We start from the raw sequence: 278,637 nt of genomic DNA, 5'->3' as shown, positions 1-278,637 counted from the left end.
ATTTCCTATCTTGGCGAATGTTTAGTGAGGAACTTCACCATAAAGCTTTTTGGCTACCATGTTATCTCAGGATTCGGTAAAAAATAGTAAGTTTTAAGTTCTAATCTAGAGCCTTATCAAACACCATTCATGAGACCATAAACCGAAGAAAATTACTCAGACATAATAAGCCACATAATCTTTTACCATAAAGTTAATTGCAAACAGTTTTCGATTGGAAGTTGTATTTATACTATTATTAGCTCATAATAAATTGATTGAATTTGGGATTAATTTACAAATCTCATAATTGACTAAATTGCTTTGCAAGAGGAAAATAAATAAAGGAGCATTATGAGATGGCAAAGTATTTGATTGATTTAGTTACATTTTAAAATTCTCAAAGACTGTTTGGAAAACCACTGGAATAATAAGGCTTCTGGTGATTCTGATTTTTAATTGATTGATTGGTGCGTCGCATACATTTCAAATTAATTAACTTATTTAGCTAAAGCAACATTTGTTATTGAAAGCCAATATTTGTGGAAAGAGTCGGAGGTGACTGGAATAAAATGCACTCAATCAACATCAACGCCAGGCCAAGACTGGCAACATTCATATTGACCAAATCAAATAAATGTTGGGTCAACTGATGACCACTGCCAAGTGGTCGGAAACACTGGCTATATGCATACAGACATGGCCACTGACTAATTTGCAGCACTGTTCGTGCGTGTGAAATTCGGCAATTGAATGAGGCTGGCTCTCGTCGCCATTCCTTTGGCCATCCATGGGATGTCTGTTCTCTGGAAACGAGACGAACAAAAAGCTGCATGTAAAACAAATCATTAGGTAATTGAATTTGGTTAGGAAAAATACAATTTATTCGCATTCGCAGCTGACAGCTGCTACGCACAGAAGGCCTGTCAATGAAATGCAATATATGTGTAGGAAAATGTCATGCGAATTGAATGGAAATGTTGCCATCAAATTATGTGCCAGAGAAAAATTAAACAAGGCAAATAAGAAATGACATAATAGCCACACAATCTTGCTTTAAAGACACTGAAGTATAAAAGCAAAGCATAATGGCATATTCTCAAAACAACCTTAAAATCTGCACACAAAATAATCGATGCACAATGACAACATCGTGCAATTGTCATAATTTCAAATATGCAAATTTGCAATCCCTTTTTTTCTGGCCTGGGCACGCCAACAAGAGACTCGCATTAATCAATTACAATGCTGGGCTAGGTGCTAGTTTGGCGCATGAACGTGACAATTCGGGCATAAATCCTGATTTTCAATAATTTATGGCAACTAATGGAAAACACATGGCGTATGCGCAATGTTAGATGTGCTCACCTTGCAGCCAGCAAAATTGCAATTAAAGAGATGACTGGGTGGGGGTGCTGCAGGAGTGTGATGCAGGCATCTGGCAATGTTAATTATAATTTTCCATTTAGACTCCTTTTCAAATTCCCTCGCCCAGGGTGCTCGGCTCAATTAAAAGTGCATTAGGCCACGCTCAGCCAGACACAAGGTTAAGGCAGCCAGCCAAGCTAACAGATTGCTCTCGAAAGGATTTTTATTCGCCTGATTGCAGTTACTTAATGAAAGTGCATAATTCGACAGGGTCACTGCAGTCAAGGCTGATGATGTTCAACTGAGAAGGGTCCCATGGAGATGAAATGATTGATTTTTGAAAACGAGAAGCATCGTTTAATAAGAAATATTTATAAATATATATCAGCAGTGAGCCAGATTAATTGCGAATTAAGGGAAAGAAACGTTCAAATATATATGATTAGACGTCGGATTTTATGTGAAATAATTATTTTACATCTAAATTTCAGTGATACTTTATAAGCTAGAAGATATTGTCAAAAAATCATAATTATTTTGAGCCCTTAGCAAATTATGACTATATACAACAGCTTTCCAATAATATTCTGACTTCTATATATGAAAATACATAAGAAGATAAATATTTTTTCATTTCGCAGACCAATGTTTCCATATTAAGGGTTTATCACTTATTAATATTATCTAATTATTTTTCTAAAATCATTTTAAACCATTGAATTGTTAGAACACCAATATTAAGCCTTCACTGGTAATCTTCAAAAAACCCTGCTGCAATCTTTAAGCACAAGCTGTTGGTAAACTGGTGAAAATGCTTGTTTTGTGCCGACTCAATGTTCTTTTTCACTTTTTTTGGCTTTCGCAACGGAAAAGTTTCTTGTGTGGAATTTCGCAGAGCACGCATACGCCGTGTGGCCCAAAGCCGATGCGGCATTGAATAAATGAAGACGAGTGCAGGCGACGGCAATGGAGCTGGTCAAAACGAAGCTGCCAGTGGCAATGGCGGATGGTTGGTGGGTGGAGGGGTGATGTAGAGATGGTGGATTCTGGATAGCACCACCCACACCACCACCCCCTCCACGATAACAAGAACAACACAAACAACCAGGCGGCTCTCAAGTGCAGAACGCCAAACAAGCACCACCAACTGCAAAAGACAGCGGCCAGCGAAAAAAGCGCAACCAAGGCATTTTTTAAGCGTTTTTCTCCGCTACTTTTTTTTTATTTTTTTTTTTGCTGGGCCATATTTAAATGGATATGCCGAGGATTTTTTGTTCATTGCGGTTTCGCTCTCCCCAGAACGCAAGGAAAGTTTCGCAGCTTTCCAGCCGTCCTTTAACCGAAACATTTTAATTTAAATGTTGAAACGTGACAATGGCGCCGTGCCTGAGTCTGAGGATATGAGGTTGTCTCATGTGTCGCGCCGTCACTCAAATTTGAACATATACCCTATGAGGAACAAGGAAGTGCAGTCTGCGGACTCCAAGAGTCTGGGCGGTGAGATAGTGGCTCGCCTAAAAGTTATTTTATGCTAAATACGAGAGATTTTTGCAGAAAAGATGGTGTAGCCTTTATATGCAAATTAAGAAAGTTTCTGCTAGGAACTATTTTATGCAAAAAGTGTATTGAAAAAAATGCAATTTAATGGGAATGTTATAAAAAAAGTGGGTTAAAACAATTATGTAAATTTGTTATTGATACATGCTATTTAAAGAACTCTGTTTTTAATGAATTCTTTTAAATTTAGCTACAATGCAATATATTTTATATGGCAACATAAAGTTTAAATTATATTATTCCTAAATTCTTATGTCCAAAGAATTAAATATTATAAACAGAATAGATTCCGTTTTTATTGAGTGCCCACTACCGATTTCCTACGGCCATCCAGTTGCCGGAATAATTTGGAACCCAAAGGGATTAATTCCTCTGCCTGGCTGCAGGGTATGCAAACCAGCAGAGCCCTTTGGAGATTTTTTCGAGCCCCATGGTCAGAACCCCCGATGTTGTCCCTGCTGTTGTTGTTATCCAAGTGGATTACCAGCAATATCCAAAGGGGTCCTCGCCAGCGTTCAGTTGACAAACGCGAAGGGAAAAAAGCAGAAACGCTGTTAAATTATGCCCGCTTAAAAAGAGTTGAATGACGTGGGTATATGGAGGTATGCCTGGTATGGGTGGTGGACTCATATATGGGGGGCGTGGATATAACGCCGAGCCTGTGGTTACCACAGCTCAAGTGCCAATTAATAAGTTTGCCTTTGGAACGAATGAATGGCAACCCTTCCGGGCAGCCCTCGTCAACTCTTCTGATTGCCGCTGAAGAGTTTCGGACTCGAGTTTGGGGCCGGACCAAACGGGGTGGTCAGCCTGGTGGGCGCATGAATTATTCAAAGAAAAGGATATTAAAAGCACACAGATCCGCACTACATGCATGTACATCCTTTTTATGTGCCCATCCACTTGATACTGGAGCCGACGAGGATGCGCCTGAGTAATTGGAAGTTTTTACTGCTGCCTCGTTTGCTTCAATTTCGCGTTCTGACTCTGACTCGGCTTTTTTCGACTGGCATTCCCCGCCGTTGATGGAGCAAATTTTAATGAATAATGTGCGGACACACGCGTTGTGATAAAATATTTACGGCCCTTCATCGGCACTTTCGGACAGGGCAGCTCTCAAGGGAATATTTCGGGTGACTCGGTGGAGAGGAAATCACTTGAGGAATTACCAAATGTATATCTTATTTTTTCTTAATTAAAAATTCTGTAACCAGTAATATTTCGTTGGTAACTGATGTCAAAACATAATTTATCATTTTAAATTCAGAAGCAATATTTTATAAATTTACAAAAAGTACCCAAGTCGATGAAATTCATTTATAATAAACTATATGAATATTAAAAATATTTATTCGATAACTAAAAAAAAAAATATTTTAAATTTTAAAAAAATACTATGGAAATCTTATTAAATGTTCAAGTAAGTACTTGTTTTTTCTTAAGCAAGCCAAATATATTTTATTTATTTTTTTTTTTTTTTCAGTTTTTTAACCCCTGAAAAAATATCGATGCAGCCCACATACCAACTCTATAAATTAACCATTGTGTTTTCCTTGTTAATGCATTTCATTAAGAGTCCTTTCTTGATAATTCAATTTATTGAGAACCCGCGCTCATTTTCATTCAGTTTTCTGCAGCACAGCCTCTTTTGTTTCCCTTCGCTCGATAAGGATTCTTGAGTATTTTCATTCCTCGTTTTCACATTTCAATTAGCATATCGGTCGGGAAGTGCACGTATATATAATGCCCCAAAAATAATAATAAATAATATGCTGGAGACCCGCTGAACGAAATGAGAACAAAGTACGAGTAATATCAGAATTTTCTCGAGCGCATTGTTGCCATTGTTTCGTTGACTGTTGTCTGTTTTTCTTTCACTTCAGCTGAGCTTGTTTCACTTTCCGGCTCCGCCTGTGGTATTCTGGATTCTGGGTTCTGTTTTCTGGGTCTGGGAACTGTTTCTGGACGACCGGGTTCCCGCACTTCTGGCCAGGCAACATTGTCTGTCTGTTGATTTTCAGTTGGCCATGTTCCACTGCACTTGCACTTGTTGTTCGCCGGCAAATTGTTGTTTCTGCTGCAGTTGCTATCTGCTTTTTCAGCTCACCCTCCAGCGTTTAATTCAATGTAAACGTGCTAAAGACCGTTCTGGCCTGGGAAACAACAAATGTTTAAATTGTAGCAAACAAGGAGCGATAGTGTTGCAGCCTTTTGTTCGCTGAGCTGGAGTGGAAACAATGCAACAGTTACAGGCATCATCGGGTGCAATGTCATTATTATCGTGTGTTTTCCCATCCATATTGCACTCAACCCGGCTCGTCAAAGTGTACGACTTTCCGACAACCCAAAAAGTGGATGCTTATTGGAAGCATAACTTTGAAAGCTTTTTGATTTGACCTATGAGTCTTGTAATAAAGTGAAATCGAAATAGTGTCGTCAAATAACATAACCTATTATTTTAAGTATTTTTCTCATTTTTATTAAAGTATATCTTGGCAGTCATTGTTTAAAAATTTATTTAAGATAAGAATAATCATAATTTTTTTTTTCTTTCTCATTCTTAATTCTTATGGGAAGCTATATTCAAGATTTAAACAAGGGAGAACGCTATAGTCGAGTACCTCGACTATCAGATACCCGTTACTCAGCTTAAGCGACCAAAGGGAAATGGAGATATGCAAGCAGCAAAGCGAGATTTAAATGCGCCACCTACCGGCGGAAGACAGATTTAAGCGTTGTGTGCGTTAGGGTAGGCGTGACAAATTCATTGTTCAATAGAATAAGTTAGCCGCGCACTTTGCTCTCTCTGAGCGCCGGCAGTGCTTTTCTCTTTGCCGCTAAGTTCGGCCGGCAACTATTTACATACACACACATACACGCGTAAAAACATTTCGCACTGTCTGGCTCTGACGTCATAGCTTTTTTTCTTGGGAGGTTTGTGGGCGTTAGAATGGGCGTAGAAAAATTTTTTTTGGGTCAATCGATAGGTATGGACAAGACTAATACATTTCAGTTAAAATTTTCTATCTAACATCAAAATTGTAGGAGCCACAGTTTTGGGCGGTTTGTGGGCGTTAGAGTGGGCGTGGCACTCTACTGAAACAAACTTGCGCTGCGTAAGAAGCTCAGGAATCTGCTCGCCAAATCTCAATAGCCTAGCTCTCATAGTTTCCGAGATCTCAGCGTTCATCCGGACAGACGGACAGACGGACAGACGGACAGACGGACAGACGGACAGACGGACAGACGGACAGACGGACAGACGGACATGGCTAGATCGACTCGGCTAGTGATCCTGATCAAGAATATATATACTTTATGGGGTCGGAAACGCTTCCTTCTGCCTGTTACATACTTTCCGACGAATCTAGTATACCCTTTTACTCTACGAGTAACGGGTATAAAAAGTGTAAAAATGTTTACCAGACTTACATATGTTAGATTTTCAGTATTTCCAATGTCTTTCAGAATCAGAACCCAAAACTGCTCTTCTAGATTCCATAACTTGAGTAAATTGAGCACGATTTGAAAGTGGGATGCCTGTATGAGTTTGCGGTTAAAATTTTCCTTTTTACCAGGGTCAAAACTTAAGCCCATTTTCATGTTCTAATTACTTTACTCTTCATTACTTTACATTTAAATTTGTCTGTTTAATGCTAGTAAGGGCATTTTCATTGTCCACGCTTAATTTAAAATCTTTATTTTATGTTATGACAACCCAAAATACTGGTAGGTAAATAAAATGTACGAAATAACACACATTTGTTTCCCATCTCACATATACTCAACTTCTGTATACCCACCCCTATCTTCAATTTTTACCCAGAACCAATTTATTCTGACTTATTTGTCTGTACGTGTTTCTTATTAGTGTTAGCTAATATTAGTTTTCCAACTTATCCGGGCTTTACCTTTTCAAGTGCCTTTCGTTTGGCATCTCCTCACAATTAGGCGATATATTCCCTCGCTTAGCCTTGAACTTGTATGGCTTTGGTTATTCTTACCCATTAATTATTTATGAGTTTTTGTGGCTAACACATATGCCAAGGGCAACGATAAGAATTTTCTCCATAAATTATGTTGCTGCCCAAACACGAAAGGTCATCCAATGATAGGGGCCAAACTTTTGGTTAAATATTATAGTTGGATGGCTGAAAGTTTTGGGGCTAAGCGGCTCTTAACTCATATCAGCCAAAAGGTGTATATGAATTTATAATAAATTAAGCTAAGATGGAAGATTAAAAATCACACCTACTTTTGCCTGAGTGCTGAGCAAAACCAAATTTAATTTTAATTTTCAAATTAATGTGAAATTATTTTTCACAGCCCCCTTATTAAACCAGCTATTCTTCATGCTGGCGGCTCGTTATTTACTTCATGTCTAGTCTTAAGAAAAATATGCCAAACAAGCCAACTCAAAGAGAACATTCTGTTGGGTCGAAAAAGTTGTGCCCAAGAACAACATCATTAAATCAATATTAAATGAGTAAAGTTTTAAATTTAAATTTCATCAACCTTGAAGTTAACTAAATTATCACAACTCATATGCGGCGAGGGAAACGTGGAAGGGGACTTTCTTACGACTTGGCCAAAGTTCATGGGGTACCGGGGCTTCCCAGCTAAATTAAGTTCTTGGCCCAAGTGTGTACTTGACAAAAAAGTTTGGGAACTGCACTACATGCTTGTCCTGCGTAATTTAGGACACTAATTAAGGGTCAAGTCGTATGAAATACAAGTACTAAAGGTCATTAAGTTTTTTGAAAAAGCAGAACTTAAAAACTTTAGAACATTCTCGCTGTGCATAATGATTTCGACATAAATTAATGCATGATAATAATAATAAAATAAAATCAATAATAATAAATATGTAGTACAAAATCTGAAACAAACTTTACAATTATTTAACTCCGCCAAAACAAGGAAAAAATACTACAGTGTGCAAAATAATTGTGAAAATTTGCAGAGAAACCTATAAAATAAACCTATACTTCCCAATAAATATAGCTATTTTTGAACCATTCACCTATAACTGGCACCATGTCCATACCAGATGAACCCAGCTGTTACCCGTACGACATTGTTTTCACAACAGACTATCAATTACTTTAAGAAAATAATTAAAGAACCGTGACATTTTTCCGATTTCCGCCAGCCTCACACGTCTTGGGCGGGTTCAATAACAAGCCGGCGGCTCAATTACGGCCCAAACCAAACCGAAAAAAGGACGACCAGACCGGGCCGGGCCGTTGACTGAGTTGGCTGAGAGCAAGTAAGCCAAGTAAGGCAAGTAAGGCAGCGGCAACTGATCAATTATTCAAACAGCATCGAACTGGGTCATGTCGAACAGCTTGAAGCTGGGGCAGCCACCCCATAAAAGTGCCCAGGGACATGTCGGGGACTCGAGGAATGAGATTCTGCTGATTGAATTGAATTTGGCCAAGGTCGGAATGATTTCGGGATTTCGTATTCCACTGTAATTAAATTTTCTCCCAAATCCTTGCCAGCAAATATTCGCACCGTCCGGGCCAAACAATTAAGAAGCCGAGTCGAGTCGAGTCCTGCCTGCGAGACAGACTGGACTGGACAGGCGAATAAATGGAGCGCACTGCCTCAATGGCAAATTAAACAACGCGCCTAAAGTTTGTACAATTGATGCGATTTCACGCAACACAGACCTCGAGGGGTTGGACGAACCCCTCAAAAATAAAGCGTAAAGAAGGAAAATAGAAAATTCTCTAAAAAGAAGAAAAAATAACTTTGTGCCACGACACGATAACATTGAATGAAAACTGAAAGAGAAACTCGCCGTGCCCGCAAAAAAATATAAAGAAAAGCGAAATTGAACGCGGGAAAAAGAGGAAAAGCCGTGTGTACGAAAATATTTGGTAAACGGTGAAATTAAATGAACCGAAACTGCAAAAGAAAATAATCCGAAATAGACAAACCGGGGAAAATCAGAGCTGAAATGAAAAATACATGAATACTCGTTGATGATCACAAAAAAATTGTTAATATCGATTTCAGCCAAAGGTACTGAGATAAGTCCCTGAAAACTAGCTAAACTTTAATTATATTGAATTTAATAATTACCAAGACATACATACGGTCAGAAAATCTATCGATATATAAATATTTTATTTAATTTTCTTTTACATTTTAATGACTAATGTTTGAATATTGTTATTTGCTTTAAATTGTTTGATAAACAGCAGCATACTTTGGGGCGCAGTCAAGAGATTTAATTTGTTTTTCCATAGAGAAGCCAGAAAGGAAAGCCTTGTGTGGAATATAATAGAAAAGCAAATAAAAAGAGAGTGGAAAAAACGGCCTCGAGAGGTGGGCACGTTGATGCGTTAAATTTAAACAAATAAACGGCAGCAGACCCAAATAAAAATCGTTTGCAGGCATTGCCCAAATTGACAAACACGAAAACCTGAGCTGCTCCGAATGAGTGTGTTCACAGAGGGTATACACACAAGTGAGTGTATATATAGAGCAGAACATAAAACGCGAAATGTGTGCTTCTGGGTCAAAGACACGGGCGGCTAAGCAAACAAACCGACTCACAGACAGATGTAATGGAACAGCCTAGACAAGGACTTGCATAATTTAAATGTAGATGTGCGGTTTGGTTAGCGCCTGGAGATGTGCCACACCCACACTTGTGCACTGAGCAAAATTGTTTAAAAATAAAGTATAACATCAAGGTATTAAATCAAAAGAAATTTAAATATTTTGCAAAATTAAAGTAATGTGAGCTTACATTTTATTTATTAAATTTTAAATTATTTTTATGCTTTTGAAAGACATCTTTGTACATTCAGAAAAATTAACTTCAAAAAAAGACAAGTTCTAATGTTTTCAGATTAAGAACTCATCTTCTTGCCGATTAAGAAGAAAATTTCTTGAGATCAAGGCGAAAATACTCTCAAGCTTGTTGTTCGAGATAAAGCGATCTTGAAATAGAGATGAAAGAATTCTTGATTTTGATTTTCGAGATGAAAAGGGTCTTGAAATTGAGAAAACTTCATCTCATTTCAAGGAGTTTCAGGATGAATTGATCTTAGCTCACCTTTTAGGTCGGGAAATTTTTGTTGTTTTACTCTAACATTTTTTGGAACACTTCCTTTGATATTATTTCAATTTTCCCAGTGTGGACATCAACGCTAGTTGGCGAAAGGAAACAGCCACTCAAACCGTTGTTGCGGGCACCATCTGCTAGATCCTCGTGCTTAGAGCTTAGCAGAATCGCTCCCTCTCGCTTTATCTTTCCCGTCTGCGTGTTGATAATGAGCCATTCCGCCAGTATGTGTGGGTAAGTGGGCGGATACTTATCACATATGTGTTCTGTGTGGGCCGCAAGAATTTATAGCCTACTTTATGGCTTACTAATGAACTTTCAACTCTACGCTTAGAGCAGCAGCTTTCCCGGCATGCCCGGCGGCTATATATAGTATATATCTGGGTAACCCACTAATGGATTCCATATATGTACTACCCGCAGCGGATGACCTTGAATACTTTAAAGTTTAGGGGTGAATCGATTGGGAAAACAATTTGTACGGAGGCAGGAAAGACGTTTATCTATCGCAGAATGCGGAACACATTTCGGTTGTGTTTTTTTTTTACCATCTTTCGTAACTTTTTCAGTTGTCCAGCCTCCATAAATCGCTCAAACATGGCAAGTAAAGTAAAACAAATTGAAAGAGGACCAGGGCCCGGGGACAAAAAAAAAGCAGCAAACAAAACAAAAAAACGAGGGAAATGGAAATGAAAAGCTCACAAAATGGAGTCGTAAAGAAAATGGAGCGGACTCACATACACAGGCTCTCGCTTTCCGTCGGCCCCTGCATGCATATGCACGCATATTTATGATGCACACGCCACGCCCACCGAAGGGGCGGTCACCCCATGGGAATCAGCAGATTTCATCGCACAACTGAGCCGAGCCAACTTGAATTTTATTTTGACCAGCCAAAGTTTGCAATTCAGTTCAGCGATCCAAATCGTCGAGGCAATATAGTTTACAAATCATTTAACTCTGATAAAAATTATATTTTAGCTTGACCCAATTATGGTTTTATACTATTTTATACTTGATTAAAAACAGATATATATTTCACATATTAATTTGAAATAATTTATTTATTTACTTAGTATATTTTTAAGTTTTTAACGACGGAAAAATTAAAATTAAAAAATAAATAAATAAAAAATTTGATTTCCAAAATGAAGTTCAAGAATCTCAATTAAGATTTCCATTCATTTTTTTATGTAGCTTAAAAGGAAAAAATACACATACGACGTGTACGCCATCTTTTAAATACCAAATTAAACGTAGAAGAATTTGACTGTGCCAAATTATTTTATACATAAATCAAAATTGATCAACTTCCCATCAGGAATTATATTCACATCAAAGTTGACAGGCTGAAAGCTTAAGAAAATGCCAGGCTCGTGCACTTCCCAACCGAAAATGATTACATTTAATTAACAAATATTAAAAAAGAATACGGCAATGCAGCAGGGCACAAAATAAATTAATTGAAGCTTGTCAAAGTTGAGGGGCACGGCGCAGATGATATTGTCGACTCATTAAAAGGCAATTTCTCTCCATTAGACTGGGGGCAGGACCCACAGGACTCGCAGGACTCACTGCACAGGAGCAGGGAGGACCAAAGACATCAGGAATCGAGAATCCAGAATCGAGAATCGAAAAAAATCGAAACGAAGGCAAACAAGCACAAGACAAACACTCATGGCTTCTGTTTCACTTTGCCCTGCTGCTTTCTGCTCTTAGACCAAAAATCGATAGCGGGCAAATTTTTATTTATAGTCCTTGAAACCCCGTCTCCATTTTTTTTTGTTTGGCCCACAGGCAAGTTCTGGCCAAGGGGCAAGCATTTGCCATTTCTGTTTGGGCTTGAGTTTGCCTCCGGTCGGGTTTTTCATTTGACTTGGCTTGCAGTTCAAAGGCTCGACGATTGCTCCTGATTCCGAGTCCCATACCAAATATACCATATATGCCTGTACCCCATTCCGATTCGAGGTCACCGCCACCGCCTTGTCCTGTCAAGTGCCACTTAGGGCCATGTGTGTGCGTGAGCGTGTGCGCCTGTCAGAGGTCCTTTCAATGGGGTATTCTCTCCATTTTTTTAGCACTGGCGAGGCAAGAAAAATCGAGCATTAAGTCGATAACCGGGCGATTAGTTAAGTTTTTATGTCGGTAGGCTGAAAGTTTTGATGGCAGCACCGCCTCCTGTCAATATTCATTTATTACTTGTCGAAGTAAAGTAAAGAAACACAAAACAAAACAAAAACTGGCGGAGAAATTCTAAGACAAACTTGGCCAACGAACTGTTGGTCAAAAGGAAAAACCCAAGTGACTGGGGAATTTCGAAGTAAAGAGGGTTTCTGCTCACAAAAACTGAAGACATTGCAGTACTAAAACGATTTAAATAAGCCAACGAAAAAGTATTGGGAAATCAATCACTAAAAGATCACGAGGGTTCTGTTCGGTTAGGTTTCCTCGACCAGCCTAAAATAAATGTAGCAAAAACATAAAACTTGGCACTGAGCCGCCTTTATACGCTTTACAAATCGGGCCAGCATGAGGCAATGAAAAATATATAAATTTACCACCCTGGGCGGTCCGCACTATTCCACTTGGGATGGTCCATATTTGGTTGGCCAACATGTAATACACTCAATTAGGCCAATTCCGTGCACCATATTTATGACCTCAAATATTTTTATGCCAGAGAAAATCGCCAAGAGAGCTGACCGCCATAAACTAAAGGGGCGCATTCTTGCAACATTCGAAGGGCCATAAAAATCGAAGCCATATAAATGAGCCCGCAGGGCGGATGTGGCCAAGGGAAATACATATAACTTTGGATGGACAAATTCTGACTCCCGCTGCACTTGGTCCACTTGGACAAACTGATTAATTGCCACTTGGCGTTGAGATGGCGGGGCATCGGGACAATGGTGAGGATGGGAAATCCCCCAAGTCCCGAGTTTCCTAATCCCGCAATTCCAATTCCCACGGTCCAGTTGTTGGCGACCTTCCCTTCGGCCACAATCCTCCCCTCATTTTCCTATGCAAATTACAATTTTGTCGGTGGTCCGCGCTTTGGTCGCTTTCTGCTGGCAGCGACAAAAGTTGAAATAAATTTAATTATTTGTTGGACCCGCAATGCGGTAGCTTTTGCAGAGCTCCATAGATTGGCATTTATTTTGTTGTCCCTTTCCCTTTTTTGTTTGGTGATTCTCGGTGGCTGTTGAGACTTGGATGAGCCGAGCTTAAGCAGAAAATGATGATAAATTAAAAAGGAGACATTTATTTAAGAACATAATCTTTGTGTCCTTTTTTAGGATTTTTATAGGGAGATAAGTAGGGCGAAATTATTGGAGTCCCCAATAAAAAGTTGCTATTTAAAACAAAATCGTATAAACCAACAACAGCTTTCAAAAATCCTTATCTGTACCATCATTTAAACAACAAATTTTTTAAAATTTATAACTTCAAAATAGTTAAAGTTTTTTTATGTATTTTTAAACACATTTTTCATTTTTCAAAGGTTGTTGCTTAGTTTTTGCACCATACGCTTTTTTTATGTTTCGGAGATGATATAGTTTAATATGATGACGTTTCTGTTTTTATTAGAACTTTAAAAGAGCTGTTGTTGGAATATATTTTTATATTATTAGAACCCCTACATGAAAAACGCATTAACTACTTCCCCATGCAAACGCATTTGCGTAAATTAAATTGCGAAAACCCTTTAAATACCACTGCAAATTGGGTAATGTCAAAATTGATTACCATTCAACTCGTCCCTCGTCCTTCGTCCTTCGCAGGCATTGTCCTTGTGCGACGGCGGGCTTAATGTGATCCGCATAATGAGCAACTTGAACTGCATTTCCGCCGCAAAACTCGTCGCTTTGAATGGCCAACTCATTTATATGGCTTAGGCAAATGCAGATGGCCGTCGTGACAAATGACATGCAATTTTCAAGCCCAACAGAAATGCAATTAAAACGAGCAGTTGGCCGGGGCCAAGGGGATTCCCCCGAAATAAAAAAGGGATCCAAGTGTAGTGGGAGTGGCTTCAAAGGGACTTAAACAGTTTTGGGGCGTGGGCGAAAAGGTAGCCACAAAGCCATGTTAGAAGCCTGGCCAAAAAGGCGGGGAAAAGGGTAAATGGGGATCTGCGACAGCACCAACATGTGGCTGCAGTTTTTTCTTCTATCCCCCATTTTTTTTGTATTCTGCTTGGACAATGGCGTTGCCTGGATTTTCATGTCAGTCCAAAGCTGAGCCGCAAACAAAGCGCTGGGCAGGCGGGGAGACCAAGTGCGATAAATCCTCGAGAAACACAACACTCAAATTCAGAGGGGCGGATTGGGTGGAGTGGGCCAATGCCAACTGGAATCCAGCAAATATATACATATACTTAAAACACTTTTATAAAAACATTCGCCTCTCCCAGTTCGAAACGTTTTTTCGCCTGCGGTTAAATTGTATTAAAAATCAATTTGCAGAGCCTTCATGGGAATTCGATTTTCTCTGACCGAAAATGCCTCAGGATCAATTGGATTTTCAGGCCGTAAAGTATTAAAGTTTTTCCAATTTCGGCACTTATCAAAATTGTGTTTCGAGCGTGCCAAAAATAATTAAACTTTTAAACAAATTGGGCCTATTTTATTGCCATTGCAAAACATGTAATAAATAACTTAAAGCTTAAAGCTTGAACGATTCAATTGTTTTTTGCTGTTTTTTAATTGATTTATAAATCACTTTTTACACCTTCACATCATCCATTCCCCATTATTATTTGATTCTAATTACAAAGTTAGACATGGGCTGTCAAGGCGACAAGCAAACCCAATTAGTCAAGTACAAAAAAATCACCTTTCCGAGTTTGAAACTCACATTTAAATGGCTAATAAATAAAAAACGAAATATCGATTAAAACATTTTAGATATTGCGCAAACCAGAACCACGCCCAACTGTTAGTAAAAATGCCTTTTAAATAACAATGATAATGGCACGTGGGACAAGCTTGTTATGTGTGCAGTGATTTAAATTAATTACATAACATATTATCAAATGCATATAAATGAAATCTGTTGCCGGCACATTGAGAATGTACACAGATATTAAATTCATGTATAGATATACATTCACGTTGATGGAAATTGATAGCCATAGGCCACCGATAAAACCGCAAACAGAACCGCAAAACAGGCCAGAAGACGAAAGCCCAGGATTCATATCCAGGACCTCCTTCTTCTCCCCAAGTCCCCCATATCCCTTCCCCATCCTGACCAGCATTGCGGCCATTTGTCGGCGGATTGGCCAGCGCCCATGAACAATGCAAATTGAATTCCAATGACGAGCTATCAATGATGCGTGGCTGAAATTTGCAATTCGTGTTTTGTCGCTCGGCCGGAAACAATCACAGAGACAAATAGCAATCAAAACAGAAAAAGCAAAAACTTTTGACGGACAACGATTACAACAGACATTTAAAGACAACAAAAAGCATGATATCCCTGGAAAAAATTCAAAAGTTACGGATAAGTTTTTTGATTGCTTTTTCTAATTAGGCTCTAGTAATGAAACTTTGCAAATTACCAAAATAAATTTAACTTTATATATTAGATTTGATTAATAACTTTTAGCTTCCGAAACATCATCTACATTTATTAAATCCTTTTATGAATTTATAAATTAAAATATATGAAATCATTACGATATTTATGAAAAAACAATGGTTAAGAATGCTTGCATTTGTAAATATTATATATCTGCCCGAAAAGGTAACAATTTAGTCTTTTATAATACAACTGTGCAATTAACTAAATAAAAGCTTTATTTTTAATAACAACAACAAAAACGTTACATCTTATTTAAAACAAAGAATGTGGGTCAGGTCAGATACAATGATTTATGTTTATTTTGAACTTCAAAAAGCTGTTTATGAAATGTTAAAAAAAACACTGAAACATCTCTTTATGAAAAAACATGAAATGAAAAACCCACACACAACAACGTTCAAAAATCAATACATGTAGACCGAACCGAGAATTCTCATTTGCATAGGTAAATATTATATATTCTTCCCCGCCCGAAAAGGTCACAAATGCTCGTCCGCCCCAGCATATATAAATAGAAAAGCAGAACTCATTAGCAAATATTTGGCCTACTCGCAGCCTCATTCACCTGAAAAAAGGAGGGAGGGGAAAAATACTTAACACTCGCAGGTGGATGGGAGGCAGGTGCTCAAAGGACGAAAGACAGCAGCTTGAAAGCCGCAAAAACCCGAAAAGGTCGAAATGAAGTTTGGCAAATCGTTTATAAATCGCTTAGTTGGCAATGCCATTGGCAATGTCCAGGTGGCTGGAAAGTAGGCAGGTGGGAAAGTGGCCAAGTGGGCAACCGCAAAGCGAGGAGCTGAAAGGGAATGAATGAAAGCGATTCCCAATCCATGGATAGCGCCGTTTCCGGCTGGAACTGCGGCAAAGGGTGAATAATTTCCCATATCCGCTGCACGCCGATCCCGTTTCCGGTTCTCCGCGGCGCATATCCTTTGGCGTTGCGACAACGAGACAAAGTTGCTGCCCCCATCGGATTTGGATTCGCAGGCAGTAAACTTTCCACTCACGCATGTGTGTTTGCTTTGGATGGCACCGCATGGCGCAAAGCCCTGTAACCCTTGACCTCCTCTTAGCCCCTTGAACCCCTCACCATCCTTTCTAGTGCTCGCCAAAAAATTCAAACGGAACGGTGTGCCTGTAATTGCGCCCCATTGTCTATTCCAAATGACTGACTTTGAGGTAGGTCCAATGCAAACACACCCCTGGACTTTCTCTTTGTCCTAGCCGAAATTTACGAAATTTCTTCGGCGTCTATTATTCAAATTGAACATCGGATTGGGATTGAATGGGAACAGTTCCTTGGTGTCCTTTCAATGCACATTCTTCATACGCGTTGGAGTTGGGCGGGAGGAAGTTGTAACTTGTTTGAGTTGCAGGGGAGGTTATCATGTTATCCTGTTGGCCAACACGTTTGATAAGGGTGGAAAACCAGTATTGTCCTTACAGGTTCCATGGTAATTTTTTCCGTTGAGTTGACTCCTTTATAAAAATTCTGTTAGGACTCTGTTACTATTAAGTGTTTGATTATTTTAAATATTCAAAGTATAATTTAATTTGTTTTGTCGAAATAAACAATTGGCTTAGCATTAAAATCTTTAAATCTTATTAAAGGAAATAAAAACCTATCATGTGATAGAAATATCATCAATTTATAGGGCCATCGAAGCAAAGATAAACGCAAACTTTTAAAGTTAGTTTCTGTGAAACAATTGTAGTATATATGTACTTTATATTAATACTTTAATATTCAGAAAAAAATTCTTTGGTGTAATAAATTAAATTAAATTTAATTGTTATAATGAATAATAATTAGCCCTTATTCTTCTAACAGGTTGTATACACCTTAAGCTAACGATTTTTTTTGGGAGCAAATTGAATTAAATAATTTGTATTTATGTTACCTTAATTCAGTACATTTCTGAGGAAGTAGTCAACAAAGTTAAAACAAATAACAATAGAATGCTCTACCCCTTGACATACACTCTTAAGACCTTAACAAACCCGTGGCTACATGGCATTACCACCATATCGATCTGGCTTCTTTAACAAACAATTCTCCTTGATTAAATTTTAATAATAAATGCGGCCACCTCTTTAAAACAACATTACAGCCAATGACCCACATTGCGATGCTGCAATGGCGAGAATGCTCGACTGGCTTAAATCTAACAGATTCGGCTAACAGCTGAAAGTTTTTAGCCGCTTTAAGAAGGGATGAATGGCGGGAACACAACTTTTGTTGTCCGAGGACAATGTCTGGGGGGTTTTGGCAACAAAATAATGTAAACAGTGGGCCGGCTTTGGGTGGTGGGTGATGGGTGATGGGTGGGGTGGCCAACGCACAAAGTAGGCTTCATTCTAACACTTAACATGCTCGTTAAATGTCAAGCGGAAAGTTGCTGGAAAGTCAATGACCAGCCGAGGATTTCCCACACCCCGGCATGCGCGAAAAAAGCAAAATGTTAAAAATGTAATAACAATAGTAAAAGTTTGTTTTTCGGAGTTGAATGAGCGCACTTAGTTAGCGCACGAAGGGTTTTCCATGGTGTTGAATGCGAATTCCATTGCACTCTTAGCCAGTGAAAAGCCCTTCCCGGGATTTTCCTCGTTTCGTGACATGTCCCAGGCCGCGAAAAAACAAAAAAGAAATGTGATAAATTTTCGCGTCCGTTGGGGAAAATGTGGCACACCAAACACAATCATTTTTGTGCGGCTTGTTATTCGACGGCGTCGGGGAAATGCAATTACAATGCCTGATTTTTGTATTATTTACGATTCCCTTGAGGACACTCATTATTTATTCGCTGTCAATCCGTCCATCTGTCCATCAACACATTAACTAAACACACACTCACCTGCGGGAATTCAGACAAAGGATAACAAAGTCATAGCCCAAAAAACACAATGGCCCACGGAACTGTGGGGGAAAAATGAAATTATATATTTAACCATTGCAATGCAAATTTCCCGACTGAATAATGGAGGGGGTTAGCGGCAATGGCAGGTAGCATGCCGCCCATTTTCCTGGCGCATCGTAAAAGTGCCGAGATCCAAACCGCACTCAAAGAAATTATGCGAAAACAAAACTGCCGGGTTAGGGAAAATTCGCACAAGTGGGGGAAAACAAAACAGAGCGGCACGAAAGGAAAGGGGAAAATGTGGAAACAAAAAGGCAAGCCAACATACAGAATGTGGGGAAAATCATAAAAGAAAGGCGCGATGCCAGCGACGCAAATGAGCAAACAGCCTTAATAAAAATTTCATTTCCTTAATCAAATGCATTATCAAATTACAAAAACAAAGGAAACATCCTCGGAGATACTGGGCGTGGCGGCATAAAAGGAAATTTCGCTGCGCGGCTCCTGCGGTTGGAAAGAAAAACCAAAAAAAAAAAAAGAAAAAGGACGAAACTTCCACCTGCCCGATGACAACCGACATCGCATATCCTCGATTGGCACTGCCATGTGGAAAGCTCAGCACATTTGAGTCGAGCAGATAGCACTGAAGTGTGATTCAGGCCAGAAAACCCACTGAATTAAAGAAATGATAATACTTAAGAAAAGAACCCGTGTGGCCTTACTTTCGTGGCCTATCCTTAAAGGTTTTTGATGCAATTTTATCCAACAATTTGGCTTTAAAGTCTTTAAGTTCCTCTGATTTAAAAATAAACACCTAAATAAGTTATTATTCTTTTTCAAGAAAAGACATCAGAGCGTTTTGACTCATGGGTTATCCTTAAAGTTTTTAATTTGTTACACAAACTCTATATACATTTTTACTTTAAGATATTGAAGTTCCTTTAATTTGATATTTTAACTACCATTTTACAAAACTCGATCTAATTATTATTTATTATATTAGAGATTATATTATACTGGCTAAGCTTACAGTTTTAAGTGTTAAGTGTTGTCTTGTGAAATTTGTAAAATTGTAGTCCCAGTTGAGGAAATGAAACACAGATTAGTTTATATATCGATACACCAACGGAAATACTAGAACCAATTCAATAATGGCTTGCAGTCTTCCACTTAAGCTTTTAAAATACGTTTAAAATTTTAAAAGTTCTATCAATTCCCAGTTAATGATGTAAAACATAGTGATTCTAAAGGAAACAAAATTTCTCCACATCTGGACTGTGCACTTTGGCCAACTTAAGCTTAGTTTTTGTACAACTCTTAGTTGCGGCTGATTCTAAACCAACCCATTGGCTAGCCCAGCCAAGGCTTTGAATATATAAGTGCACTCCCCACAGTTCCGGCAATGTCCTCTTGCTATTTTCCCACTTTTCCAGTGGGTGGCTGGGGAGGCATCGAGTCTGGTGCTCGTTCAGCCAACCAATAAACACGACGCTTATTTCGTTATAAGCTAAAAAGTCAATGATTGCATTTGCATTCTGTTGGATTTCTGCATCGAAATTATGCCAACGTCTGGCCCTGGTTCCTCGGCAATCACCTCCATCTCTCCCATCACCCAACCATTTGTGTGCACTAAAAAAAAAGATGTTAAGTACTTTGGAAGCTAACTTATAAAAAAATTAAAGAATAGACACACTTGGATCAGTAAACATATTTTAAGTTTAAATTTTTTTTAGCTTTAAAATAAATGTCTTTTTTAAATATCTCAAAAAAGACCAGTTGGAAAATTGAATAAAAGCCCATTTTGTTGATGGTGATTTCGATTTTGACTTAGATTTTTACTTTAGACAACCTTTTACAATTTAAAGTTAGTCCCAAGAGTTCTTAAGTAACATAACATTCTTGGTTTAATAAAAACTTTTAATATTGTTTTCTGTTTAGCATTTCCTTTAACTAACCATTTAACATTTAAATTAAGACCCAAACTGTTCTCAAATAATATACTAGTCTCAATTTATTGAAAGCTTTAAAAATAATTTAATGTTTTCGCTTTATCAACATATCTTTAACCTATTGTTGTATTATCTCTTAGCCAGATTTATCCAAGTGTTTCGGCCGTCTGTTTAGCCTGTTGTTGCCGGAAGGAGGACGGTGGGGTATGGGTGGTGTGGAACAGGGTATAGATGGTGAATGGGGACTCCCGGGTGGGTGGTGGCAGCTTGGCAGCCTCGGCAAGTGCAAAGGCCTTTTGCGTGGCAAGGAAATTAGAAATGGAAATTATTATCGTAATTCGTAATGTTGCTGCTGCTGCTGCTGCAGTTGCTGTAGTTGCTTAGTTGCTGTAGTTGTTGTCTGCTGCTGTTGCTGTCATGTAATTACACAGCACCCAAACAACCCGAAGAGTCGGGGCGAGAGCGTTGATTGTTGTTATTAGAAGTAGTTTGCTGCTCTTCTGCTCGGCTCCACTTCTGTTTTTGTTGCCCCAGCGAACCGTGGAGACTCCGTCCTTCTGCCACCGGATCTTAGCCCCTTCCTTTGGCCTCCATTCGATGGGAATTTATGTGGCGGAAGCCCCCCAAATGCTGAATGTGGTGCAAAATTCGACTTTAGTTGGGTGTTGGTGTTCTTCAAGGGGACTAAGTTATCGTTGGTAGTCGGCAAGCAGTCGTCCTCGAGGGAAAGTACTCAAGGGTGAACTAAACTCGCAATCACTACATTTTATTTACAATTTAATTTAAAGATAGTGTAGTCCCCTTCTGTGCTAAAAACATTTTGCAAAAGCACTGGTATTTCTTTCCTAAGAACACTAGTTAAATCGATAAAAATTGCATTTTTACCTTGCAATTCGTTTTTTCTCACAAGTAACATTTAAAACGAGAAGAATATTGATTTGTGAATCATACAACAATTTCACACTTGTAGTTTGACTAAAATAGTTTCATTACACTTAGTTTACAAAGATTACCTATTAACTTTAATTTAAACTTATTTAATATTATTTAGAACAGATTAATACCAACCAACGTTCCAAAAAATATGTTGTAAATCAAGAAACATGTTTTTGAAATGTAATTTCTAGACTAAACAAATTGATTAATTTTTATAATTTAATTTTATGTGTTGCTTCAGCAAATGTAAAAAACCATGAATATTTATAACACTGTTATTGCCAATACTTTTTAAAATCTCCGAAAATCTATATGTTGATAGAGCGATAATTAATTATGGGGATACGTCCACAGCCCAAGATTTAACTCAACATTTCATAGGGGGCCGAGGTGTCACTAAGTTTCGATATGTCCGCCAGTGGCTCCAGAGCCCAAAAACGATTATAATTTGATTTAATGATACAATTAAATGATTCGACTCTATGATTCGATTCAATGATTCGACTCTATGATTCGATTTTATGGATCTACTTTACGATTCGACTCTGTGATTCGATTCAATGATTCGATTCTTAAGGAAATGTTATTCTTGACACAGAAAAACGAATTTAATTTACAAGCATATGTATTTGGCTGCAAACTGCATTAAAAAAAAAAAAGTGTGCGTAATCCTCACACCTGTCTCCATCAATAATAATATAATTCTTTTAATTTCTTTTTCATTTTTTGAATTATTTCGATTTTGTATAATAAGTTTATGGAGACGAAATGGTGTCAAGATCTTTCCTAACACCTTTAAGAACAGTTTTTTAATCGCAGACAAAGTTTTCATTGATAACTTCTGGGGCTTATTTAAATGCCTTTGGTTCATTGGCCTCTCATAGGGAAATTTTCATGTACATATATCAAAGTCCCCCTCCCCAAGGGGTTAATAGTCGCCCAGGGACAATGACATTGCGTCGGAGAAGAACCGGGCCAAAAAGCCGACAGGACGGGGCCTAAATATGTAGGCAAAGTGCGAAGTGCAGCCAATCGATAGAAGTAGCTTCATATGCAATCGGGCGGGACCAAAAACAGGGCCAAGCACTTCCGCTATCTATGCAAAGGATAGGATTCGAAAAGGGGATGTGGGTGGTGCCTTTTGGGGCGGGTGGTGCAGCAGAGTTTCCCCATCACTTCCGCTTTGGCTCCTCCTGCAACGCAAGTGTTGTCTGCGTTTTCCACCATTTCCTTAAGCCCCTGAAAAGTGAAGAGGAGGTGGATATAAAATAAATTTAATTGCCTACTTTGTTGTTGAGCCTGGTTCCTGGGTGTCCTTTCAACTTAACCTGTTTTCCCTTGTACTTTTCCGCTAGCAAAATGGAAAATGCCGCCCATTGATTTTACAGCGGGCCAGTGCCCAAAAGAACGTGGAGAAAGAATAAATAAATTTGCATTTGGCCGAAGCCAATCGCCCCCGTTTCCCAAGGCTTTATCTCTTGGTTTTCATTTCCAGGCGGATTTCGTCTAATTGATTCAATTTGTATTCATTTTGCATGTTTCCCAGGCGCTGCGTTTGTAATTAAAGAAAAACCGAATTTTGATATTAAATCATTTGCATTTAAATAGCAGAATTGCTATAAGCCTTGGCAAAACAAAAAAAAACTAAAAGAAATTTACCGCTGAATATTATGAATGATTGTGAGTCAAATCCTTATCCGTTTGATCAATTGTAATCTGGCTTTTGATAAGATAATAAATTGGGTATACTCTAGCAAAGGGAATAATATTACTTTTAAGAAATATGGAGAGCTGTGAGCCAGGAATTGTATATACTATATAGTTAAAACATCACCAGAAAACGATTTTTTTTAAAACGAATCTGTACATTCTTATTGCTGTCATAGAAACATCTACCTTAATAGGTGTATTTAGAGATTGTTATAACGGCAGAGTATATAAAGTTTGGTGTCCCAAAGTAAGCTTTGTTTTTTGTTTATCTATAAATGAACCCACCTTAATATGGGTACCATTTAGTTTGTTTTTGTCTGCCGACCACAGCTGTTTATAATCAATTTTTCTGACGCTATGAGTAACACATTCAGCGACGATGAAGACTGTACATCAAAGGCAAGCCATCATTTCCCATCAACCAATACCGAATGTATTTTGCAACATTTTATTTTTTAGGCCGACTTGTCCGACAGTCAAAAGTTGGAAAAAACAATTGATACTAAAGTGCTCGAACTTGAGTTTAGGTTACGAAAGTCGGAAGCTGATTTGTTAATTGCTAGCGAAAAAATTGCAATATATGAAGACAAAATTAAGGACAAAAACGAGATAATAGAAATTATAAAAATATCAAACAACCTTTTTAAATCTGATTACAAAGAAAAGGTTGATACTCAGGCAATGAAAATAAGAAAGTTGGAAGAGGAACTGTCCACAACAAAGAAAATAAATTTAAAACTTGATCAAGAAATTGAGAAACTTAAGAAAGAACCAAAAGAATCCAAACCAAATAAAAAGTTAAGGCAAACTATATTTTTTTTTAAAGAAGCCGAAAAGGAAAACAAAAAAATTATATCTTCCCTTAGAACTCAGATATCAGATCAAACAAGCCCAAAAAATGCAATTAAAACAAATGAACTTGAAGCTTCCCTTAGAAATCAAATAAAGCAGAAAAACGAAACACAGGAAAAGCATAAAAATCTTATAGCTTCTCTTAAGGATAAGATAAATCAACAAAATATAGCGGAAAACGAAAGCAAATATCTTATAGCATCCCTAAAAGATCAACTAAGTAAGAAAAATGAAGAAGAAAATGCAGACCTTATTGATTCTCTTATGTCTCAATTGGAGGAGAAAGATGCAAAAGTTTCCGAAAAAGAAGAAGTTATAACATCTCTTATGTCTCAGATAAAATTGAGAGATGAAAATATAACTTTTATAGAGGCGAGGCTGCAATGGGAAATGTTTAAAAATAAGGAGAAGGATGATCACCAAGAATCGCCAAAAAATGTTAACGTCGACAGCGACGCCAATGGAAAATGGTCCTTTTTACCGCTGTTTCGTAAATTTAAATGATACGATTTATAATATCTCGCAGACTGGCACCCATTTTATTATGTTAATATTCGAATTAATTCCATAACAAAAAAAATATATAAAAACAAATACTCAAGCCAAAAAGTAAACTTATTACCATTTTTAAGAACACGTTCGCAAAAGTAACAAAATTAAAGGGAAAGAATATTTCTTATTTTTTTTTATAAAGCTAAATGATCAAGCTTTCTAATGGGTTAGTTTTACAACCAGTTAGTTTTAAATTTTATACAATAAACTTAACTCAAGTATTAAAAATGTAAGCATCAAATTTTATAAGGCTGTTTTTTTGGCTGTGCATTTTTAATAATAAACTTGGTTAGCTGCTTATTGGGGAACTCCCGATTTTGGTATTCCTCATCTTGAAATACAGTACTACAGATAAGATAACAAATCCTTGTTATCGTTGTTGTTAACCTGGGACCCCTCCAGTGGGACACCCAACTTGCTATTAAGTGCTTAGCCCTGAAAAATGATTGTTAAATATACACTTCCTCCAGTAAAAACAATACTACCAAACATATTGATTTGATATTAAACTCTATACAAAATAAACAGAGTTTTTTTTTCCAAAGGTTGGCTTATCTTTTCTTTCCAAGAATGACTCCCTTACTTGGAGCAAAATGTTATGAAGAGCTAACGATCCATATAGAAATATATATATTTTATATACAAACATATTACATATGTATATGTTATATAGAGAGTAGAAAAAAGAGTATACAAAATATTTTGTTATCTAGAGAGAACACATTTTATTAAGTTTTAACGACAGCTTATCAATACAGAAACTCATTTAGCCAAAGTAAACCTTCAACGCTTGCTTTTAGTCAGTCCACACATTCGCTTTGATAGGTTGTAACAAACAAGAAACGATGAAGAAAGTTTTGGGTAAAAGGGAAAACATCAAGATTTTAGACTTAAACTCCTATTGTATCAATGAATTATTTCGGCAAATCAAAATGAGCTGCGCTTCCAGCTTAATACTGGATGATATATTAAAGTACAGCGATCTCATTCACTTTGTTATCAGCTGCGAGTTATTCACCAAAGCGTTTAAGGAATGGTCTCCTGAGCTTTATAAGAAACTTTGCATAGAAAATACGTTCTTAAATAGATCTCCCTATATACAGATCGATTTCTCAAATGTTTATGCCCATATGCTAAGATTGTCAATAAATGAAAAAAAGTTATTCTGGAGAAATTTCTTAAATCCGATTAAGGAAAACGATAAGTTGGAATCAGTGAAGTTAGTTTATGAACCAATAAGTTACTACCCCGAGCATTTGGAAAGATTCGATGACCTGATAAATTGTCTTCAAAACAAGGATCAATTGCGTGAGCTCTTTGTTCGACTAAAAGGTAAGTTCACGATCGATTTTCGGACTTACCTTAATTTATAAGATCAATCTTATTAGGATATAGCTTGGAAAGCGTGCCGCAGATAAGCAGTCTGGAAACCCTTATAGTAGATGCTCGAATGGAAGCCAATATCCTAGTCCAGTTGTGTTCATTAAATCCAAACTTACGGAGACTCATTTTGGTCAATAACGATTTATATGGAAGATTGTCTGATATTGTACCGCACTGCAACCAACTGGAATGCCTAAGCTTCGCTATGAAGCAGGGGGTAGACGCCGCGGAATATAAAGCCCTTGCCAAGCTACCGAGACTCAACGAACTAATCCTCCTTGGCGAGCATGAGAAGGGATCATTGGTAAAGCTCTTTCATGGCCTAAAGGAAAGGAAGGTCCTTTTTACCGTTATTTCGTAAATTTAAATGATACGATTTATAATATCTCGCAGACTGGCACCCATTTTATTATGTTAATATTCGAATTAATTCCTAAAAAAAAAAATATTTAAAAGCAAATACTCAAGTTAACAAGTAAACTTATTACCATTTTTAAGAACACGTTCTCAAAAGTAACAAAATTAAAGGGAAAGAATATTTCTTATTTTTTATTATAAAGCTAAATGATCAAGCTTTCTAATGGGTTAGTTTTACAACCAGTTAGTTTTAAATTTTATATAATTAACTTAACTCAAGTATTAAAAATGTAAACATCAAATTTTATAAGGCTGTTTTTTTGGCTGTGCATTTTTAATAATAAACTTGGTTAGCTGCTTATTGGGGAACTCCCGATTTTGGTATTCCTCATCTTGAAATACAGTTCTACAGATAAGATAACAAATCCTTGTTATCGTTGTTGTTAACCTGGGACCCCTCCAGTGGGTCACCCAACTTGCTATTAAGTGCTTAGCCCTGAAAAGTGATTGTTAAATATACACTTCCTCCAGTAAAAACAATACTTCCTAACAAATGATTTGATATTAAACTCTATACAAAATAAACAGAGTTTTTTTTTCCAAAGGTTGGCTTATCTTTTCTTTCCATATAGAAATATATATATGTTATATACAAACATATTACATATGTATATGTTATATAGAGAATAGAAAAAAGAGCATACAAAATATTTTGTTATCTAGAGAGAACACATTTTATTAAGTTTTAACGACAGCTTATCAATACAGAAACTCATTTAGCCAAAGTAAACCTTCAACGCTTGCTTTTAGTCAGTCCACACATTCGCTTTGATAGGTTGTGACAAACAAGAAACGATGTTGAAAGTTTTGGGTAAAAGGGAAAACATCAAGATTTTAGACTTAAACTCCTATTGTATCAATGAAATATTTGGGCAAATTAAAATGAGTTGCGCTTCCAATTTAGTACTAGATGATATATTAAAGTACAGCGATCTCATTCAATTTGTTATCAGCTGCGAGTTATTCACCAAAGCGTTTAAGGAATGGTCTCCCGAGCTTTATAAGAAACTTTGCATAGAAAATACGTTCTTAAATAGATCTCCCTATATACAGATCGATTTCTCAAATGTTTATGCCCATATGCTAAGATTGTCAATAAATGAAAAAAAGTTATTCTGGAGAAATTTCTTAAATCCGATTAAGGAAAACGGTAAGTTGGAATCAGTGAAGTTAGTCTATGAACCAATAAGTTACTACCCCGAGCATTTGGAAAGATTCGATGACCTGATAAATTGTCTTCAAAACAAGGATCAATTGCGTGAGCTCTTTGTTAGACTAAAAGGTAAGTTCACGTTCGATTTTCGGATTTACCTTAATTTATAAGATCAATCTTATTAGGATATAGCTTGGAAAGCATGCCGCAGATAAGCAGTCTGGAAACCCTTACAGTAGATGCCCGAATGGAAGCCAATATCCTAGTCCAGTTGTGTTCATTAAATGCAAACTTACGGAGACTCATTTTGGTCAATAACGAGTTATATGGAAGATTGTCTGATATTGTACCGCACTGCAACCAACTGGAATACCTAAGCTTCGCTATGAAGCAGGGGGTAGACGCCGCGGAATATAAAGCCCTTGCCAAGCTACCGAGACTCAACGAACTAATCCTCCTTGGCGAGCATGAGGAGGAATCATTGGTAAAGCTCTTTCATGGCCTAAAGGAAAGGAAGGTCCAAAGAATATCGATACCCGAAACCCATGTCAGTGACGAAGAGGCCATCGCATTGGCATCCATTGCCTCGTTAATTTCTCTCAAGTGCTGTCTTCGCAATGACTCGATATATGCTGATTTACCTCTAACTGGATCTCTCACTGATATTTGCATACTGCGTCATCCCAACCAATATGAACCAGAAATGGACAATAAGAAAGAAATCGGTCGCATGAAAGTGACTTATGGGGCAAGAACCCTATCTAACGAAATGCCAGACGCGTATTATCAAGCAATGCAGACCAATGATTCAAAGCTTATGATGAAGGCATTTGATCAAGACTTCGACTATGCTTTTCGTTTTCGCTACGAGGGGGCTTATAATGCCAGGGTTTTGCTTGATAACATGAAATTATCATCAGAATCTTCAATGTGCTTTATCGAGAAGATAGTGCTCTATCAGAACGACCCGATTCCGAATGAAGACATTGCCATTATGGCCTCCATACCGACGTTAACCACCATCCGATGCTCGATCGCTCAAATAGAGCAGATGATCATCGTGAAAACTCTGCAGCTCGCGTCAATTACTGAAACTGAAAAGCGAGTGGACCGCATCCGAACGGAACATTTTGAGATTCGATTAGTTCATGGCCACGAATCCTTAACTCTCATACTGGACTTTTTTGGTAAATGTAAAGAGAATTACGCGAGGTTCTTAGCTCCTCTTGCCAATGTAAGAAACCTAAAACGACTTGAGATAAAGGGAAAATTTACAAGTGGTTCCTTAGTAACGCTTTTTAAAGGTTTCACCTCCTTGGCAACTCACACTCTGCAAGAACTGAAAGCTGTATTTCTTGACCCTGAAGAACTCGAAGAGGTGATCAAGATTGGGAGCCTAAGGATCCTTAAAAGCGGTTTCTTTTGTTCCAAAAATATTGATAAACTAGCTGAGTTGAATCTTCTCGAGGAGCTATATCTATCCGTCTATCCACAGGGGTCTCTAGAAAAATTGTTTAGGCTCCTTGCCTCCAAGAAGTCACAAGTACTGAAGAGTCTCATAATTGGGGGGACGAAACTTACTCCCCAAGAGGTAGTCGAGCTAGCTGGCTTAGAATCCGTGGAGAATCTCCAGCTTGGTCTGCCCGAAAAACAACATTGGGAACAGTCCTCAGAAGGTACTACAGATAGCCTAGACGTCTTCTATTGTCAAAAGTGTCGTTTGCCCCCTGATGCATCCATTTATATAGAGCATCAAACTTACGTTCATACTTTGAATTCTGTATCAGACAAAGAGGCCTTAACTGCTAAGATTAATTTTATAACCGAATTGTATGGTAATTTGACACCGGTAAACATGCATCTCTTGGCCAATCTACCAAATCTAGAGAACTTGAGTGTTTATTTGGACTACAAACCCCAAGCTGTGGAGTACCTATTAAGAACTATTGCCTTGCTATCCCCAAAAAAATTGAGAAAACTTTCGTTTGCAACACAGAACTTTAGATTGATATCTGTTTTCGAAAATTTGCAATCCCTCGAATCCGTTGTCTATCACACAAAAGATATTGAGTTTATAGCACATCTCAGAAATCTCACAGACTTACAAATACATAATCCTCTAGATACTCCCATATGGGAACTCCTTAAGGAACTTAAGGTTTTATTGAATCTTCAATGTTTGCTTTTGGATAATGCAGATCTGGAATTTTTAGATATTGTTGAGGTGACGAAAATAAATTGGCTAAAACGCTTAAGACTCGGCCTTACGGATAAAAAGTTTGTCTTCATGCTGATCCCTTTGAAAGACTTGGAAGTTTTGGAAATTACGTCTACACATTACGCGGCGAAAGATGAAGGCAACTTTATTGTTTCCTTTGTTTTGTCATGCAAAAATATAAGGTCAATATCTCTATATCGATACTATGATTACTTAAAAAAGGATTATGTCAACGGGATCTTGAACACTATAAAGCTTTTTAGAGATTCTTCCAAGCACCCTCCATTCAAATTGCGCGGGGTTTGGTGTGATTTTAAAAGGCTAAGCCAGGTGAGAATCTTTTTAGGAAACTTTATTTTCTTATTCCCTTTAAATTTTACCATTAAGCTGGACAAGTATAATGTCGAATACCTGGAATTGGAGGTGCTCGATAACAGCAATCAAAACGAAGAATCCGATGAAGACACCGATAATGAAGTTTTATAAATTCTAAAGCTAAAGTTAACTATTCGTGTCAGTGCTACCAGCAAGCATCTTCAAGATGGGTTGGAATAATTTATAGAAAAATTTCCTTCAATTTGATGTTGGCTTAGGGGAGAACTATAAAGGGTCACCGTAAATGTTATGGATGAAAAAAGATGCCGAACGATGGCGCCACTTGCTAAAAAGGATATTTGTCGCTGTTGAAAATCCAGGAATGCCTAGAAAGGCCCATGAAAAATGTTATGGCTGAAAATAAAGAAGTCGTTAGATGGCGCCACTTACTGAAAAGGGAATTTGTCACTACCCAGTATTTAAAAAAAGCGGACATTCATATAGTACCGTTAAAGTTGTGTAGGTCAAACAATTATTAATCAAACTGTAAGTTTAGATTTCCGATCTCCTAATAAATACAGTTGACTTAAAATTAACTTAAGCGTATTTTATGTAAGAACTAAAATTGGTAGATGGACTATCTAGGAAAAAGAAGGGAGCACTGAAGTCTTATTTTGAAATTTATACAGCAGGATAGGGTCCTTTGAAGGGTCCTTTGAAGGGTCCTTTTCTCCTAACTAATATTTAATTTTAATATTTTCATAAAATACCATAATGTTTTCATAAACATATTACGATATAAGCTTTCAGAGCTAGAACAAGTCACCAAAAAATCCTCCCCCGAAAATATCCCTTTTTAAACACCCCTGTTACCCCACCAGTATTTCCCCTGCAACTCAAGCCAGGGGTTGCGAAATGGTTGAGATCCAACCCAGTTCGGGCCACATCCTGGCCAGGATGTGTTCCCATTGCGAGGCCCAGGAAAGTGAGCGATGAAGTGGCGGCGGCAGGCTTACTCCTGCGGTGGCCCGTTTGACTGCTGGCTGTTGCTTTATGGCTTCTTTAGTAGTTGAAGCATATTTAAGGCGCTCCGTGCGTCCTTCACACGCACACAGACGGCACACATGCATATGCCTATACTATATGTTACAGCACACATATTTCGTAGTTTTGTCGCTGAGAAACCTCACGTGTCCCTCGCAGCCTACTATGTGGGTGAACTACAGAAACAAAAAAAATGAAAATAGTGTAAAAAAAGTATATGAAAATAGAAACAAACAAAAAAGCCGACAGTAAAAGTAACGGAAAACTGCTGCCTGGCATCTTTTTACGTTTTTCGGTTGTTGATTTTCCTATTTCACTCCTCGCCGCTGTCGTTGAGTTTTCCTTTTGGCCGTGGAATTATGAGAGCCCGTTTTCCTTCCCCATTTTCTGTTACTTTTCGACTTCTCACACTCCGTAGTTATTTTTTGTTCTTCGGTGTCTTGGCATCCTGACGCCTGTTTCCCTGCTATTTGTTGGCCTTTATTTTCGCTCGTTTTGTTTTGGTCTGATTAAAAGTAAAGTTTTCGCGGGTTTTTTCCCGACTGGGCCGGGAATTTTACTTTAACTTGGGGGTACACGACATCAAAAGGAAAAGAACCTGCATTTTTTGCTTTGGGTTTTTATTTCGATCTTAAGGCGGTTGCTTTAAGTGGATAAAGGGATACATTTTAGGCCAAGTATACAACTTCAATAAAGCAGTGAATTTTTGATAAAAATTTAATGGATTTTAAACTGTAAAGCTTACTAATTTATTTTAAATATTTCAAATCAAAGTTATTCCATAAATTTTTCTAAAATAATTGACATTTTAGCCCCTGTCACACAGTTTTGTCCCACTCCCACAGCAATCAAAGCATTTAATTATGCATCTACTTTTTATTAGTTCAATTTGAACTCAAACAGTTTTTTAGTTGGACTGACCCATTTAAATAGACTCTTCCATGTAGCAACTAACAATTAGTGAATTATTGATGAATATTAATAGCTTTTCGTTCAGAAAATAAACTTGCACAGCCACACAAATGCTACAGTTTATTTTTCCATCTCTCCGCAAACAGACACGAACAGAGATAAAAAAGGTTGAATCGAGTAAACAAGAGGTTAAAGTCTATAGGTCAAGTTGGTAGCTTTCCGGATTATTCGTCATTATGTCTGTGTACATATTGGTGTGCAGGGACTTTCACTTTTTGGGCTCAGTTTCCTTTCCGTCCTTCGCCTTAACCTTGCTCTCACCTGGTAATTAACACTTTGTCAAGCTCATAAATCTTTAAACATTGATTTTTAATGGTGGCATTTTAACGCTTCGTCGAACAAGGGATTCGGTCTCTCCCAGTCGCCCAGGATACGTGCAACCTGTATAGAGGGAATGGAAAGAGGCCGAATACCCGTGGGAAAATTAATAAATTATTGGGGTCGGGCTGTGGTGTACACGTGACTGTTTGTTTTTCCTTCACTTCATTTCACAGCGGCTGCATAAATTTGGATACAATATGGTCTTAAAGTATGTATCTTAACATGTTTAAATTGTTTGAGGAGTTACAAGTTTTAGTTGGAAGTTTATAAATGTTAATTCATTTAGCAAACACTTACCACTCTATTAAATTTCAATTATTAGTTTTTTATAAACTGTATATATTCCAATTTTTTCGTTGTTCCCATGGCAGTTATATGATATAGTCTTCCTATATTTATTAAATAAATTTGCTAGTTCTAAAGTTTAAAATAAAAAACTTTACACCGTAAAAAAAAAAATTACAAGCAAAAGAAACGCTATTATAGTTTTTTCTTTTGATCAAGACCATTATTCCCATAGAAATTATCGAAAAAGTAATTAATATTCTAAACGAGAGCTGAAACCTTAATTCTAATCAATTTACTGCACTCTAGGGCAAATAAAAATATGATATTTCTGAATACTAATAAAAATAATTGGGTCAAAAAAGCATTGTTCTCTGTGATATGATAGCTCAAATAAAATATGCCCTTGATCTACATATATGTGTAAAACGATAAATACGTTCAAGCTTATGTTTGCATTTCGGGCTCTTAGCAGTTTCTCTTTGAAGCTTTTTGTATTAAACGCATTTACTGCAGTTTCGACATAACCAAACCGAAAAAAACCAAAACCACCCAGCAAAGACCGCTCAGAATTTATATATAAGGACACAAGCGCACAAATAAATGTTGTTCTTGGCATTGTGTGTGTGTCAACGAATTATGTCCCCCAGATGTCAGTGCAATACAAGCGAGAAACATGACAATTCCGCCTGCGACCGCCCACCAGAAAGTCCAACAACACTAGTTTGCGATGCGCTGGGAACTATCCATAAGTATTCATGCATTTATGCGGGCGGTGCGCCCCCCACTAACCCAAACCCCACCACGAACCCACTTCTTGGTGAAAAGCTCATGTGTGTCTGTTGCTTTTCTTCCATAAATCTCTGCGGTCTCTAGGGATGGGAATTTGTATTATTTGCTACTTATATCACTCATTTGGATAATAGTCTTTTTTGTTTAGTCTGCCATTATAAACAGGTAGTTATCATACCTATGATGTCTGTCATCGAACGATACCTAAAAATATCATTATTGGAAGAACATTTTGTAATATTTTTGGTGTAGGTACATTTTAGTTAGTATCTACCTTAAGTTAGCGAAAAAATAATGTTTTAATAATACTAATAAAACACAGAAAAAATTGTAACGTTCTCATCTGAGTTGAAAATGTTCTTAAAAATAAAACGACATTTTTAAATTGAAAATGTTTTTATTTTGCTCGAATCAAGTATATCTTAACAAATAAACTATTAGTCCAGTCAGTAATGTATACTTATCAAGAAGTTGTTAAATAAACTCGATTTTACTTTTCTCTTTTCACCATTTCGTTCTAATATTGAGAGCATTGATACCAAAATGTACTTACACGGTTTTTAGGAACAAATATTCTCAATTCAAGAACAATGTTATTGGATATTTCTCTCTGTGTACTATTTTGGGGGTAATGGCATTTTATTGCTAAGCAGTCCTTATACAGTAGCTTGGAATACTATTTTGAGTTTCTGTATTTTGCTTTCAATAATGACGTTTTGAAAATATGAGAAAATCTTGACTTTTTAGAACTATTTATATCTATATTTATTATACCCGTTACTCGTAGAGTAAAAGGGTATACTAGATTCGTCGGAAAGTATGTAACAGGCAAAAGGAAGCGTTTCCGACCCCATAAAGTATATATATTCTTGATCAGGATCACTAGCCGAGTCGATCTAGCCATGTCCGTCTGTCCGTCTGTCCGTCTGTCCGTCTGTCCGTCTGTCTGTCCGTCCGGATGAACGCTGAGATCTTGGAAACTATGAGAGCTAGGCTATTGAGATTTGGCGTGCAGATTCCTGAGCTTCTTACGCAGCGCAAGTTTGTTTCAGTAGAGTGCCACGCCCACTCTAACGCCCACAAACCGCCCAAAACTGTGGCACTTACAGTTTTGATGCTAGAATAAAAATTTTAACTGAAATGTATTGTTCTCATCAGTACCTATCGATTGACCCAAAAAAAAGTTTGCCACGCCCACTTTAACGCCCACAAACCGCCCACAAACTTCAAAAAATCGTAAATATGAACGTGGATATCTCGGAAACTATCAAAGATAGAGAATCGGGATCTCAGATTTAGATTCTGTAGCTTTGTACGCAGCGCAATTTTGTCACGCGAATATGCCACGCCCACTATAACGCCCACAAACCGCCCAAACCTGTGGCGTCCACAATTGTTATGCTAGATGAAAAATTTTAACTGAAATGTATTGATCTCGTCAATACCTATCGATTGATCCAAAAACAAATTTGCCACGCCCACTCTAACGCCCAGAACGCTTAAATCTGTCTACCGCCGGTAGGTGGCGTATTTAAATCTCGCTTTGCTGCTTGCATATCTCCATTTCCCTTTGGTCCCTTAAGCTGAGTAACGGGTATCTGATAGTCGAGGTACTCGACTATAGCGTTCTTCCTTGTTTCTTTTGATCAAGACCATTATTCCCATAGAAATTATCGAAAAAGTAATTAATATTCTAAACGAGAGCTGAAACCTTAATTCTAATCAATTTAGTGCACTGTAGGGCAAATAAAAATATGATATTTCTGAATACTAATAAAAATAATTGGGTCAAAAAAGCATTGTTCTCTGTGATATGATAGCTCAAATAAAATATGCCCTTGATCTACATATATGTGTAAAACGATAAATACGTTCAAGCTTATGTTTGCATTTCGGGCTCTTAGCAGTTTCTCTTTGAAGCTTTTTGTATTAAACGCATTTACTGCAGTTTCGACATAACCAAAACGAAAAAAAACCAAAACCACCCAGCAAAGACCGCTCAGAATTTATATAGAAGGACACAAGCGCACAAATAAATGTTGTTCTTGGCATTGTGTGTGTGTCAACGAATTATGTCCCCCAGATGTCAGTGCAATACAAGCGAGAAACATGACAATTCCGCCTGCGACCGCCCACCAGAAAGTCCAACAACACTAGTTTGCGATGCGCTGGGAACTATCCATAAGTATTCATGCATTTATGCGGGCGGTGCGCCCCCCACTAACCCAAACCCCACCACGAACCCACTTCTTGGTGAAAAGCTCATGTGTGTCTGTTGCTTTTCTTCCATAAATCTCTGCGGTCTCTAGGGATGGGAATTTGTATTATTTGCTACTTATATCACTCATTTGGATAATAGTCTTTTTTGTTTAGTCTGCCATTATAAACAGGTAGTTATCATACCTATGATGTCTGTCATCGAACGATACCTAAAAATATCATTATTGGAAGAACATTTTGTAATATTTTTGGTGTAGGTACATTTTAGTTAGTATCTACCTTAAGTTAGCGAAAAAATAATGTTTTAATAATACTAATAAAACACAGAAAAAATTGTAACGTTCTCATCTGAGTTGAAAATGTTCTTAAAAATAAAACGACATTTTTAAATTGAAAATGTTTTTATTTTGCTCGAATCAAGTATATCTTAACAAATAAACTATTAGTCCAGTCAGTAATGTATACTTATCAAGAAGTTGTTAAATAAACTCGATTTTACTTTTCTCTTTTCACCATTTCGTTCTAATATTGAGAGCATTGATACCAAAATGTACTTACACGGTTTTTAGGAACAAATATTCTCAATTCAAGAACAATGTTATTGGATATTTCTCTCTGTGTACTATTTTGGGGGTAATGGCATTTTATTGCTAAGCAGTCCTTATACAGTAGCTTGGAATACTATTTTGAGTTTCTGTATTTTGCTTTCAATAATGACGTTTTGAAAATATGAGAAAATCTTGACTTTTTAGAACTATTTATATCTATATTTATTATACCCGTTACTCGTAGAGTAAAAGGGTATACTAGATTCGTCGGAAAGTATGTAACAGGCAGAAGGAAGCGTTTCCGACCCCATAAAGTATATATATTCTTGATCAGAATCACTAGCCGAGTCGATCTAGCCATGTCCGTCTGTCCGTCTGTCCGTCTGTCCGTCTGTCCGTCTGTCTGTCCGTCCGGATGAACGCTGAGATCTTGGAAACTATAAGAGCTAGGCTATTGAGATTAGGCGTGCAGATTCCTGAGCTTCTTACGCAGCGCAAGTTTGTTTCAGCAGAGTGCCACGCCCACTCTAACGCCCACAAACCGCCCAAGACTGTGGCTCCTGCAGTTTTCATGCTAGAATAAAAATTTTAACTGAAATGTATTATTCTCATCAATACCTATCGATTGACCCAAAAAAAGTTTGCCACGCCCACTTTTACGCCCACAAACTTCAAAAAATCATAAATATGAACGCGGATATCTCGGAAAATATCAAAGATAAGTAAATGGGATTTCAGATTTAGATTCCGTAGGCTTGAGCGTAGCTCAAATTTGTCACGCGAATATGCCACGCCCACTCTAACGCCCACAAACCGCCCAAGCCTGTGGCGCCCACAATTTCCATGCTAGATAAAAAATTTTAACTGAAATGTATTGGTCTTGTCAATACCTATCGATTGATTCAAAAAAAACTTTGCCACGCCCACTCTAACGCCCACAACGCTTAAATCTGTCTACCGCCGGTAGGTGGCGCATTTCAATCTCGCTTTGCTGCTTGCATATCTCCATTTTCCTTTGGTCCCTTTAGCTGAGTAACGGGTATCTCATAGTCGAGGTACTCGACTATAGCGTTCTTCTTTGTTTTTTATTAAAAACTATTCTTATGTATTTAATACGTAAGAGAACTGCCATCACTGGCGCATTCTTTAGAAGAAAAGGGGAACTGTGGGTGTGGCCGATTGTGTTCTATTTGTCAACAGCAGTGTGGAGAGTGGATGGTGCAGTGGGTGGTGGTTGGTCGGTGCACGTGGGGCTGGGAATTGGTGGGTGGGTGCCTGGAGGCCGGGGGTTTCGCTGGACGTGGCAGCCAAAAGGACCGAGGAGAAAAGACGCTTCTGTGCGGATTCTGCCCCTGATTCTGGCACATCAGCAGCTTTATTATTATGCAAATACATACAAAATATGAATTATGTTAATGCCAAGTGTACACTGTACACACCATACACACGCAGGACACACAGCTTTGTCCAGAATGCAGCTTCATCTCTTAACGGCCTGCAAAGCCGTCAAGACTTTGCCTCAGAAAGTCTCCTCTTTGCACAGAATCCCCGCTCAAAAATTGCTGGCTCGTGTGAAAGTTTTGTTTTTTTCTTGTTTAACCATTTTATTGAACGTGCTGGAGGAGAGCTCAAGAAAGCTTACGACTTTGCTAGACGAGGCTCCAGCGGATTTTGCTGAAAACAATCTCAGATAAGTTTACCCCACAACTTTTTTATGCCTCAACTCCTAAATTAGCTCTTGAAAATGTGGATTTCTTAAAGAGTCTCTTTAAAAACTCTAGCCTTTTCTTTCATTTTTTATAAAATCGTATGTTTCTCATGCCATGATATTTTGTATCGTTACTAAATTATTATAGCCAGCTTAATTCTTATCTACTGTGGGGTTAATACAAATTAATTGATTTCTGTTGAAAAACACTTTCAATCAGCTTTGAACCGATATGTCCATATTTTAAATAATTATTTATTTGCTTCGATTACAAAGTTGCAAGCTCTCTTTTTTTGCATAAATAAATGTACATTGAACAAAGAAATGCAATCAATTAAATATGACTTGCTCAGCGTTCTTACTATTGAATGTGATTAAATGCATTTAAATTTCCATTTAGCTTATTTGATGAGAAAATAATATGCTTTTATAATTGCTTATCTGTGCATTAAGATTTGCATTTCCATTACATTAATTACATAATTGGGATAGTACACATAATATTTCCACCCCTTTCACATGCCATTACTTTGACCCAATAATTCCTCGATTGTGCCGAAGCTCTTCAATCAAAGAGATTGAGAAACATTGCGGCTGTTCGAGGCTGAATATTGCGTCTGACAACAGAGCCAAGTGAAATTGCTTCCCATAGGTCGTATCCTTTCGAACACTTGGCAAATGCAATCAATCTTCGACGATAAAGGCATACAGCAAAAGGCGAAATGTAATAATTTAAGAATATCCAAATGCAATCGCATCTCGTTTCTCTCACTGCACGGAGAGAAATGGCTAAAAATTTTAGTCAAATATTCAGTAGGATCATAATAGATTTATGAATTAGTGAATATGCTTCCAACTCTAACTTGTGTAATAATAGAATCAATTTCTGAACCCAACGTTTTTAAAATATTGTGAGGAAATGCAAAACCATTTATAGCTATGACCAAAACTCAAAGGCTTACTTGCTTCAACTGATAGAAATTATATCAGACTTTGAATTATTATTAATACATACTGTTTAATTTATGAAACTTTTGAATTTAGTTTCTTCACATGCAGATCCAGTTTGTTCCGCTGCTTTGTGGGCTACAAAATGGCATCGTATAAGGCGATAAGTGCAGCTGCGGCAGGAACAGAAGCTGCAGCCATAGGAAACAATACTTTTATGCCCTGGCTTAGATCTGGGCTCCTGGTGCCCCGTAATAAATTGTTTTTGCATAAAATTTCCAAGAAAAATGCCTGACAGACGAGGCCAGGGGTAGAGAGAGTGGGCTGGGAAATGCATATAAAAATTGTTCACCTTTGCCTCGATTGCATATTTATCATTTCAAGCTGCCAGGAGGCAAAGAAGGGTTGGTATGGGTCTGGATTTCAGCTGGATGGTTTACAGAACTCGAACACACACACTCAGAATGCACGCATGGATTGTCAACACTTTGAACTGTTGCACCCGGGCTTCCATCTCTCCTCAGAGCCCTCCATTCTGGCCATAGAAATTGCTAATGCATTCAACAGTCACATCGGCAGAGGACCCACATACGTCTTCATATATGTAGGGAGAAATACCTCAACTATACATGTACTATACCTACGTGGACCGTAAATATCTATGGCAAAATCAATGCTTTTCATAATATGCTGCGCTTGCTGTAACAGTTTTACACAATTTCCCATTTGCCACTCGTTATTGTTTAATGCGCTTATGAAAGTGGGCTATTATGATAATGTGGAAAGGCTTGCCAGTTCCGAATAATCCAAAACCACATGTTCGTTATTACCAATCGGTTTTCAATTTGCAAGTGGAAACAAACCATTTTAGATTGGAATCAATGCTACCAGAAGTAATATCGGAAATTAATGATTTTGGTTTGAGGTTTTCTAGCGAAGACAGATTCAATAACAAAGTACACCAAGTATAAAATAATAAATAGCCAGTCAAAGCTCACATTTTCGCAAATAATTAACACTTGTGTTTGCTTTTTTAGACATATTAAAATACGAGATAAAATACAAGGAATACGAGCCTCATGAACTAGAAGTTAGTTAGTTTTAACCTTTTAACCTTTGGGTTAATTTGGTTTCAAAGATTTCAAATTATAAATTTGGGTTTATTCTAAGTCAATGGTAAGTTTATTATTATTTTGAAAGAGCATTTGTCTGTTATTGAACCCATTGCATTTTGCTTTCCCCTTCTGTTGTCATGGAAAAGGACAAAAGCATGCTTGATAAAACAATTGCAATTTGTTTACACATGCATTCATCCCCGCTACCCCTTTGTCATATTTGCCGAGTTAATAGTTTATTATGTGATATTATTATTATTCTGCCGACCATATGCATGAGGGTGAGTGTTATCGATGAGAATGTGCTGCCAAAGGGTTTTGTTGCCACTATTGTTTTTGCTATTTTGTGTCCTTAATTATAATTGCGACTGTGATGATTTAACAAGGACAATAGACAATGCAAATTAGTGGCCCCCAGATCCTTTGAGTGGCTTTGGAACTGATACATTCGAGTATAATAATCATGTCTCTTAACAACAATTTGCTTGAGGTCTAAAATAATTGTCAATATAGCAGAAATCTTAATCGTATGGGTGGTGGCGGCAAGGACTAACAATTAATTTACATAAAGAGCCATGCGCAAAGTTGCATAATTAAAAGCCAGTTCCTTTTGTTTTTTTAAGAAGTTAGTAAAATTCACAATAAATGGCCAAATATTTTTGAACATTTGTATGTATTTTCCTCTTCTTAAGGATGTCTTTTTAATAAAATAATATATATTTTAACCAAATATGTTTAAATTTGACATAAAATTATCATTTTATCATCTTGAAAAAAAACTGTCTTTTTATCTAAGTCATCTTTTTGGTATAAAACATATTTTGAATAGCGAATATCTCATATTCTTTGAGTTTACTTTTACTCAGTGTTTATTTTGAACACCAAAGCCAAGCAAATCAATAAGACGTTTTGTTTATTTATGAAAATTAAAGATTAGATTGGCTTTCCTAGCCATTTTGAAAGCAAAAATGTTGGAGATAAATTTGTTTACTCGTTTTGTGATTGAACTTCATGGGTTAGGAGTGCAAAAAAGGAATCTATAAATTGCTTTCAATTGAAATTACCACCTTAACCATCTTTGCGCCAACTTAGATGAATGCAGCACTCTGATTCGCAACCTGTTGATCTCATTCTGGAGCTGTGTACATCTGCTGCACATTTCGAATCCCCCTATTTTGTGGCACGTACACTTGCACCACGCCGCGCCCACCCACGTCCATTTCAATGGCTTCTAATATGCGCTCAAACGCTGGCACAATTTGCAGCACAACAACGCTCCACCTTTCGGAATTTCCAAATACCCGCAGTCGTACTTTTTCCGCTCGCAATCCTCGTATACGTAATGTTTGTGCTGCTTTTCCGCATGCAATTTTACGGGCATCTAAGCAGCGGCAACAAATTTCCGCAGTCCGTCCGCATCGATCCCCGAAAATCCCTTGCAACATTTTCATTTTGCATTGCGAAATTGATTTGGTCAGCAGTTTTGCAGCAATTCCCATGGAAATGAAAATGCATATACAATATATACGAATATATTTCGTGCCGAAAGGGGATAAAAGGAAATTGGGCAAGTTCTGTTTTGGTTGCGGCTTATCCGGCCAGGAGTTTAATTACAATATGAGCATTGCTGGCCAATTTGGCAAGACAGCTTTCGACTTTCCATTCACTTAGGCAAAAGTTTTCTTTTTAAAAAATATATAAAAAATCCTGATGTAATTGAAAAGTTGTCTTCTTATACGAGAATCATAGAAACTACATTTAAAGATTCAAATAATATGGTTTCCTTGGTTTTATTATTAGCTTAAATGGCTAAGCTGTTCAAAACAGTTTAATGGTCATAGTTATATTATTTTCTAGTTTTCGCATTTGTCTTAAAATCAGTTGCAAATTCCATTTTCTCAAGAAATTCTTGAAATACTCAAGTGTTGTTTGTGGCACTTTTACTTTTGACTACCCTTGCTTTCTTTTGCTTTGAGGAAAATGGTTGCAAATAGTTTCAAACCTTCCCCCAACCTTTCCATATTCCCCATGGCAAAGTGAATGTGTTTTGCTTAGCTTTCACTACAGCTTAAATATTTGAAAGCTGGAAATTGAACAAGGAAATTTGTGGGTCTGTAAACGTGATATTAATTCGTTTTATTTTATTTAAATAGCATGACTTATTTTAAAGCCACATAAACAATTGTTGAGTGCCTAAGAAACGCATTTTTATTTCTCCTGCTAACGCATTTCAATTGTGCGGCATGTGTTTGGCATTTAGTTGAGTTTTTGTTTTTTGCCGGATTTTAAAACAACCCAGTTGTGTGTTGCTGGGCAATCGTGCGCTATAAATGGAGATATGTACGAGTGTGTGCCGGAGAGCATACATATCCATCATATAAACAATTTCCATGCCGCGTTTTAAGTGCCCGTCAGTGCAGTTCTGTTTTTGCGCCGTCGACGACAGTTTGGCTATCCTTATTCTGCGCTAGTTTACCTATCAGCCACCCATCGACAACCGCCCAAAGGACCACCCTCCAAAACGATACCTGCCCACAATCAATAAACAAATAAATCTGCGCCCTCGTTCCCGAACAAATAGCTGCACTGGAATACTGAATAGAATTCAATAGATGCGACAAGTGGAACATTTTTAAGCCTTCTAGTTCCATGGCACATGTTTGATTTCCTAAAAAAAAGGGTTTTTGAGTCAAAACGATTGAAATTTTATGGCGAACAAATAAGAATATAAATGGAAACTGATAATATTTTACTTAAAAAAACACTTTATATGCTAAAATCACAAAATCAACTACTTGTTAATTAAAAATTTGACTTAAACTCTAATGTTTTTCCTTAAAGGTATTTAGAACCATTTCATTAAAAACTACTTTTAAACACAGCTGAATTACTGTTCACTAGATTTAATTTATTTTCGTGTTTCTAAAACGTTTAAAAAGCCCAAACCCCATTTATATTACAAAACAAAATGACCACAAAATGTTCAGAAAATCATTAATGGACTACATACCAATCAGGAAAATTCGTTGTCTGCCGAGAGCTTTAAGGCATTTTTGCGGACCAGGCCTTGTTTGCATTTTTACTCTGCCATTAGATAAACAAAAAAATTGAATAAAATTTGTTTGCCAGGTTAGAGCAAGGGCTTTTTTCCCCAAATATTCTTTCTCCCCCTTTTTGTTTACTTTCTATTGCATTGCATAAAATCCCGAGCGCTTGCATATTTGTTATCCTTTTTTTTTTTGGTTGTCCTTTTTTGCTCTCTGAGAATTTGTAGCTTTCGGCAGTTGGTCACTTTTTGCTCTGCTTTGGTTGTTGTGTGTGGGGATGTCCTCGTATTTGCTTGGGGTTTTAATTTAGCTGGTCATACGAAAAAAGTTTTTTGCCAATTTGTTGCATTTTGTTGACAATCCATGTGACAGCTCCCCTCCGTCCCCTGCAGCCCTACATCTTCGTATGTCTGGAGGGTCGCCCCTGCAGTTGTTGACTTTGAGTAGCTGGTAAAGTTCGGTTTTGAAGTTTGTTAAACAGTGGGGCGTAGGTGGATCTGTGGGCGTGGCCATGTCAGCAGCTCGCTTTTTGTTTTCAAACCTGGGCAACAGTCTAAATTTGGTTCTTTTTCCCCTTTTTGCTGACTAATTTTACGGTGCAGGTTGTCGAGTCAGTGGATTGTGGAAAGGGTACATGACTTTTGGCTTAAGTCAATGTTGGGGAATAGAAATATTCAAGCTGGTTCTGGGACTCCCTTAAAAAAAAAAATATTGTGAGGGTTTCTTTTGAACAGTAAATGGTGCTATATAATCCTATATAGGAATCTTATTATTTTTACCTATATACTTACATTTTATTTGTTTAAATTCAAAAAAATAATTCTTAGTATGCTGCAGATTGTTGGCTATAACCATGTTACCATATTTTTTAGTAGACAGATGTGTTGGATCTACATATTCACGGGGACTACTATTTACTATCGATATCCCCTATTTATCACCAATAAGAATTAGAGTACCTTTAGTTGGGTCCCAATATCAAATTTACCTTAAATTCACCAGGCAAAACCATCACCTATTCACCAAAGATGTTTCCTGAACTTCCTAGTTTCAGTTTCTAGTTCACTCGCTAATTTACTACCGACATCCCTAATTAATCACCAATCTGGCTGCCATAAAGGCTATGCAAATATCACGCACACGCCTGGGGCGCCGGGCAGCGCCATCTGTCGTCCATTTCTGGGCAGGCATTGAGGCGTGAAGCCAGCACTACCCACGTCACATTCGCATTCTCATTCACATCCACATCTACATCCACATCTACATCCACGGACTAATGCCACAGCAGCCGGCGGCGAAGAGATTTTCCGATTTGTGGGAATGACTTATGGACCACTTTTGGGTGCCACGGGGGGGTAGGGATGGAGGTGGGTAGTTTGGAGGTATATCCTTTTTAAGGCACCTTAATCATGGCAAGGAACTTTTGGCCCGGGCTAGGGTCGGTGGAGAGCCTTTTAGCTTTTTGTTTGTAATGAAAATTGACATGTCCTTCGTCGAATTGTTGCACTGGCAGACGTGCCATGGTCCTGGGTGTCCTGTTCTCCACCCCTCCACTTTCTCTTCCATCTTATCCATCTGCCGTAGTTTGCTTTTGTTTGGCCCCGACGCTTTGTCTTCGCGCTGTTCATTTACCGGGGGCCATTCACAAAAGGCCGAGGGCACGATTTCTACCCTATGTAGGCATATCCCTCAATGCACACCTCCAACCCGTAGCCCCCAGAAGGCCCCTCTTAGCTCCCCTAAAAGCTTCCTCGCAGTATCCCCGATATGGAGGCACCTTTGTGACGAAGATGTATCGGCTTGCTGTAATCCAGAGCCGTGGGCATACGAGCTCCTCTCACCCCAACTTGTTGATGAATTAAAAATCAGCAAACACCGGGGAAAATGCGCTTTTGAGGGATGTTCAAGTGGGGTGGATAACAGGGCTTTAATGGATCATGCCAGTAATTGTGGGATTAATCTCAACGCTCCACTACATCGGAGTGCCTTCGAGTCTTTCAGGTGGCTCATGTTTGTTTGGCCTACCAGGAACTTAGCAAAAGTTGTAAAGCATCATGTAATGGAAATAGGAATTTTAACCTTAAGAACTGAAGAGCTGGTGACGGATTATAGTGGATTGTAACTTTTATTTTATATCAGCTTCGTTTTCTTAATAGTAAATATTTAAATTTATTTATTGTAAACTGTAACATTCTTATTTCAACCTCTCCTATTATTTTCTCCAAACTCCTTTTATGTTCGCTAATTCCTTGGACATTGCATTGCAATCTTTTCACCTAATGAATTTAGAGTGGAGAGCTCATTAACCCTGGCTAGAACCGGGGTCCTTTTATGTCCTTTCAGCTCCCAGCACTATTATCTCCGTGTTATACACTTATCTGGCCGTCGCATCATTCTCTTTTTCCTTTCTCTTTCTCTCTTTTAAAATCGCGACTGTGCTGCGGACAGTTCTCTTAATTGCTTGCCCGCGTAATTAATTTAATTTTGAAAAACTTAAAACTGGCCCCAGCTCCTGTCCCCCTGCTGTCCCCCTAATGTCTCCTGTCTGGTGCATAATTAAAACAAAGCATCGGCCTGCCAGCTTCTAATGAACTTTATTAAAGCAAAGCGCCCAAGAAAGAAAAACTTTTGAATAAAGTTCAAGAAAAAAATCTATATGCCAATTTCTGTTACTTTTTTCTACCCCGATCAAATATTTTTTGCTGCTGTTGTTGTGGGTAACACGGAAAAAATTTTATTACACGGTTCAGTTAACAAAGTCTGCTATTGATTTCCTCTCCATCGGATAGGTGAAAAGACTCGCCAGCAACAACAACGGGAAAAAGAAAAGGTTTTTAATAAAAATTAATTGAAAAGGAAATGGGTAAAAAAGTTGACCAGAGGACGGGTTCGAGGGGAAACGTCTGAAAAGTTTGATTTTTGCGCCAATAATGATTGGTTGGAACGGATACCCAAGCCAAAATGTGGAATTGAGCGTGGGCAAAGCTATTAAATTGATTAATTGTTCGATTTGTTTTTATGGTATCCGGTTATTGGTTGATAATGATAATACAAAATGTATCAAAATATTTATAGCCCTTTAAAAAAATAGATCATCCAGAATATCAAAAATTATGTTATCGTTTTATACAAAATTGGTTTACAAATAGATTCATTTAAATTTAAATTATTTCCCCAAATCATTTGCTATTAAAGCAAAGTGTTTTATTCCCGCATGTCTTTTTCGAGCCAATAGGAATATGAAACAAATCAAAATCCAGCCCAAACGTAATTGAATTTTAGGGCTCAAAGGCTTCAGTTTAAAGGCATCTTTTGATGTGATTCCCCGCAGAGAATCCACTGAACGATTGCAGTTGAAACCTCATGTCTTGGACATCCGTTGCCTTTTCCTCAAATTCCCACTTTTCCGTCTGTCAATCCGTCAAATCCTTTGCCACCGTTTGTCGTTTGCACTTACATCGGATTGCAGACATTTCCCGACCTCCCCTGGCAGCTTCTCGCTTTTATCAAAAATTAATATGACGAACTACTCAGACAAGGCGCCTTTTCCCCATTTACCCCCCTGGGTTATCCACTCTGTCTGGAAAAGTTCCACAAAGAGCATGCGGATTTGCTTTCGCCTTTCGCATTCAATTTTGCAAGGAAATCAAAAATATGACGACGGGGTGAGTACTCATGTATGCAAAAGTTGGGGGAAGTGGAACGTGTGCGATTGACAATGCCTTCTGTGCAACGTTCTCATTAAGTCGGAGGACCCAGGCGCCTTGTCAAGTCAGCGTAATGAAGCGATAAGCTGCTGACATATTGCCAAGTGCAACCTCAATCCATACATGGCCCCCTCTGACCCCTGACCGCCCGACCCCCAGCAATTACCAGACAAACAACAATAACAGTTTTCCATGCAAAAATCAACGTCAAAAGTTCAACTGTTTGCAAATAATTTGCAAAAATCGTTTGAGCTTTGACTCGCTGTCTCCTCATCCCGATCCCTCGCCCTTTAACCCCCTACCGCCGAATAGTTCATCTGCAGTTACATTGTTTGACACACATTCACACATCTGTAGTCGTACACTGCAATTTATTTTTGTAAGTCAATAGTTTTAATCATAACCCACGAATTTGAATTTTAAAATGTTGTTGGTGAGTGATTGATATGATAAGAGGGGTATTGATATATTATATGTTACCGATCGGTCGACTAAGGATTAAGTTAGGGGCTATGGTTCTGGTAAATAATGTGCATACGTATTTCCTTCCTCAAGCTTCATTATTTGCTGTTAATAACATCCTTCTTTAAACATGTTATTCCATTAAATTTTAATTAAGGTTAGGTTTCTTTTCGGTGTATGCAAGCATTGGAGGCAGAGTCTTATCGGCAGCTGAAAATACCGTTCGCGTTTTGCCTTCTTGTTCGACCTCGCCACGCAACGCTAAGCATTTTGACTATGCCATATTTCACAATCCTACCAACAAATATCCAGACATACATATGTATGCATTCACAACGGTACAGCTATCTATAGATATATGCAAGACCGGAAAATAAAGCAATATTGGGAAGCATGGTATGAAAGGTATGGACAGGAACTTTGTAGGCCTGGGATTTACGTGACTCTGCAATCCTACATTGTAAGTTCTTTCTGGTTCTATTTAATCGAGTGAGCCACTGATGTTTTAAAACTAATTTATTATTTTCCATTATTCTGAACACCTAAATAAAATAATAGGAAAGTTGTCGATATTTGTAATAGAATTATAGAATTTAAAAAAGTTTTTATTGAAAGCACCAGTGCTTTAGTTTAGTTAATTTATTAAAATGATATATTAAAAAACATATCTTTTCCCAATGATTCAAAATATTACATTACAAATTCCTAAATTTGTTTATACAAGAGTTTCAAATTAATATAGCTTAAAGTACTAAAAAACTAACCAAAGATGGTAAGACCCGCTTACTTACCACTCAAAACAATTATGCCCGAGGTCCAGACCAGAGTATGAAAAGGGGGATTTTTTCCCGGGTTTAACCTCGACACGACTTGGCATTTTTGCATCAAAATTGTGCAATGCGTAGCCGAGAAGAAGGTGGCTGCCTCGGTAGCCCCCATCTTTTCAGCTCCGCTTTCAGTTCCAGTTCGAGTTTGAGTTCCAGCTGCATCTCGGGCTTGTTTATGGCATTGGCATGTATGACAGTTGCATTCAATCAATATGCAGGCAAACAGAAGGCGAGGTGCATCCATATCCATCCACATTCATTCGCCGAAGAGGGGTGAGATAGGGCCTGAGACTGAGGCGCTGAGGATCTGTGGGATGTCGAATGTCGGGCCTAGCGCACTATGGGGAGTTTTACAACTTTTTGTGGGGTTAATTTATAATGCTAAAACTACTTAACATTTTTTTTAAAATTTAATAAATTTTTTTTTTAGGATTTCTTATGCTTATGTTACCCCTTTTTGAGACATAAATTATTATTATTCGTATTATCCTACTAACAAAAAAAAAGAGTTTGTCTCACATTGTAGCGCAACTTGTTAATACTTTTTAAAAATTAATTTGGTCGTTTGCCCCATAGTACAGCGCCTCAGTTCTATGCAATTCGAGTTGCATACTTTTGTGCTGGCGGCTGAGACTCAGCCTGCCGGATTGGCATTCGCATTCACGTTTCGCATTGAAAATTGCATATTCGGCTTGACAGGGATGTCAATTTGTCGATTTGTTGGATAGATATTTAAGAATCGTCAAAGCTTAAAAACAGTAAATATTCTACGAATGAAAGGCAACCCTTTAGAGCAAACTATTGTACTTCTTTTCTTATTTCTATAATTTTTTTGATTCTATATATTTTTGGAAAAATATTTTCGGATATCCTGAAGTTATTTCTTGTATGGAATTGTAGTCATTCGTAAATTGTTTAAATAGTTTGGTTTCAATAAGAAATGGGAAATATTAGCAGATGAAATTACTTAAAGCACTATGGTATTTCGTAAGGATAGGAAGAATAAATTTTTACATTGAAAAAATAACACACAATTGTTATAGGGCCTTGTAAATGGTTAAAACTTATTATTATATTATTGTTCTATAACTGGATTATGTATTCGGCATCACTATAGCTCGAAGCAGCGCAATTCTTCGCATTGTATATGGGCCTTCCTTTGGGTTCTTTGCGCTGGAATTTATCAATATGCATTCCGTCGGCGTTCGCCCAGCGATTTTGCATACTTGTAAGCCACCTTCCGCAGCCCTGCGAATATTATTAATTTCTGGGGTCCTTTTTTCAAGAGTTTTCGATGCCATCCCTTTTCGTGTCGTATGGGGCGTGTCGGTGCTTAATGTTTGTCCAGTGCCACACGCTTGTAATGTCTCCTTTAGTCGCTATCGTTGTCCCTCCATTCTTTTTGCACTTTTTCGAGCTGTTTTTGTCCCCTCAGGTCACTTGACATTGTGTCCCGCATTACCCCGCCCAGCCGACACTTGTCACTTCGGGTGAGAGTAGAGCCATGTTTGAAATACAATAAAAGTTACACTCCAAGTGCCAGGACTCTGAAGGTCAAGGTGAAGTGCAGGGAGTCCTCTTTCAGTTGGACATCAAGCGGGGAATGTGACCGGGGACTCTCGAAAATTGGGTTGTGGAAATATTTGAGGTTGTAAAATAATATTTCAGGCAATTGTGGGATTTAATTGGAACTGGGAATTCCTGCAGGCCAGAGAATGTGAGAGTAAACAGGATAAGACTTATTACCAGAGCGATAGGAATTATCTCAATGTGATTGTTTTCCAAGGAAAGCTTATCGGCAAATAAAATAACAAGCAATAGCAAGTTAAAGGATATTAAGGTAATTTCTTATTAAACTAGAATGTATCGTTTTCGAATTTACAGATTTATTATTTAATTTCCAACTGACTTTGATTTGATAAGATCTCTGAGTAATCACTTATTTTAATTTTCCGAAACTCACTTAATGTAAGTATATTTTTAATTTAATTACCTTAACAGTTTAGAGGTATATTTTTCCTTAACCCGCTCCCACAAACCCCCGTTCCCCACCGTATCATGACCCTATTGTGCCGTTCTGTTTCTCATCTCTGGCTTTCTTTTATTTGGCTGCGTTAAAAGCTTTTTTAAGCCGCTTTTATCAGGTCCTTTATGGAGACCCACCTCATTTCTCGGGTTACGTACGGTACAACTCTTTTGTTTACTTAGGGATCCCTCACAGCTACCCCTATAACCCCAAGCAGGCCCTACTATGCTACCCATTCCATCATACATGTCATTACAACCAACTGCCACATCCTCGGGCTGAGGCCATTTGAGGTCTATAAATAAACCCAACAATGGTCCCGTCTAACAGATTTCCTACGCACCACCTCCATTTACCACCCCCTATTTCCCAGCCCCTATTTCTCTGCAGAAAGCGTTAACGTAAAAGATTAAATTCGTTACATGAGCAAAGCCCATGACACAAACAACACACAAAAAAAAGAAAATGGGTAAACACGATGTGCCACGCCCCCTTGGGCTGAGATTCTACGAAATTTCTTTCTTCTCGGTTTTGGAAAAGTTTCCCACGTCTCTCATATTTTTCTTCATATTGTTTCTTCTTCTTATTGTTTTTCCGCGTCAATTTCCTATTTGTATTTGTGACAATTTCTTTTCGCTTTGCGCCGTTTCCTTGGCTTTATTGCTTTTCTTTTACTTTCTATTACACTTGATTCTTTTCTTAGTTTCTTTTTTTGTGGGTTTTTGTTTTTTCCATTTTCAATGAGCTTTTGTTTGACTTTCCGACTTGCCTTGACTTGTAGTTTTTTGTTGGATGTGTAGGAGTGTTTTTTGGAAACAAAAGGTGAAAGTTTCAGATGCTATTTGCTTGGAATCTTTTTGCCATATTTTCTCTTTCTTTTTTTTCGCTTTCCAGTTTGAGTTAAGACTTTGATTGGCATTAAAAGTGTTATATGAGCTACGCATAAGTTTTAATAGCCTTGTGGGAGCCGTCATCGCCACATGAAGATGGCGGCTCGGTGGTGTTTAATTTGGGCTTTCCCTCTGCCGATTTTCCATTTTCATTTGGCTGTCTCGTTCTCGTAATTGCCCACCATCCTCCGTTTTCCATCCCTCTGTGTGTGACAAAGTTTTGGTTTGATGCTCGGACTTTAGTGTCGGCCGTAAAATACTTAGTCTCTGTGGGAGTGTGGAGAGTGCACTGAGAGAGAATAAAGGAAACTATGGTTTATGACATCGAACACAAATTAGTACAAGTTTAAGTACTCCAAACTGAATTCAGCTATTAACTTAAACAAGATTTTGATGTGAAATTAAAGGGTTCTCTCTTCATCTTTACACACCAAAAAAATTTAAGGTAAAATGGATCAATGTAACATCTAATAGTCCAAACCCATCGAATTGTCAAAGCAACAATAATTGCTTAACTTTATTAAATAAATTTTACCCCTAAAGATTTTAACAGAAATAACAAAATTGGAAGCAATATATATGTAGATGCTGCAACCATTTATAATATGGTTGACTCCAGAACTAGAAATGTAAATTAATCTCCATATTTAAAAGCTTACCTTCTGATGACTTTATGCCATAAAATCTAGTTGCTGCAAATACTTTCTCTCAGTGTAGTAGTTGAGTTTGGAACGGAAACGCTTGTTTTTACACTCTGTCCTTCATGTTTATTGTTATGCCATCGCCATCAACCATCAGTTGTAGCTCCATCACCATCAGCGGAATTGTCATTGTCCTTGGCGGTATTCAATCAAAGCTCAAATAGCTGGGATTAGTGGAGGAACTCTGGTCGTGTACTTTGAGTGAGGTTTCATGTCCTTTTAATTGCTCCAGAATAACTGATTTCATGAGGGTTTTCAGTTACTGCCAGGTGATAAAGTCTGATGGCAATAGGATTATATTAATAGATTAATCCGATGTGTTGGAACCACAACCGAAATTTAATTAGTTCAAAAGGGATGAGGTTTAGAATCGTTTCATACATTTTTGATAGTATCTGCATCAGTATTGGCTGTAGGAAAGTAATTTTAGTTTTTGGAGAAGTCATAGCCAACTAAACCCAAAGTTTGTTTGCCCAGACAAGGCTTATATGCATGAAAATCAATCCCTGTGAAGACTTTTCCAGAAGTACAAATTAAAAGCCCCAGCAACTTTTCATTTGACTTCAGAATTTTACACAATCAACAAATTAAACTTTTATTGCGTTCTGCCAGGTACAATTTGTCAGAAGTTTTATTTTGTTTTCCCAATCCCTCCATTTTGCTCAACTATCTGTTACAAACCTTAACCCAACTAAACAATGAAAAACTTAAACGAGCAACCGCTTCGCATTACGCAAACAATATGCAATTTATCGTTTTGGCTTCTTTGTGGCCCAACAAACATTTGAAAATACTTTAAGTACTCTATTCAAAAGTGTTGAGTCTGATTAAAATATTTGTTACGTAATTGCCCTTCTAGGACAATCTTCAATTTTGTATCTCTTTTAAAGGTCATTAATAATTACTAATTATTAATGCTAACAGTTCTGCAACATTTCAAATTTTTTGATATTTAGTTATTATTAAATTGCTACTTCAGAAAATAAAGCAAAGCAAATGTATGCTATCACTTTTAAAAGTGACTTATAAGTATTCGAAATTAATGATATGATTATGAGAAATTTAAACTTTTAAGAAATTGTATAAGTTCAAAACAAGCGTATTTACCTTTCAGTTATATCCTGTATTACTTAAAAATTTGACCAAAATTTTATGAGTTAAGTTTCCATTTCATTGTTTCCACAAAATTCCATTCACCATTTTAGTTTTATGCCCTTTTACTCAATACGCAACTTCCAACTGTTTTCGCAGCTTGTTTTCAGAAGGAAGAAAAAATATTACTACAAATTTCAAATGCAATTTTCTGCACTTTAAAGGGTTCCTTTTTGCCCCCATCATCTCTCCATTTCCGGGCAAGGATTTTAGAGCAGTTTTTATGGTTTGTTTTGCCAGTGCAGACACGTACGACGAGGAGGAGCACTCCAATGAAGTTGAGACACATGACTGCAAAAGTTTGCCATTTCTGCATTTTCATTTTTTTCTTCAGTTTCTTTTCTAGATATTTTCCTTTTATTATATGATTGCCATAAGTTTTTGTCGCGCTTGCTTTGCTTTGTGATGATGTGATTGCAAACATATAAACACGTTTAATGGCTGGAAATCGTATGATCGTTGGCATAGAGTTTTTAGGTATTTTTCTATTTTTATTTAGTTGTAATAAAAGTATTTTTCAAAAATCTTGAACGCTGAAACTTGGCCTTGGACTTATGTCTATTTAAAATAAATGGTTGCCTAGGACCTAAACTAGATTGAAAAGTAAGCATAATTTATTCATTCACCATCACCTTTTAAAATTGATTTAAGATGACCCTAATGGGATCTACCTTTCATCTTAGAGGCAAATTTCAAAGTTTCTTATACCGGAAATCCATCAAGAAGTCGTATTTCCGTTCGAACTTGCAATCAAAATGCCCACACAGTCATACGTGATGGGGGCTGAAAATGCATTTCCCTGATATGTATGTACATATGTACGGATCCTTCCATTAAGGGGATCCTGCGGGAGGTCGAGTCGCCTTCGTTAGCTTTGACCGCAACAGGCAACAAATCAACTTAATTGTGTGTAGAAACGTCAGAGGCCAAGCCATGTGACACTTGGCCGCTTTGAAAGTTTTTGGCCTGAATTTGCATACGGCCGAAAGAGGAGAGGCGGCCGGAAAAGCTAGATGGCTCTGGCTCTAGCTCGGGATATTTCCCATCATTTAAAAGCAACTCAAATGGCAATATGCTTCTGCTGCCGCTTCTGAGAAAATAAACATCCGCTCCATGGGCACTTAATTAGTGTCACTTCTCCTTCGGGCTTCTTCCGATTGCTTTAGCTAGGGGGTTGGTGAAAGAGGGCGAAATATTGCCTGCAACAAGTACATTTAATTACACACACGAAAGTTTATGTCCTTTTTCACTCGCATCTTCTCGGCGAAACTTCTCTAACTCGAGTCAACTTTTAAAATTTTCTTTGGCCCTGGCAAAAATGTTATTTGCCAATTTGCTGTGCTCTTGATTCAGTGCTTCAGTTCTACGGCTTTCCCGACCCCTGCATTTCTACCCTCATTTTTCATCCCCTTTCTCCCACAGTCACTCTTCACATTCGCAATGCGAAACAACACTCCCGTGACCCAGGGCAAATTTAATTTGAATGAAGCAGCATCGCAGCGAGCACATTACGCATACGCCGCGTTGTACGGCGGAAAGTTGGAGTGCGGCATCGCAGTTGCCTCGCAGCAGCTGCTGGCAGCTGTTACCCCGCACAATCAGCTTGCTGGCATTTTAGCCAAAACACAAGCGAATAATAATAACAATATTATGCTTTGTCGGAGTCGCGCCTCTTGAAATTTTAATGACTAAATGTCACATTAACAGCCGAAATGGATTTCCACGATACGACAGCAGCGGTGAGAAATGTTGGTCCCGCGAGCGGATACATTACCTGACTACACTTCGACAAAAAAGAATTAGTACTTACCCTTGAAGTAGCATGAGTATATATCAAGTTAATGTAGTAAGGTAAAAATTGTAACTATATTATTTAAGCTAAGGGATGGTAAATTCAAATAGGGTTTTAAACAAAAAAAAAAGAATTTAGGGTCGACACATTTTGATCACGATTTTTAATTTGGTGAATTTTATTAAACACTTCAATATTCAAGATACAATGTGTGAATACAATTATTAAATAAATTAAACTTTTTATAATTTTAAGAATATTTATAAAAAGGTTTTAAATATTCAAATGTTGATTAGAAAACTTAATGTATATGCTTACATTATTTTGTGATGTTCAATGTGTTTAAAATCCCGATAAATTCTAAATGCTATATAATATTTTTATCAATGAATTTAAGTTTAAATGTATATAGAATTTGTTCCCTAACTGATTTTTTCGCCCTGTAACTCTCGTCATCAATCTGTTGCTGATATTGCCGGTGCTGCTCCGCTGGCTGCTCCTCCGCTTGTCATGTGGCATCATCTCCACCTGGCGCTGCTCCACTGTTCATTTACCTCAGTCCATCAGACAAAGCTTATTTCGCGCTCGACTGCTTGACTCGGCTTGGCCCAACAGGCTGACTGACTGAATGACTGACTGAGTGAATGACTGACTGACTGACTGAGTGAGTGAGTGACTCTCGGCTACACCTGCTCACACCAGGTCTACCTGTGCCTTTATTATTCTTTCGCCTCCATCGCCTTCACTTCGAACACACACATATGTATGAGCAATCAAATTGGCGTTGCACGTAGCAAGTTAAATCTGGAACATAACTGCGGGTAATGGCGGGGGATTTGCTCCAAGGGATGCGAGGACTGGAACATCGGAGACTACCTACCTGCAGCATTTGATTTAATTTTGATTGATATTGTTTGTTCTCTGATATTTTAAGCTGATTATATGCAGAGCATGCTTTGTGCGATTTCAGAAGTTAACTGGCAGAACAGAACGTCGCTGGGAAGCTGCGAAACATTTAATTGTAATGCTGCCAATGGTACTCTTATATCGGATTATTCGCGAAACGAACATGACAAATATGTCAGGGATAAAAATGGAAAAAAAATCGGGTCATTGAAGCATTATTTTCTTGGGAGGGGTTTTTTTAAATTTACCTTCAGTAGAATTTTTAAAGGCTATACCTCTATTAAAGATTTGAATTTCACTTAAGTTAAATTTAATCTAAAATTTCTTCACCCATAAAACCTGAACTGTAGTTCAAAACTTTTCTTTTCGGCTGATAAACTCCCCTACCATTTCAAGCCACACCTGAAAAGCACATTCCTCACTTGTCCATTGGCATTTCCACTTGGCCATGAGCTCATTTTCCTTAGGTGACTGCCAATTGGAAACTCAACCAACCGCAGTGCACAAAAACCCCTGCGAGCCCCATTAGCAATCGTTATCTTCAGAGATGGCCAAGCGAATTCCCATTAACTGCATTTCAGTGAAATGTCAACTGGATTTTTCTCGTACCCGTTTTCCACTTGGCTCGCTGCTGATGTGACTGGCTGTGTGTTTTGTTTCTGCCGTGTGTATCCTTTTTGGATGAAAGGATTATCCGAGCTGCTGCTGACGTCCTTCTGCCGCCGTCGCATAAGTTGTGCAAATATATACACATGCAATGACTTACAACTGATTTAATATGATAATTGGAAAGTGAGTCAAGAGATAAAGAAGGCTCTCCACGCACTCAACTTGCCCGTCCTAAGTGCCACCTCGGATGTCGCATTAAATGCTTTGACTGGGTCCTGAATGAATCACTCGCTGGCATTTAGCATTCATGCAGCAGAACTTGAAAGGCTTCGCAGCCAACACCCCATCGCTGGCTATTTTTTATTCTTTTTTGGAATTTTCAACTGCCTCAATTAGGGGGCTTCCCACGCACACAAACACACCGCAGCCCAAAGTCAAACTCAAATTTAACCCAACCAACTTAACATAACCAACCGACGAACTCGAGTCTAGCCAAAAAGTGCAAAAGAATGAAAAAGTTTGTATAAAATGCTTGTTATAAAATTTAATGAAACCGCACACGAGCGGGGAGCGCATATTTTGTGAATACCCAAAGTTTGAGGGTATAAATGGGGTGTATTTGCTGTACAAAATCATAAATTATGTATACAAAACAACATAAGTTTACCAATGATAATATTTACTTCGTGACAGACAGGTAATAATATCAATTTTTCCCGATAAGTCCAAAAAAGGATAGACTGGCAGCATTGGGTTAAACTCAGCTATTATGAGGATTTTAGATCAGTCCGAAATAAGAAAGATTGGCAGCACTGGCTTAGACTCAGATTTTATACGGATTTTTAAATAAATAGTTATATCTGGATTAATGTTAATGTGTCTGCAGATAAATAATTTAAACATATTTCTTTAATATTAAGTAACAGTATCATATTTGAAAACTGTATTGATTTTTTGAGGGTAACTTGGGCATTCTATCAGTCCCCATGTGGGATGGAAAAAGCCCTTCCTTTACGCTGACGTTAGCTCACTTCCGCCCTTTCTCATTTTTCGGCAAGCCAGCGCAACCGTCTTAATGGTTTATGAATTTGCTTATCACGTATTTTTCTGGCAGGCCATATACGCGGTCGCTTTTCGCCAAATTAAATGGGTCGTACGTGTTTGCATAAAAGAGCTGAAATTTCGTTGAGTGAGTGGGTTTCTCCTTTCCCTCGAAACCCTGGAGCCCCACAAAATGGCGGTGCTTCATTAGCCGATCGGTCCATTCGGCCAACATGAACCAGATGGAGCCGGAAAAAATAACCCTCACTTGAGTTCGTTTGTTTTAATATTCCTCGAGTGTTTTCTTGGTCGCCATGTAAAATTTATTTGCTGTAAGTTCCCCTCGCCTTGGCGAATAAAAAGTACACAGAAAAGTCGAAGTTCGGAGCTAAAGTTTTCCATTTAACGCTTGCTTGACCAACAAATTTACTTTCATCCCTGAATGTCGCCGCCTTTCGCTTTGATGACTCTGATGCGGGTGTGAACACAACCGAAGAAATCTCAGTCCAGTGCCCCCATTATACTTCGAAGTCCCCCCAGATTAGGCAGAAATAGTTGGTGTATTATTACAGAAAGCTATTTAAATGAGAAAGCCATTTCGAAAAGGAATTTTTAAATATTTAATATCAAAAAATATATTAAATTTATTAAATATTTAGATTTTGATACAAGGAATAGGAGTTTAATCAACTTGGGATTAGGTTCCTAGAATATCCTGTCGACCCAAGTCAATCAATTACAAAATCCGTAAAAAAAAGGACGTCTTCGTATTTGTCTTAACTTTTCCTGTGATTCCTTCTCATCTTTCTCCCCGAAGACTTGCCATCTTTTCTAATCAGTTGGATGCAACCCAAGGAGCAGGAACAGAACCTGGCTCATTAGTAAGTCAACTGGACCGCCAACAAATTGTCTACTTTAGTGGGTCCCACAGCTTCCTGCGGGGTGGTGGGCGGCGTTTTTGCGATAGCACGTGCTCGGGAAAACGAGTGAAAAATTCTCAAATAGTTAGCAGTCCTTGCACTTGTCTTTATTGAGCAGCTCCAACTGTTTGTGGGTGTGTCAAGCTGTCAGCCAGTCCATCTGTTAGCCGGCCAGTTAGCCAATCTGTCAGTGGGTCAGTCGGTCCATCTGTCAGTGGCTTTGCCCGGTGGCCTGGGCTAATAATCGGATTGAGGGGCCGAACTGTTACTCTTTCGCCTCCTAAGTCAACACAAGAACACAGAGTAAACCATTTTGGCATTTTCATTTATGAAAAAGGAGATAGCCCGAGGCCCCGTCCTTAAGTGATTTTCGGGTGGCCCAGGCTGAAAGTATTATGATATATACATAAATATATCTGCTAACTCGTTTTGCAGCTTTTACTTTTCCATTAGTGCAGAAATTTTGTTGAATGCATCCCCAAGGTAACCTTTGACTCACATTTCCTGCTCGCCAGCCCCCCGTTTCCATCCGCCCTGGCTGGGATTTTAAAATCCATTTGAAGATATTTGCTCAATAGCTGCAGTATGGGAGGACGGGAGAAAAGAAAGATATATATGGAGAACCCAGAGCGTCGCATTATGAGACGACAAAAATTGAAAACTAAAGTGCACTTGTGCGTCCTCCTCGGGGATCGAGGGAGAGGGCTTGATGGTTCAGATGGTTCAGATGGTTCAGATGGAGAGTGGTTAGGTTTCGGGAACGCTCGACCAAAATCCAACCGAAAAAGGCATGCTCGTTAGCATTCACTTGACTTGGCCGGGACTTGGCTCCGTTTCTTTTGGTCCTGGCAGTGTTTTGGTTTGCGCATTCCCCGAATTTCAGTTCATTATAAGAGAGAGCATTTTGAGGGGGCCGATTTGCAAGGCGTGGGCAGTTTCGGGATGACATCGTTTTAGGAAGCTTAACTTCCATCCCTTCCAAAACATTTTATTTTAAATTTAAGCTGCGAATTTTCACAACGAAAAAGTTGGCTAGAAATTATTGATAACATTTTGAAATTATTAAGTAAATTGTGGAGCTTCGATGGAAATAATATATTGTACAAATATTTAACATTTTTAATATTGATTATTTTATCAATTTAAAGTACTCACCTCCAGTTTGTTGTTAAGCTGTTAATTGCTTGTTGCTAAACATATTGAAAATTGAAAAGCTCATGATTATCAGTTAATTTAAAATGCTATATTTCCATGGACAGATATTTTAAGTTGAAAGACAGATTTATTGCATGTGCGCAATAAAACCTCTTTATGTGTATGCTTTCAACATATCAATTAATTAAATATATCGGTACCCATATATAAACATTGTGTACTTATTAAATCATTAACATGTCCAATAAATACTTATTTATCTAGGGATAATGCATTGCGGTCCTACCTGTTTTTTATGCAAAACACTCGACTGTTGTGTGGCGAAGTAAACAAATTCCTAGATGTTATATTTTTTTCCATTTTTGGTTTGTGTTTGGTGATTCTGGAGTGGCTCTTGTAGCACGCGCGCCATTTTTCAGGCCAAATAACGAGGCAAATTTGGGTAAACGATAGGTTGGGTGGCAAAAAAGGGGACACTTTAGTGCCTTTGGGCACAGAGAATTGTGGCAAGCGCGGCTCCGCTGGAAAATCCAAAATCCATATCAATGGGCGGCTGATGGAAGGATTTTCCGCGAACGGCAATGGCAACCGAAAATGTTCAGGTTTTGAATTTTTCCATACACGAAACTGATGCAGGCTGATTGATTGACAATAAGCGTAAACTGCCAGCTAAGACAAATGCGACGGGTGGATGTTTGATTTCTCCACATCCACATGTGGGATGCTGCAGTCTGACTAATATGATTAAATCGTGCCGCGGAAATGCCAAAGGCATTGACTTTGATTTGCGTTTTGTTCTTTACAGCCAGCCAAATTGATTAATTGGCAGCGACACAATGACTCTTACTCATTTACACTGTTTCTTGAATCCGAATCGATGATAAATGATGTGAAACGTGCCGAGACTGGCTGTCCGCAAGACCTTATGCAAAAGTTCTTGGCCACTGTCATTGGCCATTTCGATTGGGGAAAATGATGCGTGAGCAATTTTCCAAAAAGTAGAATTAAATGGAAAATGCCATCTCGTCATTGGGCAGTCGGCATTTTCTTGCGGTTTGCTTTTGTCTTTTCAATTAAATCGAACAATGCCAATTGAAGCGTGTTGCATAAATTTTGATTATGTTAACTTTTCGGGGGCAAGGAACATCAATAAGGACTTTTAGGAAAAAAGTTATGTAAGAGAGATTGTTGTGCTGTGAAAAGTTATGCAAGAGGAATTTTCGGTAGGAAATAGAAAACTTAAATTAAGGTTGAGGGCTTTATTGTCAGTACTAAATGTTCAAGGGCGGAATATTTTATGCTCTAACTAATATAAGCTAAATGGAATTTAGTTGTTATACTTAAATATTATAGTTATTTATTTAAATTATTTCAATTCATATGAGATCATTCAGCTGGCTTTCTGATGAAATAGGCTTACTCTTTTTTTTAACTACCACAAAATAATTATATTAGTGCCTAAAATTATATTCAGAATCCTTTGAAATGTCACAGTATTGATTTTTTTAGTATTACCAACTTAAACTAATTGGTATTTTGTAGTTATAATGAGATATTATTGTTATACTTTAGTTTAAGATCATTTAAGTTCCGCTTGCTATATGAAGAAATGTTTTAAACAAACCAACAGCACAACATAATTATATTACCGCCTATTATGATAAAAAGATCCTTTCAGAATCCTATAATTTGTCACCCTGTTGTCACTTACTAAATCTGGCGCATTAGGCTACAGTGATTACAGAACTGGATGGAATTTTTGCAGAAATCCTCATCTGTCTTTAAGCATTTCGCTGAGTGCTTAGCCACCCACGGGGCGTATGCGTAATGCACTGTTGGCAGCGGCTAAACTCCGTCGCTGCTTCCCGCACTAATTGCTTTAAGCACATAATTATACAGTCATCCAGCACATGACAACACACACACACGCACACACCGCACAACAAACACACCAAAACACAAACACTGAGATGCACACACCGCGTATGCGTAATATGCTAATTTATCATACTTTTTATGCCACTCCCCCTCTCCACTCACAACTTTATGGCAGGCAAAACATGAAAAATGCAAAAATGTAAAACAGTCGCCGACCCCGGCACCTATGCGTGGCCATAAATTTGCCTGTTTCACCCGAGTCTCGGCCCTCGAGTCCCTTTTTTCGGGATCCCACTCCTCGTCCTTCTCACTTTGCTACACTGAAACAAAAGACATGCCCCCACACGACCCCCTTGTCACACAGCACATACATAAGTGCAGGGAAAAAAAATAAAAATTGCTGAAACGAAACCTCGTTTTGGACTCTTGAGTTGAAAATTTGAAAATTAAATGAAGTCAGTGACTGTGTCAGTGACGGAAATGAGTTTGTCTCCTCACCAAGGACCTCGCTTGGCCCCCAATCCTTGCTATCCTCACCATTCCCCCGAAAACACACACAAAACAGTTAACGTTGCATGAAGTCGGCACTCGGAGTATTTATGACTTTTGAAGTTGTATGTTGAATGAATTCATTAGCATTTGGCATTTGCATGGACGGACAGATAGAGACGGAGGGCAAGGGACCCGAACCCGCCTCCACCAGCATCTCCTGCGAAACTCCCATCAATCATCTACTAAAATGTTGAACGATAAATTCATCGAGTTCAATAGGCAGTCGGTCAGATGAGAGCCGGTTATATGTGTTCGGCAGTAAACTAACTGCTCAAGTGTTGCACTTGATTGACCAAATTGAATTATGCTTTGTGGCCTGTGCTCCTGCGTTCAGATACCAATAGTTCCTATTTCCAGGCTGACCGGAACAATCAGCTTTGGGATGAAATTTTGGATTGGCTATGAAGAATAGTTTTAAAGAGACAAGTCTACAGAAATTGAGTCGCAAGTGGTTTATAGATATTTAACAATTATACTGGAAAATAGGAGTTGTAAGCTGGTAGAATAATTATAGTTTTTTTTTAATTCTTAGGAAATTAGTTTAGTTTTTGATCGGACAGGAGATGGAATCTTTTTGAGTCATAAGCGGTTTAAAGTTCTTTAATAATTATACTGGAAAAAAAAAGTTGTAAGCTGGTTGAAGTATTACAGTTTTTTTAATTACTAGAAAATTTATAAAATTTTTGATCGATCAGGAGATGGAGTATTTAGTCGTTTATTATTAATTGTACCAACATAATTCTTTTACGTAAAACTTGATGTTAAACTTTTTTAATCACTTCCCCTGCTTTGGGTAAATAATTTCCTTTGTAAGTGAACATTTTAGCTTTTGTCTTAATTGCTTAAGCAAGGATATCAATTGCATTAGCCGTAACGCATTAATTTACAAGTTCTTCCTTTGTTATTTTTCCGATGTAATTAAATTAAAAGTTCGCTGAACAAATCCTTCGTCCTTTATCAGAAGACAGAGCATGCTTAAAAATTCGTTGAACCTTAAGCGACATTTTGGCTACCCAAAGAAGGCCAGGGTGGAAATTATTTCGCCTGAATGCTTGGCTAATAAACAAACAACATTTTCCGCAATTTTTGTCAGTTGAAAATTTGAACAAAATGTACAAATTGTTTGATGCTATTTGCCTTTTGAATCTGATTCTGCCCGGCATTTTCCCTCTCATTCATCGGATGCCATCCGTCTCTTTCGCCCACTCTTTTTGCAGGGGTCTATTTACTGGCGACTTTATGTTCAGTATTTACTTGCGCACAAATAAACGCAATTTGCTTTTATTGAGTGCAAATATTTGTTTAATATTTTGCAATTTAATTTACAGTCATTCACAGGCAGGAGTCAGTTTGACTCACTTCGGTTTAATATTATATCATTTAATTTCGTTTCGTTTTTTTCCGGTTCGTTTGCCCATTGCTTGCTTCGTTGCGAACTCATAATAAATGAATTTTTTCTCAGCGCACAAAATAATTTGATGGATTTCTGTATTTGCTTAATAGCTCGGATGACTTTGATGCATTTTAAATCAGGCATCGAATTTGTTGCGCATTTATGGTCAGACTTTTTTTTAAAAGTGTTGGCAGTTTCAAAAAATGGCTCAATAAAATCTTTAATTTTTGATAGACTTGTAATTTCTTTGTAAAATGAAAATATAATATATATATAAATGCTACTTTTGGAAAACAAAGGAAGAAAAAGAAGAAGTCTCTACTCATGAAGAGGAAATATTGCAGATGGCAGACTTGCTAATTGTGTACACAGTAGACTGTACCGAATATATTTGTTGTTTATAAATTAGTATCCTGCTATCCAGACTTCTTTGTCTAGTATACGCAGTCTAATTTGAATAAAATGCAAAAGTCTGGCTTACATTTAACTTATAAAATTCTATGTCGGATAATATGCAAATATTTCACCTGCATATATTTTTTTACTTGCGTCTAAGGCTCAGACAACTAATTGCATTTCAAAGTGAAATTTGAATAACATGAGCGGGAAAAAGTCTTGCCTACTTTTCGGGGAAATTAGTTAAGTACCTTTCGCGCATAATTAACCACTCGAAATTGAAAGTTTCCCTTGGTATGCCCCGGCTTGAGTTATCAACACTTTTCAGGATGCTTCTCAACACTGCTTAGCCATTCAAGAGCACCTTTCAGCCGCTGCCGCCCATAATTAAACATTTCCGCATCCTCGGCCGCCGAGCGAGTCGCTAAGCCGATTCAACCGCAGCTGCTTCAGCCGCTGTATAGTACTATATAGTACTGCCACTCCTCCAGCCCTTGATCCTGCAGCCTCGGCTCCTTTTGGCTCCTGCTCCTGAAACTAAGCCCAAACTCAGCTCGGGTTGCTCAACAGCCGCGTCACATTTTCCTAATTGCCAAGCGGCAGCAGCGGCACAAACTTCGACAAGGACACGACAACTTTGCGCCCCCTCTTTCTTCTGCTTTCGCCACTTCTTGTCCCCAACGCACTGAGAGAAAATCATAGACACAACTATAAAAAAATCTACTGTTCATGGGTATTAGTTTGGCCAAATGAACTTCGTCTGTTATCGATTTTTAAATAACTTGTCAATTTAAAATTGACTAAAGGTTGAAAAAAATTTGGCGTTCATTGGGATATTAAAAGATTTAAAAGCTTTATTTTTTTAAAAGATGTGAGCTGCACAGAATGTTTTAGGCAGGTATATTAGAAAACAAATCAATATTTTATTATATTTATTATATGTATATTTGATATATATGTTTTAAACATGATTATCGGGTTGAAATATTATATAAATAAACAAAAAGTATAGAAACAAATTTGACTTTAAAATTAATATGTTAGAGTATTGAAACTTGTTGTTTTTGGAATGATATGAACTGCACAGAAAGTATAATAAAATATGAACTGAAACATTTTTTTTTTCAATATTTGATTTTTAAATGTTTTTTTAAGCCTGCTTGCATTGCTTTTTATCTTAAGAGACCACTATCTTCTTTTCAAAATATTTTCTCCCGTGTGCTACCTTTAAATTAATGAAATCATAACGCAGCCTGGCTGCTCTTGGCTGGGGGAAAACTGTTTTCAGGTTGCCCTTACAATTTAATTGCTAATTTTTTCTACTTTCGCCGCTGCCTCCCCTCACCTTGAGCCGTGCTTGATTGCTGTTTTTGTGTAAGGGCAGCGAATAGCTGAAGGGGGTGCATATTTTTAAATTCCATTAGCTTGGGGCGCTGCTCGTGTCGGGTAAATTCAATTTGCATTAGCTGGCAGCGCTCCGGGCAGAGCTTGGTTTTACGAAGGCCCTGCCCGATATCCAGATGAAGTTGGCTAGCCTTGAAGGACCCTGCTCCTTATCCTCCCCCTGGAAACGAACCCCAAGTTGCATATGTGCAGGCTGATGCAGTTGCAGTTGCACTCGATTAGGCTCAACTGGGCACAAATCTAGCTAATTGCCGAGCTTTGCCTGAGCGCCATAATTGCTTATTACACGGAAAACTAACTCACAAATCCAGGCAAGCACTAACCCCTCAGCCTCGTCCTTCCACAAACCTCCCCCCCCCAATGCGACACCCCTCTACGTCATTGTCAATTTGCCGGGTGGCGACTTCATGGCCCGGAAAGGCATTGCCACACTGGGAAAAAATATATATATATCGATTATATTTTAAAAACCATTATGGTAATAATTTTAATTATTTTCTTAATGTATGTACCACAATCAATCCTATATATGTACCATAAATTATATTATTGATTAAAAATGGTACGTATTGAAACAAATTGAAAGCCCAGCTTAAAAGGATTTCTTCCTGTGGCATAGGTAACAGCTGTTTTTGTTGCAGTACCAGTAGCATAGCAATTGCCATTCCGGCACTCGTCCAAAGGCATTTTGATTGCATTAAGCGGGTGCCTGGATAAGGGCAAAAAATACTGCCATGTTAAAGGGAGTGGAAGACCAAGGGACCAGCTTGCATATCTCGGTGGGACGTTTATACTCTATGAAAGCGATTTAAGAGAGCTGAGCAACAGTACTACTGAATGTAGCTAGTTTATCTCCTTTCAGTCTAGGCGCCCTTAATCAGCTTCATTTTACTTACTCAGAAGGAATAAGCAAATATAAGCAGGTAGTTTAGTTACTTGGTGGCTCCAATAACTGCAAGAGTTCAGTAAAAATGTTTACCTATACTTAAAAGAGTTTAATATATGAACTGAATAATAATTTAAGTTAAAATGAGTATCATTTGCCATTCACATTAAAAATAAAATATAATTAGTGACGTGGTCAAAATAAGTTAAAACATAACTCAAAATATTCAAATGTTTAATAATAGTTTTCAAAATAGAATAGGTAAATGAATCTTAACTCTTAAATTACAGTTACCTTGTCCAATTCGAATTAACCAATTAATACAAGTGGATTTACGCCATTTAAGTCCAGTGTTGCAAAATTGTAATGGAATCAACTTTATACCAAATGAAATTGTCAACGATTGCTACAGATCCATCGTCACAGGGCGGAGTTATAAACTGAAAATGGTTATTTTTTAAATATTCCCCACAACCAACTGATTTCAGGCAAAGGGAAAAAATCAGTTAATTAATTAAGTATATTTACACACAACACACAAAAGAGAAGCTGGCTGATATGGAGGGTGGAGTGGGGATCTGAGGGGCAGAGCCATTGGCATTGCCTTTTACACTTTTTTCCCCTTACACTTTGTTGTTGTGCCCTCATCCTTTTTTCGCCTTTTTGTATTTTTTATTCAGAAGCAACAATTGAGGTTAAGTGATTGTTGAGCGTGTAAGTGGCGCTCGTTAGCCGCTGACAAGACGTGTTCATCAGCATGTGGCCCACACCGACGGGCGCCCACACACACAGACACAGCGCAGTCAAACGGACGCGCACACAGACGCATTCGTCAGCCGGAGAGCCAAAGGATATTCCTGAAGTCGACAAACGACTGGCAGTTAGAGTTGAAAAAAGGGAAAAATGCAAAAGAGCCAGTGCGACCGCCATTTAAATCGGTAATTTTTCATTTGACATCCCAAAAAGCTGAAAACTTTTTACCTCATTTCCCCTATCTCGCACTTTTGGACCACAGGTAAAATCTACCTGACCAATCGCCCGAAATGTTGGGCAATTAATTAACAGCTGGGTGGTGCTCTTCCTGCCCTTACCCCTTGAAGGGGAATTAATTTACAAGCCTCTTTTGTACGGCATTACGTTTGGGATTCGGTAGGGAGTTCTATAGAAAATTTGAAATTTTGTGGGGAATATTTAAGAGAACTTTATCTAAAATTCGATTGTGAATTCTATAGGAAAAAACAGTAGTGAGTTGTGTAATGTTCTTGATGGGAAATTGACTTTTTTCAAAGAAATTGAGGTACTCTATAAAACTTTTGTAAGGATTTTGAAAGCTTGTTTGGTTTTGCATTCTGTTTGAAATTCAATTGAGAATTTCAATTTCAATTTGGAAAAAAAGGTTCGTTACGGAGTTTGTTAGGATACTTGAGAGCTTATTCTTTAAGAAAGTGTAAAGCAGAGAGATCTTTATGATCCTTACTCAATGTTATGTATATTTTGACATTGAGTAGCTTTTTTGGAAAAAATTTAATATCTTAATATGATGTTTGATTTCACCTGGCCAACCGAAACACATTAAAAAGAAAATCATTTCATTCAAATTTTGATTTATTTATAATTTGTTCTACATATTCTCTGTTTGATACGTACAGTGTTTTAAATTTATACTTATTTCCATTAACTTATCTGATTATATTTGTTACCTAAATCATACCACACTCAGAAAAAGGCATAACATTTATTTGTGACCATGGACTTCATTTCTAGATCACCTTTACTGAAGGGTTGGCATTCAGCTTATGCACTCAAGAGGATTCGTAACCGCTCTAGGAATCCAAAGTTGTCAATAGAAATTTTTTGAACAGCACTTGGTGCAAGATTATTGCAATATTTTGCGCAGCAGAGAATTGGCGAGTGGCCGGACTATCTCATCAATATTTCTATCGCAATCTCTGACTTTGGTGGCGTGCTGCCATCGCGCCCCTCTCTTTGACCCCTCTACCCGTCTATCTCTGGGTCAGCCAATAGCAGATATGAATTGTAAAGCTAAGTATTAAGTAAACATTTTGTTGCTACTTGAGTTTTGACACAATTTAAGGACTGCAAGTGGTTCGGCAAAGGGCGTCTTTGAAATTCCCTTTATACATCTATGCTTTAGTATTTAAAAACCTTCTATGAACTTTCATTTTTTTAAACTGTTTGTGGTTCTTATGTAAAATACTTCTAGGTATATCTTGTAAAAATTGTATTATTTTTTGCTTATATAAATATTTTAAAAATCCTAATAAAAGTTGCTTGAAGATCAGTTTAAGTGCTTCATAGTGTCTACAATCGTAATGTTTACCTAACCAGGTATGTCGAACTACTTCAGATTGGATTGTCTGGGATCCAATGTTTACCTAGATTGTTCCTATTGTTTCTGCTATGTTATGGTGGTCTGCGAAAGTGGAAGTATGTGAAGGTTTTGTATTTGCCTGCTTAGGGCTATGAAAACAAACGGAATGCAATCGTAACGCCGTAGGTCATACTGTCTGACATGTTGTCTTTAATTTTCCAGAAGCTTTCGTTGAAAAAGAATGATATCGATTTATAGATCTGATTATACACAAATGCCTTCAAATATTTTTCTGCTCGATTTCATACAATATTTGTTGGAAATATAAATCGAGAACAGATTATCTGAGGATCTAGATGATCTTTAAACCACATTTCGATTACAGCTTTGACGCCTAAATCTTCCCATATCAAGTTCCTACCGAATATACATATCTCTGTTCCGAATTCCAAGTCGATAACCTTCACTGATCCCAATTATGGAGCGCCGACATACTCCCCTCGGAAACAGCATCCGTAATGCAGATACCGCTGGTTCTAGACGGTGCACCTTAACATTGTCATGGCCACAGTATAGCGGCATGATTTTAAAATTAGATCGCTCACTTTTATAGTTCAATACGTCAGTTGAGATTAGTTTGCGGCGGAGACACATATAAAATCGGAAGAGCCGTCAAAATCTGGGGTCAAGAGCAAAGTCTAAATAGTTCGCATGGCGAATTAATTAGACGGCAGCCAGACGCTTTCTAAGTTATATTCTATTGCTGTCAAGTTCGATCCGGATTCAGGCATATAGTTTTGATTCCTGACTCACCTGAGCACTAGTACTAGCGGCTTTCTAGATCGTTTAGCACGTTAGATATACCGGAAAATGTGACAAAATAGCACAAACCCTTGGACATGACGAATTATCTATATGCATCGCTTAATTCGCGGTAAATAAAAGCAAAGACATTGCTCCCCACAGTTGTTTTTAAAGATCTGTCTTCCAATGACGAATCACATCCGGGGGAATTGAGCAGGAGTTTTTTTCCAGAAAATCAGCAATCTAATTTATTTCTTACAGATTTTCTAGTAACTTCCCTTTGAAATGCCTCTTCAGGTTTCTTCATTCCACATTTATATAGGCATCTGATTTCGGTAGCTAGCTTATCAAATAGCAAATCAAGAAATCTTTATGGTCAACTACGAATACTACAATTAACCCAAGTTAGTTTTTTGGTTGACCTGCACTACAAATAGTCCGCACCTGATAATTAGTTCCAATTGAAACCGATTAGAACACCCCGATTTGATTAATATTCAACCACGTGCTGAGCGCCGTAATCTCTTAGTAGTTAGTATTCCGTGAATGTTCTACAACAGGTGCACCGATCAACTGTCTCAATTTCACACACCCACTACTCTCTCGAAGTCAAGTTTCGTTTATTTTGAATATATACTATGTTTTCGCACGGCGAGCACTGTACCCAGAAATATGTTTAATCAGAATGCGCATCGTGGGTTTTTTTTCTAAATGTAGAGGTATAGGTAGGTGCATAGATGTAGGTGTACGTCCGCAATATATTATATTTGGTATACAGATTTAAGGTATGACGACCACGTCGCCGCCTAGGTGATACGGATGCTACAAACATTCGAGAATTGAGAATAAGAGAGGAAATCTGATCGGAATGGGATCTAGTCTAGTGCACATACCAGAGGCTGCATTCCCAATAGGGATTTATAAGCTTTAAGTTATACATAGAGAAATAGGTCCCCTCTGAATACTTTTTAGGTGTCATTGTCTTAAATTTAGAACCTATCCAGACAGGACAATAACTAAACATTATGTAGGGATAAATACTATTGTATGTTCTTTAAGGAGTATTATATTAATAGTTATTATAGTAAAACTGTCAGTTAGGACAGTTTCCAATTTGTGTAAGTACCAAAAAATAATCAAACCTGTCGCTAGAAGTGTGGATCAGGGTTTAATCTTTATTTTCAATAATATGGGTTATACTGAGGACTAGTCCACCCCTGTTATAATTGCATCTTTGAAGCACCTGATCTATACTATAGATCGATAGAGATAAGGTATGGCGACAAATGTCGGTGTTGTCGAAGTCGACTGCGACGCGGGCAGCACCTGTTACTGATAAGGGCTTGATATATATAAGTGCGTTGGCGGTACCACAGTTTCTTAGTCGAATAATCCGCCGCAGCAGGTGTCTCTCCACCAGCAACCCAGAGTTCGTAGTTCCAGCCGACCAATACAGTACCAGAAAGGACAGCATGAAACTGGACGACAAGCAGAATGGACTGGGCCAGGAGCCACCCAAGTACCTCAACGAGGAATTCTTCAAGGCGGCATTGGAGGACGGACTGCGGGACATGCGGGTGGACATCAAGAAGATCATCTTCGCCGAGTCGAGTGGTGGAGGCGGTGAGAACTACTGCAGCAAGATCTATAGGGCCAAGGCGCTTTATCGCAGCAGCAAAAGGCAGCTGGACGAGGAGCTGGCCATGATTGTCAAGAGTATTGCGATCACACCGGCCACCCAATTCCTCGAGGAATTGGCCGTCTATCTGCGCGAGAAGATATTCTACTTCGACGTCCTCGGTAAACTGGAGATCTTGATCGGGGACGGGTCCAAGTTCGGGGCCAAGTGCCTGTACACAACCCGCGAGCCCATCCAGACGATCGTCTTCGACGACCTCACCCAGTACGGCTATAAGTTGGCCAGCAGACAGCGAGGCCTGAACGAGGAGCACTGCGTGGTCATCCTCAGGAAGCTGGGCAAGTTCCACGCCAGCTCAATGGTGCTGGCCGAGAAGGTGAGTGATCCCCGAATATATATATATATATATTTTCAGTGAGCTCTAGACAAAGAAACTTTTTAAAAAGTCAAAAGTTTAATTTTTTAGACTCGTTTAATTTTGTGTTTTCTTTTTAATATTCTTAGGATCTGTTACATTATTTTTAAAATCAAAAAAAAGAGATGCTTTAAATAATATATTCAGTAGGAAAACTTAATAATTTGGATAAGAGTACAGATCAGTACGGATAATTATAATTATAGATAGGTAGATTAGTCGAAAATGAATCGGGCAGTAATTTTAAAATTGTAAGTATTAAGTGGTTTATTCTGGAATAGGACAAAGTGAACAATCTCTCACGTGATTCTTTCTTTTCCGAGACATTTAAAATTTTTTATATATAAGGTAAATTCCAAAGTTCAATAAAATTATAGCACAAAATCAAAAATACCTTTAAAAAATGAAAATATTTTTATAAAAATCTTGTCACGTGACTTTTGAACTAAGCAATGCATATAAAATGGTACTACATATTTAAAGTCGCAGTTCAAAATTAAAAGATTACTTTTTGTTTAAACTTATCAATATCGGTAGTTAGAACAACGTAGTAAATTTAATTCAGAAATGTTGAGCATCTATATATTTCAGTTCACTGGTGTTTCCACATGATTTTCATTTCATTATACAATTATTAGTGTTCATTACACCATAAGTATTAGATTGATTGACGTATTGCAATCACAGCATTAATTTTCCCTATCATGAATGGGATTTTTGCTGATGAAGTGCCTACGTCAAATGTAATAATAAAGTTAACCTTTGAAATATATATACAGAATAACATGTGGATGAAAAAACTCGATAAGGAGAATCCATAAACAATTTAACTTAAAATAGTTAAATTAAGAATAAATATTTATTATGTTGATGCTTGAATACGAACGAAACATGGAGCTTACATAGGCTAAGTCTAAAATAACTAAAAATAATATTTATGACCATGCATTCCTTACTCTCTCCATGCCATCTTAAAGCAAATATTAAATCAAAATCAGAAATGGGTTAAGTTGGTATGAATTTGTTTGTTTTTTTGATTTCATATTTATTTTATTGACTTGGAATATGTTGCAGGAGCCAAGTGTACGAGAGCACTTCACCACTGGAATGCTGGACGAGAACTACATCCGGACCAACGAGCGGTTCATCAACTTCATGACCCTGCAGTGCCGAACACTGGCCGACATGGTTGCGAAGTGGACCGGATACGAGTTGCTGGCCGAGAAGCTGCACCATCACTGCGACAACATTAAGGAGAACCTGGTGACGACCGGTCGGAAATTGCCCGGAGAGATCACTGTACTGAACCACGGTGACCTGTGGGTAAACAACTTCATGTACAAATACGACGACGAGCAGCCCACGAAGCCCATCGATGCCATATTCGTAAGTGTTTTGATTACAGTTCTTAAATTGATGCTTTTAAATCACTAAAAAAGTCTGAAACATCTTTTTGCCTTTGGGTGTTACGATTTTAGAGAGCTTTTAATATAAAATTTAAAAAGAAATAGATAGATAAAGAAAAGTTCCAGTTGTACTTGTTCTTGAAATCTCTGTTGTTTATACCACCTCTTTAAAACTTACAAAGCTTAAATCATTTATTTAAATATTAGATATTATATTCGATTATTACAAATTAGATTACAAATAACATTTTAAATTATCCTAATAGTCATTAAATTATTCAAATTAGTTTTGGGGTGACACAAAAATAAATTCCAACCTAACTTCAACCAAAAAGATTTATATGTAACCCCCAATTACTCAATACATGATAGTATTTTTCGCAAGACATTTGGCTGTTAAACAGCAAGTTATAATAATGCGCTTAGTTTATGTGTATGAAAATACATTTTTAGAATAATTGGCTTAGTAATTCTGAATAATAATTATTGCTTATCTACCATTTTAGGTGGACTTCCAGAACAGCTTTTTCGGTAGCCCGGGCTGTGACATAAACTTCTTCCTAAACAGCAGCGTCCAGTTGGACGTGCTGATCCACCGTCGTGAGTTCCTCATCCAGACGTACTACGAATCCCTGCGAGACAGCTTGGAGCGGATGCACTCGTCGTTCGTGCCCAGCTACAAGGACATTCAGAAGGAGATCCGCGCCAGGGAACTGTACGGGTTCTTCTCGTCCTACGCCTTCCTGCCGATGGTTACCATGAAGAAGGAGGATTCATTCGACATCAGCATAGAGGCACTCACGGACGAGACCTTCGCCAAAAAGAAAGTCGAGCTGATGTTCTCCTCCAATCCCCGCACCACGGAAACACTGCGCTACGCCCTGCGGCGATTTGATGACCTGGGCATATTCGATTGATATGAAGGGTTTTCAGATCGGTTATCCCAAGATTCTTCTATCCTAAAGCTTATCGCTTCATTTGCTAGTTTTACCAATGACTTTTTGTTTTTGTTTGTAAACAGTACGTAGAGTTAAGCGGATTCTGTACATTAAGAATAATATCTACTCATAAGTTATATAAAAACTGCCTAGATAGGGTTTTCATTTTCACGGAGATAAAAGTGTGTTCTTCCTGGATTTTAAAGTGGGTTTTTAAAAAAATTAAATTATTAAGTTTGAGAATAAAAAAATAAAATTGATTCGGAATCATGTATCAACAGAAGCCTAAAGTAAAATAAATATTATGTAATGTATATTTTCAATATAAGTTATTTGTGTAAAAACTAATTATAATTAGGTTGAAAGTGTAGAGCTTACAAGTGAGACTATAAAAACTAGAATTCCCAGGTGGAAAGCCACTTGAGATGGTGCATTGTAGAGTTTCGTTCGTTGGCTAGAGGACCACTCATTCCATAAGCCAGTGGCGAGAAGGCGGCAAAACTAAAGACCAGAATTGAGAGAACCACTCCCAGGACAACGTGCTGGATCCACTTGGGCAGAAACCTCATAATGTAGTTGAACATTACGCCTATTGGGAGTAGCAAAATGTTAGAGAATTAAAATATGATTGGAAATGAATAAGAAATGGTCCCAAAAATTATAATTTACAATTTTATATTTAACCAATTTATAAATTCCCTAATGAGTTTTGACAAATGTGCTCACTTACCCGTCAGCAAGGAGTTGAAGATCAAGGCCGGGAAGTAGTGGTGGAAGTAGAGAACCCTTCCCATCGCCCAGAAAGGCAGATAGTGGAGTACCCAGCCCACAAAAAGCCAGGCAGCCGCCCGCAGGGACATTGCTGGAGTGGGTAGCTCACTGGACCCACTTGGCGCCACCTTCAGGGCTTTCTCCTCCGGCGAGAGACAGCAACTGCAAACGTCTGTGGTCGAGGGTTCACTGTCCTCACCCTGAGCCACAGTTTCTGAATCAATTTCGGGTTGACTTTGGGCCAGAGATCGGGCAATGCCAGCTCTTCTTTGCTGCACGACTGCATTGCACAGAAAGACCACCACAAATAGGGCCAGGAAAACCAGATTACTCCACCAAATCAGGGGGTTTCCTAGTAAATAGATGCGGTAACTGCTGCCAGAGAAGAATTGGCCCTGCAATAAAAATAAATAACAATAGATATTAGGGATCGTAACCATTATAAGTGATATTCAATAAAAAGAAATAATCATTATATTTATGTTTTACTATTTTTTGTTTTTCACAAATAATTACTCCAGGTAAATATAAGTTAAAACAAGTTAAATCGTTGATCGTTGATGATAAAAATTAATATTGCGGGCTTAAAATGCCTGTTGAAATACTAACAAATTGGTACTTCATTTGGGTTTTCGACTTGAAAACTAGCATATCAAAAATTTGCTGTTTTATAAATATCGATTAGTTTTGGTCCCACCTACCCTGTAGTTGATGGGCCACTGCCAGGGTCTGCTGGTGATCTCGCCCTCCTTGGGCTTTAGTCCTGCGTTTCCCTGCAGCATTACGGCATGGGATTCGAGGAAGCGGGCAAAGAAACCGGGAGCATACACGCTGAAGCTCACACTGGGTACTGTTTGAATTTAAAGCCAAATAAAATAGGTTTACTACATAAGCTTTACAGAAGTGATTCCGAAGTACTCACGCAACTTGTGCTCGTTGTCCTCGACATTCCACTGGGAGTTCTTGTCACGCACGTTGAGATTGCAGGACACCTCCTGCTGCTCGAATCCCCACTTGGGCAGCTGCTTGCCACTGGAGGTCAGGGCGCAGTTCTGAAGCAGGTGGATAAACTTGAGGCGGGAGGTCACCGTGTGCACCGTTTCGTTGACCTTACCGCCCACAATCAGCACGCGCCAGGCGTCGTTGGCATCGCCCACTCCTAACTACGAGTAATTAGAAAGCCATCGCTAGGTCATTACAATAGCTTTATGACTTAGTAAACCCACCTCTCCGTAACCTGTGACCTGGAGATGCTTCTTGGTCATGGGCGCCGGTTCACTGTGGGAGTGCAGGTTCCTCTTGGTCGCCACATGCTCCAGGCGGATGATGTCCCCGTGGCGGAGGACCTGCAGCTTGTCCTTGGGCAAACGCTGCTTGTTGTGCGGCTTGATCAGCCACTTGTTGTTCTCGTCCTTGTGGGTGTACGTGGTGATCTGCTGCTGCCTGGCGCCCACTTCCTTGGGATACAGGTGTTGATGCGAATGCAGGTAGCCCCCGCCCGTCTTGTGGTTCTTGATGGTCACCACCGATCCGTAGGCCACGTCCCTGGGCTTGCTGGCATTATACAGCGAATTCCCGATCAACCTGGACTGAAAGGCCGAGCTATAGAACCCATCGCCATTGCCACTGCGATTGAGGACACTCAGATGGATGTAGAAGAAAAGGATGTAGAGCAGGATGGGCCACACGATCAGGGTGATGGCCCGGCAGGCCACCTGCTTTACGGTCTCCACAATGGGCTGCCTCAGATCGCCAAGGATGAGCCACAGTTCGGTGGCTGTGTGCAGACCCACCAGCAGCACCACAAACAGACCCACAAACTTAACGCTTATCGTGCAGGACAACATGGTGCCGGTGAGGAAGAGCCAGAACCACCATCGAAGGCCATAGGATCCTCCGGATGCCGTCGCCTTTGAGATCTTCACCATGCCCCAGACGGAGGCCATCATGAAAAACAGCAGAATGGGGTCCAGCAGGATATACTGGTTCAGTGTCAGGAGACCCACATCTAGTCGTACAAAAAAAAAATCAATTGTAACGATGTAGTTATATTAAACATAATAATTATAATAATAATTGAAATTATAAACAAAAATTCCGAAACAATAATAAAAAGCTTGATTTTAAGTTACTCAAGGCGTACCAATAGGCCGGAACAAAGCACTATTTTTTTACGGATACCTTTGCCTTCACTATCATACAAAACATTAAGTGATAATATCAAATAAAAAATGTATTATATTAATTTATTAAATGGAGATATCTCTTTTTCCATAGTGATACTACATTCACCTACCAAATACAAGGTAAGCAGCCGAAAGCAGAGCAGCTTCATGGGATCGCGTCAGATCGTAGACAGTATCAAATCCCATTGGCATAATCAGAGCTCCCAAAGTTGTACAGAACTGAATATAAAATATTTGGCTTATAAAGAATTCTTTGGAACAGCAAATACCCACATATCTCATTCCCTGGTATCGGGTTTCGTTGTACTTGTCACCCGGTTTCTCAAAAGCAAACGTTCCATTGTAGCCCGTCAAGTAGCCAGAGAGTCCAATGAGCATCTAATAATAAAGAAATACGAATTGTTTCTTTTGCTAACTTGAACTTAGATTTTAATGAAAGCTATTCGCTAAATAATCTTTCCCAAAAATGATGTGCACCTAAAAATACCCACCTTTCCCAGCGGGGGATGAACATCGAAAAAGAAGGTTCTGTTGATATACCAACTGCCCATTTTGCCAAAGTGGGTCTCATCCCAACTGAAAGAGAGATGAAAACTTAAGGTTCGGTGATCCACTTGCAAAAGTGGGTCAGTTACCATATGTGATCCGGTTCGGTGACCTTGTAGAATCGGGTTGCAAAGGTCACCAGAAAGACAGTGGCCAGGAGTAGAAACCAGTTCCTGTTTTTTGTAGAAATTTGCGGAATTTCATTACCATTCTTTTGTTTTGCACTTGTTTCACATACCAGTTAGCCTCATTGCTGGATTTAGGTCCCGCACTTGCTGCGTTTTGAGCAAGATCTTTGGCAGACCCTCGTTTCGTGCACTTGGGAGTTTTAACAACACTTGCTGCCATATTTATTATGTTTTTTAGCACTTAAAGATTTAGCATTTCCTCGCGTACTGCACTGCACACGTCAACAAAAACAATCCAAGTGATCTCTGGAGAATGCTTTCTCTTTCGGCATGAGATACTTCTTCTTCCGTGGTTAAAACCGGTCTGAGACTTGGCTTTTACTGGGCTTTGGCCAAACAAATCGGGCTCAGCTCTTGAGAGAACCGCTTTGTGCCGGGCTATCGATAAATCTCGGCCAAGACCGGTCTTTACATGTACGATCTTCCATTCAGCGCAACTGGCGGTCACTATTGGTACTAAGGCATTCATAACCAGCTCAAAATTATGCAATATTACCAACTTTATAGAAAGGGTTAGGAAGGGAATAAAAACAATAAAGAACATTGGCGGTTAATTTTGTTGAATAAAAATCAATAAAAACTAAAATCAAAAAATATAAATATAGCACGATCACACCTCTCTAAAAAGAAAATCAAAAACTCGTATCTATTATTTGAATTATATTTTTTGGTTTTTATTATTTCTATTATTTGGTTTTTAAAAGACAAATATATTGTGAATTTTTTTTTTTTTAATAATAGGATTTTTTCTTCCTATTACCTAACGCCTCAAAAAATTCAAAAATATTTTGACATCTTCAAGTTCATTGCTTGCTATAAAATTAAAGTTTTATATTGTTTTTTTTTCTTTTGACCAAATTTTTCTTCATTTTGAAAGGTAATTCATAGAGAATTTGGAGTCCTTTCGAATGAGCTTAGCCGAGGACTACTTTCTGCCAAAGTCTCAAAATAAGATGTATATTTTGAAAACTACCACATACTCAAGGAAAGTTTAAAGCATCTTACTTGAAATGTTTGTACTTTTTATCGTAGAGTTTCTCCTTACCCCTATTAGGTTTATCTCGTTTCGGTGCTTCAGTTGTATATAATTCATCATATGAATTACTCAACCCATTTCGCAAACTGTCAATCTCGGCAGCACGAACACCTTCACATTCGCCTGCTCCTCCTCCGTCCGCCCTTCTTATGACCACGCCCACCATCCCGACTGCATGCATGGAAGTGCCTCTACCCTGTATTTGAACAGTTGAGTGGGTATCTTACCTTCTGTAAAACACTGAGGTTGCGGGCAAAAGGAATATTTATACTCACTCCAAACAGATCGCTACAACTTAATAAGATTAATGTACAGAATAAGCACTGAAATATTACGTTTTAGAAAACCATTTGACAAATTTCGTGAACGACCAGCTCTGTAATTTGTTAATTCTACTCATTAAGTATGATGGGTTTTTTTAGATTTTCTGATTACTTTATCCTGTATTAAATATACTAAATAAATATTATATTAAATAAGATATTGTGGATAAACATTTTGTTTGTAACATAATTATAAGGTTTTATTATACAGAGGCGGATTCAGAATTTTGTTGTGGGGAATATACAAAAAAGTGTGTTGAGTATAAATAAAAAATGTTTGAATTAAATTCATATTGCAAATCCTTTTCAACCCGAGTGGTGGATCTATCCCCCATTATATATATTATTATCTTATAATACTGTGGATTCAAAATTTACAAGGTAAGGAGTACATATTTAGATGAATTTTGTATATGAATATCAGGTACTTCAGAGTCGATCCTAGAGACCTTGTGCGTTGTCTTTAACCAAGAAGCTGCTCATTTTTATGGCCTGACTTGTTTTGATGCTCTTGTTGCTACTGGCAGCCACGTTCCTCACCCCTTTTAGCCATTTTTCTCTTCGGTTACCTACACAACGCCATGTGTCTTCGCCTTCCCCGTTTTCACTCTCCAACCGCTCTGGTTCTTTTATTATTTTTTGTACATTTTCAACTGTAATCACATCATTTTACATCATATTTCATACTTCATCTTGTTTCGGGCGAATGCAAAAGGAAAGTGAGATGAAAGGGGAGGAAGGACCCGTCAGCTGCTGCCCCCTTTCTTGGTCCTGTATTCCCGTGTCCCTGTGTTCCTGTGGCATATTTCTAACTCGCTTTCGTTTGTTGCTGCCTTCTGGAGGAGTTGGTGGACCCACATCCCACATCCGCAGCTGAGGATGGACGTAATCACAAATACTTGTTCGGGGCGCGCAGGAAATTACTTTAATCAGCGGCCCAGAGAAGCACAACGTGGCATTAGGGTTACGAGGAAACGCCGATAGTCGCCCACAATGACATCATCTTATAGCTGAACAAGGAGAATAAATTTAAGATTTTTTAAAGATTTGAAAGAATATATTTTCATACAAATGTACAACCATAAGTGAAGAAAAAAATACAAAATAATATTTTGAAACATTTGCAGGAATACAGGAATTGAATGTAAATATTTTGGGAAAAAATATTGCATTAAAATGTATAAAAACTGCTTATTATATGAAGTTCCACAACCATTTTAAGATTTGTATTCACCGTATATAAAAGCCAATGTAAAGAAACCCACCGGAAATCCTTCAACAAATTAAATAAAATACTAAAATTTGGAGGGCCATGAAAAGTCATAAAACCAATCACAGGACAATGCGAAAAAACGGTTTGGCCCGCCATTTTATTAACAACAACCATCGGAGAAAGTTTCGGACTTGAAGTTTTGCATAATTTCCAGTTGAACGGTCACAAAAGAGCGGAACAAAGCGCTCGAGGGTTCGGGGATAAGGCAACTGTGGCCAAACATTTAACGACGCATAAAATTTATAAATATTGTATGGAGAATGGGCTGCCTAGATGGGTCAACTGCGCATAATTTTGCATAATTAATGCAAATTGCAATTTTTATGTATTTGTATTGGTCGAATCCTCGGGCTTTTCCCGGATTTCTGCTTGTTTTGTGCCCCCGTTAAATCCGTTTTTTTCTTTGCTGCCTCGCTAAGGACATCAATTGGAAATTACAATGTAAATTAACTGGATGTAAAAGTTTTCCTGCAGCTCAAGCTGTTTGCTGCATACTTGATCAGATGAATTAGGACTCGGTACGCTCGACTTGAGTTCACTTGAGTTTGGCGCAGTTCGTTGGACTAAGGAGTCCGGAGTCCATAGTCCGGACTCCGGATAGAAATTGATTTCTGGCCCCCAACCCGAGTGACGGAAACTGGCAAGAGGCGGAAACATTCGCGTCAACATACGCTCCTACACATTGGCAACAGTTTGGCACGCATATCGGATGCGAATCGGGTAAACCGGGAAAGTAAGTTTCGAAATTGGGCCGACAGCCTGACAGCCGGGAAAGCTGCGTGCCAGTCCCCTAAACACGACAGGCGGACAAAAACAAAGCAGCATTAAAAACTCATCATCCGGCCACGTTGCAGCGCCATCGCCATGAGGAAAAATGCCATGCGATGGGAAATCGTTCTGGGCGAACAACGTTAGGAAAATCTGGGGTGCAGAGAGTGCAGAGAAAAATCGGGGAAATGGCAGCGAAAATCTGCCGCCATTCCCGCTGCCGGCAATCGCAGGTTGACTGACATTTGGAATGCAGCGGAGCTCCGTTTTCCTTGTCCTGCCGCCTCGGGGCCCACTTAAGTGGTAAGGATAACAGCCAACTGTTGTTGGCAGCTGGCGCTGGGACAATGAACTCTCCAGCCGCCTCTTGAACCCAGGTAAACCGATCTGGCCGGCTCATTTTTCGCCGCTGCCGGGATTTTAGTAGCGTCCATTAATTCACTTTTAATGAGAAACAAATTTGCATTGATTATTAGATTTGAGATTAGTTTTAATATAGTAACTTTACTTCTTTTCGCTATTAACTTTGATTCCGAAACTTCAAATTTAATTCACAAAATGTGACTATTTTTAGTTCTTAGCGGACCATAAAATTCCTAAGCTTTCTTATTGAAAATCACCAAGTTTTAACAATGAAATATGTTTGAAATGGTGTTGGTACCCACATTAAGCTTCGGAATTGTGGCATTGATTATATTTAGATAACATGTTTATTACATTTTATTTTTTAATCCATAATCCATTTTTTAAGCCATAAATAAAATATGTTTAATTTCTTTAAATTAACTAATCTATATCTATATATTAAAACCAATGATAGTGTATAAGCTGTATAAGGAAACCTCCTTAAAAATCTACGAAAAATATATTAATAAATAAATCTTGTTCTCGCGGTTCTAATGCATTTCTTCTCAACAAACACATTTCAAATGAGACTAGCCAATAAAATAAACATCCTTTGCCAGGGATTATCATGATGTACTGCTGATGGCTTCGGCAAGCGGACGATGGTCCTACAAATCAAACAGTTCGGGCACGCCATGGCATCATAATGCGCCGGATTATATGCAGCTGGCATGCCAACCAGCGATTTCATGTAACCATACGCCACTCATTTAGTTGAAGTTGCCCCAAACCTTGGGGTTAAATACATATTCCCCTATAATCGTACGTGTGTGCGGCGGCTCTTCAGTTTCCATTCGAGTGCATACGGGAAATTAATTGCTTTGCACTCGAGAGTACAACTTTCGGGGCTCACCCGCCCCGATCCTTCGGTTCGTGTTGACATTAATCAATGACAATTTGGCATGGCCAGGCGCGTCTTCGAGTAGGCAGGAGCAGAAAACCGGACAAGAGCCACTCGAAAGTGTCAATATCAAATGAATTGCAATTAAGCACAATCCATCAGGCCATGTGTGAGTGGAGGTGAGGTGCGAAAAAGAGTTTGTCGCCCTCTGGTGATGCCAATTAATGATCGACCAGCTGCAATCGCATTCTCGGGCCACTTAAACACTCTGGGCGTTGACAATTAAAATGTTCCCTCATTTCGCCACCTCCTGGTCGTCCTACTCTCTTATTATACAAAAGTCCTGCAGAGCTGAAAATGGGGCAAGAAAAAATGCTATAGCCGACTGTCACGACCTTTAAATACCTGGTAATCTTCGTTAAGAGCTTTTGGGAACTAAACTTATCAGCCGCATTAATATGGGTTTCATTTTGTTTATATGTATACCACCACCTAACTAATTAAACAACCATAACCCTTCTTTCTCGTATAAATTATAAGAAATATAATAACATATTGAATAAATGCATATATAAATGATAAATCCATATATCCTTTTGTGCATAATATTAAGAATATATCTAAGTATCTCATAATTTTTTTAGGCATAAGACATATTAAGGACATATCTAATTACCTCTTATTTTCTATCCAAAATATAATTTTTAGTTTTATAACAAAGAAGCCTTCTAATGACCCAGTTTTCATCCAGTTATCAACAGGTAAGATAGGTGTTACGCAAAATGTAAATATTTTTTGAAAGGAGTCGTCAAGATTTTGTTTTACTTTTTCCCTTTTGTATAAATACATTATACCCTTTTTGATCTAAGAATACCGTGTATCAAAAAGGACAGCGGATGTCATACGGTTGTCTCGCTCTGCCTGCCGGAAACGGAAATGATAAGCGAGTGTCAACTTGCCAACTGCCTTTTCAGCTTCCTGTGGCGGCAAGTGTGTGTTGTGGTTTTATTTTCGTAGAATTTAATTAGAAAAGTTGGTTGGGCCTGGTCAGGTGCATGGCCCTTCCCCTCACCCTTCACCCTTCACCTCTGGAGCTGCTGAAGACGCCTCATTTACTCTTTTGGCACAAAAGTCGAAGCCACTTTTGATAAGTGCGTGTTGCGAAAAAGTTCCTCGAATTTCCAGCGCCACCGAAAACGTGACAAAAACTTGTCAATGCACATGAAGTGGAGAGGCGTCGGGATCGGGTAATGGTGGCGATGAAGAGGAGGTCCACCAGCAGAGGTCCAACAGAGCGTGTCGAGTATGCAAAATAGGATGGGTTGCAAGGACAGCGACAAATGTCCGACATTAGCTGGAGAGCCAGCGCAAAAAAAGGTGGAATAATAACATAATTGAGGGAACCGAAAAGCAAAATACCCTATCGGTTTATTAGTAATCTAATTTGTCGATTTTATATACTTTATTAAGGATCTTAAATCAATCCTGACCTAAGTAATGAGTCATTATGGTGTTACATTTTGGATATGCAAATAAAACTAGTTTAAAATTAAAATGAAATGTTAAAAAATTTAAAAAAATATATAAGTCTATTACTCACCAACCAAGAAATATATTTTGTTTTATATTTATCGATTATATTTTACTGGATAGAAAAAGGTTAAACACCAACTTGTTGAAGGTCAATATTCTTTAGTTCTAAATATAATATATAGGAAATTTTAAAACTAAAGAAGAAAATTGTTTTAGTGAGAAATATAATAAAACATAAAGTCAGCTTGAGTTGGTTTCCAGCTTCCAACATCCAGTAAAAATCGGAGGACCCCCTGGAAGGGAATGCCCTCGATGTGGAAGTGAGAACTTTGGGCAGGACAAAGTAGAGGAGCAAGTTCGCTGCTGGTAACCTCGTTTATTATGTCATCGGGACAGCGAGCGGTGAAACCATTTCGAGGGCGCAGCGGGTGGTGCGAATGGGCTGTGGGCGTGGCAGCCCCCACAGGTGATTGGGCAGGTGTGCAAAAGGAGTGCGGATTGGGGGAAGGGGGGATCCTGCGGATGGACGAAGGTACGTGCCCGGGGCAGAGGCGTAAAAGTGTGCGCACGACCAAACCGCGCGGACGAAAAGTTTCGCTGGCGGAGTGTCGTTGGAGACCCACTGGAATGCAGCGGGTCGCATCGGGGTCTTCACCTGGCCGGGGATCGGGTGTGCCGGCATCGCAACTGTAACTTATGCAACTGGGCAACTGAGCTTGTTTAGATTTATAAGCTGCCACTGTCCTTGGATGGTCGGTGTCCGGTAAAATGCATTGAAGGCAAAAGTTGAGTGCGGAGTTGATGCTTCCTATCAGCGGGCAGCAGATATTGAAGTTTGCTTCTTTCTCAAGGCAAACACAATGAGGGGCCTAAATAAAGCTCAAGTAAACGGGAAATTACGCTGTAAAGTAAGGGAAGCTAGAAGAGATTCACATATATAATCAGTAGACATGGTTGATGCGGATAAACATGTAATCAAATACTTTGGAATTTGCTGCCAAGAAGACTAGAGGATTCTTTGAAGGAAAAGGGTAAAAAGGGAAAAAATTGTGTCATCTGCAGTATTTTCACTCTTGCAGAAGGTATTTAAATTTAAGTCAGAGTACATTTTCTATTCCATGCTTTTCAATATATTCTCATCTATTCTACGGTATCATGTCTTATTAATCGGTGTCGCATTTTCTGATAATCTATGAGATGGGTATGGTAACAAGTGATTCCTAATTCAATGCTAGAGCATAGAGATGTGAGCCAAATTCGATTTTCTTCTTATATAGTACCTTCAGAATTACAAGCATGAAACCTATTTTTACAGATCCTACATTTGTGTGGATATTTAAAACGACAGCAACAATACTATGTTGTTAAAATTGTCAGTGAAATCTAAAAAACATATAAACATTTCCCTCCCAATCAAAAACTTTTCTGAAAAAAGTTGGGCTAATTAAACACCAACCAGAGTCCGAATGCACGGTGCAAGGAAGACCGGCGATCATCTGGAGGAATGCAGGATTTGGATGACCATTATAGCTTCCTTGACGAGTGTCATGAGTTGCCAGAAGGACGCATTCCGCGTTGGTGGTTCGGTGGCTTCTCCTCAATCTGTGTTGCCTGTGCGGTGGCCCCAATCGATATCGTGAAGACGCACATGCAGATCCAAAGGCAAAAAAGATCTATTTTAGGAACGACTCAAAAAATATACAGTTTGAGAGGTAAGTGACACGGAGTTATATTAAACGATTACGATTATCAAATTGTGGTATAAAAACCATTAAGATCCCGATTTTGGCTCAATATAATATACTTATTAAACTGACCTGTTTTGAATACATTATGATAATATATTATGGTATATAAAACACAGCCAATGATAAATCTCGTCACAGGATTTCTGGGTTTTTATGATGGTTTTTCCGCTGCCATCCTTCGACAGATGACCAGCACCAATATCCACTTTATGGTATATGAAACTGGCAAGCAGATGGAGTACGTCAAGGAGGATTCATATCTAGGCAAGATTGTTTTGGGCTGCGTAGCTGGTATAAGTGGTGCCGCCTGTGGAATTCCAACCGATCTTATTAACGTGCGCATGCAGACTGATATGAAGGAGCCGCTGGAAAAGAGACGCAAGTATTTTTACCTAACTTTCGAATTACCGCCATCAATCTTAGGGATACTTTCGCCACGATTTCAGCTATAAAAACGTCTTTGATGGCCTAATTCGGATTCCCAAGGAAGAGGGCTGGATGGCATTGTACAAGGGTGGATCGGTAGCGGCATTAAAGACAACAGTAGGAACTTGCAGCCAGATTGCACTTTACGACATTGTGAGTTCTTGATTCACAGTATCTAAAATCTATAGAACACTATTATACTCATTAAATAATAAAAAGACGAAATAAGGTTTTAAAGTTCTAAAAGTTAAATTTAAAAAATATATTTTATGATATCACCATTTGATATAATTTTCCCTTGTTATTTTTTAAGATTAAAACGGAAGTGCGCAAAAATACTTCTGTGAAAGACGGCATACCCCTGCATTTCCTCACCTCCTTGGTAACATCGATCATTTCGTCTACGTTCACGCATCCCTTAGACGTGTTGAGGACCATCATGATGAACTCCAGACCAGGCGAATTCCCCACCCTCTTCCACGCGTCCATTTACATGATGCGGTTCGGCATAATGGGACCCTATCGCGGATTGATTCCAACGATAGCACGAAAAGCACCAGCCACCACTTTACTATTTGTTTTATACGAACAGCTGCGACTTCATTTCGGAATATGCTCCCTGGGAGGGGAATAATATTAAAAAATACCATGTAAACTTTTAATATAGTTTTTGTACTATAAAACGACATTGTGAAAATACAAAGGCTACCTTTTAGAAAATAATAAACTAAAAAAAAAAATGGAATATTTAACCCCATGCCCAAAAAAATGGTAGAGAAAATGAAAAATCAAAACCCTATAAGCTTTCTGTGTTTTGCTAGATCATTGACCCAAAGAGGTTCTTCCTTCCGCCGAACGAAACATCAACCACAACTGGTCGCATTATAAATTGATTACAACTCGCAACGTGACTAATGAACATTAATTTGTCCAACTCCTTGACAAGGAGGACGCAGTTGTGCCGGCAAAGTTGGGGCTAAATGCCAGCACGTGCTGTGTGTATAGTTCTAGTTTGGATGCCGCCACGATGACAACTAGGCGTATGAGCAACAATGCCCGGGCACCGATGGCGGAATCCACCGTCGTAGCACACATCCTTCATCCTTCCAGCGCCGATTGTGTGTCACGTAAGCGTGGGTAAATGTTGCACGTATGGATGGCATTGTCGAGGGTGGCATATGGAGGGCACTCCGGCCATTACTACACACGCATCCACTCTCGGCTACCCTTTAATCGTGATTGCAATCATTGTGGAAATTGAATTTGTAAGTAGGCAATTTTAGGACGATGGCAGCGCGCAAAAATAAGAATAATGCGACGCAATGAAACTGAATTAGAGCTTTCAGTTAGCTTTTTATACCCCTTTACCATAACCTGAGTACAGTTAAACAAATTCTTCAATTTCAAAAAATGAGTTCTTAAACTTGATTGATGCCTATGATTCACTTAAAATGTAGCCATGCTTTTCTTTTTATATTTTGTCAAAAACCATATATATAACCATATATCACCATGCATGAAATTAAAGTATTTCCTGGCTTATACAGATTTTTTTTTATAGTTTCTAAATCTATATCCATAATATATTTGGATAACATTTTGCAAACGTTACATAAATTTCTTCCCAGTGTCTAGTCTTGTAGCCCAAACTAACACTTGGACATGGCTCCCGCGATTTGCATAAATGCTTAGAGCCAAGTTTATGAGTGACTTGTGATTGCATCGACGATGAGTTGTGCCTCAGATGGCGGAAGACAGGGCAAGGGTCAGAGGTTGTGGGTTCGTTGTTTTCTGTGCCGCTTGGCAGGTTATTAGTCGCTCGGCTAGCACATTTTGTTTGCCATTAAAATCATTTGCATAGTTTGTATTTATGCAGACGCTTTGCTCGTGCCAAGCTCGCATCGTTTTGCATTATTGAATATAACGCATACGCACTGTTGACCCGTTCTTGGTGGGGGCTTTGTGGGCGCTTCTGTGTGCAATCAATGTGGATTTGAATGCTTTATGAAGGTGCATGCACCGTTTATTTTAGCCGACTCCAGCCGAGATTGTTTTGCAAACAAACACGGGGCCGAGGGCACGAGTCAGGAAGCGACCAATTATTTGACTAGTGGACAGGATGCCATCGAGGTCACAGGTTAAACTAATGGGGGTAATGGTTTACTTACATACTTTATGGATTACTGACTTTACTTCAACAAAAAAGGACTATAACATTTCTAAGGCTTTTTGACTCACGTATGTTGTTGTACATGGGAAGAGAATATAATAATACTTTAGTAATTTTACCATTAAGTATTTTCCTTCGTTTATTTATGATCAATAACTGTTCAGAATTCCTGGGATAGTATCCTTATTGCACAACAAAAATCAGTATTTTATATATATTCTCTATTTCTATACCCTACAATACATAGTATACATATAAAATTTAACAACTCTTTGATTTGTTCACCCCTTGTGTTAACTCTTATCATCATTAATTTCATAGTACCCGAAATGAACGCGGAGCTGCTCGAAACTCAGAAACGTAATAACCGTATTGGGAACCATTCGCAAAACGCATGGCACTATGCCCCGAAAGGGTCCCCGCGGTCCAAAGCGCATCATATACGCTATGGAACCGATCAGTCCGCTGGGGTGCACCATCCTGAGAGCTCTTAAGTTTTCTACGGGCTTAATGATCGGTGCACAGATGCAAGCAGCCGTAATAGAACTTATCACGTGGACAAATGTGCTATCGTGCTTCAATTTGAACCATGCCATGTAGAACTCCTTGGCCTGCAGAGTAGATTAGCAAATGATGGTGGTCTTTACCCAATGTATATTTACGGTGTATAATAAACACTTACCTGATCGTATGCCGCATTTTGGCCGATGGTGATGAAGCTGGACCGAATGAACGAGAGAAGACCGCCGCTGTAGAGCCTCGTCCAGCCCTCTTCCCGGGTCACGCGGTACAGCCCGTCGAAGAGATTGCGGTAGTTCCACCGCATATCCGTAGGCAGGGCGCGGTTCACTTGCATCCGGGTGTTTACCAACTCCATGGGTATCCCCACCACACCCGCTACACATCCCGCCAAGCCGGCCACGAAAACCCTATCCAATAAGTCGACAGGTTCGTCCATCTGCATCTTGCCCTTTTCGTACAGGTGAAACCGGAGCGATGTGTACGTCAGCTGTCTCAACAACTGGGCACTCAGACCGTCATATAGGGAAAGGAAACCTAAAAACAGGGTTTAAGAAGTTAAAATACGAAAAAAATATGTATTCCAAAGAGGTCTCTGATTAACCAATCTAATAGAATCTCTCTTTTTCAAAATTGATTAATCTTAAAAAACCAAATTCAAGTGCACTTTCGTCTTGAGTTTAAGGAGTATTCTTCTTGGTTTTCGAGGAAATCGAATTTTTAAATTGAGATTTAAGATTTGATGCCAAAGTGGTTCCTGATTTGTTAAATTATAAAGAAAATCTCTATTTCAAAATTGATTCATCTTAAGTAACGAATTCAGGAACACTTTTGTCTTGAGTTCAAGGAACATTCTTCTTGATTAAGGGTGAAAACGAATTTTCAAATTGAGATCTAAGGTTTAATCTTAGTTATCAAACGTATCTAATTAATTTTAATCTAGTTTTTAGTTATTGTTATGTCTGGTTATAGTTTATGATGGTAGTAGGGTAGTAGGGTAAAAGTGTGCCTGGAAATTACCATCCGCCCGAATAGCCCGTTGTAGACTGGAAGCCATACCCCTGTCCTTCTTGATAATCACCATTCGCGACTCGATCAGGTCGAAAGGTGTTGTAAAGCACTGCGCAATAGCCCCCGACACTCCGCCGCTCCACCAACGTGGATGTATTCTGGAATAGTTGGTTAGGAAGGCTTTTAACAGGATTCATGGGAACTCACATTTGTTCGACCTTCTCGTCATTGGAGTTTCCGAGTAAAGCAGCCAGCTTGGTGATTTTGGATCTATCTGCCACTTTCGCGTCTTTAAACTTCTCTCTGTTCTAATGTCCATCAATCTTTGTTTTCGCCCCAATTCAGATGGGAATAATTTGACAGGGAAGTGAGTGTGTACTTTTGTTTATTTGGCCGAAACAGGTACTAGCTGCCACTTGCGACCTGAGAATAAATGTTCCCCGTATCCGGCCTAAATTGAGTCGGGTATCGGAAAACATTTCATTCCTCTGTTCTCTGTACCAAGTAGTCTAAATTGACTTAACAGTCATAATGATGTTATAGGTATTTTTATAAAGATCTTTATATTTGTTTTCGTATTGGGTGATCAAATAATTCAGGCTTGGAACTAAAAAAATTATTGTATACTGACTTAAAAAGAAAAGGTGACCGTGAGTAATTCCTTTTTATTTTGAATAAATTAACGCAAAGAAATCTAAGGTAGGAGATTGAATTATTCAGACTTGGGTTAAAAAAACATTGTAAACTTCTGACCGAGAGTAACACCCTTTTGATTTAGAATTCACTATCATAAAGAAATCTGAGGAGTACATTCATTTGCACAATGTTCATCGATTCCTGGTACTCCTTCTTGAGAATTCCAGTTGTTCGTGTGTCATCCACGACATTCTGCCACCAACATGAGCGTTCCACCTTGTCTAATTGCTGGCCAGGAGTCCGAACTAATTGAGCCAGCTCCTCCTTTTTCCTGCTCCGCAGATTCCCAACTTTCTACCTCTGTGCTCGGGATGGAAGGGAGTGACATCCACGCAGGTGCTGCAACGTTGTTGAGTAATTTGGCATAGTTTCGTGGCTTCGAACTCGACACTCCACCCCGCAGGCTGCCGAACTTTTGGGACTCCCTCGACGCTCACACAGTTGTCATGGCATTATCACGGCCATTAGGCATCAGCCACCGATGCGAGTGTGTACCACCTAGCAGCAGTTCGAAATTGGTTGCAACTTTGGGACATATTAGAGGCAAAACTGCGGGGGCGCCGCAGAAAGTTGCTTTCGATGGGCTCGGAAGTAAGGGGACTCGTGGATAGCGTTTCGGACAAGTTGAGTAGTTTCAAAACATGGATCCATCTTTAAATTAAAAAGTTATCTACAATAGTTAAGTAGTTCCTATTGTTTAGCACTAGGTATTTTAAATTGTCTGAGTGGTCTATGAAAAGTCACAGAAGTATGTGAAAGCAAAGCATATATTCCGCAAGGAATTTCAGGAAACGAAGTAAATGAACTACATTGTTCTATTACCACTATATTATAACGATGCTGAACTTTGTTGGCAATTGAAAACAACATTTTTGGTTAGACATTCATCACATTTAAGTATTAGAAACAAAGTAAATAAATTAAATTGTTTTATTATAACTATATTATTACCAAAGTTTTACTTTCTAAGCAATTGGAAGACCATTAGAAATGTAGAAATAATAAAATTAATGGATCAAACATCTTAAAATTGTTCAAAAATAATTGATTTATTTTTAAAATAATATAACTAACAAATCAGAACCCTTTTTAAGCATGAAGAAACTACAAAATGAATTTTTCTCTAAATAGAACAATACAATTATCTATATTGACTGTGTGAAGCACCAGATAATATTCAGTCAATGGAATTCCGCTAAATGATTAACCAACTGCAGTATTTATGGCACACTTTTCAGCGCAGCGAATGGTTTCCTCATTAGGCGTCGAAAGCGCAGCGCCATCAATCAAGTGCTCAATCAATCAATTCGCCATTTATTTTACTGCCTGCAATTTCAGTGCACATCACCGAACTGCAATTGAAAAAACAACAGCACAAAAATGGCTGCCGCACAAAATTATTTATTTGAATTTTTATGAGCCAGCACTAAAAAATTGATTCATAAATTCCAACAGCGCAAATAAACTAACACAATAAGCCATTCTATATTCTGTACCCCCATAGATATATCTCAGTTTACAGTGAGTCGTAACTGCAGGGGATGGTCGGGGGGTCAGGCAGTTAAACTTACGTAGACCCTACTCCCTCACACACTTTTGCCTGCGTTAGCGGAATATTTTCCATTCTTTATTTCTCTTTGGAATTGCTCCTTTCTTGTTTTTTATTTCATTGAGCTTTTCAATTTGCGCGTAATGTGAAATAATATATCACGTATGCACTTCCTCACTCTCCGGCTAACTCGCTCTGCAAATTTACTTTTGCAAATTTAATGCTCCCCTTGTCGAAAGTTTTCGACGTAACGCGTCAATTTGATACGCCTCAGCATTGACGGTATGTTGGACTCTTTCTTTTTGGCCTGCCATTTTTCTGGTGGCACATATTATTTTGTGAACCCCTGCCCGAGCCCCGAAAACCTCCCCAGCATGTCTGTTTGCAAGTATCTTAGGTTATTAGAAAAGTTTGCGGCCTGACTAAGAGGCTACAAAAAGTTGCCAGTCGAAGAAAATTGCATATTGGAGTTGTTTAGGCCATTTCGGACAACCAACGAAGGGAAGTCAAGAGCCTGATCTTATCCGGATCGTTTTGCACTTCTGTTCGGTCTTTAAACACTGATGTAAAGTTTTGAAAGAAAAACTTAGGCTTCTTTAAGACCCTTTAATAAAAAGGTGATAAGTCAAAAATTGACTTTTAAAAGTGGCTATATGCCTAAGTTAAAAACAGCATACATTGTATAATATACTTTATTATATATAGTATAATACATAATAACAATTCAACATATATGTATATAAACTATACATAATCTAAATCTATTCACACACAATTCCGTTTAAAAGATAAACATTACGTAATGATATTTAAGTTTAAATGATCAGTCTAGAATTGAGATGTCATGATATTAGCTCGATTAAACATTAAATATTTAAAAAATCAGAGATAGAAAAATATAGCATTTAAATAATATAAAATAGAAAATTAAATATTGAAAAAATGCCCATGTTTTGTAGTTCTAGAATTATGTGATATCTATAATTATCATTATGTTATTATCAAAATTTAATTACGGATTAAGCCATTTAAATGTGTAAATGTTCTTATGATTTGCAGCGCATGCAACAGTCTGTAAAAGTAAAGACCCTATATCTTCGCCGCAAGTCCCTGCTAAGCCCCATCTCACCCCCTGAAGGCAGCACTTACCCCCTGCATCTGATGGCAAACTTTCGCCAAGTATAACAAACAAGAGCCTTGCAACGGCTGTCGATGCCGCTCCGCTCCAACCACATGTAATGCAGCTGCAAGCCGACAAACTTGGAAAAACTGAGTCGGGAAAACAGGGAAAATCGGGCGGAGATGCGGGGAAAGTGTGACAAGGGCGGCAAAGAGAGTGTCGGAAGATTCTATCAAGTTTTTCCGTTTTTTTTCTCTCTGCCTGCCTTGCCTTTTGTGGCTTGTCTGGTCGCCCTGCTCTGCAGCCCCTTTTTGGCCAATTTTCGTGTTGAACTCTTTTGAGAAATGTTTTTGGCCAAAATATCAACATTGGAACAACTGCAGACAGGGATCACAGGTGGCAAGTGCAAATGACCTAGGAAAGTGCAGGAAAACAGGGCTGGGGTTAGGGGTTAAAGGTCTCCGGTGGTGCGACAATCAACTGGTCAAAGCTGTCGCAGGAGTCACTCAAAGGACCAGGCCCCAAACCAGTCACGAATCGAAGCAAACGGAGCTCCCGCAAAGTGCTTCTGAAATTCCAAAATCCATTTCACGATAATGCAAGTTGGCAGAAAGCCAGCAACAAAAAAAACAAGCTAAAAAAGTAATGAAAAACATGGCGAAAGATTGATAGTACCGGCGAGCCAAGTTGGCCCTTGGTCCGAATAGGGCCAGAATTTTGGGCAACATGTGCCGTAATAATAATAACAATACAAACACCCAGAACAAACAGCTGCGAATTCACTGCAGTTGTTGGCCAAACAAACCGTTCGATACCGAAAATAGTTATCATGTATTCACATGCTCTGAAGTCGATATACTTTTTATGACTTTGTAAAGTTAAGGGTTCTGCACAACATCAATTTAATAATATGAAATTAAATACCATTTTTGATTATTTTTAATGTGGCACCCATTTCTCAAAAATATATGGGTTGATCACTGCAAAAGATACATTAGTTTTAAAAAATGTCTTTAAAAAAAATGTTTATAGGTCGATTTAAGTATTCTAATAAAATATATACACTTTAAGTAATTTAACCAATAAGTTAAACCGAACCAAAACTAAACAATTTTAAGTAAAAAAAATTAAATCCATTTTAATCTAGTTCTGAAATAAAATTTGTTTGCATTTCGCTTACTTTATAAATTACTAGTAATAACAAATCTTAAGTAATGAAAAATTATTATTTCAAGTTGACTGAAGTGACTTGGTATAAAATCTGTTCTTGGCATAACCCAAAACTATTGTAAGAATATTTGGTAAAAATAAGGACGCTTCATCTTTACTGGCTTCGGATCTGTATCGACTCTTTTAATATTTAAAAAAGAATTTTCTATAGACACCTATCTTAATTCTGTACCTTTAAAGTACCTAAGTCACACTCTTAACATTTCTTCAAAACTAGATTAAAATGGATTTTATTTCGTTCTTACCAACACGGAATATATATAAGAATGCACTACCCGCAACTAGTTACAAAATATCACCGACCCAATCGCACCACCTTCCCAAAACTTCCGCTTAGTACTTATACGAAAAATCGGAATACCTCCCATAAATATTAAGAATTAACTCTAGTTCCTTCCAGCCCCAGACGATCAGGATATCCGCAGCCCCAAAGGACACACTACGCTGAGCTCAGACCCGCAGAATGGCGGATATTCCGAAAATGCCCAGACAAGCGCTCGAACCCCATGGCTCCGGGCAACGTGGCGTATGCGCAATTACCAGGCAACCGCTGCGAGGCGAGACATGCTGAAAAGTCGAGCCACGAGTCGACTTCAGGCCGGCTCTCCGGGCCAGTCCAACCTTAAGTTCTGCTGGGTTATTTAAAGTTCGCGTTATTAATAAATGCCTCAGTGGGGCAGTCGCTCTGCCCAGCCTTTGGTCTGATATGCAGCGCTTGATTAGTGCAGGGCCTAACTTATGGCCAGGGGGTGGCCATCGGTTTCTGGGCGGGAAGCGTGCTGGGCCCTGACTTCCTGCAAATTACTGAGAGTTTTGCTGGGCGCAAAGTTTGGCGCGTTATCGTGGAAAGTTTAATGGAACTATGTCGTGCCGTGCAGCGCCCCCAAAACAGGCGGTTCAAGTCAGACAACCCGACAACCCCAGAGCCCCACCCACAACCCAATCTCTCCGTGGGTGCAGTGCATCTGCAGTGGCAGGGAAATTGGTGTTAGTTCTCCGTGTTAAGCCTAGATGGTTCTCAGCAGGGCTTCGGCTAATTGCTGAGGACACCCACACATTTGACAGATTTGTTAGCTCCAGAATTAGGAGCAAAATTGGGTAGTGCAACTAATGAATTAATTATTGTGGGAGAGAATAGGAAGCGGAAATTAAGCTGATGGGGCAAATTCCTTAATAAAGAAATATGGCACAACTTTGGAATTTAAAAGGAATAAGTAAGGAAAAAGTTAAAACTTTTTTGGGTTGTTTTAATTAGTTTGAACAGATTTTTAAAGTTCTTTAACTTACTGAGAACCCTTTTTTAGGAATAGTATATTTAAAGAGCCAAGTTCCCTTGAATTATTCGGTTTAAGAGTACTGTACTTGTCTAAAATTATCTAGCTCTTATTTATTTGTCCGTTGTGTATTTTTTTTATGTATTCAATTTAATAAAATTGCTAGCGGGATATTAAATTTAGTTTAAAGTATAAGAGTCCATAGGCGCCTTTGAATTATACCATTTATAAGAACTTTATATATAGATATTTATATAAATAAATATTCACAAAATTTTATCCTATTGAGATCATTGAGATTATTGGACAAGAGAACAAAAGAATTTATTTTTATAGCATTTCATCCAAAATCAACTCAAAAATGAAACGAAATTAACTAATTTCACTTTTTTAGTTCCTAACAGTTCGTTCTTGAATTAAGAGCATTCAGATTAAAATAAGAACATTTGTACTTATACGGTTTTTAAGAACGAATGTTCTCAATTCAAGTACAATGTGCATCTAAAATTCTATAACTCTAATATATTTGCGCGTAGTATGTAGTTTTAATGTAATCAATTTAATAAAATGGATAGAGGGATATTAAGTTTAACATTTGGTTTATGATCAACACCAAGCTTGGCTAGAACTCAAGAGTTGAGTAACCACTATCACGCAATTACGCGTGGCTTTTGCCAATAATGAAGATGCCGCTCCGATTGTTGACTGTCAACCGGGGGGCAGGGGCCCAAGAATCCGAGAGCCCCATGTCGCATCAACGCAATTTGACCCACAATCGATGGTTTATGGTTGGCCAGGGGCGTGGCCGTCGGCGGGTAATGTCATCGGATGGAGAGCCCGATTGATGACTGACAGGGGCGGCGGGCGGTGGGAGGTTGGAGTGAGGAAACGACCTTATTGACTCTCCTCTGTCTGTTTGTAATTATCAGAGGAATATCTGAAATGGTTTCCTGTTGCCTGCAGTTAATGCGCCTTAAATTGTTGCTCCCGGCTAGGGGCAACTTTCAGCAAAAGGCATTTAAAATGTGGTAAAAACATCAGGCAACGGCAAATGTTTCTTTTTTTCGCCCCATTTCCTGTTTACAAACATTTAGCAAAGTTTTCCCTTTTACTCGCTGATATGCAACTTAATTACTCTGTGTTTTCCACATTTGTTTGCCTTTAGTCCTGCACAAACAAAGAAGCTCACTGTTCGTCGTAAATAAAAAACTGAAATAATTAATGTTTGCCCCGCGTTCTTCGTGTTGATTTTGTTGTCTTCATTACTAAATTATACCCATATGGTCGGGAGCTTAAGGTAAGTAATCCTCTTTGGTTCCTACTGTAAACAAGGGTAAAAGCTTAACTTTTCTTGGGGAATCGCAGACTTTTAATATTAACAAATATAATAGAATTAAGATGCGAAAAGTAGCTTACAAAAACATTATACGATTGTAATAAATCACTTAAGTTAGTTTATGTAACATATCATAACATAGATTGTATCTAAGAAGTATAAAGTTTTCCTTACAAAATATTTAATACCTTTTTCAAACTCAAATGTTATTTATATAAAACTAAAGACAAATTTTACTAAAAAGTAGAAAGAAAAGTAGAGTTCATGCACATTAATTTACACATTTTTTATTCTGAAATGTTTTCTTTCGTTAACAATTTGTTCATGCCACTGAGTAAACATAAGAGCACTATTCAATTGATTTTGTACAAAGTCGTAACCATCAAAGTGATATCCAACGGAATCCCCTTACGGCTCCTAATTTATTGCTGCGAAGCCGAGGTATTTTAAAAAGAAGGACTCCCCTTTGGCTTACCTGCTCCACTATCGCTGCATATCGCATTGCCAGTTAATTTGATTGACATTTATCCGTTTTATTTTGTGAGTGTGTATTTTTTTGCGAACAGCCATGGCCATATCGATGGCGTGTGTCTTTAGCCGGGTTCTTGGTCGCTTGGTCTACACTTGACACAGTGTTTGCACTTTGCGCTGATTTAATCTCTGGGCTGCCTTTGGCTGTGGACTCCGAAAAGGGGCGGGGCTGGGAGTGTCTGGGCCCGATTGTGGGATCTGTATAGGAATAGCTATGGCTGAATGGCCGCCCCTTCCCCGGCGCTAAATTGGGCGCGTGATAAAGAGCAGGAAAAGATGGAGCGAAGTCTGGAAAAAATATAAAATGGTAGAAAGAAATCCGGCTGTTTGCCTTTGGTCTCTAGGTGTCTTCGTCGCAGATTCCGTTTGAGGAGTGCAGGCGGTAAAAAGTGTGGGGAAAATTATTGAACATCTGATGCAGTTATGATAATGTCAAAGCATTTCCACTCAAGTGACAGTTTGGCTAGATTTCGATTATGACAGGCAAATGGAAGAGTTATTGCAAATTAATGCAAGCCCTTCGAGTGGGCTGACATCGATTTGGGTCAGTAATTGTTGAATGAAAAGTTTCAGTTGTCGTCTTTAATGTGCCAAGTTTTTAGGATGGTTGAAATTTATTAAAGTTTTTGTTGTCGGGGTGCCTGAAACAATGTATTTGAATAAACTTCTTTAATACATTATTTCAATTCAATACTTTCTAGTAAATCATACAAATACAATAGAATTTTTTAGGTGGCTGGGCAACACGCCCATAATCCGCTTTTATAGGTACTATAGGTACAGAAACAATGTACATTGTGTATATATTTTATTTTCGGGCTGACCAACTTGCGTGGTCTAAACAATATTTATAATAATATCCTAAATTTATGTGGAAACTTTTTTATGTGTTTGTGCCACAGTCGCAGTTAATTTGGCAAAGTTTTGCGGCTTGTTCGGCGGTCAATTGTGTAATTTGTGTACAATTTATATCTACATGCTTTGGGGTGGCCACTGCCTTCAAACAGGGTATGTAATTTGCATTTGCCACCTGAACACTTTATTGTAAAGGACTGAAAAGAATCCTGATTTGAGATGATAAAGAAAGAAGGTATTACGTTTTGCAGTGGCTCAAAATGCAATCTATTTTAAACATCACCCTGGATTCTATTAAGACCGCTTAATTCGATAGATTTAAATTAAATGACCTTTTAGGTTTAATATTTAGCATTAATAGATCGAATTGGTTTAGATTAAAGAATTTAACAAGGCATGTTACATTTTATCACACACTTCCTACACTTGCAGTCCTGATGAAGGACAGTGATACCTGGTGCATGTGCACCCTTGGTCGTGTGGCTAGCAGTCGAGGCAAATTGGTGTTTACGTATGTATACTACCTATGTTGGCCAAGTGGTTTCGGGCGTGGCTGTGGCTATAAAGGGCCTGGTCTATAATTTAAGCTGGTAACGTGTTATCAGACTTAATATGTAATACATTCTGGTGGTCAGTTGGGATTGGTGTGGGTATTGGGGGGCGTCGAGTGCTCCGCAAAGTTGCCCAAAACAATGGGCCCCTCGCCCTATTGTTTCGGATTTAACCCTTCGCTGGAGTGTTTGTGTGCTCTACCGATTTGGCCCTTTTGTTTTGGTTTATTGTTTTTGAAATGCACATAAAATGCGTTTTGCTTTTGTCCTCTGTGTTCCAACGCAAGCGTTGAGACTCATATTTTATTGATAGATGGCGAAAACGGTGGTGTGGGATGAATAGAACCATGCACTGGCATTTTCTGCAACAGCGAAATTGCCAAATGAGCTTAATCTGCGAAACCTAATTTAAGCCGCTTATAGTTTGCCTATGGGAAAGCCACAGTAGGGCTCCTAAAGTTATATTGATTGTTACGAAGTCTGTTGAATTTATAAGGTACTTTTGCATTCACCAATTTTGGTGCCTAGTGTAAGCAATTTGAAGAACACCTTATCAAAATCGAAATGCTGAGCTTCCCACTTTGGTCAAATTTACGTATGCAGCAAAAAGAAGATAATAATTTAAATAATCGTTTGAGTTCTAAAAATGTTTTTATAGCGGGTACTATAAATATGTATTTTTCGATTAAAAAAATATTATTTTATAATCGTTCCTATTACATTTTATCGTAATCGTCTCATATAATATGATCTAGTCTATTTTTTTGTAATTATGTTTTTAGTTGTAGATTTGTCTTTAAAAAAAAAAACAGAGTAAATCACCATCACTTCGAACATTTTTTATATTTGCCCTGATTCAATGTTTATTGTATTGAATAAATAATACTTATTTTATAACTTGCATTGCTGTTCTATGGTATCTATATAAGACAAAAGTTGGTATATAGATTGTAGAAAAACTGTTTATAATTGTTTAAAAGCAAAATATGCTGTAGACGCGATCTCAAGAGCAAAGCTTTCCGAAAAGCGCAAAGATAAGGAACGCTCTCTCATTTGTTGCCAAACCTGGTGTAATTACTCAAAAGCTATTGAAGCAAGATATCGAGATTAGTTCTGTACCATTAAGAAATCATTCTACTGAGCGATCTTGACCATGTTGCGTGTTATTACAGTGAAACAGGCCCTGAGGGCCAGCTCACAGCTGGCTGCCACCAGAAATCCGGAGGCATGCTCGTACGTGCAGCAGATCGCGTCGGAATGGGAAACCGCAAAGCCCTTCAAGGAAATTCCGGGACCGACACGGTGGCAATTGTTTCGCGGTTTCCAGAAGGGCGGGCAGTACCATCAACTGGAAATGAATGAAGTGATGCGCCTGCATAAACAACAGTTTGGCGACATAAGCTTGGTTCCGGGACTATTCGGCATGCCCTCTACCGTAGTGTTATTCAATGAGGAGTCCTTCGAGAGGGTCTATCGCACCGAAGGTCAGTGGCCCATCAGAGGTGGCTCCGAACCCGTCATCCACTATCGAAGTAATAGAAAGGATAAATTCTTCAAGGATTGCATTGGCTTGTTCAGCAAGTGAGTAAAAATTATATAAGGTGAACTTACTCCAAAATCCACAATATCCGATTAGTATGGACTTATCAACATAATAATTTAAATTTTATATTATTGTATTTATGTATGTATTTTAACCAATATCAATTGGATCGCATAAACCAAAAATGTAGATCAAATTTTGATCAGGAAAGTTAGTAAAACCTTGTTTAATATATTCCCTTATGTTGAAAAATTTTAAACCAATATATCAATACAAATACAAAACTTTTTTTGTAACAAAATTAGGTTAAAAAAATGTTCGTATTTTTAAAGCCTATTTAAAAATGATTTTTCTATTTTAGTGGCGTTGATTGGGGAAAACAGAGAAGCGCAGTGAACCCTGTCCTCATGCAACATCGCAATGTGGCCGTCTACCTGAAACCAATGCAGAGGGTAAATCATCAGTTTGTCCAACACATCCGGGAAATTCGCGATCAGGAATCCAAAGAAGTGCCCGGTGACTTTTTAAACAGCGTAAAACAGCTAACCTTTGAATCAGTGGCGACAGTGGCCCTTGACAAAGAATTGGGACTCCTCCGCGAAACCAATCAGCCGCCCAAGGCCAGGAAACTCTTCAAGAATATTGAGGTCCTTATGGAATCGTTCTTTGTCCTGGGCGTCAGACCCTCGATATACAAGTACATTTCCACACCCACTTACAGAAAGTTTAGTCAAGCCATGGATGAACTCTTTGACACCTGTTCGACGTACGTAAATGAGGCTATAGATAGGATTGAGAAGAAATCGGCGCAAGGCAACTCAAAGGATTATAAAAGTGTTTTGGAACAGTTGCTGCAAGTCGATAGGAAATTCGCCACTGTTATGGCCATGGACATGCTAATAGGTGGAGTGGATACAACCACTTCGGCCATTTCGGGGCTATTACTAAACCTGGCCAAGAATCCGGAGAAGCAGCAAAGGCTCAGGGAGGAAGTGCTAAGCAAATTACCTTCGTTAGATAGAGATTTCACTATGGAGGATTTGAAATCTCTTCCATACTTAAGAGCATTCATCAAGGAATCGATGCGTGTGTATCCAGTCACCTTCGCAAATGTCCGATCCGCAGGAACAGATATAGTTCTTGATGGTTATCGAATTCCCAGGGGCACACATCTAATTATGACCAACAGTTTTCTACTAAACGATGAGCGGATATATCCTCGTGCAAATGAATTTATTCCGGAACGCTGGTTACGTCAGAAAGATGTGAAAGAGGACAGTTCGGATGTCCTCATGAACAAGAACACTAGTTCCTTTATTTACTTACCCTTTGGTTTTGGGCCTCGCTTGTGTGTGGGCAAGAGAATCGTGGATCTTGAACTCGAACTAACGTTGTCCAACCTGGTGCGAAATTTTAAAATAGAATATAAACACCCCATCGAGAACCCGTTTAAATGCACATTTATATTTATGCCTAGAATTCCCCTTAATTTTAAATTTACTGATTTGAAATATTAAAAAAATTACCATACATAAACATGAGATAATCTTTTTATTTTATTAAAAGTGTTGAACACAGTGCAGGTTGAATACTTTAAAAACATTTCAATATTAAATTGTGACAAGAGACCAATTTTTTTAGACTATCATAGCTCAAACCTCCTAAAAGGGTTACACTTAACAAAAACACCTCCAAACGGGTTTAAAAAGTCTTGAAAACATATTCTGATATCAAATTTTTTAACGAAACATTTTTTAACATTTCTCTACAGAAATAAAACCTTATTTTAAAACTTTATCTTTTCCCTTTCTTTCAGATTTAAATGGTTTAATGGTCAACAATTAGGAAAAGACTTTAATCTCAAGAAACCAACATTTTATAGATAATCATATAGCGTCTTATATGGGTTAAATTTAACAAAAAGAAAATTTAAAAAGTCACGAAACCATTTTTTTATAACAAATTTTACGATGAAAAATAATACTCATTGCACTAAAGAAATACAACCTTCTTTACAATACAACTACTTAATTAACAGAGGTCTTAAAAAGTAACAGTCGAATTTGAATATTTAACAGCACTAAACATTGCGCCTAACAGCACGAAAATCAGGGAAACAGCTGTTAGTTGGGTATTCCCCACGTCTGGTCACACCAACAAAGTGATTCATACGAAACCTCCAGTAAAAACAACGTAAATTGATAAAATTCTCGTTCAAGTTGGAAACCAACTGCCAGAAACTCTTTCGCCTCTTCATTCGCTAGTGTAAATTCACCAAGCTGGGTAACGACATGTCTACGAGTTCAATGGAAAGTAAGTGGAGCGGGACGGTGACGCCAGACAAAGAATTAGCAATGACTGACCACTCACACCCCTTTTTCCGCCCGTAGAACACCTTTTCAATCTAAAGTTTGCCGTAAAGGAGCTGGAGCGGAACTCCAAGAAATGTGAGAAGGAGGAGAAGCTGGAGAAGGTCAAGGCCAAGAAGGCCATTCAAAAGGGCAACATGGACGTGGCCCGCATCCACGCAGAGAACGCGATTCGCCAGAAGAACCAGGCGGTCAACTATCTCCGGATGAGTGCCCGCGTGGACGCGGTGGCCAGCAGGGTCCAGTCCGCCCTCACCACCCGCAAGGTCACCGGCTCCATGGCCGGCGTGGTCAAGGCCATGGATGCAGCGATGAAGGGCATGAACCTGGAGAAGATCTCCTCGCTGATGGAAAAGTTTGAGTCGCAGTTCGAGGACCTGGACGTCCAGAGCTCCGTGATGGAGGGCACCATGTCCGACACGGTGACCACCTCGGTGCCCCAGGGCGATGTCGACAATCTGCTCCAGCAAGTGGCCGACGAGGCTGGCCTCGAGCTCAACATGGAGCTGCCCAGTGGAGTCCAGAGTCAGTCCGTCGGTGCCTCCACGGCCGTGTCCCAGGAGCAGGACGAGCTTACCCAGCGACTGGCACGCCTCCGCCAGGCCGAATAGAAGTGCGAAGCCCTGCCCGTTGAATTTCCCTGTTTTAGCAATTAAGTACATACATCCAAAATATATTAAGTATAAATTCAGTGATTGAGAATGCTTCACTTTTACATGGATTTGCACTATGAACAGCTGATAAGTAATCCCAAAGCAGGGAAAAGGTTTGTTTAAATCTACTTGTGAGGTGGACATAAACAACTTCGCTATTGTGTATACGGATGCGTCACGAATCTCCAGAGGTTTTATAATCAATTGACTGCTGTGGTTTGCTCTATACAAGGGCTTGTGGAATTAATGTGTTTTTCATTTTTAGATCTGTGGAATATAGTGATTGAACATCCTCGTTTAAAGGAATTTATAAATATATGTTTGCTTAAGAAATACATTTTTGTTTGCTTCCATTTTAAAGACATACAAATAACATTTGCTTAAAGATAATTGTTAAAAGCTTTTAATTAATAAAAATGTATGTATAGTAATTTATGAGCAATTTCAATTATTTGAACATATATAATGGGGTGTGCTTAAATCTACTTAGTCAAATCAAACCAAATTCAATATATAAAATTGGTTATGACTCGCCTTATTTAATTGTATTTGCATCATTAACGTTTAAAATGGTATAGCTTTCATTTCACTTAATAATAAAGTACATTTAATAGTTTTTGTTCTTAAAAGTAGAATGTGCCAGAGAATAGCCTAAGTTCAGGTTCCCAGTTGAGGTTGTGGATGTGGAGGCGGGACTATGGTATTGAAGGTTGTCGGTGGCGGTTTGGCTTTTTGCTTTCGTGGTTTTCGAGATACTGGAGGATTGGATCCAGGTTCGGATCCGGGAGCTCCCGTTCCATCTGCCGCCTGTTTGTTTTTGGGTTTGGGTCCCCGGCGTTTCTGCTCGGTTTTTCCCTTGGGATGCGGCACCACCATGGGAACTGAGCGCCAGTCGTCGCCGTGCTTGTCCAGTCGCCTTTTCAGTATTTCCACATCGAGATTCCGCCTTCTCACTATCTTTTTGATTCCGTTTACCCTGGAAAATGAGTAATGCACATGTTTGTTTACCTTTCGTAGAGCACCGATTTTGCGGCTTACCTCATCACACAGCGCTCATTTTCCGCCTGTATCTTTTGACACTTGTCGTACAGCTTTTCCACTAGCTGTTTGTACATGAGGTTCTTTTTATTTAGCAGCATTTTATACAGAAGATGGTTATTTTTAATTATTTGGTTAAAATATTTATTGTGGCCATGTTTGGTGTGACCAGACAAGCACACTTTACCAGGCGTTGCCAGATTGGGTTTGTTTGAAAAGTAACTAGTTCATTTGCAAGCAACGGTATATTCACAAGAGCTTCGAAAAATGTGTATTTAAAAGTTTAAGAAATCTTAGTTAAAGACAGCTCACAAACTTTAAGCCGCAGAAAGCCCATTCAATTAAATGAAGTTAGCACCTAATTGGAACTAGCTCCCTCAGATGTTTTCCGACAACCTTCTGGCAACTCTCCAATTTCGCAAACAGCCGTGTAGAACAAACAAATCTGCAATTAAACAACTTTTTTCACCAACAACAACCGGCATGCCAAACAAATCTTCCAATCCAGACAGGAAGTAACCAAGAAGCAAATTATATAGTATTTGCAACGAATATTATGTCTGCAGCCAACATGCCAACGACGCCAGGAGCTCAGGGATCGGGAAATCAAGTGCCCACAACCAGCACAGCCATCGTGAGCAACTTCCGGGAGCTGATCAAGGAGCCCAAGAATCTCGACGAGGCGGCCAACTATCTGTACCAGACGCTGCTCGATGACGCCGTGGCCGGGATCTTCATCGAGACACATCACCTGCGAAAGTCCGGCAATCTGGCCGCCCTGGACGGAGTGCCAGAGGACTCGACGTACCGCATCTGCGAGATGCCCAACCTGGACATATTCGGCATCTCCACGGCCAAGAAGCCGATGGACTGCACCTGTCCCAACTGTGATCGCCTGGTGGCCGCCGCACGCTTTGCCCCGCACCTGGAAAAGTGCATGGGCATGGGCCGCATATCGTCGAGGATTGCCTCCCGTCGCCTGGCCACCAAAGAGGGCGCCTCATCCGCCCACCTGCACTCCGCCGGAAATGCCGGGGGCACCGACGACGAGGACGACGTAGACTGGTCGTCCGATAAGCGCCGGAAGAAACCCAACCAGAACTCAAGGAATAATGGTTCTAAGAAGAACAATGGCAAAACCTTTTAGCTCGTAGTAAATACCATAATGGGAGTGTAATTAGCCATAAAAGAAGACTATCACATCAGTTAAGAATGTTTTTTTAAATCAGAAGCTTAGGAAAAAGTAGGGGACTGTGGGTAATCAACCCGGCTATTGTTTCCAATGAAAGAAAGAGGATCATATTTAAAATAGCCAGTTAGAATTTTAACTAAAACATCTTTTACTTTACTAACTTTGTCTCCTTTATGTTCCAATCGCATTTTTAGTTAGGTTTAAATGTCTGCCGTAATTTTTTTAAATATGTTTATAAATTTTCCTCCTATCCTCCCATACACATATCCATATTGGATACATTTTTGTTATATTTATTTTTTGTTTTGTTATATTTACCAGAAGTTTCAGAATCTAAGGATGCCTAGCATTATATTAATAGTAAATGTAGTCTCATTTCAGATTATCAGCAGACTGAGTCAATGGGGTTTTCCGAATTCCGCTCAGAGCTTTATTCGCGATAAGAATCTGCGTGGCACATTCATATAAATACAATACCGTGTAATTATATTAGGATCGATAGAGCCATGAATCAGTTGGCAAAGACACGAATATAATCGATCTTCAAAGACGGCTGTTTCCATGTAGGAAGCCACTGATCTTGGGCCTGGTAGAACTGCAGCTTCGCCTGGGGATGGTAATTGGTCCAAGGCTTCTCATAGGTGGCGGTGCGCAGATTGTCCACAAAGTCACCAAAACCGCCAACAGAAAGACCCAAAGATATGTAGAACTAATGGGGTACAAATGTTTAAATTAGAGATATTTTCTTGAATTTGGAAAAAACAATCTACTTACCATCCTGTCGAATGGAGCCATGGGACCGCCCTGCTTCCACCTGGGATTCTCGTCCAATTCCGTAAAGCCATTGAGCATCTCCCCATAAACTTGTCCATCAACCGAGAACAACAGTCGACTGCTGCTCCAGTCCAAGCTGTAGACGTGGAAGTCATCACCAAAGTGGGAAATCTTTCGCTTGCTTAGCCACAAGTCCTCCCTCTGATGGGCATCCGTGGAGAGTACGGGGCCCCCATATAACGATCTACCATCCACGAGCTTTCCTCGCGGCATCCTTAGCACGGAGTTACCTCTGGCCAATGCCACTCGCAGCTGCCCAGATTCGTAGCCCGATTGTCCGTACCACTCAGTCAGAGGTTCAAGTAGCAGAAGGGGTACCTAATAAAGGGTAAGCTAAATATATAGTGAAAGTTAAGATATTTGATAATAATACATACTATCCAATCTCCTTTTGGTAACTTAGCACGTATCTCAATCCTTCCGTACTGGAAGGCAAAGGTTTCCTTGGTGTTAATACGAGGAGCTACGATTGGCGGCATAATTCCACTGGGTCCACTACCCAGCGAATGCAGCACACATTCCTTAAGTCGGTTGTGGGTTCCCGTACAGCGCTCCGAGAGATCGAGTCTGGAATTGGCTATGGACAGATCTGGGCGATAGCTGGACCAAAGAAGCGGCTCGATCACAAGGTGCCCATCCTGAACTCTAGCTTTCCCATCATACAGGACGAATTCCGCATCCTTCGAGTCCAAGGGCAAACGCACATCGTGGTTCCACAGGGTTTCATTCAGCTGATCGAATGTCTCCTCGAACAGAAGTTGTCCCTTACAGATGGGAATACCTATTTGTGGCGAAACCTGAGACTCAGAAGGTTCACAAACGGAGGGAGCTAAAGATTCCGGAGCACTCCCTTCAGTACTCAGTTGATTGTCATCCGCAAAATCATCATCATTGGGAGAACAACCTCTGGGTCGATAATTTCCACCTAGATTACATACTGCCAAGGGCTGCGCTAGATCCTGGTACACAGCCCTTTGATGCTGCACACTCGTCCAAAGATATAGAATATCCTGGGCTCTCAAGGGCACCGAGCTGAAGTTACTCGTCCACCTGCCGTTCTCGGGTTCCACAAGTCTCACATTATATTGCCCCTCGTTAATAAAGGAAGTGAAATTCCGATTGCGATTCACATTGAAAGCCACCACTTTGACGCCTTCTTCATCTAGGTGTGATAAAAATAGAAGGAAAAAATAAAATCGCAAGAAAAATGTGAGGCAGGAAAAAAGTTCCCCTCATATTTACCTGGAATAGAAACGCTAAATCCATTCTCTAGAAGCTCCACCGTGGGCGTGGGGATCTTGTAGCAACTGGTGTATCCAAAACCAATCAGAAGGACTATTCCTAAGCACAATCCTGGCATTCTGAATCCTCGATTTCCGCACTAATCCCCAAGAATCCGAAGCCTCTGACTCAGCCTGTGTCTCTATCTCACTGGCAGACCGGTTTCTGCCGTTGGTGCTGGGCGATTATTATTTGTTTACTTTAAGTTGGTCCGGACAATCGCGATTCGGCGCATGCAAATCCACTTTCATATCAGCTCCGGCTGCGATCTGGCTTCTCTGGGAATTAGACATTTTATAAACAGCCCCATAGACCCCGAAACCTTAGTTCTAACAACACTCCTCTCGGTGATCCACCTTCGACTGAAAGTTTAAACAGCTGATGAGATAACAAAAGCTCGACTTACACGCCTAGAAAATATTATTTAATATTATTATATATTTATTAATATTATTAATAATTTATTATTTATCTTTTTAAAAACAACATTTTAAGATACATCAATTTTTAATAAATTGAATTAATCAAAACATTTCTTTAAAAAATTGTTTATACAAGTACCTATGTAAATGTCACTTTTTGTTAAGTTCATAAAATATTTTAATACGAGTGCAATTGTGATAAAGAGAAGCTTCAACCGGTGCAAGCTTTCAAGATCAAGATTTTCAATCTGATGCAGTAGTCCCACCACAGAGCTTCTCAGAATAATACGTTAATCGGATTCTAGTTAGTACATGTACTAAAAGCAATTAAAACTGCGTCATGGGGTGCACAGCTCTACCATGTGTGTTGTTGCTTCTTTCAAGCCACCAAATCCTGGGGTTTAAGGTCCCCAGCATTGATTTTGAAATGCTGGATGAACTAGGATTTGAGGTCTCCATACCAGGTGAAGTTGAACAATTTTTGGTGCTAAATATTTCTAATCATATGTCAACGAAACAAGTTACTCATATCGAAAAAGCTCTTATCAACAATTAATAAGCGATTAAACGAAATTGAATTATTAAAAAATAATAAGGAGAACTGAAACAGACTTCATTTTGACCGTTTACAATGGTTAAATGTAATGGACATTTAAAAATTTATAAACAAAGAAAGCAAGACACTCTTCGGAAATAAATTAAATCTCATCATATTTATACATTTTCATTTATTGTTCGCTCTTGGAAAAGTTGTACTCTTAAGCTTGATCACATATGATATACATATATTTATAGCTTCTGAGAATAATATTAATAAGTTATTGGGTATTTGATTTATTTTTATAATAATTGTTACTTTTAGATGAACCTGGCATTCAGCGAGTGTTCTACATGCTCCAAATAGACGACACTTGCCCGGCTTTAATGGACTATATCACGGAGGCCGTAAACGGAACCTGGGTTACCAAACAGAAAACGAGTCTCCAGAACAACGACAAACTGCAGATCTCATTGCTGGTGCAATACAACGAGGAGATCTTTGAAAAGAGTGAGACTATTGTGATCATCAACAAGCGGGTTCTGACCACCAGGGATGCCCAATCGCGAGCCATCACCTTTGCCTCGGGAGAGGGTGAGTGCCAGGCCTTGATACAAACAAAACAGCAAGCAAAGCGCTGCAAGCCCGCCCAAACAATCGTCAGTCATGGTCGCCGCACCTGCCAGGGTGAGCTCATCTTCGAGGACAACTTTTCGGAGGCTCAGCTGAACAGGTCCACCTGGAAGCATGATATTCGGTATACAAAATTAGTAAAATCAACTAGAAAAGATTTCTTAGAATTAGTTTTAAATTTTAGGCAGCGCATGTACCATGTGGAAGAGGAGCTGGTGGCCTTTGACGACGCTGCTCGGAACTCCTTTGTGAAGGAAGGCGAACTCCACATCGTTCCCATCGTGGCCAGTGAGGTATCCGATGGCAGTTTCAAGCTCGGAGACCGCTGCACGGCCATCGAAAGTCCGGATCAGGAGTGCAATATTGCCCAAGGCAGTTTCTACAGCATTAAGCCCCCAGTCTTCTCTGCTCAAATTCACACCCGAAATTCATTCAGTTTTAAGTTCGGCAAGATCGTGGTGAGAGCTAAGTTGCCCAAGGGAGATTGGCTTTTTCCCTGTAAGTATATTAACTTGTCTTGATACACTTTTTTTAATTCTTAATTTTTCCAAGACTTGATGCTTCAACCGGTTTCCACTTACGCGGAGACTCACTATGCCAAACAATTGCGTAAGTTTCAAATATCATATGATTCTGGTCTAACCTCAGAAAGTTAATAGTTAAATGCATAAAAACATCGGTTCCCAAAAGTGGTCTTTACAGATTTTAGAAAAAACTATATCTTATTATATATATATATATATTACTTATATTTCTCATATTCAGGAATTGCTTACGCCCGGGGTAACGCAAATTTGCGCACCAAACAAGGAGATGATATCTCAGGTAACCATCTTTATGGTGGTAGTGTGGTTTGGCATCATGGTAACCCCGTTCAGTTCCTAAAAGATCGGCTGAGCACGACCCACTATGGCGATGATTTCCACAACTATACCATGATCTGGCAAAGGGACAAGATAACGTTGATGGTAGATGAGGAAGTCTACGGAGAGCTGTACGATGGATTGCCATTCTTCAACGAGAAGTGCTTTATCATTTTCGGAGTAACAGTAGGAGGGTTCCTCAATTTTGATGACAGTGTATTAGCCAAGGATGTGAAGCCCTATAAGAACAGAGAACCGCGGGCTGCACTCTCTTTTTGGCAACATCGCGATGCTTGGGCCCCCACTTGGGGCAGGCAAAGCGCCATGATCATTGACTATGTGCGGGTCTATGCGGAATAACTTTTTATTTTTCACAAAGAAATATTATCAGTTGCTGTGTTTTACAAAATAAATGAGAAAAGTTCAATCAAGTGACCATAAATAACAATATTTGTTACTTGTAGGTTAATGAAAATTCGAGCCACCGGCTTGTTTTATTGATTCATACAAAAAAATAAAGTAATATATTATATATTTCAGGTTTACATATTGTTGATAACAATGATGTTATTCATTCCACGTGTTATCCAAATGATGTTGATTTGGTTTGTACTAACAGTCAAAAAGTATAAATAGGTAATAGCTAATTGAGAACATGAGAAGAGTTAATAAAGAATATTTAAATTTAAGTCGAGAAAAATATTAATACGTTTCAGTGTCGTCGGTGAACTCAGATTGAATCTTCTTTCTGGCAAAATGGTTATTCTTATATACCTTATTTTTAATTCTATAAATCGATTTTCGGCAGTCCTTTTTAAAATCATTCCATGTATAGTGATCCTCTTTTACAGCTTCGAAAAGGGCGTTAAGCAAGTGTGTATATACTGCAAAGCCTTTTCTATCCTTTATTCCAGCATAATTCATTTGGAAAAGCAATTTGTCGGAAACTACTCTTTTCAGGTTCTTTGAAATTCCGCCAGGGAGCAGCAATGCCTTGAAGATTGGAATATATTTGCTTGGACTACTTTCCATTTCCGCTTCAAAGTTGTCTAAAGCATCAAATGATGCAATAGGAAAACGACTTTTCGTGATAGGCGCTTCACCCAACTTTGAGACTTCCACCAAAATATTTGGGATCTTTGAGACCCCCTCCAAAATCTTTGGGTTGTTAGCTGTCACAATTTTTTTCAGATCTTTAATATCCTTTCTAAGTTTTTTTATTTCCTCAACCAAAGCTGTGGAATTTTCTGGTATATCCATAAATGGATCTACATCTGCGAATTCGCTTTGATTTTCTTCATCTTCCTGATCTTCATCCTGCTGGATTGTCATCGGCTCGCTCATAGTCCAAGTATTTTCAAACTCGTCGAACTCAGGCTTGGAATCTATCGAGTAGTTCAAGGTATCTTGGCTTGGAAGTTCTATATTTTCTATGGAGGTTGAACGTTTGGAGGCGTCTACAATAAAGGGAACAATATTAGGAATATAAATACTTTGCAAGGAAGTTCGTTTTTCACCCTTTCAAGAAATGTTATAATTTTTGTCTGACTTATGTAATACAGACGTTTTCGACCTTATAAAGTACATGTAATGGGGTGTCACCAAAATCTTTTTGGCGAAGTTCGCGGTACGTGGGCTACAATACAACTACAAATTTAATTTTCAATTCAACAAAACAAGTCAAACCTTCCAAAAGCTTTTTTTTTTAAGGTTTAGCGTCATAAAATTAAAAGTTCTCATCAATATAGATTCTTACAATTATTAAATGTCCTATTTATAAACTGATCTCGGCAAAGAAATATAAATTCTTATCTATAAGGGCCACATAAATATGGTTAAAAGTTCGATCACAGATCTTACCGTTCTTCGAGAGACGACTAACTTTACGAGGGCGAAGTGACATGCCCTCCTCACTGCCGGATATATCCTTCCGCTTGCTTGGAGAGTATTCTTTTTGGTGATCCTCCTGCTGGAGACCTTTGATCTGGAGCGATTCGGCGGCTTTGAGAAGGTCGGCCAGCTGGCTCTGCGGAATATGCACCTCCCCGCGATACATATAGAGCATTATGGCATGCAGTTGCTGGTACTTGATATCCTTCAGCATAAAGATTGGGTGTTTGTCGTACTGTTCCTTCAGTAGGGTCTGTGCGGGTGGGATTTGAATCGATTAGGCTACTTCTTCAGATCTAAAAGATGGAATATTCACCGCAAAGTAGGGACTGAAGGCCGACAGCACCAGCTTGTGGGCCTTCAGATATTTTCCCTCGGCGGCGAGTGTGCAATCGGACAGGGATTCGTTGCCCAGCAGGTTCTCAAACACCCCGATCAACGTGGACTGGTGTTGGCTCCAACTCAGGCAGAGTTGATGATCCATTTTCAGGTGTTCTCTTGGATATTGAACTGATTTTCTAAGACTGAAGCAAGAACATGAAGGTTTAGGTCCGTTTGATCAACCGATATAAAATAGGATTACCTTTATATATTATATTGTATGCGTTGGAAAGTGTGAGGAGTTTTATTACTATTTTTTAACAACGCTTTATTACCAGATTTGCTGAATATTGTAAATCCAAAACAAAAAAAATCGCTGACAAAATCAGTGTGACCAGGAAAGTTTTTTAAAAAATTCTCAAATTGGCGAAAGGGCGCGATATCTGAAAGAATGGCAGCGCTCAGCAGAACAACGTGATCTCCGAAGACTGTTGGATCAAAATCAGAATCACATTCTTGGACAGAATTTGACATTAATGGAAATATTTTTAACATTTAAAAAACTGAACGCCATAAACATAATATTTATTGTATACCCAAATTGCCTGTATTTCTGTACCAAGCGAAAAAATAAAAACTAAATTTTTTAAAAACTGTTAACAATTTCTGTTTAACTCAGTGATACTTTTGGAGAACATTGTTTAAAAAATCTCGTTTAAATATTCCACCTGCAATCGCTGAAAGTAACTGTCGAATAAATGTCCCTATCGAAAATGTCAGTTCTATACAGATATCTTTAAATCGAAAAATCGGACAAATGGGGACTTTATAATAATAAATAGAGCTGGGGAAGAGTAAAAAGTAACGCGTACGCTTAAAAGTTTTAGGATAGCAATTTTACAAACGTCCCGAGCTACTCCGCAGAAATAGCTATTTCCTCTTGACTACTACTTGGTTTAAATTGCATACATTACCAATGAGTTTCGCTCGATACTTAATTAATTAATTTTCGTTTTTGAATATAACACGTTTTCCGCCCAAAATCGGATCGTTAACAGTACGGCGGCTAACAGAGTAGAACTCTAACATCGTGCGACTGTTCACCGTGACTGATTGCAATATTTTTGGTATTTTTGAAAAAATAAAATTGGTATGTTTGTGACAGCCGAACGGTATCGTTTGTACTTAAGTGCGCGGTCATATTAAGTTTTTTTCCCCGACGAAACTGGAAACAGCAGCAGCAGCCGTTTGAATATAATATCATTCCCATTTCGAGCTAAAACGTCGTTGAGTGCCAAACAGGAATAACCAACGGCGCACCATGCCTTCGGCTGCAAATACCGCTACTGCTACCGCTGCAACTGCCAACAACAACAACAACAGCAGCAGCAACAACGCCGCCGCCGCCAGCAAGGAGAAGCGCTCCTCAATCACTTCGCTGGGCGGATCGGGAATCGCCGGAGGAGCCGATGCGACCAATGGCCAAAACACCACCATCACCACCACCAACAACAACAACAATGCAGCAGCGGCGGCGCCGGCTGGCACGGAAGGCAGCCAAACGGATTTGGCCAGCAGCAGCACGAACACGGCGAGCAATGGGAACGCGGCCAAATTGAAGGCGACTCCAGAGCCGTACAATCCGCTCAAGCAGCTGCTGGTGACCATCGAGCACAAGATCCGGAATCTGGAGAAGCGCAAGGTCAGTGTGGCAAGAAAGGATCTCCTTTTGGCAGCATGGCCCACCATTTTTATTTTCATTCTCTCCGTGTTGCTTTGTTTCGTTTTGTGCGCACCCCGCGGCCCCCCTCCCCACCCCGCTCGGCGTAAGTTTTCGGGGCTGGCAGATTTTTCGCGACGCCATGTTTTCTAGAGCACGGCGTTGCCAGACCGCGCGCAGGCGGCCGGCATGTCAAATAGAACCCGGGGAGAAAAACAATCTATGGTTGCTTCGTTTTCCTCAGCCTGCCTTTTGCGGGCTGCAAAGTGATTTGAATAGTTTGTTTGATCACGTTGATTCTTGCAAGTTCTTGCATCGAATCGCACGCTCTACCAACAGCTGAGTAAGCGGTTGGTCTGGCAACGCCATTCGCCGGTTCGGAATGCTGCAGTTGTGTTGTTGCTCTATTTCTTTTTCTTTGCTTTTGTTTATTTGCGGTTTTGTTCTTTCAACTTGTTTTAATATCTGAAACCCTATTCTAAAACAAAAATTAGAATACTTAAACAAGGAAAACTCAGATTTTTATATACATTTTAAAATTGGTTTACAATTTTAATGTGCCAAGTAAAATGTTCACTTAATTCCTTATCTCGATTTTTTCTTAATAATTTGTTCTTGGCTAACATTTTTCCTTCATTAGTTTTAAACAACACTATGAGCCAAAACCTCATGAAACTATTTTTTTTATTTGATTATTAACTATCTTTCGCTTTAAAAATATTTTTAAAAAAATAAAAACTTTAATCATAATTATACAAAAAAGGTTTAAAAGATTTTTCTATTGTTATTATTCTGTTTTATTTATTCGTTTGCAAAATGCAATTTGTAAAATCCGAAAACCTTATTGGCTAAAAATTCTAACTGGTCGTTTTTGACTGTTTAAAATATTTAGCTATGCAATGAATATCCAATTGTGACTCATTTTCGATCTAGAACTGGAAATGGTCTTGGAACAAATATATAAAGTGCACGGGCTACACTTCCAGCTTCTGACAGGTCTTATCTTTTATAGTTTGTCAATTATAGGAATTGAAGGTTGCCAGTTATTCGTTTGTATTTTAGTAAATAGAAGTTGTATATAACACAACATTTAAGTAAAACCCCATATTTTGCACATTAGATTTCTGTTAAGTTATATATTTGCTATGATAGGAAGATCCGAATATCAATGCGTCAGCAGTAAAAACGCGACAGAATCTGACTCACTACTTTTCTGTATTTTGAACAGACCAAACTGGAGTCCTATCGCGCCATACAGAGCACCGGCAAGGAGCTGAGCGGCGACCAGGCTTCGGCTGTGGCCAAATACGATGCGGTCCTGGCCAATCTGGAGTTTGCCCGCGAGCTGGCCAAGCATATTCAGCAGCAGTCCAAGGAAGCCGAAAAGGAGCAGAAGAAGCAGGCGCGCAAGGTAAACTGGTTGATTTAATACCTATCGCTGATGCTAATACCTTACATTTTCATTACAGGACAACCTGGCGAAGACAATTGCTGAGACGGCCAAGATCAAGGAGGTTCTGATCATCCAGAATGTGCTCAGCTGCTTCAACGACGAACAAGTGCGCAACGATTTTCTGACCGGCGAAAACGGAGCGACCAAATTGGACAGCAGCGAGCTGGATGTGCTGGAGAAATTGTAAGCATTGCGGAATTAAACAATGTATTTTGCGAGACTATTTCTAAATTTAAAATTATAACACAATTTTCTCTTTTTCCCAGCTGCATGGAGACTCAAACTCGTCGCCCGGAAACCGCTGACGATGTTAGCTTTATTACCACTGCCCAAAAGTCTGCTGAACTGTTTTCTTCGACCATCAATGCGCGTCCCAAGTCCTTCGGCGATATGACCTTCGAGAAGTTGCGCACTCTCTTCCAGCAGATCCAGGACTCTGGGTACTTGGACAAGTACTATCTGGTGCCCCTGGCCGATAACGCGGTGGCCAACAGCACGGATAGTGGCACTGGAAGCGGCGATGGAGAGGGCGGTGACTTGTTGAACGATGGCTCGGGCGAGCTCGACACGGAACTGCCATCGGAGCCATCGGCACGCACCTCGTTGGAAGAGGGATTGGACAAGTTGCATCTGGGAGTGCAAACCGATCTGGAGCAGCATCCACAGCACCAGCAACAGCAGGAGCGTCCGGGACATCTTATACTGGAGCAGCAGCACCAGCGTGCTCCTTCTCTGGAGCATCAGCAGCAGCAGAACTTGGTGGTGCAGCAACAACAACAGCAGCAGCCACCACCTCAGGTTTACCAGGCAGCTCCTCCGGCCGGAGGAACCACTACTCCAGTTCACGTTCTGTACGCCCCTGCGCCGCCTCCCCAGCAGCAGCAGCCGCCACATCCTCACCAGCTGTTGAGCAGCCCCGTGAATCTCCAGGCCTTGCAGTCGGGAGCCGCAGCTCCGCCGCCACAGCAACTGCAACCGCATCCAACTCACGTTGCTCTCAATGTGCGCGCCGTGGAACAGAACTACTTCAAGCAGCCACCGCCGCATGCGCAGGCTCCTGGACTGCAGGCACCACCAACGCCCCAGCAGCAGCAGTTTATGCAGCAGTTGCGTCCCTTGGCGGAGGTTCTAGGCACAGGAAGCTTCCACTTTCTGCAGGACAGTGAACTGGACAATCCTGAGGCTTTAGCCCCACCACCGCCGACCAATCAGGGATTGGTTTTCGAGCAGCAGCCGCAGCAGCCCAACCATGTCGAAGAACCACCGCAGGCCATACAAACGCTGACCTTCACCAACCAGTCGTTCCCATCGCAGCAGCCTAAGCCCCAGCAGCAGGCTCCTCCTCCGCAGCAGCAGCAGCTGTTCTCCCCTGTCCTGATTCACGAACAACGTCAGCAGCAACCTCAGCAGCAGCCGCAGCCCATGTTGATTATGCCGCGTCTGCCAACACAGCAGCCTCAGCAGCCGGCTCCTCAGGGAATTGGAATGCAGCCGGGCGATGTAACCTCAGTTTTTCCGTACGAAAATGCTGTGGTAACCTATGAGCAACAGATCCAGCAGCAGCTGAAGCAACAGCAACATCAGCAGCAGCAACAACAGCAACATCAGCAGCAGCAGCAGCTGGAAGAGTCTTCATCTGTAAACACCTCTTCGAGTGTGGGCGCTGGTGGAGATGTGGAGAACAATGAATGGCATGCTCGTAATAACGATACAAATGCCGCAGCCACAGCTGCGCTTACGAATGTGCTCAAAGGCGAGGCCACACCACCGGCCCCGCCCACCAAGTGGAGCTCGGAGATGAATGCCATGAGCAGTGCTGCCTCGAATGGCAGCAGCAACACCAGCCACAAGCAGGAATGGGCCACGCCCAGGGACCACAGCGCTGGCGGTGGCAATGGCGGTTATGCGGACAACGAGGGCAACAACCACTGGAACAACTCGCAGGGCGAGGGACGTCGCAACTCGGGCAACTACCAGCGACGCGGGGGAGATCGGGACAACCGGGATCGCGATCAGGGAGGGCGTGGCGATGAGCGGCGCAATGGCGGCGACAGAGGCAACTACCGCTCGCGTCAGTACGGCAACTCATCGAACCCGAACGGACGCAACTCGGGCAACAGCGGCGTGTACTTCCGCAACAATGAGTCGGGCAACGGTGGGGGCAACAGCTACTACCAGAATGGCGGAGGTGGCGGTGGCACGTACAACAAGGAGTCGCGCTACGAGTCCTCTGGCGGCGGCGGTGGAAGCTATCGTGGTCAGCGCGGTGGCAACCAGCAGAGGAATGTCAATGGTTCGTACGGAGGCGGCAGGCCCATGGGCGATCGCGGGCGTGGCGGAGCGGGCAACCAGGGAGGTGGTGGTGGCTACATAAACCGCCAGAACCAGTCGCAACGCATGCCTCTCGGACTGGAGAATAAAAACTGAGCAAACAATACGTATTAACCGAAAACAAAAAACATACAATTCATGCAAACCATACACACAAAACACACATACAGAAAACAAGGAAATCAATCATCCACATGCAAATAATGGCAACGTAGACGTACAATTATCGTTACGTAAAAAACTCTCAACCAGAAGGAACGGAAGTCTATCAAAAAGAATCCTTTATAACACAACTAGGGAAACGAAAATGAAGCAGCAGCAAAACCGATTCGTGCGCATTTTTGAATACAATTTATAATTATTTTCCTTGATTTTGGTTTATTTGATAATGTATTATTAATAAAACAAAATAGTTGTTAGAAACAAAAGGGAATTACAACTATATACAGGAAAGTAAACGCTCTAAGGGTTTCTAAAACTCCCAGACAGGACAGGACTTCGGCAAAGGAAAACAAACGAATGAGATGGGCCAAACACAACTCGATCCGCCACTTCTCGCCCGACCTCACTATATCCCTGTTTGGCTGCGTTGAAGCTAATGCGATAATTAACAGATGTCGAGAGAGAGAAAATAAAAAAGTATTTATACGTCTTAGCAACTAAATAACGATTCTGAAATATACAAATTAATTACTATTACCTATATATATAAACGAAGGATAAATATATTTATAGTTTGTGCTCTTACTGTCTGCTCTATCCCATTTCAACACCATTTTTGTTTTGCCAAACTTTTACACACAAACGAAGAAAACTAAAATACAAAAGCCACGTAAGAAAATAATAGTTGTAATTAATATTGCGTGGATGAAGAAGAAGTGTGCACACTAACAGTGCATTATAAATGAAATGAAACTATGTATTTGCAAAATAGTACATACATTAAACAAAAGTATATAAATCAATCCTTGTATTGTATTGTATTACCAACTTGGGATATTTAAAAATGGAAACGAAAACCATTTAAAGGGGAATCCTATAAGAACAGTTTTTTTTGTCATTCAATAATATATTAAAATATTTATTGTTTAAAACTTAATAATACTTATGGGTTTAATTAAGTTGATTGCAATTTGATAACGATCTGTTTTTCTTAACTTTTAATTTAGTCCTGATACAGATTAATGAAACTAATTTATTTTTAAAGATATACATGGTATATAAAACCATATGAAGTCTTTAGTGTATTTTACAGACATTATAAAAATATGTTTTTTTCAACTATTTCTCCTTATCGGCTTCCATTTTCAAGGTTTCAACCGCTCCTCCATCACAAAGGAACCAAAGACCGGCCAGAATTAGTGTTATACCAATGCCAGATAGGGCTGTAAGCGGTTCCTGATAGACCAGTGCTCCTAAAATAAACTATGTGAAGAATGTTAGTCATAACTCTGAAAATATTTCAGGAAACCCACCGATAAGACATAATTGGAGGCCGCAGTTAAAACAACGCAAGTTAACGTTTGATCAGTCATTTGTAGAGCTTTCAAAAAGCAACGCAAGTTGCTAACATTGCAGATTATCATAAGGACCAATGGAAGGACACGCAGTAAAGCAATTTCTATTTATAAAATGGGGATACAAATGGACGATTTGCTTTATAAAATTACAAACCTACCCAAATACGAAGAGCCTGAAATACTTTCTGAAGTATTCAGTAACTTCTGTGCGCTGAGGTGGCTGGGGAGTTTTCCAAAAAAGCTTCCCCCAGCGGCAAAAGACCCAGCCACCAGGCTATAACGATATTTGGCGAGCGACTCCATTTATTTAAAAGTTTAAAATTAAGTCCAATAAAAACGTAAACAAAAGTTGGAAAAATTAAAACAGCTGATTTTCAAAAGCTGCCAACTATTGCCAATCTATAAGAGCTGCCAACTTGTGTTCAAAAACTAATGGGTCGCAAAATATTCCGTCAGATGTCGCTTTTCCCTTGGCGCCAATTCAAATAAATAAAACAATTTGTGCATAATTTTTTCATATTTCATTTGTTTATTTTACAAAACGTTCAGCTAATGCCTTGACATTTAAATCGAAAAAAGTCTCATTTGCTAATTGCGCGTTGTATTTTTGCATTTTATCATCTTAATCTTTTGGAATCGTGTATATACAAACATAGAGGCTACATAAATAATACAAATTTTCTTGTATCTCTCAACAAAACTCAACTCACATTTTTCCTTTTGTCGTCTAGCAATAACATCTTTTCAATTCAAACATTTAGACACTTATATGGGGGAATTGCTTGAGTGCTTTGCATTTCGTTTCATTGCTTTGCTTTTCTAATCCGTCACGTTTTAACTACAATTTCGCTATCGTATATTTAGTTAAATATTTCATACTTGTTGCATAATACTTTGCCTGTTTCGGTTCCACAACACTCACACACTGAACCACAGATAATCTGAATGCACTCCAAGCAAATCTATTAAGTTAAGTTCTTAGCAACGCTAAATAAATATTTTTGATGTTTTTATATGGTTTTTGATTTCGCTTTTACATATCAACTAAGGTAAACTGCTCACATTTATTTAATATTACTCTTTTATGTTCTTTAAAATGTATACATATGTTTGTATATTTGTATAAATTTGTATCGTATAATTGGTTGTGTGTGTAGTGTAGTGTAGTGTCTGCTAGGAAAATGCAACGACTTTGAGCCGTTTTTGGGGGGGGAGCTCACAGAACTGAGACCCCTGCTTAAACCAACATGCATTTGTGTTTTTAACATTCAAGGATTCACTCACTGAATTCGGCTAATCTAAAAAAAGACACTTTTTGCTTGCCATTTTACCTCTTTACCTCTGACAAATCTGGTTGGTTTAATACCCTGTGATTCTAGTAGTTAGTTAGTTAGTAAGTTCATTTAGCTTCTACATCAGCAAGCAGCACCTGCGACTGGAACTGGTGCTGTCGGTGACCACATCCCCGGTGATTCCGCTGAACTTGTTCAGGGAACTGCCCGCCGGCGAGGATCCCTCGAAGTCGGATAGTAGGCTGCCAGGACCACCCAGGTGACCCATGGTGGGTTGCGTCGAGATCGGGGCTGATCCGTTGTTGTTGTTGTTGCTGGTGCTAAGGTTGTTGTTGTTGTTGCTGCTGCTGCTGCTGCTGCCGCCGGCTCCTAAAACAGAACCATTAGTTGTTGTTGCAGTGGCAGTGGCAGTTGCAGCTGCAATTGTATGGGCATTGCTAGTTGTTTGGGATGACAATTCGAAATTATTGAGGACATTGGCGGTGCGTGAAAGCGAGCGTTGCTTCTTCAGGTTGGCCAATGTGGCACTAAAGCCATCCAAGGCAACATGCTGCTGCTGCTGCTGCTGTAGCTGTTGCTGCTGCTGGTGTTGCTGGTGTTGCTGCAACAGCAGTACATGTTGCTGCTGGTGGAGTTGCTGCTGCTGCTGCTGCTGCTGTTGATGTTGCTGATGGTGGTGCGTGCTGTTGGTGTCTGGATGTTGGTGTTTTTTGGCAAGGCGGTGGTTGGGTGTATTTGTTTGGGTGGTGCGGTGGTGGTGTAGTTGTTGTTTTTATTGTTGATGATGATGCGGGCAGGCAGACGACACAGAACGGGCGAAACGAGGCACGACAACAAGAACAAAAAAAGAATGAAACAGAAACAAGCAAATGTTATTTTACTTTTCTTCTCTTTTTTTCCTGAGAGTTAAGTTTGTAAATACCCCTTGACCAGTTGGGTGGGATTGGTTATGTGGGATGGATGTTACATGCCAGCATCGGATCTTTGGTTTCCGCCATGCATTTCGTCATTCAAGTAAGCTAATTATAAAAGCTAAATAATTCCAAGAAACTAGGCTAAACCTTTATTAACTTTCAAGAAAAGTCTCCTTCATTTGTAGGTATTCATTATTTAAGTGTCGCAGTCCTTGTTAAAATCAAACGACCAAATAGGTACAAAATGTACCATTTTAGAACATTTTGTAAAAAATAATTCATTATTAGATTTAAAAAAAAAGCAAAAAATAAATAAAATAGAAAATAACCACGTTGGTTAAATGCTATGCTATATGCCAATTTAAAAGCAAACAATTTTAAGCTAAGGACTAAATAAAAAAAACTTAAGTGTCATAATAATATACTCCGTTATGTTAATAATTTATTTTAATATTATTTACCTAAAGTGGTCAACTTTTTTAGTATTTCATCCGCAGGTTAAATTAGTGTTAGGGCTAAAACGTACTTTAAGTTTAACATGCAGACAAGATAAAGACCCTAAGAGTATAATAATATAACGGGTTTCTAAATTGTAAATTAACACAACTAACTAATGTAATACCTCTTTTTCTAACTGTTTTACAATCCCCATAGCCCCTTGCCTACAGTGCATACCCCATTCGATATTCTAGTCATGCTGTTAGCTGTGTTTGCTTGTTGGAAGTATTTTCATTTCCATTTTAGTAGAGTCGTTAAATAAACATTAAACATTGACATTGACACGGGGACAGAATGGCGCTTAAGCAGGACTCTCCTTGGGAGCCGAATTGGGTGGCTCGATGGGTGGGTGGATGGGAGGCATGAGTGAGTGGGTGGCTTGGGTGGACGGGAGGAAGCGGAAGCGAGCCCGGCACGTGGCCGGCGTGGCGCTGTTGACTCACCCACAAGGACGGTGACCTGCACGTTGATCTTGCCGTTGGCGGCCTCCTTGGACGACTGGATCTGAACGGCCTCGGCACTGGCCGCCGTTCCCTTCTCGCTGAGGATCACGGCCGCCGCCGAGGTGGCCCGCTGCACTTCCCCAGCTCCGCCGGCGGCTTTCAGGCGGAGCAGCTCGTCGTTTTCCCGGCCATCCGGTGGACGACGCGATGGGTAGGAATGTGTGTTGGTGGTGGTGGCCGACAATGCGGCCGAGGATGCCATCGTGGCATTGTCCAGCGCATCGGCGGACTTGGAGTGCGGCAGTGGCTGGCCATTCGAACTGCCCGTCGAGGGTCGCTTTGTTTCGCCGTTGTTGTTCCCGTAACCATAGCCATTGGTCAGGGGATCGCCGCCCGAGGAGGGGGTCTCCGAGTCCGTCGCCTCCTGGGCCTGCAGCCGCAGACGCGTCTCCTCGACGGCATCCTTTTTGGTTGTCAGCGTTTTGTCCCGCAAACTAGTACGTCGCACAGATTGGGCTCTGTGGATTGAGGGATTTCCGCAAAAAGTTGGTTAATGTTCTTTTAATGGGCTCTAAGCAATATATACCTGGTATTGTTGCTCTGCGAGCGGCGAACGCGTCGTCGCTGCGCCTCGGCCAGTCGTTTGACCTCCTGCTCTGTCTTTAGCTGCTCGATGCGCTCCCTGATCTCGGGATCTTCACAGATATCTAAGGGGCGATAAAGGTAATGGATTAGAAATTATTAACATTATTACATTATTATTATTAATTAGCTTCACCATGTTGTATGGCAAACGTTTTCATGTCGATACCCCTGCTTAGTAATATATTTTGTAGGCATTTCATATCCATATGTATTTGCAAAGGTCGTCTAACAAATTTAACACTATTTTTTGAATCTTATTCGAGTTAATGGAAATGGGAATAAAAAAACCTAAATACTTTTAATGGAACATTTTAAAATATTTTAATGTATTTTTAAAAAAATATACTAATCAACTTGAGAATATAAATAGTTATAGTTATTTATTTTTAATAGTTAGTTTAGTTAGTTTAGTTTTTATCGATTGTTATAATTTTCACATTTTAAATTTCATTTTAATTAAGCATAGAAAGATCTTGAATAATTTTACCAATATTAACTTAACATATTGAGAGCTACAACTCTTTTTTAAATCCCCTTCTCGTTTTTTGCACACCTGAGCCAGTTAAACCCACTACAAATAGTCTAGATTCATGTCTGCCATTCAAAGATTCCATTGCAAAGATTTACACGCTTTCCATGTTAACATTAACAACAATTTATGGCTCAATTTCATATTCATGGTTACTTCGCTCTGCAAGGATATCCGTTTCGCATATCCCCAGTCTCACCTGAGGGCGTCTCATCGTCCTTGTTGCGAACATTTAAATCAGCTCCACACTGCGCCAGCATCTCCAGCACCTCGAGCTGCCAAAGGGGAATATTTTAAATTATTATTCCATTGTTCACAGTTTATTTGTTTCAACGGCTTCACTTACATGACCCCAGCAGGCGGCGGCGTGAACCGGAGTCCACAGATCCTTGTCCATGGCATCCACGTTGACATGCTGTTCCAACAAAAACTCGACGACACGAACATATCCATTGGCGGCAGCTATGTGCAGCTGGACAATTGAGATAAATTAAAAGTTACACACAGGGAAAAATCAGTAGTGATGCATTTTAATAAAAAATATATTCAAAACCATTTAGGTTTAGCTAAAGTATTGTAGAACATATGTATAACAAACAAAACATTAATTTTTTAGAAAGATTAAGTCAGTTTTTCAAGATGTAGAAGATGTCTGATATCTTATATTAGACGAGTATTAAATTTAAGGCCATTATTGCACTAGCATTAATACATTAATTTTTAATTTTAGATTTATCCTTAAAAGGTATTGTTTCCATTGATCCCATATTTTAAGCAAATATATTAATTTTTAAAACCATAGAGGTAAAAAGTTGGATTAAATGTACATTAATTATACCCGTTACTCGTAGAGTAAAAGGGTATACTAGATTCGTCGGAAAGTATGTAACAGGCAGAAGGAAGCGTTTCCGACCCCATAAAGTATATATATTCTTGATCAGGATCACTAGCCGAGTCGATCTAGCCATGTCCGTCTGTCCGTCTGTCCGTCTGTCCGTCTGTCCGTCTGTCCGTATGAACGCTGAGATCTCGGAAACTATAAGAGCAACAATACTGAGATTAGGCATGCAGATTCCTGAGATTCCTGCGCAGCGCAAGTTTGTTTCAGAAAAGTGCCACGCCCACTCTAACGCCCACAAACCGCCCAAAACTGTGGCTCCTACAGTTTTGATGCTAGAACAAAAATTTTAACTGAAATGCATTGTTCTCATCAATACCTATCGATTGACCCCAAAAAAAGTTTGCCACGCCTGCTTTAACGCCCACAAACCGCCCACAAACTTCAAAAAATCGTAAATATGATCGCGGATATCTCGGAAAATATCAAAGATAGAGAAATGGGATTTCAGATTTAGATTCCGTAGGCTTGAGCGCAGCGCAAGTTTGTCACGCGAATATGCCACGCCCACTCTAACGCCCACAAACCGCCCAAGCCTGTGGCGCCCACATTTTTCGTGCTAGATAAAAAATTTTAACTGAAATGTATTGGTCTCGTCAATACCTATCGATTGATTTAAAAAAAACTTTGCCACGCCCACTCTAACGCCCACAACGCTTAAATCTGTCTACCGCCGGTAGGTGGCGCATTTGCTGCTTGCATATCTCCACTTTCCTTTGGTCCCTTTAGCTGAGTAACGGGTATCTGATAGTCGAGGTACTCGACTATAGCGTTCTTCCTTGTTTTAGATTTATTTTTTAAAATAATTTTTTTATTCCATTAATCCACTATTTTTAGCCACCCTTGCCAGCTGCATAGCCATAAAATGGTAAACATATTATGATATATACTTGATTTTTATACCCGTTAATTGTTAATTTTTATATTTTGGCTTAATAATTCCATTTTTCCACTATTTCTAGCTACTTTTTTCGGTTTAAAAAACATATAAAGATAGAAAGACGAGTTACTTACGGGTGTGGCGCACTGGTAGTCGGGCTCCTCCAGATCGCCCCCGGTGCGGACCAGCTCCATTAGGTCCCTGAGCATGATCCGCTCCGTGGAGGAGCGCGTCTCATCGATCAGCTCCTGGGTAACGCCCCGCTGCGCCATCTCGCCCTCGATGAAGTCCAAGGTGTTCTCGTCGTCGCACAGGTCGTAGGGCATGTTGCCGTCGGTGTTGACCGCCAGCAGATTGGCGCCGTGCCGGATGAGGATGCGGACGAGCTCGAGGTGGCCGCAGGTGGCGGCCGCATGCAGGGGCGTCCACTTATCACTGTCCTGGGCATCCACATTCGCCCCGTACTCCAGCAGCAGCTGCAGCATCTCCACATTGTTGTCGATGCACGCCTGATGCATCGCCGTCAGTCCGTCCTCGTTGGCTGCATCCGGCGTGATTCCGTGCTGCAGGAGGGCCGCCACCTCGGGCATATCGTTGCGCGAGGCTGCCTCCAGGAGCACCACGCTGTTCTCGAAGGATATGTGCCGTCTGCCGCTCAGCGTGCCGGATCCATTGGCGTGCCGGAAGTGGTGCGTGGTATCTCCATTGCCGTTCATCAGCGCACTGCCCAGGGATCCGCTTCCGGTTCCGCCGCCCCCGCTCGCCGTGTTGCCCTTCGCCCGCTGCAACTTGGCCCACTCCTTGTCCTTCTGCCTGGACAGCTTCAGCTGCTGGGCACGACGTCTAATTAACGAGAAGGGATTTGGCAAGAGATTGGGGATTAGTTGCGGAAATTCGATAGCTCTGAATCGAAAAGGGGTTTCGAGATAGTAGGGCCTTTCACTTGGGCTAAAGTTTCCATTAAGCTTATCCCCAATTTTGTTGCAGCATTAAACTTAAATGCGTAGTCTGAGTTGAACAAGTTTCGTTATGGTAATTATCGGCATAGTTTTAAGCACAGAATAAATTAAAATTTAAGAGTACTACACTTTTATATATTAAATTGTTCTCGTTGCCTTCTAATATATTAAGATGTTATCCATAGCTGTCAAAAAGTGTTGCCTGTCCGGAAACAAAACAGATGATTCAGGGACCGATAAAAAGCAAAATCAGTGAATATTTTTGTTTGCTTTTCTTGTGACTTTAATTATCGCTTACCAGAATCTGTCAAATGCGTATCAATGTTATGATATATATGTACATTTTATAATTATTCAAGTGGGGTAGTTTATTGCGCAATAAACAACAATAAACGTTTAAACAATCATTAAATGAATGCATTATTGAATCATGTTTAATCAAAAATAAAATTATGGGCAGTTAACTGATGATTACACTTCTTTTATTTTGAATTTGAAAATATTAAAATAATTTGAAAGTTAATTTGAAGATTTTAAACTTTGAAATTTATATTATTATTATATATTATTATATTATTATGTTGTTATTATTAAATTAAAATTTACATATACCATTTATTTGTCAGTGTTAAACAGGGCGTTCCCAATAATCTTTTTAAAAACGCGATATAAAGTGTGCGCCTATCTTAAAGTTTATCAGTCATACGCACTGTTGAGTTTGGTCAAATATATTATTATAATATAGGTGTTCTCGTCAGAACTAAAAAAACCCATATTTAAAATTCGGACTTAAATTTTTCAACCATAGATATCTTGGAATTTTTGAACATATTTTACTCGTACTGACCGATATCATAGAGTTGATAAAGGCAGGGGAAATCGATTTGGCTACATCTGGAATACGTGTCGTATGCGTAATTTTAAAGGGAACTTTGTGACCGTAACGCAAGGCCCAAATCTTTGTTTTGTTATTTGTTGAACACTTTAATCTACCATGTGAATCAGTAAGAATAAGATTTTACTTTATGGACCGCCACAGAGTACAAACGTTTTAAAAAATATAGTAGAGACTTCCCCAATGTTTAAAAGTTGACCCTGACAGCCAGGGAGATGTTATTGGAGTACAATTTCTAAGCTCAAATTTGACCCAACTGGAATACTATAATAATTTAATACTATGAACTCACAGTCTGGCCAGTTGGAGCCTCTCGTGGGTGGGCAGGCTCTCCACGGTCTGCATCTCGGCCACCAGATCGGCGTGCTCCATCTTGAGCTGCTTGGTGTAGCTGGCATCCTCCTGGCTCTTGCGCTGAATCAGAATGCCCTTGATCATGTTGACTGGTGGATTTGAACCCTGCACCCGCTGAGTGATATGTTTGCAAGTGTGCTTTAGAATAATTCTGTACAATTTTACAGCATTTGACAACAATTTGCGAGGCTTTTGTTATTTGTGCTGCAGTTTGTGCTGATTGTTGTTGTGTTGGCTGTCTGGTCCGCATGCATTTGTATGCAAATTGTAATTTGCATCTTTGAATTTGATTTGATTGCGGGTGTTGTCTCTGGCGGTTCTTATTGTTGCCCTCGTTGTTGCTGGTTGCTCGTTGCTCGTTGCTCGTGGATGTTGCAGCTGCTTGGGTTGATGTTGCAGCTGTTGCTGCTCCTTTGGACCTCTTCCCCCAGATCCTTTCACTCCTGGTCAACACCCGAGGCTGCTCTCATGGCAACTACCACGTTTATCCTTCGTCCTGTGCGGTTTTGCCGGTCCTGTCCTTTGTGTTTACTTATGATTTGCTTTCCCCAGCTGTTGATATTTGCCAAAGCTCGCTCCTCAGCAACTTTTCGTTGGAAACTCTGCAAGGGAAAAATCAGAGAAAAAACCAAATAAAAATACATATAATATTCCATAAAATTGTAAAGCTTCATAGTTTTGCCCTGCTGCTCAAAATCTAGCTGCCTGATAAATTCCAGCATGATAAATGAATCCTAAAGGAGTGGGGCCATGGCAATTGAGTTAATGGATACAAAGTTCAAGAAGCGCCAACTATTATTCCCTTCCGAATTTTTGTATAACTTCAACATGCTTTCTTTACTCTACTCATAAAAGATTGTTTAAAATATTTGCATAATTTATTTATTTCCTTGAACCAATTAATGTTATAAAATACAAAATAGTATTGGGAATAGATATTAAACATATTTTACTTTTTGTTCAATTAAAATCAACATTTAAATTTGTATCTTTTGGATGTTGGTCTATTAAAAGAGTTTTCCAGCATTTAAATTGTTTCATTTTCCCTGAGGACATTTCAAAAAACCACTGACTATTTAATTGGTCATTTAAATTGGAATTGGATGTTTAATCAAAACTTTGTTGTTTCCCAAGAGTATTTCAACTTTGATGTGCCCAAGGAAATTTTCCCTCGTAACGGTTTCTTTTTTGGGTGCGTTGAAGTGTAAGGATAATGCTGATGACGCATGTGTCCTTGGATCCGTTGCCTTAACCCTCTGAGGCCCCCACTCTCCGCTCTCCCATCGACCTGTCATCGATAGCACGGCCAATGCCTTGAATAAGTATTAGCCACTACTTCGTGGAAATTGCATGCCAAGGAGCCATCATCGAGCTAAGTTTACTTTATTCGCTTCAAGCTTCAAGCCACAAGCCCAATCTCATGTGCAGCCAGCTTGATCCTGCGAATGTGTCTTATCCTGGGACGGTCAACAAAGAGAATTACTAAGTGGCCTTGCAACAAAAATTCTGAAAAAACACCAAGCCTTTAAAAGACCTTGCTGAGTTGGCTCTGTAAAAAGCACGAAGACATTAAGTCGCTAATTTACTATGCTCTCAGAGCAAAAACATTTAGGTGAAGGTTGGGATAACGGCTGCAGGATTACGTTGAGGGATGTATAAAATAACACTTACTGTAAGAAAAGTGGAAAAGTCATATCTTTTATCCTGTATAAAATTGTTTCTTAAATTAACTACACACAAAGAAAAAGTATGGTTAAAATTGACTAATACGGACAGTTAGGTAACTCAAAAAAAAAAGGTACCAACTATTGAAAATAGTGACTACATTCAAAAGGTAAGTTGTGTTTTTTTTTATGTTGGGAGAGTAACTATAATTTTGGTCAAATTGACAATTCTATGGGCTGTGACCATTTAACTATTCAATCAATTTTACCTAAAAGATTTTTATATTTATTGAATAAACATTGCTTAAATAAACATAAGCCACAAGTTAAATCCAATAATTTAAGCCGCTGTTGGTTCACTCAAGGCTTTTACAAGAAAGCAAACATCAGCATTCATTATAAATCAAGGCCTTTAATTAATTCCATTCATCAATTATGAACCTGTTTTCCTGCACAACATTGAGCCATTAAACAAGCCCAATAAAATTAATTCGGCGTCCTTCCGTATGAACATTCTCAAGCTCAATTTCACAGAACAATAAACTGAAGCATTTGTTAAACTAACAATCAATCATCCTCGTTTAACGTGTAACATTTTCCCTTGAAAAACGGGAAAACACTTCATCTGGCTCTTTTATTTGAGTATCTCAGCAATCTGTATCAATTCCTATTTGCTGCGAAAATAAAGTTCATTATCATAAATTGAAAATGGTAGTTATTGTTTGCCTTGAAATATGGCAAGCGCGAAAGGAGTATGGATGGGAATTTTCCTCTTCCACATTGCAGCAGTAATAGTCATTAAATGAACAATTTAAATCGAATATCGATTATGGCTGGTAACACACTTTTCGGCATCCTGTTACGGCACATGAACATCCTTGAAGTGGATAGATGGGAAATTGCAGCCATTAAGGAAATGTTCATTTATGAGTTTTGCCAGATGCAATACAAAAGGAATTTCCATGCGACGTGACTGTGTCAATGTGTGAGTGTGCCCCAAAAATGTGTCGATAACAGGAGCTGCAAAAGCAACAACTGCACGCACTGCTGGAATAACAATGGGGATCCCCCTTTCGGCCTTGCCGCACACCATGGCGTATGCGTGTTATCTCTGCGGTCAGTCAAGCCCAAACGCTCTCTGTCCCCCTCTAACTCTCCCCTTTCTCCCTCTCGCACTTTATCTGTGCGTGCTCGAAACTTCGTGTTATTAATTTCGCACGCCTCGTTTTAAGCTCAATATTTATGCAACTATATAATGGCAAAATCACAAATAATTTATGACTTAAAGGCAAACGTTGTAAGATAAAGATAAGGAAAGTTCAGCACAAAAACCCAGTGAAAATCACAACAAATTCACAATTTGGAACTGCTAAGAAGATTCAAGCCCAAAAACCAATTAACAAAATGTTAAACTAACGTGTAAAACAACACTGGAGTTTAACTCAAAGATAATTTAAATGAAATTAAATTAAATTTAAGTATGCCTTAAAACGTTACACTGTTAAGTGTGTATTTAGCTTAGTTAATTGGCAACCAAAGGCAATTATATAAAATTATTCTGTTAAAAAGTTCTTATAAATAAATACATAGTTCCAAAGTAAAAAAAAATAATAAATCAAATTTTAGTTTATATAGTACCACTGTTAATGTGTATTTCATTTTTTTGTATGCTATAAATTTCAATTTATATTCGGTTTTTAAAATATCAAAATAAAATCATTGACATACAATTTAATTTAAACTTTGAATAGAATTAACATTACAATTCTTTCAACCTTTAAAAATTTGAAATAAATAAATTCTTAGTCCCAAAGTATAAGAAAATTATCATTTATATTTTACTTAATACATATCTTAACACTAGAAAATGTGTATTTAATTTATTAAACTAGAAAATCAAAATACATGACATTAAATTTAGTTTACATTTCAAATACCTATAGTCAAATGTTTTTAGAATACACGTTACGATATTAGTTTTCCAAGCAGCACCGCAGATAATTTACGACTTAAAGGCGGACATTAACCGATAAGATAAAGAAAGCTCGGCACAAAAACCAAACTCAAATATACTTAGGGCAATTTAATTTGTCTTTTTTCCGTAGCCAAGAGCCCCCAAACATCAAGGCGAGTGACGAAAGCCACGATGACCTCAAGGGGAAGATGAAAGGGCGGCGAGTGGGGCGGTTAGCAAATGAATGGCACTCGACAGGCGCAATGTGCAACATGAGACAACAACAACAAAAGGCAGGGTAGAAAAAAACACCTCGCAGGCATTATCCTTCGGATAGGTCAGGGGATCTAGCTGGCGACGAAATCTGCCGACGGCCAGCGGCCAAGGAATCCCAGTCCCTTCCTTCTAATGAGTGCCTGCAACACCAGCAGCATCGGTGCCATGCTGCACATGCCTTTGCTAGATTGCTACAGTGGTAACTCGCTAAGTGAAGAAACCTTTTATCATGTGTGCCAAACAAATCACTAGGGGTTTGAAATCACTTTAGCGGGTTGTATTAGGTGTCTAAAAGCATGCAAAAATTGTTTTAATATCAGATGTACCATAAATTCATTCAGAATGAGGAATATTCTTTTTTCATTGCATACTTTTAGACACTTAAGAATGGCATTTAAAAAGGATTTAAAATCCCTACTGTTTTTTGTGTCACCACTATATTTTCAAGTTTTATAGATTTATGAGGAAGTAAATTTTAATATGGGTGCTACTTCAAAATAATGCATATTCTAAACCGTTAATGTTATTTTTAAATTTCTTCAGTTATTAAGAAAAAAAATATATATTTTTAAGCATTAATGTAATATGTTTTTTTTAAAGAAATCGTATAAAAGCAATAAAAAATGATTATTTTTTTTAGTTTTTTTTTTAACTATTTATTATTTTTTTATCTTATTGTATGCTGTGAAACAATAAATTTTTTAGTTATTTCGGTAAAAAATGTACTAAAGAAATTCATGACATGCGACTGCAACACATCTGCTTAACAGAATCAAAAACAAAGCCATATATTTTTAATCAAGAATTTATGTAGCCGATAAAAGCTCCAGCTTTTGGCAATTAGCGTCCCAAACATTTTTACTTACCAGTAAACTAAATATTTTATTCAACCACAGTCGGTTAGGAACTATCTAATAATTTCATGGTATTTTACGAGATTTAATTAAACCCGTGTTGCACGGATTTATGTTACCTGCTTCTCACTTTCACATAATTATTTTCATCTTTTTTCCTCATCAATACAAATTTTTCAATTAAAAAAATATTCCGCCCCACGCGTTGCTCATTATTTTCTCGTATAGTTTACGGTCATCGAAGCGTTGGAGTTCCGCTTAATTAGCGGCCACTGTAAGCGGGCGAAGGGGGTGCGGTCGAGGGGGGCTGGGGGGAAGGGGGGGCAGAGTGGGTGGTTTCTGGAGTGGGTGGGCTGGGTCGTACTGTACTTGTGGCGGCTCTCGAGTGTCGGCTGCTCTCGCATGTGTGCTCGAGGGCAGCGAATTATGTGCTTGCACTGAGTGCAAGTGCATTAGCACCCGCCAAGAGGGGGTCGTTGGGCTGGCCAAAAAGGGGTGGTGGTTCCGGGGGGTTGGGAGTGCGGATCAGGGGGAGGGGGAGGCAGGATGTTTGCCTTAACTGGTGCCCAAGTGCTTCCTTGCGAGGCCATTGCAATGTCTGCCAACGACGACTGAGCCCTGACTGAGTTCGACTCGGCCTGGCCCGATGTTTCGGCCAAAAAGTGTGCCACAATAAACACACAGACTCGCAAGCCAAACACGGCAAGGTAATGAAAATCATAGTTATTGCGTCTGTTTCGTGCCCTTCGCAGGGGATTTACAATTTTGGGAAAGAAATGTGCGTTCAAATTGTTACTTGAAATATATTACCAGCACTTATGGAACTTTTTTTTAAGAGCGACTCACGAACCTCTAAAATCTCAAAAGAACTCAATTACCTTAACTTTCTCAAACGATTTAGGTCCTAACGACAAAGACAATTATTTTTTATTTAGTTCTTTTAAAAACAGCATATATATTAATAAAAATTCCAAAATATATCCACGGTATAAAAAGTTTTCCTTATAATGACAGAGATGAATGAATATATGTAATAATAATTATTCAAAGATAAAAGAATATAATACAATACATGACCCTTAACTCCTAGCTTTTAATATGACCAATCTAAACATAGAAAAAGACAAAGTCTCATTAAAGTTTATAAGTTTTGTGTACCGTTAGGACTTACTTCCCTTTTAACTTGAAAATACAAAAGCTTTGTGACACTTAAGATGATGGTCATAAATATACGTAGTCTTAGGATAGCAACCCTAAATCACCTAAGCAACCTCACAATAATCCAATAAGCAGAAACGTTTTCATGGATAAATCAACCAATCATGTCTAAATTTAGTTTGGGTCACCTCAAATACATTTGATAAATGCGGTCTACCGAAAACAGAAATAGCAAAACCTGCATTAAGTTGGGTTAACCCAATAATAAGATATGGTGAACTAAAATGTTTTGATTTGAGATATAAACAAACAACAAAACCAAATAGTTAATTTGTCTGGAAAACTGCAAGTAAAGAAAAATTTATGATGGAAGTCCTTACATTATGTTAAGCCAATTTGTATGCAGCTACAAGCCGAAAAATATAGGGATATTTCCCATACAATACAATTTATAACCATAATATCTAAATATTTAAAATAATACGTTAATGAAAAGGGTATTGGCAGAGTTCGTGATATGTTTCCTTAAAATGTTGCCGCTTTTGCTGTTGGCAGTGGCAGTGGCATGTTGCTTCTGTTGCCATTGTGTTTGGCCCCAAAAATGAAAATCAAATAAAGCGATTGCACGTGAGCCAAGTCTCGAGTCAGGTCGAGTTGGGTTGAGATGGGATCGGAATCGTATAGCCATACGTGCAGGGGGCAGGGAGTTCGGGGCTGAGCCTCCGCCGAGACTGGGAAAATGCGAATTGGGTTGCCAACTTTGTTGTTTCCGCTTTGTTGACTCTGCCCGGCCGGTCGGACGCCCATTTTGGCCAGGAGTGGCAGAGGACGTGGCTCATGCAAATTAAATTTCAGTGCTGATTTGTCTGCAGCAGTGCCTGCTGCGTCTGCCAAACGGGGTCACAGGTGTATTTTGCGCCAGTTAAAGTTCGTTTCGTTCCGTTTGTGTTTGAGGGACTGGTTTTTTTTTTTAGGGCTCCTACTCTCTAGCACAGGTCCTCGAGGACCAGTGACTGGGCCAAATGGACAGGGCCATGTCACTCTGGGGTCTAACCGACCCAGAGCTGAGCAGCTTACCATAAGCGACAGAGAAATAATGCTTACGAGCAAAAAACCCACAAAATAATGAGGGGCTTCACATGAGATCTCAACGAGTTGAAATGGATTGCTCTAGGGGAATGGGATTCCTTGGCAACGAAATGTTTGCCAAAGTTGCTGTGTTGCCACTGGCAGAATTCGGCCACAAAACATTGTCACAGAAAGAGCTCTCAGTGGATTTGTGGAGTTAGGCAAAATTCTGTGGAATTTCAACTTAGTTCTAACCCCATTCCGACAATGTGCCTTTAGGCACATTACTACTTATACAAGAAATAGTGAAATATATTCTCCATAAGCTTCTGGTGTCCAACAAGCACACGGCTAAACTCAAATGCTTTTATATCATTAAAACTTTTTGGTTTATTAATTTAAACTTTGCTCATAAATGTTAATTTAAACAAAGGTTGTGCTGCTTATTTTTCCCTGTTGCGCAGCTAACAAATATGAAAAAGGTTTATTAAATTAGTTAAGTCGCTTTGGGATTCCGTGTTTAAACATTTTTAAGTTGTTTAAATTTGAATGATTGTTATGTTTTTGCAAAAAAGAGTCTTAGCTTAAACTGAATACATTTGAATTATTATTGAAAGAATGAATATAAAGAAATATTCTTAGCAATAGAACATAGAACAAAACAAAATGTATCCATTTCCCATTGTTTTTCCATGCAGAATTTACCAACTTCAAAAATCCTAATCGTATTTAAGTCTGTACCCCACATTGCCCAAATGTGTGTGGAAAATGCTTTTCCGAATGTAACTTCCTATACGCACAGCATAATTTCCAGCAGAATATGCATAAGCTGTGAGTAAATATTAACAACTGAAAACTGCCGGAGCAACTTCCCTCAACGGCTGAACTTTTCAATTGCATCACTCCGACTTCCAATTTCCCAGTTACACATACCCAGTAACACATACTCGTTCGGAGGAAAACTGTCCACAACTGATTATCATGGAGACTGTATATCCCATTTGGTCCGGCAGTGATGTGTTCATTTCGTCCTCACTATCCAACCCCAATTTCTGGTTCGCATCCTCCGCGTCATAGACTGAGAGAAAAACAACTTATCATTAAAATGACTTCATTACAGATTCATTTTAACTGTCGATTTCTTAAAAATGTTTAGCTCTACATTTTCTAAATTCTAAATTTTGAATCGTCAAAATAAATGTTCAATAGGAAAATTCTAAAAAAAAAAAAAAAAAACTTTAGCTCCAATATGTCTTAGTTTTTAACTAATTCTATTGTTGACACAAATCATATAAATTCAAATGGTCAATTTTTGTTAAGCTTTTCAGTACGAAACGTGACGAGTCGCACTGCGAGAGTGTGCAAAGACTATTATTATAAGAAAATAGTTTTTGATCGTACGATCAAAAGAGAGAAACCTATCAGAAGGTTTCTTTTAAACCTACCAAGATTTTGAGAAATCAAATGCTTCAGGATCAAAAGTCAATTGTATATGATTATAATCATTTTTCGTTAAGAAATTTAAAACTTTTGTATGTTGCAGGAGCGAGTATTTCGTCATTTTACTTCGATAAGAAAAAGCTCACTCTGTTTAAGAGATAAAAAATGTTCAAAACTCGTATAAAAATGCTCTACTGCAAAAATTCAAATATAAAAAATTTAAATATTTCCCATTTGACCCTATTTTTTAGCGGCAATTCAAATGTTTATTGTGATTTCGTAAATTTTTTCCAGTGCAACATTTTGTAAAGCAGTCAACTGGCCAACTGGCGTGCACAATTTAACAGAAGCCTTGGTCATCTCTCAAAATTTAGCACGTCGTAGTGTTAAGACCCTCGCTGCCCTCCGCCCACACCACGCCCCCCGTCAGCCCGCCCCTCTCCACTCTCCACTCAATCAAGTTTACTGATGACACATGTATATATAGCAGAGGAACCCCAACGAAACCGCCCACTGTCAGCATGACGTGGCATGTCCCTGGGATCAGAACCCCACTTCCTCTTTTTGGACCCTGAATCCCCCACGTCTCCCCTCATCTCATCTCGTTCATTTCATTTTTATTTAAGCTTCGCCCGCCATTATTTCTGTAATTTTTCTTCACCAGCGAAACGATGTGTTTTTTTCTTATTAATACCCGGTACTTGTGGAAGTTGAATAATATGTGGCATTGTTCAAAACTAATAATAAAACCATTTAGTCAGTGCAAAATCTATAAACGCAGTTCATGAAAGCTTGCGGGTTTATCTTATTATTGTCACGCCAGTTTTTAGTTTGTAAATAACAATAATAGAGGTAAGATCTAATAATTGCTTATTATATATTGAACTACGTACTTTTTTTAATAAGTTGAAAAGTCGTTTTATAATCTAGCTTTTTACCAATACTTCGAATCAATAGAACTACGAAGTATATAATTAATAAGTAAGTATATATTATTCTAACTTGAAAAATATCTGATTTAAAAACCGTAATTGCAGCTCAAAAAGATGTTGAATTGTTAAAGATTGGAATTTTCCAGCAACAGACCAATATAGATTATTTTCAAGTCGAGGAACTTGACTTTTTCACTGATTAACATTCAAGCTTGTTTTTTAAAACCCATTTTGACCACCTGCCGCACGACCTTTTCTTCCCCCTCTGACCTTTTTTTTGTTTATCGTAGCTGTCATTGCGGTCTTGATGACCTTAAAGCGCCACCTACAGTTCAATTGTTTGCGTATCGGTTTAATTATTACCTTTCGCCCCCCGTCATTTAGCGCTCAGATGCTGGCTCCCTTCCTCCTGCAGCCGGAGGCCTCGCTCTCCCTTTTACCGCTTGTCGGCTGGCCCGTTCATTTATTTATATTTACGCCCGCGGCTTATTTTCATTTCGCTGACCCACTGCCAGTGTCCCGCCCACTTTTCCAGCCCCCACTTTTCCTTACTCTGCCGCCCCTCTGCCCATTTGGCACGTGTCTTTGTTGTTAAATTGCTCTTTGCGTGGCCGTGTTGTTCCTGCCGCTGTTTTAAGTGTTGTTGGTGTCGTTGTACAGACAACAAAATGAAGTGTCACTGGGCTTTGAACTCGATACAACGATATAATAAATATATAATAAATATGCATATTCTATGTTATTTCATTTGGAAATACTTTAATTTTTAAATTTTTTTAAGACAAATACATAACTACAAAACAATTCTTAAGGGTTTTTCTTGATAGCCGTGAAAATATCAGGACACTAGAATTCTATCATATATTAAATTATTAAATAAATTCTAAAGAATTCGCGTTTTATGGTAGTTACCGGTTGAAGTTAATTTTTTATTTATAATGAAAATGTTGATCGAAAAAATACAACATATTGAAGGACACTAGAATTCTATTATATCATAAAAACTAAATCATAAGACCAATTTAATAGTACCTGTTATTCTAACCATTTTATGGTAGTTACCGGTTGAATTTCATTTTCTATTTATAATGAAAATATTGATCGAAAAAAATCAACATATTGAAGGACACTAAAATTCTATTATATCATCAAAATGAAATCATAAAAACCAATTTAATGGTACCTCTTGCTCTAAAGAATTCGCGGTTTAAGGTAATTACCGGTGGAAGTTCCTTTTTCTCTCTTCTAATGTTTTATAAGTCAAGGTATTTAAATACCTTTACCCTTAATCCTATCAATATTAGCGAAAATGTTCAGTTTAAATTTTCTGTGTATAAATATTTGGTAGTGTTGTTGGTGGTCTTTGTTGATATTGTTGTTGGTGTCGTTGTTTTTGTGCGTGGTTGCATTTATTTATGCGAGCGCAAAGAGGAAAATTGTGTCGACGCTTTTCGCTTTATTTTCCGTTTGGCTCTTTTTTTCTACTTTGCAGGTGAAATATTTTTAATTAAAAAATCTTTTATTTAAGCGAGTGTCAAGCGCTCTCCTCGTCACCATCACCTCGCCCCCGCACGTCACGACTTCCCCTTTTTCACTTAATGATTTTAGCATATGCGCAAACAAAATTCTTGTTAGCCAACTCTTTTGGCTTTTTACAGTCCTGGTGTTGGCTATTAGCATTATAAGTCGGTTATTTAATTTTCGTGGCGAAATTGAAAAGATGGAAATGGGAAAAGTGGGAATGAAGTCAAAGGAATTTAAAAACGATGGGTGGGTGTATACGTTTTTAGTAAGATATGATAATAATAATAATGACTTTTATATTTGCCATTAACTAATTTTTTTATTTTTGTCTTTTCTCTTAAATGGCAGAATTACCAACATAAATTTAAATTTTTAAAAAAAATCTAAGCTCCTGATATGATTTTAAAATTCGCTTGCCTTTACGTTACCGTTATTTTTTCATAATTCCCATAGGTTCTTATGTATTCGTCTTACCTAAAATGAGAAGAAATATAAAACCTTTTTAGAAAACAGTGTTTTAAATAGTTATTTTTGTACTATTATAAATGCATAGGTTGTGAACGATTTACAGTTAGGATCATATTTTGGAATAATTTTAAATATTGTTAGGATTACTTTTTAGATTACTTTTTATTAAAAAGTTTTTAGCGTTAACATTAATTTAACATTAATAATTAATATGGTCAGATCCAGACTTCAAAGCCCCTAGTAAGCCATCATTTATTGTTTGCACTTGTATCGTAACAGAGAGTTTATAGTAAGTAAACATAAAACCACCGCTCCTTATAGCCCTTTTTGGTTACCCTTATGCCTGCATATTTTTTATATTTTTCTGTTTCATGTGGAAGCCTTAATGCAGTTTGCTTGTTGTTCCTGAAAACCACAAGCAGAAAGTTACGAAATCCCTTTGAGTGCAGTGTACATATTCCTTGAGGCAAGTACACAGTGGAAAACATAATAAATTTATAAATAGGTAATTGTACTATTTATAATTATATAAACATTGATTTTTAATATCAAACGTTAAAAAAGAAGACATATTTTATAAGTGCTCAAACACCCAATATTTCAAATGATAATAAAGGTAAATGATTTAATATCTATAAGTTATGTTTTACATTTATCTTGTTTGGTTAATTTAGCAATTCCAATATAAGTTGGGTATATTAAAAATTGAATGTAGGACACGTAATCGGAATTGGCTACAAATAGGATGAATTTTTAAGGAAAAACAGAACTCAATATTTATCAATTTTGGGAATATTTTCCAACTGTATGGCAGCCAAAAAGTTGTTATCCTCCTTCGCCTTTATTGCGGCTGCCACTTTCGATGCCTTCGCATGCCACCTCCTATATATCTATGCGTCCCAGATTTTAAACAAGGTTAGCATAGACGTGCACACAGTCACAACACATGACCAAAACTTTTCCCATTTTCCATTTCCCCCATTTGCTGTTACCGTTCCACTCACTCTCACCCAATTTTTCTCTTTTCGGTCATTTGCAATGTGTACGCCATTTTTTTGAGCCCCGCTAGTCAAACCCCCACACTTTCCGATACAAAACTCCCCGAGTCCTGATATACTATTCCCTTTAAAAAGGGGGCTCTAAAATGCGAAGGGTGAGTTGGCGGCTTTTGCGAAACGGTGTCAAACGGATATGCATGTTGATTTAATTTGCACCTTCGTTTAAACGCTCCCAATCCCCGTTCCCCCCATCAAAAAAAAACCATTGTCACCCCCCTTGCGTTCGGAAAGTAAATTATTTTTGCACCCTGCTCGTAAATTAGACCTACATAGGATCGCTTTGGCACTGTTCTAGTTCTATATACCCATACTCCCATAGAGGTATATGTGTGTTTCTGTGCATGTCTGCGTCCTGTGTGCGAAAATCAACGCCGGCTAATTGCGCGATTTTTATCACCCCAATATAAACGAGGTCGCAACACCTTGGGGGGAATAAATTATGGCAAAAAATTGCACACAAAGCCACCTGGGATTATAATACCATTGAATTTCTCTTACGCAAACTATGGTCATAAAAAATTTAGCAGGTAAAGTGCACCTTTCGCTGAACAATGGTGATGTTTAAAAACACAAAGTGTAAGTGATAATACGATTAAAAACCTAAAACCCACAAATTTAGTATTAAACAGATATACCTACATATTTCTTAAAGTATGTTGTTTAATTTAAAAGTGACGACTTTACAAAGAAAATACATTTCTCAAATATGGAAGAACCTTCTGACCATATATCGCAGTTACATTGCATTCTTTATGATCTCATAAGCTTAAATGAACTATTAAAAGGACCCCTTAATAATCTTTTCCTTTGTTCCTTACATCACGTTATTAGCTATCCTTCTTGTGATTAATTAAACGGCGGAAGCCACAAAACGTTGCCGTCATTGGAGGAAGCGACCAACGCTGCGTATGAGTAATGAGCCCATGAATGAAATTCCTTTTTTTATACTTTGTGCGCCTGTGTGTGGGAAAGTTTATTACACGGACCGAGTGGAGGCCTTCCATAACTGTGATGGGTATGGGTATACGACTGATTTCGGTAGATGGTGGCACGTGTCGGAGGTCCGCTATTTACTTATTTAGTGGCTTAATAATTGAGCACGTGATCTTATAAATGTTATGGCCAGTTCGGCTCCTATTTCCAGCCTGGTCGCTCTTCGTTTGGGGGCACGTAATTGGCTTTCGAGAGTACACACACCATGGCAAATTTGTATTAAAAGCGACTCCGGCCACTGAAAGGGTTTAAGAGCAGCTTATATGGGCTTATTACGGGCCAGACTGGCCGGACGGACTTCAGAGGAGCCGCACCAGACGGAGGCACGTAGCAATAAGTGGGTGGTGACTTAATTGGGTGGGTCAGGTGGCTGGCAGTGGGTGGTGTTGTTGGCCACCCATCCACCTGGTCAACTTGCCTGTGGTCGGCCTTTCTTCCTGTTATGATTTCAAACTGTTGTTTGCCCCATGATGATGACGATGAGACCATGACAATGGCAACAATTGAAGGCTTAAACAGGAGTTTACTGGATCACAGGAGGAGCGAAGGTAAACTAAGCCGGGGTAAGTCTCTTGAGGATTAAATTAAAAATCAACATCAAGTTTTAGAGCTTCTTTTTACAAATAAATGCAAAAACTTTACTTTGATCTTTATATGTTTTAAGAGGTTTCTTACAAATATTTCCAAAACCTACTTATACTTTTTCAGAATTACATTTAGTTGAACAAGTAATTGAAATCAACTATATTAAATCTAATAAATTTGATTTTAATGTACCGTTCATGCATATTCTGTCAATGTCTTAATTTAATAAATTCGAGCCTTCATCTCTACATAAATTATGCAAATATGTATGCTATTTTTCGCTTTCGTAAAACTGTCAATTGTAGCGGAAATTTTCTCTGCCCACTCAATCAGCCGCATATAATTATGGTACGGAAAATATGACGCGGAAAATATGGCATGAAAAATATTTGGAAAATCTTTCAAGGTCGTACGAGACTCTTTACTAACTGAAGGAAATTAATAAAAATAATAATACATCGTCTGCATTTAATGGCCAACTTTGCGGTTAGCGCCATTAAAAATCGAAAGTTCATTAAAATAATCGTCAATTTGCTATTTAATTTGTTTACAAATATAAACCATTCGGTTTGCCACATTCATTGAATTTTTTGGGACTTAAATATCATAATTGCCGGCAACAAATTGGTCGCGGATGAAGGGAGGTGAAAATTGCCAGCAATTGGAACGAATTATTGAGTTGAACGCATTGAGTTCGCACATTTACAGACTTAACTGCCAATATTTGGGCTGATTGCAATCGGGTATTATATAAAATGTTTGGATTATTTCCAGCTTTGTGGTAGGAATGCATTTAGCTGATAAAACGTATCACTAAAAGGTCAATCAATCACTTTATCCAAGTTTACTGCCCATTTAAATTGCTGTCTATAACCAAGTCCTTATCTAACTATAGAACACTATCACTATCTAACTTCCATATCAGCAGTCTGTTCGTTTATCTGCACTTTCAATACGCAACGAATGTAATATTATACGAACGCTTAACGTATACAGTAAAAAATTCCATTCGATTATCTTCTTACTTTCTATTTAGCTTAACGAGCTTTTTGATGTCCCCTTAAAGAAGGTATCTTAACTTTGTGGGGAAAGTGAGCAGAAATACTATATAAATGAGTAAATATGACCATATATCTTTATTTAAGAATTGTATTCAGTTTCCTATTAAATTTTAAACAAAAAAATAATTTTGTTTTATAACGAAAGTTAGAAAGAACTTGAAAATTAAAATAAAGTAAATATATATTTAATATATTTGTCTTTGTTTAAGGAAACGTAAAGTTAATACCAATAAACAAACAACCCATATTCAAAATTAATCGCTTTGTTTTTAAATTAAATTAAGATATCTTTTATCGGTGACTGTTTCCCCTTTTTTAAGAGTAGTTTAAATTTCGGGCTCGTCTGGTTTTTACCTTCGATTTCCCTTTTCCTGTCTGTTAAACTGCGCAAAAAAAGTTGTGAAAAAGCCCGCCACCGAGCCAAATTGCTGTGAAGCACATGGCGCCTCGTTATCAACGTAGGGATGAGCATATGGACTCAGATCTGTGGGAAAAGGCAAAAAAAAAAGTGGAGGGGAAAAATCTGTTCAGGCAACCATGTGTGAGTTTCTTGCGAGACTTCTTTCTGCCATTTTTTGCTATCCAATAAGGTTGCCAATGCCTCTTCGCCGACTTCTATTTCCATTTCTACGACTTTTTCTTTATTTTCCCCTACTTATTTTTGTTTGACATTTCCTTCGGCTGCTTTCGCTGAGATTTTCTTGTTGTCGTTGTTGTTGCCAAATATTTCTTTCCTTTGAAATGAGAAATTTACCTTGAAAGATATGTGGCCTGCACATAGCATTTGGCTGTATGCAAAAGACTGATGTGCGAAAGGTAAAGGTGTTTACGATAGTTACACAGAAAAAAATGTAAGTATTATTAATAGTGTGAATTATTTTCATTTTAAATTTTATTTGTTTATATTCAACAACATAAATTTATATGATTACGGTTTTAATAGCTTGACGCAGAATTAAATAAATTTAAATTATGGTGGTTTTTAAATAGCTTTTTTAAGCCCATTAATTTTCTTATTTGTAGGAATACAATAAATGGCAAACAATCCATAAATAACTACCAGTTTGAAAAAATATATATTTATGAATTTATTTTTATTGGAATTAAATCGACAAATATAGCATAATTTATGTCATTTCGAATGGATATTTATTCTCGGTGCCGGTGGATTTCAAAATACGCTCGTGATCCGATCCCTGGTACTTCCTTCATTTCCACTTCCGACGGCCGCACAATGCACTAAAATAACTGTAAATAACGAATTTGCAGAAGTGTGTGTGAACGACCGCAAACACACACGTAAAACCAACTCATGGCACACCCAACGCCGATAAATATGAACTCACATACAAACACACAGATGCATGCGGGTTCATTGTGTAGGCGTGGCAGACAGGGGGGGAGGGGAGGTGGTTTCGAGAATTGTGGGCCGAAGGATGTGCGGATGGGTCTATAAAAACTGCAAGGATGCAGCAATAAAATGTCGGCACTATAGCAGTTAAGCAGCAACAAAAAACCAGAAGAATGAAATCAGGAAACATATGTGAAACTGGACCTTCACACCAAAAAACACCCAGTATTCGGATTTAACAACTATAGAGATTGATGGTTTCATTTAAATTGAATAGAACACATTTTAGAAAATAAAATAAGCATTCTAAAGAGAATACATTAAATATTTTAGTTCGGATAAGTATTTTTAGTGTTTTGTGTTTAGGTGTTTGATTGTAGCAAAGCAGGACAGTCCCTAAAAAATTACTGATACTACGAAATAAATAATCAAGCATTATCCAAAACAAATGCGTATTTACTTTAAATAGTGTTTTCTAGAGAGTTATAATAGCACAACATCAATATTAAACCCGACTGAACTAATTTAATCAACACAATTTCACTAATATAATTCTTTGAGCTTTTAAAGAAGTAGAAATTATGAATTTTCGGATTTTACTCATGGTGATTCTTTAAAAATTCATTGATAACACAAAAATCTAGAGTGATTTACATTTCTTTTTTTAAAAAACCTTAAAGCATGCTCCGTTTTTTTCATTTGACAAATACGAAGAAAAACCATAAATTTACTTTTTCTAGATATTTTTGATCCCAGAATAGTTTTAGGTATTAAAACCTGTTTTACTTATGCTTCTTCAAATACACTAAAGGATAAGCAATGTTAGCCTCTCTGTTCGTCCTGCCTTTAGGAACATACTACCCGGATGTTCGTCGATTAAGGGGCATAGAAATCAGGAGCCACAAAAACACCGTAGAGACGATAACGTCGCTTTAAAAGCGCTGAGGGCGACCGCAACCACCCGACCAGTGACAGGGTTGTCACCCTCGGCGGGGAAGTCCAGCATATGCAGGACCCGATTGTTTTTATTGCTCCTTCTGGTGCCGGCGCCTTGGCCAAAAGCGGGTCGCCTTGGGGTCGTTACGTTGACAACCTTCCGACCTTTCTTTCGGGCCCCTTTTTTCCGCCTCCACTCCCACCAACAACAATTGCGTGAGAGTGTAGTTTGACCCACATTTGGGGGCGTGCCGCCGCCCACGATTGTCCTTAGCCGCCTTAGCATGCCGCCAGGCCTTATATTGAAATTGCGAAATATTTTTTCCTACGGCTTCCTCTTTCAATATGTCACGCCGTCAAACCCACTTATTTGTGGGCAATATCCTTCGGGGGAATACGGATTTATAGCAGGGAATGTATTAGATAGCATGTCAAATCAAATTCCATTAAATTCTAATAAAATATAAATTGTAATCTGAAAATAATATTCTATGGACATTGGTAAACTAAACTTAATTTGTCTGTCATAACTAGATAAATAGATTTCTTTTTAATTTCAAAAATCTAACGAAAAAAATAATATTTTAATTACAGTTAATTTAAATCAAATAAATCGAATCTGGATAATACTAAATTATTTCTGATGGGAATACAATTATGAATTGAAAATTGGCCTGTTTATATTTAATATATATTAAATTTTCGAAAACGTTTATTAATAGTAAAGAAATCCTTAAAACTATGCACTCAAAAAAATTGGAGAAGAACATTAATGTTAACTGGGATAATAAATCAGATACATTTTTAAGTCAAAATTATTATGCGGCCACAAATGATTTCCAGAAATACTTTGTAATCCGGCACTTAAAAGCTCTATCAAGACGAAGGATTGACTCGTCTTAATTTGCACTTCTCCAGTTGGCACTCACAAAATACATATAAAATTCACCCATCGGTGCAGAGTCACCTTTAAAAAGCACAGCCCACTTCGGTCAATATTCCATTGAATGCTTTCACATTTTCCCCATATTACATATTTCTTTTGCATTTATTTCATGCCATTCCCTGCCAGTCCGTACAGAAGTCCACTCAGGGAGCGTTTGACATTTTACACTCATCCACAGATAATTCGAACATGAACAGGGATATATGTATATGAATTCATATGAACATGGATGTATATTTGTGGGAGCGTGGGAATATATAGCATATACTTTTCGTGTACCATTGAGGGTTTAAGTGGCCTTAAGTGGATTAATTTAAATCATTTGTTTCTTGTTATTGTTGCTTGTTTGGCGTCAAATTGTGCGATGCGTTTGCGGTTTTCTTTGGACGTCGTTTTGATAAATGGATTTTCCATGCGCCGAACCTCACCCCCATTTTTCCCTGCACCGCAATTTTTGTATAGCCCGCTTTTGTGGGCATGGCATCCATTAAGGCAATGTCTCTACTTTCCTGCCATTTTTACACACGAATGATTTTTGAAATCATTTTCATTTTTCGCCCTTTGTTGGTTACATAAGCACGAGTCGTAAAGATATTCCGTCTTAAAGAGATGCAAACAGTGGTGGCAAAAAGGAAGCCGGTTTGGTGGAAGACCTGTCAATTGGCTGCTAGGGATTGACTTTATTGATCATCTCCTGAGAGATATCAAGGGAACGAGCCGTCAATTTAATGCCTTGCCCGCAAATCCCCATGAAGGTTAAAGAAGCCCACAACAATGGCCTGGCTTAACTTTAATAACCCAAACAGTAGAAACATTAGCACTTGAGTGACTTGGCTGCCAGCCAATTGGAACTGAAAATGCGAATTTTTATAAGGAATGAAGATTCGATATTTTTATAGCAAGGCATCAAAATTATCTTTAAACAGGCGTGAGTTTATGAATATTGGAATCCATTTAGTTGTCGTTAAGTTGATCATGTTATTAAATAAAAAATATGTTTTTAGGCCAGGGTTTCTATAAATACCGTCTTATTTTCTTTTTAAAGTACAACTGACCTTAGCAACAAATAAATATTTTTATGCTTAACTTTAATAGAAATGGTCTTTAAATCACGTTTATCCTTTAGTGCTTTATTCAAGATTCTCAAGTCAAGAAATTCTGAGCTGCACGACTTTCAGCACCATTTAGTTTGGCGTGGTCTTACATTTTTAATAAGCCACGTTTGCATTTCAGGTAGCTTAAAAGTTGAAATATGCAACTGTACTTATTCACATTTCCCCCGTTTCATTTTATTATACGTCTAAATCTCTCAATAAGCTTAGGTTGCAAGATACCCGTACAGCATTCCCAAAACATAAGCGGATTGACCAAAATAAATGACAAAATCGCTATAAAAAAAATCCGGCCAACAAGAAGAATTTAGGATAAATAAAATTTTAGAAGTGTAGCATTAAACCCAAAAATATTTTTCACACAAAACTTTAAGCCAAAAATCTCCTACCATTTCCTTTTCTATAAACAAAAGAAACTTCCTAAAGCACTCACTTTTTTTTATTTTTTCTTTCCCTTGATATCTGACTTTATCTGCATAAATTTCGCCAAGGCAATTGAGGCACGCTTCTAATTAGCAAGAGCCAACAACAAATGAGTGATGAGCGCAGATCTGTATAAAAACAAAAATATTCAAAAAATGAAATCTCCCTTTGGATAAATTCTAAAAGCCGGCTTTGGCGCTTACAATTAGCATAATAGCACTCAATGCGAAAGCAAAGTAAAATGCAGGCAAAGGAAAATATGCAAATCTAATTTTCAACCTTCGCCCTCGCAGCAGGAAAAACCTTTAAAAATGTTTGTGAAAAGCACTTAAAGCCTTTGCATAACGACAAAACCCAAATTGACGGTCAAAAAAGGCAACAAATTGGCAACAGATTAGCCCCGAAAACAGTTGGCCATTTTGTGGTGGCAACGAAATTGCAAACAATTGCAACAAAACATCCACCTGCCTCCGCTTTTCATCCAGCTAAAACCGAAAAAATGTCGCTCAGAATTTTGGCCAGCAAGCGGAAAACGGAAACAGCTCGAAGCTACGGCTAGAGCGAGACAGCAACAGCTGAACGCAGCTCTCGTTTCCGGTTGGCCAGCGGTCCAAAACTAAAATACAGTCCATCCTCAATACCACGAACTTTTTGCACAAATTTGTGAAATTTATTTTTAACGTAGTTGACTAAAATCAAAATTTTTTTCTTTGTATACTAAACTTTAAACAGACTTTAAGAAAAGATGTTTTATATATCTGTCTTTACAAGCACTTCTTAGGGAAAATATAAAAATATTTTGTTTCCATACTTATAACTACATTTTTGCTTTTCGAAATCCAAATTAAATTTTAAAAGAAAACTAAACACTCATTTCTATAAAAATATTTTTTTGGAATATTTTATTTTTGTTTATTTTAATAACTATTTTTAAGTGAGTACTAATACCACTAATTGATTTCAGAAGTTGCACTGTTACATTTTCCGGGAAAATGGTGAGCCAGCAAATTATGACCGCAATTGCGGAGAGCAGTTAAACGGCCAAAGAGTGGAAATTCGAAGGGGAAAGAGCAGCAAATCTATTGCCCAGTTTGATAATAATCTTTTAAAGACGAAAATGATTTTTACCTTTGAGCTATTCTGCCGCAATCAATAAGTGGGCTGCCATAAATTATGGGACCTGTCAGCACAAATGGCGGGCGTAAATAAAAAGCAAAAGGACAACCCAAGGAATGCCAGCAGAAACTCACTTAAGCACACTCACTCAGTGATCCATGTGAATGAATGATTCCATCTAATCCCACACACCCATCGACAGCCATATCTATATGCGGATAAATCTTGTAAGGGCGGAAGCCAATTGAAAAACTTATTCCTGCTGCTTGTTATTGTTTTTCTCACTTTCTTCTTTTCGGTGGATATGATGGGTATGATCAAATTTGGGTTTTTAAGTTTTCTAGTGATCAAAGTACGATACAAATCAATCTGAACTCGTCTTTATAACACTATTTTTAATAAAAATACAGCGGTTTAATTTATTTTTAATCCCTTAAGGTTAATAAAAAGTTATTTTAATAAGTTGATAATTTATAATTTAAAAAAAAAAAAAGGAATTTACTTTATGGTTCATCCAAAATATGTATACACATTTAAAAGGGTATTTTGACATCCCCCACATGAAACTCGACCGTTTCCCATCTGTTTCATCCCACATTTTTGGCAACAGAACTTTCATGGAGGCCAATTTGGTGTCTAAGGACAAGTTGTTATTGGCACTCGATTTCTGTATGGTTTGGCATTCATTCCGAAAGTTTTCCCCCATGAAATTAAAGTATTTAAAGTTTTGCTTTCCTTGCGGTAAAGCTTCGAAGCTGGAGAGGAACTTGTAGAAATCTCTCGGCTTGGGCAATAAATAAATATTTTAATTAAAAGTTTTAAATGAAAAGCGGCGAAAACTGACCTTGGCTAAGCATCGAATTTCTGGCAGCAAAAGCAGAGATTTTCCAATTAATAGAGGTTATTTAGTTCGTCATTTAATTTTTATAAATTATAATGGATAATGAATTTGTTAGATATAGATTACGTTTAAGTTCATTAAAATAAACTATATGTGTTTTTAAAAGAAATATTAAAGCAATTTAAATCTATAAATTAGGAATTACCCGTAAGCAAAAACAACCAACAATTCAATTAATTATTTTAATAAAAATTTTAAGTTTTTCTGTACAGTTATAAACTCATTTATTTTTCATATTTCACTCATTTTCCTGCCATCTGCATTTGTTCAGCATAAAAAAATTCATATTTTTTCGAACAAGAGCTTAAAGCTGTCATCGACAGACGCCGTCACTTGGTCAACATATAGACCAATAATTGGCTAGAAAATGGCAACCGAAAGGGGGAAAAGTAAATTATTCTCAGAATTATTTGTTGACAAATACCCAAGCGAAATGTAAAGCATGTGAAAAATGTGAAATTTGAATTGCTAAATGGAACTCATTCACAATTTTAATTGGGTTTCATGTTATTTTAAAATTTATCGTTGCGAAACGTCTTTGGTTATTGCCCGGAAAACGGTCTACTGAAAAGATCCTCAAATTATTACATTTCTCTTATCAAAAAAAAATTTTGAACAAATGAATTTTTAAGGATTTACTTAATTTACACAACTTAATTTTGTTGTACCAAATGTTACGATGAATAAAATCGTATAGCAAGACATTAATATTAATAGCCCCAAATATTTATTTTACTGATATTAGTCTAATACTTATAAAGTTTCCGTGGCCAGTTCGTAGAATATTCATGTGGATATTATTTCCCTGTTGTTATCGAACTAAATAGTTTGCGTTTATCATTTACCTCTGGTTTGTTTGTTATTCTCGTTTCGCGTGGCTTTTTGTTTCCATATTTTCACTATCACAAGATTGCAATTAATACGTTCGGGTTTATTGTTTTATGGCAACGCTAATATTTGTGTTGCATTTTCCGTAGAATCGATCGGGCCGGAATGAAGGAGTGTGAATCGGAACGGAATGCTAGGGAACTCTAAGTATTGGGCTTGATTTGTTTGTTTGTTTGTATTTGCTCGCCTGGCACTCACGTTAAATCGAAATCGAAATTGAGGAATATGTCCCCGCCTCTTGACAATCACGCATACAATCCATCTGTCTATCTAAGGTCTGTTACTGTTTTCCTATCTCTTGAATGGGCAAAGAAATATTGAAAAGGCAAAAAGTTACAATTTCCTTTTACTTTGCGTTTGATTTTTTTGTTTCCTTTTTACATAATTTCTTTTGTTGTTTGCTGCTTTTTCCGGTGTGTTTTTGCGTTTACTTATTTATGTTTACTTTTGTTATTGTTTATTTTGTTATTAACCCTGTTGTTAAGTTTATATTATATTTCCTTTGGTTTGATTTTATTTTTAATTTAATTTTCAATTTTTTTTACACTTTTTTCTATAATAGTTGTCAATTTCACTTCTGCTCCTTTCTACTTTACAATTTGTTTGTGTTGGCCATATTCTTTTTTGCCCAACTGTTTTGCCGCCTTATCGTCATTGATTTGGCCCAACTATTGTTGTTGTTTGCCCAGTTGTTATCTTTGCTTTTGTCTTTCGGCTCGCCCGCTCATTTTCATTTACATTTCGGCCTCATATTTGCCCTGTGCCTTGTGACACTCGTGGAAAATAATAAAATTCGCCAATCGGCGGCACGCGGTGCGTATACGTAATAAACGGCTTGAGGCCCGCACTGCCAACTACGTATCCGTATCCGTACGAACTCGTATCTACGGCGATCCACTCAACTGGTTGCGAGTCCGCTGCGGAACTTTGTTGCTGGCTTCGCAGCGGCAGAACGACGACTGCGGAGCAGAAGCCGTTTCGAACGCTTCAAAAACATGGCCAACATGCCAGCGCCAAAATGCCGCAGCGTCGTTTCTCAGTCGGCGTCGCCGCCTTCGTTCTCACATTCGATTGTTGGTGTTGTGGCCGTCCATGTGTTAGCCCGCACAGTCGGGGCCGAAAAAGTGTTTTATTTTGTATCATATCATAATTTTCAATCTTGTTTTTGAAATTCGCTAAATTATCCAAAATATCTTTAGATACATATTTATTTTTATATGCACTATTTTTAAGATATATTAATATCTACTCAAGAATTTTTCGTATATCCCTCCACAACCAAATTCTGGATCCGCCACTGACATAAATAAACAAGAATATTTGATGAGAACAAAAATTATTTTAAAATTATCATGTTCATTAAATATTTTTATTTTTTTTTAAGATTGAGTAAAGCGAGTTTTTATCTACTGGCTAACAAATACCAACCGTTTAATTTTAGGATACGCCTTCAATTCAATAATCTGTTACTGTACTTATACGATACCCTTTTCAAGTCATAATTTTATACATTTTTTTATAAATTTAATAAATTAATTTTTGTTTTTAATTTGTATTTACTTGTAACCAAATTTTTTTTTTTCCTAAGAAAATATTTTTTTTAAATGAAATCAAGTGCATTGTTTTGTCTAATATTTTGACCTACACTGTAAATATTGGTTTTGCCAATAGGCGCAGCTGACTTTTAGGGACAACAGCGGGGGGGTGGAGGGTCCTGCAGTCTGGCCATGAATGAGTGAGTGCCGTATGAAAAGTGGGCGGTGAGCAATTGCACAGGAAGAGCAAGAGAGAGAGTGGGAGAGCGCCAGGCAGAGCGGGAGAGCAAGCAGGCAGGTTAAAGTGGGTGGTGCTTACACTGGTGGCCGCAATATTGGGATCATAACATTTAAGTCTTTGGGGGCTTTGGTTTTATTTCCTTTAAAAGAGCACTTATAAATAAGGTTTAATGTTCTTTAACATAAATGTAAAATCAGCAGATAAAAACCTTTGTTACTTGTAATTTTTCGCTGATTGCTAATTTAGCTGTTTCATTTTTCAAGTGATTACTGTAGCCGGCAGAGAGCTGCTTTAAAAGCAATTGTTGTTTTCGTACTCTCTCAGACTGTCTTGCTCTCTATGTGATTTTCTCTCTTGGTGCGCTCTCTCTCTCTCTGGCGGCGCCAAAAACAGCTGCTCGATGTTTATTTGTTTGTTTTCGTCGATGTTTGCCGCCTTGTCCTCCGCCGGAGTTTGCTGCTTTGCCTTTGCCGTATTCGCATCTGACTTTTCCGTATTTCGTATACTTTTCGCATCTGCCGCATCTTGAGTGCCGTCGCAGTTTTCACCTAACTTTTGGAAAACCGAAGGTCGGAAGGGGGAGGAAAAGGGGGTGGGCTGAATCTGTGCCTGGTGTCGCCTCCTTTATGACAGACGCCACATCAAGTTTTATGGCCTTCGAATTGTTTCCGAAACGTTGCGCTATTGGCAATGTCTGTCCCGGTGGGAAAATGGCAGGGAATTCGGGGGCCGGGGAAAATGCGCCACTGTGTGCTTTTCCGCCCTTTTCCCCTTTTTCTCCCCCCTTTCCCACCCACCTCTTTTATTGCTGCTCTATCTGGCACAGTTTATCAATTGCCGCCCACTCGACATTTGCTTAAAGATTTGCTCCATTTCACTTGTTTGCCGTTTCCCGTTTTTTGTATCACTGATTTCGCTCCACTTTTTTGCACTTTTTCAATTGGCTTATACATTTTCACGTTAACGCACAAAGGATTTGGATTGATTTCAAAAATGGGCGAGTACGTTATATTTTTTGCATGTTTCCATTTTGCATTTAATTTTGAAAGTTTATTTAATTTTTAGTTTTTTGTTAGCAGAACAGGATTTAGCTAGTATATAAAATGAGGCTCACTTAAGCACGAAACAAATATTATTATCGAAATACCCGGCGTATACGTAATATATTGAATTTTGATTAATATTTCATTGTTCCTTTTTAAGTTATCATCGGTTTAGTGGCTTAAAATTATTATTCATTACAGTCCATATTATTGTCGATAGATCGCTAGCACACTCACACTATAAATGAGTATTATTTATTTAACAAAAATACCTATTTTTACTACGTCACAGAACAATTAGATCAACTTTAAACTAAATAAATAATAATAACACCTATCCAAATAAACAAGTTCAAATTAAAATGAATTAAAATGAAATTATTCCAGATTGGCAAATAAATTATTTAAAGCCAGTAGTCTACTATGTGTCGACATTCAAAAAGGGAAAGGTGAATTTATAATGAGAAAATGTATTTTATACAAAGTTACTATTGGAACTTGGTTAATAATTCATCACGTTATCAATAATGGTGAAGAAATAGGAAGCAGATTTTTAGGAATTTAAATTGTTTTTTTTATTAAAGAAAAAAATAAATATTGGTTTTATATCAACGGTTTTAGTTTGTTTTACCAATTGGTAATTTTTAATCTTTTTTAGTATATTACAAGAGATTTGAACAAAATGCAAATACAAAATAATATTTTGAAAATGTTTCGTAAGAAGTAGCAGATTTCTTAGAAATTAAATTGTGCCTACCTATTACCTATTAAAAAGTATAAATAAATAAAACATATTTGGTTTTTAAAACTGGTTTTAGTTTATTTCCCCAATTGGTAACATGCAAACTATTTGTAGTATTTTTTATAAGGGATTTGAATAAAATGCGTCTACAGAAATATGTTTTGAAAATATTTTGTAATCAACAATGGATATTCCTACTGTTGGTGGTGTGAAAAATCTCAAGGATTTGCCACTTGACGAAGCCCCATAAATTAAGCAATTCTCTCCGTTTTGCTTATCCCATCTCCATTATGCTCGGTTGGCTCCTTCTCCCCAGTTAGCTCGTTCATTAGGACTGAATGTAGTTATTTTCCCCCCATTTCCACTTCATTTTCCAACTGTCTGCCCTCCTTGAGTGCAGATTTTTGCATAGCACAGGCAGAAGCACAAAAAAGAAGGAAAACCTTGCGAGGAAAATTCAACTTGAACCGGCTTCAGTTGCCATTTGTGCTTTTGGCATTTTCCTCCTTTCATCTTTTCATCTGCTGCTATTTCTTCTCGTTCATCTGCTGTGCATCTTGGCCTGCATTGTTTACATTTCTCTCGGCGGTTATTTATTTGCCTTTTACTTTTACGTGCGGAAACAACGGTAATTCGCCTGGGTTTCTACTTTTTTGTGTTTATATTTTTTGCTCTTTTGTTGCTGTTTCCTCCCTTCTTCGCATTTTTCTGCTGCTTTTCGCAAATGTTTTTTATGGGGTGTTGAAAACCACTTTGTTAAACAAACTTTTAGCTGTTCTTTTTTTACACAAAACAAAAAATTTATTTCAAATTAATTTTCAGAAAAAATTTGGGATAACAAAATTAATTCAGAAAAAATACCAGCCAACCAAGGTTTAAAAAAGTCCGATAAATATTTCAATTAAAAAAAATTAATAGTACGGGTCCGAGTATTTTTTTGTATTTAAGCTCAAATTCTTAACACTCCACACTCCACATAACTTTAAACAGCATTTTTCTTATAATTTACAACCATTGTAGAGAGGTGAATACCAAAAAAAAAAATGCATTTCATTTATAAATGTAACCATAAGTTTGAAAACAATGATATCTATTTAGATTTCAAGCACAATACATACCCCAATTTGTTTTCTGTGTAACCAACTCTTTTTGTATTTTTTACCCTCATTTTCCCTGGTATACCCTATTCTTTCTCTCCTTCATTGTTATTGTTATTAGGAAGCCTTAAAGACCCCAAAAGGGCAAGTTCCATAATTTGTATTGGCATTGTGGGGTTTCGCTCTGTTTCACCCGTTTCACCTGCTTCACCTTTTTCTAATTATTTGATTGTCGATAAGCGGGCCAAATTGCGTAATATAAATAGCCATAAATGGATGACGTTGAACGTTAATGGGCCTGGTGAGAATAAACCATTTTGTGCCTCCCGATTCATTGCAAATGGGATGTGCCCAAGTGGCCCAAATACAAAATGGTTTGGCCTGCTAATCTTATCACATTTATTTTTTTTAGTTCTTTTAAAATAAACAGCTGCTTAGGATTAGTCACGAAACTTAGAAACTTAAAACGTTTCCATTTCAAGATTAAACAGTGACTAATTGGGAAACAGTAAAAAAAACTTAATGTAGGTAATATATGTATGCTTTCAAACCACACAACCTTTATCTCAGCGAACTTCCCTAAACGCGTATTTGTTCACTCAATTAGAGGTAGTCACACATATAATATAAGTTGTTTGCTTACTCCAGACAGCTATCTTATCAAACTATGCATATCTTTTTAGCTATTTCTATCTGAATTTCCAAGCAAACGAACTTTTCAAGGTTTAAATGTCTAATAATAAAAGATTCCATGAAAATAACACCAAAGAAGGTATTGTATGGAATGAATTATGATAAGGATAAATAAGAAATATATTTTAATTGGCATTTGTACATACAACTTCCAAGCAAATCCCATTCAAAGCAACTCCCAACTAACTTTCAGCTACAGTGAGTCACAAAAGTATTCGTTGCAAAGAGGGTTAAGAGAAAAAGGCCAATTTTAGTAAAGTAACCATTTTAAAATGTTAAAAAATGGTTTATTTTTCCAAAGGTACATATTTTGTGAAGTATATGACGAAAAAAACCAAACAGAAAACGCTTTCCATAAAAAGTTATGGACAAAAATATAAATATGAACCGTTTTGTATGCTCACAAAAGTATTCGTTGCACATACAAATTTTTTATTTTTTAGTATTTTTTGGGGCTAGCACATTATTTTTTTTTGGCATTTTGGTTGCGTTTGTATTTTAAGGACTAAATTCGGGGAAAAACACAAAATTTTTGGTGTCATTCTTGGTGTAAATCTCTAACAAAATGCCGAAGGGAACGGAGTTAAACGTTTCGCAAAAAAAAATTATTTTACACCTACATAATGAGGGTCGATCGATTGAATATATTTGTGCGATGTTTGATAGAAGTCCTTCAACCATAAGAAGTGTCATTTCTCGACTGAAATCCAGAAATTCCCTTGAAAATCTACCCCGTTCTGGCCGTCCGAAATCATTAACTTGCAGAGAGGAGAGGAAAATCCTCGAAGAAAACAGGAAAAACCCGCACCTTTCGGCTCCGAAAATTAATACCGTCATATGCACATCCCTGGGAACAAACGTATCCACTGAAACCGTCCGAAGAGTGCTCAGAAGCCAAGATTTGCATGGGAGATGCCCTAGAAAGAAACCCTTGCTCTCATCCATCAATATATCAAAGCGGTTTTTTTTTGCTCAAACGTATTTAGACCGGAATTTGGAGTACTGGGAGCAAGTAATATTTAGTGATGAAAGCAAATTCAATATATTCGGATCTGATGGAGAAGGAAAAGTGTGGCGAAAGCCCTGTGAAGAGCTTAAATTGAATAATGTCAAACCACCGGTGAAGCATGGCGGTGGTTCCGTACTAGTTTGGGGCTGCATGTCCGCTCGGGGAGTAGGAAAGTTGGTTTTTATAGACGGAATTATGAATGCTGAAGGATACCTGAAAATATTAAAGGAAAATTTACACTCCAGTGCCGCCAAAATGGCTCTAGAACGCGACAAGTTCATTTTTCAACAGGACAATGACCCCAAACATACGGCTTGGAAAGTCAAGTCGTGGCTGTTGTACAACACCAAACAGATCCACACTCCTCCACAGAGCCCAGACGTCAACCCTATTGAAAATCTTTGGGCCCATCTTAAGCTAAAAGTCCAGGAACATAAGGTTTCCTCCAAGAATAAGCTTAAGGAGATATTGCTGAAGGAATGGTCGAATATACCCGAAGTAAGGTGCCGAAAACTAGTCGAGTCAATGCCGAGACGCTTACAAGCTATTAAGGAAAACAACGGCTTGCACCCAAAATACTAAATTAAAAAAAAAAACATAAATATTTAATGCCGAAACAAAAAAACGAATACTTTTGTGAGACGATATTTTGTAGTCCTAATGATTTCCAAAGAAAAAAACAGCAATGAAGCTAATTTTTTAAACTTTTTTTGTTATTTTTTGTTAGTTTAATAAGTGCGCTACGCTAAACAATAAATAAAAATATCAATTTGCCACATATTCATTAAAAAAAACATGTGTTTATTCGTAGAGTACCTCGCAACGAATACTTTTGTGACTCACTGTATGTCGGATTGGAAATTCCGAAACTAACAAGAATGTACATATATATTTAAGCGAACTCCGGATTCCGGTTCAGACAGCCGCATCCAGGATTCAGCTCCCCCCAAAACCAGGACATCCCAGCATCCCAGGATTGTAACCATTCAGAAACCACGTGCTGCCAGTGAAGGTCATCCTTGTGCGTTTGTGTTTGTGTGGGGTATGGTTGGGGATTCCCCCATCTAAATAACCTTTCAGGCGCAACATGTCGCTTTGTTTCCACTTTGCTCTCTATTCTCCCGCAAATGCTGGTTTTCTTCTTTTTTTTTGCTGTGGCAATATCCGTCTTCTCCTTCTTCCCTTCCACGCAGAAAATAAAGAATGCCGTATAAATATAAATAGAATAAATTATAAATAAATTATATGTTCTGTATTACATAAGTTATTTAAGATCCTAGAAAGGAAAGGAAAAAGGATTTTTATCCGCTTACACAGCATCCAAGTTTTATTACTTAAAGAGTTAAGCATTTCTGAACTTTTGTTACTAGCAATTTTATTTAGAAATATATTTAACGACTGAAAATAGGATTGGCTAAATAGTATTATTATAGTATTATAACCTAAACATATTATTTATTGCCCTTTTGTTATTTATAAATTATTTTGTTAGAAAGAAATATATTTTTTTATAAATATTAATTAATGGGATTGGCTAAGAAAGGGTAGTTCTGATTTTTTTTCAATATTATAACAGTGTTTGTGACTCCTAACTCGGCTTTGCCACCCCAGCCCCCTAACCTTAGCCCCCATTCGTTTTTCTGACGCCCGTGGTCTGCCTCAACTTTGTTGTTTTCGCTGTGCGTGGTCGCTGCTGCTGGCATTACAATGTTTGCCTTTGTTTAGCGGTGTAGACCGCCTCTCAGCCACCTCTTCTCGGCCAGCCTTTGTCTCCGACTCTTTCTCTTTTCCAGCGAATGCAGCTGCAGGAAAAGTTTTTAACCAAATTACCCTTGGGGGAATAGGGCATTTCTGTTTAGCAATAAACAAAAACAGTCTCCTTGGCCACTGCTGGGTTGGAAGTAAGTGATAAATACTTAATCACATACATATTAAATTCATAAAAATATTTTTCAGTGTAGTTATATAGACCATAGAAATCGCTTTGGAGTTCATTAAACCACTTCTACATAATTTAAATGTTGAATTATATATTTATGTGTATATAATATTAAATATAAATAGATGGGTTAATCCAGGAACGCCTTCCAACCTTTTAACTACATTTATATTAATTTTTGGAATGATTTTGGTTGGAATAGATTGATTGTATAACCACAGATATTTCTTAAAAATTCAAAATAATATGTTTTGTTGCCTACTTTTGGGCGTTATTATAAAAGTATTGAAATCTTAGATATTACATAATTATTTATTACAATTTATTTTGATGAATCCAATTTGATATTTAATGAAATACATAACCAAGTCCTAAATAATTGTTGAAATAATCCAATTTTTAAATACGGGAATTTTTAGAAAAAAACACACATTTCAAAAAACATTTTTTTTAGATTAAACAAAAAAAGTTTAAAAAAATCTTTAATTGCATCTAAACCAAACCTAATAAAAACCGATAGGTTTTCATACAGGGAAATCATTTTTTTTTAAATTCCAACCTCTTTATACCAATTTAAATTTAATTTTAGGGCTAGGAGAGAGTACCCAAAATTCGCCCATATTCGCACTCCCCAAACTCGACCTTTTTATTTATTTTGGCCAGAAAGTTAGCTGGCAACAGTGTTACGCCGGCTCCGTTGGCCCTGTTGTTGTTGACGTTGTTACTATTACAGTTACTGTTAGAGAGAAGTGGAATCCACCTGGGTAAAAACTCCGGGGAAGCTGTTACATGGGAAATATTTGTACGACAGGAAATGCGCAAATATTGCAGCACTGGGCGGAAAGAGATGAATTCGCTGACGGGTATTTCCATTTTACAGAATTCGCCAAAGTTTTGTCTTTGTGTGTAGATGGGAGATGTAGATGGGAGATAGTTGGAAAATTGTTTTGCCGGCACGCGTTTCTGTGAGGGAAATGGCTTTAGTTTAGTTGTAGTTTTTGTTTTGCCTTTGTATTTGTTGTTTGCTTCTGTTTTTCAAGTTGCAGGTGCGTCAAGGTGGGGCAGTTAACTGGGTTAAATGTTGGCCCGGTTGGCTTAGCTGGTCCAATAGATGCCCCCAAAATCCGGTTGAGTCTTTTTAATTGCATATGCCCCCCGAAGGAATAGTGCCCCCCCCCCCCTTGACCACTAATTAATCTGAAATTCTGGGACCATCGGACAGTTGGTTTAATTTAGCGGCCAGCGGGTTCATTAAAATGGCAAACAAAGTAAATAAACCCGGGTGCAAAATATAACAAAAAGTTATTCAGTAGCTTTACAATATTGGCATGCTTTTTTCTCTCGCTGTTTTTATTTGTTTGGGTTTGCGTTTTGTTTTTGCTTTTTTCTGTGGTGGCTCACAAATTTTGCTTTAATTGAATTTTTCTCGCCGCCTTTATTGAAATTACATTTTTAATGGCATTAATATTTCAGACCATTTTTTTGTGGGTGTTTGTTTATATTGTCTCGTCAAGTGTCGCTCGGCAAACTGTTAATGGCACATAAATATTTGATTGGGTCTCTCGGAGATTTTCTGGTAAAAGTTCAAAAAAATGTCATGCTTTCTTTTACCCATCACACTTATTAAATTTACCATCTCAATTATTGACCTTTTTTCCCACATCGATGGCATATTTGTATGCATTGGCTAACGATTTCCCAATGCAATTTTAATAAAATTCAATTGGTGTATTGTCTGTATAAATAAATACTTTATACCTTTGTGTATTTCACACATACATTTATGATTTATTGCGAGCAATTACATTCGGGGGAAATCGAATTATCAGCATGGTCAGCATTTTATATCAGCTTAAAGCTTATCAAAAGAACTCACAGACAAGAAAACAATAATCAAAAAATATTTCGACTGCGAGTAGTGACTTGATAAATACTGTACAATTTATTTTAAAAGCGTATGTTCATATAATGTTTACCAATATTATTCTTAGAAGGGAATATTCTTTTGGTTATAATAATAATGTTATATAGAGTGTACTTTTAATAATTCTTAATATATTTAAATGACCATTTTTTTTTTAAATTTAAACAAAAATGCTGGGTCTGCTTCAAATATTCAGCCAATAACATATGCTTCTCTTTCAATGGTTTAGAGGGTATCACATAAATTGACCACACCACATTTTAGGTGACTAATTGGCCACGAAAGTGGGAAAAACCGGCACATGAAATTTATACAATTTTATGGCCAATTAGTGGTATCTCATAAACTGTTTCTCCTGTCCCAAAAATACGGCAAAAATGCGGCCTAGAACAGAAGTCTCTATCTATCTATCCGATGCAAAAACCACAGGAAACCGTGTGGCACAAGAAAAATGAATTTCAAAGAACACACCAAAGACATTTCTTTGAAATGCGTTTCGATTTGAAATTGAAACCAATTAAGGCTAGAAAAAAACGTAGAAAAATAAGAAAATAATTCTCAAAGCAAGTTGAGTTGAGCGAAATTGCTTTTTGTTAAATGACCAACAATTTTTCCCCAGCTTGGCTAAGAATTTGCTTCCTTTGCAGCCGAGATTTCTAGTTCTCTCGTTCTCTCCCGTTTAATGCCATTAACAGCTTGTCAAAGCCATGGCCAAAGTCGTGAGTTATTAAAAAACCCAGTGAATGGTCTTAAGCACCTGGTCGAGTCGCCAGGTAAAAAGACGTAAAGGGGCTAAGGGAGGTAGAACTTTTGCCACGGTTATTACGAAAAAAAAAAACTGAATGAGTTCCTCTCTGATTTTTACAGAGGGAAAATATTTGATGTTGTTATAATAATAATTAATGCTTTAATTTAAAATACTTTTAATTACCTTTTGATGATATAGTACTAGTTATACCCGTTACTCGTAGAGTAAAAGGGTATACTAGATTCGTCGGAAAGTATGTAACAGGCAGAAGGAAGCGTTTCCGACCCCATAAAGTATATATATTCTTGATCAGGATCACTAGCCGAGTCGATCTAGCCATGTCCGTCTGTCCGTCTGTCCGTCTGTCCGTCTGTCCGTCTGTCCGTCTGTCCGTCTGTCCGTCTGTCCGGATGAACGCTGAGATCTCGGAAACTATGAGAGCTAGGCTATTGAGATTTGGCGAGCAGATTCCTGAGCTTCTTACGCAGCGCAAGTTTGTTTCAGTAGAGTGCCACGCCCACTCTAACGCCCACAAACCGCCCAAAACTGTGGCTCCTACAGTTTTGATGTTAGATAGAAAATTTTAACTGAAATGTATTAGTCTTGTCCATACCTATCGATTGACCCAAAAAAAATTTTTCTACGCCCACTCTAACGCCCACAAACCTCCCAAGAAAAAAAGCTATGACGTCAGAGCCAGACAGTGCGAAATGTTTTTACGCGTGTATGTGTGTGTATGTAAATAGTTGCCGGCCGAACTTAGCGGCAAAGAGAAAAGCACTGCCGGCGCTCAGAGAGAGCAAAGTGCGCGGCTAACTTATTCTATTGAACAATGAATTTGTCACGCCTACCCTGACGCACACAACGCTTAAATCTGTCTTCCGCCGGTAGGTGGCGCATTTAAATCTCGCTTTGCTGCTTGCATATCTCCATTTCCCTTTGGTCGCTTAAGCTGAGTAACGGGTATCTGATAGTCGAGGTACTCGACTATAGCGTTCTCCCTTGTTTCAATTTGATTGTGTACTAAACTATTTTTATAAAATATTGTACTGTGGTAAATATAACTTTTCTTTCTCTCAGTATGGGCCAAAAGTTTCAATGCTTGTCTCTTGGCCCGGCTTCCTTTGCTGCCCCCTCTCTTCTTGACTCAATCTTTCTCCTCTTTTCTGACTTTTTTGCTTTTATGGCTTTCAGCGCGGTACTTCTTCTTGACATTTTTAACTAGCCCACTTTTGCAGACTCGTCGTGAAATGTGATTGCAACTCAAGTGCTTAACGACACCCACTCACTTGCTAAAATAAAAATACATATCCACATATATGCACAAGTACTGTGCTCTGCACTGTTTTTAAAATTTATAATTCTGTCCGAGAACATCTTATTATAATTGTTAACTTATTGGATCAACAGAAATTATGCAATTAAAGCGTTATTAAAGTTATATGTCTTTATTCAAGATTTATTTTCACTTTACTTTATAATGTTTTAGTAAAGGCTTCTAAAATTGGAAAAATTAGGAGTATATTTAATTTAATAAATAAATTATAAACATACGTTCTATAATCCTTCCATTTATTGTTATATCTACAATTAAATATTTCTACGATTTTAATTTTTAAATGAAAAGAAACCAATAGAAAGAAGGTTATTGTCTCCAAAAATATAAGGTCTTCCATCATTTAATTCATAATTATAGTATTGGCTCATTTTAGTTTCTGGATGTCATCTGGGCATAAGTATAAAATAATCTTAAACTGAAGAACTCCTAAACCAATTCTGTTTTTAAAAAATTCTGAACAAATGTTTTTAAATATGCAAATCGTTTAACTCTTCGAACTTTAAAAAGAAACAAAGCCATGATTTAAAACCCATAAAACCATCACTTATAGCTTCAAAACCCACTGTACACACATATAGTATAGATTTTTGTATACCTATGTAGAATGTCTTGTGGCTGACTGACAGTCACGGGTCTATTTCAGTTAATTATCGCACGCCAGCGGCAGGTTAAACCGATGGGGGGCGAAAAGAGGTGAGTCCAAGTATAACCATCCCCATACTTTTCCCCTCATTCCACCCATTATTGACTGACATTTCGCCTCGAATGATCTAATCAAAAACAAGTTGAATTTGAATTGTTATTGTTTTTGTTGGCTTGTCACTGAAACAGAACCGCTTTATAAGGTGGAAAGTTGAGGGGTGTGACTTTCGGGGGATACTGTTATGACAGTCGCCTATATTTAGACTAATGTACACCCAAATCGGGTCGTGTGTGCTTTTAGATATTGCATTTTCTGTCTATCTATCTGTCGCCCATGGATAATAAATTTTTTGAATTATTTTTATTTCGGTTGTCTTCGAATTGCCTGTCTATATTTAGATGGGTACTCTGAGGTGTTATCGAATTGGTAAAATATAGAGAATTAAGATTGGAGATATATCACATGCACTAACACACATTTTTTACTAGGTCACCATCCAGATAACTTATTTATTAATTTAAAAATACTTTTTACCAAGCAAGGGTAATAGAAAACTATTTTTCTCATTTTATGATTTCCTATCGCTCCTACCCTCATTTTTCATAGTCATTGATTAATTTTTGTAATACAAATCATATTTTTAGTAGAATACCTTGATAATAATACCATCGCAAGTTCTATTCCTATTTCCTTTTAAGGAATGCGGTTTCCTAACTTAATTAATTGACCAATAAAAAAAATGTATTGATAGCTTGACACACAGATATCAATATCAGTTAACTAAAAGCGACAAGAAAAACCCCATGACCAAATAAATACGTATATGAATATGAATGTGTTTGAGTTCCAGCTAAAAGAATTTTTAATTTGCTTTTTGTGTGCTCTCTTTTTTAGGTGACTCTAATCATATCTGGAACATATGACCAAAGTTGAATGACAAGCCTTTGTTTTAGCATGCCACAACAGCAATGAAAAAACAGTTAAATAATCGCAACAACAATGGCAAAAAAATTCTATTCAATTTTTTTTTTATCTTCCGACTTTGTTGACAGTCTTCTGTTTCTCTATCGCAAATCAGCTGGAAAAAGAACCAAATAAAAATATAACAGCAGTCGGTTGGCAATTAGAAAAAGCGTGAAATATTCACGAGACAGAAAAGAATTGTTGGCAGCGATAGAGAGGTAAAATCGCGTGCGGGGTCATCAACTGGCTGAGACCTCAAGGGCAGAATTCCTCTTTAAAGCAAAAACTTCATGCCCGCAACAATAAATATAAAATAACCCCCCAGGAAAACAAGAAAAAAGGCAACAAAAATGACAGAGAGGCATAGAAAATAGAAGAGATGGAACAAAGACCAGAAGTTTGATTAATGGATATTACGGAGGAGAACAGGGGGGCAATTTGGAGCTCGGCAAAAGTTGGTCGAAAGAAAAATTATGAAAGAAATAAAAAAGTTTCCTCAAAACAAGGAAATTGCTCTGGAGTACTAGGAGGCCAACTGCCAACAGGCTAATTGCCGGACTTGGCTGATAAAATGGCCAACGAGGAGAGAGCTCAGGCAGATAAAAGGTGAAATTAAATCACCAGGGGGGCAGAAGCAACAGGTAAAGGTCAGGGGTCGGATTCTTGCATCGAAATGGAATGGAAATGTTTTAGGTGAAAGTATTGCATGGTAAAAATGCGAGTTTGTAAAAAGACAATAGGAATTTTCAAATTCCAAACTGTTTAATCTGTATGATCTTATGCTTTTTCATTTGATCTATAAATATCTTTTTTACGTACAAATGTAAATCTAACCAATGTACCCTATTATCTCTAATTTTTTTCTAGCATATTTGGTCAATAAGTAAATATAGTAACTCTTGATATTTCCAGAACAAACATAAGTTTAGAACCAAAACGTTTAATGTATATGAACTTGTGCTTCTATGTATAAATATATATTTTAAGAACAAGCTAATATCTTACTTATTCCCAATTATCTTTAAGTTTCTGATAATACACAAGGTCAATAAGTATTAAATATTATAAGTTCAAAATAAATTCCAAATCGCTTAATTTATATGATTTCATCCATAAAGATCTATTTTAGGTACAAGTTATATCTTACCTCTACCCCCAATTATTTTTAATTTTCTGATAACACATTAGGTCAATAAAAGAATATAATTACTCTTATTATTTCCTCAGTAATTATAAGTTCAAAATAAATTCCAAAACGCCTAATTTATGGTATGCTTCTTGATTTAATCTGTAAATATCTCTTTAAAATAACATTTTATATCTATTCTCTACTCTCAACTATCTCTAATTTTCTGATAACACTTTACTACCAAAAAAACTACTATAAAAACTATGAGTTGGCCAGGAAGCCAACCGGTGTCAAAATAATTCAAATCTAACTAACACCAAAAGTCAAAAACTTCACTTTGATACCACTCTCTCTTTCCGCATTTTTATCTTCCTCTACTGGCCCGCATAACTTTTGCCATTCACCCACAGAAATAAAACAAATAAGAGGCGAAAAACCCCAAGCAAAACAAAAAGGGGTAATAAAATGAAAATACGAGTAACTTTCGAGCTATTAGCTGGCAATTAAAACGGCAAATGAACTTTCAACTCGGCAGACAGGCAGCAAATAGCCAGAAACTAAACCAAGCCAAAGAAAAGTAAACAAAACCGGCGATAAAGTCAAAGCCAAAAACTTCTGGTAGTCGCAACACAACAAAAAAACACTGAGACAACCGCAAATTAGTAAACAAAAGCACAATTGTTTGCTATTTTTAAGGGCGTCGGGGGCGGTGGGCGTGGCAGAGGGCGTGGGCGTGGGACTTTAGCACTAACAAAACCAAAACAACGTTGACACCACACACCCACTGGAAAAGTTGTGTCAATGTTGTTCTCGTTCGTTGTGCAATTTTCGGGCTTCCCAAACTCTGGGATAATAAAAGAATTCAGAAGAGGCAGGCAAACAATGCCAAACGAAACTGCTACAAAAGTTTCGTCTCTCATATTATGATAATAAGCCGGACCAGGCGGAAAAACCAGGTCAAAACAAGTCTATTTTGGCTCATTCTGTCTAATTCGCATCGAAATTCTAGCTGGTTGAATTAAAGGCCACAGATGGGCCGGCAAGTGGAAACAAGGTCAACGGAGATTCGCGAATTCGATAACAATAATTTGAGGGCCCAGATACGCTTCGAATCAATTTTAAGCCAAACTTAAACAAAGTTTTACAACTCAAACTTAAGAACGCGTTATTTAACTTTCTTTCGAAACTAAGAACCTGAAACTTTTTATTTGTTTTGTAAATTTCTATTGAGCTGTACTACTTTATACTTTTTTGAGGCAGAAGAAATTGTTAGCCAAAGATGTTTTTAAATGATGAAATTATATTGGAAGATGTTAGCCAAAACTAAAATTTAAGACCGTTTTATGCAAATATTTAACTTAATTAGTTTGTAAATTTCAATTGAATGCAAGGAAATGCATTAGTTATAAGGAGATTTATGTCCCACACGAGAATAAAAGATTATTAAAGAGAATTTTACATTTTTTTAAAAGGTATACATTCTAAAGTTTTATTTGACACAATATTTTTTGTGCCTATATAGAATTAAATATAGTTAACAATTTTGTATTTAATTTAAAACATGTATAATATGTAATATTTTTAAACGTGATGTATAAAATAAAAAACCGGCTATTATAAACAGCTCTACATTTACGTTAAATTGAAATAATAACCGATTGGCAAATTACTTAGTTTTAATCGTTATAAAACCTCATTAGTTATTTTCACATTTTTTATTCGGTTGAAAGAATTTTAAACGGCGTTCGTCGTGGCATTATGAAATGCAGGTACTCATGCCGTTCTCAACAAAAGGCTACGTTCAGAGCCTTATCTAATCAAATTGTTCGGTGGAGGGTTCCGAGAATTGTCCACCACCGAGTTCCCTTTTCTCCTATTTTTTTACTGGTCCCCTTGGGTTCTCTTCGCTTCCCTCAAGTAATCATCTCGACAGCAGACACAATGGGATAACAAAAGTTTTGACTCGTCTCCGTCCAGTTTGCTCCCCTCGTTTTACCTCTCTTGGCCGATTTCCCTGACTTTTCGGACGGGCAATTCACGTGGCACTAATTAAATTAGTTAACTGACTTTTGAGTCAGTTTCGACTTTATCCCTGTACTTGGAAACGATACCGTTAAGCATGATGAACTTGCAATAGAATGCAAAGTGCGCAATTAACAAGTTGCAAAGGGGAAAAAATAAAATATCGGTTTATTAAGTACACCCAGACCAACTTAAGGGCCTGTTGAAAAGTCTGGCGTGTTCTTGGTTTTGGGATTTTGGAATTCTGTCTCAGCTCAACAGCTGCTGCCTTGCACACTAATTAAACAGATGTGAGCAAACAAAATGGGAAGAGGGACTTCCTCAATGTCAAATTTCAATTTAAGGCATCGAATTTCAAACCAATTTTGGAATACACAAAGGAAAATTTCTAATAGCTGGTATTAAATGGGAGAAAAATACTGTGTTTGGTAATGGCATAACCTACCAATTAAGGCATATATTATCAGGATAACAATAATATTAATAATTTAATCGATAAATAATTGCATCATTATGACAAAAGCGGAGTTGTAGAGTAATTTGGTGGATCTTTCAGGCAGAACTCAATCGGTTTTTAAACATACGCCAGTGCCTAAAGTTTTTATATAAACTTGTTTTAAGGTATCTTACAGCAGAGCAATGTGGGCCAATTTAATACCTCTCCTTGGAGCATTTATATTTTTAAATATAATATCAAATGTGAGTGGACTTTAAAAAGGGTTATTAATATTTTTCTGAATATGTATCCTCTTTTAAAGGAAGCAGTTGTCTTCAGGTTTAAGAATTTCGAATGCAAAACTTACAACCAATCGTGGTTCGTTTTCCACAATTGCCGTCTAAAGGCTGTTAGTCGTGATAGGGTTTTGTTCAATATGAAGGGAACTGTTCTTCACCCGGCCCATAATATACAGCTCCATACCAAGATGTTTAAAAGGGCCAGTGGTTTTAAGCCGTGGTTAATGGACTCCACTATAGATGCCTGCCGGTTTATGCGCAAGCAGTATGATCCATTCGTACGCATCGTCTTTAATATTGTCAAAGACTTTTCGAACTTTAATCACCCCTGTCCCTTCGTGGTAAGTTGTATGATAGTATAGTATAAATATTATAACGAAATTTGGCTGCTTTATAGGGTCCGCAAGTTGTGAAGGATTTTTATCTGAGACCGGAACTATTAATGCTGCCCTTTCCAACTGGGGAGTACTTGTTGACAATGCAGTGGTACTTCGATAGGAAGCTACAGTACGCTACCAACGTCACTTTTATTTTTGAGGAGGATCTACTCACAAGGTCTTAGAAGGAACGAAAAATATTATCCAAAATCCATGGAGTGTTGAGTGACCATATTGGATTACCACTGAAATACACTTTTGTTTCATAAAGTGAACACTCTGTTAGAAATATTTACCATCAAACATGCGCGTATCCGGGTAAAAAGTATATTTAATATGTATTTTACTCCAAATTTTGGATTCCTACACAACATATTTTCTTATATATACACCCCACAATCAAAGTTGGGTTCCGGCACTACCTTTAAAAAAACAAAATATTGAAATCCAAAATTGTATTTTAATAATTAACAACATTTAAACGCATTCCAAAAATAAACAAAAAAATGAAAACATCTGTTGGAAATGGATGGGTATCTAATTTACAATTTTTGGGTGCTGCTAACAACATGGATTTAGTATAGTTATAAGGTTCATAAAAGTAAAGCAACTACTTTAGATATCAAAATATTCTTACCTCTCATTTTTCCAGAGCTCTCTTACCGAAAATGTATAAGATCTCCATAGCCGAAAATGGAGTCACAACGCGGACAGTAATACCCAAAGATTGAGACCGGGAGTGTGGGGCAGAGTCCTTGACGATTTAATCGCTCGCAGTAACCCTCGGGCAATAAATTAAAGTCAACAAAAGCCAGCGCTGATTAGTTAGCTATCGATGTCAGCCAGGTAAATAACAAAGTTTAACAAATTACGTCAGGCTCGTATCGAAACGGGCAATATAAAAATTTGCAAATCAATACAAATGACGGGGCAAACCATGGAGGGCGAGGGGAATTGGGAATCGGGGGGCTTGGATAGGTGGCGGCACACAAAACCCAAAGCTGAATTAATTAAGCAAAGTGCGAGGGGGCAGTGAAAGGGGCTCGAGATTAGCAAAAGATGTCAGTGTGTCACAAGGATGCCGATAAACGAGTTTTTCCCTCTTTCGATTTTGAATATTAGACAAATTGAATTAGTTTTTTTTGCAAACGAAACAGGAAAAACGGGAAAGTTTAGCCAAATGCTGATATAGAAGTCGAGATGCTCTACAAACGGGTATACGACTTTGGATAATGCTTAGTTTATAATTAATATTTTGTATTGATAACCCGGGCTTGAAAATACTTTGTAATTTAAATAAAGTATTTAATCTTTGTAGTGGAACTAATATATCATTTATAATAAATATACAGTGTAGTATAATTTTTTTTATATAAAATATATAATTTATTATAGTTTATTCATTTTACAAAAATATTGGAAAAGTTTTTATGCTTTTATATATAATTATTTTTTGACTAGTGCGTTATCTATTATTTTAGCAATCGTTTATAAATTAAATAAATAAGCATTTTAATAATATTGCATTTTGATAAATATATCCAAGTATAAACTTATATTTTTTAAAACATAATCTAAAAAGATTGATTTACAAAATTATTTAAAGGTTACAAAATATACTTAATTTATAAAATACAATAAAGTTAAGCCGTAATGTCACATTGTGTTTATTTATTTATTCCAAAATTATTCTTCTCAAGTAATCTATAAATAATTTTTGTTTATAAGTGTATTTAATCTGGAAACCAAAAATCTTTTGACTGATGTCTTAAATACTTATTTTTCTCCAAACATCGGACTTCGAGCGACCTGTTCTAGTGAAACTTTTCAATTAGTGCGGTTCTCGTATGCCTCACAACTAGATTATTTATTAATCTTGCATTTTTGATGGACCTGTCCCACACACTTTCCTTCTATTCATAAAATCGCCGATGGCCTATTCCGTCCGCTTAATGAAAGTGCATTTGCAGCAGCAACATGACGGCAGCAACATGCAACACACGACGGCAGCAGTAGCAGCAACAGTTGCTGCAACAAGTTGCACTTGCATGTGCCGCAGTGCAGCCAGCCATGAAGGTGGGAGCGAGAAGGAGCCAGGTGCGAGCGAGATGGCCAGACAGATGCCGAGGCACACATACAATATGCTTTAGAATTTTAGGTTTAATGATTTAAAACCGGTTTTCGAGGTGGCGACTCCCGTGAGACGGCTGCTGCATTTGCTGCAGGGTTATTTGTGCTATACCCCCCTCCCCCCCCCCACCCCTCTTGCCCCTGCTCGCCGCCTCTGTTTAATTACACTTCTTCCTACGAACAACTAAAAAATAATAACAATAGCGGAAGTTATACAAAAGCAGCAGAACCGGCCGCACAGCAAAAAAAAAAAATATACAAAAAAAAACAAGGGTTGAGATAAGGCGAAGAACTCGTCGGCGGAAGGGCGAAAAAGAGTGGAGTTACGGGGTCTACGAGCGTAAAACATGTGACGAAAGCAGTCGGCTGGATTCGAGTTTAACAACATTTAACTGTTGTTTACACTCTTGATTGCCCTATTCCGTTCTATCTAGTGCAGAAAAACCTCACACACTCGTAATACGCGGATTTTGCAATAGTATAGCATTATTTCCACCCAGGCACTTAATTTTGAGAACGGAATTTATAATCAGAAATCTTTGGGAAACGAAGTCATTGAAGATCTAGGCTAGAAAATTGAAAATTGCATAGTAACATTGTATAAAAAATGCAGTTTTGTACAAACTGTTTTGGGTTAAGATCCTCTGGACTAGTTTTTTTATCCTTTCTTTAAAATACTATAAATATTTCTGGAGATGAGACAATTACAAACTGTTATAAATTTGGATAGAAGAAATAGTCATGCTCCAGTAATGCATTTAAAATGTAATTTAAAATAAACATCGGAATTCCCCCACATGATATTACATATGTACTTAACATACATACATTTTTAGAAACTACATTTTAAAATATTTAAGCTAATTCTTCCCAACTCTGTCTACCGGAGATAAGCACTATTTGAAAAATCGTTTACAGTTAAATATGAAACACTTAAAACTAGTGTTTACAACTTTTACGACCATTTCCAACACATGATTTCAATAAGCGTTAGTGGGAACGTGTTTTTGCATACCATTCCGAAATAATTCGTCGCCTGCCTTAAAATGCGAAATCGGCGTGAAAATTAAACAGGCTTACCTCGAATCCGGGCGCTGAAAAAAGGCCGTCAGCCATTCAAGTCCAATTGCAAGGCGAGACTTTCCGTTTTTGTTGGTTTTATATTTTTTCGCCAAGTTGCTTTCAATCAAATCGAAGCGAAACGAGCAAAAGGCACGACTGCAAATTGTAAAAAATTGTATTTATTATAGACATTGACTTGGCGCACACTTTCACGGCACAATTAATTGGCTAGATTTTTCCCCATTTCCCCATCTTGGCCGCACTGCCTTCCTCTTCTGGGCAATCAGCTGGCCAACTTGTTTGCACACATTTCGCGCAGTGGAGTGGACAGCAGGCGGGCGCAAAAAAAACTTTCGCTCAAAACGGATGCAGCCAGAAAAAATACGAGAGATAAGTAGGTGGGGAGTTAGGAACTGGTTTCTTGTAACAGGAATTCTTTTTGTTTGGCTATATATTTTTTTTCTTTTTTAATTTTCCATCAATTTGCACATTTCCGCTCGGCTGTGTTTGCCATTTGTATTTGTATTTGCATTTTCATTTATATTTATTTTTTCCCACTGGCCTTCTGGCGCCCGACTTATTTACGAGTTGTTCTAATTTATTTTGTTGGCCCACAAACAAATATTTTTATTTATCCCGCTTCGCACTTTCTTTCGGCGTTTTTATGGCCCCAAAAAGCGATCGGCTTTTTCCTCTTCTCCACGCAATTTATAAGATTTATAACAGAACGCACGCACACACACACTCCGGCACAACCAGGTGAAAATTAGTGCAGAAATCTTCGCTGATCGTACAAATTACTTCGCTTAAATTAGTTTCTTTGTTTAACAAGTCTCGAGTGGCACGTTTTCGGTGGCCCACACAGATCGAAAGACACGTGAGCAGAGCCGCAGCATCGCGAGGTAATATAAATACAATAAAATATAATGATACTCGATCTGGAACTCGATTTTTACCCAAAACAAACAATTACTTTTTTGTTGATATCTTGATATCTCACAAAATGCCGACCGTTCACCGTTCTTCTCGCACTCAAAATGACGGGAGAGCCGCCGCTTATATACGAAATGGAGATCTCTCTGGGTTTTCAAATTCTACTGTTATAGCCTATTCACACGGAGGTGGTTCGCTTCAGCGACGAAAGAGAGGGGGAAATCTCAAAGAGTACAACTATCAGAAAATCAGAAAATGGGACCGCACACGCAAATCGTTTCAGAATTCCAGTGATTTATTCAGAATTTTTATCTACGAGTTTATGTGGTTTTTGTACTTGGCGTTTTTTTGAGAAGGAAATGCATTTAAACTGCAATGGCGCTGTTATAAGAAAACTTTTGTTGGATCAGGCCCAATGAGCCTTCTAACGTCTCGGAACCCAGCAAATTGATCTCATCTTGAAAATAAATATTTATATGCTCTTTTTTAAGGAAAATACCAACCACCAGTTTATGATTTTCTTGGCATTACTTATCCAAAGAAAAATTCCTGTTGAAGGCGACAGCTATTTTAAGCGGCTGTGTGCAGAGGGTATTAAGTTGCGCTCTCAATGTTAGGTTCCAAGATAGGTTCGGGGCAATGCTAAAAAAGAGCAACTGCGGTTCGAGTCAACGCTACTACTTAAGATCACGAGGCGCAAATAATTGTAATTAAATTTATAAAAGGGGGAGAGTAAACAATGCTACGTTTTGTAGTTTACCTATGCAATCTGAGGACTTAGAGAAAAACATATTTTTTGTAACGTACCATAAGAAAAGAACCTTAGGTTGGGACACCCAAAAGGTTTTTCAATCTTTCAGAACATTTTTAGTTTTGTTATTTCAATATACAAGGGTGGTCAAAAGTATTTTCACAAAAAAAAAGTTAAATATATTCATAATTTGAACTTACATCTTGTTAACTTTGGCATCAATGGAAAGGTAATTTAAATGCCGTTTGAATGATACAATACATTTCTTAACACATTCAGTACTTATTGAAAAGGACGAATTTGTGTGAAAATGTCCTTTTTGAACTTTTTTCCTCGACTTGAAAACTTAAATTTTTTGATGCAAAAAGTTTCTTCAAACAAAAATAATAGTAACTGCAAAAAGAATTTTTCTAAAACCATTTTGCTTATATTTTTTATGATTTTTTAAAGGTGACACTGTCGGAAAAAATTTGTATGAAAAAGAGAAAAATATGCCTAAAATGCATGTTTCTTTTTGCAGTTACTATTATTTTTGTTTGAAGAAACTTTTTGCATCAAAAAATTTAAGTTTTCAAGTCGAGGAAAAAAGTTCAAAAAGGACATTTTCACACAAATTCGTCCTTTTCAATAAGTACTGAATGTGTTAAGAAATGTATTGTATCATTCAAACGGCATTTAAATTACCTTTCCATTGATGCCAAAGTTAACAAGATGTAAGTTCAAATTATGAATATATTTAACTTTTTTTTTGTGAAAATACTTTTGACCACCCTTGTATTTTATTATTTATAAAAATGTTTCTCATTTTAAAAAATTCAATTAAAAAACTCTCTTTTAACGACTGTCATTTGTCACAAACTTAAATTGACTATCGCAGATTGGCATACTTAGAATTCATTTAGTAATAATTCATTAACAAAATTTTCAAATTAAAAATGTAGAAATTCCTAATTTAATAGTCTAGTTTTTGAGTTTTTAGAAGATGAACATTTAAATAATGTTTAAATTTAAAGAATTATATAGTTTAAAAAAATTGCATAAGGAGGATACCATAGTTAGGGGAATATTAAAAAGAGTAATCCTTTATACTACAAATCAACATACAATTTTCTCAATTGTGGGCTCAAAACAAAAATCTTTAATTTTTAAGTTTTCATTTTAGTATACAGCAACCACGTTTTAAATTTTAATTAAAAAGTAAACATAGCACAATATATTTATGTATTTCCTGATTTTGAAGCTGATCATAATACAAAGTCAAGTGTAAGCCGATAATGCTGAATCGCACTTCATAATATCAATAAAACTCCGCCTGCTCTATTAAACTAAATATGGCATCGGAAGATTTTTATTAAGTTCCCTAAACACAACAATGACAATGAATTAAGTTAATAAATGACAGAAACGCGAAGCTTACATAACTATTTGGCCTATTTTCACTAAGAACATATAAATTACGAGTACAAAATATATAAACGGTGGGTTTACATTGCAGTTAAAAACGATTCTTCCTCTCTTGAGCCTGGGAAGAGGAGTTATTGCATTAAATAGCCTATAGGGTCTACGATCCAGAAGTGCGGATGGCAGGGGGTCAAGATCGAGTGGAGGGTGTGGAGCAGCAGGCCATGGACACATCCAGGGGCAGATCCTGGGAGCAGGCGAAGGTCGATGTGCTGGAGGTCTCGTTGAAGCCGCTATCGGTGCGATAGAGCGGAATTCTGGGTCCTTGCTGGGGCGCTACAACTACGGGTGGCTCCGCTTGCTGGTTAGCACCAGGGTCCTGGGCCTGATCCTCTTCCTCCTCCAAATTGGCACTGAACGATTGCGAGAGATTCTTGCGTTGTGCCGAACGATGTCTCTTATGGCCGCGCGGAGTATCCGAATTGGAGGAGCTGCAATTGAAGCTCAGGGTGGACAGTTGCATCGCCTCGGCCTCCTCCTCGTCCTCCTCGGATTCAGCCTCCTCCTCCTCCTCTTCGGTCTCCTCGAACAGCGGCTGATCCCCTGCCTCCAATATCACCTGTCGAGTGCTGTTCACCCGCAGCCGACTGACCCGCTGATTGATGCTGCAATCCGAGTGCTCCAGTGCGCCCATGGGCGAGGAGCTCCTGTCGGGCGTGAACTTCAAGGCCGTGCGCTCTGACAAGGTTTCTTGCTGCTCCGTAGTGCTGACCTCCACCTTGGAGTACACCAATCGCCGGCTGAGATGCTCGGAAGGAGCTATGGGCGATGGCAGCTCCAGCTCGTGCATTAGCAGTTTCCTCTTCCCCGAACAGTTGCCATCATCTGGGGTTCCTGGCGGCAGGCCGCAGAGATTTCTGATGGGCGACAGGCAACCGAAACTACCTTCTCCCGAAGCGGAATCCGAGAGCCTGCCCGCAAACATGGTTTGTTTGCCCTGTGGACTGGAGCCCACCATGGGCGACGACTGCTCGGGGGGATCTTGTTCGCCCAAAACAATGACATTGTGCAGATCAAAGAGTTTCCTGCGCATGGAACTGTTGAATATGTCATGGCCACCGCTCGATTTGCTCCTGCCGGACAGACGGCCTGCCAAATGGGGCTGGAAGTACGGACGCAGGGCCTCTTCCAGAGCTTTGGGCAGTATGGGCGGCAGGCTTAGTTCTGTTTGCACCTCGCAGTCCCGCCTCCTACGCGACTTATTCGATATGGGGGTGTTATCCTCGCTGTGGTTGAGTATAATGCGCTGTTTCCGCAGCGGACAGTCCACCGGACTGGGCACAATGTGCGACTCCTTGAAAAAGGCACTGATGGCCAGCTGGGCCTTGGATTCCTGCTCGGGATCGGGGGAGTCGTGGAACTGCGTCTCGTGGGGCTCCACATCGGCCGGTTTCAGCTGGGAGACCTCGTCAATGTTCCACTCGAACTGGGTGGACGAAAGTTGTGGTGTCCTCGAGCGGAAAAGCGAGGGACTGCAAGTGAAAAGCGTTTTGGGTTTGGGTGTTTTCTAGAATTACTCCACCCGGAGGTGGGGAAAACTCACCTGGCAATCAGCGGCAGGTGCAGACGATCGGCCATGGCTCCCTCGAAGGGATTGCGCACCTTGTGCAGCCGCTTCGGGGGCGGGGTGCACACATTTCCCGACATCTGGGGGCTGCATTTTCCATTTTCCTTGCCGCCATTCGTTGGCGTTGCCGACGACGCCGTCAAAGTGCTGCTGCTTGTGTGGCTGTTCCGGCGCGCCCGGCACTTCAGGCCGCTGAGATTGGTGAAATATCGGTTCTTGAGGGCCTGCGGCGTTCGCACCTCATCGTTGTACATCTTAATCCAGTCACAAACTCGCCCAATTTCAACCTAAATTAAATGCGGCAAAAGCGCCTGCTGCGATTCGCAGTATTTTCAAATGCGGCAGTGTTGGCCAACGGACAGTTATCGAATCGGAAATCAGATGGGTGTTGCCAACTCGATTTTCGGCGACACATAAAAACGGTATTTTTGATCGATAGTCTGGGGGCATCGATAGGTTTCAGTCACGCCAGCTGTCCGCCACCAATACATACGCGTTCGGCTGGTTGCGAGTGTGTGTGGTGTGGTGTGTGTGTGCGTGCAGTGCGAAATAGAAACAAGAAACAGAGAAGCAAGCGAAAAATCAGAGAAATTCGAAAACTTCGCCGACTGCAGTATTAAACCGCCGGGCGAAGAACCGCAAAAGTGGCCAAAATTCGACGAAAACAACGCAACTGTGACAAAGCATTCGTGCCGCTGCAGGCGTCGGCGAAAAGGGCGAAAACAAAAGAGAATAGTGTTGATAGTAATTCGAGCGTTCTCAGCAGCAGCGGCGCCAGCAGCAGCAGCCAGAGCAGCGGCAGAGCAACGGAACGGTGGGCGGTGGGTGCGGAAACGGGCCGGGGAAAGGCCGAGAACGAAAAAGCAGCAGCAGCAGCAGCAACAGCAGCAGCAGCAACAGCAGTAGCAACAACAACGACTGCGGCGAATGCCGGTCGCTTTATCACCGCTGATCTAATCAAAACCGTTAAGAGCAACAAAGAGCGAAAGGGACGAAGCGAGAACCCAATAGACGCCAATGCCGCCAAACATCTGCGCCTATCCGACTGCTTGCGTACCGTGCAAAAACTTGCTATTGAACTTGAGAGCGGCGACGACGTCGGCAGCGACGCCAGCGCCACCGCCAACGCCAGCAGCGCCGTCATGTCGGAGACGGGCTGTCGGCACTATCAGAGCTACGTGAAGGAGCACAGCTACGATACATTCCGGGTCATCGACGCCTACTTCGCCGCCTGCGTCAACAGAGATGCGCGCGAGAGGAAGGTGAGTGGGAACGGAATGTGGGAGAGAGAGAGCGTGAGGGAGGGCGCAATCGGAGATGAGCCCTCATTTGCCTAGCCGTGACTCAGTCACGGGAAGGGTCACTGACACATGCGTAGCAGGGTGTTCACACAGGGGGAACAGAAAGAATGTGTGCTTTTTACAATAAATTAATGCAGCTAAACTATCAATGCTATAAATAAGTAGATCTACATCGGTATTTGACTACATTTTTTGAATTATTTAAAATTTTGATTATTGTTAAACTATAATTTTTAAAAGCGAGAGTTTTACACTAGCGAATGTGAAAGTATTTTCAATATGGAAAACATCTAGAAAAATATTTTTGTTCAATATAACTTAGAGTTAAATATTAAAGAAAATATAATAATTTAAGCGGGAAAGCTTACAGGCACTTCTAAAAAAATGTAGATTCCTGGGTTATCCCCAGTTTGAATCTTTAAAATCAGTAAGTACTGATAATTTGGGGCTTCCTATAGCTTAAATCACGCTTTAAACTCTACTAAACTCTACTTCCAAACGAAAAATCGATAAACTTCTACAAAACCCCAATCTAGAACGAACGATTTAAATTCCATTTTTAATATGTTCATATTTAAATACCATTTTAAATATGTTCATAGTTAAATCTAAGGATAAACATATTTAAATTTAAATATATTTATTCTTAAATTCCAATTTGAATACGTTCATTATTAAAATCCAATTAAAATATATTCATTTTTAAATTCCAATTTAAATATGTTTATATATAAATTTAAGTTTGTTTATTCTTAAACTAAATTTAAAATATGTTCATTCTTAAATTCCATATTAAACATGTTTGTATTTCATATCCATTTTAAATGTGTTCATAATTATATTATAATATAAATATGTTCACATATATTCTTGATTAAAATCACTATTCGATTGGAAACAATCTTATTTCTAAAAGTGCTACGTCTAAATTAAAATTAAAGTGCATTTGCTTCGTCAAAATCTTTTGAAAGTGCCAAGCTAAAACCATTCTGACGCTATGTTAGTTTTTGAAGTTTAAAGTAAATTTTTTTTTTTATCTTTAAAACTGGATTGTTTTTGGAGCTGGTGGTCGGTAATCCTCCCTTAAAAGCAGAGAATTTGTAGAATTTACAAAAGCTCTTGACCTCAAATACCCCAAAGTAACCTTTGTAACCTTTCTTATCACCCGCAGGCGATTCACTGCAACTGCTTCGAGTGCGGCAGTTACGGCATTCAGTTGTACGCATGCCTACACTGCATCTACTTTGGGTGTCGGGGAGCCCACATCACGAGCCACCTGCGATCGAAGAAGCACAATGTGGCCCTGGAGCTGTCCCACGGAACGCTCTATTGCTACGCCTGCAGGGATTTCATCTACGACGCGAGGAGCAGGGAGTATGCACTGATCAATCGCAAGCTGGAGGCCAAGGATCTGCAGAAGAGCATCGGTTGGCTGCCGTGGATTCCGACGGCCAAGGAGACCAATCTGATGTTGGCCAACGCGAGGAGGCGATTGGTGAGGCCCAACCAAACCATCGGACTTAGAGGACTGCTTAATCTGGGCGCCACCTGCTTTATGAACTGCATTGTGCAGGTGGGTTAAGTCGAAGAATATGGCGAACTTATCGAACTAATTCACTCTAATACAGGCTCTGGTTCATACTCCCCTGCTGAGCGACTACTTCATGTCAGATCGCCACGATTGTGGCAGCAAGTCCTCCCACAAATGTCTCGTCTGCGAAGTGTCGCGTCTCTTCCAGGTGAAACATTCAAACTTAATTATAAATCATATTGTTCAGCAATGAAAGTCGTTTTAAGCGGTGCAAAAATGATCATATTGTGGGTTCCTATAGCCATATTAACCTTAGACCATGTTGAAAGTCAATTAGCTAATATTCTTTGTTACTAAAAAGGTAAAATAGGATATTATAATTGGTAGAAGACTGACCTTCATTTTCAATAATTTGATTAATATCTTAATATTTCTTTAAAGAAAATCTAGGTGAATTTAGACAATCTTTATAATAACAGTTTAAAAGATTTTTCCTATACGAAGGTAATGGCTAACCAATCAGTAATAAAAAAGAAGAAATGAAATAATTTTGTCTGAATTAAAGCACAAATTAAGAACCCAGGAATAGATAACTCCTATATTATCAAATTTTAAAACTTAAATTCAGCTATAATATCGCATTAACCTTAGCTTTCTTAAAATAAATAGCTTTCGCTTTTTGTTCAATTATCGATATTTATCTAACGCTCCCTCCATTGTAGGAGTTTTATTCGGGCTCCCGTTCACCGCTGTCCTTGCACCGGTTACTGCATTTAATCTGGAACCATGCCAAGCACCTGGCAGGCTACGAGCAGCAGGATGCACACGAGTTCTTCATCGCCACCCTGGATGTGCTGCATCGGCACTGTGTGAAGGCCAAGTCGGAGCACGAGAGCAAGAGCAACAGCTCTGGTTCGGGAAGCGGTACTAATTCCAGCAGCTCGAGCAGCTCGCACTGCTATGGCCAGTGTAATTGCATCATCGATCAGATCTTCACCGGCATGCTGCAGAGCGACGTGGTGTGCCAGGCCTGCAACGGAGTGTCGACCACCTATGATCCCTTTTGGGACATTTCTCTGGATCTCGGGGAGACGACAACGCATGGTGGAGTGACTCCCAAAACACTGATTGATTGCCTGGAGCGGTATACTCGCGCCGAGCACCTCGGATCGGCGGCCAAAATCAAGTGCTCCACCTGCAAATCCTACCAGGAGTCAACCAAGCAATTTAGTTTGCGCACTCTGCCCAGCGTGGTCTCCTTCCACCTGAAACGCTTCGAGCACTCCGCTTTGATCGATCGCAAGATCTCCTCGTTCATTCAATTTCCCGTGGAGTTCGATATGACGCCATTTATGTCGGAGAAAAAGAACGCCTATGGGGACTTCCGGTTCTCCTTGTACGCCGTGGTCAATCACGTGGGCACGATCGACACCGGACACTATACGGCGTATGTCCGGCACCAGAAGGACACGTGGGTCAAGTGCGATGATCATGTGATAACGATGGCATCACTCAAGCAGGTGCTGGACAGCGAGGGGTAAGGCACAGCTATGTTTATCCTTTTTGCCTTTGATGTATCTTTTATAATGTTATCTTATAACTTAAGTCGGTCTTTCTGTATAATTAAAACAAGGATCTGTTATACTATTATACTAATATATCACTAATAGCTATCCTTAGGATTTGCTTATGTTTTAAATAAGAAAATGAACTGTTTCTAGGTTTCTTTAAATGAGCTGTCATTTTTTCGATCCAAAAAAGCCTTAACAAGGTCCCTGATCCAGTTGTTTCGCACACTGACCCCCAATTCAACATTTCTTCAACAAGGTCTGATAACTGGCGCTCTAGAAACTGTCCCTTATTTATATCTTACATTAGCTAGGTATACATACCAACTATTATTAATGCATTTTATTTTCTCATTTCTTTCAGCTATTTATTGTTCTACCATAAAAACGTGCTGGAATACGAATAAGCAAACCATTTGGGATCCATTAAGGCGACTGTATCCCTCAAAAACACACATAAGCAGAAACCCATGCATTACGAATAAACACACAAAAAACAGACAAGGCCGCGGCAGCGTTTACGAATTAAGTAATCTTAACTCAAAAAAAAACAAAATCCTATACTGGGTGTTCCCTCGGTTGAAATTATTTAAGCTCGCATACTCAAAACATTGGAACATTAGAGATCGAAAAAGAAATTATTGAAAATTGTAATCTGAACACTCAATTTGTGGGGATACCCATTTTGCTCTAAGTATTTCGAAACCATAATACTAAAATCAAAACAAAAATAATATCAACAAAACACTTGGCTTATACATTTATAACCATATAAAAATTAGACCAGGGATATGAAACAAGCAAGAAGCAAACTCAGTAATGCAGACTATCTACAGTTTTGTTAAACTTTTCTTAGATTCCATTGTATATTCGTTTTATATTTTGCTTTCGGGTCGGATTTCTATATTCTATACATTTTATAACACATTATGTAGAACTGGCTCCAAACAGTTGTTGGCTTTAAAGATCATATATATTTGGGGGTCCTTAAAGAGAGCAAAACAATAAGGATACAAAACATTTATTAGACACTCCTTGACTTACAATGTATATCCTTTATAATGGAAAATATTTCTTAAGGACCTGAAAGAGGGGTGAGAATACGTTAGCTTTTACCCGTAGGAAAGATAAAAACAATTTTAGTTCAAAAAAAAAAAAGAAAAAAAGTTATTTCCGACATCACTTGGGCTCGTCCGGGAATTGAACCCGGGACCTCTCGCACCCGAAGCGAGAATCATACCTCTAGACCAACGAGCCTCCGGTACGCTGAACGTCCAGAATGTCGGTTTTCAACTTGCGGTGCCTCTCACTCCATGCAGTGTCTGCGCGAAAGAGACAACTGTAGTGTGTGCGTGGTGGTGAACTTGGCTATGCTAGCCGATACACAGACCAGTTAACTTACGGGAAATATAAACAATTTATTTTTTGTGAAAATGAATGTAAAATTTCCCTAATCCTCTAATATTAATACTAAATTACTAGGTCGGCTTGCCTAGTTATGCTGATCTTTCTCTTTTTTAAATTACAAAGCTTTCCATTTTGGTTCCCGATATGTATTCCCGACAACATATTTTAAAATAGTGAAAATTATTAAGTGCGTTATAATATTTATTTAAATGGACAATTCTTTATAATATTTATTGTGAAATAAAGCTTTTCTTTTTACCCTGAGTTCCTCAGAAAAAGGAGGAAACAAATTGTACAGATCTTAATTTGATGGATCAAATACTTTTCAAGAAATTTCCAGGAACATTATTTGAAAGTTGAAATGCCACATTTTAAAACTTTTTGAGTTCTAATAAATATAAGCGTGCTTAACGATACACGTGTAAAAATAAGCCATTGCTTGACATTCAGCGTACACCAAGTTCGAAGATAGAAGGTTTGGACAATAAGAATAAAAATATCAAAGCGATCGTTTTTTGAAATATCTTTATCCTTCAGAGTACACTCCAATAAGTTGGAATTTTCACTGATGTGAAACCCTTCTCCATTCAATTTCAATTTATTTGGAAAATTTATTTTGATGAAAAAGCTAGTTTTTGTATATGTATCAACAATGGCAACATGCTGAAATTTTCTCTGATGATTCATCAGTATTTTGTATAAAAATCCATGAAATAGTGACGTACATAGAACCTTTTACCTAGGTCGTACATATATGTACCTATTTTTTGAATTGGACGCTTATTTTAAGCTCCTGTTCTTAAAATGGTTTCTAACTTTTTCGATGAAAATATTAGGGCGCTTAAAAAGAAAACATTGTCTGTGGACAAAAGATCCTCCGTTTAATACTTTCGATTACAATTAATCAAAATTTTAAAAAAAGAGTACAATATTCGAGATATCTTAGGTTCTTGGCTTGCAGTCAGTCGATTGATGGATATGCTTGAGATTTACATGTTATGGCAGGATCTTTTCGTTTCAAAGTAGCTGAGTTATAAGTTGGATTAGCTTGCTTGATTTCTTTTGCTTCTGAATATGTCAAATATTTAGTCGCAGTTAAACTGGATGAAATGGTGAGGCCTGATGCCTCGAGTATAGGCACTGGGATTATTACATCACTAAGGACCCGGAATGCTATTCCTTTGTGGTCGGCGCATGGACAACAAACCGGCTGCTTGTGGAGCTCCTGTGGTTCAGGCTAAACATATTGCTCATGCGGATGTGCTCAAAGGTTAGCGGTTTACTCAGATTAGTGTCGCGATTCTTGTAGTACTCGTTAAAGTCGAGCCGTGTGCCAAAAAGCACGAGGTTCGGATTGCGGTTGGAGTTGAGAGTCATAAGGAAACTGCTCACGGCCTTTTCGTAGGCGGATGCTATCACTTCCAAGCCGTGGCAGGCGGCTTCAACCTTTTGGGCAAAGATCTTACTCTCCTGGTCGCGCTGCAACATCATCTCGTTGGTCAGGCCATAGACACCCTGCTTCTCCGATTTCTCCACCTCTTTGGCCAACTCTTTGCGGGCATTCAGCTCCTGGAAGCACACCTTGTAGAAGTTCGACTGCCAGGACTCCAAGCAGATGATGTTCTCGTATACCGTCTCCAACGAGTGTTCCACGTCAGTTTCGTCGCCAACAAAGCAGCCCATCTTAATGATTTCCAGGAAATTCTCGTGGGCTTCCAGGATGTCGTCGAGGGTCGTGGCCTGCTGGATCTTCTTCTGCAGCTCCACCCAGTTGCACTCGATCACCTCGAAGAGCACATAGTACTGCATCTGGTGAATGAAATGCATTATCTCCGACGTAAAGAGATTCAGGCGGTGCGACGCCTTGCCGATCTCAGCAATCATCGGACGGAGGCTCTTCGCGTTGCCCATCTGCTCCTTCCAGATCTTTATCGACAGCACGAACTCCATGTGCTTCATGCGCCAGAGGGGCTTGAAGAGCAGCTTGTACGTGGGCATTGTGGGCTCCAGCATGGTGGCCAGGGGTCCGTGGACGACGTACTTTAGTGATATGATGTCCCAGCCGATGTCCCCGGCAAACGGACGTTGCACTATTATATCGAGGTGGTTGAGTATATCTGGATCTTCGTACTGGGCATTCGTGCAGCGCAGGGCGGCATCCAACATGGAGGAGAGATCGTTCGCATATATATCAGCGCCGTTGCGCTCAAGGTCATCTTTCATATTGTCGATGAGAATGCCGACAAAGTCGCCCTGGCCAAGCAGCATATAGCGGCGCATCGCCTGCAGGTGATCCAGAAGCTTGTGGTGACCCACCATAATATCGAGGACAAGTTTGGAGGTCTGCTGGTAGCACGTTTCCACAGCCGCATGCCACTTGGTGTCCGCCACGTACGAGAAGAAGTGGGCCACATTGTTGTCCATGACCGCCTTGAGTTCGTCGCGTCCCTTTATCAGTCCCTCCACCTCGCAGATTTCCCTTAGAAAGTTGATGCATTTGCCCGTCTTGAGAATCTTATTGGCCAGATCCATCGACACAAACGAGGGCAACATGGGCAGACGTAAGCGGAATTTATCGTGCCAGAGCCGATCGGAACCCACATCTTGAAGGGACTCCACAAAGAACTCGTTGTGTGTATCGTTAATGCCACCCTCCAGCATCCACTTGGAGATCATGCGCACCATCGGGCCACAGACGGCGGTAAGGATGTCATCAACTAATTTATTGACCATCGAAGCGCCGTTGTCCATCAAACGGTACACGGTCGATGCCAATTGGCCACCCTTCTGCATCTTGCACTTGTTGGCCACATTGGCGAGCCACATCAGCCGGCGCAGTGGCTTCGCGTGCCAGGCGAGCAGCTTAAATAGCGTCAGTTCCTCGGCATCACCCGGCTCGCCTCCGCAGTCCGCTTTCCCATTCACTTGGGCCTTCCGATAACGAATCACTTCATCGTGGAGCACGGACACCTGGCCATGGTATTCCCCCAGCTCCTCCTTGAGCTTGGATATCAGGGCCTGGCCCATGCATCCCAATGGATTATAGCCAGTGTTCACGTCCGCAAACATGGCCACGCGATCGTGGTAATAGCCCATTATGGATAGTCGGAGCAACATGCCCGCCTGGCCCATGGTCAGCGCCTCCATGTTCAGCGGATCAAGCTTGAAATATCCTGTGACCACGTCCTTTTTCAGAAATTTCCCCTGGACGCCGATGAAAGAGTATATAGCACTTACCACTATTTCATCGCTGACCTCGAGCTCCACCAAGTCTTTCATGTAGTTGGGCAAGGTATGTTGGCCCAATCCGAAGCCGGATTGTGTGGGATCGTAGCTATAGCCAACTGCTCCCTCCTGGGACAAACCATTGCCATTGTGGCTGCCGATGCCGGTTGTATGTTTGCCTGCCCCCGAGTTGAGGGTCGTGCTGGAGGATGCAAGACTGCCCAAGGCCAGACTGAGATTATCCGATCGAGCGGAGAGGTAGACTTCTCCATTCGCAGTCTGCTTGTCGGCCATCGCGAGCAGATTGCTCATCAGGGAGTGCCTGGCATAGGGATCCAGCTTCAATTGCAACACCTTCTTGTACAGCCCGAAGAAGTGCTTCGCTGTATCCTCGCCATCCACTTGACACCTGGCACTCAGAATTTTCATGGTCTTTTGGACACACTCGTGCTCAGTTAAGGATATGGGATGGCCAAATGTACCAGAAGTTACACACTTGGTAACGCGGGACAAGGTCTCCTCTTGAACTTGCGGCGGCTGCTTGCCCTCTATGCAAATGCACAAAGCCGACAGGATATCCGCCAATTTGGAGCTCATGCCGGCCACATCGGCTCCCAAGTTGTCCTGCGACATCCTGGTGGACAGAGTTCGGAGCTGATCACTCTTGTATTCGTAAATCCCAAGATGCTGTCCTTGGCAATCAAAGTGGGCAACAATTGGTGGCCAATCAGACACAGACTCCTGATTCCTTTTCAATAGCCGGCATTGAACCACCTTCAAATGCTGTGATTTGTCGAAAGTTTCGATGGAATAAGCTAAAAAATTGAAGAAGTGGCTCGTACTTTCCTTAAAACTTAAAAAAATAATTTACTTTATTCCCTAATCACTCCTTTAAGCGCTTATAAGAAATAGCCAAGTCCCACTGCGACATTTAAATAAGCTTTGTCCACCACAACAGAAGTAAAAGCCAGTGGGATTCGGCCATATTTACTTTAATGGGTGCATCGTGGAGCAACCTTAACAATGAAATTTAAACTAATTTACTGAAAAAAAATTAAATACAAAATAAAAAATGTATAAAACCGAAAAATAACAACATTTTACCTTTTATCTTGACCAAGGTAATGTGAAAATTGTGAACTCTCACCTTACCAGGGTATTTATTTTTGCATTACCTTACATAGGTAAATATATAATTTATTAAATGAATGGATTCAGCAAGGCTCTTACAACGCTTCTGCCAGTCTAATAATAATATGACCATACTGTAAGCAAACAAGAAGTCTTTATTGGTATACTTGACTTTATTTTTGGCTGAGAAGTCTCGGGGCATGTTTTGCCATACCTAAATAATAACTAATATTCATTAATAGTATAGTTTAGGTAGATTATAAGCAATCAAAAAGCGGGTTTTTGGGTTGTTTGCAATTTCGCAATATTAACATCTGTTAGACGTAGGTGTACCAAGAATGGTGCTTTTGGTTTTGCCATGTTAGGCACTCGAATATGCTTTCAAAGTCCTATCGTATTTATTCCTCCTCGTTTACGATTAGATTAGTAATTGCTGTTCACGTTAGCTATTATCTGTTGGCTGATGGTGGATGTGCTTGTGGGAACCGGAGTTTCACATATATCAGAGATCGCAACTGTTTTACACGAATGCAGTCTGTGGAAAAGAGCTATTATGAAGATTAGCTGTCGCGGTGTAAAACGGCTATACCAGCACATAGCCGATTACAATAAATCGATTTCAGTTCGATAGAAATTCGAGTACTTTGCAGCACTGAATCAGAAAGAAAAAGTTTAAAGATCGCGGAAAGAAAATGGAGTTCCACAAATCATATGATTGCCCAAACTATAAGTTTGGAGCCGAAAGGGTTACGAAACATTGCATTTGTGAGAGGAAGCGCGAGAATGTGATTGTCTGCAATCGCTGCAACCAATCTTTTGTGGGTCGCATTTCGCAACGCTGCCCAAAACATCCCGAAGTGAGTAGAAACTAAAAAGCAAACGGTAAATAATACATTTGTCTGCTGCGCAGGTGACTTTTCTTATGGACGCCCGTCAATGCGCTTTCTGCGGTGCCCATTCAAATTACTTGCAAGTATCCGAGGGCAAACGTTAGAAGATATTACAAAAGAAAAACGCTGTTCGTTGACGAATATATTGCCATATTTACTCAAATACATAAGCACTATGTAAATTTACAAGTAAATTAACATAATTGTGATTAAACTGTGTTTAAACTTGCAAATATATATCCTATCATGGTTTCTACTACATAATATGAAGAAAAAAAATTGAGAATAGAATACTATCATCAAAGCGAAGACAAAATACCCTTGCGGTTAAAACCATGTCTTTTATTTAAAGAGGTTACAAATATTTCCCTATAGCAATATGGTACAGTTGCCCGATTTCATTTAAATCGAATAGTTTTATATTCGGATATTTTATACTACAGTTGAATAATATATCCATATACGTATACTTTATTTTATAGGTAATTCTTCTAATGCGCTATAAACTTTTGACTAAAATTATAATACCTTCTACAAGGGTAAAATAAATATATCGATATCTTGTTGTTTTGACTTATCCCGTTTCACAACACTGCCAAGCGCCGTTAATCAAAGCTGGCGTCGTCAAACATTTATGCCGGTTCAAGTTGCTGGAAAATTCTGGAACTTTCAAATAAACACAATACTTTCCAGAGAAAAGGCTTAAAAATATATATTTGTTCAGTCATTTGATACTTGTTTTTGTGCGTACTAGTGAAAACGATGCCATTCGGTAACTATGAGCTTTATTTCGAGGTAAGGTTGGCTAAAGCGGTATTTCTTTCAGCCAATAAGGGGACCGATGCAGATTCCATAGCTGCTCGGCTCCGGAATCGCTATGGGAACCTCGCTTCCCCATCTTTGAAAGATGTTACCACCAGAATGGTGCCGAAAACATTCAAGTCATTCTCGAAAGCCTTCGAGTCTCTGCCGCCTACCGAATTGGAGGCCGAACAACAGGAGTATTTGGAGTTCGAGAGTGGTCTGCATAGCAATTCTAGCTCCGACCAGGAGTTTAACACTCAGATCCAGGTGGAGGAGGAACCGAAGCTAAAATACGAACTGCCTGAGGATTACAAGAGCACCAAGCTTTGCATTTGCATGCGTCCGCAAACCGCCTACGAATGCGATCGATGCCATCATTACTTGTACGGTCGAGTCGCTGAGACTTGCGAAAAACATCCCCATGTAAGTGGGGAATACCTCAGATAGCACTTATTATATGGCCCCTATTAGTTATTCGTTGGATAGCAACCCAGAGGTAACACTTCTAAGGTAGCGGTCGTAGGGTAACAATAGGAAATCCAATATCCTTAGCTATTTATACAGTCTCATTTCCTCTAAGATGGGTCTTCCATGTAATAACAGCCATTGCTGATAATATAATAATATAAAAAGTGATTATAATCCTATAGTACCTATAGGTACTTTTATTTGTAATCTTCCTAAATAGGTCTTAGCAAATGGTTATAGTGCTTTTAAGGCTTTCGTACATAGAAGAAAAACTCATTGAATTTAAAATGTAAGATATATGTATACCATGTCTAAAAAGAATCACCTATTAGGGATCCTCGCAAATCTTTATGGTTTGCAAACTTGTTAGGTATCTACTGATTTAACAATATATCTTTGAACTTGTATAATTTTCTTATAAGTACTTCTTGTTTTCTTGTAAAAACATTAGGAGTTTTTCCTCATGGACATCCGTTCCTGTCCATATTGCATGGCCCCAATCGAGATGGTTAAGAAGTCGCCTATCAGCTGGGAAACAATACGTAAAATTGAAGATGCCGAACTGCCCAGCGATGGGGATCTATAATGAAGAGTTTGAGACTCAAGTTCATGTTAACTTTATTTACATTATTTAATGTATAAGTGAATGTTAATACTAATGTCCGAATACAATAGTTTTTCGAATGAAGGTTTTATCTTGGAAGTTGGCTTAATACTTAAGTATACTATTAGACTTGGCCCTTGGCCCACATGCCAGGACACTCTTTCAGCGCGACATTTATGGAGTGCACACATAAGCTGTCAGGAAGGAACTGCGGCACGGACATGACCACCATAAACCCTTATAGCCAAGTCTGTGCTGATTGGCACTGCGGCAGTGACGTGACGCAAAGTGCATGGAATGGAAATACATACTCTTACAGATGGTTCCAAAATTATAGTACTTTCGAAAATTCTTATATATTACAAATCAATAACATCGAACAAAAGCAGCTGGAGTAAAGTAATTAAATCTAATCTTATCTATGCATTTTTTCTTTATATACGAAACGTAAAACTTAAATTTAAAAATGCTCCAAAGTGAAGTTGTTTGTTGTATTTTGCATTGTATTTGCTTAATTAACACTACAATTTTTGCCATTGAATATATTTTCGTCGCTATCTCGGAGCTGCTAAACTGCCCTTCCACAACGTGCTGATTCATATCAGGTTAGTATATAACATTCCTATTTTGTGAACTTGCATTAACTTATCTGCCATCTTTCCATTGCAGCGCTGACTCTCTCAGCATCGCCCCATTCAAATCAGCGGACAAATTCATGTCACCGATAACAATTCAATCACTTAAGAGTTCAGCACATTTCGAAATCGCTTTACAATGCCCCAAGCCAAGTCCCTCTGGACACATTATGGTGTCATCCTTAGTTCCTCGTCCTGCGATTCTCTGGCTAACTCCTGCTGGTAAGTGGCGACGCTTTAGATTGCATTTGCCTCGACTTATTCTCTACTTTTTCCTTCACACTTTTCCTGGCTCCCTGCGCTGCAGTTTTCTCAACAACTTGGCAAGCCATTCAATGGATTCGCTTCGTCTTGGACCTTCTGCTTGCAGTTTTTGTGCATCCGCATTCTGGTGCTTCAACAGGCGGTCATGGTAAATCAATATGGCAGTGGATTGCCGGAACTTCTGGCTTAGTCGTGGCTGCTATCGACCTCGCTTCTTCGGCGATTTGAGTGGTACAATGCCCGCAGTTGGTGGCTTTTGTGCAAGTTAAGGACATTCTTATGCCTGCACTTAAGACAAGTTGTAATGATAAGGAGAGGTAAGACCTATTTTCATCTGAATTTATAAATATTTCCCACATTGTGATAATATCTTGATAGGTATTTTAATTGCTTGGGACAAATTAGAAACTGAATTGTATGATTAGAGGGAGGAGTTTAGTTTAAATTTGCAATTGAAAAAAATTTCCCTTGCTATTAATATTAAATTATCCTTAGTTCCTTTTGAATGACTAACGAATTATTGTCTCGTCAAATTTTTTATGTCGTTTCTTAGCGACCTTTATACTGCTTCTGTCAACAACTGCAGCCGTTGGTTAACTTGTTAATGCTTGACTACGGATCGCCGTTTCAATGGCTACATAAACAACATCACCGGCACTTCCTTTCTGTCTCAGCAAGGCCATCATCCGGCAGAGGCTTCCCCCTTAAGCCGTTTCAAAAACAGCCATGGCTTCGTTGACGGCGACAGCAAGAGATTCTGTCCCGGTCTCAGTTTCCATTTTGCCAGTTGTCCTCCAGTTGCTCGGTTTGCGAGTGTCTTTTGCCTGTGGGCACTTTGGAATAACTTAGACAATTGCTTTCATGCTGATTTCGTTTCGCTTTGGTCGCTCACTAAACCTTGTTGCCTTTAAACTCATTTAAAGTTCCAGATCAACTTGGCCGTGTATTAGTAGACTAGTTTAAGGATGCCACTCTAAAAACAGTCCAATTAGTGTAACAGTTTCGAAGCTTTTGCGTTTCCTTGCTGAATTGTAAATTATGTTTGAAACTGGGTTGCAATTTAGAAATAAAATAATGGAATGGTGTGAAACAAATAATACATTTTTGGTAAATCTCTAAAAATTTGTGTTTCGGAAATTTTTAATTAAATTTTTGGTTGTTTATTGTGTTCAATTGTTTGTTTGTTTTGTTAAAAATGACTTTTCGTGACCTTTTTTAATCCTAATCCTTATCAAAAAATAATTTAAACTTTTTTCTTGATCTAGGTCAGCGATCTTCTGCATCCCTGTTCTAAAATATTCATGAAACTGTTAGTTGCCCCTTTAAATCACATGGTTGCACCCTTTATCTGACTCCTGGATGCAGCGCAGACAAAGTTGGCTTAAGTACGTCAGCCTGGCTATTGTCCTTCGTGCCCTGCTTGACTGCTGCAGTTGCCCTCTTTCCATTATAGAAGTGTGCACTTCCGCAAAATGGTATTTGGGGCGAGCACATAAGCTGAACCCCTCTTTGGAGGCTCCCCTGCCAATACTAGCTCTGAATTTAGTGGCACTTGCAATTTTTATGGCAAACAAGGAAAGGGACACCAGACTGAAGGAGCAAAGTGCGCCAATGGGAGATTCTTCCCCATTTATTTACATGCCTTGCTAATGGAGGCTTTAATAGAATTTTACATTCGCATATTAGGCAAAACAGGGCTTCTTAAATACTTGCTGACGTTCGTGAATCCATTTTGATATTGCTGTGAAAAGAAATCAATTATTTAATATTTTCAATTACAAATCCATATATGTAGGTTAAACTTACTCCATCTGGAACCCATTACAACAGGACAAACGGAATGCTCTGTCTGCGGATCCGGATCTCCAGCATTATTCAAATTAAACCAGATCAATGCGTTGCCCTTTTTGGGTTCTACGGATATCTTTAGTTTTGTAAAAACAGTTGTTCCGCCCAGTTGAACATCAGTTGCCTGAATGAAAGAAATGAAATTTCTTTTGATCTATGCTAAATTATCATATTTTAAGTCAACAAAATTATAATGGTTTAAGCTAAATTAAGTTATTTTGTGTTTTCAAGTGGAAGCAGGCAATTTCGGCTTTCACAGCCATATAACCTTTTGCATTTTAAAAACTATTTTCTAGAGTATACCAGTTAAATATGAAGACATGCAATTGACAAACACACTTACATAGAGTAATGCCGTAGCTATTCTATCGCCCCCCAGGTGGGAAAAAAAGTTTGGCTGTAGAAAAGATGAGATATTTAACTTGTGTGTTTTTAAACGCTTGTGAAAACCACTTACAGGTCTTTCGGCCAACTCCACATAGTCCACATGCTTACCGAAATGACTACCCAGACCGTAATTGGTCAGGAACAGAGCCATATTCTCTTGCATCTCCAGACCACTCATATCTGCAATTCGTCGATTAATGCTCAGGGTAGCAGAAGGGGTTGTGCCCTGAAAGGTAATCATTTTTACTACTCGATCCTGGGGCTTTGGTTTTCCATTTTTGTCAAAGTCGACATATGTCAAACCATCAGACATGGTGGCATTCAAAATGGCTATGTCTCTCAATGACTTAAACTCGCTTTCGTAGAGCACGTCATGGTACATAACAACCAAAGGTTGCATATTTAAAAATTCCATTTTAAGTGGTGCTAAATTGAGAAAAGCAGACGTATCTCTATTATAGCGACATATTAGTTCTGGCGAGGATTTCTTAGGCCACTCTCCTCGGCAGCCTCGCTCTAGTCTAGATGACTTGCGCCTTAGTTTAGCGGCTTCATCTTGGAAGATTTTCTCGTCTACTGATAGGTATTCATCAATTAGTTGCTTGACGTTATCATAATTGTCTTCCTTTGTAACCTCTTTGGCCAAGCTATTCCATTCAGTTAGCTCCACCGGAGTGGCCTTTGCTTTATCCGAGGCTACGGCTACAATAAGTTTGAAGTAGAGTTGTGAATTAAAACCCTTGAACTGAACTTACATTCTTTAAGCAAGGCCTTGCCGTATTTTTTGTAAATTTTTTTCCGTTTCAAACCCAGAACTTTTTCGTATAGCATGCCTTGGGGAAGGTTGTGCAGTCTTAATGCCATGCGATACCAGTGGGTGGATCTCGAGTACTTAGTTGTGTTATAGTAGAAATCCCCTAGGGCAACACAATCGGGAGCAGTCAAATAGGAGCTAAGTGGGAAAAAATAATGTAACAAGCTTCTTAATTTAGTACAAATCTTTTAAATATTGACCCACTTAAATTTTCTTCCCATTAGCAAACCCTTGGTTAAGTCGTCTGCGTGTTGATTGTACATTTTTTCAATTCGCGCCATACCCTTAAGGGCAACTTCAAGGTCATCATCATTTGGAGCTGACTTTAAGTGCACTTCAATTTCTTTGATTTTCTTGGTAGCTATTGCCAGTTTTATATATCTCAGCCATTTGGGCCAATCTTGATTGAGGCGTCTGAGCAAAGGAAAGGCATTCAACGGATTGGCCATATACTCTTCCCTCTCTTCCAGCGTGGTCAGCGTTTTCCTTTTTAATGACTCTTGAAATCTACAAACATCAATGTTAAGAACTTAGCGCATAAGATTATTATGTTTTCAACATATTTTAACAATTTTAAAATTTAATTTGATTACCTTGTGTGTGCTAATTAAGAAATAAATCAAACTACCAACTGGTTGGGACTTACAGTTTAATTATATCCAACTTCGACTGCATTTCTTGAACGTATACTTCCAAGCTAGCTTTCAAAGACTCTTCCATTTCTAACAGTTTCACCATGCTCATCACAGAAGTACTGTATATCATTTTTTCTTCTGGGTTTTCCGTATCATTTGAGCAAAAGTTGTGGGGAAAGAAAATATATAAAAGGCTGATCTGAAAAACGAACCACTTCATCTTAGCTTATGTATACTAATGTGATATTTTTATATATTTTTGTCAAATAAATTAGCAATTTCATGGTATATTAGCAATGGTTGTTGCAATGTGGTTCCTCAAAAAAATCGAAATAAAGAAGAAGTAGGCAATATTAACTATTTATTGTTGTACTACCTCAAACTACATGACTATAAATTTTAAAAACCAATTTAATATTTTTCTCAAGCAAGGTGTTTAAACTATTTGATCAACGTAAGAATAAAACATGTTGGTAGCTGAAAAAAATAATTCTTAGTTAGTTAACATAATGAAAAAAGCAGAGGTCAGTTCTCAGAATTTTGTTTTTGTTTTTTGACAATACTTAATTAGCATCATTCATATCATCATTAGTGGGTGCCACTTTCAATAATAATTTAATTGGTGTTAAATTGTATACATAATGAATTCATGAAGATTGTTACATTGCTTAGAGAATCTGGCGTTATATATTTTTCTGAAACATACATTTTATAATAATTATCGAACAGAGTCTATAGTATTATTTTTGTTCTCTTTAAAATGGGTAGAAATTTATTTTACCTTAATTCCTATTGGTAAGGTATAGATTTTATCTTATAGATTTAAATGAAGTTAGTTAATTATGGTTGGCATGGCATTATAAACATTTGAGGAAACAAATGGACCCACTTCGTGAGAGCTGAAAAATACAAATTCTAAAATGCACTACCTAAATTCACTGTATACTTACTCCATCTATCTCCATTAATTACAGGACACACGGAGTGTTTACTTCTTTCATCAGGCCTTCCATCATCGAACAAATTAAACCAGAACAAACTGCTGCCCTTTCGTGGGAGGACCGACACTTTTATATCTGGGAAAACAGTGGCCCCACCCTGAGGAACATCGCTAGCCTGCAAAATGGAAACCGTTCAAAAATGTTACATTAAACAAATAGTGTAAGCTCACATAAAAAATAATGCTAGCCAAACGGTCACCCAAATCATTCACATCTGGAGTTTCGAATCCATCGGATGTGTAGTCGAAGTGCGGTTTGAAATATGTGCCCAATCCATAGTTCGCGACCTGTATCTCCTCAGTTTTTGAGAAGTTGAATCCCGTCATATCAAGAATGCGCTGGTTGATGCGTTCTCGCACTGAAGATGTATCAGACCACCAGGCATGTCGGGCCACTGTATCTCTGATTTCCGTACCGTTCCTCTTGTCCGCATAACCATTACCCATGTTCATCGATTGCCCTTTAAGTTCCTCAATTTCTGAATCGTAAAGAACATCGTGATACATGGCGATATAGGGATCCAAGTTGATTTCCTCAAATTTCAGAGGGGCCAATCGCAGGAACGGGGTAGTGGTGAAATTGTAACGACACATAAGGTTTCGCTTTCGGCGATAAAGTCCTCGACATCCGATTTCGAAATTGGAGGGACGCTTTTTTGTCTGATACAGTTGAATCTTTATTACAAGATCGTTTTCGCGGTTATTCAGATTAAACATTAAGTTGTCCACATCTTCTTGACTGGTGTCTGCCATAGCGTTCTCAGCAGTAATAAAGGCTTCTTTAGCAGACTTTAAAGGTTCTGATAAACTACTGGCTAAATTATACACAAATTAAGTAAATATAAATGGGTATTGAATTATTAGAAATACATTACCATATATATATAGGGATTTTATGTATTGCCGGTGGAGGTATTCGGATGGGTTTCCTAGAACCTCATTTAATAATATATCGGGATCATCCAGTTCGCGTCTGCAAGCAATACGATACCATTTGGCAGATGCTTGATAGTCGCCTTGTTGGTACATCATATTTCCCATGGCTATGAGGTCGCGATAAGAAAGTTGAGAACTAAAGAAAGGATTTTACTTAAAGTATTATAATTTAACGGACTTTGAATTTACTTGTACTGCTTGTCATGTAAAACCCCTTGTGCCATATCATCAATTTTTAAGTCATATATTCTTTCTATACGTTGGATTCCCTGTATGGCTGAATCTAGATCTATCTTATTTGGCACCTTTTTAACTATATCATCCAGAACACTTAGGTCCCCTGTTCATTATTAGTATAGAGTAACGAATTAATGTATTTCGATTTGTAGTTAATGATTTTGTTGGTACTTCAAAACCTAGAACTCACCATTGTGAATTGCATCTTTAAAATACGTATACCATTTTGACAAATCCTCGCTTGTGCGTCTTATAAGGGAAAACGCGTTTAAGGGATTGGAAACATATTCCTCTTTCTCTTTGGGGCTGCGGTTCAGTTGATGGCCCACTTCAGACAAGTACCTAAAAACAGATTTGGTTTGACCAACTATTTAAATCATTCATAATTAATTGAATTACGATTGAAGCGATTGGCTTTTTTCTCCTAGTTGCTCTGCGTATTTGATGAGGATATCGGCGAACTGTTGTTCCACTTTCAGTAACTTTAAAAGTCCAACAGTAGATGAGCTGTATCGTTCGTTTCTTTCATCTAAGAGTTTATCCTCGTCACCCTCAACAACATTTGGGACTAAGCAAAGGAGAAATGCCAGTAAGCTGACACACGGTCTCATTTTGACTAAAGATAGCTCCAATTCGGAGAAACTGTTGTAATTTCTAGCTAAATAGATTTTTTAAGGTCAGAATTGATTTGACATGATATATTTGTTGTTAAAATTTTTTTTTAACAATTTGTATTTAAATATGCTTATTAAATCGTTGAAAACACTTTGTTTATAGCTTATCTATTGTACAATTTTGGTATGCATCTGCTTTGTAATAACTAAAATGAAAGGAAAATACATTACATAATTTTATAATACAAGTAACTCCATTTTTGCAGCTACCCCATTTATTTCCTTGAAGGACTGGACATTCCAAAGCTTCAATGCGAGGATCTGGGCTTTCATTATACCAAAACAAACAGCTGCCCTTCTGGGGAAAGATGGATACTTTTAGTTTTGGAAACACCGTCGCACCACCTTGTTCCACACTATCAAGCTGTTTTTGAATATGAATGGTAAATATTACTCTTATTTACTATTTCAGTTATTATGGATAGAATAGGTACTTACAAAAAATATTAGAGTACCCGTTTGGTTTGCATCTACGAATTTATGAAGAGGCTTATCAGAGGAACTTGGGACATGATCGGATACTTTTAGGTCATCTGTTAGTGGAAACCTGTATCCTGTCATATCGGTTATACGTTGAAGGATGCGTTTCTTGATGGGATTGTTTTCCAAGTCCAGCTTGAGCTTTGCGATCTCGTCATTACTAAGAACTTTGTGGTAAATTATAATGTAAGGATCTACATTTATCACCTCCTGTTTCAAAGGTGCTATACGTAGGAATTCAGTTTGGTTAAAATTGTAACTGCAAACTAGATTATTACGCTTGGAATACCGGTCACGGCATCCCAATTCATAGTCTGTTGGAGCTGACTTATTTACGTTCATTTCCCGAACAATTTCCTCATCAGTTTGGTTCAGCAACTCCTTTATAAGAGCCTTCACATCTTCTTGGCTAGATATGTTCAGTGCTCCGTGAGATATTTCTTTAGCCTCTTGGAGAGTCAGCAAAGGATTTGACTTAATCATGCCTGGATGTTGAATGAGAAAAGCTAAGTGGGATGGAATTAGTATTTAAGACTTACCAAATATGATCATTGAGTCAGCATACTGCATATTCAATCTGTTCCTTGGATCTCCTAGAATATTATTAATTATCTCGGCATTTTCTTCGGGTTCGTGCTTTATGGCCATTCGAAACCACATAGAAGCTCGTTTATAGTCTCCCTCTTGCAACTTGTGCTCACCCAGAACGACACAGTCTCTTACGGTTAGCTTAATGCTGCAAAATACTATTAATATATTGTGGATTTTTAAAAAAGTTTTGGGTGTACTTACTCGTATTGTTTATTCTGCAGACGACCTCTTGCTAAATCCGTGGCCTCCAAATCGTAAATCTTTTCTAGTCGATGCATTTCTTGCAAGGAGTACTCCATGTCCTTTTCATCCGGCGCCTTCGCTAAGATTTCTTCTAAGGCATACAGTTCCTCTTAATAAAATGATATATTATTTGTTTCAGTTTCAGAAAAATCCGTATTCAACAAACCAAGGTAAAAAAGTATAGAAGAAAATACTTTATTACCAGTTTATAAATCATATTCTTACCCATTCCCACATACTGCTGTGAGTAGTTGTGCCATTTCGGTAAATCTTGATGTGTCCGTCTCATAAGACTAAAAGCATTTAAGGGATTGGCGACATATTTCTCCCGATCTTCTAAACTTTGCTTGACTCCATAGTCAGCTGAGTCGATAAATCTGTGGGGGATAGACCTGGCTTTAGAGATGGTACCTTCTTTTCAAAAAATCTCTTACGCTTGCAGGTTTCTAACTTTCTCAGCCATTTTATTAGTGTATGCCTTCATATTCTCCATGAAGTTTTGCTCCATTTCCAATAGTTTCAAAAGTCCCGTGATTGAAGAGCTATATAAAACGCTGCTGTCATCATGTATAATATTGTTGGTAGCATGGGCAATAGTTTGCCTCCAAAATAGAAAAAACATAAGCAAACTTTGAAAACTTTTCATTTTGACTGACTTGGATAGTAAAAAAGTCAAGAAAATTAAATTCAACAGGGTTATAGCGTCCCTAATTAATTCGTTATACTTCTGAAAATCAAATTTTATTTTACGCAAGAAACACGTCATGGTTTAAGAGCTTCTTTGGAAAAGCCTTTGACTGCAGGGCTTCACAAATATTTGCGGGTCGTAGTGTATCCATTTTGTAATAGCTGAAATTATATAATTACGTACGGGGTCCAACATATTTTCTCATAATACTCACTCCATCTGGATCCAACTATAACAGGGCACACAGAATGCAGAGATCGCTGATCTGGTGACGAATCATCGAAATCATTGAACCAAAACAGAGCATTGCCTTTTTTAGGCTCCACCACAACCTTAATATCTGGAAATACTGTTTGTCCACCTTGCGAAACTTCTCCTGCCTGTCAATAACATAATGTTAACTAAACAACTATACAAAAAGGAGTTAAATTAAGCACATACATAAAAGATTAGGCTTGCAACTCGATCGCCCAGAGTATTGTTGACATCAATTTTTCTTAAACGCTCAGTAAAATAGTCGTGATGCGGCTTAAAGTATCCACCCACTCCAAAATTGGCCATTTGTAAGGCAGGGAACTCCTCCAGCTTGAAGCCTGTCATGTCAGAAATGCGTTGATTGATGCGATCCCTGAATGGAGAATCTTCCGTCGCCCAAAAGACGTGAGCCACTATTTCCTTAGGATCGTCTACCCCTGTCCATCCATTGCCCATTTCCCCAATCTCTCCCTTCATTTCCTCGATTTCCTTGTCGGATAACACTTCGTGATACATTACAATGTAGGGGTCCCGACTTATTTCTTCCATTTTAAGGGGAGCTAGTTTTAAAAAAGGATTTGTGGTGGAGTTGTAAAGGCAGACGAGATTGATCGACTTGGGAAAAAATCCTTGGCATCCAATATTATGGGCATTTTCAGGTGTTCTCGAGGCATTGATGCCAGTAAAACTTTCTTTATCCCATTGTTTTAGTTTTGAGATAATAAAGTCTTCCAAATCTTTAGGGTTAGCATCTTGCAATTGGCTGCTTACTAATTCATGGATGGATTCGTTACTTAATGATTGATTCGACATATATATGCCTGCATAAAATATCGAATATTATTCTTAATCATTTTTAATAACAGTTTTAAGGTGATAATATTTTTCGTTAATAATAAAGTTTACTTACTGCGCGTAGATATGGACATGGCCAAGTCTTTAAATGAAATACCCAGTAATTCATCAATGATCTTCTGGCTTTGATCTGTGTTTACATTTAAAGCTTCTTGAAACCATAAAAGTGATCTATGAAAATCTTCAATTTCTAATTTATGGTGTGCCAATGCCAAACAGTCCCTTAACGCAAGTTTAGAGCTTTTAAAAAGTATAGTCTCCATAAATTTAAACATCTATTGTTTTTTTTCACTTTTTAAGACTTACTTGAATTGTTTGCTCTGAAGCAGTCCCTTTGCTATATCTTTTGGTTTAAGATCATAGGTTGTCTCAATGCGATGCATAGCTTTTAGTGTTTCGTTCATGTCGAAGGACTCAGGGGCTATACTCAGGATATTCTGCATCGCATTTAGTTGTTCGAGGCCCAGAGGTTTCTGAGTATAGTTTTGCCATTTCGGCCAATCTTGATTAAGTCTTCTGATTAGTCCAAAGGCATTGAGAGGATTGGAAACATACTTTTCCCTCTCATTGTGAGTATTATGATTGGGACGCTTCAAGTTATCTAGGTAACTGAGAATTTAAGTGCATAGAATATTAAGTTTCCTTTCTGTGAAAGTAGAACTCACATGTTTAGGTTGTCAACTTTCTCCTGTAAGACACTGGCATAGATCGTTAAATTCTCCATAAACTCTTGCTCCACTTGTAAGAGCCTAACTAGTCCCTGAACTGAGGAACTGTAGTAATCCTTATTATAACGTTCCTCATTTTCATCCGGTTCCATTGAAAAATAGGGCTGAACTAGTATGAGCAGAATAATGAGTCTCAAAACATTCAGCATTGTTGTTAAGCCGCTTATAAATGATTGTATACAAAAACTGGATAATAATGCGGAAATTGTTGTTGAAATTATTTATTTAACGCTTATAATTACATGCTTTAGTTATGGCATTTATTTATTGAACTCTTTAAACTCTTTTTTACACGGTTTGAGAAACATTTGAGGTTTCTCATGCAACCATTTTACGAGAGCTATGAAATATATTTGTATTAATAAATGCGATTATTTAATATTGAGACAACTTACTCCATTTAGAGCCCACCACAACCGGACATGACAAGTGCAATAGATCTTCGTTAGGATGCATTCTATGATTTAGATTTCGCCAAACCAATGCGCTGCCCTTTTGTGGCCAAACTGACAGATGTAAGTGCGGAAAAGAAATGGCACCACCTTGGACGACATCGCTCAACTAAAATATTCATTTGTTTATAAATCTATCCAATTTAACCTTACATTTTATGTATTCCTTATACTTACAAAAAATATAATGCTTGTAAGGCGATCGCCTAGTTCTGCCTGCAAGATAATAATAATAAAAATATTTAGTTCAGAAATTCTTTAGTAAGACTTCCAGCCTACCGTTTGATCCTGCTCTTCTAGGTTGTCAGTATGATAACCTCTAAACCCGCAGATACCAAAATTGTTTATCAGAAAATCGGTATCCTCATTCACGTTCTCTCCTGTCATGTCCCTAATCCGTCGGTTTAGTGGACTTTCCTGCTCCTCGGGGACCTTAGATAACTTGAGGTTATAGTCCTCACCATGTAGGTATCGCGGTGGACTCTTCAGCGAAGGGAGTGAGATATTTTTAAACCTCGAGATTTCTTTGTCGTAGATTACATCATGATAGATTACTATAAGAGGATCTAAGCTTAGGATCTCGACTTTGAGTGGGACAATCCTAAGAAAATCTGACGTTCCTCGTTCATAGTGACAACTAAAATATTTTTTTGTCTTCCTGAATCCTTGGCAACCATTATGATCGATCCACGGCTCTACTAGAAACTAGTATAGAACACGTATTTAGTTTATATATTTACCCAAAATGTTCATCTTACCGTGGGATCCGGCACATCTATTTTACCAATTTCATAGACATCTTTCTGAAGTGACCAAAGGGTAGCATCTAAATCAGATACATTCCTAAGAATATCGAGCGCGGCTTTTCGGAAACCTTTTTAGAAGTAAATTAAATACGTAACAAAATATAAAAATTGATTAAACGGACATACCTTTAACTACCAAAGTTGATGTATAGTTTATGTACAAATCACGCAACTTAAAGTCAAATACTTCGCTGTAGACTTGGCCATCTCGATCTTCATCGTACTGTTCTACAGCAGTTTTGTACCAATTCAAAGCATCCTTATCAAAATTAGAGTTGAGGCAGGCAAGAGCTAATGTCTGGCAATTCAGTGTAGTTAAATGGACACTGTAAAGTAAAGAATTTAAGAAAAATAAACCAACAAAAAAGGTTATATTGTTGTGTTATAATATTTAAAAAAGTCATAACTTACTTGTATTGTTTCCCCATTAGCAGTCCTTTGGCTATGTCAACTGGCTGTAGATTATAGAATCGATGCAGCGAGATGATTCCACCGATTGCATCACTTAGATCATTATCGGTGGGTTGCGCTTCATCTAAACCATTTTTAATGGCTTGAAGGTAGCTCATACCCACTTGTTCCGACATATATAGCTCAATGTGGGTCCAATCCTCATGCATTCGCCGAATGAGGGAAAACGCGTTGAGTGGATGAGCAACGAACTCTTTTGGGTTTCTCCTAGAAATATCACGTTTTGATTGTACATCTTGAAGGAAGCTAAAAAAAACCTCGCTAAAGTTGAATTCATTTACAGCTGACCCCAGCAACCTTTCTATGATATCGATTTTGCCCTTTAGTGCTTTTGCGTAGTTCGTTAATTCACTGATGAAGAAACCCTCCAAATCCACAAGACCTTTCATTCCAACTATGGACTTGGCTGGATCAGTCGACATTTGAAAGTGTCCCCCTGGAATAGCAAGTAAATTTAAGCATATTAATAGCATTAAGGACATGTTTTCTTCTATTGGCGGAAAAAAACTTACTAACTTTATCTTTTTACCCAACAAACCCATTATATTTCGTATTAAGAGCATTACAAATGCATTTAGCAGGGAGTCTTTATTTTCGATAGGTATAGTGGAATTCTTTAGGGCAAGTAGAAAGGCAACATTAATTTTATATTATCCCATTATTTCAGTTGAGGAGGCTGAAACTTAAAAAAAGGATAGTTTCTTTGGTATTTAAAAATTAAAATATTGAATTAATATTTTTATTGATTAGAAAAAAAAACCTTTTTCTCTGACTAACATGTTTTAGACCTATCAAGCATAACTAATACCTTTAGATAAGGTAATTAAAAAGATTTATTTTTTTAGTTTACTTAGTATCAGTTTAATTTTACGACGGCCATGTTTCGGACTTGTGTTCTTATATGTTTATTGAATGGAGTTGCTTTAAGCACCAAAAAAGAGGAAAAACTATCAATAGTTTCGCATGGGTATGCTATATCCCAGGCTCACATGTTGCCATTGTTGAGTCTGAGGGAAGAGGCGACTAGGAACCTAAGAAACTATGCAACAGTTTTAACAAAGCGGTTAACCCAAGTCAAACTGTAAGAATGTAAGAAAAATTCGCGTTTATCTTAAAATAATACTTTTTTAGGGCAATTAAGCAATTGGAGGCTCTCGTTAAGTCAAAACCTTCGTCCAATACATTACTCACCTTCAAACAGACCCGAATATTTTATATTGACTGGCGAAAATGGTTAAGTTTTGTAAAGGAAAAACACGGTTATGAGGAAATTTCCAAATTACAAAGTTTACGACACATTATGCCCACGAAAATTGACTATGACGAGGCTCTTTATGGCATATATCGCCTTCAATCAACTTACAGACTCGATCCGGCTGAAATGTCAGTTGGTTTGCTAAGAGGAAGGAAGTATAGGTAAGTGGGATTAATAGTGCATAATAATTACCTTAATAATGATTTAATTTTTATCATAGATGCAAAAAATTCCATGCTGTGGATTGCCTCATGATAGGCTCAGTATATTATTTGAACGAGGACTTCCAGGATGCAGAGCGTTGGTTCCAGTTGGCTTTAGAAAAATACCACAGTGATCCGAACTCGAAACAATTTGATATATTTGGATGGTCCGACGATTTTATTTTGAAGCTGCTAATGAAGGCAGCTCAGAGCTCTGGCCGATTTAAGGCCGCTTTGGAATATGCCGAACAAGCGTTGGTTATCGACCGTAGCCACAGTTTTTGGCAACAACAAGTCCCTAGGCTCAAAAACTTGAGTTTGACACCCGAACATCCGAAACGGGAAAAAATCAGTAAATATCTATTTAAGCCGGCTTGTCGCATGGAATTTCCCGCTAAGAAATATTTGCGTTGCCATCTTTTATTTTCCTCGCCGTTTCTTCAGTTGGCACCCATAAAAGTGGAGGAGCTAAACCTCGACCCACCTATAAATATTTATCACAATCTCATCCATAACGAGGAAATTTTTTGGATTAAGACTCTGTCAAATCCGCACCTGAAGCGCAGTACCATTTTCAGCTCCTCTAAACAACCGATTGAAGATTTTTCTAATATTCGGACTTCCAAAACTATGCATTTAAACGATGATGCTCATAAGTTAATTAAGAATTTGAATCAACGTGTAATGGATGCCACAGGCTTAAGTGTGATGGAGTCTGAGGATCTGCAGATTAGTAACTATGGCATCGGTGGACATTTTTCTGAGCACCAGGACTCTGTACCACCAACTGATGGTAAATTTCGGATCTCCGGCAACCGCATTATTACAGCATTGTATTATGTAAAGTTTTATGAGATTTCACGTAATGCTGCTAACCCACTTTTTTTTAGCTAAGCGATGTAGAGCTGGGCGGTGAAACTGTATTTCCCTTCTTGGACCTAAGAGTCCCCGCACAAAAAGGATCCTTGGTGGTGTGGTACAATCTTTTTTTAAATGGAACCAGCGACTGGAGAGTTGTACATATATCTTGTCCCATTTTGATGGGGGATAAGTGGAGTAAGTCATTTCACATTTAAATTATGTATTTAATATTTTATTTCGATGGCTTTCAGTTGCCACCAAATGGTTGCGGGAATATCCCCAAATGTTTATTCGGCCTTGTCCATTAAAGATGGAGCCATTGCCTGAATATAGTGGTAATACTTTTTAAAATAAGTATTTAAAGGAAAAATTTTAAAAACCATTTTGTTTAGTCTATAAGGAAGTTAAATATTTCAATAAATGCAAAATGTACCATGATGCGTTACGAATTTAGATTTCTTACTTTAGGTTTGAAGTGTTTGGTTTTTCTGAAACTGATAGAACAGTTAGAACAAGTAATTGTCATGGTTAAAATGTTGCTTCTCTTCATAGTTTTAGCTGCTGGCGTTGGCTTGCATGCTAAGGGCCTGGTTTTATCCGCGCCCGAGTCTTATGACTTTGCAATATCATCAGAATCTCAATTGTCATTGTTGAAGTTGAGAGAAACACAAGTTAAAAATCTACAAAATTATAACGAAGTGTTAAAGAAGCACTTAAAAAAAATTAGGCTGTAAGTAACAAGAACAAAAAGATTTTATAAATTGAACTTTTTTATTTGCAGAGCCATAAAATATTCAGAAGATCTGCTGAAAACACCGGCGCATAACTTATTGCTTGACTTTAAAGTTTTGAGACACATGTACACGAATTGGCCCCAATACCTTAACATTTTAAAAAAAGAACTGGGGTCCAAAGAAATTTTGATTTCTCAAGACTTATTGATGCAGCAACCAACGTCCGTGGACTTTGAGGAATCTTTGGATGCTATCTATAGACTCCAAACAGTATATAACTTAGACTCGTATGACATGGCAGAAGGAATATTAGATGGCAAAGAATACAAGTAAGAATACAAAGTATCCTCCATCCTAAACGATCACAATGTTAAATATTCTTTAGAGTCAAGAAATGGAGTATTGATGAGTGTCTTATACTTGGTCTAATGTATCAATACTTAAAACACTACAATGAATCGGAAAATTGGTTGCAACTGGCTCTCTATTATTACGAGGACCATCCCAATCGGGAGGAGCTAAAAATTAAGCTTTGGGAACATTCCAACTTGTTGGAATCTCTGGTGGAGGCCAACAAGGGACTTGGTGAGTAAATAGTTAACAGATATGTTAAGAATAAGATGCTAACCATGCCGATGATTTACCAAATTCTATTCTATTATGTATATCATTTGTTTGATTATAGGGCGCTACTTGGAAGCCAAGAAATTTGCGCAAGACTTGCTTTCAATTCTTCCTAATCACAGTTATATGCTGAAGCAACTGCCGAGGCTTGAATATTTGCAAGCGAATCCCAGCAAACTTACGAATCCCAAGAAAGGTCATCAGCTTCAGAAGGAAATATGCTCAAAGCGTTATCGCAAACCAAACACGAATCTTGTTTGTCGTTATGTGGATTGGAACCCATTCCTACAATTGGCGCCCTTAAAAATGGAGGAGTTGTCAATAGAGACCCATATAAGTATTTTTCATGGGTTCCTGGGTAAAAAGGATGTAGAAACACTAAAGAACGCGTCCAGACCAAAACTTCAACGTAACGAACACCTATCATGGAATTGCAGTTGCAAAATCGGAAATCTATCCAGTTCTTCGCATGATATTGCTCGCAAAATAAATGATCTAATAATCGATATCACCGGATTTCCACCGAAAGGAAATCAAATGCTAGAAGTCATCAATTATGGTATTGCTGGAAATTACAATCCCGATGACACTGCCAAATCCACGAGTCCCAACAAAGCAAACGCTTTGATATTTGTAAGGATATTATTTAATTATTAAGAACATATTTAATTATATTCCCCCAAAATACTTTAGTTGAGCAATGCTGAAAGAGGCGGAGAAATAGTTTTTCCATCTCGTCAGCTAAAAGTGAAACCTCGGAAGGGTTCCATGCTAGTTTGGGTAAACCCCAAGGGAAGCGTTATATATCATCAGTGCCCGATCCTAAAGGGAAATATGTGGGGTGAGTGCACGTGACTTACTTCTTATTTCCTAACGACAATTGTATCTGCTTTTAGTGGCTAACAAAGTGCTGAACTGACCTTTGAATTCCATTGTGTTCCATAAACATATGTTCATTACAATTTGAGCTCTTGGCATTTTCTGAGTTATTACCAAGTCTGTACAGGTCTATAAATATTTGATATCAAAATAAATTCCATCCGAACCAAATGCATGCACTTACAATTACAGGAGATTTATACTCTCATTGCCTAAGTTATATTCTATTTTTTTACAATATTTAAATGGACATTAGTAAATTCATGACAAAATTTTTTAACTTTTTAAACCATTATGTAATGTGTAATCTATAATAGAGCAACGTATAAAGAGTGTGTGCAATTCTTAAATTTTCTTCGTAGCATTATCAAGATCTTTATTTGCTTTTTATGTTATTTTACCTTGATTGCCTTTCGGGTGATATATTTCTAAATCAAACATGTGGTGCTGCCTTTCATGGAACAAACTTTTAATGTGTCTGCCATAAACAATTCGAATGGCTCGAGTGCCATATATGTTCGACTGAATTATAATGACGCGACACTTAAATGATAAAAATGGTAAATTTACACTTGTGCTGTCGGAGTTTATGGAATTTATTCAACCTCCGTGTCTGTCTGAGTTTTGATGCCCATTCTGATTCGGAATCGGATGCTCGGGCCACAGCTGGCTGCCTTTGTCTTTGTCTGCCTCGGTTTTCGTTGCAATCAATTCCTCTTGAATAAACAAATCACTTAGAGGTCCTGTCTGAGCCGAGATGAGCTGAAGTATGACTGCCAGACCGTGGAAAATCAAATGTACAAGCATGTGATAATCGTATGCGGATTAAAATGCTTTTGGCGAACAATCTTTGGCATTATGAAGCAATTTATGCTAATAACATCCATTTGACGAGTCGTCAATTTGGCATTTGCCTTGTTGTTTGTTGCCTTGTATTCGCGAATCCCTCCTTTCAGACACTTCCTTTTGCATACGTACATACGTTCGTTGTAATCCTTGGCTTAATCATAGCTAAGGCCTGGCAAAATTAATTTTCATCTCTGCCTTTTGATTGCCTGTTATGGTTCTTTTCGCTCGGCAGCCTTCCGATTTTATTTTCAAAAATTTTCATTCATACGGGTATTAAAATTGGCACACTCGCCTGAATGCCTTGCTCTATCCCATTCGTTGATGTGCGTCACTGCACCCAATCTGAATTCATGAAAATGAAGCTGAAAAAATCCGATGGACGGATGGAGGTATTGTCCGTTTGGCTTTTGTGAAGTATGAAAAATGTGCTCTTTTTACAACCGGCTCGTATTTATATGAAAGGTTAAGAATGTAATCTTTGCTATGCACGCATGGACTATATTATTACAAAAATATTGTCCAAGCTTAAATTTCACTAGTTTGCAGCCAAAATGCTCCAAGAAGGATGATGGTAACCCTGTCTAAGGGCAAGAACTTCTTTATGTTGGTCAATACTGATATTCAAATTTCAGGCGCTAAGCCGTTACCGGCCTAGCACTGCAAAGCTATAAAAAAAATCTAATTTTTTTACAGTAGATATTGCTTGCTTGATCGGTAACTTTAAAATGGTACATGTCTTTGATTTCACATTTTCAAAGTTTTCCTAGTTTTAGCTTACAATATACTCATTCATTTATTCTGCAAAATAAGAGGGTGGCATTATAGTGGTAAACTAAATCATATATCACTTAAATTGGTAAAGCGCTACTCAAAATATAATTAAAAACACGGAGATATCAAAAAAATGTTCGTACAAAATATTTTAATAAAATTAACTCAAAAAAAGTGTAGTCTTCTTTGTTGTTATCTAGGGGTCCAACTCTACCAGGAACTACCATGACCCCTCTTGGAGCGTTTTTAAAATAATATTTTGTAAGCTAGTGTTTTCTTAGTAATATGTAGGTATTTAAATCCCGTTTTCCAGGTAACTGACGGTTATTATACCAATCCATAATCAGTAATTATGGATTGTCGACCTACAAAGCAGCTTAAACAAAATTCTGAAGTCTGAATCAATAATCTTCTAATCAATAAGCCTAAAGCTTGTTTATTGAAAATATACACTTATTGAAACACAAAATCCTGCACAATTGTCTTGACATACACTCCCTGAAACCAGACAAAATAACCATTTTGAATTCGAACATCTTAAGGTTAAGCACTGGCAAAGTCTGGCAAGACGCGATTGATGTTAAACCTTATCTTGACAACTTGTTAGTCAGTCATTCAATTCGATTCACATACGATTCACTCCACCAGCCGTCCATTGTTCCACTGCTGTCAGGCAAAATAACCTGGAAGATTGGGTCCTAGCATCTTGCTTAAATGATTATTTTTATATTAAAGCAAGAGCTGCTTTGTGTGACTCTTTTACTTTTTGGTACAAACACTTAAAAAAAGTCTATCTTAGCAGTCACAAATTGAAACAAATTTTAAAATTTGGTTTTTATTGTTTCGTCTTTTTTAATTTTGTTATATTATTTGTATATATTTTAAAAACTAATTTAAATATATGAACTATACTTACGATCTTACATATCTATCTAACCGGCTATTTAAACTCGTAGGCTTAGTAGTTAAACTAACATTTTGATTTAATAATTGTACTGGACTATAAAAAAGGATCTTAAAATTAGAAAAAATATATATTATATATTTTCCAAATTTATTTAACGTTTTTCGAGTGCACCGTGCTGCGAATATCCCAATGTGTGCGGTAAGCATTTATTGTGTAGGAAAACTGTTTTCATTGTGTGTTACAATTGATTTCGATTTCTTCGTGGCCCTGCCTTTGCCTTTGAATGGCAACTGAGTTACGAGAGAATGTGCAAATGGAAATAGAATGAAAATACTCGTCACATCGTATGGGTGTTGCCACTACTCATCCGAAGTCTGCATTTCGTGAGGCGCTTCATTTACTTTATGTCTTTTGTCTGCTCCTCATGTGTACATGGCTACAATTTGAATGGGCTGTGTGGTCTTTCTTGCTTCTTTTTGGGTGAACTGCATTTTTATGGTTCTCCATCAAATGTTTCTGACTGTTCTATTATTTATTGTATGGCTACTTGATGAACATTTTGCCGAAAACGTTTTATGGGCGCATGTCTACCGATTCTGAGTAGGCCTTCCTTCTCCTTCCCGCAATGGTCTATCAATCATTTTCCGTACACTTGAAATGAAAGTTAACCTAAAACCAAGGATATGGAATTAACATCTCAATAGAATAAATAAATACCTCTATCAAATAACACAATTTGTTTAACATTGAAGGTGAGATAGTAAAATATCGAATGTTCTTAGCTACATTTATTATTATATTTATGGACACGAAGTTAAAGCTAGAACCAGTTAAAGCATAATAGGGATAACATTTTTCCAAGTGTCACATTACGATTGAAACACCCATTTAATAACTTTCCCGTCGTTTATGAAGTGTCTACAAATTGTACATGACTCCGGTTTCGGCCAAATCCACTTGTTACAACCTGTTGGTCCCTCACTTACTGTACACTGACTGCTCAAAACGGCGGAACTAATGTGCCGCCGTATTTGAATTATTATTACAACGCTTTTGGGATTAGGGCGTGACGGCTATAATGAGTTCCACACGGAGTGCAAAAAATGGCCACACGATTTATTAAGCGTCGGCGATTTTGACGAGGGACGACATGTCATTCCGCTTTGTAATTTATAACCAGAACATAACCGAGAAAGAAAAATCGATTTTCGATATGCGATCTGACAGTCTCTGGGCTTTGGGAAATGGCTTTAAAGCTAAAGCTCAAAGGCTCTGGATTTTTGCCCATATTCGTTTCTGTCTGGGCAATAAAAACAATGAACAATGTCTAGTCGAAACTCGGTTTGGGTGGACTTTATGAGTTGTACATGGTTCTGAATGCCCACAACAACAACTACAGTTGTTGATAGGAAGTCAAACCACTTTCCAAGAAAATACATAAGTCAAAAAGAAACAAATTTTTTATATAAAATGTCAAATGGGAAACCAAGAAAACAGATGAAATATCAGCTTATAATTAATCTTTATATTAACAATACTCATATTCGCAATAATAGATCAAATTATTTATTTAATTGACTTCGAAGAACAGTATATAGTTTAATACTTTTGACGATTAAAATAAAAGTATATGTAATAATGTAAAATGATAAATGTATTTGAAAGATTTGAAATTATTATCCGGATAATGGAATATTAAACACTATTTAAACAAGCTACAACTCATCCATATCGATCCAGATCAATCCATGGCACAAATCCAAGGACCTGTGACGATAATTTAGTTGCTGACTGAATTATGGATGCTGCTTAAAGCGCATTCCTAGGACGCTTCGTCCTGGACTTCTTGCTTCGTGCTGAATTTTAAATGACCCCGCATTCCTAGAATGCTTGTTTTGTGCCTCGTTGGTTACCCAATCGACATTGGTCGTCGTCCTGAAGTACTTGCAGTCCAATTTGCCGGATCCCTCGTCTGCCATTGTGCCATGTGTACACACGCACCGCCCTAATAATCCAATTTCAACGTGTTGACTTACGTGTTGTGACACTTGAGTTTGTCGTCGGGGGAAATGTATTCCGATGCTGTCCTGATTATAAAATAATTTTAGCCGTTTTAATCAATTCCATTTTTTATTTCTTTACAATTTAAGCAATCATTTTCTAAGCCCATCAACTAAGATATAACTTTGTTTTGGAATCATTGAAATTGTTTATATTGTTTTAAAGCTTTAAATTTCAAAAATATGGTCCTTTTATACAGTCTTGAAAGATTACAATTTATTGAGTCAATTGCAATTATCCAAGTTTGCCCTCCGTAATTATCTTAAAAAACTCTTTGGTTACCCTAAAAAGCCTTAAAATTATACGAAAATTTGTAAGAAAAATGCTCAATAATTGAAGGCACTATAAAAATATAATATGTATCCCTTTATTTTTATGCAAAATATAATTTGATTAGGGTCAATTGTTAATATATTTTTCTAATAATACTTTAACTGAAGTACATTCTGGATAGTTTCTGTTTTCGACAAGTACATACACAAGGGTAAAAAAGGTACCTGAAGAGCATTGCAAAATTACAACCACAAGGAGTAAAGTTAACTACTATTTGATTTAATAAAGCCAAATTAACTTTATGATCCCACAGCTGCTGTCCCGAAAATTAGCACACCTCGTAGATCCCAAAAACAGATTAGAGATTAGGTAAAGGGAAAATTCCACATGCAGATGTTGACCCACCAAAACAAATACCTGTGACAGGTAAAAGCGCCGACTACCTGTTACCCCCTAGCATAATTTTGTATATAAGCTTCTTTTACAAAGAGGGTGATATCAGTCAGCAACTGAATATTGTCCTAGAAACATCTCGGTAATTCTTAAACCATTGCGAAGAACAATCTTATATCATTTCTTGATAGTGAAAAAACTCAGTTGAAGAGCTATTTTAACCCTTACGCCACCTTAAGTTTTGAAAATCAGAACCACCTTATCGTAATCATGTTCGACGACGAGCCGATCTCCAACTTTGTGTTCACCAACGACGAGACGACGCAGACCTTCCACCACCAGTGGTTTTCCCAGGGCCAGTTGCATGAGTGTCCCACCTGCTACAGCTCCATCGACGCAGATGAGCCGCCCTCCCAGCATTGGCTGCGTGGAGGAGAGGGCTCCCAGGGACTGCAGCTCACCAAGCAGCAACAGGCCGTCCTAGACATCATCGAGGCCCGCCAGATCGAGACTTTCTTCTTCTGCGACGAGAGCTCCAAGGACAAGCTGGACCACTTCATGGGGGAGACCTGTGCCCGGGGAATCCCCGAGCTGCTCCGCTGGATGTTCCAGAACAACACCATGGCCGTGGAGTTCAACCTGGCCTGCTACGTGAACGCCATGGACCAGGTTCTGATCTTCCAGAGCGGGTCCCTGAAGGTGGACCACTACTACGACGTGGACGAGTGCGTGGGAGTGGTCTACGAGATGCTGATGCAGAGGATCGAGAACTATCTGAACTGCAGCAGTGAGTACGGCATGGCCGAGTGCAGCATCACCAGGCTGAAGGTCCAGGTCAAGAGGATTCGGGTGGATGCGGAGAGTCACTCTGCGGAGTCCCCCTTCTTCGCCCTGCCCCTGCAGCTGAAGCAGGAGGAGGGTCTGACCACCACTTCCAGTCCATCCACCAGCGAATCTGAGTTGGCTAGCCTGCGATCCGCTTACCTCAAGCACTTCCGCGAATGCAACGGCTACTTCCCGCCCAACATGCGGGTCAATCTCTACGGCGTGCAGCAGTGCAAGACCACCAAGGAGCTGTACGTGGTGCCCTACCACGTCAGCGAAACCCTCCAGCAGCTGCCCAACAAGAACTTCCTGATCCTGAACAACATCATGGGGCAGTTCCAGCGGCTCCACGAGCTCTCCACCCCCGTCAAGTCGATCGAAGGGGAACCCACCAGCTCGCCCCCGAAGGACCTGCACTGCCGAAGGTGCCGCGCACAGTTCTCGAGGAGCAGCAAACTGCACATCCACCAGAAGCTGCGCTGCGGCCAGGACTTCTCCGTGGACAGCATGCACGCGGACATCGTCGAGATCTACGAGCAGTGCCTGCCCATCTCGAGGAGCGTCTTCCAGCACGCCTGCTACGGCATCACCAAGCCCAAGACCGTGATGCGGAAGGGTCAGTTCGTGCCCATCGAGTGCGACTGGCGCAGCGAGAGCTCCGTGAAGGTGCAGCACGGCCCGTGTGTGGTCATTAGCAACGCCCAGCACAGCAGCCCCTGTAAATTTTATTAAATAAACAATATCTTTAAGCACAAACATTTATTCTTTTTCACTTTGGAGGGAAAAATTTCCAATGGCTAACTATAATTAGCCAACGCACAAAAACATTTTCTTGGTCACGTAATAAAATAAATAAATTGTATTTTAGTATTTAAAATATTTGTATATGTATCTGTATGCTTTGTGTTGTGTTCCTAAAATGTGTCGTTTACAATTCCCATAGATGAGATTTTTTGTATTTCATTCTACTCAAACAATCCCGCCGGTCAAATTGACCAATATAAGATGCCAGTTAAATGGGAATTGGTAATTGTACCCGTTACTCGTAGAGCAAAAGGGTATACTAGACTCGTTGTAAATTATGTAACAGGCAGGAGAAAGCGTCTGCAAGCCCATATAGTGTATGCATATATTCTTGATTAGCATAACTAGCCGAGTCGATCTAGCCATGTCTATCCCTCCGTATAAACGTACTTGGAAAGCTAAAAAGTTGGGATTTGGCATGGAGGTTCTTGAGGTACTTGTGCAGCCTGAGTTAATTTCAGCAGGGTGCCACTCACACTTGAACGCCCACAAACTCTCATAACGCTAAAACCTGTCTAGCGCCCACTTTTTTTTCCAGTGGGCAATGCCCACATACTGTATTATGTGGCCTAAATAATTCGACTTATCTTATACATAACGGCATCGGTAAAAATAGTCCCCGTCCTGACTTTGGAATTTGACGACGAAATTAAATTTCATTAATTTTTTTCAATTTCTCTCATTGAAAACCGCCCATTAAAAATGTATCTTAAATGGAAGTCATTATTTTTATTGGAATCGATTGGCAACTTTATGCTTAAATTTCGGCTTAAAGCGATTTCATGAGGATATATATGATATATGATATTACGTTGGGTTTTTTATACCAATAAAACCGTTTTTTTCGTTTTGTTATCTACTCCTATATGTTGTCAAATTTTAAATAAGTCATGGCAAGCAATAAAATGTAAGTAAACGTGTATGTCTTTATACATAAAATAATTTAATATTCTTTTAGGTTGGTTTTGGCATGAAAAATGAAAAATCAGCAATCATAATAAAATTAATTAGTAGATGTTTTATCCACGTTTTTTTGGGGACATTAGGCTGAATTTAAAATATCTTAATCCGATGACGATTTTCTTATCTATTCGCATTCAATAGGTTGCCATGCCTAATTTTAAATTTTACAACATATAGGAGCAGAAACTAAAAAAATATACAACAATTACAATAAAATATCCACCTGAAATTGCTTTAAAGCATACAGTGGACAATTGATTGCAAGAAAAATAAAAATTACCTCAATCTAAGGTTTATTTTTTAGGTGCGGTTTTCTTCTTAGCTGTACCGCGAAATCTGTGAGTGATGGAACACAAGTTTGTATGGGACGTATACTCAGGAAAATCCAATTATCATAGAAAACTAAAAATGGTTCGTGGAAATTTTTGGCTGTGTAAAATAGTAAAACTAAACTTATAAAACACTATATTTATAGTAATATAGTAAAAATTCTATAAAATAGTTACGATTATGTAATATGTTGTTATAAGAGTAACTAATTTATTGGTAAAATTAACAATTTCAAGGGTTTATTCAATTTAACTGTAATATTGCTTAATTTGACTTGAAGGGTTGCTTGAGAAGGTGAAATTAAAGAAATTTACAGCGCATACCACGAATCTCATTAGGAAGCCTTACCTATCCCTAGGTATACATGGACCGCTAGACCAGTTGGGAATTGTAAACGACACATTTTAGGAACACAACACAAGCAAAAACAAATACATATGCGAAGGTTTTAAATACTAAAATTATATTTATTTATTTTTTTACTTGACCAAGAAAATGTTTTTGTGCGTTGAGCTAATTATAGTTAGCCATTGGAAATGTTTCCCTCCATAGTAAAAAATAATAAATGTCTGTGCTTAAAGATATTGTTTATTTAATAAAATTTACAGGGGCTGCTGTGCTGGGCGTTGCTAATGACCACACACGGGCCGTGCTGCACCTTCACGGAGCTCTCGCTGCGCCAGTCGCACTCGATGGGCACGAACTGACCCTTCCGCATCACGGTCTTGGGCTTGGTGATGCCGTAGCAGGCGTGCTGGAAGACGCTCCTCGAGATGGGCAGGCACTGCTCGTAGATCTCGACGATGTCCGCGTGCATGCTGTCCACGGAGAAGTCCTGGCCGCAGCGCAGCTTCTGGTGGATGTGCAGTTTGCTGCTCCTCGAGAACTGTGCACGGCACCTTCGGCAGTGCAGGTCCTTCGGGGGCGAGCTGGTGGGGTCCCCTTCGATCGACTTGACGGGGGTGGAGAGCTCGTGGAGCCGCTGGAACTGCCCCACGATGTTGTTCAGGATCAGGAAGTTCTTGTTGGGCAGCTGCTGGAGGGTTTCGCTGACGTGGTAGGGCACCACGTACAGCTCCTTGGTGGTCTTGCACTGCTGCACGCCGTAGAGATTGACCCGCATGTTGGGCGGGAAGTAGCCGTTGCATTCGCGGAAGTGCTTGAGGTAAGCGGATCGCAGGCTAGCCAACTCAGATTCGCTGGTGGATGGGCTGGAAGTGGTGTCCAGACCCTCCTCCTGCTTCAGCTGCAGGGGCAGGGCGAAGAAGGGGGACTCCGCAGAGTGACTCTCCGCATCCACCCGAATCCTCTTGATCTGGACCTTCAGCCTGGTGATGCTGCACTCGGCCATGCCGTACTCACTGCTGCAGTTCAGGTAGTTCTCGATCCTCTGCATCAGCATCTCGTAGACCACTCCCACGCACTCGTCCACGTCGTAGTAATGGTCCACCTTCAGGGACCCGCTCTGGAAGATCAGAACCTGGTCCATGGCGTTCACGTAGCAGGCCAGGTTGAACTCCACGGCCATGGTGTTGTTCTGGAACATCCAGCGGAGCAGCTCGGGGATTCCCCGGGCACAGGTCTCGCCCATGAAGTGGTCAAGCTTGTCCTTGGAGCTCTCGTCGCAGAAGAAGAAGGTCTCGATCTGGCGGGCCTCGATGATGTCTAGGACGGCCTGTTGCTGCTTGGTGAGCTGCAGTCCCTGGGAGCCCTCTCCTCCACGCAGCCAATGCTGGGAGGGCGGCTCATCTGCGTCGATGGAGCTGTAGCAGGTGGGACACTCGTGCAACTGGCCCTGGGAAAACCACTGGTGGTGGAAGGTCTGCGTCGTCTCGTCGTTGGTGAACACAAAGTTGGAGATCGGCTCGTCGTCGAACATGATTACGATAAGGTGGTTCTGATTTTCAAAACTTAAGGTGGCGTAAGGGTTGAAATAGCTCTTCAACTGAGTTTTTTCGATATCAAGAAATGATATTGGATTGTTCTTAGCAATGGTTTCTGAAGTACTCAGATGTGTCTGGGACAATATTCAGTTGCTGACTGATATCACCCTCTTTGTAAAAGAAGCTTATATACAAAATTATGCTAGGGGGTAACAGGTAGTCGGCGCTTTTACCTGTCACCGGTATTCCTATCGGTGGAATAGCATCTGCATGTGGGATTTTCCCTTTACCTAATCTCTAATCTATTTATGGGCCTTCAAGGTGTGCTAATTTTCAGGACGGCAGCTGTGCGATCATAAAAATTGCGAGGTAACTGAGCTTCTAATCTAGATGCATTAAGTACTGTACCTACTTCTAGAAAATAAGATAATTTTATGTTTGAGCCATAATAATTTTCAAATTAGAGTTAAAACAATATGATAGGTCCTAAAAGTAAAATACAATGCAAGCGATAATTTGGGGTTAAATTTGCAATTTTTTAAATAATGCTGCTGTGCTAAATATGATTTCAAATAACATATTTAAATAACAAAATCATTAAAAAATTTACATTATTTAAAAATTTGAAAATGTAACCCCAGATTAATTTTTATACCATATAGATGTATTTAGGTTCTTGTTATATGTTTGCGCACACTTAAATAATTTTTACTAGTTGAATCTTTCTTAAAGCCTGCAACACCATCTTTTACTCAGTCAAGTGGCTGAGGGCAAAAAGATCAACCAATAGGAGAGCAAACAAAGTGCGCCACCTCGTCCAATTTGCAGCAGTCAAACGCAGGGCGGACGGTACAGTGGAGCCCGGGAAAACCGCCTCCATCCGCCCTTTGAGCCTTTTTCATGCAGCCGTTGTCTGGTCCGCGGAAAAAACAAGTGCACAATGGTCGGTGGAGAAGGGACTGGGACAGGGACACTGGACACTGGACACTGGACAATGGCCATCGCGTGGCAAGTGACGCGACAATGGCGACGGCGATGTCCTGCCACAGGATCTGGAGCTCTGGAGCCAGTCCCTCTGCAGTCGCTTAATTTCCGTTTCCGCTTTTCACGCTTCATTGTCCGCTTTGGTTTAGGTTTTGGTTTTGGGTTCGGTTTCCTCCTGCCACAGAGTCTTACTCACTCTGTGCAATTTAAAGCTGTTTCCCAGTGAAATATGCTCGCAAATTAACAAAGGCAATTAGAAGGTGCTTAAAGCGAAAGTAGACAATAATTATTTAACCGAGTTCGGTCTGCTCCAGGCCATTTATCTAGCTTTCGTTGCACTGCGTTTTTAATGGGAATTTCAAGGCTTTTTTTTATGGGATGGCAATCATAAAACTCTCTCGTATTGTTCTGTTTTTAGAAATATGTTATTAGAAACATGCGAGGAATTTAATTTTTTCAAGAATTGAAAATCTTCTCTTCTGGATAAATATGGCTAAAACTATCAAAGCAATTCATCGGGTTTTATATTTTTCAAATACTTAATTGTAATTATAAAAGACTGCTTCAATTTTGTTTTCATATTTCCAAAATGTAAGTGTTATTAAATTAAAGAATTTACAAAATAACATAATAGTTGTGACTATTCAAAAGCAGACAAATATTTATATTTGATGCACATCTGTGACATTTATCGTAAGTGGCTTAATAAAGATATTTTTCCAGGCATTTTAAAATATAAATTTCTTTTAAAACAGTATTTAAATATTCATAAACACCTTTAAGCTTCTTAGAGCCTTTACTATTCGGCGTACAACCATTTCCCCCATACTTTGTTGCACATTTTCAACTTTTCAGCTTTTATTTATTTTGCTATTTTTGTGTTTTTTCGCAGCTTGGGCACTTGGTTGGCCTGTAAACAATGCCACAGAGCAGCCGGGACAAAACTTAATTAAGTCTGATGCAGGACGAGGGGATGGCAGCTGCGTTGGGGCCCCAAAATGCAGTGTAGCTTGAAGAAGTATTGCAAAAAGGATTGCCACTGGTAAATAAAAATTGCCGCAAAGTTGCAGGCAAAGTGGTGACTTCAACAGACACCGGTTCCATTGCCGTGGGGCAGTGACCAATCCGCATCCATCAGGTTTGCACTCAAAATCAAATCAAAGAGCGACTGTAAAAAATGTTATTTGCTCTGCACAGTGTGAAACCGAAAGCCAAACGCCAGTCGAAGCTGACGAGCAATCAACCGGACACCCGGATGGCCAACGGATAGATGGATGACGGGGGAAGCCCATACTCCTCCATATCGACCCGAACTCACACCATGCGTATCCGGGTCATACAAATTTCAGACTGCATTCCCATGAGTTGCAACTTGCTCCTATTCAGTGAAAGCCTTCCGGGCATGCTGCTTAAAAGCTCAGCTAAGGGTCGTCTAATGGATGCGCCAGGACACCTGTCCGGGTCCGAGTTTAAGGTCCTGGCGATCCGGTAAATCCTGCAAAATTGAGCTGGATGAAATCTGTGCATTTGGTTTGTCCCCCTCCTCTGCCATCGCAGTGTGTTGACATTTTGCGAGCTTTACTCATATTTTTTATCTTTCCCAACTCCGATTTAGAGCTCACCAAGGACAGGATCTGAAACATGTATCCTGTATACACATATTGAGCTGTTGATAGTTTGCTTTCTTTTGGTACATTTTCACACATTGCATGGAAAATCGTTGGCAGGAGGGGAGAGACAAGTTCGAGTGGCACAGGAATGAATAATGCTAATTGAGTCATAAACTGGGGAGAAGAATTTGATATGCATATTATATTGTTTCATCTGCTGAATTCTCGGAACTAATAATTTCCTAAAATCTTTCAATATCCTTTGGTCAGTTTCATTGGTTTTAATTTATTAGAAACTTACTACGTAGGTTTTGGTCTCGATTATTCAGCTTAAAATGAAATGAATACCCAATTGAAATTTTAAATTTGAAATTAAATACTTCCAAGGGTTTCCTAGGATCTCAAGAATTAATAAGAACTTTAGCGGTATGTTTCTAGAAAATAACCTTTCTGTTAAATCTTTAATTCCTCTTTCAGGTTGAGTCATATTGGGAATGTAGTGATTTGAATAATCAAATAACCATAATTTAATTTAAGGTATATTGACGTTTAACATTTACCAGATTTTCGAAGGTTATTTTCTAGAAATTCCAAAACACACCCCAAACTTATAAAACTTCTTCTTTGAATGCAATTATTCTTGCATTTAACTGCATTCGAGAGTACACACCTATTTTAAGTTGTGCCATTTTAATTTCATATCGTGTTTTTTTTACAGAAAACTTTTCCACTTTATTCAGACCGGGCCTATAGGGGAAATGCGAGGGAAAGAAAGCGTGTAAGTTGGTTGCAATTTATGTTAAAATTCGCATATTCATGCAACTACCAACGAAAAGCATGGAGCACACTTCAAGTGTCTGGCTGTGATGAAAATTGCCATAAAAACTTTGGCTGTCTCAATGGCAAAAGTCGTCAACAGCGTCGTCGTCGCCAACATTGTCGTCGTCGTCCTTTTGGCCTCCTTCGTCCTCTTAGCCAGAAATCCTTACAGACGGATAGCAGACGGCGGTAAAGTGCAAGGGAAAAGCCCAGAATGGGGCTAAAACTGTGGGCGTATCTGGGATTTGAGGTGTCGACTGGGCCACAATTTGTCAGCAAGTTTTGCTAACAACTAAATTCCATGGTTGGTTTGAGTGCAATTGCAGGGCCCTCCCCCGCTGGATGCAAATTATGCAAATTCGCCCGCCTTTCAGCCGGCAGCCCCTTTCACTTTCTAACCGACTGAGTGCAAGGTCAACATATTTATGCACTTTCAACCCGCATGCATCGGGGGAAAACTATAGCTTTAGCTGAAAGTAAAGCTAAAGCCATTCGCCAAAAGCTGAGCCAGCATCGCCAGTTGAGACAGCAATTAAAATGCTTAGAATTCAGTTGGCTGTCAGTCAAAGATTGAGTCACTCGTCGTCATCATCCTTGTTTGACAGCTGCTGGATGTCATTAGATGGATTCCAATGAGATGCCACTTGTGGGTTCGTGCATATAAGGGGGCAAAATGCCGTTCAGAACTCTTTAGCTCGAGAGCTTTGTAAGCAAATCGCGTGGGTGGATCTAGTGGGTGTTAATGGGTGTGCTGGAATGGAAGGAGTTTAAAAACAATGAACAAAACCTTGAAAAGTTTAAAATTTTGATAAGTTAGTTTCTGTTAACTTTTATAAGTAATACAATATTTGGTATTTTACAATAAAAATAGTTTTGATATTTTAGACAGTTGTGACTATTATATATTTTCAACTAAAAAATATTCATATTTCGGGGAAATAAACGTGTGCATCAATAGCTTTAGTCAGAGTTTTGACAAAAGATATTTCTGTGAAACGCCGTATAAGATCGCTTTTCTTTTTAAAACATATACTTTTATAGACTTGCACTAAAAGATGTAAAGAGTCTGTTAAACTCAACAGAACTGTCAGCTCAAGTTCTTTAAAACAATAAGATGCCTTTATAAATACCATGGTATTTGAATTATTTTAATAGCATAGTTTTTAGCAACAACAATATTTAGATCCCAATTTTGTAAATGTACATCTTTATCTATTTCCATTTTCTCAGGGTATTGAACAACCGACCCCTGTTACTTAAAATCTATTTGCAACTTATTTTCTGCATAATTTGCAGCCTTTGTAAACGAAATGAATTCTGGTGTTGACCTTGTTCTCTTGCCACATGCTTTGCTAATTAATTATGCAACATTTCTGGGGGTCATGTTGCTTGGGCAACGACCGAGGCATATGGTTAGATGGTCTGTGCTTGATTTATATTTAATTTATTGCATTTAATTGAAATGCATTTCGTATGAGTGGCTGACCATCTGCCCAAGTGTTTTTATTGTTTAATGTTTGCTGCTTAGCTGATAAAGCTGTCTGCACTTATGGTCGGGTGTTTAATTATTTTGCAAATGGTTCTTTTCACGCAAATCTCTGATGCATCATACACTTTGCAGAGCTTTGCTGGATTTGCATTCCTCTGCAACGAACGATGCATCAAATCCAGCAAATCTAAATATCTCTTTGACATTTCCATAAACTTTTGTTGAAAACTTCTCTGATGCATACTGAACATCTTTTTTCTTTAGTCTAGAACCAGCGAAATTTAATCATTAATTTTCAGACACCTTGAACATCTCGACTCAGTTCTTCCCTCCATCTTTCTTGTCTTCATCATCATTTTGTAGCTCATTGTAAATCAGTTTAGCTGCTCGTTTGAATTTTTTCGCATAAAAAACTCATTGATTACTTTATCTTGAGTTGCTTTTCATTTGCTTAACAGTTTGAGCATCTTGGCTCCTTCATCCGGTTTCCGACTTCCTCTCCTGGTAGCTTTCAGTCAAATGCATTTCTTAATAAATCTTTAATCCTTCTAAGACTCGGCTTTCCGTTTTACCTGTGCTGCCTTTTTCATTAATACAACTCTCGTGCTTTCCGCTCGCTTTTTTGTATATTTTATTCTCTCATTAAATTGGAAAATTCGATCAATCGTAAAATTCATTTACGATTCGCACGTTCAGCAGCTGGACAGTTGATGGTGAAATCAAATCGAAATTGTTTGAATTTAATTTTCATTGACGAGGCTGTATTTAGTATGGCGCTGGCGGTTGCACCTTTTACGATACCTTTAAGGTAGTTACATTTCTCATTAAGTGATGTCTGTTTGATGTAATAAATTAAAAATATTACAGCAAAATAATATTTAAATGGGCCCTCTGTTAAAATGCACTTGTATAAATAAAACTGCAGTGCATTATAAAGACATGAATCTTTAACTTTGGGGATCTTCATTTAAATAAATATAATTTATTTTCATGTAAAATCTAAGATGTTCGGCTCTCATATTTATGACACACCGAATATTTACTTTGTTATGGATAATAGTTTAACACTTAGATTAATCCTTATAAGGATAAAACTAATAATGTATAGATTTATAGTAACTTTATTGTTTTATCGACATTATTGATTATGAAATGATTATTAAAATTGTGTTATTTTATGATTGGGTTATTTTGATTTTGTAGATATTTTGTATGTTATAATTTTCTTACTGATCCAAACAAACTTGGAAATAATTTGATTTATGCACGAGAGTATTTGTAAATTCGTTTTTTTGTAAATCGATATCTTTACAAGATTTCCCTTCGTTAATGACTCTACAGCTTAAACTAACCCATGTGATGACTGCTTTGACCCATGACTTTCACGCCCACCTCTCATTAGTTAACCGCACCGCAATGTAATTTCTGCAAACACTCCGTATCCGCAATCAATTAAATTTCCCCTGGACATGGCCAGTTTAATTCAGCAGAAAGCCACTTGATGACTTTCGACCAGTTTACAGCCCTCGTAACTGGCGCACGGCTGACAGGTGCTCACCCTCACCTAGATTCAAGATTAACTCGCCCACGCAGCCATCACTCAAAATCACAGTTCAAATTGCAAAATGCAGCAAATTAAAACAAAGGCACGTAAATGGCTTAATAATTCTTTTCTACGGTCTGGAAAAGGTGATTTATGTGGCTAGTGATGCCAAAGTCACGGCAATTCGATTAAGAAAATTTAGATAACCAAAAATCTGGAAATCTTCAGGTTATTATAAGTCAAAGCACTATTTTTGTTAATTTTTTCTTCTTTAAAATTAATATTTTTAGCTTATCAGTTTTATACGCTTCTGATCCTGATTTTAAATCAAGTTAATTTGAATGTATAGTATTGCAGTCAATAAAAAACTTAAAAAATCAACAACACAACAAACCCAAAATTAAAAAATTACAACCAATTTCAAATCGTACTTGGGTAATTATAAATTAGTTCAATAGGTTATCAACAAAACACAAAAATAATTTATAAAGGTAAAATTTACATTTAAAAAGTAAAATTAAAAATAAAGTAATGTTAGCTTAACTTTTTGAAATTCAAATTCAACATTATTTATTACAGGATTTTGTAAAATATGTAAAATATTTTTTGTTTTTTAAGCTTGGCGTTTCTGGCTTTTTATTGATATTGTCATCACTGCCTGTAGGTCCCTTATGGAACTCGGCCTAGACAAAGAGCGAGTCTGCCAGCACGGCTTTAAAATGATGACGGTTTACTTTTATTTATTTTCTGCGTAATTTCATAATTTATGCATAATAAAATGGGAGTTGAGGGCGCCTCCCCAGTCCCACTGTACCGGAAGTTGTCTGCCCCCCGAATTCGCCCACCCTTCCCCTTGTTGGCCGCCATCCAACTGACATTTTTCATAACTGCTGTGGGCGGGCAGGGGCTTACATTTTTCTGGCATTTTTTCCAGCACCCCTCTTTTCTGTCCCGCTTTTGCTTTTTACTAATTTAACATTTCAGCGTCCAATTAACATTTTAAGCCAAAAAGCTCTGGGGAGTTGCATGCAGGAAAAGTGCCAGCGGAAAAGCGGGTGTACTATATATGTGCCTTCCTAGGGTAGAAAAATGTTGATTATGAAATTTCTGAACTTCCTGAATTTATTGAGGTGGAGCAACAAAAGCCAATTTAGGGAAGATTGATTTGGTAGGAATTTAATTTCATCGAATCTTTTAATATATTCTAATAAGTTTGGCTGTGTTGGTTTAATTTTAGGAACTCGTTTTAGAATTCAGGATGAAGTGAAAATTAAATTTATTATGGATGTATGTATATTAATTTAGACACTTGCAGATTACCCATTCAAATTTTGTTATTTTTGTCGGTTTGAAAAATTTGATTTAATTCATTTCAATTATTGTTTGTGTCAAATAATATATATTATGTTATATATATTGAATTTTCAGCAACATGTTTGTGTTAAAGGAATCTTAGTAATTTTCAAAGAACTACAAAATTTATGTTTCGCTTAGAAAAAAAGCGGATTTTTAAGTAACTAATAAGAGTCATTCATAATAAATCATTAATTTTTCCGATTTTCTTTTATTTAATAAAGCGTTTAAATATTTTAAGGGTACTAAATATATGGTATTCAGTTGCTCAGTACCTGAAATGTGGTTAGCTTAGGCAATAAGTACGAAATGAAAATGGGGAGATTGCGTAGTCTACAAAAGAGGAGGCACAATGCCAATAAGCCTCTCGACATAACCGAGTGGTAAATAGAAAATTATGAGTGCTGAAATATGGGTGTATTTAGGGAGGCCCCAAACTTCTCCTGCCATTTCCCGTATATATCCTCGTTATTCCTTATTCCGCTGGCATCGGCATGCACTCAGGACTCCGGTTTTTAATGCAAATGCATTCCAGTGGCTCTGGCACATATGCAACGTGATGTGGAAATCCATTCACTGGGGAATGTCTGCTGCTTCTGCTGGATTCCAAGAAATAATAGAAATTCATTTTTATGTTACGCAATTTTTCCGAATAATTTCCCGGCTGCTGCTGCTCATTAAAATTGAAATTATGTTTTTTGTTTTTATCCAAGCGCTCTTCAGTCGGTCTGTGTGTTTTGCAGCCCTTTGTCGTTTGTGTTTCGCAGTCGCCCTGGATGGCAAAAAGTTCCAGTTGCCAGCGTGTTAATTTGTGCGTAAACGTTGCACTAACGAAGCGGAAGCTTTTGGCCCCGCGAATAATGGAGGGTTAAGAGGTAAGGGGGTTTTTCGGGGAGCGACGGTTCTGTTGGGATAGAGCGCGTAATTGAAATGGCATTTAAATGTTTCGGGGAACCTGTGTGACGGCGTCGAGTGTGCATTTTCCATGCGAGGGAATGTCATACAAAATTATGGCGGTTGATTAAAGGATGAGCGGGGGTGAAGGGGCCACGGCAGGAAGAGGTGGCAGAAACATTCCCGTGTCAAAGGTCACAGCCGGTCTGGAGTCTTCAAAGCGATGTCTTACCATAAACAGTATGGTAACTCATCTTCAAAATTTAAAAAAAAAAGGTTCTTAAAGCCGTAAGTTGATAATAAATGTAAATTTTAAAAAGAAAACAAACTTAATTTTATTGAATTTTTTAAAAGTTTTGTACGCTTTACAAATTTTTACGAAACCACTGAAGGTTATAGGTATTTTACAATTACCTTTTAACCAGAGAATCAGTAAATAAAAAATATATCTTCTTTAGCTTACACTTTAATATAAACTGCAGCTTCAGGATCTTCCACAATTTTTCATTTGTTTAAGATAAATTATTTCGTTTTATACTTTATTCATAAAAGTTTATCCACTCTTACAAAAGTGACTAAGACACATGCTTAATAAGAATGTCATCGTTTCTTAATATAATTATTGTGAATACATTTTCAAAAAAATTGTAAATTTATAAAACAGGTAATACTACTTTTATAAAAATGTTCATCGCGTGTATCCTATTTCCCAGAATTTCTTAACCGATTAGTTGCGTCAAATTGAATTTTGGTAATTGCCAACTCGTGATGCGTTTAACCTTCGGGTTTCATCTGCAGGCTTTGCATCCACCGCAAAACCAATTACAATCTAGTGGGCAAATTGTGTCGAACTTCAGTCTTCAATCTTGAGCCACGTGTGGGGCATTGCGACCCCAATTTTCCGGAGACCGCAAACTTTTCGACACTGTCCAAAGGGAAAGGTCGAAAGGAGAGTTGCAGGAGCTCCATTAGAAAGTTGCCACCACACATATCAATTACACAAGTTTTCGTTAGTCGCCGTCGCCTTGGTTTTGGGTCCTGGCATCGTCCTGTAATTGCACGGAAAATGGGAACCACACGACCCAAGATCTGAAAGTTCTCGGCCGGCGTCTTCGGAGCATCCAAGTTAAATTGAAATTTGCATTTCGCTGGACAGAGGAGTCATAACTTGACTGACTGACACAATACATTTCCGTTTGAAGCCCGGAATCTCTTCATTCCGTTTTCATTTCCTTCAAGTCTTTTTCTTTTAATACCCTCACTGAGTTGGTTATGATTTTCTACCTAAGAACAAATATTAAGTGATAGATATAAAATTAAAATCAAAATGTTTTGAAATGTAACTCTCTTGAGTTATTAACACGTCCTTATTCGGTTGAACATCTTTCAGAAATAAATAAAGAAAAATATTTAACAATAATAACTAAGCGATACAATTTTAAAGTATAGCATTTATATTAGACGTTGTAGTTTTTTTATTTATTATATAGCTTAATTTACTTTATAATTATTTATTTAATTACCTGTTAAAAAAAACCATTTGTTATATTCTAAAGATTTTAATCTGTATTTTATTATCTCAGAAAGGGTATTTCCATATTCTTACTTTCCTAGTTGATTTCCGTTTTGGTTTGTTTGACATTTTATTGTTTAAGTAGCGACAACAGATTCTTTTATTCTTATTCAACTTAAAAAACAAATTTTCTGCCCTTGTACTTTTCCGACTTTAATGCGAAAATATTGTTGTGCTTATAACAGTAAATGCACCTAAAAGGCGACAGGCCAACAAATTTTATGAAAAAACCATAGAAAAGCTGACTTTTTCCGACAGGGGAATGTGGGTGCGCAATAAATGTTAAAGGTTTTTGGTTTCGCTCTTTGTATACTGATATTAAATGAAGCTGTGAAAATATTTGTTGTTGACGTTGAAGATGTGCTCTTGGTTGGACCAAGTTTCAAAAGTTTTTTATGACTTTGAATTCGAATAAGTGGCACAAAGCAGCCAAATTTTTTTAAAACTATTTTTAGTAAACATTTTTTACATGAACCCTTTTGGGATTTTTTTTTGGAGTCTCGCTCAGGGGCTATTTGAACTAGATTCATGGTAGTTAGCTAGATACTGCACAAATTTAACGTAAATCAATGAAATATGCAGAACCTACTTAAATAACTCGGAATAAAAAAAAGGAGCAACTAGAATTTTAAAATAAATTACATTTATACATACATAAATGTAGAAAATCTATTTGTTTGACTAAGCTAAATATTATTTTTAGAAATAAATAAAATGTGTATTTTATTTACTCGTCCTGGTTATATATCTTGAGTTGATTGGCATAAATTTATTGACAATATCTCGTAATCAACACTTAATTGCACACTCCAAACTGCTTCCATTCATTGTAATTAGAGGGGAAAGCCGATTATTGCGACATACCATATACGTTTTCATCGTCACTTGCTAATAACAAGCTAAGCTAAGTTCCTTGGGCAGGATGTGGGGTCCTCAATTTAGGTCATCCCTTCGCCGCAGAGCCTTCGATGGCACTATAGTTTCAAGGCGTTTACCATTTGCCCTCAGGAGAACCACTTGCGAGCCCGGTAAAGGACCTTAAGGATATAGCCTTATACAGCTTCGACGACAACAGCGAAATGCATTTACGGCGTAATCCAATCACGGCAATAATGAAATGGTAAGTGCCAGACACACGAACCGGAGGTGAGGGGCTTAAGTGGACCCCAATGTGGGCGATACCCAGTTGGAGCTGCATTCGGCGGCCGGAAGCAGCCAGCTGGCCAGACAGAGCTTCCTCCAGCCGAAAATGCAACAGATTCCAGAACAGAAGGGCTCTTATTCCCGTTTTCTGGGTCACGTTTTGTATTTTGCGAGAGCTTTTCGATGGGGGCTGCGCCGTAACACTAAGAAAAAGTTTGTTATAATATTAAGACTATTTCTTTAACAGTATTCCTCTTAGTATTAAGTCTTTAAACATTCTTGCTGCTAAAGTATTTATATATATTAAACCCGGATCAATATATTTAGTATAGTTCGCATTGTAAGGTGCTATCATTTATTAACCCATTCGACCCAATCCTTTTCCCAATACTTTTAAAATATTTTTTTAATTGTGATTTGTAAAAGAAATATAATAACAAAGAAAAAAGGCCGTTAAAGTTATCAAAGATATAACAAGCAATAGGTTAACAATCAACAAACATTTTTTTCTCCAGTGCGGTTAACTGGGATTTTTAATAGCTCACGTTTCAGATTGCTAGCCATAGCGGAGTTCCAATCGTTTTGACCAACAATCCCCGTTGTTAACGCTGATGACAATGACGGTTCTCTTTGGTTCTTCAACCTCTGTGTTGTCTGGACTTTTCGGAAGGCCTTCGAGCTGCCCCTGACATTGACATCTTTGCAGGAATCCAGATTGCTTTACCTGGTAAAATCGATTAATGGGAAGCCGAGAACAATGGAAGAGACCGCTGCAATCAAAGAGTTACCTGGAAACCGCAATATCCACAGTTCTAATTCAATTGCACTCCAGGTGTAACCGCAAAATTGTGATGGGCTTGAAACACACAAACTAATCAACTAATTAAACCCGAATTTCAACGCCATGCATTTTACCGCATTTCGCACCACATAAATCAAACGGCTACTACTTTAAGTTAAACAAGCTTTTGTGGAAAGCCTCAGCTGAGAATGGGGGATTCAAAGGCCAGAGGAAGCGAAGCTTTAAGAAGTCAAGAGTAATAATGATACAGACGCCAAGGAGGAAAGTAAAATAAACCAAACAAACCAAACACGGAAAAATTCTCACAAATTTGCACTCGAAAAAGTTGCTAAGCTGTCGTTTCTTTTTCTCCATCTCTTGGCTTACGCAAATCCCCCAACAAACAGCTCAAAGCTCAAACGTTCTTGCCATTTATTTATTTTTTCCTTTCAATGAATTGCTTTCCCATATTTGAGTTAACATTTTCACTCCTCACTTTTCACTTTTCACCTTTCGCCTGCAGTTTGCAGGTGAGCGTACGGATATTTGAGAATCCATTCCGACCCAACTCTTTATGCTGGCGCGCTGAAACGCATAAATCAATGGGGGAAAAGCAAGCCGGGAAAGTGGCAGAGAGCCAAGTTCCTAAACTTGATTTAATGCCAGTGCAGCGAGCAGAATACAATATATTGGCAGGTTGTTCTCCAAAGTGCGCTGGCTTAAAAGCTCTTAACTCGACTTCAGTTCAATCGTATCCAAATAAATCAACAACAGCCGCACCACGAAAAAATACACCCAAGGCGCACACAAAAGTCTTACATTTGTTCCCCGACAAATGAATGGTGGGAAACCGAGTTGTCAAGTTCTGTAGCCTTTCAAAGTTAAATGCAGATGGGATTTGGGAAGGATTCTATTTAATTAGAGCATTTTATAATTTTTTAGAACCACTCATAAAATATTTTTGATCCTCCAATCCATGTCAAACGTGACAGCTACTTACGGACACCTCTTAAAATCAGGAAATGCTAAAAGTGTAAATTTTAATTTATAAATTTAATTTTGTGTCATTTATTGAAAAGGCATTTCAAGTTAATAATGTTATCAGTCAAAATAAAAAAAAACTATTTCGATACGATCTTAAAATGTTTGTAATACCTAGAGCACATGTGAATAAATACAAGTTATTTTGAAGGAAATAAAATTCATTTGGCATTTAACTTTAACGAACGAATTTAATGATTTTAAAAATTTGCCAAATGTTTTTGACAGTAATATTTAAATTTTTAATTGAAATTTAGTTTTCGGGCCCTTGATAACTTATATTCTTTTTTAATGGAATGAATAGGGTAATCCGCCTCAGACTGATAAAAATATTCCACCTGAGGGGTTCATTAATTAAAATTGTAGACATTCAAGAACGGGTAATGAGTTACCTGAATTACCTGTTGACAAATAAACTTCCTATTAAAATAAAACATATTTTTTATACAAACATTTTTTATTGACACTTTTTTAAGCACATTATCTTTGTGTAATTTAAATACTAAGCATAAATTAGAAAATATTCAGCTCGTTCCATGAGATGCTGTTTGTCAAACAAACGTAATTTAATTATGTATACTCGTATAATTACCCACATAGCACATTCACATCAACATTAACACACTCACATTTTAGCAATTCTGTTGACATATATACAGCTAAAACAAGGGAATATTTTTTTTAAAACGTCTTAATTCTAATTTCTTCCCTTACTTTTCCATTAAAACCCAGCCTCAGACACCCGCAGACTTTTATTGTGGCATTGACTCATCTGGTTTCATCTTTCGACGGGTGGCCTCGTAAAAAGTTTTTTATTTCACATTTTACGAGAGTCTTGGCTGACTGACTTACTTCTGGCTAAGCTGCTTACTTTATGCAAACCCGTCTAATTCCTTTTTAATTGCATAAATCGGTGTAATTGCTTAATTGGATAATTATTAAATATACCGCAGAAGCAACCATTATTTTACTTAAGATAAGGTCACATGTATTATTTAGTAGAAGTGCCATAATTAATTTATGTCTTATGGTAAAAGTTATGTTGGCAGTAAAATATACAAACACGTATTTGCAAATAATTATATTTAATTTTACATTGCAGTTTCGAACAATCATCAGTTTATATTATATTTTAATACGTTTTCTTGGAATAAAGCCTAGAAAATGAATATTGTTTCTTAATATCTTTTGTATTTAATTAAATGGGTCCTTCCACTCTTAATCCCTTCCCATATATTGCTAATATATCGTTGTGCGGTTATGGATTCTGGAAGAATCTTTCTATGAATCTAAAGAATCTATGCTATGTATGTAGACATATGTAATTAATACTGCTTAGTCTCAATTCATTATGTTTATCGCGGGTGTTCACATGTGTTGTGGTAGAAAATAATTATAAAATCTTGTAAATGCTTTATATACTTTGTATTACAATATATATTTAAATGTTTTTCTCCGTTTATTTGTTTAAAGGAAACTCTTACTTAAAGTGGGTTACAAATCAGTTTGCTGCATTGCACCGGATGATCTCCTTGCAGTGGTGCAAAAGGCCTCCTGCTGTTCGCTCAAACAAATAATCAAATTCTCCGGCGGACCTGTCACTTTGCCATTGGAATTACAGGATTTCTGTGTCACCGTGGTTCCGGTTTTCTCCGCTGTGGTGGTCGAGGATGTGGTGGTCGATGAATTGTTGTTACCAGCATTCTGTGGCAACAGCGGAGGCATCTGAGTATTGGTGGACTGACGGCGCTTGGAGCCACCCCTCTTTCTACTGCCCTGCTTGGTAAAAACACTGGGCTCCACCTGCAGTTGAGCGTTAATATCCTGTTTATTCATACAGGTGAAGGCCTTGAAGAAGCTCTTCCGGAAGTTCTCACTCAGGAAGGCATAGAGTATTGGATTCACTGCCGAATTGGAATAAACCAGAGCTCCCAAAAGCAGAAAGATGAGTATCTCCAGGCGGGATAGGTCCCTCTGAGCGGGATTCGAGTGAATTAAGGCCACCTAAGAGATCCCGAAATTAAAAACCCAAAATTGCTTTATAATTAGCTGTATCTAATTACCTGAGATATCCAGTGTGGAAGCCAACAAAATATGTATACACTAATTACCTATAGAATGATTAGAAAAGGAATGTACCAAAGAATTGTTTGGAAATTTCATGGGTGATTACCGTTAGAACCAGTCGGGTGACTTTACGATGAGCCCTCCTCTTCTCCTTGGATTTGGTGGCATGTTTGGGACCCACCGACTGCAGTTTCCTTATGACCAGATAGTAAAAGCTCAGGATAAAACACAGTGGTGTGGCGAATCCCAGGAAAAATGTGTAGAGTATGAAGGTAGTGCCCGAGTGCTTTTTATACGCATCTGGCCACATTATGTTGCAGGAGTAGTTGATGCCATCCTCCTGCTCCACGGTGCTGGCATACAGGATCACCGGTAGCATAAGGACCGCTGAGGTTGTCCAGGCAACCGCTGAGACTATCTTGGCTATATGAAGGGTTCGATATCGGGGTGAGGAGATAGGGTGGCACACCGCTATATACCGATCCGCAGACATGATGAGCAGGAATATCGATGAGGTGAACGAGGTAATCGAAGTGCTTACCATATAGGCCTTGCACATAAACTCCCCAAATCGCCAGCTGCATATTCGCATCGTATAAAGCAGAAATGGTATTCCAATTAGGAAACACTCATCTGCCACCGCCAGATTCAGGATATATATATTCGTAACCGTTTGCATTTTGGAAAAGCGAAGCACCACATAGATCACCAGAGTATTGCCAAATAATCCGATAATGCAAACAAATCCATAGAGCACCACGGTGAACAAATCAGCAAAGGAATTCCGGGTGGCAATGCAATGTTGATAGGTGGGCAAGTCGGTGCCATAAACAGGCTCCTCTGGCTGAATTGTGGAGCCAGCACTAATCCATCTTTGGTTCAGTTCCGTGGTAAATAAGCTCTCGTTTGTATTATACCAATTTGTGGTATTCACATATGAATCGGGGGTCATATCCCCGTTTGCAAACTGCAGGATGCCCATCATCAGCCACGTAAACATTTTTCACCTTTCCTGATATTTAAATTTAATAATTTTAATCAGTTTTCCCACGTTGCTGGCTTCCTCTCGTTATGATTTTGCATGTTGGCGGTCCTGCAAAACAAATTTCATTATTGCATAAAATATTTTCATACGTGTTTGTTTGTCTGCTTAATTATTCTAAATATTTAAGTTGCAACTTGCATATTGTGCTGGCCAAAATTGATTCGCTACAAATTGAAATGTTTTTGCACTACCATGAAAATGTTGTTTAAATTGTTAGATAAACCAGTGGCTAACTTAATCTAGTCAATTGGTTTTTTCACAGCCATTTGATATTTCCTCTTTTTATTTAATTGGAATTTAATTTAGTCAACAAGTTTTGAATGGCTATCGAATACTAATAGCAAAATGATTTTTTTTTGCTTTAGTCTTTGTTTTTTAGTTTCTTTTTCGAAAGTCACTTACTACAAAATATTTTTCGTTTGTCTTGAATCAGTCAAGTTGTGTTTGTAATGCCACTTCACATTCAGACACTTTGGCAACTTTGCTGGGACTTTTACTGGCTTTCATAGAAATCATCTTGGAAATTAAAAACTTTCTGAAACAGCTTGTAGAACAACGAAACTCGAGAAAAAGTATTTCTAAAATATGATATAAATCATTTGTTATTTGCTTCGGACCCTAAAGGTCAAACTCATTTGCACTGAAAAGTTGGAGACTTAAAAGTGAATTGCCTTAAATTTGATTTGTTGGGCAAGGGAAATTAACATTTAAATTTAAATTAAATTGCGCACAATTTGTCAAACAAACAAGAACCAACAACTTTTTAATATTACAACCACCCCCCTCTCTGTAAACTCTCTGCAAATAAATTAGGCATAAGGAAAAGCCGTGAATCATTTATGCAAATATCAGGTGAAAATATTTGCCTTTTCTAAATTCTGAACAGTTAAGCTATTCGGGGTCAGCAGTTGATCCTTATGGGTATGTGTTGGGAGATAGAGACTTTTAAGCCGCTTAGTTTGTGCATGCCTTCCGCATCAAAATATTGTTGACTTAGCCGAAACACATGTGGGGATTACAGCTCAAGTTGGCTTTCATCAGAATGTCTTTGTTCTCGATAAGCTAAATTAAAATCGCTGTGCATATAAGCTAGTTAATTCCAAAGTCATAAATCAAAATTTGGCCTAAGCTTTGCTGACAAGACTTCAGAAAACTAATCTTGGCTCACAATGTCGAATTTGAATGGCAAGATAAAATAGATTTTAATATGCTTAGAAATTAAATTGGCAATTCTTCTTAAATAATGGGAATATAAAGATTACAAATTATAGTTTGTAAAATTGCTTTTAAAGATTGTAGTTACACAATTTTAAATTTAATGTAGTTGCATACTTTAAGCACCTTCAGGCGTATTCAATCATGTGTGTTGATTTACCACAAATAAAATTATTTCCTACATTGCTTGTTACATTAAATTTAATGAATATTACAGTTTAATTGATATTTAATATGCAAGGCAATTAACAGTACTTTTTGGACATTCTTGTAACTTTAATAATCATTAAACTCAAACAAATATGTAATTTAGTTGATTGCCATTGTGTTCGGTTTCCCCAGCACATCGATATCCTCAATATTTGTGGGTCACAAATCGTTGCTAAGAGCAATTAAACATGGTCCATTGGATAGAAATAGTTCCAGGTTGCCGTGTTAGGTGAGAAGGATTTCAGTTGTGCAGTCAATTAGAGATATATTTGAAGTAAATTCAATGTACCTAAGAATACATTCTGAAATTGGGTGTCAGGGTAGAAAATTGAACATTCTTAATGCACATCGAATATAATAATTGGTTGCAGACGCTTGAACATTTACCATTTTAAATAATTAACTACAATTATTTTGTTTATGTAAAGGCCAACTACGTTGAAAATGTAGTCTTAAAAATGCATACTTTCTTTTGTTTTCCCTTTTTTTTGGTAGTATTATTGAAGCCATGTTAATTATAAAACAACAAGTAAAACGATTCCAAACAACTTTCCTGTACTTTCCTGAAAAAGCAGAATAAAATTTTAAGACTTAAAAATGCCTTGGCCACTTACATAACTTGGCCATAATTATACAGTCTTATCTTAGCCAAAGCCTCTATTTTGTATTTTAATATTCCTGTTCTCCGATATCTGAAGGTATTTATTTCGCAATATACCGCCGTGTCACGTGCCCTTGTTTGTTTGCACAAGGAATTAAATCCCAACCAAACGACAGGTGTAAATTCCCCCGGCAATCTCGCCCCAACGCAATCATCATCGTTGGCTCCTGAATTGTTGTTCGACATTTATTTTTGCTGTTGCTGTCTGGCGTTTATTGTTGCTGTAAGTGCAACTGTTATCGGTAAACCGCAGTGGAGGCACAAATCGCAAGATTGCCCGGGTTCCAAGGGTCCTCAGAAGGGGGAAATGGGGCAGCCGCATGTGCTGCAATTGTGTGTCTGGAATTCACTTGATGACAGCCAGCAGGCTGCTGAAAGTACTTCAAAGAAAGATGCTGACTTTTTTTTAAAAAGAATAGAACCGCAGTAAAAAAAGGAAAATGGCTAAACTTAAAAAATCCTAATTGTCCAAGTAATCATTTAAGAGCTCGTTTGTAACGAGAAAATCATTTTTTAAATATGCAAAGATGTGTATTTACTTTTTATCAAACTTCCCTTTTTTCCCAATTTTATTATCTTAACAAAACCTATACTCTTAAAAACTTTGATTAACCCTTTTGATTACTATCAAAATGTAGTAGAAAACATTAAATAATACATTCAATATAAATGGTCTACATATTCTTAGTTTCTTAATAAAAAAACTATTACCTATTTTAAAAACTTTAAATAGTCCTTTGATTACAATCAAAATTTAGTAGAAAGGATTATATATAAAATTCTACAAAAGTAGTCTACTTTTTCTTAAAAATTGGTTTTGTAATATACGTAACTTTTATTTTATTTGATTAAAAAATATTCTACAAATTAAATGGGTATTTTACAAATTTTCTCAAAAACTTCATTATTTTTGTTGATTAATCTTTTTAATTATGCCGTTTTCTCTTTTGCCACAAAAACAACATTAAAATAATTATATTCATTAATTTATTTTTAAATTGGTATTTGTATCTGTTGTGAAGAGCCTGGTTGTGTTGAGGTCTTAGCTGAGCTTGAGGTTATATGGCACCCAAAGGAAGGTGGCGAAGCCATCATCTGCTCATCGGTCCCTTGACCACATTTTGTCTGCTTTCCCTTACTTTCCCCCAATACACTGTATGTATCTCTGTGACTTTGTGTTTAAGGGTGTCTGTGTGTGTGTGCTTGTTTTTGTCCTGTGTGCGCTGCGGCATTTATTAAAAATTTATGCATTTTATGAGACCCCAAGACAAGGGTCTCAAATGCATTTCCTTCATAGCATTTTTTTGATGGACATGCGTTGAGATCCTAGACGATGTGAATACAGGTTATAAAAATCAGAATTTTTAGCTTAGAGAGCTTATTTGGTTAAGAAGTGCGATCATAAAAGACACAGCAAGCGGTCAATAAGAATCATAACGTTGATTTAAAGTCATCCATACTTTGGGGTACCCGTAGGATGTTATTGTTTTATCAAAGAAATTTTTTTCTATCTCTGATAAATCATATTGTATACTTTCTTTTAAACTAGTTTTCATTTTAAATTTTCTCTATTTAATAGAAATTAATTTTCCATTCAACATTACTTTATAACTTTTGCGCTCCCATAACGTGTCCTTATTGATCATTATCTTTGCCACCAAACACTCAGCGTTTTTGCCTAATTTACAAGAACAGCGCCGTTTGCCTGCGAATGTGGGCTTAATTAATTAAAACTTTATCAAAAGTTTACACAAGCCACAGTCGCTGAGAATTTACAAAGTGTGGCGGGTGTTCATGTGTTTGGATTATGTTACCACAGAGCAGGCCAAACAAGGCTCGTTACTGTGTGTATGGCCAAGAGGATAGCGGTTAAGGATCCACCAGGAAGGAGAAGAGTCGCCTGGCAGCCAACAGCTTGGCAAATGTTTAGCCGCTCGCTTTGGTTTCAAGAAGCGGCAACAAACACATTCCAAGTAATTCATGGGTGTGGGTTGGGGAAATTGGAAGGGGGCAGGAAAACGGACGACCCAGAGGCATGCGAAGAGCATAATTTTTGGGATAAACACCAAGTACAACATGCATACAAGCCAGTTCCAAACACATGTTTGCACTAGAAAAAATATTTATATCTTTAAATTTATAAAGTTCGAACTCTCGAATGTTTATGAGTACAGAAAACTGGTGCCTTTTTGTAGACTTTAATAATGTTAAAAAAATTGTTGAAAAATATTAAGGCTTACAGGGCGTATGAATAATTTTAGTAAGTAAAATCCTAAATTGTAAACTACTTTATAAACTTTAAACTCTACCGATTAAAGTTTGAAAATTTTAAACTAAATTTAATACATTTAAAATGTGAATTTTTTATTAAGCATAAGAAATAGTATCCAATTGTTACAAAATGTTGATTAATTTTGGCCAAAGCCTTCCCTTAATTACTTTTTATTTATTCATTCCAAATTTTTTCTTTCCAAAATTTTTTGAGTAAGCGTTGTATATATTTTTTCCATCTAAACATAAAACCATTGATCTATATGTACCTTTCTGCATTAATTATGGGAGATGTTAGTTCAAATAATATAGAGGCTTCCAAACGCTCGAAAGTAAAACTAATCTTAAATATAGTATTATTCAAATTTAGGGTTTCTAATAAGTTTCTCCAAAGTGTAAGAACTTTTCATGAAATAATAAAGCAACAAAGCGGAAACACAGTGTGTTTGGTGTCGTCTTTAATGACACTATCTCCGATCTGGGCCATACTTTTCCCGCAGTGTAAAACATACAGGCCTGCATGTGTATGTATGCAAATATGACTAGCAAATTTGCATGTGTACACAACACAAACCAAACACACTCACACACACGCCGGCAGGACCCGCACACACACACACACCCAAGCACACTTGGCATTGCCTCGTGTCAAGTGCACTTGGGGTGGGCAGAGGTCCTTGTTTTCGGATTGGTCCTGCGCTTGGATGGGGGCCTTTGTTTATGGACCCAGTGCCGAGCATAAAGTGCAACATAAACAAAACTCACTCACCTCAGCAGCCACTGAAATACAGCCAGCTCACTTGCACGATAACTCGGTTTTTCGGTGGCGTCGCACTTAATCTTTGGGACACATTTTTGGCTTTTGGCCACAGGTTGCCACTCACCTGACCTTTGGCCCCCAATGAAAACACACTAAAACATGTGTTGCATAACAAACATGGAGGCAACAACAACATCAACAAACACAGCCCCCGGAAACCGACAACAACAAGTGCAATTATAATCCCAGCGGCTTTTGTGTTTGAAGCGTTTCCATTTTGTTGCACCTGTTGGTTTTTGGGTTTGAGTAGCACCCACTAGAGAACCAAACAAAATGCGGGATAATCACCCTTTGTTACATTTTTAAAACAATTAAGCCGTGGGTGTGTACTTTTCAGCACTCGCCTAATACTTTCCTTTGTTTCACCATTTGTTGTAAATTAAACACTGCCACTATTTGTATATAACTACAGACAGAGCAAAATAAAAAAGGTCGAAAAGTGTTGCGTGGATTTGTGTATATTTGACATAAAATATGGATAAATAAATTACAGATTGAGTACTCAGCCGAAAAATAAATATTTTTAGGCACATTAGTTGTTTGCCTGGTAAATGGGTAATAAAATAAACATTTGTTTTTATGGCAATTGAAAATTTCTCTATAACTAGTCTTATCTTTAAATCCTTAGAGTGTGTAGAGGAGACTGTGCAATTTCGTTATAGGTCATATAAAACTGCAGAATATTTTCCTGGTTTGGTTTTAAAATATCTAAAAACTACCTTGCCTTTGTCGAATTTGCCTTTTTATTTCAGCCCACCTTGCCATAAACTGGCATTTCCGCCTACTAAATGACTGTCTGCTGATTCTCCTTTTGCGGTCAGTCGTCCTTCGAGTGTCCACACACTCAGGATCCGGAACAAAAAACCACCCGAATGCGGTTGGATGTTGCTCACACATTGGGCTCAATTATGCCGGGTGTCTATTGTGAACCCATCTGGGGAAATAATGGCATCCAGTCTCTCCGTGCGGTTATTTCCCGGGACCCTCCATTGGGTTCCTTTTTTTTATTTACGGCAACCAGGGCCCTTCAGGACACTCTATTTGCTCTATTCCCTTCATTTGTCAGGAGTGGAAGCGGATGAAAGGCAACACTGGCTGCCCTTTAGTACACATATTTGCACCTGTGCGGAGCGAAAAAGCCAGGTGGTGGAGCCTCCCAGTTTGTGTTGCCTTTGATGTGGTCCCCTGCTGTTGCTGATGCTCCTCTGGTTGCCTCTGGTTTTTGTGGCCTCAACTGCAGGCGGCTGGCCAAAAACTGAAATCTGCCACCGCTTTTCCACTCTGTTTCCCATCCCATGTAGCTTTGTTCATTGTTCTGCCGCACCCTCGGTTCTACAGCCCCCGATTTATTCTTTTTTCGCTGGATTCAATGGAGCTTTCGAAAATGTTTGACAATTGCATGCTAAACGTTTTTACTGATTTGTCACAGGATATGGAGAGTGTTAAGGATAGCTTCAAAGTCTGCGGAAATGTTGGAAAAATATTTGCACAAAATCATCCAGTTCGTTAGCAGCTTAAGGATTTCCACAAATATAATGGCTTTATTTTTAATCCATGTTTTGTAAGAAATAAGTAATATCGGATTGACTAAAAATATTTTAAAGATTGGCTTTATATACGGCCTTTTTTCTTAGTCTCCTTAAAAAACCAACATTACAAATTGTTATAATACAAATAATTTTGATTCTCTTTTTTAGCTATACCCCCAACTGAAATATTTCTAGAACTTATAAAATAAATCCCCCACTTAACATTATTGCCATTTAGGTTACCAAATCACGGATCTAATTTTTTTCTAACTGCAGGATGAGCAGCACACATTGCCCTAAGCCCGCTTAAGGAAATTATAAAAAAGAATTAAATTCTTTCCATTCCTTTTTTTTTATTTCCAGCGACACTCTTTCCGTAAGCGGTTTAGTCCTAAGCCGCCTAAATTTCCCTCAAATGTGTCCCACAATTTAAAGCTCATAAGAAAGGGCGATTTGAGGCGAAAATCGGTTTATCAAATATGGGTTTTCATAGCTTCCGCGGGTAATCCTTTCGCTAATCCAATTTGCTGTAGTCCCTGGCAATCAATTTGGCTAAAGTTCAGACCTCATTGAATGGCTTAGAGCGCTTAACACTTACGCAGCCTCCCAATGTGCAATTTATGGAGCACTCCCCCCATTCCTACCCCTCAAAACATACTCTGCAATTTGCATAAATTAGCACCAAAATATAGTACCGCCCCCGCAGCCTCTGATTCGATGTGTTTATTGTTCGCTGGTGGATGCACTCATTACCAATGTGTTCGCATGGGAACGCTTCGATAGTTCCGCTGGCAAATTTAACATAATTTTGAAGAGACCATTGACAATAATTGGCTGTATTTGGGGGGAGTTGAGGGGGATCGTTTTGGGCTCGGGGTGAATGTACGGATTATGTTGCATATGTTGTGGGCGAACGAATCTATGCCATGCCACCAGGCACGCAGGATTTACACTAATTGGGAGGCAATCGAAAATCCGTTGTTACTGCCGTTGCCTCGCCGGCTTTTTGGGAATTATTTCGTGTTAAATATCGACGCCTTTTTGGTTTTTAGCCACGGGATTGCGGCATTTATGTGCTGGGAAATATTGCTACAAATTTTCCATATTTTATTTAAAATTAAATTTCAGCCTTCAAAAGGAAACTTAAATGTAATTTAAAAACTAAGAGTAGTTGAAAGAAAATTTTATTTGCACTTTGATCATAAAATGTCCACGTTTAATGGATGAAAATTCCTTGCCAACCTACTAATCAATATCACTCATACGCCCTGTTCGCCCTTCAATTATATTTTCCAAATAGGACTGTTCTTCTGAGTTATTTGTTAGTTAACTTAAGAGTAGTTAAGTTAAGCTTTTAGTTTTCCGCATTTTTAAGATATAATTTGATTGAAAAATTGTGAAACCAATTAACTAGACGTCAGTTTTCTCTTCTGTGAAATATTTTTAGTGCAACTCTCTGGGCTTTTAAAAGTTTATTGAAATTTAATTTCATAAGAGTATGATTAAATTCCGTTCGAATTTACCCCATTTAACAGATTGAATATCCTCACCAACTAATCGTACCAATCAACATCACTTATACGCCCTGTTTGCCCTCCAATTGAATACTCTTCCTGAAACTCTCTTTCTTGGCTATTTGCTTTTCACTCGAGGGCCATCGCAGTGACCTTTGACTTCAACCGAAGTTCTCCGTTCATTTAATCATACAAACGCCGTTGTCATCATCAGCAAATGCCATTACCTAGGTAAATAATATCAATGGAGATGTCGCTATTTCCCAAGGGCTAGGAAAAAAACGAAGCTGAAGGGGATTTCTCCAGGCACTTGCCACTTTTGATGCGCCCGACGTGTTGATTGCCACCAACTCGCTGACCAACGATAAAAATAAATAAATAAATCGTCAAAAAGAAATCGGAGAAAAATGGATAAATCTGTTTTGAAAAGGAAAACAAATCAAGCAAATGGCAAAAAGGCAAATGGTCAATTGACCCATTCGTGTTGTTAGACTTTCTTTCTGCTCGATTCGAAGTGCAATTAGCTGCTTGAATAGCCAATTAATTGTAGTTTTTCCTAATTGTTTTTGTTTTTCCAGCTACCATGCCATTTTGTCGTCAACAATTTCTATGCACTTGCTCAATAATCCCTATTATTTATTTAATTGGTTTAGTAGTTGGGAAACTTAAACCTTGAAAGAAGAAAACGATTTACTTAATACAATTTGAGCGCTTCTGAAAGTTCAATAGCATCAGCATCAATTTATTATAAAGTAAGTTGTTTTTTCTACCAGTTCATTTTGTCTAAGGAACATTTTGAACTTAAAAAGTTTTAGAAAAAACAATATTCCGAATCAAAATATATTTTAAAATCAGTTTAAAGTTACTAAACTTACATTAGGGTATTACATAGTTCGACAATTTTTCTTTTTCTGTGTTCTCCCCGTTTTTCATTTTGTTTACAAAATTTGCCAATTCTGCATTTTAGTGCGTCTTGTTATTTCTGCTGGTGTTTTTCCTTTTTAGCTCGTTTTGCTCAAAATTCTTCTGGCCTTTTGCTCATTGAAGTGTTTGCAATGCTCTTTTTTCGCATCCACGGCCAACAGAATTGCCGTTTCTGTTGTTGATTCTCAATTTTATGAGTTCAATTAACCAGAAGCCATGAAAATAATAAAAATGATGAACTTTTGCCAATTTCATCTGATTGCTTTATAACCGCTTGGCTTTGGAGAGTGAGTGGAATTTTACACCCAGCAGCTGTGTGACCTAGACAAGTCCTCGGATAATATATATAGTTTCTATATCTGGCCCATTGTGCCGGCTCCCAATTAACACTAAATCATGCTCTTTATTAATTATATACCCGATTATGCTGGCATAGACGTCATTAAATATTCTATCATATCAGCTTTGGGTGGAAATCCAATCAATAAGGCCAGATATTGATTGAAGGACGTTTGGAGGGTCCAAGGTTGAGGGGTTGGCCTAGTGTCAATTGGGCAATCATTCATTTCATCATTGCCATCAACGCCGCTAATTGAATTGCGAAATCGAATCGGATGCGTAACGAAATCGATCGCTGCCGACTCACATGCAAAATCATTATTCAAATGGAGTGAAAACTTCAACAGAATTATTGACGCGGGCATTACTTTGTCTAATCATGGAGTTTACTGGGGATTGGTTATTGATTGATTTACTGACTTGCAGTTTCAGTCAATTAGTGTAATGGATAACTTGGCTGAGGGAAATTGTGTTATCTGAACCTTTTTAAAGGAGAAAACTAAGCAGGATATTAAAATTAAAATCAATTTATCACCAACCCGAAAGCAATGGTTAGGCTCCTTCAGCAATGTTTTGATAAACCTTCACGCTTTTTGGGACCTATTGATTATAATATTCGAATTCATTAAGGAAGATGACTATTATTCATTTACTGCATACATTTAGACACCTAAAATGTGATTACATCCTAGTGACTTGTGTTGCATCCCTAAAAATATTTTTATTAATATTAAATTAACTGGGTCGACTTCAGCTTCCTTTATATTCGTATTCCCATTACATTAATAACCAAGTCCGCTCTAACAACATTGTTATATTACCCATCCTTTGATAACTTTATGCCCCAGCTGCGACATTGAGTGAGCCCCCAGACTAATCATTTTCGTATATACTTGGCCATCATTATCTACTGTAAGCCATTGTTGTTTTTGTTTCGGGTGTGACTAACACTTTTGTTTTAGTTGTGTTTTCCTGCCGCCGGTGGCATTGTTATCGTCGCTGCTCTTTTGTCGTCATTAACGTCAGTGCGGCCTTGTTTAATTTGAACATTAATCATGGTCTGACTCTTGACGGGGGGCCAAAACTGTAGGGCCGCAGGGAAAACTCTTGCAATATTGCAGCATGAGAAAGTTGCACCTTTAATGAAGACAGGCAGGTTCTTCTATTATTAGTTTTCCCTTCAGACTTGAGTTGCACATGCGCAGTTTTCCGATAGCCATAACGAAAAAATGGATGGGATTTCTGTGGTGGCAAGTGCCAACATTCTGATGTGTTGCAAAACTTTGACTTGCTCCTTGTGCTTTTTCATTACGGTCCAGAACTCATTCTTTTTTATCATTTGCTTTTTGCCCATATATGCATTTATTTGTAAAGAGGATATATGCATAGATTTTAATAAAATTGTATGGGTTACTTGAAATAAAAAAGTTCGTTTTTATTTTGTGTAACTACATTTATAATTATACAAAGGCTGTAGCATTTTTTTTTAGAGGGAAACATTTATTTCAAAGGTAAAAATTAATATGTTTTATTTTATAACAGTCGAATAAGTTCAACTAATCTAATCTTTTGTTTAATGTATGCTATAAATAATTTTACCGAATCATTTTTTATTAAATTTTATATAAATATTTTAGTATTTTAAGGTACGAGTCAGCAATTAAAAATGTTTGTCCGTTGCTTTGCAAGGTACATTTACTTACGTTACCATTAATGTAACTTTATAATGTCATAAGAAAATTATTACCTTCCTAATCCAATTCAGTTTTAAATTGTATATATAAAATAATTGGAGTTGGGAATTTATTTTACTTTTTGACTTTTTACAACCATTTTTGTTAAGGTTTTAGTGGCGCCAAGCTAGCGCAATGAAAAATGGAATAACATTTTTCACATCCTGAACTTCGTTCCCTTCCTCTATCCAAACATCCAATCATCAGAAACTGCTGGTTCACATTAATTGACAGTCTTGCCATCAGTTGGCCCAGATGGAACCCTGACTAAGTCCTCATTAACTCATCTATCATGATGATGTGGGTGTTTAGACAGCGCCTCCCCTGCCTTGCTCCCATTCTCATTAATTCTCTTTATGTAGGCCACTGCAATCGGGGAAGGGAGAGACATTGCAGTTGGATATGATATCAGATTCCCATCCCTTACCCCTCATTGAATGCATTTCAATTTTCCTTTATCTCTAAAAAAAAAAAAGTACTAATTGCAGCAGATCTCTCTAATACACGTTCCTCTTATCAGGTTCGTTTTTTATTATTTTAATTTTTTACTTTTCACGGATAAGCTAAACATGACCCTCCGCTCGATTTAACCCCTTCTTAGTTTATGGGTCCTGTCCGTAATTAATTGCAAAAGTTTCCTCGTGTTCTGTCGTCTGATGCAGAACAAAAAGAGTTCAAAGTTGGTGCTGGAGGTCCTTACATCCGCAAGTGATGAGTAGTTAAAAACTGAATTGTCAATTATGATGAATAATTATTGGAAATTCTCTAATTAGCTCTACAAAACTTTAGCCGAGGGGTTGATCCTTGCGGAAACAGTGGTTTGTGTCATTTAATTAATTATTTGTAAAATGCGATGGAAAACTTTAACTTAGTCACTTCAGCTGGAAGTATGACATTGTAAAAGTTGGCAGGAAGCGTAATTACAAAAGTTTTAAATTGGGAAAAAAATAATTTTATTTGGTGCTTATAATGTTTTAACTTGGAGAGACACTGGTAAATTAAGAAAATAGTTAACATAAACATATTTCTAATATATTATGTTAAATAAACCACTTATACCTACTAAAGCTTTTACTGGCCCATCAATGTTTTATTTTTATTTACCAAAACAGGAAACAAAGTAATAAAATAATAAATGTAAATGTATATTTTGTAAGAGCCTCTCTGGCATTAGATATTCTTCCTGCTCGTTATGCTTTGTTATCCAATTGAAAAGGAAAACAAAGTGATTTTTACACTTTTAATAGAAACTCGGATTTGAGATGTTACAAAGGGCGCATCTTTCGGAAAGCACTCACTTTAAAGATGAGTTCGTGGCAATCCCCTTGGGCTTTGACTAATTTCCGAGGAATTCTTGTGCATCCTTGGCCATCAATTTGCAGGCACCGGCTGAGCAGGAGCCACATCAGCATCTCTGGCACTTGTTCCGCCATTTGAATCCGGAGCTCATCCCTTCCACTTGCTGGTGTCCTTGTTCTGGGTTAACTCGGATCCTTTGAGTCGAGAGGAAATGCTATCATTTGGTGGCTGTCATCGTTGTTTTCGTTGTTGCCGCTGTCTGTTTGCCTGACGCCGACGAAAGGTTAAGGCATGCATCGCTTCCATCAAATTAGACGCATTTTCGACGCGCTTTGTCTGTCTGACCCTCTCTCTCTAGCCAAGTTGCCCCGTCTCTCTCTTCCCAACTGCTTCCGTCTCTTTCCCCCGCCCTGCCATTTCGCACACTTCCCTTCTCTCTTTGGCAATTTTCGAGCTGACGCCGCTGTGCCTTTACGTTTTATCACTTCATTTGCACTGAAATGTCAATGTCTGGCTCACTCCATCCCTTTCTTTTTCCTATACCTTTTACTTAGACTGTTCCCATTTTCACTTTTTCAATGGTTCTCAATAAAAAGTGGGTGCTCTTTTAATTTCTTCTTTTCTCCTCTTTTTTTTTGCAAAAATAATAGAAAAACTGGTGTCTGATATCAACTCTTAAAAAATGTAGTTGAATTAATCTAAATTTTTTCTATGAATGTGAAAAAATCAAAAAGCATTTCTAAACTGAAATCAAATAAAATTCCTATTGAATAAATAAAATAAAATATTTTTAGAAATTTGTCCTTTTCTTAAATTCTGTGAAGCTTAAAAGATGATAACTAATTGCAAAACACAGAAAGAGACAATTTTTTAAAACAAAGTACAAAAGTATATAAAATCTATGTATTCATTCTACATACAACATTTTCCCTTGGAATAATTTGATTTAGTATTGAAATTTACTAGATTTATTTTTTTTATAGGGGAAATCTAGAAAATTAGAGCCATTCCAACCTCTATGTTGAAATCAATATTCTACTTCAAAGATATTTTAAAGATTGTACTATTTTATAGGGCATTTGTGTTATATTTCAAAGAAATTGAATTAATTGTACTCTTTATAGGGATATACATGTTCTACTTTTATGATATTTATTAGATTGTTCTTTCTTAAAGGGGAAATTCAGAGAGTTTGTTATCCAAACCTCGGCTTATATTTATTTTTTATTTCCAAGAAATTGTATTGATTGTACATTTTATAACGAGAATCTAGAATGTTAGAGTAACCCGAACCTCGATTGATATCCCTGTTCTATTTCAAAGAGCATGGCCAAAAGGCAGGAAGGAAGCAGTTTTGTTGCAATGACGTGGGCGGTATTTTTTCGGTTGGTTGGATGGGTGGCTAAGTTCTGGGGAGGTGGTATTGGATCGGAGGGGCTGGCCTGTGTCCTGGTGCTAAAAGAAATCTGTCTGACAAATTACATGCCCCGAGTTGCGGAGTCGCAGCAGCAGCTGCTGAAATGCTTCGTTTGCTCCTCCCCCCACGTGACTTGCTCCTTTATTTTCGCCTGCTGTTTGCGTTGTCTTCTTCTTGCTCCACATTCGGACTCAAGCCATCAAACGATTGACTGAAGGATTGGGCCAGGGCACGTCATTCACTCAGTTGGTCCGTTAGCCGGCGAGTGCAACGGCCTTTTGATTGGGCTATATGGCCATGGGGGCGGTGAAAGTGGGAGTGGGAGTGGGAGGTCTCCCGCCTTTTAGGTGGATGGGTTCGGTTAGTTGGTTTCGGTTTTAGCGGACTTTACTTAGCTGGATGAGCTCATCCGCCGGGTTATCTTCTTTTTCGGCATGGGTTCTATTGGTGTGAAGGAGGGCAGAGGCTAACAGAGCTTGAGTTTCCTATTTAATCTATTTATAGGTATATTAAAGGGACTTCTTTAAAAAAGCTAATGCCTGTTTAGGTCATTTCAAAATATATATTTGTCTTAAGGCAGATGGAATGATGTGGATATATACATTTTTTCCAGTTTTAAAATCGAGTAAATTGTATTTATTGGTTAACCATTTTTTTAGAAAATTCTTTCTTATTCAGAACATTTCCCAACATCAATTAATCAACTTGTATCCATTTTAGTTTTGCATTTATTCTTAGCATATCGTTTCTGTGCATAACAATCCCTACCATTTTAATCTTGATTTTCCTAATTTGTCAAATTTTGCTTCATTTCCCGAAAATCCTTTCTGGTTTTCTGTGACTGCCACTGATGGTCAGCCCTTCTCAGTTTCCACATCATCGGAGAAAACAATTCCTCATTCCTCACCCCCTTGGCATCGCTTCTCAAAGAACCCCTTCTCACAGCACAAAACATTCAACAGTTACAAATTGCTATTCGCACAAAATTTCAGTTATCTGATAAATTTCATCGCACACAAATACAAACATTTGAACGTGGGTAATGGAAAACCCACACGGGGAAAAAAATATAATCGGTAATTTTAGATATTTATATTTGAAAAAATAATAAAAAATGTACAAATGTACTTAACAATATTTTTATGACTATGATTTTTAATAGATGTTTTCACACTTCTATTATTAAAATGAACCATTCAAAACTTATGAAAGTTGTTATATTGAGAAAGCCTAACTTTTCTGTAATAGTTGTTGTGGTGGGACTTAAGAATATATTTATAAATCTGAAGGCATTCTACAGAGGTTCCACATGAATTTATAACGGTGTACGAAAGGAACCCGTTCCAAATTGTATGGGTTCCCCGGGCCGTTGACGTTCCCCCATCGAAATTTTGCTTACCGCTTGAATTTATTGTGTCATCTAAGCACTCATCCTCTCGATTCCGATAAAATGGCACACCACGCACTTTTTGGGGTTCTCAAAATATTTGGCAAACGTTTCTGCAATTTCTCGTATTTCTCGCTAATGTTATTTTGCACTCTCTGTCTGATTTATTTGTGTAGAATTATTGTTTATTTTCCTAGCGTTTTGGCTGCTAATTTGCATTAGATGCAGGCAGCCATAAAACCCCCGGGGTTACGTATTTCCCGCCCAACTTTTTCAACTGTTTTCTCGTTACGTTTGTTTTTCGCACACGTTTATCAGAATTTAGTTTTTGGCGCTGGCGAAGTTTTTGTTGACTTTGCTTGGGGGTTTGCTCGTAGTTTTGGGTTCGGTTTTTATTTTTATTTCTGATTCAGTGGCTGAACTGCACGTTTCGGCATTGTTTTGCATACTGCGCGCCGCACTAGCCGGCGAATTTTGTTGTGGTGCATGCGAGTTTTCCGATGCGAGTTTTCCGACTGCAGAGTCGCTCGTTTCCACAAATTGCGCTCGGTGCTCGGCTTTCAGGTTCGTCGCCCGATTGGCCTGATGCCTGATGCGTGTTGCGGTCTGCTGCCGTTTTCCCAGCTGCAATTTCACTCGGATTAACAGTTGGTCGAAAAAGAGAGAGCGCGCGAGGATGAGGTACGTCTGCCGCCGAAACTTTCTCTCTTATACGAACTCTCACTTTCGTTGGCCAACAGTCGGCTGTTAGCTGGTGCAGCTCTGTTAGCGGTTTTGGCAGTAGCTTGTTGATTCTGTGGAGACTCCATATAGAGTTATAAGTTCTAAAAATCAGACAACATATATTAAAAATATCACATAATAAGAATAGGTATATACTTTTTAGGAAATGATTTTCTTATTTGCAAGGCTTACTTATCGTATACGTAATATTTTCAAGCATTTTGCATAAAAGAAAGTGTGCAAAATTGCTCAAAATACATATGGCCTAATATTTTTAAAGAAGATTTCAAACTATTTTTTAGTATTATTTTAAGTATCCTGTTTGAATGAACTATGAATTTTAAATGTATATTTTATTTAAATTTTTATATTTACGTGCGAAACAATAATATAAATCTACGAACACAATATTGCACTTTTATGCTCGCTTACTACCTAAATTATAAATGTTAATGAGAAATCGGTATTAGGACTGCCAATGAAATAATTGGTATTGCATGTTTACTCGTATTAGCTTGCATTTGCAAAGGCTTTGATTTCTGAATGATTATTCTGCTCCTAATTGCATGTACTTTACAGGTATCCGAATCCTTATAATTGAAATCTGAATTACCATGAGCCAGGGAATGAAAAACTAATGAGGTAAAATCAAATTAAGATCTAATTGATGCAAATATAAGCTGTTATGTAAAAATAATTACTGTTTTATAATTAGGGTTTATATTTAGTTATGTTAAGTTACCAACACAAATGTGCACACGGAGAAAAAAGGAAATTAAGACACAATTGTCTAATAATAATAAATCAGGATATAGTTGTATTAAATCAAGAGCACCTATAAGAGACAATAAAATCTAAAACCAATATAAAATGGCATTTAAGAACAATTTAGCACTTATCATTTTAACAATGCCTGAGGAAAACACTATATTTGTCTGGTGTTTTTTAGAAATCCTTAGAATTTTTCTCTTGCGCCGGTTTTTGCGCAAGTTTATGACAGCAAATATGTCTGGAATTTAATTTAAATTTGGAAGGTTATTGCATTTCAGATACTCATCTTTTAAAAACCTAATTTCCTCTTCAGTTTATAGGTAAATAAATCATTGCTCAGCAGTACCACCATTTGTCTTCGTTCCCATCTCTGAACCCAAACTTAAGTCGCCTCTGGCGCTAAAATCTAATTGCTCTGCACTTGGATAACTACCCACCTGGCCCAAACCAGGAATAAGCTCTCTACCTCTGCTAGTCATTAGGAGAATATCAAATTTTCAGTTTTTGTTCGCACTCAACTTGCAAAGAAATTGCTGAAATAATTTCCATGTGGAGCCAGTTAAAGTTTTCTTTTAGTAAAAAGTTCGACTTGGTTAGAGGAAAGTGAGAAAAAACCAGTGGCAAACATATTGAGGCGAATCCAAAGAGACGGGGATGGCGGAAAGAAAATCTCGGGGAAAGAGTGACACAGAAAATATGGCAACTGTCGACGTTCCTTGGAGTCGGGCTTTAGCCTGGCCTTTTGAGCAAAACTTTTAATCCTTCTGGTTGAACTTCCGACAGTTTGCTTTAAGCCTTTTCCGTTGACACTGAAAAGTGCCTTAAATTCGACCGAAATTGCGAGCTGTTTATTGTTTACCATTCCTCAAATCCTCAAAGTTTTAGCCAAAGCATAGTCCCCTCTGCGTGGTACGGAAAACTTTAAATTAAATGATCAACCATAGAAAAGTTTATATGTTTTAAATACCACTCAAGGGGGTTTTACAACCACAAAAAAAAGTTTCTATACTTCACTACTCATATTGTTAAAAGCACGTCAAAATAAGACTTAATCAGTAGAAATATTTTTTCAAAACACATCATATTAAAAAATACTTTGTTTTTATTTTTTATTATAATATGATTAAAAACTCTTTATTATAAAATTTCAAAAACTGACTTTTAAATCGTTAGCTAGCGCAATGGTGTTCAAAACTGTTTTTTCCTTTAGTTTTTCATATTCCTATGTTATTTTCGCAGCTGTTGCTAAAAAATGTGTAGCTTAATGCACATAATTGAATTTTAACAAGGCATTTTTACGCGTCCGGAGTAATTACTGCTGCTAAAAATCAGCTCATTAAAGTTTGCTTTGAAATCTCTCCCACAAGAATATTAAATCATTTTCGACTTTAAAGCAATTTCGGGTTGATTGAATTAAGTTAACCAAAACACAGACGACGTGGCTGGAAAAGTTTTGGGTGGTTTCTGCAGGGGCGTCTGGGAATGCAGACGCATGAGGACGACAGGACGACATTCTCGGTGAGGGTCAGTTTATCATTTTAAAACCCATTCCCTGGACCTTGTGGTGGTTGCTGGTGTTGTGCAAAACTTTTCGGTGGCAGGCAAAACTTTTCTTATAAATTTTGTTAATTTTTTCCTTTATATTTTCCCGCACGGTTGAATTTCCATATAAATACCAGCAATTTTCCGAAATTGATTTTCAACAAGCTTGGCTAAATTTTCAAGTGAGTTGGCAAAGTCGCGAGCCCCAATGAATTTTTAATGAACTCAGTTTTTGCGTACATGCAAATATATAGAGCTCCCAGTTCAGCTATTAGCTGTTGTAATTTCGGAATTTCATTACCCAGTTGGGCTCAATAAATAGTAAATTTGGTGTAATTTACACGCTCAGCAGTATCGCAAAAAATTATGCAAATGAAATGGTTTTCCAATCATTAAAACGATGTGGTGCAGCTATGGAGTTGGAACAAAACTAATTAATTAGGGTACTATCGATTAGAGCAGGTCATTAAATGAGAATATCCATGTTGTTGAGATAAGTTAGTTTTTTATTCATGTGCATGCGAAGTGGAATAAATACTATAAGTATACCCCTTTTATTCAAAGAATTTTCGATTCAATTTTTCTTCATTCAATGCTGTCATACTTATCCTCATCTATGGAAAATATAATTAGCTTTTTTAATGTAAGTGTTATGATTCTAAAAAAATCACACCATCCTTCTCCCCATTTGACACTTGAAATTATTTTCACATTAAATTTGTCCCATTCTTGCCAGTGCAAATTATGTCGGACGCAAATGATCAGAGCGTAAAATAAATGCCGCACATTAAAAATAATAATTACGCACAGAACATTAATTAATAGTTTGGACAGAAATCGCGCGTTTTTATGAGGGGTGTTATGAAATATGTATTTCGCATATTTAGTGCGTGTTTAGCGGGTATTTCTAGAGTTTTACGACGCCAATTAATAATTGAGTCATTAATCTAGCGTGCTGCTCTTTTTTCTAGTGCACCGGGTAATATCGTTTCCACCTGAATAACATTTAATTAGTCATAAATAATTGAGAACTTGGCTGAATTTAATTACCAGAAACATGGGCAAATCGCACTGCTCTAGTGTTTCGATTTCGTTGTCTGCGACCGTTTTAGCCTGTCAATCAAATGTGGGAACGTTGTCTCATCGTCGCATCGTTGGCAGTCAGATGAGGATGGATTGTGGCCGGGCCATATGGATAGATGGATGGCTGTGGTCGGGGAGGTGAGTGCGAATGCGTTCTATGTGGCGGATGCTATATGCCTCCGTCGTTGCTGTCAGAATGTGATTGACATGCACAAGTGAATCCCCCTCCACGCACTCTGTGACCGAAATACGAGTCCGCACTCGCATTTGAGTGCGAGTATCTGGCGAAAAGTAAAACCGAGGCGGGCCAAATCTGGGGCTAAAGCACCGTGCCACCCAAGCCACCCACTCATTTGCATTTCGGCAGCCTCCTGCAGTCGAAGAAAAACATCCATTGATTGAATATAAAATTGATAAACGACAGAATAGTAATCTGGCGGAGCTGAAAATATTTATCAAGCCTAAAAAAATAAGATTTCTTTACGCAGCTGCAACTTTTTGTTTCAAGTCTTGTGCTGTTCACAAGTGCCAAGTTTAAGTTTTAAAGATTTACCTAAAAACTGTGAATGAAAAATGTTTTTTGCTTAAACAATTCTTTTATTTCCATACCATATTATAAATTAAAAATCTTAGTAATAACAAAATATTTATACAGAAATTCTTAATTATACCCGTTACTCGTAGAGTAAAAGGGTATACTAGATTCGTCGGAAAGTATGTAACAGGCAGAAGGAAGCGTTTCCGACCCCATAAAGTATATATATTCTTGATCAGGATCACTAGCCGAGTCGATCTAGCCATGTCCGTCTGTCCGTCTGTCCGTCTGTCCGTCTGTCCGTATGAACGCTGAGATCTTGGAAACTATAAGAGCTACAATACTGGGATTAGGCATGCAGATTCCTGAGATTCCTGCGCAGCGCAAGTTTGTTTCAAAAGAGTGCCACGCCCACTCTAACGTCCACAAACCGCCCAAAACTGTGGCTCCTACAGTTTTGATGCTAGAACAAAAATTTTAACTGAAATGTATTGTTCTCATCAATACCTACCGACTGACCTAAAAAAAAGTTTGTCACGCCCACTTTAACGCCCACAAACCGCCCACAAACTTCAAAAAATCGTAAATATGAAAGCGGATATCTCGGAAAATATCAAAGATAGAGAAACGAGATTTCAGATTTAGATTCCGTAGGCTTGAGCGCAGCGCAAGTTTATTACGCGAATATGCCACGCCCACTCCAACGCCCACAAACCGCCCAAGTCTGTGGCGCCCACAATTTTCATGGTAGATAAGAAATTAAAACTGAAATGTATTGGTCTCGTCAATACCTATCGATTGATTTAAAAAAAAGTTTGCCACGCCCACTCTAACGCCCACAAACCGCCCAAGCCTGTGGCGCCCACAATTTTCGTGCTAGATAAAAAATTTTAACTTAAATGTATTGGTCTCGTCAATACCTATCGATTGATTTAAAAAAAACTTTGCCACGCCCACTCTAACGCCCACAACGCTTAAATCTGTCTACCGCCGGTAGGTGGCGCATTTGCTGCTTGCATATCTCCATTTTCCTTTGGTCCCTTTAGCTGAGTAACGGGTATCTGATAGTCGAGGTACTCGACTATAGCGTTCTTCCTTGTTTTTTAGATATATCGTTTTATTCAAATCCGACATTTAGCTGTTTTTAATTGTTTAAGAATTTTTTTACAAACCCAAATTGAATGTGGCTTAAGTCTAATTATGAATTTATAAAAACATTTTTCAACTTTGAAATGTGGTTACTTATTTTGAAAATGCCGATGATGGGGATAGGACTACCGTTGCACACAACATGTTCAAAATGTCATGGACTTAAAAAAAGTATCTCAAATATGTAAATGTTTAAAAGATTAGATTATTAGTTTTATATTTAATGATTTATTTTTTTTTAATTTGTTTTCCAATTCCTGTAATATTTTTTGCCATGTACGGCATGAATTTCACTTTTTTGCAAGGGTTCAACGTCCTTCAGCGCACTTTCCTTACATTATATGTGCCAAGTGCCTGCAGAATATTGGCATGTTTGTTGGCCCACTCCACTTGACTTTTCTGCACCACCCGAACGAGAACCACCCACCGCACCACTCCGTAGGAATGTCATTTCATACAAAAGTTTTCAATTTTTCCTTGGTTTGTTTGCCCTCGTGTCTGGGAATTGTCGGGCTGTGCTGGACGGACAGATTGGTCAGCCATATAGCACCGCATAAATCTAGACCGGCTTCAGTTTCAGTTACACTTTTTCGCCCATGAGTCATGCCACATAAATCACCCAATCCGAACTCTGCTGCAGAAACTCAACTCGCCCGTCAATATTTATTTTATTTCGCATTTTTCGCCAGAGATGTCACAAAAGTGAAATGCGAAAGTGGCTGGGAGAGATTTTGGGAATGCATAGGGGAAAGTGCGAATTTGTCTTTGTTTTAAATGGTATCCCAGTTGGATGAGTGATGTGATTTATTTGCTATCAGCAGGTTGATCTTGTTTATGGTATGCATTCTGTAACTTTGCATTATAAACCGTTTTAAAGCCTTTTTAAATGACCAAGAAATATAAAAGGTCTTAATAAAATTGTGTACATAGCCATTGAGATATTATTTGGTGATTCCACTTATAACCCTTCGTTTTATATTTTATTGTGTTTTTTAAATTCTAGGGAATTTAAAATATTTTAAAATCTAAAACACGTTCATTACTCATCTATATCTTTACTTTTTACAAAATAAATGTCATTCTCAGGAGTTTAAAAAATATAAATATTAATAAAATAGAAAATCATTCTAAAGCATACTCTTTTCTTAGGATTTTTCCACCTAATTCCACTTGTCCACCAAACAAGCACTTTTGACGTCTCCCCTTGGGTCCAAAAAGTTAGCTTATGTTATACCGTGTCAAGATGTTGCTACTTTCCGACTCCTGGCCCCCCAGTCGGGAAAATCCCCCTTATCTGGGGGACTTACCCACGACTGCATGTGACATAAACTGCAAGGAAACAAAAGTGCCAAGCCAAGCAGATATGAGTAGCTAGCGAGCGGAATTTTGCTCCTGCAGTGCCATAAAAAATTCATTTTCAAAAGTTGTCGTCGAGATAGAATGCATGGTAAGAAAGTTTTCGTTTCATAATTTTGAGTTGCAGTACTTTGGAGGTGGATTTGCCTTTTGCAGCTGATTACTGCAGATTGTGCTTTCACCGAATAAGAGTGCCATTTTCATGCCTCATATATCATTGATAAAAGCTTTTCCTGTGCTGATTTTCCCTAGCATACTTTTCGGATTGCGTGTGGAAATCACGGTCAGATCTTTGAACCCTGAACTTTACGGTGTGTCTGGATTTTTCCATAGCTTATGGTTAAGCAAGAAAAAAACATGAAGACTAAATATAAATGGTTAATTGCTCTTAATGGCTGGGTGTTGGCAATCCATCTCCCAGAATTGTCTGGACGCATGTCAAATATTTTAGATAATGACTTTCTGCGGCCTCGTCCAAGTCGCAATAATTGAGCGGTTTATGGCCAGTGCTCAGTTCATTTGCCAGCTTTTGGCCCGACTTCTGTGCGATTGCGGCTGTTTCAGTCGTTCCCACCAAATTATGGCCATTAAAAATATTTCGCTTTGCTTAGCTGTTTCGCCTGAATTTGTTTTTGACATTTCAGTTGCGGTTTGCTGGGCAAAAAGGAGACGGTTGACGTTTTATTTATTCCTTTTTATGGTGCAATTCATGGAGTGCATAACTGTCAACAGCCTGGAGCTGCTTAAATTATTCAGTTTATTTTACAATCTGTTTATTAATCTTGGATAAAAAGGTTTGCTCTTTTGCAGTGATTTTTATGAGCCCGTCAAACCATCTAAAAAACTGATTTATTTTATATTACATTTATTTTCTTCAATGTAACTATATGTAGGTTAATGAATCCAATGCATTTTAATCTACTTATTTATTTTACGGATGGTACACATGAAAAAGGATAGAAAATGAATCCTAATTTTATTGGAATTTTTAAAAAATAGTTGGTTGCTACAAGCCAGCTTCAAAATGTACATATTTTTTATTTGTATAACGTATTAATTAAAAGTTTTCTGGTTTCGATTTAATGCTCCCCACAACGAAATTCTCTGGAAACTTATTTTGTGAAATTAGTTGAATCAACCATGACCAGAGGAAACCGAGTAGCCGTTCCAGGAACTGAAATGCACTAAGTCGGGGCAATTAAATGGCAAAGAGCAGCGTCAATCAAATAACTGCAATGAATGCGGAGTCATTCCTCAATGGGCCAGAGCAAAGTTCAAAGGCATTTAATTAGAGGCATGGCACAGGTTGATAGTGGTTAGTTATGCCCACGGGATGGGGAGTTACGCGGAAAGTGGCTCCAACTGTGCTGCATAATAAAAGCGATGCTCAGCATACTGCGTTTGTCCCCTTCCAGCAGTTTGCCATTTCCCCTCGACAGGCCGTCAGGTAAGAGATGTGTATAAATTTCAGGTAATACGGGGGAAATCCAAGAACTACCCGGAATAACGCGGACCAAACATGCGAAAATGGCTACACTTCAAATTACTTTTGGTAATGTTTAACAATGGACTTAAATGGCAACTGCTAAAAAAGTTTACGTAATAACGCCCAATGCTATAACGCCCTAATGAACTTTGTTTTACTTCTATGGGCGTTATTTCACTGGGCGTTATTACATGCTTCTAAAGGGTTCTCATTACTTAAACCAAATGCAGCCATAAATCCTGGTAATTGTGCATGTAATAATTAAGCTCTTTTAGAATTTAATTTTCACATCAATATTAACATGTAAAATTTGAAAATTAGGCCAACATCAAGGTTAATTTTTAGCGTGCATGGAGATGTGTTATGGAGATGGCCCATATGAGGTTGCGTGAGCTCAGAACGCCCTGGGCGCGGACGACATTGACAAATGATGTCCTGGCGGTGGAACCACACATCCTAGCTCGAACCAACGCAAAATGGGCTCCGAACAATGTGCTGACTTGGTCGAGTTGGTGCGGGCAGGTTGAATATTGGTAGACCCACTGGGTCCCTGGGAGACCGCCACTGTAAACTGCCAAAAGGGCAATGTCCTAAACTGACCAATGGCAGGACCTCCCTTATAACAATGCCACCGAAAGCTCTTTGTTGCAGCCCAGCCAGAAAAGGAAACTGCTAAAAGTTGCAGCTGCATTTTATGGCCACGAAAATAGTCATAGCTGTGTAAACTTCCTCCGTGATACAAGTTTTCCAAAATAGGGTGTTTCAAAGTGAGTTCCCGTTGTGTGTTTTATAGTGTGTTAATGATGTGACAAATATGCAATTAATTTTCTGCTGAAACAAAATTGTATTTGGGACATATTTGCTTTTAATGAGTTCTATTCAAACGGACAGTTTGAAACTAAATGGAAAACATTTTTAAACATAACATTTCATTAAAAATACTTTACTGAATCTCACAATCTCTATCTTCAATACTTGTAAGAAACCAGATTCTGCAAAATATCTTGCTTCTTCAACTAATAAGAAAGTTATAAAAGTTTTTAGAAAATTTTAATTATATAAATTGTGAAAGTTAGTTTACATCAAGCCCACATTATTACTTAAATATAATTAAAATTATTTTTTTTTGATAGTAGTATCTTAGAAAATAACCCTGTACCGAAGGCTCGTTCCAAGGCGCACATATATGCGGATTCTTGGGCTCTTTTTGAGCGGCGGCAGTTTAGAAAGCAAAAAAATATTGACAAAGTGGCCAACGACGTGACATAGCAAATTCAATTTGCAATAAAAGTGTGCAAGAATCGCTTGAGAGGAAATAATAGCAGTGCAAAAAAAGGACCAAGGGAACAAGTGAGAACTGCAAACAAGGATCAAGTGAAATCGTGCAATATGGAGGTGGCAGTCTGTCGATAACTGGCTGCCTGTGGATAAGTTAACCTAATCCGGAGACCGACTCGGCGGACAAGACCATTACACATGTGGGACACCAGTTTATCTCGCAACTTTTCCAGTTGAAGTTGGAGTTCAAGTTGCAGCCCGTGGCCGCGATAATTTGTCAGGGAAAAGTTTATTTTATTTCGAGCAACTTTTCCTTGGCGGTTGCCAAGTGTAATCCTTGCTGTCTGCAGCTGACAGACTCGGCACTCCGCTCGGAAATCTCGGCAGCTAGTGGGGCATTATGCAAATGAAAATTTGTCCAAACAGCATTTAAGTGCCATAGAAGGAAAGTCTTTTAGCCCGGGAAATACCATTAAAAGCATAATGCTCAATCAAACCAGGGGAAGAAATCCTAGTTAACTTTGAATCTTGGGTTGGTTTATTCTCTAACTTATTTGTTTTGAAAATGTTAATGCAAAATAAAAAATTCAATGTGAATTGGTACTCAGTATATGCACATTTTGTAAACAAATAATACAAATTAAAAATATTATAATGTTTAATGTACATCGTACATGTAAAAAAAGTTCAAGAGAATGTAATTGGATTTAAAATATAAAATAGTATACTGCATTTTAATTGATTTGGTATCTAAATATTTTTTTATTTCTTAAAATAATTAATATTGAAAAAACGAAACACTATGTAGGTAGGTAAGTCCCAACTGTTTTGACTTATTTGCGTAGGTACCTGGCGATATAAAGAACAACTTAAACGCGAAATTGGCATTCAAGGCCACTGCCAGGGATAAGCGGAAATCTGACACGACCTTGACCATGGAAGAGCTCCATCCGAAGAAGTGTGCAAAAGTTCCCTAAATATTCATGAAGCGCAAGTGCAGAGCAGTCCATCATCTCAATTGCGGAGCAGCCGTCATCATCAGGAAGAACTGCCTTTGAGGAGGGGGCAAAGGTAGCAGCTACCTCCCCTTTCCTTCCCATCCTTTCATGTCCTGCAGGCAGCTCAAATCACTTCCGCTGTGCGCACAGGAAATGAGCAGCCATATTGCCTGCCTAGACTGACAAATGCAAGGACTCGGGACCCGCTCATCCTTGTTACGTATTACGCTGCTCAGATATGGCGATTTGGTCTTTTAGGAAATAGAATGAATTAAAGGCTTTGGATCTATATTGTGATATCTTTGAAATTATTTTATTAATTAATATTGATAATAATAATAATAATAATAATAACATGACTTCATTAGATTACTGGGGAAAGGGTGATAGGCTGTCACACACGATGCTTCTTCCCTGTCATTAACTTAAACAAAAAGTGTTAAATATAATTATTAAAAAAATATGTAGATGGGGGACTTTTAAAAATATAACTTTTGTTGATTTTAGTCACAACAAAATGAGCTACTTTTTTACAAAATGTATTAAATAATCCAGCTAAGGAACCAGTCCAATTAAGATAATCAAAATGTTGCCCAGGCCAGACAAAATGTCGCAACACACTTATTGAATCTCCTATGAAAATTCGTGGAAATTGGTTAATTTTATTTCTGCCAGGCAATACAGTCGGTATTATCCTGTTTTTGGAATACGCCCATGGGCATCTCTGGTACGCACACGTGCTGTGGGTTGTTGGCCCAGATTGCTGCTGGTGCCTTTATTGGCTTTCTTTGTTGTTGTCGGATGTTGGCAATTTCACTGCAACTTCCGTGAAACGTCGGCAACTACACAGCGGAAGAGTTAAGTTTCTTTTAATTTTCAGCATAAGCGAAATGCGTCCGCGGGCAACAATATAAAAAATAGAGGAAACCGCGAGATAAATTGGGTGATGAGGGGAATGGAAGTGGGTGGAAGGGCGTCAAAAGGGGAGGAAGGTCGTAAAAGACTCATCACACACACAAGCATATTGTGCTCATTTCCGTTTAGTAATATATGACAGATGCCTGGAGATTCCGAGTCGATGCCATTTGAGAGGATATAAAGGAAACACATGCTCAGTCCAGATAAAATATATATTAAAGTGGATAAATTTTACACCTATGCCAGTATTCCCTTATTGCTCTTTATTCAAATAAACTAATAAGTTTTTGCATAAAAAAATAGATTTAGAATAAATATTATGTTTCGCTTGTTCTAAAAAGATTAAATTTACTGATATTAAACTCAAAAGAAATGTTCGTTAAATAAATTAAATCTTATTTTAATGCTAAATACCATGTCCCTAAAATTTGTATAATCCTGTTTTCAGCGTTATAAATCTTAATTTAATCTTAAGACGTAGTTTTTCTTTAAGTTTTCAAAGGGTACACACAGTTCACCTCTTCGCTGCCGAAAGGTTGTATTATCTTGTTGTATATGTGAACTGTTGAATTGATTGGCTGCTGTTGGAATCCGTGTGCCAGGACACAACCCCCTGGCTCCTCTGAACATGTGTTGCTGCAAACTGGTTGCAGACTCCTCAATCTTCGGCCTTCCCTTTTCGCCGTTCGCGTGTGCGCGGAAATGAAAACGAAATTAAACTGAAAATTTATCATATATACATATCAATATGGGCGCGAGTGTGAGTGCACATCCGGCAGGGTTGCCGAGTGGCCGGTTGCTGGGTTGCCGTCATGTTGCAAGCGCAATTAAACGAAAAGGAAACGCGCATTGCCTGCCCGCGTAAGCCTCGAGGATAAGTGCAATCGTATTTGTTCTCCGCATATTGTATCTGCTTCTGTACACAGAGAGAAATGGTCCCATTACCTAAATTTTTTAGCGAGGATATCACAAAAAAGAGTCCGTTTCTGAAATCACTTCTAAAGGTGCATAGAAGTAGGCAACAATATATTATAAATTCAATTATCCGAAAAATTAACTTCTAAAAAAATACATTTCATGTTTCACAATTTTACCCAACCTTACTTGGTCAATCCAAGAAATTTCCAAGGCATCTCCTATAATTTTTTTTCAGATGTGTTGTATTTTCATTGTATAAAGTTTATTAAAATATCAATTGTAGGAAAGGGGCACTTTTAAAAGCGAATAATAATTTTTGGACATGGACCACTTTGCACCACTTATTAAAATTTACTTTACTATATAACCGATAGCTTACATCAAGATTTAAAATAATTTTTTTAGATTAAGTATTGTGTGGTTGATTTTTAAATATCCTGCCTATGGCATCGAATTATTCGCTGTGTAAGCACTTATTTGCGTCGGGGTCTCCACGGCAATGCCTTTTGTATCCGTATCTGTATCTGGTCTTGTATCTGTATCTCTTTCTGGTGTCCTCACACGTGCATGTGCAGTTTATATTTACAGATAAACAGTTCGCTTCAACGTGCTGAGTGGCTGCGTGTGGGTGGCTTGGTGCGTTGGTGTGTGTGCGTGGGGGTCAGGTCACCAACGACTTGATTGTTTTTCCGCGTGCGGTTTTCCCCGCCTCAGGCTTTCCCCTCCCCCTTTCCACGTCCCCCACCCCTTCAGCATTTCTCTGTGCACCAGAGAGTGGGGCATAATAAGGGGGCGTGGCGGGTTGGATTGGCCTTGGGGGCGAAGGCGAAATGAAGTTAAAAGCAAACACGTGCCATTGTCTCTGTTGCTTTTAATTATAGAAAAATGTTTATTCTAAAAATTATATAAATACATTTTTGCTTCCAGTGCAGACCGTTTGTTATTTGCATCTTTTGAGAAAGTGAATTATACATAATTTAAATTAATTGTTCGAGTCGTTTGTACGTTTTTTGAGGAGCACGTTATTTATTTTTAATTGTGGCTAGCAACATTATAAAAGTTTAGTGTTCTTGGATACTAGTTGCAACTTTGTGTATATATCTCGATAAATTAGCTGTTTTAAAGATATATCAAAATCTTAAGGTTCTGAAGTAAAAATTGTTTAAGTTTGTTCTACCTAATGATACACTTATGATATAAAGATATAAATGAGAAATATATAATTATGTCCAATCGTATTCGAGAATTGTAAAGATAACTTAGATCCAACGACTTAAGTTTTCTTAGAGTGATAAAAAATAAATCATAACCAAAAAGATCTTGTAATAGTCAGCCAGCAAAACTAAAATGGAATGCGATAGTGCATTCTAGTTAACTTTAATTACCAATACCAAACTATTAACTATAATTTTTTCCTATTCATAAAATGTTTTATTATGGAATGATTTAGTGGTCTTTCTAAGGAAATCCAATTGTGAGCATCGACAATAAACATTATTGATTTCCTAAGGCAAGCGAATGGCTTATCTTTGCCACCGATAAATATTATTGTTATTGCCAAACAATGCCTGTGTCCCTGACCGGACATTCGATGAGGTCTTTGGAGGGCCTGAAAAAACATACCCATTTTGTGGTTAACCGGAGTCCAACATGCGCTAAAAAAAAGTGTCAACTGAATGGTACCTAAATTACTGTCAATTGTTGACTGTGCCATTTTTTGTTTCTATTTCACATCTGAGTGCATTTAATTGGTTTTTACTTTTGTATGAGCTGCAGCCGCATCAGCAGCAATTTCAAATCGATTTAATAAATAGGTTTTTCCCCAGTTTGCGGCAACCGCAAAAATGCTGCCAACAAACAGTCGAAGAATTACATAAAGCCAATTATGGGAATTGTGCAATGTGCACAGAAAATGGTTTGCTACATTTTTTTCAGCAATTTGCATCGCGATTTCAAGGCGGATCTATGTAAATCAATGGAAATTTACGACTTTATTGCGATTCGCAGACAATGGGCCCCATGCAATGGCCAAGTCAAAGGAGTGGAATTTCTTTGATAAACACCTTTCCCGCTCCGCCTGTGTTTAAGGATGTTGAGCGAGTGTATTGTGAAAATTTTTCACATTGGGGCACACACGAAAAAAAGCAATATCTCGCTACCAAGGCTAGGACGTTCTGCATAAGCCGCTTTTCCTCTTTTCCTTTGTTATGTGAACGCTCGCACGTCTTTTGCAAGGGACATGGCTTAGGTCCTCGTGGAGGAACGGAAAGATGGGCCCCATACGGAAGGATATGAGCGGAAGCTGTCATGGCAGCCACCACAAGAGGGAGGGGGCAAGGCAGGATAACTCAACTCACTGACTTTCCAGGTGAAACTTTTTCAAAGGAGTCCCCTTGGTTTATTTTCAAAAGCAATGCAAATTTCTCCACGCACAACTTAAGATTAAATTAAATTCTGCGGGCTGGTATGTTGGTTTATTAATTTCCAAATATACTGATTTAGGTGCTATGAATTTATTAAAGTGTACTTTGGAGACGATAGAACAAAATGTACATAAGAATAAGATAAAGATAAATAATTATGAAAAATAAAAACGGCTTGAATGTAAGATTTAATCGACCTTTAATTATTAATTCATTCTGGGAATAATTATTTAGAATGGAATTTTTTTGTACGTACCTATATAATGCAGCCCGCTAGCTTTTTCCTCATTCTCATATCCTAAAGGCAATCAAATAGAATCCAATCAAAAGTAATTCCCATTTGAGTGACACTCGATTCGATCTCCATTTGCTTGTAATTGTATGGCCATGAGTGTGTTTCTTTTTTGTTGCCGTTGCTTTGAAGGGGCTTACATTGATGGACATTAGGCAATTACAGGGGGAAATGATGAAAAGCCCAGCAAAGCAATTAAAGTGAACGGAATCAAAATGCTGGGGGCCCGAAGAGCAAAAAGATGAAGGTGGTTCGGCTCACTTCAGGCGTTGGAAATCAATGGACTTGAAGTATGCTTCTCAGGGCAGATGGCCAGACATTACTGATTGGCATGCCCCTGATTTATCCGATTTTTTTTTGTGGACTTTGAGAAAGAATAAGGGGCTTAAATTAGTGGAGACATCCGGGTTCAATGAAGAAAATATAAGTTTAACTCTCGCACAGAAAAGATTTTTATTTTAATTTCTTCCTTATCAACTATAAATAGTTTTATTATTAATATCTATTTCATATTCAAATCAAAATTAATTTTTGATATATTACAGTCATTAATAAGTAATGACAATTAATTATGATAATGACTGCAATATTAAAATTTCCTTAAATGTTACCGAGTTGCTAACAAATCTTCTGATTTACTTATGCAAATGGATTTCTAATTGCATTTCCATGTCAACACAAGGAAATCTAAGTTTGACTTCAAAGTCAGCAAATACGGGATATCCTTAATGGATTACAAAGTGCCGGCAACATCCCACGACTTTAATCAAGTTTCATTTAATTTTCCATTCAAATTTCAGTCTTTGAGAAGGAACACGCGCCTCGAGTTCCCTGCTCCCCACATGAGCTCATAAGCCCGGACCCGAATCCTTGGCCTTTCACATGTCAGAATTTGAATGCGACCACGCCCTCGCCGAGAATCGAAACCCGAATTTCTCGGCGGGCTTCTAATGAATGTCTCTAGGATTGTTTCGCTCTATGTTCGCCTGACCGCCGCCGGCTCATTGAACCGTACCGGAGATAGAGACGGGGACATGGGCGGAGAGGGGGACGGATGGAGGATGGGCAGACATCGGCGGCGCCTGGAGGAACCCCCAAAGCCGGGGGAAACCGCCGGAGCAAACAACTCAAGTGGTTGCGGATCAGACGAGGTCGCACTTTCCGTCACTCCTCCCAAAACCCGTGGACCCATTTCCATTATGTCTGCGCTCCTCCACTCACTTAAGGTTAGTTTGGCTTTCACTGGGAGAAAAACTTGTGCTTTATTAACGCTTAAAGATATTATTATTCTTTTAAAATTATTTATTAGAATTATTAGTTGATCTGTTGATCTTGTGGTTTTTTCCCCGTTTTTCCTTTGCCCAGTGCCTTTGTACTTTGCTACTTTTGTTTAGTCCTCGCAAATCGATTTTAAATTGATTTAAATTATATTGTTTATGAAGTTAAAAGGAGTGTGAAGAACGTGTGAATACTTAAACATATGCACATTTGTACATTACTATTTCACATTTCTATTTGCATATCTATTTATAAATGCAATTTGAACTTACGAGCAACAAAATAAGTATGTAAATTGAAATAAAATATTTTGTTTTAGAGCAATTTTTGATTCTGTTTAAGAAACGGATTATATTCTCTTCATGAAATGTACATTTAAATTTAAATTGGCAGCAAAAACAATTGATATACATTTTAGAGATCGAATTGAGTATAAAAGAAAAGAGTATAATTTAATACTCTTTGGGTAACAACCAGTCGTTAATTGATTCACTATAAAAGCTTGCAAGTTTAAGCAATTTTGGCCCTGGGTTTTAAAAATATTCAATTTATTTTAATGAAATGTATAATTGCTCATAAAATATTCCCAAGTGTATCCCAATTCCTTTGTGCACTACACAGTGAGCAAACACATGGCACGAAAATGCGTTTGTTTTGATTAATTAGCAAACAATGGGGGTCTTTGTGTGAGTTGAGGAAGTGGCCATGGGTTGGATCGATTTGAGTGCGATTAGCACAGACCTTTCAATTTGTTCATGCCATCTATTACTGAACCAACGAAATTGACGAACGACTCATGATTCTTAGAAGTCTTTTGTGATTTTTGGGGGTTAGGCTCAATCAATTTATTGGGACCAAAACTGGCCTTAAAGACTATGGTTGGACTTAATCATGACTTAAGGCTTATGTGTGGCTTTACTGGGTGAAACAAATAATTTATATGATACGATTTTATGTTTTAATATAAATGTAAAATATGTTTCTTATAAAGGGTGATTAGTTATGAATTTGAACTTTTTTAATATATTGATATATATTTTAATGTATAATATGTTCAACACTCTTTAAACTTTTCCAGAGTTTTGACCCTAGAAGTCGCCCGTACGAATAGAAAACCAAAACAAAATACCAGCTGTTACCGACACCCTAATTAGCTAAGCATTTTAAAACATTTTGCACACGTGCCATTTTCTGACCTAGCAAAATTCACTGGCCCCAACATCAGTTTATCTTTTTGCCTCTGAATATTCGAGCAAATTTTCTGGATACGTTGGGTCAGAAGGTAGGGCCAAAAAATAAGACCACAAAATTAAGTTGTGAGCGAGGAGGGAAAGTGCCATGAATGAGAAGCTCCGGTAGGAATGCTCCGGCATACAAGTGGATAGGGTACATCCGCTGCACGTGCTGCGAACTCAAAGACCCAGTGCCCAACTCTTGAGCTAGGGCCTCGAGATCCCAAGTTCGAGCCCGAGTTCTGAATTTTCAGCTCCCATCCTGCCTTGTTATCATAATCGAGTTAATGTTGCTGCTATTGTTGCTTTCCCTGTTTGCCGGTACCCGTTCAAGTGTAAACATTTTAATATTTGCAATAAAAAGAGAAATTTGTCTTCGTCTTCTCCGTTGATTTTTCAACACGCGCCGTCGTGCCAGGGATAAAGGAAAATTTCTTGGGTGAGGGGCTTATTATCTGTTTGAATACAGCTCGATTTCCTTTCCGCTTAAATAAGTTTTGGAATTTTTTCCTCTTTCAAAAGCAATAGGATGAGATGCTACAATTAACCTGAATGCTCCATTTATTCAAGGGTAATTGAAAATTATTATATTGTTAACTGCCATGGAATGATGGGGCATACTTCCCTTTTGTTTGGCAACTGGGCTGTGAAAATATAACATTTAATTGGGCATGGATGGAAAATTCTAGGGGAATGGGAAAAAATATTCGGAAAGTGTTGGGCAACTTTCTTGAAATTAAGATATAGCTCATACTTTTACATGTGAAGTAATTTAGTTTTTGATTTTTTATAGCTACTGCTCAGGGTCAACGTCAATACAATCAATGTTTGGAAAGTAAACTATTGTAAAAGCTGCCATATCCTAATTTGTTGACTTTTTAAATAAGATTGACGGCACTTCCGAAAACACATTTTCAATCATGAGGTTATCAAAAGGTACATTCCATCAAACACTCTTGCGTTGAATCGACACATTAAATAATTTAAATAAATTATATCTTCCCATGACAAGTTACAAATCTTGTTTGTTTCCAATTCATTTCTATTTCGTGTCGAATTCAGTATCAATGATTTCCAAATCACTGAGCTTGACTGAAAAATGAACCATTCCGTGAGCAATGGGGACCTTTTCCCGCATCTAATTGCCAAATCATTCATCAAAATTCCGAACTTTTCTGGCACGCACTCTAACCGAAGAAACTCAACCGGAGACATTTCACACCTGTTACACATGACAAGGATACCAAAACCCGAAGCGAAGGAACAACCTTTCCCTGGTTAATTAGCAGGGCGTCGTCAGCTCGTCGAGGACTTTGTTGCCAGTTCAGTGAACCTGAGTTTTGAAATCCGTCAGGGTTCAGCGACGTGACAGGGGAAGATGGAATCGCAGACCAGACCCGTTAACGAAGTGCCCGTTTGGACGGTTTATTGATCTTGAAGTGCAAATCTGACCACTGGCCATCAATCAGGGGCAGGTAAACACCTGCCGCGACCAACACGTGGAAACCCGAAGCGTGAAGGTCGCCCCTCGACTGAGCCATCAATCAAGGGCTTTGACAATCTCGTCTCCCCGAGTGCCCCGCCTGATGGAATTCAATCAATGTGATACAGGCAATTTTGAAAATTCATATGTGCGAAATCCATGACGGAATTGGAATTTCAAACTGGTGTTTGTTCTGCCGCAAGGCGGTGGAAATTTCCACGCATAAATTGGAAATTCATCTCAAATGGTATGCAAAATAAACAGTGAAGTGGGCGCGGAATCAACTCATCCGTGGATTGGCCACTGAGGCGACAGCAAACTGAGACCAAACAATCCAAGTGAATTGGGAAAACTTGGTGAAAAGCCTCCTTTGTGTCAGACTTGATTAAGTTTTATTATTCCACCGCTTTTGACGGACCAAGAGAAATGGGCAACTAGTTGGCAATCGCTTTTGTGGCGCCTTTTTGGGCAGCCAGCCAAAGGCAAATTGACAAATGTATGGTACTCATAAATGATTTTAATTGACTGAGTGGGATTTGGTGAAACACTTTTATAAATTTCTTTCGTTTATCAGAATAAACGGAGGTGCCACACAAATAGCAAGGGTTTTGAAATCACTTTGAAATGTCATTTTAGGTGTCTAATAGTATGCATTAATATATTATAAGCTCTACTTTGATCACTGTATTCTGTGTTATTCTTTTGAACACAGAAAACTATATTCGAAAGGAATTTTATAACCCTAGTAAGTACATAGGTAAGGACCTGAAGTTAAAACTGTCCATATAAAATTCCCATACGTAATTCTTTGGAATGTAAAGATTTAATTTGTTGTTAAAACATCAATTTTTTATATTTTAAAAATACTGTTAAAAATTAGGAAAATAGATATGATAATAGATATATAAATATCCATTGAATTATATTGACAAATCATCATTGATAACATAAAAACCCGAAACTAATGAAATAAACTTAAGCCAAAGGTACTTCATGAGGACCCCAGAAGTGTTTACCCTATAAGTATCCACTTTCCAAATAATCCTTTAATCCGCTTCGTTGCAACTTTCGTGTTCTTTGGAGACCTTCTATTTTTACCCCGAAACACCGACGGACTGCCACTCAAAATGAGTGTCACGCAAATGCAGTTAGCTTATTTTATTGGCCAATTTTCATTTACACACTTGGCCCGGCGCTCAGGGCGATAAGCAGTTGACCAGAAAAACTCAACTAAATGTTGATTTAAGCAAATTGAAATGACAACACGCAACTCCTAATTGCAGGGACACATTGAAAGGATATGGGGACGTGGCAGTAAAGACTTATGAACTTTTGTTAGCATAAGATTTCATATTCCCATCACGTTTCTCGCTCGTCCTTGGGGCATGAGATCGGGTATGGCTGGGATGAACCGATGCAGATTAGGTTTACAATTTGCAGCCCGAAAGGCGCTGATTTATGACCACTTGCGGCCAAGGCCAATTGCCAGTCTGCGGTCATTGGGCCCTTCGTCTCGCGGTGAAACCGTGGCCCACACAATGTCACAATACTGGCCAATACAATGGCCAGGGCCAAGTGTCTTGTCTGCTGGCCGTCTCCTCCTAAACGACGTTTATCTAAGGCTAACTACTCCTTTGGGTGTCTGCCTCGAATTAGCGGCTGCCACGCCCCCTCTTCCGCCCTTCCGCCCAATTCTAAAGCCGATATTAAAGAAGGAAGCCGATGCTTAAATGCCCTATTGATAGAATCAACAAGGAAGTAAAGGCATTTTGAGGGGCTTTCTAACGCTTCAAATAAAATAATCCTGTTGTAAAACACAATTACTCATAAACGTTCTAAAAAAGGAGAAGTATGGTATAATATACTAGCTAATATACTAATATAAATCCTTTACTTTTTAAAAAACAATTATCTTTATTAAATAAAGAAAATATGAGTTTGCAATAGTGCCAGGCACTAAGTGCCTGTAGGGAAAAGAATTTTAATAGTTCTCATAACTTCAAGATATGCTATTATTAAATAACATAAAAATAACCTAAAGCAAATTTAACTTTACTCTGATAAGGAATACCTTTATGTGATAGTATGTGGCGTTTATTTTTGTCACCTTCATCTTCAGAATTTACCATCAGAACCATAGCAAGGGTATGAAAATGGAAGAGGAAAGGGTCCATCCTAACAAAAGGACAGGACGTCGCATAAAAAATTCATTCATAAAGTGGGTTTATCTTTTTCATTTATATCCATTGTGATTCCGCCCTCTCATCGGGTGGGAAAAGGGATTTTCCACCATCTATCGCTCATGAAATTTAAGTTGATGTTTCTCGGCTCTCGCTGTTCTGACATTCTTTTCGGATTTGAAGACAACTTTCAACGCCCTCAAGGCTGTCGTTTAATATTTGCCGAGTTTTTTTGTTGCCGCCTTGCGTGCTTTTGGTTTCTGATTTTTATTCTCCGATTTGGTTTTTCTGTGGATTTTAATTTCACGCCTTTTTTTCTTAAACTAAGACTGCATCCAGGCTGACATGCTGGTTTTATTCGACATCCCAATTAAATGATTCAAATCATTCCAAGAGATGGAAATATTTTTAATTGATCTTGATTAAGTCACTTTGAATGTGAAAAATGGTTCTGATATAATAGACCTGACATTGATAGATATTTTATGAACTCAAAGATTAAAGGAACTTGGGGATCAGATGACTTGTATTAAGGAATTAAAACCTCACTTAAAGAACTTAAATACGTAAATAGGTTTAAGGATTTTTGCAGTGTAATGTTGATTAAATTTCAAAGCACTGACTAAAAACCGAAATGTACTTAAATCATTTTCGTCAAAAAATGACTAAGTTAACCCAACTGAAAACACCATTTTAGATAGCCATAAATTGTCTGCCCAATCTCGGCGCAAATTGCTCGCTAATTTTTCGCACACAACATGGGGCGTTATTAGAAATTGCGATTGGAGGCTGACCAAAAGAATTCTACCAATTTGCTGACAATTTTGCCGGCTTTTTGGCAATGTTTTGGCGCAAAGCGACCGAATCTGGGCCAAATAGCTGGCTACTGTGAACTCGGCCCTCTTTCACTTTGCAATTAAAACGCGACACACACAAATGGAAAAACAATGTTCTCGGGGCTGCGGGGCATTAAGCGGCGGCGATATATATAGATATATATATTTGGCTGGGATATGCTGGGATATATGGGTGTGGATATGGTAGTGTCGGAAACAGGCCGCAAGCATTTTCATTTGCATTCGAAATGGATTGTCGGACATGGAATGAAACCGTTTCGTTAAAAGGGAATGCAAAGGCCCAAAAACAGAAGACCGGAACAGAAACAATAAAAATTAATAACAGAAGTTGCCGGCTTCAGTGGGGACAATTAGATGGGGCCAACTGGGAAATGCTTCGAAAAGTGGCTCTGTGGGAACTGAAACTGAAACTGAACTTTTAGGTTAAAGGGGACTGTTTTTATCTTTTTAGTTAACTTGGGCAGGGTTTTTTATTTAATTTCACATGGGGTGTGATATAAAATTATTAAAAATCTTTTTACTTGAATTATTATAACCCATTATAATATGTTCTTTAATGAAATATTAATTAAATATTATTAATTATTAATTAAATATTATTAATATAATAGTACGTTAAATTTTGCATATGGGAACACGGTTCGGGGAAATACATTGAAATGGGAGCTACAAAATTTTATCAAAAAAACAAAAAACCTACTTGCCTTATTAATTAAAAAATTATATCCTCATTCTCGTTAATTTTCTGATATATCTTCAATCCACTTTCAATTAAAACTTAAGCCCAGAAACCATAAGAAAATAACCGCAGAAAAAAACAACGCTTCGTAAATCAACTTCTTGTGGTAAACAAGCGTCGAAAAACTTAATATGAAGAAACATTCTTGTTGGCAACTTTTTGCACACATCGCCAAGATGTCAGAGTTTATGCATGCCAAGGACAAATTATGATAATGTGCCTCACCGACCCGGTTTCCGATTATATTCCATCCCTAAGAGAGAAGAACATATTGAAATTCTCAGACAAACCAATTGTCAAATTAGTTGTTCTTGTACTTCTGAAGTCTGCCAAAGTAAAATTTATGGCTCATACGCATTGCCCAAGTGCAGACTGATGGAAATAGATAAGTAACAAAAAAATTAAAGGCGAGGAATTCGTGCAAATAAATTGTGTAGGTTTTTGCCAAAGGGAAAGTGTTTTAATTGCGCATACGCCATGTGGGCCAGCCCTGAACCTAAATCATTTTGAGTTCGTGTGAGTGTGCTATATAGGAGGGGTTTGATTCTAGGGGGGATATGGTCGCCATTAAGCAAAAGTGTCAAAGGCTGTGGCAGCGATAAAACCGTTTTCCCAGCAATTTATTTATGTCGATTTCCATTTTCATTTTGTTTTATTTCACTCTGCGTTTTATTTACTCAGCTAGCCGGGCCTCGCCCTCGAAATGCGATTTGGACACGCACCATTTGCAGGACCCCATGACCCCCCTAAAAACCCCCTTTTAGAGGACTTAGCGCCATATGGATTCCGAGACGTTCCAGTCGGACTTCACTTTGGCCCATAAATTAGGCACAATTAAATTGGTTAAAGCGACATGGGACGCGATAAACGTCAAGGATCTGGTAGGGAAATATTTGTTAGGGATATATGTATTTGCCGTGCCCCCAGGCCCAAGATATTTCAACATTTCGAGGCAAACGCTCGAGAAAGCCGCAAAAACAGCTGATTTTTTGGCGGCTTTTCCAGCGAGAGAGACTGGAAAGCGTTTCGGAAAAGCCGAGAGAGAGCGAATGAAAAATTTTCGGAGTAAGAGCGCAACAGGAAAATGTTAGGCTCTCATCAGATGTTATTTCCAGAAATGTTATACGACTTAAAAAGTCCTGTTAAAAGGACAAGTATTTCAAGAATTGATATTGATTGATGTGAAATTATTCTTGTGGTTAGCCAAAACTTTTAATTTACGCAAATTTCTCCATTAAGATTGATGTGTTTAGAAGCTAGCCCTTTATATTCATTTTAAATTACTCGGTAGAACTATTGAATTCGAGTTTTCTTTGAAATCATATTGAGCACTCTAAATAAATATTTCAAATTACAAAGTTAAAAGAGAATTTATTTATTTTTTATTGATTTTTTTAATAAGTATGACTGCTGTACGTTTGGTTAGCTAATAAAATGCATGAAGTTAAGAATAAATGTATGCATTTCCCCACGATTTTGATTTCTGTAAAATGGGTTTATAAGCTTATGTGGCTATAATACCTACATCCCTACCTTTCTTTTAAAAGTATCCTCCACAAAAATGAATTTATTTTAAAAATATCCTTGTTTGTCTAGCTAGAGTGAAATGTTTGACAGTCTGTCCTGGTGTTGAAAAGGGTTCGAATAGGGACTAGCCAGTTGGGTCCACCCAGGAGTATGAGTTAATGGGATTCAGGACGGGCAAAACAAATCTGACAGCTTGAATCAGCAGCTGCGAAGGGTATAGGCTTTTAATTTTTAATTAGTTAGTTTTACAACCTCAGTAATTTGTAAGAGACGCGTTGGCAATTAATTAAAATATAATGGGCTGTATTATGTGGAATACGAGGGTTTGCCTTTGGGAGAACTAATTGAGGGTGTTTAATTTCGCTTTTCAAGGAATCTTTGTTATAATAACCTATAAATATGTTTACAAATCCGTAATCAAGTTCGATTATTTTCTTTATGCCATAATTTATCACATTTCCTGGGAACAAGAGCTTTATTTAAAGCGGATGAGCTCACTAAATGTTGTAATAATCTTGGCGTGCTAAAGGCCAGCAGCAATTTCCCCTTCCTTTGAGAATAGCTCACAATTAGAAGCCGAGGATAGCCAGGACACTTGTGCAGCTCGTCCACACCTCTCCGCATAATCCTGCTCACTCATTATGCTCTCGACTGGGACCTCCACGGAGGCAGTGGAACACGTGTCTGGCCCCGCCTGTTCTATAATTGCGCATGGAGCCCTGCTTGACTCTGGTTTTCCATCTGTGTGCATAACCAAAAAGTTTATGTAAAACTCACGATGACGCCGACGATTCTGCGTCTGTGTCAGGTGCCCTCGCCCACTGACATTCGCATAGGACTGTTTAACAAATTAGCCAAATATTTGTCAGACATTTATATTTGTTTCTATTTATGTAAGAAATATTTGGCTACCTAATATAAACATTCAACAGTAACTTATAATGTAAAAAAATAACTAGAATTAAAATTGCTTATAATTTGCAAAGATATACTTTTAAGAAGACAAATATGAACATCTTGTTCGTAATATAATGTATAATAACTAAATCAAGATATCAATGAAAATAAAGTCACAATGCTTGACAGATTTCAATTTTAAAAAGTTTAATTGTTACGAAAAATCTTTAATATAAATTAACATTTTAAATTAAACAATAAAAAAACGACAATAAAGATAAAAGTCAAATTAAATGGCTATATAATAAAACACTGAAATTATACCATGCTGCATAATTACATCAAGATATTAAAGAAAGTAATAACAATGCTTTAAAGATTTAAATGATAAAAATAAATGACTAAAATTTAAATTTGAAATTTTATTGGCCTTTCATAAATCACATTTTTTTTAGAATCAGAAATATCTTTTCCGTTGTTGTCAAGTGTAATCTCATTGCGGAGGTATGGCAAAATGACGATATTAGCCGGGCCTGGATGGCCTTACATAAGCAGGAGGAGCCGTAAGTGGAAATAGACGACAATGGAGTTTGCAATACTCGGAAGGACGTCTGTCAGTCTGTCAGTCCGTAACTTAGTCAGGTGGGATAAGTGGTAATTAATTTCATTGTGACATTTCGCCGGGGCGACATAAAGTCTACGCGGAAAATATAAATATTTGGGGACAACAAATTGCATTCCACCTGCAATTGTCACTATCGGCAATTGAGTCAGAGTCAGATTAAGTGAATGAAATGAAATGCGCTGTCAAATGAAACAGAAATGCAGGTTGGCCTCGTCCCCTGGCAAACGATTTAATTGTTCATCCCCTCGGTCCAACTTTCACCATTTTTTCCAGCCCCAATTCGCCAGTCAAAGGCAGGGAAAAGTTGAATTTTTTATGACAGGACCAATTGTTTGGGTGGCTTTTTTTTAAATATTGTGAGGCCATCATTTATTTGATTTCGCCTGGTCAAGTCAAGTTGCCATCTCCGTTTATTTATGTAGGCATGTCTTTTTTCTGCCGAACGGGCTTGTTGAATGCTGAAATGGAATACATAATTCAAAAAGGCCTCGTATAACGATATAAATATTCAACTTCAACCGAATTGAATGGGGGTAGAAATTGCGATGCTCTGAAGAGGAATCACGCATCAATTGCGCACTGCCAATGCAATTTAAGAGATCGCAATACCCACTCATTTTTAGCACCATTTTGGTGCGAAATTAAATTTGCACTCTGCTGCAAAAACTTGTAATGTCCTTGGCCAATTTTCGACGCTGCATAGCTAATGGGGCAACAGCTGCAGTGTGCTGGCTGCCTTTCTAACCGAACAAAGGGCATTATGTTGGCCGGGAAGGGAAGTTGGCCGGGGTGGTGATTTCACACAGGAACCAAAGAACCCCTCCGTCTGCCAACTTGTGCATTGTGCCTGGATTCAGGCCATAAAGTTGAGCCTAACCAGGCCGAAACTAATCGCGTTTTGCGGCACGGCAGACTTGACTGACTGCTAAATTAATTTATAATAAGCGCACCTTGATGCCTGATTAAATTGCACCCCACAAGTCAAGTGTATAGGTTCCATTGTGCACAGGAAAACTTTCGGAAGATGTTGGAGTTGAGTGAATGAAGAAAAAGTCTATTAATGACTATATATAGCATGTCAATAGATTATAGAGTTGCAAAAAGGAGAAATTCATTATCAATTTCATATTAAAGACATTTAACTAAACGCTGATAACGATACTGCGTTGTATTTTGTTTTTACTTTTCTTCATCCTAGTTTAGTTTATGATGAACAGATCCAGAAAAAAGGGTATATTTTTACTCACTCTTATTGAAAGTGACATTTCCATTTGAGAATAATATTGAATGTTTAACTGAACACGTGAAGATCGCTGAAGTTATATACTAAAAAAGTTTAGGCCCATTGGTTATGTGTTATGAATATCCTTGGATATCTTTCTATTTTATAACTGTACACCCAAAAAATTAAGATAAGATCTTAATGTTTCAATACTCTTTTGGGGAAGGTTTAGATGGTGATGTGTTTGATTACTTAATTTCTTCTGAGTGTGGCGATATATAAATGTTTTTTATAATAAAATCTATACAAATAAAAAGAAAATATGTTTTATTTTTGTTTTTAAAAGACATTTTTACATACGAAATTTAAAGTTTACTATAATTTATCTATTAAATACGAGTATTTCATTTTATGAAAAGAAACAAAATTTAAATTTTAAACAGGATTACTTAATATATTCAGACCAACCTTGCCATTAGACTTGTTAACCTAAATAATTACTTTAACGACCAGTTCTAACACCATATAATTGTCGCCTCATTCCTTAATAAACATATCCGCATCCATATAAACATATCATGTATCCCCCAGCATATTCGCAATTTGCCATGAGTTGGCAAAATTTATCGCTTATGGCATCAACAACTGTTGCCCATATATAAATTTGTGTGTGCTATATTTATCAGACGCAGCATGACGCTCATTATTTTTCAGCCCACGCTTCGGAGGTTCCCAACTCCCCCTATAATCCCGTCCAGTTTTCTCCCAGCCCAACAGAACCCTTAAAAAGCCCTTGGGCCAGGGAGCGTTTCGTGCTGAAATATAATGAAAACGGGAGGCTATACAAAAACATTTCGTGTTAAATATTTTACATGCAGATTGCTGAAAAACTTGCCCAACATCCTTTGTCTTGTAGCACGTGGAAACTGTGATTTTTTTCTCTCTTTGGGGCAACGTTTGTATACTTTTCGCCAGATTACACTTGGAAAATGTTTCATTTTAATATGGCTTTAATTTAATCATTTAATTGTTGTTATAGGTTTGTTTTTGTGCGTCCCAGATTATTGTGCTAAAAAACGCTATTTTTTCTGTTTAAAAGTTGTCCCGGATTCCGGTTTCATTTGAATCTATAATGTTAATTTGGGTTTTATAAACATATACATAGTATTCAAAAGCATAAAAAACGCAGTGATTTAAATTCCAATGTTCTTAGTTGCAAAGTCAAAGTTTTTTTTAGCGATATTTAATATATTTATATTTTATATTTTATTATATATTTTATATATGTATGAAGATATTAATTTTCAGTGCTATTTTCATTTTTGGGGACATCTGGCTGTGATTGTAAAAATTCAAATTGTCAACAGTTTTCAAGCGTTGAGCCTTTTTTTTGGTCGCAGGCCTTTAAGACAAGGCTCATGACTTGACCAAGATGTACAAACTAAAGGATATTGGGGGAGAAAAAAAATCTGTGGCAGAAGTGGCAAAGTCATGTATGGATCAGCTGCTTCATTTTCGGGCTACTCGGCAGCCTGAAGCTGTTTTTGTGTCTTGATTTCATGTTAAGACATTTACAAATTACTCCCTGCCCCAAGGTTCACACTTGTTGGTTTGCCTTAAATCCTACACTTATTTTTGGCCAAAACCAATGGCTGCAGTTTTTCTTTTGGGCTACGATGTCTGGCCCACTGGGAAGGTTCGAACAGTTCAAATGTCAGACTGGCAAATTGAGTGACAATGATGCGGTCGATGCCTGAATTGGAGTTTGTTTTTCTTTATTTATGTCCATTATTTTTTTGGGTCAAGAGATCTCTTGGCTTGTTTTTCATTTTACCTTTCAATTCCAAACATATTTCAAATTTGTGATTTGTTATGCATGTCATAGATAACTCAATTTTGATCAAATTTATTTAAGGATGTTATGGATATGTTAACAACACAAAACCCTATTCATTTGGGAAATAAAAATAAAATACTCAAAGCAATAATATCGTACATTTTCTTTAAAAAAGCAACTTAAACATCAGGATAAGTCAGGCGTGGAACTACAATTATTTATTCTGCACCAATTGGGTCAGTAATTATTTGAAACTTGCCAAGAGCAGTTAGTACAAGCATTAAAATAAATTACTTAATTATTTTAAAATTCTATTTTAGTGATTTCCGCTGGCAATCGTCCAAGAATTGCATTTACTGCCTCCCTAAATTATTTTCCATGCCAGGTCCCTGTTAAGACTTCTTTCCTGTGCCATAACTTAAGGGCAAAGGACCCTCAGGAGCTCGTAATCTGCCAATTGCATGGTTAACATATTCAGCAACTACATCAGCACCATAATGCCATCCCATCGACCCTGCTTAAAGTCAGTCAACAATCGGGGCCAAGTGGCTGCAGCTCCGCCATTCAAATTGCAATTGAGGCGAGGTTCCTTGGCCCAACAACACATTATGGCAATTTGTTCGGCATAACAAGAAGGGATTTCCCCAACTTCAGTGGCTTTTCGAGGGACTGAGGGGGGCAACTAGTCGCTTATTACCCCGTTCATTAATTTCCATTGCAAATGTTTTGCTCGACTGGGCCGAAACGCCATCAAGCCATCATCATAGGCAGCATTAACACCGCCAGCCAAATTGGGTTAATTACCATCGTGTATGACATTTAGCCATTTTGTGCAGTGACCCAACGAGACCCTTTGAACCCTCCCCCCTCCCCCAATCCAATGTGGGTGTTGTAGGACATGTAAAAATGGCACATCATCAAACGCGGCAATTTGCATAAACTTCAACCACGCATCGCTTCTGGAGCTGCCAAAACAAATGCCATGGCAAATTGGTAAATTTATATCAAAGTCCTTCCCCAAAGAAAAGCACAAGATAAAGGGTTAAGGGGGTGAGCCACTCGAGTTATGGCGTTTTTATGAAGTCAGCTTCATCTCTTCCCCAGACGGAAAGCAATTACTCCAAGTTTGAGTTTTATTGGGGCTCAATGCTGAGACGAGTGGGCTCATCACTCATATGGGGCTGATTCATGGCCGTAGTTAGCATGTCTGTCTGTCTAACCCCCGACCCCTCAACCTTAACCCACTGAGCCATTCGCTAAGTGGATGTCTATGCTGTCTGCTCGCTTCTCCCAATATGTTTGTCTCAACAAAGAGATAAAAAAACCAACAAGTTTATGCCCGGGGATCAATGAG

General features: G+C 38.2%; 32 protein-coding genes, 1 long non-coding RNA gene and 1 other non-coding gene across 41 annotated transcripts; 17 read left to right on the top strand and 17 right to left on the bottom strand.

Annotated features, from left to right (window-relative positions):
- Positions 1 to 2,288: 2,288 nt before the first annotated feature.
- LOC119555447 (uncharacterized protein PFB0765w) lies at positions 2,289 to 24,471 on the top strand. Its single transcript, XM_037866820.1, has 2 exons — positions 2,289 to 2,360; positions 23,484 to 24,471. Exons 1-2 carry the CDS (start codon positions 2,289 to 2,291, stop codon positions 24,378 to 24,380), a joined length of 969 nt encoding a protein of 322 aa, XP_037722748.1. The 3' UTR covers positions 24,381 to 24,471.
- A 775-nt stretch (positions 24,472 to 25,246) lies between these two features.
- On the top strand, positions 25,247 to 30,085 carry LOC119555446. The gene is made up of 3 exons (XM_037866819.1): positions 25,247 to 25,760; positions 27,567 to 29,929; positions 29,987 to 30,085. The coding sequence occupies exons 1-3, from the start codon at positions 25,274 to 25,276 to the stop codon at positions 30,083 to 30,085; spliced, it is 2,949 nt and encodes a 982-aa protein (XP_037722747.1). The 5' UTR covers positions 25,247 to 25,273.
- A 40,036-nt stretch (positions 30,086 to 70,121) lies between these two features.
- Positions 70,122 to 73,343, top strand: LOC119553795. The gene is made up of 3 exons (XM_037864407.1): positions 70,122 to 70,762; positions 71,876 to 72,187; positions 72,714 to 73,343. Exons 1-3 carry the CDS (start codon positions 70,220 to 70,222, stop codon positions 73,122 to 73,124), a joined length of 1,266 nt encoding a protein of 421 aa, XP_037720335.1. The 5' UTR covers positions 70,122 to 70,219; the 3' UTR covers positions 73,125 to 73,343.
- A 163-nt stretch (positions 73,344 to 73,506) lies between these two features.
- Positions 73,507 to 76,996, bottom strand: LOC119553794 (protein O-mannosyl-transferase 2). Its single transcript, XM_037864406.1, has 10 exons — positions 76,887 to 76,996; positions 76,738 to 76,821; positions 76,594 to 76,678; positions 76,376 to 76,480; positions 76,213 to 76,321; positions 75,143 to 75,924; positions 74,839 to 75,079; positions 74,618 to 74,766; positions 73,876 to 74,311; positions 73,507 to 73,734 (listed from the first exon to the last, which is right to left on the bottom strand). Exons 1-10 carry the CDS (start codon positions 76,994 to 76,996, stop codon positions 73,541 to 73,543), a joined length of 2,295 nt encoding a protein of 764 aa, XP_037720334.1. The 3' UTR covers positions 73,507 to 73,540.
- A 7,353-nt stretch (positions 76,997 to 84,349) lies between these two features.
- LOC119554097 (mitochondrial dicarboxylate carrier) lies at positions 84,350 to 85,929 on the top strand. 2 transcript variants are annotated; one of them, XM_037864846.1, is made up of 4 exons: positions 84,350 to 84,727; positions 84,902 to 85,145; positions 85,210 to 85,342; positions 85,503 to 85,929. In XM_037864846.1, the coding sequence occupies exons 1-4, from the start codon at positions 84,520 to 84,522 to the stop codon at positions 85,821 to 85,823; spliced, it is 906 nt and encodes a 301-aa protein (XP_037720774.1). In that variant the 5' UTR covers positions 84,350 to 84,519; the 3' UTR covers positions 85,824 to 85,929. The 2 variants fall into 2 exon arrangements, 1 of the variants encoding a protein (XP_037720774.1); XR_005219797.1 differs by having other exon boundaries at positions 84,352 to 84,727; positions 84,902 to 85,141; positions 85,503 to 85,644.
- A 1,649-nt stretch (positions 85,930 to 87,578) lies between these two features.
- Positions 87,579 to 89,512, bottom strand: LOC119553935 (mitochondrial dicarboxylate carrier). The gene is given in 4 exon segments (XM_037864625.1): positions 87,579 to 87,970; positions 88,042 to 88,415; positions 88,899 to 89,047; positions 89,097 to 89,512. Coding segments are annotated over 4 exon segments (1,113 nt in total). The 5' UTR covers positions 89,369 to 89,512; the 3' UTR covers positions 87,579 to 87,652.
- A 9,671-nt stretch (positions 89,513 to 99,183) lies between these two features.
- On the top strand, positions 99,184 to 101,091 carry LOC119553511 (probable cytochrome P450 12c1, mitochondrial). Its single transcript, XM_037863934.1, has 2 exons — positions 99,184 to 99,612; positions 99,936 to 101,091. Exons 1-2 carry the CDS (start codon positions 99,185 to 99,187, stop codon positions 101,089 to 101,091), a joined length of 1,584 nt encoding a protein of 527 aa, XP_037719862.1. The 5' UTR covers position 99,184.
- Positions 101,092 to 101,721: 630 nt separating this feature from the next.
- Positions 101,722 to 102,638, top strand: LOC119554922 (charged multivesicular body protein 1b). The gene is made up of 2 exons (XM_037866027.1): positions 101,722 to 101,887; positions 101,965 to 102,638. Exons 1-2 carry the CDS (start codon positions 101,866 to 101,868, stop codon positions 102,552 to 102,554), a joined length of 612 nt encoding a protein of 203 aa, XP_037721955.1. The 5' UTR covers positions 101,722 to 101,865; the 3' UTR covers positions 102,555 to 102,638.
- Positions 102,639 to 102,754: 116 nt separating this feature from the next.
- LOC119554923 (TCF3 fusion partner homolog) lies at positions 102,755 to 103,798 on the bottom strand. The gene is made up of 2 exons (XM_037866028.1): positions 103,635 to 103,798; positions 102,755 to 103,572 (listed from the first exon to the last, which is right to left on the bottom strand). Exons 1-2 carry the CDS (start codon positions 103,733 to 103,735, stop codon positions 103,254 to 103,256), a joined length of 420 nt encoding a protein of 139 aa, XP_037721956.1. The 5' UTR covers positions 103,736 to 103,798; the 3' UTR covers positions 102,755 to 103,253.
- A 135-nt stretch (positions 103,799 to 103,933) lies between these two features.
- LOC119552563 (SAGA-associated factor 11 homolog) lies at positions 103,934 to 104,844 on the top strand. The gene has a single exon (XM_037862184.1). It carries the CDS (start codon positions 104,191 to 104,193, stop codon positions 104,779 to 104,781), a length of 591 nt encoding a protein of 196 aa, XP_037718112.1. The 5' UTR covers positions 103,934 to 104,190; the 3' UTR covers positions 104,782 to 104,844.
- Positions 104,845 to 105,201: 357 nt separating this feature from the next.
- Positions 105,202 to 107,283, bottom strand: LOC119552560 (gram-negative bacteria-binding protein 1). Its single transcript, XM_037862181.1, has 4 exons — positions 106,903 to 107,283; positions 106,038 to 106,822; positions 105,601 to 105,978; positions 105,202 to 105,535 (listed from the first exon to the last, which is right to left on the bottom strand). The coding sequence occupies exons 1-4, from the start codon at positions 107,018 to 107,020 to the stop codon at positions 105,338 to 105,340; spliced, it is 1,479 nt and encodes a 492-aa protein (XP_037718109.1). The 5' UTR covers positions 107,021 to 107,283; the 3' UTR covers positions 105,202 to 105,337.
- Positions 107,284 to 107,615: 332 nt separating this feature from the next.
- Positions 107,616 to 109,839, top strand: LOC119552561 (gram-negative bacteria-binding protein 2). The gene is made up of 5 exons (XM_037862182.1): positions 107,616 to 107,827; positions 108,226 to 108,658; positions 108,719 to 109,032; positions 109,087 to 109,143; positions 109,300 to 109,839. The coding sequence occupies exons 1-5, from the start codon at positions 107,704 to 107,706 to the stop codon at positions 109,755 to 109,757; spliced, it is 1,386 nt and encodes a 461-aa protein (XP_037718110.1). The 5' UTR covers positions 107,616 to 107,703; the 3' UTR covers positions 109,758 to 109,839.
- A 19-nt stretch (positions 109,840 to 109,858) lies between these two features.
- Positions 109,859 to 111,998, bottom strand: LOC119552562 (myoneurin-like). The gene is made up of 4 exons (XM_037862183.1): positions 111,871 to 111,998; positions 111,604 to 111,811; positions 111,258 to 111,540; positions 109,859 to 110,854 (listed from the first exon to the last, which is right to left on the bottom strand). The coding sequence occupies exons 2-4, from the start codon at positions 111,769 to 111,771 to the stop codon at positions 110,100 to 110,102; spliced, it is 1,206 nt and encodes a 401-aa protein (XP_037718111.1). The 5' UTR covers positions 111,772 to 111,811; positions 111,871 to 111,998; the 3' UTR covers positions 109,859 to 110,099.
- Positions 111,999 to 112,806: 808 nt separating this feature from the next.
- Positions 112,807 to 117,483, top strand: LOC119553472 (caprin homolog). Its single transcript, XM_037863881.1, has 4 exons — positions 112,807 to 113,310; positions 114,557 to 114,739; positions 114,798 to 114,964; positions 115,048 to 117,483. The coding sequence occupies exons 1-4, from the start codon at positions 112,930 to 112,932 to the stop codon at positions 117,206 to 117,208; spliced, it is 2,892 nt and encodes a 963-aa protein (XP_037719809.1). The 5' UTR covers positions 112,807 to 112,929; the 3' UTR covers positions 117,209 to 117,483.
- Positions 117,484 to 118,225: 742 nt separating this feature from the next.
- On the bottom strand, positions 118,226 to 118,990 carry LOC119554071. The gene is made up of 3 exons (XM_037864815.1): positions 118,791 to 118,990; positions 118,588 to 118,733; positions 118,226 to 118,537 (listed from the first exon to the last, which is right to left on the bottom strand). The coding sequence occupies exons 1-3, from the start codon at positions 118,933 to 118,935 to the stop codon at positions 118,394 to 118,396; spliced, it is 435 nt and encodes a 144-aa protein (XP_037720743.1). The 5' UTR covers positions 118,936 to 118,990; the 3' UTR covers positions 118,226 to 118,393.
- Positions 118,991 to 119,138: 148 nt separating this feature from the next.
- Positions 119,139 to 172,046, bottom strand: LOC119553383 (protein phosphatase 1 regulatory subunit 16A). 4 transcript variants are annotated; one of them, XM_037863735.1, is made up of 9 exons: positions 171,975 to 172,046; positions 171,037 to 171,174; positions 126,878 to 127,541; positions 124,866 to 125,574; positions 123,300 to 123,425; positions 123,153 to 123,228; positions 122,366 to 122,486; positions 121,780 to 122,297; positions 119,139 to 120,617 (listed from the first exon to the last, which is right to left on the bottom strand). In XM_037863735.1, exons 3-9 carry the CDS (start codon positions 127,021 to 127,023, stop codon positions 120,043 to 120,045), a joined length of 2,271 nt encoding a protein of 756 aa, XP_037719663.1. In that variant the 5' UTR covers positions 127,024 to 127,541; positions 171,037 to 171,174; positions 171,975 to 172,046; the 3' UTR covers positions 119,139 to 120,042. The 4 variants fall into 4 exon arrangements, with proteins under 4 accessions (XP_037719663.1, XP_037719666.1, XP_037719664.1 ...); XM_037863738.1 differs by having other exon boundaries at positions 119,139 to 120,293; XM_037863736.1 differs by having other exon boundaries at positions 171,992 to 172,045.
- On the top strand, positions 161,090 to 168,011 carry LOC119555440 (the record flags this gene model as incomplete). The annotated part of the gene is made up of 3 exons (XM_037866811.1): positions 161,090 to 161,111; positions 167,480 to 167,790; positions 167,847 to 168,011. Coding segments are annotated over 3 exons (498 nt in total), but the record flags the coding sequence as incomplete, so codon positions are not given.
- A 1,972-nt stretch (positions 172,047 to 174,018) lies between the features above and the next one.
- On the bottom strand, positions 174,019 to 176,089 carry LOC119555022 (protein aurora borealis). The gene is made up of 2 exons (XM_037866166.1): positions 175,707 to 176,089; positions 174,019 to 175,635 (listed from the first exon to the last, which is right to left on the bottom strand). Exons 1-2 carry the CDS (start codon positions 175,982 to 175,984, stop codon positions 174,294 to 174,296), a joined length of 1,620 nt encoding a protein of 539 aa, XP_037722094.1. The 5' UTR covers positions 175,985 to 176,089; the 3' UTR covers positions 174,019 to 174,293.
- Positions 176,090 to 176,227: 138 nt separating this feature from the next.
- Positions 176,228 to 180,864, top strand: LOC119553177 (ubiquitin carboxyl-terminal hydrolase nonstop). The gene is made up of 5 exons (XM_037863417.1): positions 176,228 to 176,992; positions 178,203 to 178,604; positions 178,660 to 178,770; positions 179,285 to 180,099; positions 180,495 to 180,864. Exons 1-5 carry the CDS (start codon positions 176,873 to 176,875, stop codon positions 180,535 to 180,537), a joined length of 1,491 nt encoding a protein of 496 aa, XP_037719345.1. The 5' UTR covers positions 176,228 to 176,872; the 3' UTR covers positions 180,538 to 180,864.
- A 451-nt stretch (positions 180,865 to 181,315) lies between these two features.
- On the bottom strand, positions 181,316 to 181,387 carry Trnap-cgg. Its single transcript has one exon. It is a non-coding gene; the product is annotated as a tRNA-Pro (tRNA).
- Positions 181,388 to 181,812: 425 nt separating this feature from the next.
- Positions 181,813 to 185,667, bottom strand: LOC119553176 (gamma-tubulin complex component 3-like). Its single transcript, XM_037863416.1, has one exon. It carries the CDS (start codon positions 185,393 to 185,395, stop codon positions 182,711 to 182,713), a length of 2,685 nt encoding a protein of 894 aa, XP_037719344.1. The 5' UTR covers positions 185,396 to 185,667; the 3' UTR covers positions 181,813 to 182,710.
- An 875-nt stretch (positions 185,668 to 186,542) lies between these two features.
- Positions 186,543 to 187,060, top strand: LOC119554209 (uncharacterized protein CG13380-like). The gene is made up of 2 exons (XM_037865010.1): positions 186,543 to 186,750; positions 186,804 to 187,060. Exons 1-2 carry the CDS (start codon positions 186,586 to 186,588, stop codon positions 186,885 to 186,887), a joined length of 249 nt encoding a protein of 82 aa, XP_037720938.1. The 5' UTR covers positions 186,543 to 186,585; the 3' UTR covers positions 186,888 to 187,060.
- A 332-nt stretch (positions 187,061 to 187,392) lies between these two features.
- LOC119554412 (uncharacterized protein CG13380-like) lies at positions 187,393 to 188,743 on the top strand. Its single transcript, XM_037865302.1, has 3 exons — positions 187,393 to 187,555; positions 187,610 to 188,010; positions 188,507 to 188,743. Exons 1-3 carry the CDS (start codon positions 187,546 to 187,548, stop codon positions 188,639 to 188,641), a joined length of 546 nt encoding a protein of 181 aa, XP_037721230.1. The 5' UTR covers positions 187,393 to 187,545; the 3' UTR covers positions 188,642 to 188,743.
- Positions 188,744 to 191,149: 2,406 nt separating this feature from the next.
- LOC119554408 (prolyl 4-hydroxylase subunit alpha-1) lies at positions 191,150 to 193,462 on the bottom strand. The gene is made up of 7 exons (XM_037865297.1): positions 193,254 to 193,462; positions 192,812 to 193,114; positions 192,549 to 192,745; positions 191,864 to 192,495; positions 191,750 to 191,803; positions 191,365 to 191,530; positions 191,150 to 191,299 (listed from the first exon to the last, which is right to left on the bottom strand). The coding sequence occupies exons 1-7, from the start codon at positions 193,460 to 193,462 to the stop codon at positions 191,241 to 191,243; spliced, it is 1,620 nt and encodes a 539-aa protein (XP_037721225.1). The 3' UTR covers positions 191,150 to 191,240.
- Positions 193,463 to 193,701: 239 nt separating this feature from the next.
- Positions 193,702 to 196,026, bottom strand: LOC119555438 (prolyl 4-hydroxylase subunit alpha-1). Its single transcript, XM_037866810.1, has 7 exons — positions 195,815 to 196,026; positions 195,606 to 195,757; positions 195,368 to 195,518; positions 195,118 to 195,314; positions 194,414 to 195,057; positions 194,193 to 194,358; positions 193,702 to 194,141 (listed from the first exon to the last, which is right to left on the bottom strand). Exons 1-7 carry the CDS (start codon positions 196,024 to 196,026, stop codon positions 194,083 to 194,085), a joined length of 1,581 nt encoding a protein of 526 aa, XP_037722738.1. The 3' UTR covers positions 193,702 to 194,082.
- Positions 196,027 to 196,129: 103 nt separating this feature from the next.
- On the bottom strand, positions 196,130 to 198,064 carry LOC119554410 (prolyl 4-hydroxylase subunit alpha-2). The gene is made up of 7 exons (XM_037865299.1): positions 197,838 to 198,064; positions 197,629 to 197,780; positions 197,362 to 197,512; positions 197,109 to 197,305; positions 196,528 to 197,054; positions 196,300 to 196,453; positions 196,130 to 196,235 (listed from the first exon to the last, which is right to left on the bottom strand). The coding sequence occupies exons 1-7, from the start codon at positions 198,047 to 198,049 to the stop codon at positions 196,198 to 196,200; spliced, it is 1,431 nt and encodes a 476-aa protein (XP_037721227.1). The 5' UTR covers positions 198,050 to 198,064; the 3' UTR covers positions 196,130 to 196,197.
- Positions 196,171 to 200,611, top strand: LOC119554413. The gene is made up of 3 exons (XR_005219821.1): positions 196,171 to 196,213; positions 196,296 to 196,472; positions 200,334 to 200,611. It is a non-coding gene; the product is annotated as an uncharacterized LOC119554413 (long non-coding RNA).
- Positions 198,094 to 200,108, bottom strand: LOC119554409 (prolyl 4-hydroxylase subunit alpha-2). Its single transcript, XM_037865298.1, has 6 exons — positions 199,867 to 200,108; positions 199,508 to 199,810; positions 199,257 to 199,441; positions 198,533 to 199,167; positions 198,306 to 198,471; positions 198,094 to 198,252 (listed from the first exon to the last, which is right to left on the bottom strand). The coding sequence occupies exons 1-6, from the start codon at positions 200,076 to 200,078 to the stop codon at positions 198,173 to 198,175; spliced, it is 1,581 nt and encodes a 526-aa protein (XP_037721226.1). The 5' UTR covers positions 200,079 to 200,108; the 3' UTR covers positions 198,094 to 198,172.
- LOC119554411 (prolyl 4-hydroxylase subunit alpha-1) lies at positions 200,136 to 202,160 on the bottom strand. The gene is made up of 8 exons (XM_037865301.1): positions 201,956 to 202,160; positions 201,599 to 201,904; positions 201,314 to 201,513; positions 201,140 to 201,255; positions 200,661 to 201,086; positions 200,559 to 200,597; positions 200,325 to 200,490; positions 200,136 to 200,269 (listed from the first exon to the last, which is right to left on the bottom strand). The coding sequence occupies exons 1-8, from the start codon at positions 202,138 to 202,140 to the stop codon at positions 200,190 to 200,192; spliced, it is 1,518 nt and encodes a 505-aa protein (XP_037721229.1). The 5' UTR covers positions 202,141 to 202,160; the 3' UTR covers positions 200,136 to 200,189.
- Positions 202,161 to 202,529: 369 nt separating this feature from the next.
- On the top strand, positions 202,530 to 204,405 carry LOC119553916 (prolyl 4-hydroxylase subunit alpha-1-like). 3 transcript variants are annotated; one of them, XM_037864591.1, is made up of 5 exons: positions 202,530 to 202,739; positions 202,790 to 203,074; positions 203,134 to 203,956; positions 204,007 to 204,172; positions 204,229 to 204,384. In XM_037864591.1, the coding sequence occupies exons 1-5, from the start codon at positions 202,537 to 202,539 to the stop codon at positions 204,324 to 204,326; spliced, it is 1,575 nt and encodes a 524-aa protein (XP_037720519.1). In that variant the 5' UTR covers positions 202,530 to 202,536; the 3' UTR covers positions 204,327 to 204,384. The 3 variants fall into 3 exon arrangements, with proteins under 3 accessions (XP_037720519.1, XP_037720522.1, XP_037720523.1); XM_037864594.1 differs by lacking the exon at positions 204,229 to 204,384 and having other exon boundaries at positions 203,134 to 203,909; positions 204,007 to 204,109; XM_037864595.1 differs by lacking the exons at positions 202,530 to 202,739; positions 202,790 to 203,074 and having other exon boundaries at positions 203,780 to 203,909; positions 204,229 to 204,405.
- A 90-nt stretch (positions 204,406 to 204,495) lies between these two features.
- LOC119553788 (prolyl 4-hydroxylase subunit alpha-1-like) lies at positions 204,496 to 206,385 on the top strand. Its single transcript, XM_037864398.1, has 6 exons — positions 204,496 to 204,707; positions 204,759 to 205,040; positions 205,097 to 205,296; positions 205,397 to 205,968; positions 206,029 to 206,176; positions 206,232 to 206,385. The coding sequence occupies exons 1-6, from the start codon at positions 204,502 to 204,504 to the stop codon at positions 206,252 to 206,254; spliced, it is 1,431 nt and encodes a 476-aa protein (XP_037720326.1). The 5' UTR covers positions 204,496 to 204,501; the 3' UTR covers positions 206,255 to 206,385.
- Positions 206,386 to 211,738: 5,353 nt separating this feature from the next.
- LOC119554543 (protein terminus) lies at positions 211,739 to 213,025 on the top strand. Its single transcript, XM_037865502.1, has one exon. It carries the CDS (start codon positions 211,739 to 211,741, stop codon positions 213,023 to 213,025), a length of 1,287 nt encoding a protein of 428 aa, XP_037721430.1.
- Positions 213,026 to 214,982: 1,957 nt separating this feature from the next.
- On the bottom strand, positions 214,983 to 216,350 carry LOC119554757 (protein terminus-like). Its single transcript, XM_037865784.1, has one exon. The coding sequence runs from the start codon at positions 216,267 to 216,269 to the stop codon at positions 214,983 to 214,985; it is 1,287 nt and encodes a 428-aa protein (XP_037721712.1). The 5' UTR covers positions 216,270 to 216,350.
- Positions 216,351 to 229,982: 13,632 nt separating this feature from the next.
- On the bottom strand, positions 229,983 to 248,370 carry LOC119553258 (somatostatin receptor type 2). Of its 2 annotated transcripts, none has more exons than XM_037863546.1 (4): positions 247,947 to 248,370; positions 231,677 to 232,663; positions 231,567 to 231,614; positions 229,983 to 231,507 (listed from the first exon to the last, which is right to left on the bottom strand). In XM_037863546.1, the coding sequence occupies exons 2-4, from the start codon at positions 232,568 to 232,570 to the stop codon at positions 230,998 to 231,000; spliced, it is 1,452 nt and encodes a 483-aa protein (XP_037719474.1). In that variant the 5' UTR covers positions 232,571 to 232,663; positions 247,947 to 248,370; the 3' UTR covers positions 229,983 to 230,997. The 2 variants fall into 2 exon arrangements, with proteins under 2 accessions (XP_037719474.1, XP_037719475.1); XM_037863547.1 differs by lacking the exon at positions 247,947 to 248,370 and adding an exon at positions 245,130 to 245,200.
- Between the last annotated feature and the right edge of the window lie 30,267 nt (positions 248,371 to 278,637).

The sequence above is a fragment of the Drosophila subpulchrella genome, chromosome 3L, assembly GCF_014743375.2.
Source record: "Drosophila subpulchrella strain 33 F10 #4 breed RU33 chromosome 3L, RU_Dsub_v1.1 Primary Assembly, whole genome shotgun sequence".
NCBI lineage: Eukaryota > Metazoa > Arthropoda > Insecta > Diptera > Drosophilidae > Drosophila > Drosophila subpulchrella.
The sequence above is the reverse complement of the archived record's forward strand: the minus strand, read 5'-3'. Positions and strand labels throughout refer to the sequence as shown.

Bases quoted from the DNA above. Each gene is read 5' to 3' on its own strand.
- LOC119553795 (XM_037864407.1), top strand. From the start codon at position 70,220: ATGAAACTGGACGACAAGCAGAATGGACTGGGCCAGGAGCCACCCAAG. The intron at 70,763-71,875 runs GTGAGTGATCCC...AATATGTTGCAG, and splicing joins CAATGGTGCTGGCCGAGAAG to GAGCCAAGTGTACGAGAGCA. The intron at 72,188-72,713 runs GTAAGTGTTTTG...CTACCATTTTAG, and splicing joins AGCCCATCGATGCCATATTC to GTGGACTTCCAGAACAGCTT.
- LOC119554922 (XM_037866027.1), top strand. From the start codon at position 101,866: ATGTCTACGAGTTCAATGGAAA. The intron at 101,888-101,964 runs GTAAGTGGAGCG...TTCCGCCCGTAG, and splicing joins GTCTACGAGTTCAATGGAAA to AACACCTTTTCAATCTAAAG.
- LOC119553916 (XM_037864591.1), top strand. From the start codon at position 202,537: ATGTTTCGGACTTGTGTTCTTATATGTTTATTGAATGGAGTTGCTTTA. The intron at 203,957-204,006 runs GTAAAGTTTTAT...ACTTTTTTTTAG, and splicing joins TTATTACAGCATTGTATTAT to CTAAGCGATGTAGAGCTGGG. The intron at 204,173-204,228 runs GTAAGTCATTTC...GATGGCTTTCAG, and splicing joins TTTGATGGGGGATAAGTGGA to TTGCCACCAAATGGTTGCGG.
- LOC119553788 (XM_037864398.1), top strand. From the start codon at position 204,502: ATGGTTAAAATGTTGCTTCTCTTCATAGTTTTAGCTGCTGGCGTTGGC. The intron at 204,708-204,758 runs GTAAGTAACAAG...TTTTATTTGCAG, and splicing joins CACTTAAAAAAAATTAGGCT to AGCCATAAAATATTCAGAAG. The intron at 206,177-206,231 runs GTGAGTGCACGT...ATCTGCTTTTAG, and splicing joins CCTAAAGGGAAATATGTGGG to TGGCTAACAAAGTGCTGAAC.
- LOC119555438 (XM_037866810.1), bottom strand. From the start codon at position 196,026: ATGAGACCGTGTGTCAGCTTACTGGCATTTCTCCTTTGCTTAGTCCCA. The intron at 195,758-195,814 runs GTAATTCAATTA...ATCTGTTTTTAG, and splicing joins AAAAGCCAATCGCTTCAATC to GTACTTGTCTGAAGTGGGCC. The intron at 195,058-195,117 runs GTAATGTATTTC...TGTATAATTTAG, and splicing joins AAAATCCCTATATATATATG to CCAGTAGTTTATCAGAACCT.
- LOC119553383 (XM_037863735.1), bottom strand. From the start codon at position 127,023: ATGATCAAGGGCATTCTGATTCAGCGCAAGAGCCAGGAGGATGCCAGC. The intron at 123,426-124,865 runs GTAAGTAACTCG...TCAATTGTCCAG, and splicing joins ACTACCAGTGCGCCACACCC to CTGCACATAGCTGCCGCCAA. The intron at 120,618-121,779 runs GTGAGTCAACAG...ACCAACATCCAG, and splicing joins GCAGGTCACCGTCCTTGTGG to ACACCAACAGCACGCACCAC.
- LOC119555447 (XM_037866820.1), top strand. From the start codon at position 2,289: ATGAAGACGAGTGCAGGCGACGGCAATGGAGCTGGTCAAAACGAAGCT. The intron at 2,361-23,483 runs GTGGGTGGAGGG...TTTATTTTTTAG, and splicing joins GTGGCAATGGCGGATGGTTG to GCCGACTTGTCCGACAGTCA.
- LOC119553794 (XM_037864406.1), bottom strand. From the start codon at position 76,996: ATGGCAGCAAGTGTTGTTAAAACTCCCAAGTGCACGAAACGAGGGTCT. The intron at 76,822-76,886 runs GTATGTGAAACA...TACAAAAAACAG, and splicing joins TCCAGCAATGAGGCTAACTG to GAACTGGTTTCTACTCCTGG. The intron at 73,735-73,875 runs GTAAGTGAGCAC...TACTCCCAATAG, and splicing joins CTTCAACTCCTTGCTGACGG to GCGTAATGTTCAACTACATT.
- LOC119554409 (XM_037865298.1), bottom strand. From the start codon at position 200,078: ATGCTGAATGTTTTGAGACTCATTATTCTGCTCATACTAGTTCAGCCC. The intron at 199,811-199,866 runs GTGAGTTCTACT...TTAAATTCTCAG, and splicing joins AAAGTTGACAACCTAAACAT to TTACCTAGATAACTTGAAGC. The intron at 199,168-199,256 runs GTAAGTAAACTT...TATTTTATGCAG, and splicing joins CATGTCCATATCTACGCGCA to GCATATATATGTCGAATCAA.
- LOC119554097 (XM_037864846.1), top strand. From the start codon at position 84,520: ATGCAGGATTTGGATGACCATTATAGCTTCCTTGACGAGTGTCATGAG. The intron at 84,728-84,901 runs GTAAGTGACACG...ATCTCGTCACAG, and splicing joins AAAAATATACAGTTTGAGAG to GATTTCTGGGTTTTTATGAT. The intron at 85,343-85,502 runs GTGAGTTCTTGA...TTATTTTTTAAG, and splicing joins AGATTGCACTTTACGACATT to ATTAAAACGGAAGTGCGCAA.
- LOC119553176 (XM_037863416.1), bottom strand. From the start codon at position 185,395: ATGTCGCAGGACAACTTGGGAGCCGATGTGGCCGGCATGAGCTCCAAA.
- LOC119554923 (XM_037866028.1), bottom strand. From the start codon at position 103,735: ATGCTGCTAAATAAAAAGAACCTCATGTACAAACAGCTAGTGGAAAAG. The intron at 103,573-103,634 runs GTAAGCCGCAAA...CTCATTTTCCAG, and splicing joins AATGAGCGCTGTGTGATGAG to GGTAAACGGAATCAAAAAGA.
- LOC119554209 (XM_037865010.1), top strand. From the start codon at position 186,586: ATGGAGTTCCACAAATCATATGATTGCCCAAACTATAAGTTTGGAGCC. The intron at 186,751-186,803 runs GTGAGTAGAAAC...TCTGCTGCGCAG, and splicing joins GCTGCCCAAAACATCCCGAA to GTGACTTTTCTTATGGACGC.
- LOC119554071 (XM_037864815.1), bottom strand. From the start codon at position 118,935: ATGGAGTCGCTCGCCAAATATCGTTATAGCCTGGTGGCTGGGTCTTTT. The intron at 118,734-118,790 runs GTAGGTTTGTAA...TTTTATAAATAG, and splicing joins TTCAGGCTCTTCGTATTTGG to AAATTGCTTTACTGCGTGTC. The intron at 118,538-118,587 runs GTGGGTTTCCTG...TTCTTCACATAG, and splicing joins CCTCCAATTATGTCTTATCG to TTTATTTTAGGAGCACTGGT.
- LOC119552560 (XM_037862181.1), bottom strand. From the start codon at position 107,020: ATGCCAGGATTGTGCTTAGGAATAGTCCTTCTGATTGGTTTTGGATAC. The intron at 106,823-106,902 runs GTAAATATGAGG...TATCACACCTAG, and splicing joins ATTTAGCGTTTCTATTCCAG to ATGAAGAAGGCGTCAAAGTG. The intron at 105,979-106,037 runs GTATGTATTATT...ACCCTTTATTAG, and splicing joins TACCAAAAGGAGATTGGATA to GTACCCCTTCTGCTACTTGA.
- LOC119554411 (XM_037865301.1), bottom strand. From the start codon at position 202,140: ATGTCCTTAATGCTATTAATATGCTTAAATTTACTTGCTATTCCAGGG. The intron at 201,514-201,598 runs GTAAGTTATGAC...TTTACTTTACAG, and splicing joins CTAATGGGGAAACAATACAA to TGTCCATTTAACTACACTGA. The intron at 200,491-200,558 runs GTAAGTATAAGG...TGAATATTTTAG, and splicing joins TTACAAGCATTATATTTTTT to TTGAGCGATGTCGTCCAAGG.
- LOC119554757 (XM_037865784.1), bottom strand. From the start codon at position 216,269: ATGTTCGACGACGAGCCGATCTCCAACTTTGTGTTCACCAACGACGAG.
- LOC119552561 (XM_037862182.1), top strand. From the start codon at position 107,704: ATGGGGTGCACAGCTCTACCATGTGTGTTGTTGCTTCTTTCAAGCCAC. The intron at 108,659-108,718 runs GTATACAAAATT...TTTAAATTTTAG, and splicing joins ACCTGGAAGCATGATATTCG to GCAGCGCATGTACCATGTGG. The intron at 109,144-109,299 runs GTAAGTTTCAAA...TCTCATATTCAG, and splicing joins TCACTATGCCAAACAATTGC to GAATTGCTTACGCCCGGGGT.
- LOC119554543 (XM_037865502.1), top strand. From the start codon at position 211,739: ATGTTCGACGACGAGCCGATCTCCAACTTTGTGTTCACCAACGACGAG.
- LOC119555022 (XM_037866166.1), bottom strand. From the start codon at position 175,984: ATGTACAACGATGAGGTGCGAACGCCGCAGGCCCTCAAGAACCGATAT. The intron at 175,636-175,706 runs GTGAGTTTTCCC...TTTCACTTGCAG, and splicing joins CACCTGCCGCTGATTGCCAG to TCCCTCGCTTTTCCGCTCGA.
- LOC119554408 (XM_037865297.1), bottom strand. From the start codon at position 193,462: ATGAAGTGGTTCGTTTTTCAGATCAGCCTTTTATATATTTTCTTTCCC. The intron at 193,115-193,253 runs GTAAGTCCCAAC...TGATGTTTGTAG, and splicing joins AAGTTGGATATAATTAAACT to ATTTCAAGAGTCATTAAAAA. The intron at 191,300-191,364 runs GTAAGTTTAACC...TTCTTTTCACAG, and splicing joins TGTAATGGGTTCCAGATGGA to CAATATCAAAATGGATTCAC.
- LOC119553177 (XM_037863417.1), top strand. From the start codon at position 176,873: ATGTCGGAGACGGGCTGTCGGCACTATCAGAGCTACGTGAAGGAGCAC. The intron at 176,993-178,202 runs GTGAGTGGGAAC...TATCACCCGCAG, and splicing joins GAGATGCGCGCGAGAGGAAG to GCGATTCACTGCAACTGCTT. The intron at 178,771-179,284 runs GTGAAACATTCA...CCTCCATTGTAG, and splicing joins AAGTGTCGCGTCTCTTCCAG to GAGTTTTATTCGGGCTCCCG.
- LOC119554412 (XM_037865302.1), top strand. The intron at 188,011-188,506 runs GTAAGTGGGGAA...TAAAAACATTAG, and splicing joins CTTGCGAAAAACATCCCCAT to GAGTTTTTCCTCATGGACAT.
- LOC119552563 (XM_037862184.1), top strand. From the start codon at position 104,191: ATGTCTGCAGCCAACATGCCAACGACGCCAGGAGCTCAGGGATCGGGA.
- LOC119553258 (XM_037863546.1), bottom strand. From the start codon at position 232,570: ATGTTTACGTGGCTGATGATGGGCATCCTGCAGTTTGCAAACGGGGAT. The intron at 231,615-231,676 runs GTAATCACCCAT...ATCATTCTATAG, and splicing joins TCACCCGACTGGTTCTAACG to GTAATTAGTGTATACATATT. The intron at 231,508-231,566 runs GTAATTAGATAC...GGGATCTCTTAG, and splicing joins TTCCACACTGGATATCTCAG to GTGGCCTTAATTCACTCGAA.
- LOC119552562 (XM_037862183.1), bottom strand. From the start codon at position 111,771: ATGGATCATCAACTCTGCCTGAGTTGGAGCCAACACCAGTCCACGTTG. The intron at 111,541-111,603 runs GTGAATATTCCA...CCACCCGCACAG, and splicing joins CCTTCAGTCCCTACTTTGCG to ACCCTACTGAAGGAACAGTA. The intron at 110,855-111,257 runs GTAAGATCTGTG...CCTTTATTGTAG, and splicing joins TAGTCGTCTCTCGAAGAACG to ACGCCTCCAAACGTTCAACC.
- LOC119554410 (XM_037865299.1), bottom strand. From the start codon at position 198,049: ATGAAAAGTTTTCAAAGTTTGCTTATGTTTTTTCTATTTTGGAGGCAA. The intron at 197,513-197,628 runs GTAAGAATATGA...CATTTTATTAAG, and splicing joins ACAGCAGTATGTGGGAATGG to AGGAACTGTATGCCTTAGAA. The intron at 197,055-197,108 runs GTAAGTCTTAAA...TTCAACATCCAG, and splicing joins TGACTCAATGATCATATTTG to GCATGATTAAGTCAAATCCT.
- LOC119555446 (XM_037866819.1), top strand. From the start codon at position 25,274: ATGAAGAAAGTTTTGGGTAAAAGGGAAAACATCAAGATTTTAGACTTA. The intron at 25,761-27,566 runs GTAAGTTCACGA...CAATCTTATTAG, and splicing joins GCTCTTTGTTCGACTAAAAG to GATATAGCTTGGAAAGCATG. The intron at 29,930-29,986 runs GTGAGAATCTTT...TTTACCATTAAG, and splicing joins ATTTTAAAAGGCTAAGCCAG to CTGGACAAGTATAATGTCGA.
- LOC119553472 (XM_037863881.1), top strand. From the start codon at position 112,930: ATGCCTTCGGCTGCAAATACCGCTACTGCTACCGCTGCAACTGCCAAC. The intron at 113,311-114,556 runs GTCAGTGTGGCA...TATTTTGAACAG, and splicing joins GGAATCTGGAGAAGCGCAAG to ACCAAACTGGAGTCCTATCG. The intron at 114,740-114,797 runs GTAAACTGGTTG...TTTTCATTACAG, and splicing joins AGAAGAAGCAGGCGCGCAAG to GACAACCTGGCGAAGACAAT.
- LOC119553511 (XM_037863934.1), top strand. From the start codon at position 99,185: ATGTTGCGTGTTATTACAGTGAAACAGGCCCTGAGGGCCAGCTCACAG. The intron at 99,613-99,935 runs GTGAGTAAAAAT...TTTCTATTTTAG, and splicing joins TGCATTGGCTTGTTCAGCAA to TGGCGTTGATTGGGGAAAAC.